This window comes from Phyllobates terribilis, unplaced genomic scaffold (assembly GCF_046119375.1).
Source record: "Phyllobates terribilis strain yellow unplaced genomic scaffold, ASM4611937v1 Scaffold_8__6_contigs__length_399053987, whole genome shotgun sequence".
In the NCBI taxonomy this organism is placed as follows: domain Eukaryota; kingdom Metazoa; phylum Chordata; class Amphibia; order Anura; family Dendrobatidae; genus Phyllobates; species Phyllobates terribilis.
In genome coordinates this window covers 275,803,680-276,092,037 of record NW_027362768.1, presented here as the reverse complement: position 1 = coordinate 276,092,037, position 288,358 = coordinate 275,803,680, and the positions used below count along the sequence as shown (strand labels likewise).

The 288,358-nt window shown below is 45.6% G+C and overlaps 1 protein-coding gene across 3 annotated transcripts; it reads right to left on the bottom strand.

The window, feature by feature from the left end:
* Positions 1-61,239: 61,239 nt before the first annotated feature.
* On the bottom strand, positions 61,240-271,112 carry MGAT3 (beta-1,4-mannosyl-glycoprotein 4-beta-N-acetylglucosaminyltransferase). 3 transcript variants are annotated; one of them, XM_073644259.1, is made up of 2 exons: positions 270,468-271,112; positions 61,240-70,128 (listed from the first exon to the last, which is right to left on the bottom strand). In XM_073644259.1, exon 2 carries the CDS (start codon positions 70,125-70,127, stop codon positions 68,613-68,615), a length of 1,515 nt encoding a protein of 504 aa, XP_073500360.1. In that variant the 5' UTR covers position 70,128; positions 270,468-271,112; the 3' UTR covers positions 61,240-68,612. The 3 variants fall into 3 exon arrangements, with proteins under 3 accessions (XP_073500360.1, XP_073500359.1, XP_073500358.1); XM_073644258.1 differs by lacking the exon at positions 270,468-271,112 and adding an exon at positions 136,003-136,517; XM_073644257.1 differs by lacking the exon at positions 270,468-271,112 and adding an exon at positions 91,445-91,847.
* Between the last annotated feature and the right edge of the window lie 17,246 nt (positions 271,113-288,358).

Below are 288,358 nucleotides of genomic sequence, written 5' to 3'. Positions count from 1 at the left end.
ACATGTTAAACAGAATTCTGAGTCAGGTGGTGGCACAAGAGGAGGTGGAGGACGTAGAGGAGGAGGAGTTGTATGCGGAAGGGCTAACATCTGCAAGGTCCAGACGTTCGGCAGCACCAAGGCGGCAGGCATGTGAGGGTGGGGGAGATGGTTTTACCAGGGCGCATGGTAGCAGCCAAACTAGTGAGGAAGGTGCAGGAGCCCAGGAAGAAGTGGAGGACGAACTGATGGAAGACTCATCTGATGAGGAAGACCTTGATCATATTTCTGTTGTGCAAGGTTGGGGGGAGAGGGCAGAGGAAGGAAGCATGATTGTTACCTCGCCACCAACACAACAGAGACTTGGTGCTCCTGGATGCGCAAGACACATGAGTGCCTTCTTGCTGCACTACCTGCAACATGACCCTCGAATTGTGAGAATTAGAAATAATCCTGACTACTGGGTTGCCACACTGTTAGATCCCCGGTACAAAAGTAAATTTGCAGAAATTATTCCTGCCATAGAAAGAGATGCACGCATGCAGGAGTATCAGCAGAGACTGTTGCAGAATCTTACATGTGCTTTTCCACAAAACACTAGTGGTGCACGTAGTGAATCTCACAGTTCCAACTTGCCAACCGTGGGACCGTCGAGTGTTCAGCACTCAAAACGTAACAGAAACACAGTATCTGCTGGTAACATCAATTTTGCGGAATAATTTCACCACTTTTTTAGCCCATCCTTTGCAAGGCCACAGGAGACAAGAAGTCTGACACATAGTCAACGCCTAGAGACGATGGTACAGGAGTATCTCCAAGTAAACATTGAAGCCATGACTGTGTCACTGGACCCTTGCTCTTTTTGGGCTTCCAATCTGGATAAATGGCCGGAGCTCGCCACTTACGCCTTGGAGATCTTGTCATGCCCCGCAGCCAGAGTTCTGTGTGAACGTGTGTTCAGCGCTGCTGGTGGTGTGCTGACAGATAAGCGCACGCGGCTCTCCACTGATAATGTAGACAGACTCACGTTCATAAAGATGAACAAATCATGGATCCGAAATGACTTTTCTACCCCTGTGTCATCCTGGGGAGAGTAAAAGCTTGATGATTTGTTAAAATCACCTCACCAACTGTTTTAAACTTTCAAATTACTAATCATGTTTATCTGTATCTTGGCTGGAAAATAATTTGGGCCTTGTAGCAGTGTGCAGTACTGATTCTATTAGGCCATCTATACTAAACTCCACCAGATTTAAAATTACTAATCATGTTTATCTGTATCTTGGCTGGAAAATAATTTGGGCCTTGTAGCAGTGTGCAGTACTGATTCTGTTAGGCCATCTATACTAAACTCTACCAGATTTAAAATTATTAATCATATTTATCTGTATCTTGGCTGGAAAATAATTTGGGCCTTGTAGCAGTGTGCAGTACTGATTCTATTAGGCCATCTATACTAAACTCCACCAGATTTAAAATTACGAATCATGTTTATCTGTATCTTGGCTGGAAAATAATTTGGGCCTTGTAGCAGTTTGCAGTACTGATTCTATTAGGCCATCTATACTAAGCTCCACCAGCTTTCAAATTAATAATAATTTTTAGCTGCATCTAGCCCGGAAAATAATTTTGGGGCTCCTAGATGCACAAGACACATGAGTGCCCTCTTGCTGCACTACCTGCAACATGACCCTCAGATTTGTCAGAATTCAAAATAATCCTGACTACTGGGTTGCCACACTCTTAGATCCCCCACACTCTTCGATCAACCTTTTCATTTTAATAAAGAACAAAAAAATGGTCATTTTTGAAATTATAAGCATTAGCAGGTTATTACAAACTGAAATCAAACAGTTTTCAACTCAAAACTTTATTCTAGGTGATGTTACATTTGCACATAGGACCGCTTGTTCGAAAGGAGCTTCTGAACTCTCTCGTCCATTGAATTTGTCAGGTTTTGGATGGTTTTTGCTTCAATTGTTTTGCATGAGGACAGAATACCCTCCCAGAGCTGTTGCTTAGATGTGAACTGCCTCCCGCCATCATAGACACTCCTTTTGATGATGCTCCAGAGGTTCTCAATGGTGTTGAGGTCAGGAGAGCATAGGGGTCACACCATAAGTTTGTCCCCTTTTATGCCCATATCAGCCAGAGATGCAGATGTGTTATGTGCAGCATGAGACGGTGCATTATCATGCATGAAAATGATCTTGCTGCGGAATACACGGTTCTTCTTCTTGAACCATGGCAGGAAGTGCTGTTTGAGAAACTCCACATACATTATGGAGTTCATCTTTACCCCTTCAGGGATCCTAAAGGGGCCGACAATCTCTCTCCCCATGATTCCAGCCCAAAACATTACTCCACCTCCTCCTTGTTGGCGCCGTAGCCATGTTTGCATGGGGTGTCCATCAACCAGCCATCCTCCACTCCATCCATCTGGACCATCGAGCGTTGCAAAGCACTCATCGGTGAACAAAACAGTTTTGAAGTCAGTCTTCATGTATTGTTTGGCCCACTGGAGCCGTTTCTGCTTGTGTACAGTGGATAGAGGAGGTCGACAGGATGGCTTACGCACAGCTGCAAACCTCTGAAGGACCCTGCATCTTGTTGTTCGGGGGACGTTGGAGGCACCAGCAGCTTCAAAAACTTGTCTACTGCTATGACAAGGTTTTTTTGCCGCTGCTCTTTTAACCTGACGTAATTGCCTGAAGGAAAGAGTCCTCAATTTTCCCTTCTCAGCACGCACACGTGTGTACTGTGAATCAGCTACATACTTCTTGATTGTGCGATGATCAGGATGAAGTGTCTTGGCAATGTTGATTGTAGTCATGCCTTGACCTAAACACTCCACAATTTGTTGCTTCTCAGCAGCCGACACATCCTTTTTCTTTCCCATTTTGGCAGAAAATGTAGGCTGCTTAATAATGTGGGACAGCCTTCTTAAGTAGTCTTGCCTTTCATTGGACACACCTGCCAAACTAATTAGCACAGGTGTCTGCAATTGCTTACAGTGATATAAAGTGCCCTGACACACATCACCATCAATGAGTTTAACTGACAAACAAAAAAATTCTTACCTTATCACTTCTAAACACTTTTTGCATAATAATTTGGAACACAGAGTACATGTGCTTTTCCACAAAACACCAGTGGTTCACGTAGTGAATCTTACAGTTCTAACTTGCCAACCGTGGTCTGTATGGAGTTGTTCAATAAAGGGCCAAAAATTAAGATAACATAGACGGGAGAGTTCTCTATGAATACGAATTCCTAAGTATTTGATACCCTGTGAGGGCCAGGCAAAGGGAAAGTTGGACTGGATGGAATCCTGTATGGATTTGGGGAGGGAGACATCGAGGGCCTCAGACTTCACGGCATTGATTTTAAAATTTGACCACAAAGTAACAAAGTGATCTATTTCAGCCATAACAGCAGGGATGGATATATGTGATTGAGTGATATATACTAGGACATCATAAGCAAATGCAGAGCACTTGTACTCGGTGCCTCCCACCTCAATCCACCTAATATTGGGGTTATGGCGAATTGATGAGAGCAGGTGCTCCGTCACTAGGATGTATAAGAGAGGGGACAGAGGACATCCCTGCCTTGTCCCATTGGTGATTATGAAAGGTGATGAAAATGTTCCATTTATCTTCAGCCTAGGTGATGTATTGCGATACAGGACCGTGATTTTGCCTATAAAAGGGTCCCCTAGACCCCTACCCCAAGCTTTTTAAGAGAATAATATATGGCGTGCCAGGAGACTCTATGGAATGCTTTCTCAGCATCCAACGAGAGTATCTAATTACAAATTTTTAACTGCATCTAGCCCAGGAAATACTTTGTGCCTAGTAGCAGTGTCTGCTAGTCAGCGGATTATCCCAGCTGTTAAGCAAGCTACACCACCTGTAGTTTGGACACTTAATTTTTTCAAAGGAAATGGTTCGGGCTCCCGGGACACTCAGTGAAGAGCATCGGGGAGGCACCCCAAGGCACAGGGGCTGGGACTGGCGGTAGGACGCCTTGCGGTGGACCGCCAAGCTCGATCCTTATAAAAGCTTTTTAACTACAGCAGCTTTAGTGGACGCTACTGGAGCTGGAACTCTATTTTATTATAAATGTAAAAACACAATCTAGTACAAGTAACGAAAACAATTTCCAGCAATATAACCGATACATAAACAATGTATATACAAGGGACCCCACCTGCCTGACAACCACCATACAACCACAGCCTATCCAAACATACCTCAAACTTCCTCCACACTTACACCTGATTCTGCCGTAACAAAAACCAGAGATGCAGAAGCAAAATACATATAACAAAATATAAACCACATAAACCATATGAAATAACACACAACACTTAAATCATGAGTAACACATAATAACACATACACTACCCCAACTCTCACTATACCCCCAACCCGAACCGGCCTCTAAGTTCCGAAAAAGTCCTTCCGGACTTAGGGCGAACCCCGACAGTTTTGGGCCCGGGCCAGTCCAAGTTCATGCTTAACCCCCCTCAAAACCCCCACCCCACCTAACTAACCCCCAAAGTAAAAGAACAATAAGACAACAATAATAATAACAACAAGAACAATAACAAAAATACCATCCGCACCGGTTTGGTGCTTGTAAACCCTTTTCATGATACCATTCTCAAAACAAAAAGCTACGGTGAGAACTTAGCCCACCACCAGGAGGCTTGGAGCAATCCAGAACTAAGGCACCTGGAAGGAGAAACCCCTCCAGAGACGGGAGGCCCCTGATGCACCCAGCCTTTCATACTCCAAGGAGCGCACCTTCACCAGGTCACCAAGGATGTTGCTACATACCTCACCCACTGGGAGGATTTTACTGCCCGTCGACACTAAACACCGTGCATTCCATGTGAAAAACCTAACCACTAGGCTAACTAGAAAAAGAGTGCACTGGTCCCGTCCACCAAGGTCTCTGAACGCTCCATAGGCCCACTCAGCGTAGGAGAGGCCCGCCAGCCTAGGCCAGTCAATGGAAGCCTCCACCCTGTTGCATACCTCTGCATTAAAGGGACACTGAAGCAGGAAGTGCTCCATGCTCTCAAGCGTGTCAGCACAACTCTCATGAGGACAATTCCTATCCTCGGAGTTCCTGTACTTCAAGTTGTCCCTCACATACAGCTTACCCTGAAAGCAGCGCCAAGTCAAGTCCCAATACTTCGCGGGGATCCGTTTTGAATTTAAAAGACGCAACCCCACCTCCAGATCCCGACTTGGGCAGTCCCTGAGTGCCAGTGGCTTTTGAAAATGGGTCGATAAGATCCTCCCCTCGAGGAGTTTCCTCGTGAGAGTCCTCACCTCCCACACTCCCAAACCCCACCGGCGTATTACTTTCAAAACCGGGGTAACATAAGCCGGGAGATGCCCGTGCGGTGTGCGAAGATCCTTCACACGCCCTCCTGTCTCCCAATCCTGGAAGAAGGACTGCAACCAACCCCTACAGGAGAATACCCACAGAGGAGCCCTCTCTTTCCAGAGGTTTGATATATTTAGCTTAAGAAAGGTGCAAACCAAGAACACCACGGGGTTGACCATATTCAACTCCCCTAGTCTCCTCGTACGGTAAGTAACCTCCCGCTTGACTAGGTTCAGCCTGTTTCCCCATAACAGTTGGAAAACAGGCCATAGACCCGCGTCCAGAGAGGCTCTGGCAAAATGCAAATGCTGCCTAGATACATTAACAATGGGAGCAGGAAACCTTTGCACAAGCTCACCCTTTCCCTCAGGGTCAAAGACCAACCCTTCCACTGGTCCACTCTCTGGGCGGCAGTTTTAAGTCTACCTTCCCAGTTTTTGGTTGGGTAATCACCCTGGCCAAATTCAACGCCTAGGATCTTGGCATACTCTTGGGGCTCTGGGAGGGTGTCCGGGAGATCAAACCTGGGATCTCCTCCCCCCAGCCAAAGACTCCCACACTTGCTCCGATTGACAATGGAACCAGAGGCCCTGGAGTAGCCCTCCACCTCAGACATCACTGCCCGCACCTCCTCTTCCGAGGAGACAAAAACAGAGACATCATCAGCATAGGCCACTACCTTCAGGGCGGCCTCCCGTTCGCCCGCCTGGTCCATCCTCACCCCCGTTATTGGTCCACGATCCACCCTCCTTATGAAGGGATCAATCGCGAACACATACAGCAGGGGACTGAGAGGACATCCCTGATGAACGCCGGAGCCCACCGCAAAGGCCTGTCCAATCCAACCATTCACAAGTGGGAAACTCTCCGCCCCTCTGTACAATGTCTTCAGCCAGTCCATGAACCTCCCTGGCAGACCATACCTCAGAAGAGCGGACCACAGGTACTCGTGATCAACCCGGTCAAAGGCTTTGGCCTGATCCAAGGACAGCAGATACCCCTTCCAGAGGCCAGCCCTACCCTGTTCCACAGCCTCCCGGACACCGAGAACAGCACTAAAAGTGCTACGGCCAGGAACACAGCAGTGATGGGACTCAGAAAGGAGCCGTGGCGCAAACTTCACCAACCTGTTAAAGAGTACTTTAGCCAAAACCTTCCTGTCCACATTGAGAAGCGCTATGGGCCTCCAGTTCTCAATGTGCGACGGATCCTTTCCCTTAGAAAGAAGGATCAAAGCTGACCTCCTCATTGATCTCGGAAGAGTGCCCGAGGAGAGACACTCATTAAAAACCTGAGTCAATAAGGGGACCAAAAGGTCCTTAAAGGTCTTGTAGAACTCCGACGTTAAGCCGTCCAGACCTGGTGATTTTTTGAGCTGGAGCCCGTCAATCGCCAGTCTAACTTCCTCTTCTTTGATCTCATCCACCAAGACATCTAGCGAGGGGTCTACCCCTCATTCAGGAATGGCCTCAGCCAGGAAAGCCGACGTCTCATCTCGATCCAGCTCCTTCCTCCCCAAGAGATGTGAGTAAAAGGATCTGACGACCTCCAAGATCCCTGATCTGGACCTGGTCAGGGATCCTGTACTGTCCCTCAGACCCGCCACTATCTTACTACTCACTGACATCTTGCAGTTTCTGTAGGGGTCGGATGAGCGATACTTCCCGAAGTCCCTCTCAAAAACCAAAGATGTGTGCCTATCATACTGACATCTCTTGAGTAAGGCTTTCACCCTGGTGATGTCCTCACGGCCACCCCCAGTCGAGACAAGTTCCTCGAGTTTCCTCCTCAGGCCCCGATACAGGAGATCCCTGTTCAGGCTTCTGAGGTTAGAAAGCTGGAGGAAGAATCTCGCCACCCGATGTTTGAAGATCTCCCACCACTCTGACTTAGTGTTACCAAGGCCCAGTAGCGGTACCTGACTTTGAAAGAAATCCTCAAAGGACTGTCTTACAGCTGCTTCCTTCAGGAGTGACGAATTCAGCTTCCAAAAACCTCTTCCCATTCGAGGAGTCTCTGTAACATTCAGAGAAAACATAATCAGGCAGTGGTCGGAGAATTCAACCTCTACCACCGATAAAGGTGAAGAGACTGCCTCCTCCTTCAAATAAAACCTGTCTATTCTAGACCTAGTCTGACTACCTCTGAAATAAGTGTAACCCGCGTGGCCCGTGGTGTTCCGGATGTGGACATCCACTAGGCGAGCCTCACTAACTATGCTATTCAAGGCGACGCTGTCGTAGGCCAACCGGTCTCTGGAACCTCCTCTGTCTTGGGGCCTCGAGACATTGTTGAAGTCCCCTCCAAAGACCACCTGTCGGCTACAAAACAAAAAGGGTTTAATACTCATAAAGAGACACTTGCGGTCCCACTTAGTCTCGGGACCATAGATGTTTATGAGCCGAAGCTCTTGTCCCCTTATGAACACATCCAAGATCAAGCACCTCCCCATTTCCAACTCAATAACCCGTCGGCATACTACATCTGCGGTCTTGAAAAGGACCACCATACCGCTATACGGCTCAGCCGCAAGAGACCAATAGGAAGGCCCGTGTACCCACTCCCTCTTAGCTTTTTTAAGGGACGTGAGATCGACCAACCTGGTCTCCTGCAAAAACAAAATGTCGGCATCAAGCTGGCCGAGAAAATGAAAGGCCGTGAACCTAGCCGCATCAGACTTTATGCTGGCAACATTAATGGTCGCCAGCGTCAACGGGGTGAGTGCCGCCATCATGAGTGATCAGGTTGGACAGCGAACTTCTTCCCACCCACCTTACCCTTTACATGTGCTCCATTTTCCTCCTCAGAGGACGATATAGCACGTTTCAGGCACACCGACACATCCATACCTGCTGTTCCACACACAACTTTAACGGGCACAACTGTTTCAGGCGCACCCTTGCCCTTGTCAGGAGGCCCTGGGTCGACCCCCCCCACCAGAGGCCCGGTTTCCCCGACCCCCGATGTTGAGGGCCTGGCGCCACCCTTTAGCCCCTACATCCTTGTCCGCAACCCCCAGCACCAGACCCCCCTCCTCCCCCCCATCTGAAGACAAGGGAGACTCGCTTAGGGCCTGGTACTGGTTGGAGAGCTCCACCGGAGGAAGGGAGGAAGAGCCTTCCTTTGGCACCTGGCCCCGGGTTGCCTTCTCCTTCGAGTTACCCTTCTTCCTCACCCTTTTCTTCTCCCTCTTCTTTTGCTGTTGCCAATCTTCATTCCCCCCCTCATCCACACCTTCGCTGGATGAGGATAAGGGAGAGGTGGCCCCATCCTCCCTGACCATCCTCCTGACCTCTTCGTCTATCTCACTGTCCGGGACCTCAGCTGCAAGCTCCCCCGAACTAGGGACCAGAGGCAGGGACATAATCCCCTGGTCCCTCTCCACCACTCTCCTCGGACGCTGTTCTTTCCCTCCCGCCTCAGGGGGAGTTCTGCTCCTCACCGGTCCCTTACTTCCTACGCCGCCGCTAGTCCCTTCACCGGCTGGTCTGGTCCTCGCCTCCTCCCTACCAGCACCTCCCGGATTCAGGCCAACATTGGCATAGGAGCGCGGACAGCGACTAAACGGGTGTCCCAAGACACCACACAGGTTACACCGAATGTCCCTACAGGTTGCGGCCAGATGACCCACCCCTCCACACATTGCGCACTTCTCCACCTTGCACCCCGCGCTGAAGTGAGAGGGGCTGCCGCACCTGTGGCACAACTTCGGCTGCCCCTGGTAAAAGATCAGGATTCGGTCCCTTCCCAAGAATGTTGAAGTGGGAATGTGGGTAACCGAGTAACCCGAGACCTTCAGTTTTACCATAAAGGTCCAGGCCCCTGACCAGATGCCATGCTTGTCCAGATTCTTTTTGGGAATCTGGACCACCTCCCCATACCTGCTCAGCCAGGTCATGATGTCCATCTCAGAAAGTGACTCGTTACTGGTGAGCACGGTCACTTTCTTCACTGAGTTTTGGCAAGAGATAGCCTGGACTATAAACCCTCGCTATTCAGGGCAAATCCGAGCCAGCTCATACTGAGACCAGAAGAGCTCTAGGCCCTCCGATCTCACAAAGCTGACGTCGAAAAAGGTGGCACCATAGGGATGAATCAGGGCATAGATGTCATCAGCCCTGAAGCCCATCCCCAGGAAAAGCTCCACCACCTTGTCCCTAGAGGGGCACGTTTCATTGCCTTCCCACCGGAGACGGACCACATTCCTACGGACGCCACCCTGCCCTGCTGTCGGCAGAGACCACGTAACGTTCTCTGCCCCTAACTCTCGGAAGGCGGACAGACCATGTCGGTCTATCCAGAATGATAAATCTACCTCCCTACCCTCCACTGTAATGGACTGCTCTCCCCTCTTCAGGGCGTCCAGGAGACGCCATTGCAAGTAACCCTGCCCAGCGTCCCCTGACAAGGACCCTCCACTACCCGCGGCAGCGGCCGCCGCAAAGGTGCGGACATGTGAACCGCCCTCTAACGAGGCCGCCAACGAACTGGGATTCATTGGCCTCACACTTGGCCCCTCATTCACACTCACACTCTGCCTCACAGCCTCACCTACCGCCCCTGCACCACTACCATCACCACCAGCCGTACCACTCACCACTTCCATACCTGCATCCTCACCTCCATCCTCACCTCCTTCATGTACCCCATTCATCCCCACGTCATGCACCCCATCCATGCCAGCCAGAACAGGTGGGGTACTAACCGCTTTACCCAAGGTCCTGGCATCACTGGGGGGGGGTTTCAGGACACTCACCACATCCGCAGCACTGTTCTTACTCCCCTTCACCCCCTCTGCCACCTTGGACCCTCCAATATTCATGCACTGGGTATCACAGGGGCCGGGATTTTGGGCGCCGGGTTTTACCAACCTCACAGGTGCAGACACCCCGGCCGGTTTACCCCCGGCAGCCTTGTCCCCAGCATGCGGCCCCTCAACCCTCTGGCCAGATATGGAAGCAGTGGCTCTCTCCTTCCCCACCATCCTCCGGACCTCAGCCAAGATCTCTGAAAAAGCTGCTCCGGCTCCACCGCCACAACCCCCACCTCCCTCTGCCCGAGACCCAGAGGCCATGGGAGACAGAGACAGGAACTCCACCACACTGAATATGTCTGGCGCCACCGCCAGAGATGACCCTTTGCCATCCCTACTGTCCTCCGTAGGGATCGCCACACCATCACCACTCGCCTTACATTTGCCTTTACTCTCCCCAGCGGACCTGCGCCGAGGACCAACTTCATGATTCGGGCGCCCTTGACCGGTGGGGGTTACACAGGAGACAGCAGCAGCATCAGTATCATCATTAAACACGTAACGCATACTCACCGTCTCCTGTGCCTTCTTCTTGCGCCCCTTCTTCTTTCCCGGTCCCGGATCTTCGTCCCCGAAACAAAAATGCTGGAGGTTCACCGGGGACTCCAGCAACCGGATGGCCGCCATGAGCCCCCCGGACCCCGAAGACGCCTCCATGTCCTCCTCCTCTGATGTGCTGGAGGCAGGCAGCGCCACCTGCTCAGGACGCAGACCGGAAGATTTAGGAGGCTCCCCAGTAACGCCAGCAGGCTGCTCGACCGTGGTTACTGCCACCTCCTGGGACACTGTTCCTGGATCCGCCTCTGTCTTCCCTGCTGTTTTTCCTGCTGCCTCCCTCCCAGCCGCAGGTTTCTTCTGGGCAACTCCAGGTGCTGTGGTGGGCAGGACGAGGGGCGGGGCACCGGCGCAAGGCTTGCTGAGCCTTGTGGTACTATAAGCATTGCTTGCTGCTTTTTCTTTCATGTCCCTCCAGCCTCCCTCCTTCCCTCCGCCCACAGACTGTACAGAGGCAGTGCAGAGAGCTGTGGTGGGCGGGACTAGAGGCGGACCAGCAGACCGGGAACTGCTGGGCTCTGCAGTTCCACTCGCGGCTCTCATGGTGGCCGCGCCGAGCGCCGAGGTGGGCGGGGCTTGGGGCGGGTTGGCAGACTGGGGGCCGCTGGGCTCGGTAGTTCCACGTGTGCCTCTCATGGTGGCTGCGCTGAGCGCCGAGGTGGGCGGGGCTAGGGGCAGACCGGCAGACCGGGTGCCGCTGGGCTCTGCAGTTCCACGTGTGTCTCTCATGGTGGCTACGCCGAGTGCCGAGGTGGGCGGGGCTTGGGGCGGGTTGGCAGACTGGGGGCCGCTGGGCTCGGTAGTTCCACGTGTGCCTCTCATGGTGGCCGCGCTGAGCGCCGAGGTAGGCGGGGCTTGGGGCGGGTTGGCAGACCGGGTGCCGCTGGGCTCTGCAGTTCCACGTGTGTCTCTCATGGTGGCCACGCCGAGTGCCGAGGTGGGCGGGGCTAGGGGCGGGCCGGCAGACCGGGTGCTGCTGGGCTCTGCAGTTCCACGTGTGTCTCTCATGGTGGCCACGCCGAGCGCTGAGGTGGGCGGGGCAAGGGGCGGAGCCCTGGATCACGATCCCCCGGCCTTTGTGCCCGCACCCACACTATCCTCTGCTCTCACTAACAGCGCGCCACTTCCTCCACCCCCCACCTTCTCCTCCTCCATGGCTGGGGTAACCCCTGGGGCAGCACCCAGCGCTGTGGTGGGTGGGACAGGGGGCGGGGCTCCAGACAAACGTTCCTTTCCAGGCTCATGGCTGCCATGCATAGTCCTGGGAGTGCCTTCACTGGCCGGCAGGCCCCCTTCATACGCCCCCCTTCCTTGCTGCGTGGTTAACCCCTCCTGGCCCAAGAACCGCCGATCATTAGAGAATTTCTCCAGAAAGGGACCCGCAGCCCTCTCTATTTCCGCCTGCCTCTGCTCCACCTTGGCAATCCTATCCTTGACCCTCTGGATTTGCGTGGCGATCGCCGGGCGCTTCCTCTGGGCTGCTGCATTATATAGCGCCTTGGCCTGCCGCAAGTCCAGCAGGAGTTTCGCCAGTGCCACCTTCCCCTTTTCGTGGCACCGCAACATCTCCACCACCCGCTGGGAGAAAGCCTCCGCTGACTCGTCCGGGCCCCTCTCGGCCCATGGGGCACTCTCCTTGCTTCCCTTGGGCTTGCCAGTCACCTTGTTAGCCGATGCCGGCATGCTCACCGTAGCCGCTTCACGCTGGGACAGCCTCCCAGACCTCCTCACAGAGTCCTCCGATGGATCCATATTCAGTCCTCCGACCCCACCCGGCCCCGACACCCCTGCCTCGGTCCTGGGAAAACGAAGAGGCAAGGGTCGGGCTTAGAAAAAAGTCCTAGTTGGAGCTTCCCAGGAGCTCCTCCACACAGCTCTCACTCAGCTAGGAACACAGGCCACACCTCCTCCACTTCCTGCTACCGCGGCTGCTGGCATGAGACTTGCCCTCCAATAGATCCTTGTAAATGGATTTAAAGTGTATTCATTCAAATTAGAGGGACAATTTAAATTAAAAAGATTAGACCTGCCTCCACCGCAGGGGGGCTCGTTCGACCCACCAACGGACAGGCACCAGTATTGGGAGAGGGGGGCTGGTCGTCAGGGTCCACCGCGGCTCTGGCACAAACCCGGCGACACGGAGGTGGCACGGGCAGGAACGGACTGGCCGTGTCGGCTTCGCACTTTTTTTGTTTTAGAAGGGCATGACATGCCTATATCTGTGTCTCCCCCTCCTTTTACTCCTCCACCTCTTTTCTTTTCGCATGACTATATGTACTTGTCACTTTTCCATGTGTTAGTTGTGTCTTCTGAGCAGTTTGTCAGCTTTTGGACACCTTTGAAGGTGTTTTCTATGTGTTTCTATGTGTTTTTGTTTGCCTGCCATTGGTTTTAACAGTGTTCGAAGGTGTTCGACGAACAGTTCGACGAACAGTTCGGCGAACATACGGGTGTTCGACGAACCGAACCGAACTCGAACACTACGGGGGTGGCTCAACACTACTCACAATCACCATTCCAGTTAAAAAAAATAAACAAACTGAGCTTTACTCATCCTCCCCTGGTCTGCTATTGAGTCTCCCACGCTGCTCCCGATGTCTTTTATTGTCTGTAGTGCTGATGTCAAGTCAACAGCGCTGCATCCGATCAGTGAGCTCAGTGACTCTCTGCGATTTGTGCCATGTACTCAGGCATAGCCACTAAGCTCACTGATTGGCTGAAGTGCTGTCAATTTGTCATCAGCATTGCAGACAATAAAGACACTTGGAGAACTGGCGAAGATTCACAATTTGTTTTTTGTTTTTTTTAAAAAATAAACTGCACCTGGTGACGTGTTTTCTAAAAAACGGAAAACCCCTTTAATTCTATAGGTGTTCAATGGGGTTGAGGTCAGGGCTTTGTGAAGTCAGTCAAGTTCTTCTACACCAAACTCACCCATCCATGCCTTTATGGACCTTGCCTTGTGCACTGGTGCACAGTCATGGGGAACAAAAAAGGCCATTCTCCAAACTGTTCACATAAAGTCGGATGAATGCCTTGGAATACTGATGTGTTACGATTTTTCTCGTAGAAATAAGGGGTCAACCACTCAAAAGCAACCCCATGGCATTATCACTCCTCCACCAAACCTTACAACTGGCACAATGCAGTCAGGCGGGCAATGTTCTCCTGACATTCACCAAACTCAACTATCAGATGTCTGATAGAGAAGAAGATTAATCACTACACAGAACATGTTTCCGCTGATCCAGAGTCCAATGGTAGTAGCATTACACCACTCCATCCGATGCTGGGCATTGTGCTTGGTGATGTAAGACTTATGTGCAACTGCTCAGCCATAAAGGTCCTGGTACACAGTTTTTGAGCTGATGTTAATGACTGAGAAGGTTTGGACTCTGCCTTTATGGAATCAGCAAAGCATAGGCAACTTTTATGCACTATACTCCTCAGTACTCAGTGACCCTGTTCTGTATCTTATATGATCTACCATTTTATGGCTGAATTGTTGTGGTTCCTAAACCCTTAAACTTTTCATTAGTACCACTCACAGTTGATTCACGAAAAATTTCACACACTGGCTTGTTGGTACAGTCAGGGGCAGACACTGACCACTTGGGCCCCATCTGCTTTTATGACAACAAAGTGTGGGGGTTCTACTCACTCAGGTGCGTCGGGAGGCAAACAGGAAGCATGTTCCTTTAAATGTCCATGTCGGTTTATTCTCGAGAGGGCATCGGCATTACCATGTAGCTTCCCTGCTCTGTGTTCTACATGGAAGTCGAAATCCTGTAGGGCTAAAAACCAGCGAATGACCCTAGCGTTTTCTCCATGTTTCTCCCTCATCCATCTAAGTGGGGCATGATTGGATACCAATCTAAACTTTCGCCCCAACAGATACCGCAGCGTGTCCACCGCCCACTTTATGGCCAAGCACTCCTTCTCTATGACTGAATAATTTCTCTTGCATGAGAGCTTCCTACTCAGGTAGAGAACAGGGTGCTCCTCCCCGTGTAGCTCCTGGGAAAGGACTGCTCCTAACCTGACATCTGAGGTGTCTGTTTGGAGTATAAACTCTTTCTTGAAGTTGGGGGCAACCAGAACCGGTTTTCTACACAGAGCCACTTTCATTTCTTGAAAGGTCGTCTCTGCCTCTGCCGTCCACTAGTCCATGGCTGATTTCGTCCCCTTAAAGTGCACCTATCAGCAGGATTGTGCTCAATAAACTGCATATACTGTCAGGTGTGTGACATTACACTGATTAATACACTTATTAATATGATACCTTGGTTGATGAAATCTGTGCTGTGGTTCTTGTGTAATCTTTATTTTCAGCTTGTAGCATCGGCGTCTCTGCCGTCTGAAAGGCAGAGACGCCGTCCCCCTTACCGCTGCACTCCTGGCCCGTCGTCTTCCGGCTCTCCTGCTGCTGCTGCCGGCGCGCGCAGCTTCCCGGGCACTGAGCTTAGGGCGCGTGTGCGCTCCCTCCCTCTTAAAGGGGCCGCGTGCGCCGTCCTAAGGAGTCCCCGGCCAATGGCCGGAGGACTTCTCATATAAAAGGCACCTCCTTCAAAATGGAGGTGCCCGTGCAAGGTTGTAGCTCTGTGTACTTTCTCTGCTTCAGCCCTCAGGTCCCGCTGCCAGCCTGACTACCTGTCCAGCTCGCCAGCCTGACTACCTGTTCAGCCCGCCAGCCTGACTACCAGTCCAGCCCACCAGCCTGACTACCAGTCCAGCCCGCCAGTCTACCAGTCCAGTCCGCCAGCCTGACTACCAGTCCAGTCCAGTCCGCCAGTCTGTCTATGGGCCTGGCCAGTCCGCTTATCTGGAGCATTTACCTGCCGTGCCTACCAGCCAGCCTACCTAGAGGCTCCTGCTTGTTACTTGCCGTGCCAACCAGCCTGCCTATCTGGAGGCTCCTGCCAGTTACCCGTGGTGTCTGCCAGTCTGTCTACCTGCCTGCCGTGCTCATCTGCTGTACCAGTCAGTCCCTGCCTTCTGACCCGTGGGAGTCACCTGCTCTCATACAAGTACTGGCCCAGCGTAGCACCTGGTCCCTCTGCTCGGTCCTTCCCTGGTTCACGGAGTCGATTGAGCCGCCGTGCGACCTTGGTCAGTCTGAGTTGATACCTAGTTACGCCCCTCTGGTTCCTCCTTGCACCGCAGCACAGAGGTTCCACCACCCGGATCCGTAACACAGTTTGGAGATAATGATATGCCCATGCTCCAGGGCAGCCTGTGGGGTGGGCTTTATCTGGTGCTCTGCTTACTTATTCATCTGTATGCTCGTTTGACAGCTCACTGTGCCTTCACTGACCTTCCTCCTACACTGTGTTCCAAATTATTATGCAAATAATATTTTCTCAGATTTTCCCAAATTACCTATATGAATTGCAGTCTTTGTAATTTTCCAGTCAAATAACTATTAGAGTACAATTGAAAGGTTTTTGTACAAACTGTCTATGATAACAGTATATTTTTAAAAAAATAAAAAACTCAAACTGCACTCAAAATGCATGTTCCAAATTATTATGCACAGCAGAGTTTTCAACCTTTTCATTTTAATTAAGAACAAAAAAATGGTCATTTTTGAAATTATAAGCATTAGCAGGTTATTACAAACTGAAATCAAACAGTTTTCAACTCAAAACTTTATTCTAGGTGATGTTACATTTGCACATAGGACCGCTTGTTCGAAAGGAGCTTCTGAACTCTCTCGTCCATTGAATTTGTCAGGTTTTGGATGGTTTCTGCTTCAATTGTTTTGCATGAGGACAGAATACCCTCCCAGAGCTGTTGCTTAGATGTGAACTGCCTCCCGCCATCATAGACACTCCTTTTGATGATGCTCCAGAGGTTCTCAATGGGGTTGAGGTCAGGGGAGCATGGGTGCCACACCATAAGTTTGTCCCCTTTTATGCCCATAGCAGCCAGAGATGCAGATGTGTTATGTGCAGCATGAGACGGGGCATTATCATGCATGAAAATGATCTTGCTGCGGAATTGAACCATGGCAGGAAGTGCTGTTTGAGAAACTCAACATACATTATGGAGTTCATCTTTACCCTTTCAGGGATCCTAAAAGGGCCGACAATCTCTCTCCCATGATTCTAGCCCAAAACATTACTCCACCTCCTCCTTGTTAGCGCCGTAGCCGTGTTTGCATGGGGTGTTCATCAACCAGCCATCCTCCACTCTATCCATCTGGACCATCGAGATCATTTCATGGCACATTTTTTTGGATTTATTGAAAACCCCGCCTTCCTTAGAGCATGAAACACCGCCTGGACCTTTTCCAGATGACTTTGCCAGTCTGGGCTGACAATAACAATATCGTCCAGGTATGCTGCGGCTTATTTATGTCACGCCAGGTGTGAGTGCAACACAGAGGGGAAAGGGAAAGGGAGCCCAGACACTAGGGAAGGGGGAAGAAGTGACCTTCTAATCTGGACTAGCTTGCAAACAGAACTTCGGCACTCCATACATGAATATATAAGAAATATTGTATCTAGACTGATGTCACTTTGAAAAATGGAGGTTTTTTGCGCATAATTTGGCCAATTTATGTGAGCCCATCAACCACGACAAGGTCACCTTCGTATGATGGGTAACTATGCTACGCTACCACTGGATATGCCACTCTTGGGCTGTAAGCCTGTATGGACAATATGTCTCTGCTTGGGCTTTAAACCTACAATGTATGGGCTGGTAGAGCTAGTTAAAACCACCTGTGAATGAATAGAAGGAATTAGTGGGAGGGACGCATGGTCAGAAAAAAGGCTGTCAAACTTCTAATAGTGTGAACACGTACCTGCTGCAATGTCCCAGGAGCGGGATCCCAAAAATGATTAATAGAAAAAAGAGAGGGGTCGCTCACTGATCTATTCGGGTGCTCTGAAGAAAAAAGTAATCTCAATTGCAAAAAGAACTTCGTCACTCCATACATGAATATATAAGAAATATTGTATCTAGACTGATGTCACTTTGAAAAATGAAGGTTTTTTGCGCATAATTTGGCCAATTTATGTGTGCCCATCAACCATGACAAGGTCACCTTCGTATGATGGGTAACTATGCTACGCTACCACTGGATATGCCACTCTTGGACTGTAAGCCTGTATGGACAATATGTCTCTGCTTGGGCTTTAAACCTACAATGTATGGGCTGGTAGAGCTAGTTAAAACCACCTGTGAATGAATAGAAGGAATTAGTGGGAGGGACGCATGGTCAGAAAAAAGGCTGTCAAACTTCTAATAGTGTGAACACGTACCTGCTGCAATGTCCCAGGAGCGTCACCCTGTCTCCCCCTAATGTCCCTATACAGCCTCCGCAGCTGTCGCCGATCACGTGCCTCGCCCTACTATCCCTGGCGTAAGGCTATAGCTGGGGGGGAAGGAGATGAGCACTAGTCAACCTCCGCTAGCACTCTAAAGACAAAAGGAGAAGACAACACAGGTGAACAACAACTCAGCTTTAGAAGAACTCCAACAGTGCACATGGCCTAAGACTCCAGAGAGGACGTGATGCTGCTTCAGCCAAGTTCCAAGTAGAAATGAGTATAACCTGCGACGCCCACCTAGACACATCTGGTATATATACACCCAGACTAAAGGGAGGTTGTCGCTGGGTCCTAAACACAGCCTCCTATCTAGGCAGCTGTCTGCATTGCCAAATGTGGAGATCTCCTGCAAATCATTGCAGGGCAACTGTCTGTCACCTCTGACACACCCGTGACAATTTCTTATGGGGGCAAGGATTCAATCCATGGCTCTCTGGAAGGTAGCAGTCCAAACGGCATCTGGACATACTGGAAGCACCCATCTGGTGTAGAAAACGCAGTCTTTTCCTTGGATCTGCCAATATCCCTTCGTCAAATCCAAGGTGGTTATGTACCTTGCTGGCCCAAGTCTCTCGATCTGTTCATTGACACGAGGCATAGGATATGCATTGGATTTGGAGACTTCATTCAACTTTCGATAGTCATTGCAGAATCTCCATTCGCCATCGGGTTATGGGACCAGGACAATTGGGCTCGACCAACCGCTTATGGCAGGGGTCCTCAAACTTTTTAAACAGGGGGCCAGTTCACGGTCCCTCAGACCATTGGAGGGCTGGAATATAGTTTTTAAAAAAAACTATGAACAAATTCCTATGCACACTGCACATATCTTATTTTGAAGTAAAAAAAACAATACAGGAACAAATACAATATTTAAAATGAAGAACAAGTAAAGTTAAATCAACCGGTATTTCAATAGGTAGGTAACTGTACCCAATAGGCAGGTAAATGTACCCAATAGGCAGCATAGGTCCCCAATAGGCAGCATAGGTCCCCAATAGGCAGGTAAATGTTCCCAATAGGCAGGCTGTTTCCCCCTTATAATGCCATATGCAGGCTGTTCCCCCCCTTATAATGCCCCATGCAGGCTGTTCCCCCCTTATAATGTCCCATGCTGGATGCCACCCCCCCATATAATGCCCCATGCAGGATGTCACCCCCCCATATCATGCCCCATGCAGGATGTCACCCCCCCATATAATGCCCCATGCAGGATGTCACCCCCCATATAATGCCCCATGAAGGATGTCACCCCCCCATATAATGCCCCATGCAGCATGTTACCCCCCCATATAATGCCCCATGCAGCATGTCACTCCCCCATATCATGCCCCATGCAGCATGTCACCCCCCCATATAATGCCCCATGCAGCATGTCACTCCCCCATATCATGCCCCATGCAGGATGTCACCCCCCCATATCATGCCCCATGCAGGATGTCACCCCCCCATATTATACCCCTTGCAGGATGTCACCCCCCCATATAATGACCTATGCCTCCATACATAAAAAAAAATAAAAAATCCAATACTCACCTCACTTCTCACTTGCTGCCGCTGCTCTACTCTGGTCCGGACTCCAGTGTCGCGGCGGCGTTGTCCCGCTCTGCGCTGCCTGTGACGGCACTCGGGAGGGCGCGGTGTAAAGACGTCACCGCGCCCTCTGACCTGAGACGTCACAGGAAGCGCAGAGCAGGAAGACAGCAGATCTGCGGAGGCACGGGGAGAGGTAAGTATCCGCCTGCCGGGGCCCTGAGCAAGCGGGGGGAAGGGCGGGCAATGGCACCGCTCTCCTCTCCTCCGCCCATAGCCCGGCGGGCCGGATAAAAGTCCCCTGCGGGCCGCATGTGGCCCGCGACCCGATAGGGCTTCATGTGGCTCTGTCAGAACCTCGTGTTCTATGACCTTTGTGTACCCCAGAAATTCCGAGAACAGATCCCTGTTCTTCTGCAGCAACTCCCGTCACTGCTGCTCCTCCAACCTCGCCTTCTGGTTTAACCAGCAAGCATAGAGCTTCAACAGCCTCTCTGTCTTGCCACGGCTTGATGAGATTGACGTGGTATATCTGGTATGGCTTACGTCGGCCTAGTTGATGAATCTTATAATTAACTTCACCAACCTTTTCCACCACCTCATAGGGCCCTTGCCACTTGGCCACAAAATTACTTTCCACAGTAGGAATCAGTATGAGGACTCTGTCTCCAGGATTGAACTGCCGCACTCTGGCTGTCTGGTTGTAGACTCTGGCCTGCACCTCTTATACCTGGAGGAGATGTTCTTTTACGATGGGCATGACCTTCGCAATCCTCTCCTGAATCAGGGCGACGTGCTTGATGACACTCCTATGGGGCGTGACCTCAGCTTCCCAGGTTTCCTTTGCTACATCCAGGAGACCCCGTGGATAACGGCCATTCAGGAGTTCAAACGGCGAGAACCCAGTAGAGGCCTGTGGAACCTCTCGGATCGAGAGCAACATATATGTCAGGAGACAGTCCCAGTCTCTGCCGTCCTTTTCTATGACCTTCCTCAGCATACTCTTCAGAGTTTTGTTTAACTTTTCCACAAGGCCATCTGTCTGAGGATGGTATACTGATGTTCTCAGTTGGGAGATTTGCAGGACCTTACACAATTCCCTCATCACCTTACTCATAAAGGGTGTTCCCTGGTCGGTCAGGATCTCCCTTGGTAACCCTGTCCGGGAGAAAACATGGACTAACTTGCGAGCTATAGTCTTGGCGGTGGAGTCTCTCAGAGGGATTGCTTAAGGATAGCGGGTGGCATAGTCCAAGATGACCAATATATCTTGATGCCCACGAGCAGATTTAACCAGGGGACCGACCAAGTCCATAGCAATTCTCTCAAACGGTACTTCAATTATGGGCAATGGACTTCGAAAGTGAGAGGTGGGGGCGGTTAACTTGTATCTAGGGCAGGACATGCAATACTTTAATATTTCTTCAGGGTTAACTGGTTTCTTAACCAAGCCAGCGAACCCTGAACTCTTCTCCCACAGAATCCAAAACAAGTAAATGTCCCAGCCTATAATAATGGGGTGCAACAAGTCCTGGACGCCGCCGAACTCGTGGGACTCAGTGCCATGGGCCGTTTCACTCTGGCCATGGGGTAGTCCTTAGCATCCCCATGAATGCACCATACGCCAACCTTTTTTCCTGGGATCAGTTGGAGAAGAAGTGTGGCCCTCATAAGAGTCACCAGACTCCCGGAGTCTAGCAGTCCCATTACCTGCCAACCGTTCACCTTCATGGGACATGCTTGTGGCCCCTCGCTGGGTGGACAGTTCACACTGCAGGCCGAATAGGCATAGTATGAACAGCGGTGTCCTATGCTGCAGTCCATCTGCTCGTGGGTCAGGGGACAATGGGCGGCTATATGGCCTGAGCCGTGGCACCTCCAGCAAATGACATTACCCGTAGGGACCTTGGGCATTACCTCCCCTGCCCCTTTGGACCTTGGATGCCCCACCCCCTTTTGGTTCTCCGCCCCCTGTTGGGACCCCCAGTATTGAGTGGGCCGCCTTCCCAAGGAATCCTCAACCCCCTGGTATCTCTCGACCAGTCCAATAAGAATATCGGCATTCCGGGTATCACCCTTGGCGATCCAAGTCTGTTTTGGCCTCGGCAGGGAATGCACAAACCGGTCCATCACCTCTCGCTCTATCATCTACACAGGCGTAGAGGACTCCGGCTGCAGCCATTTCTGGACCAGGTGCAAAAGGTAAAACATTTGGGAGCGAGGGTGTTTGTCGCGGCAATACGCCCAGCGGTGGACCCGCTGCGCCCTGATAGTCATTGTCACCCCCAAGTGACAATGTGGTTTTCAGCTTGCCATACTCCTTGGCGTCCTGCAAAGCTAAGTCATAGTAAGCCTTCTGGGGCTCTTTTGTCAAGTATGGTGCAAGTACCACTGCTCTGGTGGAAGTTTCTCCCTCTCGGCGACCCTTTCAAACACAGTCAAAAAGGCTTCCACATCATCCCCAGGGGTCATTTTCTGCAAAGCCTGTCTTACCGCCTTCCGGATGTGGGAGTCATCACCCGGACTTGGGGTTAGGGCGCTTGACCTGCCCTGGATGGCGGTTACCAGAAGCTGCATCTGCTGCCGCTGCTCCTGCTGGTGCTGTTGGATCTGCTGTAACAAAAGCCTGTTGGTTTCCTGCTGGTGCTGCTGCGACTGGACCAGGTGTTTCAGCAGGTCCTCCATTTTGTCCAGCGTCGCTTGCTGACTTGTAGCGGACTTCACCCAGGACTTGTAGTCCATCTTATAGCAGTCATACGTATCTGCTGGGAACGCTGACTGCACTGCTAACACCAATTGTGGAGATTCTACTCACTCAGGTGCATCGGGAGGCAAACAGGAAACATGTTCCTTTAAATGTCCATGTCGGTTTATTACGTCATGAACCTGGCAAAGACAAAAAGAAATACAAACAGCCTATACTTCAGGCAAAAACAAAGTAAAGAGTCCTTAAGGCAAAGTCTCTGGTTAGCCAGTCCTGTGGGCACACAGGCTGAATAGTATCCAGTCCACTGGCTCAGTCGGGAGACCACAACACACAGGAGGACTTCTCCCTCCAAACACACAGACCATGTGCCAAACAATGGCCTCCATTTTATATCTTAACCACACCCAGAGGTGAGGTATGTGGTTAGCAAGACCCGCCCATCTCTCAAACTACCCATAACCCGATCCCAGGTGCACCAAACAGTCCTCTTAGTGCTTACGTGCATTAGAGCAACACACCGGGTTACATCACAGAGGACAGCCATCTCTGTGATACATATTCATAGATTGTAAGCTTGCGAGCAGGGCCCTCTCTCCTCCTGGTATCTGTTGATTTATGTGATTATAGTTATTCTGTAATGTCTTTTATTGTCTTTAGAAGTCCTCTCTAAAATGTAAAGTGCTGCGGAATATGTTGGTGCTATAGAAATAAAAAAAATATTATTACCTCCCATCAACTATGTGTACCTTAGCAACCTTACAAAAGCTACAGACATAATAACAGACTTTATGTACTATGATATATATACGAGTTATATACAGTCATGGCCAAAAGTGTTGGCACCCTTGAGATTGTTCCAGAAAATGAAGTATTTCTCCAAGAAAATTATTGCAATTACGCATGTTTTGTTATACACATGTTTATTTCCTTTGGGTATATTTTAACAGCACAAAAAAACAGAGCAAAAGAGGCAAATTGGACGTAATTTCACACAAAACCCCAAACATGGGCTGGACAAAAGTGTTGGCACATTTAAAAGATTGTGAGTAAACAACTTTGTTTCAAGCATGTAATGCTCGTTCAAACTCACCTGTGGAAAGTAACAGGTGTGGGCAATATGAAAATCACACCTGAAACCAGATTAAAAAGGGAGAAGTTGACTCAATCTTTGCATTGTGTTTGCATTCTGTTTGTGCCACACTAAGCATGGAGAACAGAAAGAAGAGAACTGTCTGAGGACTTGAGAACCAAAATTGTTGAAAATATAAACAATCTCAAGGTTACAAGTCCATTTCCAGAGATCTTGATGTTCCTTTGTCCACAGTGCGCAACATAATCAAGAAGTTTACAACCCATGGCACTGTGGTAATCTCCCTGGACGTGGATGGCAGAGAAAAATTGATGAAAGCAGCCCCAATCAAGTTCCAAAGAAATTCAAGATGTCCTGTAGGCACAGGGTGTATCAGTGTCAGCGCAAACTATCCGTTAACATTTGAGTAAAATGAAAACGCTATGACAGGAGACCCAAGAGGATCCCACTGTTGCCACAGAGACATAAAAAAGCTAGACTGTAGTTTGCCAAATTGTATGTGAGTAAGCAAAATCCTTCTGAGAAAGTGTCTTATGGACAGATGAAACCAAGATGGAGCTTTTTGGTAAAGCACATCATTCTACTGTTTACCGAAAACAGAATGAAGCACAAAAAGAAAAGAACACAGTATCTAGAGTCAAATATGGTGGAGGTTCAAAGATGTTTTGGGGTTGTTTTGCTGCCTCTGGCCCTGGGACCTGGAGCAATTTGCAAAAGAAGAGTGGTCCAAAATTCCAGTTGAGAGGTGTAAGAAGCTTGTGGATGGTTATAGAAAGCAATTAATTTCAGTTATTTATTCCAAAGAGTGTGCAGCCAAATATAAAGTTGAGTGTGCCAACCATTTTGTCTGGCCCATTTTTGGGGTTTTGTGTGAAATTATGTCCAATTTCCTTTTTTTTTCTCTGTTTCTTTTTGTGTTTTTCCAATACAGACAAAATAAATAAACATGTGCATAACAAAACATGTGTAATTGCAATTATTTTCTGGGAAAAATTCTTCATTTTCTGGAACAATTACAAGGATGCCAACATTTTCGGCTGTGACTGATTATATATATATATATATATATAACATACCAAAAGTTTGGACACACCTTCTCATTTAAAGATTTTTCTGTATTTTCATGACTATGAAAATTGTACATTCACACTGAAGGCATCAAAACTATGAATTAACACATGTGGAATTATATACTTAACAAAAAGTGTGAAACAACTGAAAATATGTCTTATATTCTAGGTTCTTCAAAGTAGCCACCTTTTGCTTTGATGACTGCTTTGCACCCTCTTGGCATTCTCTTGATGAGCTTCAAGAGGTAGTCACCGGAAATGGTTTTCACTTCACAGGTGTGCCCTGTCAGGTTTAATAAGTGGGATTTCTTGCCTTATAAATGGGGTTGGGACCATCAGTTGTGTTGTGCAGAAGTCTGGTGGATACACAGCTGACAGTCCAACTGAATAGACTGTTAGAATTTGTATTATGGCAAGAAAAAAGCAGCTAAGTAAAGAAAAACGAGTGGCCATCATTACTTTAAGAAATGAAGGTCAGTCAGTCCGAAAAATTGGGAAAACTTTGAAAGTGTCCCCAAGTGCAGTTGCAAAAACCATCAAGCGCTACAAATAAACTGGCTCACGTGAGGACCGCCCCAGGAAAGGAAGACCAAGAGTCACCTCTGCTTCTGAGGATAAGTTTATCCGAGTCACCAGCCTCAGAAATCGCAGGTTAACAGCAGCTCAGATTAGAGACCAGGTCAATGTCACACAGAGTTCTAGCAGCAGACACATCTCTTCAACAACTGTTAAGAGGAGACTTTGTGCAGCAGGCCTTCATGGTAAAATAGCTGCTAGGAAACCACTGCTAAGGACAGGCAACAAGCAGAAGAGACTTGTTTGGGCTAAAGAACACAAGGAATGGACATTAGACCAGTGGAAATCTGTGCTTTGGTCTGATGAGTCCAAATTTGAGATCTTTGGTTCCAACCACCATGTCTTTGTGAGACGCAGAAAAGGTGAACGGATGGACTCTAGATGCCTGTTTTCCACCGTGAAGCATGGAGGAGGAGGTGTGATGGTGCGGGGGTGCTTTGCTGGTGACACTGTTGGGGATTTATTCGAAATTGAAGTCATACTGAACCAGCATGGCTACCACAGCATCTTGCAGCGGCATGCTATTCCATCCGGTTTTAGTTGGACCATCATTTATTTTTCAACAGGACAATGACCCCAAACACACCTCCAGGCTGTGTAAGGGCTATTTGACCAAGAAGGAGAGTGATGGGGTGCTACACCAGATGACCTGGCCTCCACAGTCACCAGACCTGAACCCAATCGAGATGGTTTGGGGTGAGCTGGACCGCAGAGTGAAGGCAAAAGGGCCAACAAGTGCTAAGCATCTCTGGGAACTCCTGCAAGATTGTTGGAAGACCATTTCCGGTGACTACCTCTTGAAACTCATCAAGAGAATGCCAAGAGTGTGCAAAGCAGTCATCAAAGCAAAAGGTGGCTACTTAGAAGAACCTAGAATATAAGACATATTTTCAGTTGTTTCACACTTTTTTGTTAAGTATATAATTCCACATGTGTTAATTCATAGTTTTGATGCCTTCAGTGTGAATGTACAATTTTCATAGTCATGAAAATACAGAAAAATCTTTAAATGAGAAGGTGTGTCCAAACTTTTGGTCTGTACTGTATATATATATATATATATATATATATATATATATATATATATATATAATTGACAGCATTACGGAAGAGGAATAGTGAAAAACCTGTGGTCTTTATTCCCCCATGCACTGTATGTGCAACATTTTGACTCTTCAAACTGTGAGCCCTTCTCAAGCCACGAGACTTCGGAGGATGGAAGTTACAGTAAGTAACAAGGGACAACGCTGCACATAACAAGAAAGTACATCATACACTAAGGGATGGTGCTACACAATGACTGAGGTTGCTTTCTAAACAAGAGTATTACTCCCATTGTCTCTTTGCAAGCCATACAGTGTAGATGGCAAAAAAATATTTCCATCCAGTGACTTACTGCTGATGTTTCATTTGATTAGAGTTGTTTTCTGTAGTTTCTTCTCCAGCTGGTCAGACCTTCATGTCAATGTAGCGCCCCGAGGGCTCGGCCGCTACAGGGGTATTGCACCTCCGCCAGACGTGTGATATTCCACTCCCGGGTGAGGATGGAGTGTGGACGAGAGCTCAGTTAGCTGCATACAGCACACTCACCCCATTTCCGAGGGACAGCTCAACGGTGCTCCCATTAGACAGAAATGCAGGTGCGACAGACCATGTCCCTGGCTGGAGTGGGGAGGAATACCCAGTGATGTAGGAGCAGATAGGGGACGGTTCCTGAGCATAGGTAGGAGCCCATTGGTTGCTGGTCACCTGGGCTCATGGCTAGAGGGAGGTATAAAAGGTGGGCACCATCTTAGGACAGTCAGTCAGTTCAGGACAGTCTGTGCAGAGAGAGGAGAAGACAGGGAGTAGAGGCTCTGTAGGAGCTCTACTCCAGAGTGGGCCTAGGGAGAGGCGGGGGAAGAGAGTGGAGTGGAGAGAGAGAGAGAGAGAGGAGGTGAAGGGGAGCTGTGGTTTTCTCTCAGCCCAGCTCCACGAGAAAGGAGAAGAAGGAGGAACAGAGAAGGGAAAAGAAGAGAAAGAAACAGACGGGCTCAGGAACAAGAAGGAAGAAGGGACTCTAAGAACCCACGAGAATACAGGGTGAAGGGTCAGGCAGATTAAGGGTGCCGGATCCCAAGTTGGTGGAGGAGAAACTACCCTCAGCCAAAGACCGGACGTCGTGATCATTTATTGGTGCGACACCTCATTAAACCTGCTAGGAAGGCACCATATAGAACAGCGGGGAACGGGATCCACGTTTACCCGTACAAGTTCGCGGCAGCTGGACAAAAGTGGGTCACTGGTGAGGCAGGCCAGAGGAAGGATTGAAGGGGGTCCTGAGCCATACTTCCGAGCCGCCTGGGAGTTGACCGATCCCCTCACCTGGTGGACGCAGCACGGCTCGGGCAGTCATTGCCAGCTGAAGTGACTTGGATATTAACCGTGAGTAAAGACCCTGGACTGCAGTACGTTGTCTGTGTGATTTTTCGCTCCTCCGGCACTACCGGTACTGGGTCTCTCACCACCATCCACTACACTGCCCTGGGGCCGCACTCTTCCCGTGGGGAGTCACACCATCCCAGCTGCATACATCATCAGCCCCAGCGGTCTGCCTTGCAGCGGCGGTTCCTAGTAGCCGCAATCCACGGGTGGCGTAGTCGGACATCACTTAAAACATCTAAAAGACTGCCACTGGTCTGACCACCCTGAGCCACGGGACCGGGTCGCCACTACTACCCCCATCGTCTCCCTACTGCCCGGTTCCGAGTGCCCTACGGCCCAGGGGGCGAGTCATCAACAGCATCCAACTTTGACTCATCTAGTCACACTGAACACCGCGGCCATGAAAATAACAAGGTCACATTGTCACGAGTGTGTCAGATGTAACAGACAGTTGCTCTGGATCTTGCTGCAGAAGGTTACTGCGTTTGACTTTTGAACCCAGCAGCAACCTCCCTCCTGCTCTGATTGACACACCCTGGTCTGGGTGTTTATAAAATCTCAGTCTGCTTCAGGGAGTCGCCGGTGATATTCTATTTTTCCCTTGTGAAGGCTTGGAGCTATAGCAGTCAGCTAGCTTCCTCTCTGGTGGCCTTCTAGGACGTTCAGTGTTATCTCTCTGGTGTCTGCTCAAGTTTAGTTTTCCCCCTTTGTTTGTCTCCCTTATTGTCTTTAGTTTATAGTGGGGACTGACCAGTGCTCTAGGGATATACAGGGATTAGGTTTCCCGTTCGGCGATAGGTGCAGAACCTAGATAGGGACGATAGGACAGGTAAGGTGATATTAAATCTGCCTAGAGGTCTCCACTCCCCCTTACCCTAGCTTTGGGCTATCCTCCCCTCTTCCCTTCGTGTTGCACTTAGTCTTTCCCACAATGTGCGTGACACACATATATTGTATAATATCAACTATAATTAGCCACTTTTCCACTGCCCAATATATATACATTAATTAGCCACTGTGATGCTGCCCCGAAATGTATTACAAATCCCAGTCTTGTGTCCTCTTTCCTAACCCCCCATTTCATTGTAAGTCTCTGTCCTGTATCTTAGGGGGTAAAATATAAATCATGAGGTCTCAAATCAAAGTTCTAATTGGGACCCACCCTCTCACCCAAAAATAGTCAGCGGAGTTGCCAGGGTTATATCTTCCAACATTTGTAAACAGGGAAAGGTACGTGTATTTTGGAACATGCACAGTAATGTTGCCCCTACTGAAGCCACTTTGTGTAATCACTCACGATAACCCTTTTATGGCCATTATACAGTGTGATGCCCTCAAAAATCCCTCCACCTAAAAAGTATGATATCATCACAGTCGTCCCCCCAACAATTTCGCCCCATGGACCCCCTACACATACAGTATTAAGATTCCACAAAGCCTCCAGCAAAGTGTAACACCCCCAAGCCTAAAATGCTTCAAAAGTACCCCCCAACAGTATCATGTCCCCACAGTTCACCTACACACGGGATGATGGCCCCTACACAGTATGAAGGCCCCCTGCTTAACATTAGCTGCCCACTTACTATGATGCCCCCACAGTTCTCCACATAGTAGAATGGCCACATCACAGTATGATGGACCCTCAGTATGTTGCTCTCACAGCCCCTACTCAGTATGATGGCCCCCACTATCCCTTGCTCAGTATGATGCCCACACAGCCCCTCACTCAGTATGATAGCCCCCACTATCCCTTGCTCAGTATGATGCCCACACAGCCCCTCACACAGATGATGGCTCCACTATCCCTTGCTCAGTATGATGCCCACACAGCCCCTCACTCAGTATGATGGCCCCCACTATCCGTTGCTCAGTATGATGCCCACACAGCCCCTCACTCAGTATGATGGCCCCCACTATCCCTTGCTCAGTATGATGGTACCCACAGTACCCTGCACAGTATAATTCCCACACAGCCCCTCACTCAGTATGATAGTACCCACAGCCCCTTACTCAGTATGATGGCCCCACACTTCATAATAAGGCCCTGTATGGTCTTCTTCCCCCTCCCCTATTCATTATAAGGCCCTGTATTGACACATAGAAGGTGCCAAGCAGAAATCTGAGGGCAGCACCCTGCAGCTCTTCTGCTACTTTACTTTCCCTCATTCTAAAATGCACCTGCACAGATGGCAAGGGCTTTAATCCACCTCTGGATCCCAATGCAGCTGCATCGGCGGTATGTTCACTCCTGGGTAAGGTGGCATTCTATCACAGGACCACACTCGAATCCAGTGAGATCTTTATAATGAGACATTTTTTTCGCAAATGTCAGTAAAGGCAGACGGCATATCGAGGGGCTAGAATGAATGAAAAACCTAAATTCAGTGATTAAGAGGAGTGTCCCAATACTTTTGTCCTCAGAGTGTATGCTGTCTTAGTATATTCTTAGGGAAAATGGGAACAAAGGAATATTCACACAGTTTTCAATGATCTGTTAACTTGTTTTAGCTCTACAATTACTATTATCTTCTATGTTGGAATATTTCTATAGAAACGTTCCACTAACTGCTGTTAACATGGTGAATCGCATTTAATTGCTCCTTCTTTCTTAAATCCAGTAGGAAAACCTGCTTAATGAGGCATTTTCATTTAACGACATACACGATACAGCCAGAAATAAAACACGCACAGACTAATTACTTTAAAACTTTTTTTTTCTATTATTCTTCAATTTTATTAATAATATCTCTTTCTTAAAAATCCCTTTAAGGGTGAAATTAAATAGAACCATTTACAAAAGATAATGATTTACAAGTATTCATAGTAGTATATGATTATTTTACATCAAAGGAGAAGAACAAAAAGCATTTGATTTATTATAATTAAATAATAATCAGAAGTTTAAAAATAAAAATATTGCTGGATTAATTACAGAAATTCCTGATCCCTTATTTAACAGAATCCCTTCAATCCCTGTAGGTACTGGAGAGTCCCATAATGTATGGTAATGTAAAAGGCTTAAGGGGTTGGATGAGATTAGAAAAACATGACTGCTTCCTTCATGAAACAGTGCCACTCTTTGTCAGTGAACTGGATCTGGTATTGCAACTCAGCCCCTTATAAATATTTTTCTAGCCTCATAGATACGTTCAAAGGAAAACGCCACTCAATCTATATTATAAAAAGAAACAAGAAAAAACACAAAGATCCTACTATCTTTGCTTCACCACTCCCCTTGAGGGCAGGCACAGATCGGTCCGAGTGTGATGCGACAAAACATTGGATTGCACTCGAACCAATGTTATTCTATGGGGCCGTGCACATTTTAGATTTTTTCTGTGGACCAAGCTGATCTGAGCAAAATATCGCAGCATGTCTGAGTTTCATCTGATATTCGGATCGCACTCAGCCATACAAGTCAGTGAGCCCGTGGAAACCATCAGACTGCACTCGGATGACATCTGAGTGCAGTCTAATTTTCACAGACTGATAGAATGGAAAAAAAAATTTCCATCTTCGTCTCATCCTAGAGAATCAGAGCATACTGTGATCAGAGTTTGATCACAGTCTGATTTGCATAATTGATCCGATTCTCTTGGATGAGAGAATATACACTCATGTGACCATATTGTGTGCATTATACATAGACCAGATTCTCTAAAGTTGTAGGATCTATTCAGCTGCAGAGGCTGACCGTGAAGAAGTAGGATACATAACCTGGACTTCTTTACAGCTGAACGACAGCAAAAATATATCTGATGGAAACCACACCTTATACAGATTGAATATGTACCAACACGCCAATATTATCATCAGCATTTCTTATTTATTTTTCCTTTAACTAGTCATAGTCACCTGATAAACCTTTTTCTTTATTTGAGAAAGATACCAAATGACTCATTTACGTGGAAGAGGCAGTGTCCATTATAACATCCTAACTAGTGCAAAACTTTCTGAAAGGTCTCTAACATATTAGGTTCCAAAAGCCCATCTCCAAATCTAATCATTGGTGCCAAGCAGGGGGGATGAGAAGGGTTTGTCCTAGTAGTGGAGAACCCCTTTAATGACAAGAAGTTTGTTTATTTTAGAATACTTTGGGTTACAACTATTGTTCACTGGAGAAGTAAATGACTTTGGGGTAAAAAGTGAAAACCAAAAACACTTTGTCCAAAATACTTGAAAAATGTTTCTTATTACAGTTGTACGTTTCAATAGTTTTTAAAGAAGCACTCCTCCCATCAAAATGTTATCCTCTTAATATATTGCAATCATCATATTATATAGCACTATGTACTTACAATTGCTCATTTTGCCTTTCTACCCAGCTAATTCTTCTCTTTTCCATTAGGTCTATGAGATCACATGAATAAAATCTGACTAGCTGAATCCTTCTAGCTCTGTGTAGAAACAGGAGGTCAATTTTGCCTGCATGAGTCATCACTAGAACTACAATCTTACATCACTACAAAGTCCCTGGCAGGGGGAGAAGCAAAGCAGCTGCATCAGGAGTTGAATTAACTGGGTAGAAAGGCAAAATGAGCAATTGTAAATACAAAGTGCAATATAATATGATGACTGCAATATATTAAGAGGATAAAAACTTTGATGTGAGGGCTTCTCTAAATATCATGGAACATACCTCTCCTATGATAGACAATCATCCACCAGAACTTTTCTGTGATTACAGGAAAAAAAAGCAGTTTTACAGAAAGAGCACTTTTCATGTCCATTGGTTGTGTCTGGTATGACAGATGATTACCTTTCATATATCCCAAAATCAACAAAGATGAGCTCCATTACAGAATAAAAGCTCATGAACAAGAGTGGTGAAGGTTTTGAGAAAAGTTCCATTTTTTTTTTAATTCAGATATCCATTTTATTATAGACTTAAAGGGAATTTGTCAGGAGGTTTATGTTATGTAATCTGAAAGCAGCATGATGTAAGGGCATACACCTTGATTCCAGGAATGTGTCACTTACTAGGTTTTGTACTGTGGACTCAATACACTGATTATTTTATCAGCAGGAAATTATCACTACAGGACTAGGTGCCTCCTAGTCAACTGCTCTGTATAACCCTGTCCGACCACTGATTGGCAGCTTTCTGCCTATGCACAGTGTACACAGAAAGTAACCAATCAGTGGTGTGGGCGGGGTTATACAGGGCTCTGAATTGGGAACTCTGCTAGATCTGCATTGGGAACTCTGCTAGATCTGCAGCAGAGAAAACTGTGATCACAACTGCTGTATCCAGTAAACTAAGTGACACATTGCTGAAATCAGCGTCTCTTCCCCTATATCATGCCGCTATCAGATTACATAACAAAAAAACTGGGGACAGATTTCCATTAAAAGAGAGGCATAGCTTCAGGAAATAGAAGTCAATGTTCGAGGTCTTGTAAAAGGCAGATATTTTGGGGAAATGAATCTTAGATCTACAGGATCGCTCTGTGCTTACTCACTACCATACTGCAGTGTTATTACACTCACTGTGGATTCCCTTGCCCACACACAGAGAGCGGTAGAGGAATATCACAGTTCTATCTGGGACCGATCACAGACACGAATACAGGGAGTAGTAAATTGGCAAGGTTTGATCAGTCCTAACCATTCACTCCCAGCGCAGAATTGGACGTTTTTGGCAGCTCTCCCTTGCCCCATGTGAATGATCTCTATGTACTTATCATATTCTCAGTGTGGTCTATACACACAGGCTTGTAAGCAAACACTCAGCTATTAAGGACAGAACATTAGCAGGAAATACATCACAAAGTATCCGCATATGTAGCGCTTGTTGTTTCTCTAAACACATTATTTGCCTGTGTCAGTGCCAGGGTAGCAACATGGCAGATAAAGCTTTGTGCCACACTGACACCGCTGGTTTTTAGTTTCCTGATACATTTTAAAGAAATATTCAGGAGCCTTCACCTTCTGTAGTCAAAAGAGTGCTCATCCCGAAACTGATACTGTGCTAAAAGTGAGCTGAGCCCTGGGGAACGCTGCATTTCATTACCTCCTAAGCCTCCAGCGGTTATCTGTAGCAGAACATGTACAAGTAAACAACTTGTAGTGACTTGTTAGGAAGTGAATTCTTGTTTAGCTACATTGCAATATATTTAAGAAACATCTATTACTTAAAGGGAACCTGTCGAGTTTAATATGGTAAATAATCTGCAGGCAGGATATTATAGAGCAGGAGGAACTGATCAGATTGGGATATATTTGTGGGGATACGTTTCAGTAAAATTAGCATTTTATTATTTTTAATCCCTTGTGTCTGTATGTCTGTGAGCCCTACTAGTGATTGACAGTTCTCCATGTATAACTGTGCATACATATATAGAGGTCAGTCACTAGTAGGTCCGTCCCCTGGACTTATATACACACAGAAACCAATGATTTCAATGAAATTGATATTATCCAACAAAACTATATACAGTATCATTCTGCTCCGCTTCTCCATCTCTGTACCGGGCTGTCCACAGATCAGACTGCATGTACAATGTGACAGGTTCCCTTTAAACCATTATTGTCCTCCAATATAAATGCTGGAGAGGTCATAAACTGCCATATACAAACAATGAGGACTTAACCATAAGTGTGTCTTTGATGCAGATGCTAGAATTTATAATATGGCTGCAGTGTGTACTTTGTAATAATGTAATAGAGCCACATAACACATGTGTCGGAGGCTGGAGTTGGGTCGCACGACTGGTGGACACTGACAGAAAAGGGCCTCTGTGCAAGAACAATATATGAGCCCATTGCAGTCCAACAGCTCATGGTAGTGGCCCCATTACATCTTGGACCCCTGTGGTGCACAAGTTGCACCAATTATATTTCCACCCCTGGGTTGCACAATCAGATACATAATAATAATGTTTTTATTTATATAGCGCCAACATATTTCGTAGAGCTTTACAATTCAGACATTATCAGCACTGTCCCTATTGGGGCTCACAATCTACATTCCCTATAATATGACAATACCTTTACGTGCAACACCATTCAACAGCTCGCACTGGTGGTATCACTTGTACAATGTTGAGGTGAATACAGCCTAAAACTGTCTTACGGTCTACACGTGATGAAAGGAAATATGTCATTATCATCATCATTCAATATGCACTGTACTCTGTACTGCTGGTATTGCTACAGTGATCTGTGCCCACAACAGTCTTCTACTGGATGTGATACAAAGTTGAATTGGAAGGGTCTGACCTGTGAGACCTCCTGTGATCCCAAAAAATAAAGGTTTCCAGCAGGAATACTATAATAGGAATGCATGCATGTTCTGCCCTGCCCTGCTATGGAGAAGAAGCAGATATTCTCTGTCAGCAGGTTTTTGCTACCTCATTTGAGAGCAGCGTAATGTAGGCAAAGAGACCCTGAATCCAACGATGTATCACTTAGATTACTGGGTGCAGACGTTCTGACACAATCAGAGTTTTTAGATTGAGCAATGCAGCAGAGCTGGGAAAGCTAACCCCGCCCACACCACAGCTAAGCCCGCCCACACCAGTCTCTGTACATAGGCTACAGACAGTGAGCTGCTTATTACAGGAGGGGGCGAAGTCAGACAAGTGCCTGCACACCAACTAGTCAGAGAAATGATAATCACCAGGTGATAAAACCTTCAGTCTAATTAAAGAACAGCACACAGCCGGACATGTGACACATGGTTGAAATCTGTGTTTTAACCCCTACCTCCTGCTGTCCTCAGATTACATAGCAAAAACTTGCTCACAGTTTCCATTTAAGATTGTTGGATGTCCTAGCAGTTGGATTTGCACTAATCAGAGTGGACTCTACTAAGAGGTGCTGTTATCATTAACAGTGTTTTCAGGATTTCCTTTGCATTGCACAAGGTGAAGGTGTTGGAATCATTACCTGTGCAAGTGATTAAATTATCACCTGTGTGATAACCTTGAACAAGTGGGTTTCCTGAGGAGTAGGGAGGCTAAAGACAATGTCATTAGAACCTTAAACATCATTCATTTAACAAAACTAAAGAATACACAAACTGCCTTTTTGTCAACTAATGCTGAAAAGGTATTTCATCGTATGGATTGGAAATTTATGGAAAAAACGTTGACGAAATGTGGCTTCCTAACTCTTTTCACTGAAAAAATACTGGCCCTCTACTCCACACACTCAGCTAGGCTGAAGATGAATAATGAATTTTTTTCTAGCTTTATGATAAGAAATGGGACAAAGCAGGGTTGCCCTCTCTCTCCCCTCTTATTTGTTCTCGTACTGGAAACCTTCCTACAAAAAATAAGACAAAATTCCGTAATTCAAAGTATTTAATGCGGAAAAACAGAGCACAAAATAGCAGCATTCGCAGATGACGTTCTCTTCTACCTTACAGATCCATGGAAATCTATTGAAACACTACTTAAAGAAACACGTATATTTGGCCTCGTGTCAAACTTTAAAATAAACTTCTCCAAATCTGAACTACTAAATATTAACGTAAACCCAGAAAATTGGCTTCGTTTATCAAAAATATCTCCATTCAGAAATAACTGCTCGCATATTACATATCTAGGAATCAAGATCAGTAACTCTATTTCCTCTTTGTATGAGCTAAATTTCGTACCATTACTCCAGAAATTAGAGCAAGATATTTCCTCATGGAAAGAGCCCCCATCTCCTGGTTCGGAAGAATCAATTTAGCAAAAATATTGCAAAATAGTAAATCCACTTACCAAACTAACTATAAGTCTCTGGAACAAGACCAATAAAAACACAACTTATTTCCCAATATACAGTATGTACTCACACACCATTATTGTATTTGATTCCAAATAAATATAAATCTGTAAAGAACAAAATTAAAACCTCAAAAAAAGTTTTGAACATGCGAATCGGACAGTTAATACAGAAAAACAATGTTCTTTCCACAAGTAAGATAAAAACTTTTTTTGACAACAGCAACGAAAAAATAATCTCCAAAATATATAAAACTCTATGTGACTCAGGGAAATTCCCCAATTTATCAACAAATGGGAGAAAGAACTAAAAATAACCATTAGCCCAGAGGAAGCGACGAAAATACTAAAGGACATACACACCATTTCTCCCTCAATTAAACACCAGGAGCTTAACTACAAGATCTATCAAGATGGTATAAAACACCAGATATTCTTAATAAAATAGACAACTCTCACTCATCCAACTGTTGGAGATGTAACTTGGAACTTGGAATACCTTCTCATATTTGGTACAATTGTACTAAGATCACACCCTTCTGGGAAAAAAAATCATAAACACATAGGGAGTGTACTCAACACCTCATTCCCCCTAACTCCCTCACAAATTATACTCAACCTTCATTCTCAGCACCAACCTATCAATAATCACATTATAATGAATCACTTTCTAAACACAGCCAAAAGTCTTATCGTAAGACACTGGTTAGACCCTGACCAAGCTTCCATCTAAGATGGGTTAACGAAACAAACCCCATATATTCATTTGAAAAAAACTTGCCTGACATCTTAAAAAAAAAAGAATAAGCTCCTGGAACTATGGCATCAATGGCACGAATATCAAAATAAGATCATACTATAAAACATAGAATTAAGCAACAAATTATGTTTATACTATATATATTTTTACTCATTTTGTGATCATATTTCTTAAATGTGAATTATCTGCCAATCCTCAGCAGGACTCTCCCTCCTTTACCCTCCTTCTCCCCCTGTTCAATATCCTCCCTACTCCCACCTCATTCCCTTAATTCTCCAAGTTAATGTTTCTTACTTATAAAACAAATTTTGTTTTTCCTTTTATTACATGCATACAACTGTTTCTTTTTATACTGTATGTACAGTATGCAATTGTTATTATATACGTTTGTTTCTCCTCACAACATTCTTAAATAAAGACTATATATAAGAAACAATTATCAGCTGTGCAATACAAAGGCAATCCTGAAAACATGCACTGTTGGTGGCCCTTGGGGAGTGAGGTGCACCCCTGTCCTTGACTATTAGGTGTAAAGAGTATCTTCAACTAAAACATGACCATTAAATTATCATTTACCCATTAGTTCATATTTTGAGGTTTAATAAAGCCCTACAGCTTTTAGACGGCACTGGAAAATCTATTTACTAGGAAGATAAAACCAGGGATAAAAATAAAATAAGCAAATACCCTGCAGTAAGTAAATACATAGTAATAGTACATGTAAATAACACTGGGTACCCAATGCTATTTACATGTATTGTTATTATGTATTTACTTACTGTAGGATATCTGTGTAGCGCCGGCGTCTCTGCCTCCTACTGGGCAGAGACGCCCTTCCCCTCACCGCTGCGGTCCTGGTCCGGCGTCCTCCGGCTCCCCTGCTGCTCTTGCGCGTACCGCTCGCTGCTTCCCAGGCACTGTGCTTAGGGTGCACGTGTGCGCGCTCCCTCCCTCTTAAAGGGGCTATGCGCACCGTCCTAAAGAGTCCCCGGCCAATGGCCGAAGGACCACTCCTATTTAAAGCACCTCCTCCAAAATGGAGGTGCCTGTGCAAGGTTGTTGTTTGTGTGCTAACACTCTCCTCAGCCCTCAGGTTCCAGTGCCCGCCAGTCTGTCTTTCAGCCGTGCCCGCCAGCCTGTTTATCAGCCGTGCCCGCCCGCCTGTCTATCAGCCGTGCCCGCCTGCCTGTCGATCAGCCGTGCCCACCAGCCTGTCGATCAGCCGTGCCCACCAGCCTGTCAATCAGCCGTGCCCACCAGCCTGTCAATCAGCCGTGCCCACCAGCCTGTCAATCAGCCGTGCCCACCAGCCTGTCAATCAGCCGTGCCCACCAGCCTGTCTATCTGCCGTGCCCGCCAGCCTGTCTATCTGCCGTGCCCGCCAGCTTGTCTACTTGCCGTGTCCGCTTGCTTGTCTACCCGGATCACCCGTCAAGCTACCTGCCGCTGTACCTGTCAACCTCAGCCACCTGACCCGTGGGAGTCGCCTGCTCTCACATAAGGTCGGTCCCAGAGTGGCACCTGGTTCCCCTGTCCGGTCCCTCCTTGGTTCACGGAGTCAACTAAGCCGCTCTGTGGCCAGGGTCGGGCCAAGTAGGTACTTAGTTACGCCCCTTGGTCCCTCCTTGCATCCCAGCACAGAGGTTCCACCACCCGGACCCGTAACAATTTGCTCGTTTTGCACATAGAGTACCCAGTGTTATTTATATGTACTAGCTCTTTCAAACACCAGTCCAGCATTACATTGACATGGCCAGTCTGTTCCTCCATCACTGAGAAATCAGTGTTTGGATTGATATGCAAATGAGCCTGAAGAGCTATGGTAGATCTGAAGCCTCTGTCACCCCAGCTCTATTCCCCACCCAGCGCCTCTTCCTACCTGATTGACAGCCTCTATGTTGTGTGACTTTAGGCAAAGGAGCTATATGAATAGTTTGGGTGTGAAATCCTGCTGACAGATTCCCTTTAAGTTTAAACTTTGTACTTGCTGTCATTTTCACCGGAAGAAAAAGCGCAGCATAATATGCAAATGGAAACCCAATGACCCCGTTATCTATAATTGCGGTGTTTGTGTTCATCATCAGATGGATCAGTTTTCTGCATTAATTCCTTTTTTTCTGTTTTGGAGGAGGGAGTTAAGTCACACATTCAGTCCACACAGGTTGTATCTGTTGTGCAACGCTGAAATGAACAGAGCCTAAAGCTGTCGTACCTTATATACATCAAGAAAGTATATTTAAATGTCACATGTGAAAACTATCACAATATAATGGAATTACCGATGCTAGTGTCAACCTGGCCTTAGGGTTCCCTATGCATTGTATAGGCAGTAGTAGACATCTCATATTTCTTTGGATAATGTTCCTCTAGAATACTCTAAGAAAAAGCACATTGAGACAATACAGTTTATAATCTTAATAAGCCAGACGATTAGATTTGTTAATGCAAGAGAAATACACTATTATCTTGTGTTGACTTTTATCAGTCTGTGAAACAATGAATGTTTGCCAATTATGTTAATTAAGCTTTGTGGACCCTGTGACTTATTGACTCACAAGACAGGAGGACAAACTAAGCAAATTAATTAAATGCTCAAACAATGAGACATGAGGCTGCCTTCCCTAACCCCTTACCTGTGAATGTGTATTTGAAGGACGATTGTAAATATTTTAAGGGACACGTGCTTCTGTAGCAGTCAGACTTGGGACAGAGAATCAAGAAGCAAGAGGACACTCAGACTCTCTTCACACCATCACCTTGGTAGTATGGCTGTACCCAAAGAGACACAGATTTGGATTCTACATGATTCCAGCCTAAGGGTATATGGCTCTGACTCTAAAGATATGTATCTGCTCCATTGACTATCAGAGAGACCATGGATACATTTGGGGAGACTAGGTTGGGACGATGAAGTCACCTGGCCCCATGGATATGTTGTATGGGGTTGCCAGGAGAGACCCACTGGTCGCCTGGAACCCATGGAGACATTCGAAGAAGCCAGATTGGGACCAGCCGGTCATCTGGCCCCATGGAAACTCTCGGAGAGGCCAGGGTGGGACCCTCGGGTCTCCTGGGCTTGTACCTCAATCAACTTCTAGCTTCCTAAGCTTGCCGCTACCTTCTCTCTGTGGGTGTCCGCCAGAAGCGGGGGCCACTGGTAGAGGTAGTTGGCCCTGGAAGTCCCAAAATCACAGTTGTTCTATCCCAGGCGGGTGGAGAGGAAGGGTGAGGCTGTGTAATGTTATACCATCTTGGGTATGTGCTGGGACTGTTCTGTATGTTTATTGTCCGCTTTGTGGTTCAATAAAGTATTGCCACACTGTTTTACCCTCACCCTGTGTTGTCTGAGTAGCGCTACGCCCACGGAAGACCCGGGGTCTTCACACACATAATAAAGGATAAGGAAGTATTCTGGTCTTTCAGACAAATCGCATATACTGTATCCCACCTCCCACAAATCCATATCATGACCTCCACTTTTATATAACAACGTTTGACTAGGTGGTAAAATAATTACATAACATCAATTGTTCTTCGCCAAGGAATTCAGCTCATTCTGTAGTTTCTCCAAAGAAAATAAGGCTTTTGTTTAAGACCCCCCCCTTTCTTCCTGCTTCACGCTGGTATCTCTGTGTTAGCCTGTGCTTCTTGGCAGACTGTTCCAATCCACTGAGTATCTCTTCATCTCTGTCTCATAGCCCACAACCGGAATAGGTGTAGACAAAATCCTGGAGCCTGTATTTCTGTGAAATATTAATAAATACAACTATTGGGTTCACTAGCTGAGGAGTAAGTGGGTCATTATGGATATTTCTGAAGTTTAGATGCAAAAGAGAAGGCAGTAGGCTTCTTGCTAAGTTCTATTATGTAGCTGTAACCACTCAGAGGCGCAATTACTTTTTTTTTATTATACAGAACATATTTCTTACATTACACCAGACTGGGAGGGGGGAAAAAATTTCCAATTTCTTGGAAATTCAATGTAAGTAAATAGAGATAGCCACACATGTGTGGCCACCTTCCACTGACAGAGGCATGCAACGTTTGAGACTGATGTTGGTCGCATCAATCAGACGTTTAAAGCACCCCTGCAGCGTTTTATTTTTTATTTCAGTGCTGGAGTGGTGCCATTAATATAAGCTCCCTGTCCCTAGTATTATACTTACCAGCCACCTTCTTCAGCTTTCCCCGCCACCGCTCCGGTCTCGCGCCGCCGTCTTGTGACTGTAACTACTGACTGACCGGAAGTCAGAGGTAACAGTCACAAGCTCTCAATGCAAATCTAAGAGAGTCTCGTTCTAATCAAAAATAAAAACAAAGCAGCTTTGCTTAAAACATGACATAGCAACAAGGGACAAAAACCGCAGCGTCAAAAACGTATGAAAAAAAAGCATTCAAAAATGTAATAAAAAAAATGCAAGTAACCTAATTTCCATAATGGGTGCAGAAAATCTGCAACATCAGAAACGCACTAAAAGCTCATCATACGAATGTGGTGTTATACAGTTATATGAAAAAGTTTGGGCACCCCTATTAATCTTAAGCTTAATGTTTTATAAAAATTGGTGTTTTTGCAACAGCTATTTCAGTTTGATATATGTAATAACTGTTGGACACAGTAATGTTTCTGCCTTGAAATGAGGTTTATTGTACTAACAGAAAATGTGCAATCTGCATTCAAACAAAATTTGACAGGTGCACAAATGAAAATGCTTTTGGCCAAGCACAGCAGTCCCCAGGGGCTGGAGAAAAGGTCATCAGGGGCCCTAAATGGTAAATGTTCCCCACCCCTGCCCTACAGTGACTCCAGTCCCTAATCAAAGGATCAGGATCAAAAAAATAAAGGGAACACTTAAAAAACACAATATAACTCCAAGTAAATCAAACTTCTGTGAAATCAAACTGTCCACTTAGGAAGCAACACTGATTGACAATCAATTTCACATGCTGTTGTGCAAATGGAATAGACAATATATGGGAATTATTGGCAATTATCAAGACACCCTCAATAAAGGAGTGGTTCTGCAGGTGGGGACCACAGACCACATCTTAGTACCAATGCTTTCTGGCTGATGTTTTAGTCACTTTTGAATGTTGGTTGTGCTTTCACACTCGTGGTAGCATGAGACGGACTCTACAACCCACAGAAGTTGCTCAGATAGTGAAGCTCATCCAGGATGGCACATCAATGTGAGCTGTGGCAAGAAGTTTTGCTGTGTCTGTCAGCGTAGTGTCCAGAGGCCGGAGACACTACCAGGAGACAGGCCAGTACACCAGGAGACGTGGAGGGGGCCGTAGGAGGGCAACAACCCAGCAGCAGGACCGCTACCTCTGCCTTTGTGCAAGGAGTAACAAGAAGAGCACTGCAAGAGCCCTACAAAATGACCTCCAGTAGGCCACAAATGTGCATGTGTCTGCACAAACGGTTAAAAACCGACTCCATGAGGGTGGTATGAGGGCCCGACATCCACAGATGGGGGTTGTGCTCACAGCCCAACACCGAGCAGGACGCTTGGCATTTGCCACAGAACACCAGGATTGGCAATGTCGTCACTGGCGCCCTGTGCCCTTCCGAGATGAAAGCAGGTTCACACTGAGCACATGTGACAGACGTGACAGAATCTGGAAATGCCGTGGAGAGTGATCTGCTGCCTGCAATATCCTTCAGCATGACCGGTTTGGCAGTGAGTCAGTAATGGTGTAGGGTGGCATTTCTTTGGAGGGCCGCACAGCCCTCCATGTGCTCGGCAGAGGTAGCCTGACTGCCATTAGGTACCGAGATGAGATCCTAAGACCCCTTGTGAGACCATATGCTGGTGCGGTTGGCCCTGGGTTCCTCCTAATGCAGGACAATGCCAAACCTCATGTGGCTGGAGTGTGTCAGCAGTTCCTGCAAGATGAAGGCATTGAAGCTATGGACTGGCCCGCCAGTTCCCCAGACCTGAATCCGATTGAGCACATCTGGGACATCATGTCTCGCTCCATCCACCACTGTCACGTTGCACCACAGACTGTCAAGGAGTTGGCGGATGCTTTAGTCCAGGTCTGGGAGGAGATCCCACAGGAGACCATCCGCAACCTCATCAGGAGCATGCCCAGGCGTTGTAGGGAGGTCATACAGGCACGTGGAGGCCACACACAATACTGAGCCTCATTTTGACTTGTTTTAAGGACATTACATCAAAGTTGGATCAACCTGTAGTGTGTTTTTCCACTTTCATTTTGGGGGTGACTCCAAATCCAGGCCTCCATTGGTTAATAAATTAGATTTCCATTGATGATTTTTGTGTGATTTTGTTGTCAGCACATTCAACTTTGTACAGAACAAAGTATTCAATGAGAATATTTCATTCATTCAGATCTAGGATGTGTTATTTGAGTGTTCCCTTTATTTTTTTGAGCAGTGGATGTATAGATAATTAAGAAGTTTACAACCCATGGCACTGTAGCTAATCTGTCATGGGTATGTCAGAAGTGACAGACAGTCGCCCTGCAGTTGGCTGCAGGAGATCTCTACGTTTGGCATTACAGACATCTTCTTAGAGGCTGTCTCTAGGACCCAGCGGCTACCTTCCTCTGGCTAATTAACTCCCTAGACTGGGTGTATAAATATCTGGTGGGTTCTAGAGGAAGGTGCCGGCGAAATTCATTACTACTGGTGAAGGCTTTAGCAAGAGCAGTACTTCGTCCTCTCAGGAGCTTGAGGACGTGTGTGCATTTGTCTGGAGTCATCTAAAGCTAAGCAATTTCCCCGTTTGTCCTTCCTTGTTGTCTATGGTGTTTAGTGGAGATCGACTAGTGCTCATCTACTCCCTACTCTAGCCTTAGCCAAATGCCAGGGAAAGACAGGGCAAGGTACACGTGCGGCAATTAGTGAAGAGCCAATACAGGGACGTTAGGGGAGATAGGGTGACACTAGATCAACCTAGGAGGTCTCCACTTCCCCCCCTTTCCCTAGAGTCTAGGCTCCCTTTCCCTCATCCCTTTGTGTTGCACTAAGTCTTTCCCATGCCTTGCGTGACATAATCTCCCTGGGATGTGGATAGCAGACAAAAATTTATGAAAGTTTACAACGCAGGATAGTCAGGATGGTGGATCAGCAGCCTCAGTCAAGTTCCAAAGAAATTCAAGCTGTCCTGCAGTCATAGGTGGATTATAATGAGGGCAATCTGCGCTACCGCCCGGGGCCCGAGGCTCATGGGGGGGGGGGCCCATCGCCAGACTGCCCTCATCATCATAATGTTTTGAGTGCCGCCATCTGCGGCGCGCATATCCCGGCAGGGCTGCTCATGATGAATAATGGCAGCGCAGCACCAGGAGAGCTCCCGTCCCCTCTGCAGTGATGTGGTCGGCGCGATGACGTTATCGTGCCAGCATGTATGGGCTGGCCAGTAGCAGTGAAGCTTCAGGTACCGAGTGCCGCGGAAACAGGAGCGAGGAGAGTATGTCTATATGTGTTTTTTGTGAATAGGAGGCAATATGGGGGCATGCACTGCATACAGGAGGCAATATGGGGGCACACACTGTATACAAGATGGCTATATAGGGGCTCATTATATATAGGAGGCTATATAGGGGCTCATACTGTAAATAGGAGGCTATATGGGGGCTTATACTGCAAATAGGAGGCTATATGCAGGCTCATACTGTATATAGGAGGCTATATAGGGGCTCATTGTATATAGGAGGCTATATGGGGGTTCATACTGTAAATAGGAGGCTATATGCAGGCTCATACTGTATATAGGAGGATGTCTGCAGACTCGTAACATATATAGGAGGCTAGATGGAGGTTATGTGCGGGCGCATTCTGTATATAGGGAGCTATGTTGGGCATATACTGTACATAGGGGATTATATGAGGGCTCATACTGTATCTAGCTATGTGGGGGCTCATACTGTATATAGGGGGACTGTGTGGGGGCTCATATTGTATGCAGGGGGCTATGTAGGGGCATATTACCTGGGCCTCTGAGTTGTTATCCTCACTGCAGTATGGCTTATGGTCTTCTTTTCTTGTCCTGATTAAAGGAATTCCCTGATGAAACCTTGAATGACTAAAAGAGGGGAAATGCGTTGGAAGAAGATGCTATTAAGCTAAGTACACAACTGTTCAGGCCATATAGGTGCTCTCTCTCTATATATATAGTCCATAAAATTGTGACTATGAGGTATATGGGTGTTTTGTAACTTTAAAGGGGTTGCTCACTACTAGGAGAACCCCTTCTCATCCCCCACATTTGGCTTCGATAAAATAAAAAAGCCTCTAATCACCTCTGGTGTTGCCGCTGTTCCTGCAGTGTCGGCACTCGCTCTCCTCGAGTTCCCGTGCTGTTGTTATGACACAAGAGGCCGGTGCCCAATCAGCGCTGTCATCACTGTCCCCGCCTTCTGTCGAATTGAACATGAAGAGGAAGTCAGATATCAGCTGCAGCCCGGACTCCTCTTCATGTTCGATTTGTCTGAAGGCGAACAATGTGACGCCAGCGCTGATTGGGTGCCGGGGTCACGTGTCACAACAACCGCATGGGAGCCCCGGGAAGAGTGAGTGCAGACACTGCAGGAACGGCGCCAGCACGGAAGTATAGGCTTTTTTTATTTTATTGGGGTGAAACATGGGGTATGAGAAGGGGTTGTCCAAGTAGTGGACAAGCTCTTTATGTGCACTGCCACTTGATTGGCCATTTATGATCTGAAGGGTTATTCTTTGTTTGACAAAGACATCATATATGTTTCTTCTTGGACTTTGTTAGGAGTTTTTGTTCTGGTCAAATTGTTGAAAAATATTGATTATATATACAGTACAGACCAAAAGTTTGGACACACCTTCTCATTTAAAGATTTTTCTGTATTTTCAGGACTATGAAAATTGTACATTCACACTGAAGGCATCAAAACTATGAATTAACACATGTGGAATTATATACTTAACAAAAAAGTGTGAAACAACTGAAAATATGTCTTATATTCTAGGTTCTTCAAAGTAGCCATCTTTTGCTTTGATGACTGCTTTGCACACTCTTGGCATTCTCTTGATGAGCTTCAAGAGGTAGTCACCTGAAATGGTTTTCACTTCACAGGTGTGCCCTGTCAGGTTTAATAAGTGGGATTTCTTGCCTTATAAATGGGGTTGGGACCATCAGTTGTGTTGTGCAGAAGTCTGGTGGATACACAGCTGATAGTCCTACTGAATAGACTGTTAGAATTTGTATTATGGCAAGAAAAAAGCAGCTAAGTAAAGAAAAACGAGGAGGAGGTGTGATGGTGTGGGGGTGCTTTGCTGGTGACACTGTTGGGGATTTATTCAAAATTGAAGGCATACTGAACCAGCATGGCTACCACAACATCTTGCAGCGGCATGCTATTCCATCCGGTTTGCATTTAGTTGGACCATCATTTATTTTTCAACAGAACAATGACCCCAAACACACCTCCAGATGACCTGGCCTCCACAGTCATCAGACCTGAACCCAATTGAGATGGTTCGGGGTGAGCTGGACCGCAGAGTGAAAGGAAAAGGGCCAACAAGTGCTAAGCATCTCTGGGAACTCCTTCAAGATTGTTGGAAGACCATTTCCGGTGACTACCTCTTGAAGCTCATCAAGAGAATGCCAAGAGTGTGCAAAGCAGTCATCAAAGCAAAAGGTGGCTACTTTGAAAAACCTAGAATATAAGACATATTTTCAGTTGTTTCACACTTTTTTGTTAAGTATATAATTCCACATGTGTTAATTCATAGAAGGTGTGTCCAAACTTTGGGTCTGTACTATATATATATACATATATACATACACACACACACACACACACACACACACACACACAGTATTTTCATGACTATGTAAATTGTACATTCACACTGAAGGCATCAAAACTATGAATTAACACATGTGGAATTATATACTTAACAAAAAAGTGTGAAAGAACTGAAAATATGTCTTATATTCTAGGTTCTTCAAAGTAGCCACATTTTGCTTTGATGACTGCTTTGCACACTCTTTGCATTCTCTTGATGAGCTTCAAGAGGTAGTCACCGGAAAGGGTTTTCACTTCACAGGTGTGCCCTGTCAGGTTTAATAAGTGGGATTTCTTGCCTTATAAATGGGGTTGGGACCACCAGTTGTGTTGTGCAGAAGTCAGGTGGATACATAGCTGATAGTCCTACTGAATAGACTGTTAGAATTTGTATTATGGCAAGAAAAAAGCAGCTAAGTAAAGAAAAATGAGTAGCCATCATTACTTTAAGAAATGAAGGTCAGTCAGTCCGAAAAATTGGGCAAACTTTGAAAGAGTCCCCAAGTGCAGTTGCAAAAACCATCAAGCACTACAAAGAAACTGGCTCACATGAGGACCGCCCTAGGAAAGGAAGACCAAGAGTCACCTCTGCTTCTGAGGATAAGCTTATCAGAGTCACCAGCTTCAGAAATCGCAGGTTAACAGCAGCTCAGATTAGAGACCAGGTCAATGCTACACAGAGTTCTAGCAGCAGACACATCTCTTCAACAATTGTTAAGAGGAGACTTTGTGCAGCAGGCCTTCATGGTAAAATAGCTGCTAGGAAACCACTGCTAAGGACAGGCAACAAGCAGAAGAGACTTGTTTGGGCTAAAGAACACAAGGAATGGACATTAGACCAGTGGAAATCTGTGCTTTGGTCTGATGAGTCCAAATTTGAGATCTTTGGTTCCAACCACCGTGTCTTTGTGCGACGCAGAAAAGGTGAACGGATGAACTCAACATGCCTGGTTCCCACCGTGAAGCATGGAGGAGGAGGTGTGATGGTGTGGGGGTGCTTTGCTGATGACACTGTTGGGGATTTATTCAAAATTGAAGGCATACTGAACCAGCATGGCTACCACAGCATCTTGCAGCGGCATGCTATTCCATCCGATTTGCATTTAGTTGGACCATCATTTTTCAACAGGACAATAACCCCAAACACACCTCCAGGCTGTGTAAGGGCTATTTGACCAAGAAGGAGAGTGATGGAGTGCTACGCCAGATGACCTGGCCTCCACAGTCACCAGACCTGAACCCAATCGAGATGGTTTGGGCTGAGCTGGACCGCAGAGTGAAGGCAAAAGGGCCAACAAGTGCTAAGCATCTCTGGGAACTCCTTCAAGATTGTTGGAAGACCATTTCCGGTGACTACCTCTTGAAGCTCATCAAGATAACGCCAAGAGTGTGCAAAGCAGTCATCAAAGCAAAAGGTGGCTACTTTGAAGAACCTAGAATATAAGACATATTTTCAGTTGTTTCACACTTTTTTGTTAAGTATATAATTCCACATGTGTTAATTCATAGTTTTGATGCCTTCAGTGTGAATGTACAATTTTCATAGTCATGAAAATACAGAAAAATCTTTAAATGAGAAGGTGTGTCCAAACTTTTGGTCTGTACTGTGTGTGTGTGTATATATATATTACACCCCCCCCCCTGTCCATTAGTGTCTATATTGTATATATTTATATATATTAATTGCATATTATCTGATTGAGGATGCCTTGTTAGAGTAGTGGTCGGGCTACATAATAATAATAATAATATGCAGTCGGCGAGGAGCGGGGGCGCCATACCGGTTGAACTTAGGGTGTCAACCTCATCTGTCAGGAAGGGCATTGTGAAGGGCAAAACTAGTCCCCATGTCCCCTCATTTCTGCTTTTTTTTTAAATCACTGTTTTTCTGTGCAGATGTGTGTGTATTTATGTCTTTATGTATGGGGTTTTTAAATGAACTAATTAAAGAAATTAAGTTTTTTTTTATGGTTTACATGTATAAAAGGGCTCCATAGGTTGATTGGTTTGGTTGTTGATTGAGGGGGCTATAAGGGGGCTCATATTGTATGTATGGGCTCATACAGTTCATAGGGGGATGTGAGCATACTTAATTCAGCTCAATATTAAGTCATACAATTATTATTATTTTTTTTATATTATGTTAACATTAATATTGAGCTGAATTAATTTCAGCCTCTAGTTTCAGACTCCACAACAGTCACGGTCTCTCATGTGGCACCTTGTGAAAATTATTTTCCTACACCTATTTTATTTTGTATAGCGTTATGTATGGTCCTGTACATAAGGGAAAAACTTGCGTGGCGCGCTATGCGCGTCACTATCTGTCACTTTCCATCTATGGATGTGCACAAAAGCACCTGTGTGTTACTCACAGAACCTATCATATGATATATCAAAGGGGATCATGTGACATGTCACATAATATATCCAGTAGCTGGTTGAGGGGAAGGGGCCCACGCCTTCTAAACTGCCTGGGGCCCTGGCTACTCTTAATCCACCCTTGCCTGCAGGCTCAGGGTGCATCAGTGTCAGAGCGAATGATCTGTCGACATTTGAATGAAATGAAATGCTATGGCAGGGGACCCAGGAGGACCCCGCTGCTGACAGAGACATAAAAAAGCTAGATTGCAGTTTGCCAAAATGTACGCTAGTAACCCAAAATCCTTCTGGAAAAGTGTCTTGGGGACAGATGAGACCAAGATAGAGCTTTTTGGTAAAGCACATCATTCCACTGTTTACCGAAAACAGAATGAGACCTACAAAGAAAAGAACACATTACTTACAGTCAAATATGGTGGAGGTTCAAAGATATTTTGGGGTTTTGCTGCCTCTGGCACTGGGTGCCTTGACTGTGTGCAAGATATCATGAAATCTGACGATTGCCAAAGGATTGTGGGTCGCAATGTAGTGTCAGAAAGCTGGGTTTGCGTCCTAGTTCGTAGGTCTTCCAGCAGGACAATGACCCCAAACATACTTCAAGAAGCACCCAGAAATGGATGGAAACAAAGCGCTGGAGAGTTCTGAAGTGGCAGCAATGAGTCCCGATCTAGATCCCATTGAACATCTGTGGAGAGATCTTAAAATTGCTGATGGGAGAAGGCGCCTTCAAATATGAGAGACCCGGAGCAGTTTACCAAAGAAGAGTGATCCAAAATTCCAGTTGAGAGGTGCAAGAAGCTTGTGGATGGTTATAGGAAGAGATTCATTTTTGATTTTTAGGATTTTGTGTGAATGGGTGTCCAATTTGCCTTTTTTTCCCTCTGTTTTTTTTTTGTGCTGTTCCAATACATGCAAAGGAAATAAACATGTGTAATTGCAATAATTTTCTGGGAGAAATACTTCACTTTCTGGAACAATTTCAAGGGTGCCAACACTTTCAGCCATTACTATATAATATTATGTAAATATCCATCCAATGATTTTGGTTGAATTCTAGCAAAAATTATATACAGTATATATAAATTATATAGATCAGTTTTTGATGGAATTCAAGCAAAATCATTGAATTGTATAATGATCTTCCAAACATTGTCATGTGCAGAGCAGACTATATTTTTGGAAATCTGCTCAGGCCCATACATCTGGAAACAGATATAGGTCCAGTAGTGCTGACTTTTGACTATTGATTCCACCAGCGCTTCTGCGGCATAGACACCATGTGAAGAATCAGTGGTGTCACCCGAGTGCTGCAGTAGCTGATGCCAAGCAATGGCCAGAATGTGTGTACTTCACAAACAATGAAAATAAACAAAAAAGTAATCATTGAGGAACCTAAATGAATAGAACTTCACCTTTTTCTTTCTTTTAAGTATAGTATCTCTTTAACCTCACATGAAAAGCATAGATAACCTCTATGGTTTTGGACACAAACTAGGAGCTGATGTCTGTAAAGAGCTGTGGAATTAATGGCGCTATATAAGGGAGTAAAATAAAAGAGAAGTAAAATAGGAACGGCTGCTTTAGTTATGTTAAAGGTTAACAGGAAATGAAGTGAAACCATCTCGTACTCTCAAAAGATTCAGAAGAAGAAAAAATGTAAAAGCTTGTAATGCTGCTGTCTGGCAGGCAGCGGTGGTGGTGCACCGGAGCGAGGAGGCTCAGGATGCACGCTTGTTTCTACACAGACTGTAGCTGTTAGGGTATGTGCACACGATGCAGAAATGAAGCAGAAAATTTCTGCATCATTTCTGCATCTCCCTGGCAGAAAAAACGCATGCAGATTGTGCATGCGTTTTTCCTGCAGAATACATGCGGATCCACATGCAGATTCACATGCGTTTCCGCATGCAGATTGACAAGCGCTTTCCAGGCGATGTTAGCATCACCTGGAAAGTGCTTGATAACTAGGTCACACTATATAAATCCATGCAAACAGCATGGATTTATACAGTGTGAACCGAGAGAGTGTATATACTTACCTCCGATGGCCCGCGCTGTCCTGCTCAATCTGTTCTCCCTCGCCGGCAACTTTGAATTGAAAGACCTGCCAACGTCAGCGTCACGTGACCCGTCACATGACTCTGACGTCACCGCAGGTCCTACAACTCACTGCAAGTGCCGGGAACCAAGCGGGAGCGCTGCGCGGGCCGACAGAAGGTAAGAATACATTTATTTTTTATTTTATTCTTCTTTTACAGCTTTTTTAATGGTACCTGGGTGTGGATGAGACTCTCCTCTCCTCCACACCCGGGTACCATCCGCACATTAGAACGCACCAATTACGCAAGTACAAATGCTGTCTTGCGGAATTGGCGCGTTCTAATGCAAGTCAATGGCGGCGAAATCGCCGCGTTTCCGCAAAATTAATTGACATGCTGCGGATTTTTGACCGCAGCGTTAACTCTGCGGAAAAATCCGCATCATGGGCACAGCACATGCGGATTTCCATTGGGGAACATTGCTGCCCTTCTACCATGCGTTTTTCATGCGTTTCCGCAACTGCAAAAACGCCGCGGAAACGCATGAAATACGCATCGTGTGAACACAGCCTTATCCAACACTGCAATAAAAAACCCAAACCCCTATAAAACCATTTCACAAGCTTCTCCTTATTACAAATATTCTCAATTACAGGGCTGGCTATTATCAGTGTAACCTAATGTGTATATTCTAATGACAGTCCAAACCCATCAGAAAAGCTGATTCACAGCAGCGATGCAGGAAGCCGCTTGTTATTTTAAGAGCAGAGGAAGTTTTATCACCAATCTCCATATTTAAAATTCTTCGCTTCTTTTACTATAGTAAGTAGGTTCTAAATGCTGCCGAAATTGATTTCTGAATATGCCTGTATAGTAATTGGAGCTCACTGCTTAGACATAGATTTAAAGGGAATCTGTCACCAGGTTTTTGCCACCTAATCTGCGAGCAGCAAAATGTAGAGACAGGGACCCTGATTCAAGTGATGCGTCACTCACTGGGCTGCTGGTTGTAGCTTTGATTAATCACAGTTTTATCAGCAGGAGATTATCACTGGAGGACTATGAATCCTGCTGCCAGGTAGTCCTCCATATTCATGAGCTCTGTGTATAACCCCTCCTCCACCACTTATTGGCAGCTTTCTGTGTACACTGTGTATGGACAGAAAACTACCAATCAGTGGTGTGGGTGGGTTATACACAGAGCTCAGCATTCAGAGATTTTATCAAACTAGCAGCAATCAGCCCAGTAAGTGATATCACTGGAATCAGGGTCTCCTGCTCTCAGATGGGATAGCATAAACCTGGTGCCAGATTCCCTTTAAAATATAGCATGTAGGCTACTCTTCATATAAAATCCTACTAGCTACTGCTAGTTTTAGGCCAGAGCTTGTGATGTAGCACACTGTGGGATTTTTGTTGCATGTCAAAGATCTTTGCCCCCAAAGACTTTAAAGAGGTGGTCCATCCTTAGGATAGATCACCAGAATCAAATTGGTTTTGGTCAGACACCCAGCCCCCTACTCTCGCCGGTTTGCAATTCCAGATATGAAAACTGTACAGAACTAGAGCAAATCAGCCATTGTGGCCTTTTCGGGTGCAGCAGAATAATCCCTTTTCAGCATACGCAGCCATGCTGTTCCAGCTCTGTACAATGTTAGAAGCGTTGTCCAGATACAGACAATTGATCGGTGGGGGTACTGGATGGTGAACCCCAACTAATCTGATATTGATGCTCTTTCCTGCGTATAGGCCATCAATATCTAAGTTGTGAACAAGCCTTTTAATGTGTCACGTTACCTGTTGCTTTAAAAACTAGTAGCTAGAACAGTCGCATGACAGCAAGTTACCGGGAGGTCACACAAATGTTTTTCTTGCTATGGGCGGTCCTCAAAACTCTTGAGCAATTTTTTATGATTACTGTTGACACATTGTTACAAGATGATTTTGCAAGCTTGTGAAACAAGTTTTGGCTAGCAACGGCACCTTCTTTTATTGGTCCGACAGCAATAATTTATATGTTAGAGTTGAAGGCGAAGGCTATGTTCCCACGATGCAGAAATGCTGCATATTTTTTCCACTTCTCCCTTGCAGGAAAAACGCATGCGGATTTTACATGCGTTTTTCCTGCCGCCGTCAGCGGTCACGTGACCTGTCACATGACTCAATGACGTCATGTCAAGTCCTCACACCATCGCGAGCCGTCCAACACACCGCACGCATCGCTGAGGAGGCCGGGGGCCATCGTAAGGTAAGTATAATCTTTATTTTTTATTTTACATTTTTTTTTTTTTACAGTTTCTATGGTACCCAGGTCTGCATGAGAATCTCCTCTTCTCCATCCCCGGGTACCATCCGCACATTGAATCTCTTAATATCCGCATGTGCACATGTAGTCATGCAGATATTAAGCGATTCAATGCAAGTCAATGGTGGCGATTATGCTGCGTGTCCGCAAAATTAATGGACATGCTGCGGATTTTTCCGCAAAGATAATCCACAGCGGAAATTTCCGCAGCATGTGCATAGCACATGCGGATTATCATTGGGGACCATGGGGCACGTATTACCAAGCATTTAAGAGTTTTCGCTGCGGAAATTCCGCGGCAAAAATACTTGAAAAACGCATAGTGGGCACACAGCCAAAGGCAACAGAGTAGAACATGTAGTATTATGCCATTATCCAGGTGAAAGGGTTGGTTGATCTTGGTAAAACAACATAAATCCCTAGTTTGGATCCAGTCCAAGCATTATAATATGGGCACACTAGCAATCTGCTGAGATGTTACTTATATGCAGGTAGGCCTGGCCAGTAGATGCCCTGATGCCAGTCCTACAAGCCTGTATTATGAATGGCTCTGTGATCAGCAATAGTCCTGGGTGAAAGCTGTCAATGGACAGTCTAGCAGTCCCTTATAAATAGCAAATGGCTCTTATTAATTTTATGATAATTGTGGCCAGTCTCACTCACCCCTGGGAGAACAGGTGTATAGCCTGGTGCCCCCCACCCTCCTACATGAGCAGTACTTCACACGATACACTTGATTCACTGTATACAGACAAAGGCGGCATTCCATCATTTAACAAATGTCCCAGTTTATTATATAAATTTGTAAATGTAATATTTGCATGTAACTGAACAATAGACACCCTGAATTGATGTTGCTGGTGGGCCCTTGGCACCCTAGTCAGACACTGAATGCAGCATTTAAAGTGTCATGTAAGGCAATAACCACATAGACCAACCCCGCCCCTGCAAGTGATTTACCAAACTCTCCCCTCTCCAATCCATCCTGAATGCAGCAGCCAGGATCATATTCCTTTCCAACGGCTACACCGATGCCTCTACCCTGTGCCAGTCGTTGCACTGGTTGCCCATCCAATACAGAGTTCAATATAAACTTATCACTCTTACCTACAAAGCTCTCCAGGGTTCAGCACCACTTTACATTTCCTCCCTTGTCTCAGTCTACCACCCTACCTGTGCCCTCCATTCTGCTAATGGTATACCTTTTGGTATCCGAGCTGTGTGTTATTCTGTAATGTCTTTATCATCTGTACAAGTCCCCTCTAAAATTGTAAAATACTGCAGAATATGTTGGTGCTAAAAAAATAAAAATTATTATTAGAGCTGATGAGGGAGCGCACTGTCACTGTGCACTGTGAATATTGCACATTGACAAGATCCTACTGAGCATACGCCTGAATGGACAACTGACATGCTCAGTAGAGCAGGGACTAGCCCAGCCCCTGAAAAACATCACTAATGACGCTTTGTAATAGAGGAGGGAGGGATGGGCAGGGGCTGCAGCAGTGACCGCAGGCTCTGCCCCCTAATGACAACTCATAGGGACTTTTTAATTAAAGTATATTAGAAAAGAGATTAGATTATGACATTAAATAAACAGACAGGGATTAAAATAAATGTTAGTTTTGGACCATCCCTTTAAACAAAGTGACTTACTGATATATATATAATTAGGTGCAGGAAATTCCAAATTTCCCATTGTCGCCCTGCAAATTTTAATTCAGCTATATAGACAAATCTAATATTCATACAGGGCATGAATGGACCCCCATGGGAGTAGCTCAATATAATGTTTATACATTAAGGGTTTAAGTATATAGTCGGAGATCTGCTTCATCATACCATGGCTTGTATAAAAAGCCCTCCGTCTGCTCTCTTATATGTTATACTATTTGCAGGGTGGAGAATATCAAAATAAACTTGGGCCCACATTGCTTGGCTTGTACAGCTCTAGGATAGACAGGCTTGTGCCCAGTATGTGCTCACTGAGATGTGGGGGAGGGGGTCAGCACTGCTATTTTCACACAGGGCTGGGTCTGCTGAGGAGGGGGAGAGCACGACCTTTCCCTTCCTACAGGAAACAGGCGCAGAAATTGTATCCCTGAGGCCTTGTGTGTAGCAACATTTGGAACGGGTGAGAGACTGCAATGCAGAGCCTGGCTGCTGCAGTCAATGCTGTATACAGTAACTGAAGCCTCTGCACAGATGCTGGAGACTTAACATTTCAGCACTGAAATCAGCCAAACATTCCTGAATGTCAATCACCAGAGGCAGAACTCTGCTAGCAAGATTATCAGAGGAAAAGAAAAAAAAGGAGTTTTTTAATTTTTTTTATAATCGTTGTCTTGCATCCTTCTGAAATTATCAGCTGACGTCCATATTTTGGGAAACATTGTCACATTATATTTATCATTGATATTGGAAAATAAATATTTTTTTTAGCCTTATAAGCTGAAGTCTGAAAGGGGATGGCAGCATTTTTTTTAATCCATAAACTTCTTGTGAAAATAAAATCAGCCGTACTTACCCCCCTTTTGTGCCAGACTACACCCCTACCTCCAGTTCTTGGCTGAAAAGTTCATGCCACTTCTGCAGCCATATGGAGAAACGCTAGGCTCAGCAGTGATGCTGATGGAAAAGGCAGCAGACCTCAGACCAGTGACTGGTTGCAGCGGTCACATGTTGACATTATGTCACTGCTGCAGCAAAGACCAAGGGTAGCAGTAGGCAAGTAACTGGCTTCTCTTTTTAGTCCATTGCTTTTTTTTCTCCCCCTTACACATATAAACCTAATTAAAGGGAATCTGTCACCACTTTGGAGTTATCAGACCTCTACTATGGGCATACAGGGTATAGAAAAGTAAATCTATACCTACCTGTATGGCCCATAGTAGAGGTTTTATTGCAGAGAAATCAGTTTTTATAAACTCTGTTTTTCACAGGCAAATTGCCTCTTCGGAGAGGAAGAGGACTAGAACTCTTGTGCCACCAATATGTGGAACTAGGGTTCTAGTCCTCTTCCTTTCAGGAAAGGCTATTTGCATATTTAAATTTACCAGAGGAGCATACACGGTGTACAAGTCTCCTCACACTGACATGCCAGGCCTGGCTTGTCACTCTCCATAAGGAGAAACGTTACCCCTTAGTTCCCTTTACCTAGACTTCTTTAAGGTTTCATTTGTTCTTTAAGTTATGCACATTGCTCGTATACAATGTAACCTAAAGATCAATGAGATGGAGAAATGACCCCTAGAAGCTGGAGTACACAATGTTGTACACAAAGAGCGGTGTGGTTTGAGCAGAGACTGAATGGATAAGCAGTCATTGTGACTCCATACTTTGGATCTGTAGGCAGTGTGTGTGCACCTTTGTTAGCAGCCAATGTAACACTGGGGAAGATGGGGGTAACGTCCTATACCTTATATTTAAAAATGGTGGCATCAGTTGTGTCGGGAATGTACGCTACGTAGATCACTTGATTGAGGCAGACTGTTGCCGTTTTTAATCTACAATTTTGACCTTAATACTGTATTTGATCAGATGTACAGGGAAAGTAACAGTGACGTAACTACTGAAGACCTCTCCTACAGACTAAAACAATTACAAAGCTCCAGGCATTTCATCTTCTTTACATCCAACAGTGCAAGTCAGGACACATTAAGAATCAGTCGGATCTTGGTTTATTTCAGGAATGTGACTTGGAGCATTAATGTTTTGTTGTGCAGTGCAAAGGTGCAGGACATTGGTGATGACACAGCAGGATGTGCACAGCTATTCTTTTAGTTGTTGATGACTGCAAACGTGAAGAGTTAGCAAGCAAAACGCATTCAAGGTTGAGAAAGTCAAAGCCACCAACCGAATTTAACAGTATTGTAAGCCCTTTCTCAGAGATTCACTTAAATGTTAGGCTATGTAATCTCTGTGTAGGAATTAAAGAAATACATAGTTGGACTTCAGTTATCTACATTATATCAGTTTAGCTTCTTTTTATATGGTGATATGTGATGCTCCTTAAAGGGGTTGTCCACTACTAGGACAACCCCTTCTTGAAGTAAATGTTTAGTCCTGATAAAATAAAAAAAAAAATAAAAAACTATACTCCCCTCCGGTGCTGGCACCGTTCCAGCAGTGTCGGCATTCGCGGTCCCGGGGCTGTGATGTGGAATGACACGTGGTGCTCGGCGTCCAATCAGATCTGGCGTCACTGTCTCCACCTCTTGTCGAATTGAACATGAAGAGGATGTCCAGGATCAGCTGCAACCTGGACTTCCTCTTCATGTTTGATTTGTCCGAAGGCGAAGACCGTGACGCCAGAGCTGATTGGGAGCCGGGAACCACGTGTCATTCCACCGCATCACAGCCATGGGACGAGTGCCGACACTGCTGGAACATCGCGCTCCTGTGCAGGTGTACTTCTCTGCCCTGATGAGGGCAGAGCAAAGTACTGCAGTGCGCATACACCGGGGCTCTTTGACCTTTCCCGGCACATGCGCACTGCAGTACTTTGCTCTACCCTGGTCAGGCCAGAGAAGTACACCTGCACAGGAGCGCGATTCCGGGGAGACTGTGTGGATGACGTAGGGACGAGTGATCCACACGAAGCAAGGAGCAGGACTCAATCGAAAGAAGAGAGGCGCTGGACCATGACCAGCGACGACCCTCGAACCTGACCTACCCGCAAGCGAGTATAATAAAAGCTATATATTTTATTGTCTTGCAAGGTTGGGTTGGGGGGGTGTATAGACAGCATTATAGAATGCTGTATATACCAGGGCTGAAAGGTGGTGGTGGCCTTACCTCATTTCAGCCAAATCTGGTGACAGGTTCCCTTTAATAACGCCCTTTGCTTCCAGCAGTCTAGGCACCGATTCAAGTAGTATTTATACGCCTTACGGAAAAGACAAACTAGCCAATTTTGGCAGGAATTGCTGACAATTTTATGTGTGTAGGGGCACATACACGATGTCCGGGGAAGGGATGGAGCATGTTGAATTTCAATGCCTGATCATTTTGTTCTCAAGCAAGGTAGGCACTATCCTCTCTTCAGGAAAAAACCAAACCATGGCCGAACTAAAGGCATGGAAAGGGAGGCAAGAAGGAATAGCTATCAGATGAACAAGCACTAGGCTGGGGTCAAACCAATGTATTTTCTCTCATCTGAGAGAATCGGGCCAATTGTGCTCATCACACTGACCCAAGTGTGATCTGATTTTTTTCTGATCTTTTCCATTCTGTCAGTCCATGAAAATCGGACTGCACTTGGGTGTCATCTGAATGCAGTCCAATTTATTCCATACACTCATTGACTTGCACGGCCGAGTGCGATCCGATAATTGGATCAAACTTGAGAAAGCCACGATTATTTCATCGGTCCTAGGAAAAAAAAAATTCGACATGTGCACAATCCCATAGAACATTCGTCCGAGTGCAATTCTATGTTTTGCCGGATCTCACTTGGACCGAAAATATGGTCATGTGCACGAGCTCTTAGGCTGAGTTATTGGAGGTCACCGATCACAAGGGAGAGGAAACTTGTAGGAATTATATGAGCCGGCATACAGCGATTGGTGACTTGGCTGAGGCGCCACTGTATCAGTAATATTGCAATGATAACTCTCTTACATGAGGATCTAAAGTTGTCATTTCCCACTAGAAGTTCACCAACGGGGACTCGTCACCATTCACATTATAGCAGCTTACAGGGACCCAAATATCAGCTAAGTAACTTCTCAGAGGCCTTTCCTTCAAAAATATACTGTTTTAGTTGGTTATTAATCAATAGGTTTTATCTTGCTCAAAACAGGTGGCGATTTAGCGGTGAATGCCCAATTGTATAAAACCCAATGGATGCAAAAACTATTCCAAAACCCCCTGTACACACATCAAAAATACAAAAACATAAGAAATACAGAATAGTCCTCCAAGATCTTTATTTACATATAGCAATGTATTCATTTTTTGTCTGTATATCATTGAGAAATTAAAAAATATATATATTCACTCATATATACACATTGTATATACACATACATAAATATACATATATTATTTACACACCTCTTGCCTATTACATCACATGCAATCATAATTATTCATTTGATTTCAGAAAGACTCGCTTGTTTTACAGGAGCTCAAACTACAAATTGGTAACGTCTTGGAGACAGGAATGTAAAAGGGTTCTATGGTTGTATACACCAAATGCAAGTTTGCAATATACTGTACAGTCCGATCACCAGAATACAATGCTTTATACAATACTTATACCTCATTGGCACTACCTGTAGTAACAAATCTCTGTGAATTGCCAAAGGGGGGCTTTGACTGTTTTACAGAGCCCTTATACTCAGGAAATCAGTAGTTGTTCACACTGGTGGATACATGATCCTCTGCCTCTGTAGCATGACACCATTTTGGCTAGACTTCTCCTTTATAGACTGAATTTTGAGCATAATTCACATTTCAAGAATGTATTGTGCCGTTTTAAATGAGATGTACAAAGTAAATCTGTCACCAGGTTTTTGCCCCTTCATCTGAAAGCAGCATGATGTAGAGGAAGAGACCCTGATTCCAGCGATGTGTCACTTACTGAGCTGCATGTTTGATAAAAATCAAGTTCTCTCTGCTGAAGATCCAGCAGTTCTCTGAATGCTGAGCTTTGTATAACCCACCCACATCACTGATTGGCAGCTTTCTGCCTATGCAATGTGTACACAGAAAGCTGCCAATCAGTGGTTGAGGGTGGGGTTATATAGAGATCATGAATATGGAGGACTACATGGCAGCAGGTTTTCTTGTCCTGTAGGGATAATCTCCTGCTGATAAAATAGTGGTTTCATCAAAAGTACAGCAAGCAGCCCAGTAAGTGACATCGCTGGAATCAGGGTATTTGTCTCTACATTTTCTGCCTAATCTGAGAGCAGCATAAAACCTGGTGACAGATTCCCTCAAATCTATAAGGCTTCATAGGCCTTTTTGCTGTAAACTAGATATGGACCATGAGTAGCGTAGCTAGGGTGGGCCTAGAGGAGGGAGAGGGATGGGCACCGGGCCTACTCACCGAGATGGCCACTCAACTATTTCAGTGTGAATACAGTTTAACCCTTTGATAGACCAGGAAGCCATAGGCTCCTTGCCCTTCCAATCTCCAGCTTTGTGACGTAGGTCACTTCACTTTAGGCCGGTGGCTTACAAAATGGCAGTGACACGTACAGAACATCAGCTTCATGGCATCGCTTTACCTGCACTCAGATGCTGAAGAGTCCTCCAGCACAGTCAGCGTCCAAGCTTTCTGCCGCACTTTTACTTTTTAGGGTCACTCGGGACCATTTTTTGTGGGGGTACTCGGGGGCATTATTAGTATTTGTTGGGAACTCCGGTGAGATTACTAACTTTTATGCAGCACTGAAGAGGCATTATTACTCTTTGGGAGCACTTGGCGAAATTAATGATCAAGGGGGGCATCATCACTTTTTAGAGACACTCAAGGGTCAATACTGTTATTTGGGCATTCTTTACAGGGTGCACTCAGGGTATTGTAACCATCAAAAGCTACACTATCACCCTCTAGGGCACATATGCGTGTGATAACTTTAAGGATCACAGGCAATGAAAATTATTATTTTCTGGGGGCAATTTTACTGTCTGGAAGGTGCAAAGGGGGCAGTATTACTACGTGGTTCAGTAAAAGGAGCACAGTTCCCATGTATCACAGCAGGTGCAGTAAAGGGACTAGGAGGGCAGCAGGAGGCTCATTGGGGTATCAGCAGGATGGGGAGTTTGGGTATTTTGGAAATAGATGGGGACGGTGCTAAAAATATGAGAAATTACATGTTTAACTGCAGTGGAGACGTAAATGAAATAATTCCTCTTATCTGGTATCTACCACTATGCAGCCACTGAATGTTGGGGCCATTGTCTTGTGCCCACGATAATTAGGGTGCCTCTGTAGGTTACTTGGGTTAGAGGCCCAGACAGATTTATTCTGCCCCCTCACGGTGAACCCCTAGCTACGCCTCTGTCCACACCAGCATCAGCATTACAGGCTGGTTTCTCTAGGCGGATTGACAGCTTTACAAAGGGGATCAGATGAGAACAAAGCACAGAAGTGGCTATGCACGCGTATAGACACGCAGTATAGTCCTGAACTCTGGATACCCTCATTATTTGGAGAAAGGCTTTTGGACCAGATTTTACTGCTGCCAAAAAAGAAAAAAATAATAGTTTACATGTTCTTTAGTTCAGACATACATTTTTTTTTTGAGAGGAGTCTCTAATGCCCTACAAAAATCTCTTTTTACAGAAGAAAGGATTTGCCATCATCGTTCCCCTGAACCGTTGGCATCTTCACACTGCATTTCTCTAATTGATAGGTGAAATGAAAAATGATATGTGAGGGATAAGCCATGTGGAAACTGCAGCCATTCTTTCAGTAGTAACTGGATTCTCTTCCTGTAAAGTGAGACGAGTCGCTTTCATAATGATGGAGAATATTTGCCAGAGAGCTTTAGATGATCGAAGCTGCCGGCTTGTAATTAGGATATGGAGTTATAGTTTCCATGGACATACACTGTATATGATAAATGTAATGACTGCAAGACCGACCAGACAGTCACCACCAAGAGCCATTTTCACCAGTCTTGTGCAGAGATATCAAAAATTGGGGACCGACCTGCAGCAGCTCTCCTGCACGTAACACAATCTCAGCGCTGCGGCAGTAAAGACTGATCATTATATGGATCCAAACCACCGATGACATTAGAGTCTACATATTATTGGAGCTGACTAATGCCGGCAGTGATTTGGATCATCACAACGTTCCTATGACAAAGCTGAACAGTGAAAAGAGGAGAGACGCTGCAGGCTTCAGCCATGCAATCAACAATCTAACCAGACATGACAGTAGTAAAGAACAACTGCACATCTTAAAGAAGCACTCCTCCTCCCATCAAAGTTGTAATCCTCTTAATATATTACAATCACCACATTATATAGCACTGTGTACTTACAATTGCTCATTTTGCCTTTCTACCCAGATAATTCTTCTCTTTACTCTATGTAGAAACAGGAAGTCTCTTTTCCCTGCATTTATCATTCCCCTCTTCAACTCCTGACCCATCCGCTCCCTTCTCCCCCTCCCAGGGGCTTTTGCAATGACTTGTGCAGTCAAAATTGACCTCCTGTTTCTACATAGAGCCTAGAAGGATTCAGCTAGTTTGTTTTTAATCACATGAGGTCATAGACTTAATGGAAAACAGAAGAATCAACTTCGTAGAAAGGCAAAATGAGCAATTGTAAGTACACAGTGCTATGTAATATGATGATTGCAATATACTAAGAGGATAAAAAATTTAATGGCAGTGCTTCTTTAAGTGTACAGGAAAAGAGATTTTGATTTAACGTATCTGGTGGTTTTCTTTTCAAGGGTGCAATTAATGCCAAGTGGTTATACCGTACACCCCACCTTTCTGTACACAGTTCTATAACCCTGATCAGCCAAAATATTTTGGCGTACATCTACTACCTATACACAGTGGTAAAAACTGATGCAAGCAAACAGTCTTGTCCATAACAATCACCTCTTCTTTCTACGCCACCGTGGAATATGGTTCTTTTGTCTGCACACAAATGGCCCCCATTTACTGTAGGAAAGTAAACTTTGGTGCCCACAAAACCACCCAGCATTCCAGTTTAGGCCTCATTCAGATATCCGTGTTCTATTTTTATTTTTCATGGATAGGACATGTACCCATTATAACTAAATAGACCCTAAAGGGGTAAAGTTGGCATATCCGGGAGGAAGTATATCCCTGATCTGCCAAGCTCAGCCAACTCATGAAATACATAAGTACATAGGAGAAAAACGAGTTAATTGGCATAAAACATATAAATTTTTATTACATCAAATTTTAAAAGCGTACATAATAGAAGAAAGAATGACATAATTCGGATAGTATAGAGACACTGATTAAATTGTCAATGTGACAAGATATATTGCAAAAATGTACATATATAGTCACGCATAAGGTCAAAGTGGGAAATGAGCAACATAGATAATACGACATCAGGTTAGTATATCAAAATAATCCAATGAGTATAATAATATATATCAGAAGATAGTCCATAAGTATTCCATAGTCGTTGGATTTACACTTGCCCTATGTATCAGATGTCCATCTAAATGATGCTCCCGCCCACAAAAAATCAGATACGTGTCACAGGAAACATTCAAGGATTATATCCTACCACATAGCAGTCCCTGGTGTAGAAACACTAATAAGGTTGCCACTGTGGCAAGATATGTAACAGAATATACGTATATAATCACGCGAATGGTTACAGTGGGACATGAGCAAACAAAGATAGTATAACACAAGGCTAGTACATCAAAACAATCCGATAAATATAATAATATATCAGAAAATATAGAAGTATTCCATAGTCATTGGATTAACACTTGCCATATGCATCAGGTATCCATCTAAGTGATGCTCCCGCCCACCAATAATCAGATATATGTCGCATGAAACATTAAAAAGTAATCCCTTACCACAGGGAGTGTCGAGAGGAAAGTGAGGTGCATAAAAGAACGCACAATGGCAGCCCCATTATTATTGGTGGGCGGGAGCATCACTTAGATGGATACCTGATGCATATGGCAAGTGTAAATCCAACGACTATGGAATACTTATGGACTATCTTCTGATATATATTATTATACTCATTGGATTATTTTGATATACTAACCTGATGTCGTATTATCTATGTTGCTCATGTCCCACTTTGACCTTATGCGTGACTATATATGTACATTTTTGCAATATATCTTGCCACATTGACAATTTAATCAGTGTCTCTATACTATCCGAATTATGTCATTCTTTCTTCTATTATGTACGCTTTTAAAATTTGATGTAATAAAAATTTATATGTTTTATGCCAATTAACTCGTTTTTCTCCTATGTACCCATTATAGTCTATGGGGCTATTCACATTTCCATGTTTTTTTTATTTCCAGATTGAGTGGTCCACAGAAAATAAAGGAGACACGTCAGTTATTGATCCGAGTCGCGGGTCAAAGTTACTCGCCCTACAAGTTTATGGATCCGTGAAAATCACAAACAGCACATGGATGGCAGTCGTGTGTAATCAATGGACGGGAAAAGCTTTGTGCTTTATTTATTCATATATGAAAATCACTAATGGTAAAAATGGACACAGACCAAACACTGATGGCCCTGATCCATAAGACTGAGGAACGGTCCATGTTTTTACACCCAAGAAAAATTATGGACGTCTGAATGAGGCCTTAGTGTAGAATATAAAAACCAGACTGTTTCACAGGGGCAACAAGAACATTCTGCAAAAACAAAAAAAATCTAAAAATGGCTGGTTCATAATATTTTAGTACACAAACAGCACCATGTGAATGGAGCTGATCTGCAATACAAGACAACCCATGGATCGACATATTGCAGTTTCTGGGAACAAAACAGACTTATTTCTGGACATCCCTTTGATTTTCCACCTTATTGAGTTTTATACAAGATTCATGGTGGCATTGCAGCAAGACAGTTTATATCTTTGCACAAATGTTTTGAGTGCAGCGTTGGGACACGGCCTCGAATGATGCAATTTGCAGACAATGGCGGCTGTACGTATACCGACGGTGATCACAGGAGGTCTAGTCATCTGCAATTATACATGTCTTAATGGTGAAAACAGCATAAAATAGATGACCAAAGACATGTGTCTAGCTTTATAAGTTATACCTGCTTTGTATAAAACCACTGCTGAGAAAAAAAAATAATTTGTAAAAATCAATTATTGTTTCTTTTTTTGCAAAACAGGGTGTCGGAACGAGTATACTGAAAAACAAATGCCCCAGTTTATGATCAGGCAGGCTGGAGTATAGAAACAGCTGTAAAGTAACTGTTCTATAAGGATGTGAGCGCCCTGTATGCTCAGGTCCAATGGCACCAGCAAATTACTGCTGCACAACTTGTACAGGTGAAACCCCCCCCCCTTCTAAAGGGTGAGGGTTATTCAGCCAAAAAGCAAAGATATTGGCAGGAAAACATGTTCGGATTTGCCAAAAACCATACTGCACACCATCAGTGCCATTTGGGTTGGAAGAATATACCTTCACACACTCTGACCATGAATAAAACTTGACAAGGAACCCCCACAATAAAAATGAATGTGCTAAAAACAATAAATCTGATATGATCTATCCACAAACCCAAAGTGCCATTAAAGCAGATATGTCTCCATATTTCACACTACAAAATGCATATATTAAATAGATCTCCTAGAGCTGATGAGACTGGTGTATTTACTTTGAGAAGTTAAATCAGAATATGTATAATCCGGATATTAACATGAGCTGGACTCAAAAATGCTTAATTTGTAATATCAGACCGGAAAGCTTTCAAAAAGAATTACACAGCCATTCTGAAGTAGATTTTTAAAGTAAGTACACCAGTCTCATCAGTTCCAACAGATCTATTTAATGATGTATGCAGATTCTTAGATGATATTAGTACAGTGGTGGAGGGCCTCTTGGACACAGTTTGTCTCCTAAGCCGAGCGGCAGCTTCACAGAGTCAAGTCCTATGTACACTTTACTGGAAAATGAACGCAACATTCCTACTGAACAAACGTAACCCTTAGTCTATATTCACACAAAGCAAATCTTTTTCAGGCCACGACCCCACTATCAGTATTTGGTCAGTATTTTTTCTCAGGAGTGGGAGCCAAAACCAGGAGTGGGTGATAAATGCAGAATTGGTGACTTGTTTCTATTATACCTTTTCTCTGATTGTTCCTCACCTGGTTTTGGCTCCCGCTCCTGAGAAAAAATACTGACCGAATACCGATAGTGGGGCCGTGACTTTATTAATCTAAAGGGGGCTTTAAGAAATTGGCTGCAAACACCAACATCTTTCACATCCATAGAATGGGTTTCAGTTACACGATTTCTGCAAAAATAATTTGCCCCATGTGAATATACCAATGAAAAGTTACCAAGATACCTTTAAAAATCGGAGCAGACCTATATGAAGCTGGAGCAAAGTATGAATAGAAACGACACGTAAACTGTAGGAATACAAGTGTGGTTCTGGTTCACTGCTGAACAGAGGAATGTAGATTACACAATTCTAATGATTAAAAAAAAAAAAAATAGATCAGTAAAACAGATTTTCCAATACATAAACACAAAACAGAACCAGGGAGGTAGATAAGAAAAGGCGAGACGAAACCCTTAATGCCAAGCTAGATGGTTAAAATCCATTACTATAGGAGATCTCCACTTTGTAGCTTACGTAGTAGTCAATTATGCCATCACTAATGCCCACACCATGACAACATAGACAATGGGGAGCCTCGATCAAAGCACTTCTGGCTGATAATGAATCAGGTAGTCTCAGCATTGTGGCTTCTACAGTGCAGCAAATAATTCACAACAGCTGAACCAATAGTCTATCGGCCCAACGCTCCGATACGAGTAAACGTTTATGGTAATTCCCTTGTATTAACCCTCAACCGTGCAAAAAGAAATTCCCTTTATAGGGTTTAATATATATAATTTATTCTCTTTATTTCATCCACATTGATACGGTACCTAGAAGGCTTCCATTAGTTCATATTAATGACTGAAAAAGTGCCAAGCCTTCAGCGACATTACTTCAAGTAGTGCCGGGGTGTGCTTATTGTGACCGCCATCGTATCCTTTACATTGAGGTCATCCATTACGGCTCTTCAGGAGGACCATTTCTCAGGTTTCTTTCATGAAATACTCTTGGAAGTGTGACGTGGTGTTAAACTTGTGATGATATTTGAGCACGAGCCACAGTAAAGTCCTCTAGAAGCCATGATTTGGGAAGGAAGGATTTTTGGGGGGTTTTCTGCGCTGAAGATTGACTACAATCCAGTGCCAAGATTATAATAAATATGCTTTTATTTGATGTGTTTTGAAGTATATCACACAGAGAAGTGTGATCTACTTCTAAACGCGTCAAAGAAAACCACATTCCTTCCCAAATCTTCAACTGGTCTGGTGAACGGTGGATGTGCAGCAGCTGATTATCTGCCTCAAAAGCGTATTTTCTACTTCATCAGGTTAGCATATGTCAAGTGTGTTGGATAAGACCCTAGTTGCGCTTCTTGCTCTCCAGAAACCATGAACTGTAAAACCCGTAGAACACAGATCTCTACCGGTCAACGACCCCAGCTTAACGCAGCTCCCAAAGAGTTTGATCAGCATTTTCCCCCCCTTCTAAACCCCCAGGAACGCTGCCTCTGTGCATAACATACACTAATTTTAACATTTGGCAGAAAAATTGTTTGCAACTCAAAAAAAGATGCTAAACAGTGCACCCCTCCCCCCCAAAAAAGTGCATTATACCTTCATTCTCACCATTACTACCCCATTCTTTCAGGCCCTACGATGCATTGGCACTAATGCTAATGAAGTGACAGCAATATAGCACATTTCACCCTCTGAAAGATGCGATCATGTGGCAGAAGAGTATCACAATGGATTTCCACGTTCATGCTACTGAGGGTTAATCATTTATAACCCACTTGATGCCAAGGAGTGTTGCTTGGAAGTTACAGACCTTCGTTAAGCCTTTTTTTCCCTAAAAGTATGTTGGCATGCATATGGAACTGGAAGTGCAAAGTCATACTCAAGTAATATATGCAGCATGGTCAGTCACCCTTTCCTTGCCACAGGGGCAAAAAAACTAAAAACAGCAAAACTTATTCCCTGCAACATAAAAAGAGAACATTGGAAAGACATGTAAACATGCAATGTTGCATAAACAGCTGCACTGACATAGAAGGGGTCGGAGTATCACTGTTGGAATACCACTTGGTGGGAGTACCCTCGCCACCATCAATCTCCTGAGAAATCAACGACCTTAGCAACTACCTAAAAAGGGCATTACTCATCCAACCAGCTCCATTGGGGTTTTTCTTCCCTTTGGTTAGTGGTAAAAATCGCATTTCCAGTGGATCCACAAAGAAGAAAACGAACAAGCAAAGAAAACAAATATGAATTCTAAATGAATAGTTCAAGCGGCCGAAGTTAGTTGTACCATTTTCAACATGACTTCCCTTACCATTCACCTCAGCTATAGGGGTTTTTAATTAAGTAGCCAAAACGTTGGGGGTTTTCCATGATAAATTTAGGGGCATACATGTGCTCGTGGGGGTCTGCTGCTGGATATTCTTGCTTGGTTCCATCAAACCAACCCCCGGTCTTTATAAGCCATCTAATATAGTTTAAGTCTCTTTTGTCTTCATAGTCACCCCATCTTGGAAAATCCCCATTTTGTGCAGAGATCAGCTTAAAGTGGATTCCTTCTGGAGGGAAGCACCAGGAGCAGTGCCAGCCAGCGAAATGTAAAGGGCTCCCTATGGACCACTGAACTAGAATGTGCCCAGTTTTGTTTTCGTACTGGCGGAAGTTGGGCATAGTGTAATACTCCCGTCGTCGCAGGCGGATACCGTCTGTGCCATATACTGTACGAAGCATTCCAACGGTGCAGCCAGAAATCACTTCCAGCGTGCCTGGTTGCTTCCAAAAGAAGCCATAGAGTGATTTGCGCATATGGAAAGCAATGGGTTCTGTCCACCCGTCGTAAAGCTTAAGAAATAGCACTCCTTCCCTGCTGGGGATCTCATCTGCGTCATCTATAACAAATAGGTCATCATCCCGCAAGTTGCGTAGACGACCAATCCCATTGTGAGTCAAAAATGTCCGCAGGTAGTCGTCCGCTATCCACCCATCTTGTTTCCCACCTTCAGGGAAATGGTTCAGGAACACATACACCACTTTGGATTTAATGTAGTCAAATGTGCCATTGAGAAGCATTTGGCGAAATACGAGGGGACGCGGCTCCCCATACGCTGTAAAGTTTGATTCACATATTAAGAAAACATCCACAGCCCCCTCCAGCTCTCGGAAGCGTGTCTCCAGCAGATCAAACTCATGATTTATATTGATGGCATTGATAACACGGCGTGGCTTCAGCCGTGGCGTTAATCGATCCTTTGTGGGGAGATTGGAGTGTTGAACAACTGTTGGCACCCCACAACTAGGTCCATGCCAGCCTGGTAAACAAACACATTCCACCCATTTCCTCCGTTTCTGTGTTTGCTGCTGTGACTGTCGAGAAATGCTAGGCAAAACCTTGCGTGGAGAAGACCGTTCTGGCTTTTCAGAGGGCAAGCGGTCTAGTGACTTTGTTCCTGGTTTGAAGCATACACCACCAGACTTAGTTCTCACAAAATACTCTGTTGTATCCTCAGGCAAAACAAATTCCTTATGGTGCAATTCATCTGTGCTAAAGCCTTGACCATGTCCTGAAGGAGGAGGCCTGGGTTGCAGCACTGCAGCCTCTGGAGGTCGATAGTAGCCAGGGGTGCGTAGAACCTGGATGCCATCATCTGACCTTTCTATGTGTTGAGGTATTAATGGCCGGGACTCCCAAAAGAAGCCAGAAATGAAATTTGGACTAAGAGAGACCAAGTCCTTTGACAGTGAAACATAGGATAGGGCTTTCAGAAAGTGGAGAACTGAGATTACACACAGTCCAGCCATGCAAAGGAGCAGGAACATCTTGTGCCACCTCATCTTCATCCTGTCAAAGAAGCAGAAACAACATTCATTAACTGGATCAGCAGCATTTGTACAATCCAGTTATAACAAAACTAATGTTAACTATGAGGACACTACTAGGCTAGAGGGGAGAAAACATCAGAGCAAACACCGTAGGCTGACATTTTACAGGCCAAATGCTCACCTCCACCCATACAGTGGGGGAAATAAGTATTTGATCCCTTGCTGTTTACATAAGTTTGCCCACTGAAAAATACATTAACAGTCTATAATTTTAAGGGTAGGTTAATTTTAACATTGAAAGATAGAATACCCCCCCCATCCCCCCCCCCCAAAAAAAAAGAAAATCACATTGTATAAATTAGATACATTTTTTTGCATTTTACAGCGACAAATAAGAATTTGATCCCCTACAAACCATTATGAGTTCTGGCTCCTACAGACCAGTTACACGCTCCTAATCAACTCGTTACTTGCATTAAAGACTGGTGTCTTACATAGGTCACCTCTATGAAAAGACTCCTGTCCACAGACTCAATCCTCTACAACATGGGCAAGACCAAACAGCTTTCTAAGGATGTCAGGGACAAGATCATAGACCTGCACAAAGCTGGAATGGGCTACAAAACCATAAGTAGGAGGCTGGGTGAGAAGGAGACAACTGTGCAATAGTATGAAAATGGAAAAAATACAAAATGACTGTCAATCGACATTGATCTGGGGCACCATGCAAAATCTCACCTCGTGGGGTATCCTTGATCATGAGGAAGATGAGAGATCAGCCTAAAACTACACGGGGGGAACTTGTCAATGATCTCAAGGCAGCTTGGACCACAGAAAACCATTGGTAACACATTAGGCCTTAAAGGTTTAAAATCCTGCAGTGCCCAGCAAGGTCCCCCTGCTCAAGAAGGGACATGTGCAGGCCTGTCTGAAGTTTTCCAATGAACACCTGGATGATTGTGTGTTATTGAGAGAAGGTGCTGTGGTCAGATGAGACAAAAATTGAGATCTTTGGCATTAACTCAACTCGTCATGTTTGGAGGAAGAAGGATGAGTACAACCCTAAGAACATCGTCCCAATCATGAAGCATGGTGGGGGAAACATTATACTTTGGTGGTGCTTTTCTGCAAAGGGGACATGACGACTGCACTGTACTAAAGGGAAGATGGATGGGGTCATGTATCGCGAGATTTTGGCCAACAACCTCCTTCCCTCAGGAAGAGCATTGAAGATGGGTCTTCCAGCAAGACAATGACCCAAAACATACAGCCAAGGCAACAAAGCAGTGGCTCAAAAAGAAGCACATTAAGGTCATGGAGTGGCCTAGCCAGTCTCCAGACCTTCATCCCAAAGAAAACTTATGGAGGGAGTTGAAGCTCCGAGTTGCCAAGTGACAGCCTCAAAATCTGAATGATTTAGAGATGATCTGCAAAGAGGAGTGGACCAAAATTCCTCCCGACATGTGCGCAACCCTCATCATCAACTACAAAAAACGTCTGACTGCTGTGCTTGCCAACAAGCGTTTTGCCACCAAGTATTAAGTGTTGTTTGCCAGAAGGATCAAATACTTGGAGAATCAGCTGCTTTTAGACCCCTTCGGTGGTGAGAACAAGTATACACCATATTTAAAATTCACCACACATGACCCTTATTGCCCCCTGGCATTTGCTCTTGGGGAAAAATTGGTGTCCCTCCTTCCCCATACACATGAGATGGTTGGCCTTTCTCCACAGAGCTTGACATTCATCTGGCAAACTTTGTCTTCTGCAGCTTTGTCGCGTAAACAGGAACAGAATGAGCAGAGTCATTTCCTTATCATTTGTGGGTGAGCAAATTAATGACAGCTCTGCTGTACTGCAGGGGACCTAGACAAGGCAGGATATAAATGCTACACCCAGATAAAGCTCCGAATATATTCTTCCACAACGGCCAATGTTTATGCTTGGGGAAAACTCCTTGAGGCTATTACATGTTAACATTTTCATAGCCCCCCCTCCCTCCAATTAACTAGAGGACTAAAAATGAGTGGCGTTTTGGCCTCCATTTGTCCAGTTTCTGTCTGCATACTGTTGATGATTGAACTGTGCACAGCAGCCTTCATTGCTGCAGGACCGGAAAAGTTCTGGAACAGTGAGGGCTGTAATTCTTCTTTTTAGTATTACAGAACATTTCCTGCCATCCCTCTAGAATATACAATATATTATATACATAAAGTCCCTGTTTCATACAAAGACATTAACTTTGTCCGAAATGTGACTTATCAGGCGTATGCAACCAATACCATATCTGTCTGCATATCTAGACAGTTATACTCAATTAGTAAGCGAGCAACTGCAAAGTGACATAACACACTGGTTAGGAAATAACATGTGTTTGGTAACATGAACGCAAAAGAAACTTCTCAGCCATTAATCCACGACACAAAATCCTCCATATAAAAGCGGCAAAAAGCAATAATCTGAATTGATCCATTCTACTTCCTCCTCTTACAGACGACATTCACTTAGTATAGATTGGGGGAGAAACACAAGTTTCCTATTAATGCGTTTCCCTGGCGCGAAGATTTTTTTGACACTCACACAAGAAGTCAGCCAAAGTTCTCAAGCAAACATCGTGTAGTAAATTCTTCAGGTCCAATAACCATTTATTCCAACCGTATGACGGAAACGTTCCACAGAAGCGCTAGAAAATGTAACAGACAGAACATAAAGCCTTCACAGGCCCACGTAGTAGCGGCAATGCCTCCGTCCACGAGCATGAGAGGCATGGACCACTTTAAGAGGAGACAGACAAGGGAACAAATGGTTAATCTAGAGCTCCTAATCATCAAAAGCTATACTGCCCAGTACCAAGTGTGATTTCAAGGAGGCTGAAACAGCAAGTGTATGGCGCGATGGGCTGAACGTGCTTGAACTGATCATTGGCCACTTTGCACAAATTTGTTGCCTTACGTTTTATTGTTTGTTTTAATTATAATCTTCTTTATTTGCCATGTCGAGGGTCAGATTGTTAGTACCAACAACTGATCGGAAGAGTAGGGGGTGTGTGATGAGCTTGGCGTAGTACCGGTCGGTTAACAACTTTACTACTAAAGCTCAACTCTAAAAAGGCATGGATTGATAGAATATATAGGCATTTCTCAATTTTTCAGTGTAATCTACCAAATTAACAAGGAACAGAATGAGTTGGTTGCATTGGATTTGGTTAAAAAGTATGACAGCTCTTATAACTCCCTTTGGGCTGGACTCACACTCAGCTTTGCAGCATTATTATTTGCATTTTAAACAGCTCAGACCCCCCCCCCCCCAAGCCAAACATGCTGCAGATAAAGTAACATCTAAAGTCACAATTGTTGAAAAGTCTACATTACATATTTTCTCACCCCCACCCTCCCTCCAAAAAAAAAAAAAAAAAAAAAAGGAACAGCATGTCCCGTCCACGGCGTTTCCTCCCCCCTCTGATGGTTATTCTATAGACTTCTGTGCATAGTGTGTAAATCTGAAGTACAAAGCTTAACAACTCTAGAAGAGGTTCGGGTATGCTCCATAAATGTAGAGCGATATTTAGGCCACGGCCCCACTATCAGTATTCCGTCAGTATTTTTTCCTCAGGAGTGGAAGCCAAAACCAGGAGTGGGTGATAAATGCAGAATTGGTGACTTGTTTCTATTATACCTTTTCTCTGATTGTTCCTCACCTGGTTTTGGCTCCCACTCCTGAGAAAAATACTGACCGAATACTGATAGTGGGGCCGTGGACTTAACCTAAATACCGCTTTCTGCACGCAACCTGGCAAAAAGGTGTAGCCTAGATGCCACACTGGGTGCCAAAAAATTACTGGCATGAAGTAACCAACTAACATATAGGGTAAACTTAGACCAGACAGTCTAAAGGTGCAACAAACTTATCAAGACAGCATTAACCACTGAAATTTTAGTGCTTTTTAAGACAGTCTAGAATAAATTTACACTATGTAAAAATTAGACAATATTGAAAATAAAAATGTATTAATATAGAAGAGGATAAACGATTTAAAAGAATTAAATGTATTCAGTCTTGAGGAGAGAGTCTAAGGAGGGAACATTATTAAACTTGTACAAGTAAATAAGTGTCCCATATGAAAAAATAATTGTCAAAACTGTCATTATAAAACCCCATTAAAAGACAATAGGGCACTACCTTCATCTAGAGAAAGGTTCAATCTCCAGATGAGACAGGTCTTTACCATGAGAACTACTAATCTGTGAAATAGATTACCTCGAGAACCATCAATGGTTAAAATAAAGAAATATATTATATATATATATATATATATATAGTACAGTACATGATCTAATCTGCCCTAAAGCGCAATTTATTTTTGTCTGTGTCGATTGACTGATTAAAAATTTAGAACAAATCATTTTTAAACATTTTAAAAAAATTTGTGTGTGTGTATATAATATACATTTCTAAAATGTTTAAAAATTTAGAACAAATCATTTTTAATCAGTCAATCGACACAGACAAAAATAAATTGCGCTTTAGGGCAGATTAGATCATGCATTATGGATGTACCTCAGCTGAACTTTATGGACATGTGTCTTTTTTCAACCGTACTATGTAAATATGCCCCAAATGATGTAAATGTTTCCAGAGGTTCACATAAATATACAAAATAATATAGTGATCAAGGATCTTCACTTCCTGTCAGTAACCGGGTAGAAGAACAGTAACGTCAGCATCACCCCACACAGAAAGCTTCCTCACACCTTTTGGATCAGGACATTTTCTTTTGTTTCTTTCAGGACAATTTGTCATTTTGAATTGCACTTTAATTGAATTACTGGAAAAATATTCCCAGTGTAATGTCAGGTAAACCCCCCGCAATTCTGCATTCGTTTTTTATTTATACGGCGCTCATTGTTCAGTAACAATGACCTGGCGACATGATTCTTCAGGTCAGCACTAGTGTTGAGTGAGTATGTTCTGTCCTTATCACCGAGCAGCTATAAATACTCGAAGCTCGCCTGAGCATACTTGGCGAAAGGGTTAATAGAACATACTCGCTCAACACTAGTCAGCACCATTATAGCAATTCTAAACACATGGATCGTTTATTTTTCATTTTAGTTGAAAACAAAACCCCACAAAAAAAAAAAAAAAAAAAAAAAAAAAAAAAAAAAAAAAAAAGATTGTACCATTTCTTAAACTCTATTCCATAACCATTTTTCTATTGAAGGATCCTTGTTCTTTGCGGTTATATTGATACAATTTTGTGGCATATATGAGGCTTAAATTGCTTCTTATTGCATTTTTTTTCTGGAGGTGCACTAACCTAAAAGTGGCAAATCTGGTGTTTTGATTTTTTTTTGTGTCGACATGGTTGCAATGTTAACTAATTTTATATGTTCTTGGTAAGGCCTTTTATAGAGGCTGTGGTACAAAAAAATATATACATTTTTAGATTTTTCTTTTTGAATTGGCAAGAGGGGCAGAGTTAAACATTTAAATATATGCTTTTGTTTAAAAAAAACAAAACAAAAAAAAAAGTATGTTTTAACCCTACAATGCGTATCGAGGGCCTTTTAGGCCCTGTTGCTTACTTTTTTGCTATTACAGTTAGGTCCATATATATTTGGACAGAGACAACATTTTTCTAATTTTGGTTCTAGACATTACCACAATGTGGCACATGTTAAGGAGCTGAACCTCCTAAACCCTTCATCCAATTTTAATGTGGATACCCTCAAATGAAAGCTGAAAGTCTGAACTTCAACTGCATCTGAATTGTTTTGTTTAAAATTCACTGTGGTAATGTCTAGAACCAAAATTAGAAAAATGTTGTCTCAGGTCCATTTATTTATATTTGGACAAACTGTATCTGCAAAATTACTTTAGTTAGAATTTTGAAACTCTAGGTATTCCTCAAGTATGTTGTTGTTGGTAATATCCAGTTGCTCATGTAATTTTTTTTGATAGGCATTTTGGTGTAAATGCTTTTTTGGGGGGAAAACCACCATCTGTACAGAACGGGGGCCTTTTAGGCCCCTGCTATTTTTTATCATGTACTCAGCAGTGTTTGTGTCTCAAGTTACTTTATTTGTAGTCAAGGTTGCTGGTGGAGGGGCCAGGGGTTGGATCATGCCATGTGAGGATGTCATGTGATTTTGGGAGGGAGTGATAAGGCCTAGAAGGAAGACGTATCGCTTCTGCAAAAAATACTGTAAGTCCTGGAAAAATCTCAAAAGAGGAACTTTATGCATGTATTGGACTTTTACTGCTGGCAGGGAGTCAAAAATCGTATGATGTTCCAGTCAGAGAATTATTTCTGGACCCACACTATAAAGCGACAATGGCAGTGGACAGATATGACGAAATTAGAAGAAACATTCGATTTGATGTTAAGTGAATTTGTGCAGCGAGGTTCCAAACAGACAAATTAGCCCCTATCAGTTATATCTGGAACATATTTATCAAAAATGGCACCAAGCTTTACAATCCTAGCACTAATGTTACAGTAGATTAGCAACTTGTACCCTTCAGAGGACGTTGCAAGTTCATACAATACATGCCCAGTAAACCAGCCAAGTATGGAATAAAAATCTTCTGGATGTGTGATTCTGCAAATTATTATGGCATAAATGGGCCCATCTACTGTGGCAAAGAAGTTGATGCTCCAATACAGAAAGATCTAGGGTCTGAGATTGTGAAAACATTTGCTGTACCAATATACAATTCAGGTAGAAACATTACCATGGACAATTATTTTACCAATGTTGCACTGGGCAATTTTCTGCTGGAAAAAGCTAGCTGGTACTATGAAGCCAAATCGACGAGAAATTCATCAAGCAATGAAACAATCCACAGCGAGCACTTTATGAGAGTGTCTTTGGTTTCAACAACAAAGCGACACTGGTATCTTACAAAGCGAAGAAGGAGAAATCCGTTATATATTACTCAGGACCATGCATTATGAGTGCAGTATTGACAGCAATGACAGGAAATTGAAACCAGAAATCATCCTGTATTACAATAAAACTAAAGGAGATCTAGACAAAATGGAGGGAGAATATTCATACAAGAGGCAAACAAGACTTTTGCCTGTAGCAGTTTTTTCAAATATGCTTGATGTAGCAGCCCTGAATTCATTCATTATTTATACAGAAACTCATCCAGAATTCCATGCAAGGAGGAAGGACAGGAGACGCCTATTCTTGAAGGACCTTTGCCATGAACTTGTAATGCCTCACATGGAGCGAAGCAACATGAAATGCTTGCCAAAGCAAACTAAAAAAGCAATGAAACGGTGTGGCGTACAGTTTCAGGATATTCTAGGGCCAGGAGAAAGAAAACGAAAGCGTTGTTTCATTTGTTCAAGAAAATTAGAGAGGAAAACGTCTCTAAAAGAACATTCTTCAGAAAAGATAACTTGTGAAAATTGTTTGGAAGACCAATAAAATTGAAAAGAAAAAGTTAGAAAAGAAATGTAGCTGCAGTTAGTTTACTCTAGATTTATATACCTTTGTGTGTTTCTCATATCTTTGCTTGAAAAAAAAAAAAGTTTTGGTGTTTTCTACAAAAAATTATAATTAAAATGTTGTGCATTATTCATATCTTATTTTGCAATTTTGAAATAAACTTGTAAAAGTTATTTACGTGAGTTTCTCCATATGATTTGCACAGGGGCCTAAAAGGCCCCCGGTACGTAAAAGTGTAAATTTGTGACCTCACGCATGCTAGGGTTAATTAACTTTTTTTTTTTTTGTCTCCTTATAAAAAGGTATTTGAACCTGCAGTATATAGTAAAATTGAAGTTCTCCTATGACGAGAACATCAATATAGACCAAGATGGCAGTGATTGGTGCCTTCTGTAGTTCCTAGGCTGCCATTACAACCCATTGGCACTAATCATGTGGACGGAGTGCCAATGGATAGCAGTCCACATGTGCATCGGCTACCAGGCCATTTAAATGCCACCAAGTGATTGCCCGCAGCATCTAGATGCGATCTGAATTACACAGGTCACTGCTGTTAACAACACCTGACAAGCATGGTGCTCCCAAATATGCGTTAAGGATTAAATAGGTGCTCCAGTAATACAAAAAAAATAAAGTAATTAAAATAAAATCCACAATAATTTTTTCTACCAAGGTAATATGGTGGTTACCTTGTTAGGCAGAAACCTCTCCTAGAATGTTACATGTACAAGTCCCTGTAAGCATGTGCAGCAGGAAGCTCTGCTGCTGTGAGCTGGATATATCGTGACAGTATGGGGGATAGGTCATCTACCACTCAAAAGTAGCCACTCAGCATTTAGAAAACAAGGTGGACAGCCTCTTCTGATCTCAGCACTAGTGAAGAGCACGAGTGCTTGTTACTCAAGTTTGCCTAGAATGCTCAGGTATGCACCGAGTATCATAGGTGCCCGAGTGACATGTTAGAGTCCCTGTGGCTGCATATTTTGCATCTGTTAGCCACAAAACATGCGAGGATTATTATTATTATTGTAGTGCCATTTATTCCATGCCGCTTTACATGTGAAAAAGGGAGTATACATAGCAAAACAATTACAATAATCTTGAACAAAACGAGTCAGCGACTGGTACAGGAGGAGAGAGGACCCTGCCTACGAGGGCTCACAATCTACGAGGATTGCTAGTGTTTGTGAAGCAATCCCCATATGTTTTGAGACAGACGCAAGACATGCAGCCACAGGAACTAGAACATTTCATAGAATGTTAGTGTTGAAAGGGACCTCCAGGGTCAGTGTCCAACCCCCTGCTCAATGCAGGAGTCACTAAACCATCTCAGACAGATGTCTGTTCAGCCTCTGTATGAAGACTTCCATTGAAGGAGAATTCACCACCTCTCGTGGCCGCCTGTTCCACTCATTGATCACCCTCACTGTCAAAAAGTTTTGTTCTAACATCTAATCTGTATCTTCTCCCTTTCAGTTTTATCCCATTGCTTCTAGTGTTTCCATGTACAAATGAGAATAAGGATGACCCCCTGCACTGTGACATCTCAGATATTTGTAGACAGCTATTCAGTCTCCTCTTAAGCAAGCTAAACATTCCCAAATACTCTAACCATTCCTCATAGGACATGGTTTACAGACCAGTCACCATCCTAGTATCTCTTCTCTGAACTTACTCAAGTTTTTCAATGTCTTTTTTTTAAAATGTGGCGTCCAGAACTGGACACAGTATTCCAGAGGAGGTCTGACCAAGGAGGAGTAGAGGGGGATAATTACTTGACGTGATCCAGTCTGTATGCTTCTATTAATGTAACTCAGAATTGTGTTTGCCTTTTTTGCTGCTGCATCACACTGCTGACTCATATTCAGTCTGTGATCTATTAGTATACCCAAGTCTTTTTCACATGTGCTGTTGCTTAGCCCTATTCTGTATATGCCTTTTTCATTTTTCTTGCCCAGATGTAGGACTTTGCATTTCTCCCTGTTAAAAAACCATTCTGTTAGTTGCTGCCCACTGCTCCAGTTCGTTTAAACCCTCTCTCTCTTCTCTAGGATTAGTTATGCCTCCTAGCTTTGGGTTAACAGCAAATTAAATCAGCCTACCCTCAATTCCTTCATCTAAATCATTGATAAAGATGTTGAACAACACAGGGCCCAGGACAGAGCCTTGTGGTACCCTACTTGAGACATCCTTCCAACTGGATGTGCAACCATTTATAACAACTCTTTGGGTCAGATCACTAAGCGAGTCATGAATCCACCTAACAGTTGCCTTGTCCATTCCATAGTTGGTCATTTTTTCAATAAGGAAGGTATGAGATACTTTGTCAAATGCTTTGCTGAAGTCAAGATATACTATATCTACATCATTTCCCTGATACACCCAGTCAGTGATTCTGTCATAGAAGGAAATTAAGTTAGTCAGACATGACAAGTTACAAACCCATGTTGGCGCTGGTTAATCACTTCATTCTCATAAAGGTACTTGCATACATGTTTTTAATAATTTTTTCAAAGATCTTTCCTGGTATAGGAGTAAGGCTCACAGGCCTATAGTTCCCTGGGTTCACCTTCTTCACCTTTTTGAAGATGGGGACAACATTTGCACTTCTCCAGTCTTCTGGGACTTCTCCAAGAATTTTCAAAGATTTTGGAGAGTGGTTCAATTATTTCCTCTACTATCTCCTTCAGTACCCTAGGATGTAATTCATCTGGACCTGGAGACTTGAATTCATTCATGTTAGCTAAGTGTTCCCTCACTATCTCTCTGTTTATAGATAGAAGAATCCACACTATTCCTTTAATAGTACAGTGAAGATCAGTTGATGTTACATTTACCCTGAGAGAAAACAGATGAAAAATAGGAATTTAAAAGTTTGGACTTCTCAGCATCATTCCTTACCGCTTTACCATTTTTATCCTGTAAAAATCCTATAGCATCTTTGACTTTTCTTTTACTTTTGACATCTCTTGCAAGCCTTAATTCATTATCAGCTTTAGCTAATCTGATGCGTGCCCTACAGGTTCTGCAGACAGAATTATATTCTTCTTTAGACATGCCTTCCTCTTTCCATTTGCTAATAATTTTTCTTCCTTCTTCCTGTCACTCAGGCACCCGTGATACTCGGTACGTACTTAAGCACCCTAAGCAAACTCTAGTAACGAGCACCACTACTCAGCACCCTGGGTATCTCCAGCATTAGATCAGAAAGACAGGGTGGACAGCAGTGTGGGCAGATGCTTACTTCAGTACCTCCAGATCAGAATATCACCTGGGATGGAGCTTCTACTCGACATACAGTATTAATAAGACAGGTGCATGTGAGTAGGACAGATTTCTGTCAATGTAAAAGGTGGTGACCATTTTCATTCTATAGCCATTACGCTCTTTAGACAAATCAAATGTGATTTGCTAATTAAAAAGAGGGTTATTTTAGGACTGTATTCATAACTACATTATTTTTTCTGTTCCCGGAGAACATCTTTAAAGATAAAGATAACAGGAGCAAACCCCCATCCAGACCAGACTGGATCTTTGTCAGAGATATGGAGCTATTTTTCTCTGATAACTTAGCCCTCTAAGCTTGGCATTCACATTTCGCATCATTATCCATTGTTTACAAACTGCATAATTTGCTCCATATGAGACACTAAGCAAGAAAGTACTAAACAGATATGAGAGGGAAGTAAACAAGATGTTGTCCCCAATACATTTCAGATACTTATGCAACAAACATCAAAAAATAATTGTAAGCTCTGTAAAAATTCAACCAAGAATGGACACCATGATAAGTAATACTTATCCATATTACACATTCTAGCTAGGACAGGTCATATGTAGTCATATCCAGGAGCAGGTCACAAGGAGACCAGAGTGATAAAGATACAGTATTCTCTTTCTGGAACAAGTTTAGGCTACAGAAAGACATGAACTAGCCAAACGATTGGTTAGAAAAGTTGAAAGTCTTAATATTCAAAAATAAACACTGTAAAAACCCAGCACTGTACAAACATTTTTAGGCAAGAGTGTAAAAAATGCTGCAAAAGTAAGAATGCTTTCAAAAATAGAAACAAAATGCAAAGTGAACGAACAAAAAAGAAATCAAAATCAAATTTTTTTTTTTTTTTAAAGGCAAAACGCATGCAGAAAAGCATCCATTCTTGTAGGCATTGTTATTTTACTCACTTATACAATCACCATTAATTCCACAGTGGTTTACAGACATCATCACTGTTCCCATTGAAGCTCATGTAATTCCCCTATCAATATGTCTTTGGAGTGTGGGGGTGGGGTGGGGACTGGAGAACCCCGAGGAAACACCTGCAAACACGGGGAGAACATACAAACTCCTTTCAGATGTTGTCTTTGGTGGGATTTGAACCCAGGACCCCATTACTGCAAAGCAACAGAGCAAACCACTTTTGAATAAGGCTGTTCCAAACAATTTGAATGACTATCCATAGGTCTAAGAACCATATTCTGCGTAGAGAACAAGGAGCCCGCAAAGTGATGATATGGCCCCCACAGAGTCATGATCACAACAACATCAATATTGTCTGGGATTGCAAGGAGGAGACAGAAGGATTTGGAAAACAAAGATCTGTGGTTAGTTCGCAAAGATGTTTGGAGAAACCTCCCTGGTAAGTTCCTCCAAAAACTGTGCAAAAGTACAAGTGTACCTAGAAGAATTGATGCAGTGATCGAATTTTGAAGGCAAAAGTGGTATATATAAGATTAACTGTGCAGCAGTAGGCAATACAGAAACTTGGTTCATACACGGCTTCTCCTGTTCTTTATTGTTGGTGTTCAAAATAGCTAAAAGGTCTTTACATAATGGCACAAAACATAAACTAATCCCTGCTCTGCTAAGCATTAGCTAGACATGGGTGTTGTTCCCTGACTATACAGGTGATTTATTATCAACCATCCGAAATAATTACAACAATGGCGGGTGTTACCTCACATGAACAGTAAATGGTGGGCGTTTTGTAACAGGATAGCAAAGCCCACTTGGCTTTTCCAGAGTTGCCAGTGCACAGAGACAGATAGTCCCATTACAGCAATGAATGGCTGAAAAGTGAAATACCATTGGTAACAAGGAGAGTCACAGCTGCCTCCAAAAGCACACTAAACATTTATCACTTAAGCAATAAACTTTCTATATGCTCCATTGGGAAATATGGGATATTCTCAGCCTATTCTAAGGGGGGAAAAAGTGATTCATATATGTGAAAGTTCAGCTTTGCTAAACTAAAATTCCAATGCTATGACCCTGTGGCCAAATCTGAGGGTGTCTGGAATTTTAACAGAGGAGGCTAGAAAGTCCTTTGGCATGGACGAGTCATAATTACTTAAAAATTTTTTATATAATTCGACATAACTACATAATTAGCACCCAAATTACAGAATAGGGCTGTTTTACCACTGGAGACTCTTGCAGAGACTGGGGTACCTGTAAGGCTAAAGCCATCTCAGATGTCCAGGTTTATAGGGTTAATTCACATGATTATAATGAGTAGTTTACCTCAAATAGCACATGAATGCTCAACAGGAAAACAGAGTCCTTCCACAGGACAGACTATCATACATATACCCAGGCGTACGGCATTATGCAAGATGTTGGCCATTATGGGCTATGGGTCAGCTACACAGCAGGCTTTGTTACAGTGTCATTCATGCAGTATTAACCCTTATCTATGAAATAAGAAAAAACAATTAAATATTGGCAGATGGAGAAAGTATGAGAAATAAAGAGACTATTAAAAAGGACTAACAGGTTTTTAAAAACAACGACAATATTACATTCAGCTTTCCGCCTGAGTTTTCTTTACAAGAAGCAACCGATGGTCACATATTGTACTTCTATCAATATGGCTCCCATGATGGCACAAAACCACTGCGGCCACTGATTAACTATAGGCAGCTGGCATGTGACTGCCGCAGCCAAAGACCCGGACGATTGCTGAGCGTCATCTCCGGATTTGAGGGAAAGGGTGAAGGGAGAAATAGTGAGTAGGGTTTCTTTCTTTGTATTGTATTTGCAGCGTTGGTTTGTGATTAAAAGTTGGGTAACCCTTTAAGAGGTGTTGGGTTTTTGTTTTTTTTTAAACAGTGGCAATTATTCAAAAATATCAAAACTATTCCCGACCTAGATTTACTCACTGAACCCAACCACAGACATTAGAGACATTTGTTACACTTGATTCCCATGTAATAGTTGGGCCAGGTCAGATTTTTATGCCCTAGTCACTATTTTTTTTGCTTATTCCATGCAGAAATCCTTCAAATTTATGTGATTTATCAAATTTGTGGATTTTAACCATTAGCAATACAGACATACATTGTAGATGACTGACCAAACAGAACAGGTTACAGGTACGGGTATATTCACATGCGGCAGCTCTGTTCAAGAACTTTCTGTGACTCGATATGAATGGAACAGTCAAAAACTTCTGCAACAAATCTGCCACTTATAATTTAGCCATTGCCTCTTTAGAGGATAATCACAACAGTTTTAGCTGGTAAGATTAATTGTAAGATTGGACAAGTATGTAGGTGCCCAGTGGATCTGTCTGGACTCAGTGAGTGGAAGAAATATTACTACATAGGCACGCATTTTTTTTGTAAATGAGAAAGAAATCTAATGAAATTACAGATTGCTAGAACACCATTGGGACCTTCCTTAAAAAAAAAAAAAAAAAATAAAAAAAAAAGTGTATGGGAGAAATCACGTATTGACGAGGCTGAAAGCTAAATGATGCATGTTGTAATGCAGCCCCAAGATAAAAGCGAGCTGGGAACAACATCACGCTCAATCACAGAAGAGCCTGAGAAAGTGGCCTCTCTTGTTCCTCCGGGGAATGTGTCCCACATGTAGATACTTTTATATACAGAACAAAGTTCATGTAAGCGTTCCTGCGAAAATCTAGAATTTCCACATGCACAGGACTACCAGATACAGCTCTAAATCTGCCTGCCTTCTGTAAATGTCTTTTTTGCTGATGCAGCCTAGGCCCAGGATAGAAAAAATACTTTGTAGGAGCATACAGTAGTCATACAGAAATGTAAGTACACAGGTCCGATCTCTTGGAGTGGGACAGTGCCTTGAGAACTATTTTCTTATCCTGGAAGAAGTATTTTAATTCCATTTAAAAAAAAAAAAAAAAAAAAAAAAAAAGGTAAATATGGATGGATCAGTCAGCTTGAATTTAAACACTCTACTCTGGTTCTTCAGGAAAATTATCCCAGACACCTTACTCCCTTGTCGCCAATGGAAATACATGAACTCTAAATTCTCAGTTATGAAGTTAGAGAATGCAGCATAAGGGCTCATTCACACATCCGATTTTTCCTGATCAGACTTTTTTTTCGTACTTGAATAAAAATAAATAAATACCGTACCGTTTCGGACTATAAAATTTTGGAGAAAAGTGTGTGGGGGGTGCGTCTTATAGTCCGAACAGATGTTCGGCTGTGGCTGTGGGTGGTGGGGTAGCGGGGTGGGGGGAGTGGCAGCGGAGGATGAGCACGGCTCAAGAGGCAGGAGCCGCCTGCTACAGCCTATGCTGTGCCCGCTACTAAAGAAAATGAATATTCACTGCTCCCCATGCCCATGGGTGTGGGGAGCAGTGGATATTAATTTTCCTTAATAGCCGGCACACTGTGCCTGCAGCGCGGCTCCTGGTAAGTATGACACCCTTCATCCCTGTATGTATGGCCCCCCTCATGCCTCATCCCTGTATGTATGGCCCCCTCAGCCTGGTATGCTTGGCACCCCCTGATCCCCGTCGCGCTGCACAGAAAAAAAAACAAAAAAAAAACAAATTATACTCACCTCCTCTCTCCTCCAGCGCTGTGTCACGGTGCCCGTTATTAAAGGCCATGAATATTCACCACACCCATGGGAGTGGTGAATATTCATGGGCTTTAATAGCAGGCACACTGACAGCCGAGCGCAGCAGGAGCCGCACTGCAGGTACAGTGTGCGCGCTATTAGGGAGAATGAATGGTCACTGTTCCCCACGTACGCAGTCCCAGTGTGGGGAGCAGTGACTAATCTAGCACAGCATCTCGCTGTGTGAGGGCGCATGACAGTTACGCCATGCGCGGCTCACACAGTGAGAACCCTGAGGTTATAATTTTATTTTCTGTGCAGCGTGACGGGGAACAGGAGGTGCCAAGCATACCAGGATGAGGTGGGCCATACGTACAGGGATGAAGGGTGCCATACATACCAGGATGAGGTGGGCCATACGTACAGGGATGAAGGGTGCCATACATACCAGGATGAGGGGGGGGGGGGCTATACGAACAGGGATGAAGGGTGCCATACATACTAGGATGAGGGGGGCCATATATACCAGAAAGAGAAATGAAGGTGCCATACATACCAAGATGGGTGTGAGGGGGGGCAGGCATACATACCAGGAAGAGGGATGAGGGGAGCCATGCATATCAGGATGGGGATGAAGGCCACGTATAACAGGAAGGAGGGGGCCATTACCCCTATAAACAGTGTCAGCAGCAGACCCCCTCTCCCATAACAGGGCATCATGACTACATTTTTTGCTTGAATTGTTTTTTTCCATTTTCCTCCTCTAAAACCTAGGTGCGTCTTATGGTCCGAAAAATACATTAAATAAAACGGATTCACCACCTTCTTCATTCTGGCAGTCCGTGATGTCATCCAAATGCAGTCCGATTTCTTCAAGGACACTGCCTTGCATTGCCAAATTTTGATCTGACACTCGACCCAAAAACAAGACGTCTCCATGATTTTCTGAAGTGAAAATTGGACGTCTGAATGAGCCCTGATCAGAAAAATTGGTCCGTTTTTCTTATATGTGGAAAAACTGGACATATGAATCAGCCCTAAAGTTGTGACATTCACAGCTTTCCTCGAAACACTACCATGTCTGTACTGATTAGCAGAGGATTTCAATGTTTCACTTTCATCATGAAGCCACGGTTTCCGGTGATCTATTTCGGAGAGATGAGGGTTGTAATTGTTGGTGAGACGCTTCCACAAAGGCAACACACAGTTACAGTGTTTAACTGGGGATGACGACAAGGGCCCACCAGTAACTGTCTGGGGGCCTACTGCTCGGTTACATGCAAATATTACATATATACATTTGCTAATGAGGGTAATAAACTGGGCAGTTTGGTAAAACGATTAGATGTCACCTTTGTCTGTACATAGTGAATCACCTGGGTTCAGCCTAGACACTTTATCAGGTCATACTTGTCTCTCTAGATATTGGATTACTGGTCCAATACTCTTCAGATATTATAATAATGTGATTTAAGTAATATTAAACAAGAAAAGGGGTGCACGGGAACCACAACAATACATACAAGGATTAAAACCTGAATAAGGAAATACTATACCACAGACACCATGAATGCATAAAGTATAAATGTCACTTTACAGCTTCGTTGTATCCGTAACATGATACAATAGACCCAATATAAAACACAATAGGAATCAAAAAGTAGATGATAATACACACACAGTTATCTAATTGACAAATTATTCTTACATCAGCACTTTATTATTAAAATATCCGATTGTGTTCATTATTATTTTATTCATCTATATTTTAACCTACTTGGTATGTCAATAAACCTTTTTTTTTTAACAGTTGTGCACACTATTATGTGTATTGTCTTTTATTCCCACTCCTTCCTTGTTTAATATTACTCCCAATACTTATGTAGGACCCTTACTCATACACATTATAGATAGAAAATTCACACTGCCGCTATGATATATACATACAGTAAATTAAGTCTATTGTGCCAAGTATTGTTCATACAGGTGGTTGGGGGGGCCCACCAGGGGAATCATCTTTTCTCCTGTGGGCCAGTCACACCAAAAGAAAAGCAGTCAAGGATGAAAAAAAAAAACCTTCAGAAACTTTTTGGGCACATGATGCAGTAATATAACAAATATATCACTGACCAAGTGTGTGCTCAGAAGTTGTCACGTATTTCCCATACCTCTTGGTATGTCATAAAGTAAAGTACATTACTCAGTAGAAAAGCACCACCTAGCATGAAAAGAAGAGAAAAACAACACCCAAATAAAAAAATTATTATAATTACCACTGAGTACAGGAGCAAGTTCTGTACGTTGGTGGCATTACACCAATAAACCAACATCTCAAGAGCCATATACAGGAAAGAATAGCCTTGGACTTTGGCATACGGCGGAGCATAGCAAATTTTATTTTATGCTAGACTTGCATAAAATCTGAGAAATACTGAGGCAGCGTAAAGCCACGTGAACCTATAAAGAATAATACGCCAACATACATGATGCCTAAAGAAAAGGCTAATAAGCATCACAAGACTCCATAGATAAGAAGCAGTAATGAGAATAGGAGTCACTTTGTTGCGTTTCAACTTGCACAGAAGAGTTCAAGGATCAAACCTGATATCTATAGTCCAGGAGAAAGATATCCGAATAGAATAAGATCCCGGCAGCCTTCACATTCTACGTTTCCTGTTTTGCAGAACTGGATGAGATTAGCAACTAGATTCTAGAATAATTAACCATCTTCCTCCATTAGTCAGAAGCATAGACATACAGAATTGCCCTAAGGCCCTGATAGACATTAGTGTAAAAACATGGCTGAAGCCACTGATGGCCAACAATGTATTCACGTGTATTGAGGAAGCAGGAGATGTATAGCTGTAATCATATACACTGTATAAGAGAAGAAACCACAAATCATCAACTTCACTGAATTCATAAAAGAAACTTTAAAGTCGCAGAAAATTCCTTTCCCGTGATCTACGTTACATTCTTTTTTTTGAATAAAATAAACAAAACGGCTAAAAATCACAAGGTTACCACATAGTTTCCTTAATTTTTCTGCTGGGTGTGTTGGTTTATCTTGTTTCAGTTAGACCCTGTGTTTATGTAGTGAACCGAATCAGGAGCTGAAACTGGTTGTTCTGTATTTGGTGGTTAAAAATATGTGTTCTTTAAAAGGAAAAAAAAAAACATTTTTGAGGTGGATCTTTGTCTCAATGGAAATTTTTACATTGCCCAACATGTTTTATTTTGGAGAAGTGGCACTCCTTTCATTCTCCTTACCATAGGCGGATCTGTAGGGCTTAATAAAAACATATGCATCATTAAAAAAATAAAGAAAGAACAAACTACTGTAATAAACACATGGCAATCAAATGATAAAGCCACAAAAAAATGTGATTGTATGAAGAAAGCCTTAAGACAAGTTCACACTGAATTTATGCTTCTTTTCGGACAGTGTCAGAATAGACAGACACAGATGATGGGGGGACGGGGAAAGTCTATGACCAGCCCTGCAGAGGCAGTGGGAAGATCAGTGCAATTGAAAGCCCAACCACACAAAGGGTATACTTAGAGCACATAATTTAAAGACGATTTTCAGTTCAACCGGGGTAGGGGCACAACGCAATTATACCCAAGGTATGATTTATTATAGGTGATCTAGATGGCTGTGCACCAAGTTTTAGGGCTGACAGATTCCTGTAAAGTCATTTTCCCCATACCATAAAGTGATGGCCGTAGCACCGAGTGCCATGGTCCCTTCACAGTGAAATTCTTTGCCACCTCAGGGCAACAAAGCATTGACTCATTCCCAGGACTGAAAAAAAGGGGGACGCATGGATAGACTTCCCGATTAATAAGTGACCACCACATTCAAAGTATGGTAAATACTCCTTATGAGGTGAGAATACCCCTTTAATTACAGTTATACATAGAAAATAAAAAAAGTCTGTACTTAGCGTAATGGGTAGGTTCACACGTTGCGTATTTGCTGCAGATTTTATTCTGAGAAGTTCTGAATATAACTTACTCTTCTGAAACAAGCTCATCAATTAAATGGAAACGATTGTGCGCGTTTTTAAGAGGTTTTAAAGTGTTTTCTTTTTTTGGTGCAGATTTTTAATTTAAGGCTTTGTGACACTTGCTTTTTTTCAAATCTAATAGAGAAGTGTGTAGAATAGATAAATTGACCCCTAAAAAGTGCTGTATGCAGAGCATGCTGTGTTTAAGACACAAAAATGTTTCGTATGTAGACCTCATACAATACAACTGTGCCATAGACTTTAACGGGGGTCTGGCTCGATTTTTGTAAACAAACAAAAAAAAACCCCACAATAAGATAAGCAGATGAAAATGTCATTAAAGAAACTGCAAACCACGGTCAGTAAATTCAGCCCAGGGTCGGTTTCACGGTCTGATTTCCGTCTGTGTTTCTACCAACCTGAATGCAAGGCCTCATACGTGCCCACAAGGCTGTAGAATTTAACTCAGCAATTGTGCGGCTGGCGCGGAAATCACGGCTTGTTCAGACAAAAGTATATTCTGTCATTGTGCCATCCTTGTGCTCAGCGATTAGCGTACTGACCCAATAATGACCAGTGTGCCAAGACACCACCACCAATGGTCCATGTGAAAAAAAATAATTGCAGGATGTGCTAGCGTGGTCCGCTCTGCAGGTGTCAGCATGTGAACAAGACCAAGGAGCCAGTGTGGCCGTGTCTACCTGCCCCAAGGCAAAGTCTTACCCAGATCAGGGGGCTTTTCAGGGTTCAGCCTCAGACTATAACCTTACGGGCAGCGTCACCTGCCATCAGCTCTTCTCTTTGGTCAGGAGACTACACACTGGAATAGATTTATCAACGCCAACAGTAACCATAGCAACCAACAGCACTGCTTTCATTTCTAAAGCTGCAATGGAAAAAAAAAAATGAAAGCTTTGCATTAATTGGTTGCTATGGGCAACAAAATCTGTTTTGATAGATCTGCCTCATTTCTCATAAATGGACCTAGGCTTTAAATGCCATAATAAGGAGGAGGTCTTTCTAGAAACATACCCTCTAAATCTCAGTAGTCATGTCAGAGCCTCTGCTCCACTACTGACCCTTTAAAGCCATTGGAGTCTAGGCCTGGTACAGCGCATGCTCTACCTTATTAAAGGTGCAGTTTCTGTACAGTTCAGGACCAATGCTTCCTAACCCTCATTATTTGTCCTGATTTTCCATCATTGTTTAAAAGGAGAGAAGACAACCATGCAAAAAAAGATTAGCGTTAAGTAGATGAATAACATGGAAACAATGGAGAGGTTTTCCGAAAGACATCGCAATAGCCCCGAACTGGTCAAAGACATCCTGTTTCCAGCCATCCACAATTCACCTATTAACATCTATATTCAGCAGACGTTAATGAAGCCGGGGACTAGGGGGTAATAAGCGCCTGTCAGACACAACCACATCAAATAAGCAAAGATACATACATTATAATATCTCTGATCTGTCTATATTTCCACGTTTCTGTCCGTCCAAATGGTAGCCCAGGTTAAAGTCGACCAAGAGAAAAACAGACGGTCACCAGTCTGCAAATGACTGCCTCACCCCTCTACAGAAGCAGCGTGCATGGCAGAACAAAGCGTTTATGGGGGCATCGGGAGAGATAAGTTGCCCAAATGCCAGGTACGTTTATAAATCAACTGTAGTGCGAAATGGTAAAGTACATAAAAAGGTTGATAATGTTTTACTCAAGAAGTCACGTAAGTGTCCTTTAAAGATTTGAGAGATATATTTTTAATGATACCTATATATATATATATATATATATATATATATATATATTTTAAAAATGTTGTACTTTTTAATGTATACTACTAAATAGGTTTTCACTATTCTGTAGGGTTACAATTTGTTCGTGTCCACGCTAGCAATACTGTTATGATATATACCTATCACAAGGTAAAATGGTTTAAGTACATACATTGATCCCATTTGTTTGCCCATTTCCCAGCTTGTATCCACAGACGTGATGTAAAAAGCAGCCCGATGATTTGCGTTGGTACATACCTGAAGCACAGCGTATTAAGAGCACATTCACAGTACCTGCCCTTCTTAACTTTTTGGGCCATAAAGGAATTCCTTCTCGTCTGGTATAAGTAGTAATTTCCTTTTATCATGGTGGATCCTATTGCATTCCTCTTGGCATTAAGAAGGGTCTTGTACTATCCCGGTGTAGTGAGCTGTGTGCTTGTGCACTGATGGTGAACAGCATAGTGCAGGAGATTCAGGTGGAGGCTTTACTTAGTGCTGCTTTTATAGACACAAAAGAGTTCAAAAGGCAATCAGATAGCCGTCAGTGTAAAGTCCCATCCGTCTTCTGCATGGAACTCATAAGTAGTGTTAAGCAGGAGGCAGGTCCGCGGCACAACGACAGCTACATGTTTGTCTATGGGCTGTGTTCATACCATCTGTAGCCAGGTAACCTCTTAACAGGTTAGTGGTTTTGCAGCACAGGTGAATAAGGCGGACAGCCAGAAACTGAAACTCCCCTATGGCTTTAATCACAGGTGCATTTTTGATCCAAAGCCAGAAGTTGATTCCTGGCACTTACTATGGGTATTTAATCTTAGAATGTCCTTAAATTTTACCAAATACCTGTAGACACTGGATTGGCACTTCTCAAATGCATAAATATAACCAAAGACCCCACCAGGTGTTCTGTTTGCCCCTGGTGACAACTAGAAGTGACACATATTAATTCAATAAAAAATATTTTTCATTAGATATTTCAAAAAATTAAAAATTATTAAAAACAGAAAAGGTGCAGGAAAAAGGTACAGGAGCTATTATCCCCAGGAGCTATAATCAGATTTGTATTTATATAAGATAGCTTTCATTATTGGGGATAGTAGCTCCTTTACCTTTTTTCCTGCACCTTTTTCTGTTTTTAATAATTTTTTGAAATATCTAATAAAAAATATGTTGTATTGAATTAATATGCGTCACTTCTAGTTGTCACCAGGGGCAAACAGAACACCTGGTGGGGTCTTTGGTTATACTTACTATGGGTGTATGAAGCAGGAGCAGATCAGAGGCAGGACACCGCTTCTTCTGCTTCAGTACACTTTGACCTCTCTTTAATTAGGCACACATCTATGAGTGATGGTTATTCAGGGTAGTTCTTAACTAATTCCATAAATTAGCATTTGTAATATATTAAATCCTTCATCGCTACTAGATTTAGGCTAGGGATACACGTCGCAACATCGGATGTAATGATTTCCTACACTAAGGGTGAGGAATCTTTTTATCCAGCCAAGGGCCATTTGGATATTTATACCATCCTTCGAAGGCCATACAAATACGCTCTAATGCCACAGACAAGGTACGTCATGACGCTAGCACCGGTGAACCCTCACAGAGCAAGACGGAATTAATGGGCCGGCAGCCGGCAAAATACAGCCGCTGGCCCAAGCACTGCGGTCCCCGGGAATCTGCCCGGGGGGCAGATAAAAGGTCATTAAGGGCCAGTAACAGTCCGTGGGCCTGAGGTTCTCCACCCCTGACCTACGGTGTCACTTTGCAACCTGCAAATTTCTAAATGTGTTGGATTTTCTGTTGCAAGTGCCATACCTACTATAGACTTCAATGCAAGTCATATGCGACATATCTGCAACATGGCTGCTTTATTTACAACAGATCCTAGCAAAAGGACATAAATCCCCTAAAAATATCACAAAAAACAGCCATATTTACCAATACGTGGTCACATTACTAATGCACCGCAGGATGCAGCAACCTCCATGATAACGGCGGAGGCAGCAAAGGGGCAAAATACTGATGAACGATCACTCACACACCAACTGTTTATGGAGGGGGTGTTTATTATTACAATTGACACCGTGTGCTCTGTCGCGCATCATTTTTGGGCATATGGTGTCGTGCACCATTATAGTCAATGGCCCTGTTGAAGCGTGAGCCTGAATATCACTTTGTGGGAGGTTCAGACGCAGGACCAGCCAGGACCAACGAGCAGTGTGTGAGAGCACCCTTATGCATGTGCATTTGTAACACAAAGGGCAATTTCACACGTCCTGAAATTTCCAGTACTGGAAAAAACAGTACCGGAAATGTCCGTGTGCCACATCAGGAGCACATGTACCGGCGCCTAGGAATCAGTGGTACAGTTTGCGCTGTTCCCAAGCGCTGGGTGCTGAATGCTGCCCTCATCATTGTCCCTTGCCGATCAGCACCAGCAGGGACAATGCGGGAGCAGACACTACTACTCTCATCAGTGTTCAACTGTAAAAATAAGAATAAAATAAAAAATCCTTATACTCACCTGTCCTAAGTGTCCCCTGCTGTAATCCATGCGACCGCTCACGCCGGAGGAACCAGGGAGAATGACTCCGGCAGCGAGCGGGCCCCAGACCTCCACTGAGCTCAATGAGCTCAGCTCCGGGGCCTGCTCGCTGCAGCGCATCATTCTCCCCGGCTCCTTCGGCGTGAGCATGGATTACAGCAGGGTACACTTATGGCAGGGAAGTATAAGTTTTTTTAAAATTTTATTCTTATTTTTACAGTTGGACACTGCGGGATCCGACATTACTACTCTCATCATTGTCCCCTGCTGGTGCTGATCGCAGCGCCAGCAGGGAACAATGATGAGGGCAGCGTTCAGCACCCGGCGCTTGGGACCAGCGCGAACTGTAGCGCTGACTCTTAAGTGCCGGTACGTGTCACACGGATGTCATCCGTGTGTCATCAGTGTGGGACATTTTGCGGCCCGTGCAGGGCTAGAAAAACAGACATGTCAACTTGTTTTTCCCATGGACACTGTCCGTAGAAACACACTGATCTGTAAACAGACTCATCCATTTGAATGGGTCTGCTTGTGTCAGTGTCTCCGATACGTGTGAAAACTATCAGCACAAGTACTGGAGACACTGATGTGTGAAAGAGGCCTAAGCAACACTGTCTCTCCAAGAATGGTAGGTGGGTAATTGGTTGTTTAATTCGTTTTTTTGCACCTGTGCTGTCACCGCTTTTATTGAGGGAGCCTGCTGTATTCTGCAGTACATTAGTAATGTGACCTGGTGTTGGTAGATATCAGAAAATAAAAATCAGAACCCTTAAATAGTTGCATGACATGTTCCCGTGCCTTATGTAAGTGGAGAGGCTTTCCTTGTCTTATGGTGGCAAACAACCATTAACAAAAAATCATCCCGTGACTGTTCTTTCATGGAAGGATCTTTCGAAGCAAAATGTACACTCGGCTGACCTTTTTCCAATGATTTTTTAGCAGTTCGTTAGTTTGATTTGACAAATATTTGTTAGGCCACGTGCACAGGTTGAGTGGTGTTTTTTTTACCTCAGTATTTGTAAGCAAAAATCAGGAGTGGGACAATCAGAGGAAAAGTGTAATAGAAACACGTCACCACTCACCACTTTTCCATTTTTATTTTACCCACTCATGATTTTGCCTTACAAATACTGGAGGTAAAAAACTCACCAAATACTCAACTTGTGCATGTGGAGTTATGGTTGAAATTGTGCACTTTCATTAACTTAATTGAAATGAGTATGGTCACCTTTAGACCGATGTCACACATCTGTGTTACGTGGACTGTTCATGGGTCCCCTGAACCGTACTAGACAGCCTTATGTATGCCTAGTCTATGCATCACAGTGCAAAACACAGATGTGGGAAACCGGCCTTACTAAACCCACATGACTTCCCAATAATAAGGGTATGTTCACATGGTGCCTTTTTGATGCTGATTTAGAAACAGATTCGCTATAAGAGCCACATAAAAAAAATGGCTTCCGGTATTCTTTGAAGTGAATCTGCTTCAACATCCATGACAAAAATGGAGTGTAAACATACCAGAAGCCCTCACCTTATAAAACGTCATCTGTACTGTACCTCAATTTGCCTCTGATTTCATATGGAAGATTTTTTTTCAGGTACAAAGTCAAGTGATAAAAAATTATACCAAGTTGCATCAAAAGCTGCATGTACAGGGGTGCTGTCTAAAAGCAGGGGTGTAACTATAACTCTGAATTCAAGTTTTTCATTCATCCAGATGTATAAAATCAAATCCAATGGGCATGGGATGTCCTTAAAGCTCCTGTAGGTTTCCTAATACTTTTAGCCACATAGGGAATGTTTTTGGCGAGCGGATGGCCCAAGGTACACTGTGAAAGTTGCTATTGTTATATCTGAAGAATAATGGTTTCACAGTAAAAGGTACATGGGACAATTGTAGCAGTTTCCTGCTTATTAAGGTGTTTGTCACAAGACAATTCTACAAAGACCAAGAGGATATTGTTTTCAGGTCAACAGTTAGAAAATAACAAAGCTAAAAAATGATTCACTGAGCAAGTCTGAAGACCATTTGAACTGCAATATTTGCCCCCTTTATACTATACGAGTGCCTTCACATGCAGCGGATTAAAAAAAATAAAAAAAATTTACAGCATTTTCAAGAGCTTTTTATGTGGGTGAAAACAGTGCAGCCACAAATGACTTTTAAATGGAACCTATCATGCCCTAAAAACACAATTTACATGTAAATACAGGGATAATAGGCAGGTAAATAGTGTTGGAATCTTGATTGGCCGCCTTAATGGAGCAATGGTTACAGGGAGAAAATTAACTTATATTTTCCCTGTAGCTGCTTGCTGTTAGTCATAGGATGGTGCAGGAAGCTGTTGCAGTCACCGCTTACTATACTGTGAGCAGGGACTGTAATCACTCCCTTCCACATTGACAGCCACCTCTCTCAGTGCATCAGTGCTGAGCCGGTTGTCAGTCGGTGCCGGGGTCTATGTACTGAGTGGTGACTGGAGCTGCACCTACAAGACTGAAAGCCGGAGGCTGCCAGGAGAAATAGTTAATTTCCTCCTGGCAGATAGGCTTTCAGTGTGGAGGCAGCACTGCTTTAAAACACTACTAACCTGTAGATTGACCCCATATCTGCAGGTTAATAAGTGTTTTTTGATATGACAGGTTCCATTTAAACTAAACAGCATATTTAGTGAAGCGGATCTATCATGATGATCAAACAACCAACACCAACCAACTAATCTACTCATATTGACATGTAGTTCGCTGAAAGCTAAGAAGATTTGTAACTTTTTTATTTATAAAAAAATCCGGCACTACATAACCAAAAAATCCATGGTTTATTCCATATGCAAATGAGGTTGAAGTGCTCTGGGTGTGTTTGGAGCACTTATCAAGCCTTTGCCTCCATGACTCTATTCCCTGCCTAGTGCCACAGCCTTCTGCTGAATGAGAGCTCAGTGTCAAGTCAGTGAGCTGTGAATCAAATAATGTGTGGTGCCAGGCCAGGAATAGGGTCAAGGAGGCAGCGTGGGAAGTGCTTCCATCATGCCCAGGCCATTTCAGTCTCATTTACATATGGATAAAAACTGCATTTTACTTTTCTCAGTTATGGAATGGCGGATTTTCCTATATGAATAAGGTTTAGCCGAAACGCGTTGGAATGTGCTGTACCTAAGAGCCGCTATATTGCTCATTCTGTAACTCATCCTTGGCTTTTATAATTTGAAATTAAAAGTGAAATTTTAACAAGATATATACAACCCTGGTCCTGCTGGAGACATCTTTGCTTGCTTTCTCATTTTTTCCTATAGAAAGGTACGCATCCAGCGCCAGCCTAGAGCACCTTGGGCCCACCAGAGAATAATCATTCTTGGGGCCCACCATGCAGTTATATAGAAATAGTACAAGAAAAACAATTTTATTGCAAAATGTGGTAATATTGTTTTATAATATCAAACACAGTGTATACATTAACCAATAACCAATTAAACTTAATGAATAATAAAGTAAAGAGAAACTCCAGGTAAAAGAATAAAACACGTCTCATACAGGGCTGTGGAGTCGGAGACTGTCAGAATTGGAGTCAGTATAAAATGGACTGACTCCAACTCCTAAAATATATAATAAATTGGGTACAGTAGTTCAATTCAGTTTGTGGGGAATATTTTTTCATAAGAATTTGGGAAAGTTATGAAATGTCCTATAAATGTCTGACCTATTCCTGATCTAAGGGTCTAGACTTTTAGCTGAGATGAATCTGTGCTGCTGTAAATCGATCACTTAAACATGAGCCATGTATGAGGGAGTCGGAGTCGTGGAGTCGGTGTCATGGAAATTGAGGAGCCGGAGGTTTGTCTTACCAACTCCACAGCCCTGGTAAAACAATAAATATTTTTAAGGTCCCACAAATGGAAGCTGCATCTATTGTGAGGACAATACGGCAGTCTGGCTCTGCCCTATTGTGCAATATGGGAATACCTCTTTAAAGAAGACCTACCAATAACAAAACATGAGTATTATCTAATAGAGAAAAAGAAACATTATGATAAAACAGACATTACTAAAGAAAATGGATAATTCACAGTGGAATGGGAATATCACCTTTCCTGAATTGGAAAATTGGGACAAAAAAACTTGTCATTGCAGCACATTCTTAGAAGCCATTGAACAATGTAAATGCACATAATTAGCTCAAAGTATGTTGAGACTATGCTGGGATGAAGTGGCACATCCTTGCAGCAGCACTATATTTTCCTAGAGGCAACTATGTAATTTATATATTAGATTAAAGTTAGTGCATACACTGTACTAAAACACTTGACTACAACTTTTACACATAGGGATATGTAATTGTAGTTGGCATAACATATTAACCTTGACATGCGCCGTACATGTACGGGGCATGGCGTGTGTCTACCTTTGCCTCTACCTCATCGCCAGAGCACGCACCTTTCCATAGACATGACAGCTGATCTGATCAGCTTTCATGTTCCCCTAACAGCCGCTGGTGGAATCGTGATCCACCTGCGGCTGTTAACATGTTAAATGCTGTTGTCAGTCTCTGACAGCAGTATTTAACATGGCCGCGGTGGAAGAACGTCACTAGTCCCGCTCATCAGCGGCCGCGTCACATGACCGTGGGTCACTGGTGGGTTGGGATGACAACCTGGGGTTTGCAGAAGACCCCTGTGGTTGTCATTGCCAGGATGTTATGAGCACCGCCCAGCAGTCGGCACTCACAGCCAGTGAGCATTTCTGCATTTCACACAGGCGATCCGGTGATCGCAGCTTCTAGTCTCCCTTGGAGACTATTGAAGCAAGTAAAAAGTTAAAAAAAATATGTTTTTAAAAATATTTAAAAAATATAAAAGTTTAAATCACCTCCCTTTTGCCCCAATCAAAATAAAACAGTAAAAATATACACATATTTGGTATCGCCGTTTTTAGAATTGTCTGATCTATCAATATATAAAAAGAATTAATCTTATCGGTAAAAGGCATAATGAGAAAAAAATCAAAATACCAGCATATTTTCAAAATACTTTGAGCTAATTCTGTGCATTTACATTGCTCAATGTTCTGAGATGGCTTGGTGACAATTTTTTTTGTCCCAATTTTTCAATTCAGGAAATGCGATATTCCCATTTTTGTTTTATAATAACGTTTATTTTTCATTATTAAACAATTCTAATTTTTTTTTATTATTGGTAGGTCTAATGTAAAAAAAAAAAAAAAAAAAAAATGTGATATTTCATCTTATGCTGTTTATTAGATATTCTCTACTAGGGTAGAATTTGGTCCTTGCCGAGAAGATCAAAAAGAGGGAAAATATTCCATAAGGAAATATTAGGTGATGTTTTACTTCACCTTTACTGATTTGGTATTCCCCTTTAATTTTAGAGATGTACAAGAGAACATACATCCTAGAGTTGACGTGTTAAGAAATTCTGTTCTCGAAAATCTCCTTCTTTTCTGATATAAGGTAGTGTTCATATACATATAACACCGATACCTCTGACGGATTGAAGGCTTCTTTATCTAGGAAGTCTGAATAAGAGGAATGCGTGTGCCTTGTGCGCCTAGGATTTGATAGTCATTGTCTGGAATGCTCATAAAGACGAGTCTTAAAAGGTTCTAAAGACTGGCATAAATCAGGGGCACATCCCATTGTGCAGGTAGATCTGCTAATGCTCTATAACATAGGATGAGTGACACTAATCTTATAAGTGTTCTGTTTACACCAAATCACTATAAAACGCATTTTTTTTATTATTTGCTTCTACTGAATGCCAGTCTTTCATTACTGCATTTTCACCTGTGTTCTTGTCGAGTTTTTTTTTTTTTTTGCATTTTGCAAGTCAATTTTTTGTTTGCACCAAATTCACTTTTCCATTTGCGCCTTTTTTAAAGTCTAGTTTGTGTTTTTTGTTTTTTTTTTCATTCGCCACTGTGAGTGGAGTTTAAGGCTTCCACATGTCTTCACCAAATTCATCTGATACGATTTTTCAAAAAGTGGCAAAATTTGTTGCAAATTACTTTAAGAAATGAAGGTCAGTCAGTCCGGAAAATTGGGAAAAGTTGGAAAGTGTCCCCAAGTGCAGTTGCAAAAACCATCAAGCGCTACAAAGAAACTGACTCACATGACGACCGCCCCAGGAAAGGAAGACCAAGAGTCACCTCTGCTTCTGAGGATAAGTTTATCTGATTCACCAGCTTCAGAAATCGCAGGTTAACAGCAGCTCAGATTAGAGACCAGGTCAATGTCACACAGAGTTCTAGCAGCAGACACATCTCTACAACAACTGTTAAGAGGAGACTTTGTGCAGCTGGCCTTCATAGTAAAATAGCTTCTAGAAAACCACTGCTAAGGACAGGCAAGAAGCAGAAGAGACTTGTTTGGGCTAAAGAACACAAGGAATGGACATTAGACCAGTGGAAATCTGTGCTTTGGTCTGATGAGTCCAAATTTGAGATCTTTGGTTCCAACCACTGTGTTTTTGTGCGACGCAGAAAAGGTGAATGGATGGACTCTACATGCCTGGTTCCCACCGTGAAGCATGGGAGGAGGATGTGTGATGGTGTGGGGGTGCTTTGCTGGTGACACTGTTGGGGATTTATTCAAAATTGAAGGCATACTGAACCAGCATGACTACCACACCATCCGGTTTGCGTTTAGTTGGACCATCATTTATTTTTCAACAGGACAAGGACCCCAAACACACCTCCAGGCTGTGTAAGGGCTATTTGACCAAGAAGGAGAGTGATGGGGTGCTACGCCAGATGACCTGGCCTCCACAGTCACCAGACCTGAACCCAATCGAGATGGTTTGGGTGAGCTGGACCGCAGAGTGAAGGCAAAAGGGCCAACAAGTGCTAAGCATCTCTGGGAACTCCTTCAAGATTGTTGGAAGACCATTTCCAGTGACTACAACTTGAAGCTCATCAAGAGAATGCCAAGAGTGTGCAAAGCAGTCATCAAAGCAAAAGGTGGATACTCTGAAGAACCTAGAATATAAGACATATTTTCAGTTGTTTCACACTTTTTTGTTAAGTATATAATTCCACATGTGTTAATTCATAGTTTTGATGCCTTCAGTGTGAATGTACAATTTTCATAGTCAAGAGAATACAGAAAAATCTTTAAATGAGGTGTGTCCAAACTTTTGGTCTGTACTGTATATATATATATATGGTATTTCAATCTCGGCAATGGGAAATCCTGTCTACGTGGTGGCCAGGATTATGGCAACAGCCTAACTATAACTCTTATTCACTTCTATGGAAGTGAATGGTTGAGATGGGAATACCCCTTTTGGAGCTGGATTGGTATGTGGCATAAAAATATGACACCAAATCCACAACTAAGCACTTTTTTTTTTGGCTCTGGGATTTACTAGTCTCCACACAACATCATAATGTCATGGGTCTAGTAAATGCCTGAGGCCCACAGGATGCCACCTGAAGAAGTGAAGATTGCCACCAAGGACTGGACGCTGAACAAAGGCAAGGAAAATATATTTATTTTACTGTAGTATCATGCTGGAGTGGACACAGATAGAAGGCCCCTGTGCAAGGACAGCATATGGGTCCCTTTTTGTGTCTGTGACGAAAGCTGCTTTGGAGATGGATGTGGCCCTCTTATCACTTGCACAGGTCAAACCAATAGTGTCCTCTTCTGGTACCATGTACTACTTTTTTCATCTATGGTGCAGGGACATTAGAGAGCAAGACATCTCTTTGGAAATCTATCACCATCCTGTATTACAATATGTGGCGGTTTAGGGACACTATATGTCAGGGATGTCAAACTTAAACACCTAGAGGGCCAAAATGAAAAACTTGGAAAAAGTAGGGGGCCAAACAGTATACAGTATAATGGGCCCCACATAGTCCTCCATACAGAATAATGGGCCCCTCATAGTCCTCCATAGAGTATATAGGGTCCCACATAGTCCTTCATGCAGAATAATGGGCCCCACATAGTGCTCCATACAGAATATTGGGCCCCTCATAGTCCTCCATAGAGTATAATGGGCCCCACATAGTCATCCATACAGAATAATGGGCCCCACATAGTCCTTCATACAGAATAATGGGCCCACATAGTGCTCCATACAAAATAATGTCCCCCCCATAGTCCTCCATACAATATAATGGGCCTCACATAGTGCTGCTTACAAAATAATGCCCCCCATAGTCCTCCATACAATATAATGGGCCTCACATAGTCCTCTATACAGAATAATGGGCCCCACATAGTCCTCCATACAGAATAATGGGCCCCACATAGCGCTCCATGCAGAATAATGGGCCCCTCATAGTCCTCCATAGAGTATAATGGGTCCCACATAGTCCTTCATACAGAATAATGGGCCCCACATAGTGCTCCATACAAAATAAGGCCCCCCCCCATAGTCCTCCATACAATATAATGGGCCTCACATAGTGCTCCATACAAAATAATGCCCCCCCCCCATAGTCATCCATACAATATAATGGGCCTCACATAGTCCTCTATACAGAATAATAGGCCCCACATAGTCCTCCATACAGAATAATGGGCCCCACATAGCGCTCCATGCAGAATAATGGGCCCCTCATAGTCCTCCATAGAGTATAATGGGTCCCACATAGTCCTTCATACAGAATAATGGGCCCCACATAGTGCTCCATACAAAATAAGGGCCCCCCCATAGTCCTCCATACAATATAATGGGCCTCACATAGTGCTCCATACAAAATAATGGCCCCCCCCATAGTCCTCCATACAATATAATGGGCCTCACATAGTCCTCTATACAGAATAATGGGTCCCACATAGTCCTCCATACAGAATAATGGGCCCCACATAGTGCTCCATACACAATAATGCCCCCCCCCATAGTCCTCCATACAATATAATGTGCCTCACATAGTCCTCTATACAGAATAATGGGCTCCACATAGTCCTCCATACATAACAATGGCCCCACATAGTGCTCCATACAGTATAATGGGCCCCACATAGTGCTTCATACAGTATAATGGGCCCCACATAGTGCTCCATACAGTATAATGGGCCCCACATAGTGCTCCATACAGTATAATGGGCCCCATATAGTGCTCCATACAGTATAATGGGCCCCACATAGTGCTCCATACAGTATAATGGGCCCCACATAGTGCTCCATACAGTATAATGGGCCCCACATAGTGCTCCATACAGTATAATATGGCCCACATAGTCCTCCATACAGTATAATGGACCCCACACAGTCCTCCATGCAGTATAATGGACCCCACATAGTCCTCCATGCAGAATAATGGGCCCCACAATGGTCCTCCATGCAGAATAATGGGCCCCACAATGGTCCTCCATGCAGAATAATGGGCCCCACAATGGTCCTCCATGCAGAATAATGGGCACCACAATGGTCCTCCATGCAGAATAATAGGCCCCACATAGTCCTCCATGCAGAATAATGGGCCCCACATAGTCCTCCATGCAGAATAATGGGCCTCACATAGTTCTCCATACAGAATAATGGGCCCCACATAGTCCTTCATGGAGAATAATGGTCCCACATAGGGGTGGCAGTTCTGGTATTGTGGGCCAAATATAACCACCCTGCAGGCCAGATTTGGCCCAAGGGCCAGAGTTTGACATGTATGCTATCTGTGGTGTCAGGTTCCCTTTAACCAATATGTACAATATGGCATATTTTTGATGCTCTTGTGTGCAGAGGGCTCTACTTTGCATCTGCTAATAGTGATCCATATAAAATATTGCATTGTTTTTGACATCCAGACATTTGCTATGGAATACTTTCTTCTCTTTCGACTATGAACGTAGCGTCGCGAGTCTTAAGTGACACATAAAGGGCTTTATCTTGGCTCTGCCTTATAAATGTCACAGAGAAAACCTTGTTTTGTAGACACAGGATTTGTAGAGGCAGCAATCACGCAGCTGGTGATTTTTTTTTTCCTCTTGCTTTTCTTTACTCCAACGAGCAGATGTGTTTGCAACCACATCCCAGGCTGTCTGTAAATAAGTAGCCACACGTTTCGCAGCCTGTGGACCATTAGTGCACATTCCAGCCCGGTCAGCTGGTACTGCCGTGTACATGGCATTGATTTACGCTCACATTTGGCCCCAATAGCACACATAATATCAAACATAATATCAGACATAATATCACACATAAAACAGCCCGCTGTCCAACACACACCACTAATTTGTGTTATGATTAAAGTTACAGGCTTTGATTTATAAATGTCATAAATTAGCATTACTGGAGAACAAGCCTCCTCAGTGTGTGCGGAGGGCAGCGCTGCCGGGCGGACCCACTGGACAGGCTATTGTTAGAAGTCTACACAGATGGCATTTCAACCACAAAGGACGCCAGTCTAAGTGCAAGTGAACACAATGCCATCATTTGCTACCAGTTGTTAACTTATACTCTCCGCTGTCAACTCAGTTTATTTTTATAAACCAAAATGAATGAATAAAACGGCTGTGAATTTTAAAAGGGACCCTCCCGGCAGATTCCCGATGACCTAGCCACATACAGAAGGAAATGCCAACCAGCTCGCCAATACAATGAACGACATTTTACTTCTGAAACATCGTCGTTTTAGAGAATGCATGCTTCTAAAAAGAGCCGGGCACGGGGACAAGTCTCCGCCAGGCGGCTCCCCTGAGGCTTCTGCCCACCTGGCTTGGTTTCATTTACAGATCATTCCCTATTTGTGTATACGAAACAGCAGAGTTCCAGAGTAAGTCGTAAAGGGAGTCTATCAGCACAGAATGACTATTCAAACCAAGTTCGGGCTCTCGGTGCACCCTTGGTGTGGCTAAACATTTACACCTTCCCACCTGTTTGTTTCCTCTGACCTCCTCTTCGTTGATTGCCAGCTCTGACTTCATAGAGCAGAGATGTGTGGAGATAGATGGAAACAAAGGAGGTTGGAAGATGTATTTAAATGTTTGGCCACACCAAGGGTGCACCGAGTACCTATACCTGGTTATTCTGTGATGACAGACTTCCTCTTTAAAGGGAACTGGTAACATCCAAAGATCTGCAGGTAAATAGTGGTAAAATCTTGTCTTGCTACCTTATTGGAGCCACAATGACAAGGAGAAAATTAACTTCTACCTTCCCTGTAGCCGCTCGCTTCCAGTCACGTGAGCAATGCAGGGAACGATTACCATTGCCACTCACTATACTACGATTGTAGCTGGAATCACTCCCCAGCATTCTGATTGACAGCTTGCACGCTGCATGTGTATGTTGCAGCAGTCAATAAAAGTATTGGGGAGTGATTACACCTGCACTCACAGTATAGTGAGCGATGACTGTATACACTCCTTGCACCGCCCCGATGACTGGAAGTGAGACGCTGCAGGGAGGATATAACTTCAATTCCTCCCTAAAGATGCCTATGGTAAAGTGGTCAATGCTATTTACCTGCAGAATAACACTATATCTGCAGGTAAATGGCAATTTTGGGCATCACAGATTCCCTTTAATACTTCATAATGAGGGAGCCTGTCAGTATTTCATGTTCCTGTGATTAGGCCAGCATGAATCTGTTGATAGGGTCCCTTTATATCTCCATGGGACCTGGGCAATGCCCATGGATTCTTAGGCGGCAGAGCAGGCCTGCAGAATTATATGACCATATTTACATGGCAGAATTTTTTTGGACAATATTTTGCATCAGTATTTGTAAGCCAAAACTACTATTGTTTCCAGTACATTGAAGAGGTCATGAACCTTTCCAGGATACTTTCTCTGTGCTCTACTCCTGGTTTCAAAAACTTATGCAAAATACAGAACAGAATACACAAGTGGCCTTCAAATCACTTAGTCTGCCTTATACACTCAATTATTCCACCCCAAAAAAACATAAAGCCTATAAATATCATCATGTTAGTTTATACAGGAGTATGTTTATTTGTAAGAAAAATAAGTGAACCTTTTGGAATTATCTACCGTATATTTCCGAATTAATTACTAATAAAATGAGGTGTGATTGTTATCAAAGTCACACAAATATAATAATAGGGGACAACTTCCCAATAGCTGTGGGTCCAACAGCTAGGACCCTAACTGATCCAGAGAACCGGGGCTCATGTGCATGGAGCGGAGGTTGTTCATGAGCAATGGCGCGGCATTCATTCTTATGGAAGTGATGGAAGACTAGTCCAATGCAGTGCCAGGCTATCTCTGCTGGTCCCATTAATAATGAATGGGGCACAAGTCCATGAACAACCTCTGTTCCATTCACTGGATTGGTTTAGTTCCAAGCAGTCGGAAGTTAGCCCTTATCCCCCAAATTTGAGAAAACCCCTTTCTCAAAAAGTTGTACTTTTCTTGAGCACATGGAGTATACATCCACTGTGGAGGAAGAAAATGTAAGTAGACCTTGGTGTTAATGACGTCTCCAAGAGAACTGACAATTGGTATTTCACAAGGGATGAGACTAGAAATGCAAGTTTCACAGGTGCTTTGACCATTATATGATGGTACACAAAGCTTGTCACTGGCAAACCTGTTCTTCTGAAGAGAGGTTGGTTAGTGTCAACTATGCCTGGAGGCAAATAACCTTCAGTAGATCTCAGAAGATGCACATAGCTGGAAGACACTACAACAAAAGTACCTGGGGGTTCATCACTCCACAGTTAGACTATTTGTGTTTTGTGTACAAATTGAGAAAATTCCTGAGTGCTGCTCCTCTCCTGAGGAATGTACATCCTTTTAAAATCACTCCAAGCAGGCGATCTTGAAAGAGAAGGAACCCAAGGGTAACAGCAAAAGACCTCCTGAAGACTCTACAAACTGCACAAACCTCTGTTCAAGAGTCCACTATCAAAAAACCACTAAACAAGAATAGTGATCATGAAAAGACACTATGATAGAAGCCGCAGCAGTAGAAAAACAAATATGAACAAATATTATAGCTTGTCTCAAGTTTGCCAGAGACCACTGGATGTTCCACAAAGCTTCTAGGAAAATGTTCTATGGACAGGTGAAACAAAATCAGAACTTTTGAACCCAAATGTCCAACTTTTTGAAGAAAAAAAAAAACACTGCAGACCAACAGCGAACGTTCATCCCGACTGTGAAGCATGATCAGAGGGAGCTTGGCTGCCTTCGTCCTACATTGTAATCATTGCGAAAACAATGGATTCATATGGGCATTAAAACATTTTACTAGAGATTGTAAAGGCAGCAGTCCTTGGCCCCAAGCTCAGAAGAGGTTAAGAGATGTAACAATGACACAAGTCACACAATTATAATAACTAAACAATGGGTACAAAGGAGATTTGTGCTTTTGAATTGCCAAGTTAGCGTGTGTTTTATGAGTTAAAAAAACACGAGTTTTTCAAGCAGAAACCATTTGAAATACTTCATGGGAAAGTTTCCTGGAGGTGTTTTGGGAGAGTTATTTTTTTGAAGCAATCTTAGCAGTTTTTTGATTGGACAGTGTCTACTTTGGAAAGCTTTCCTTCAGGATCTGCTTCAAAGAAGTGACATTGTTCAAAAACTCTACAAGAAAAATAAAGCTAGCTTAAAAACTCATATGAACACCAAATGGATTTTGCCATAGAAATAAATTGGAATAGTTTTTTAAGAGTTTTCAAGAAGGATTTTGAAAAGTCTTCAGAAAAATTTTCTACATATAGTTTTTTTTTTCAGGATTTTTTGGGCAGAAACCAGCCAAGGCTATGTGTACATGTGTTTTTGGCATAGAAACTGAGCATAAACTGTCAATCTTCCTTCAAATCTCCTAAAAAATGTTGAGTTTCTGCTCTGAAATACTTAACCAAAATTTTATTGGAAAGTTTTATGCTTTTTGATCTCCTGGTTTTTGGAAAGTTTTTGCTCCAAAAAAAAGTTTAAAAAAAACCACGTCAGTGTGAACAAACCCTTACAGTCCTAATCTTAACCCTAAGTGTGTATGAGCAGATAGTTTTTTTTTTTTTTTTGAGGCAGTCAAAAATAAAAAAATTATCTAAAGAAAAACGTTTTTTTATCCCCTCAGGAAAAAAGGAGTTTTTCATTTCCTGAAGTGTTTTTGAAGCTTTTTAGATATGAACAGCAAAGTGGTTTTACAATAAAAATGAATAAGAAGCTTTTTAAACATATTTGAAGCAATTTTTTTTATAAAAGTGCTCCAAAATACTGCTCAAAAACACTGTGTGCACCTACACTAACGACGCAATGGTGTATTCTGAAAAGGTGTGGGCATGTAAGGTGTTCCAGAAATATTGATGAATGGAAACACATTTGCAGAGAGGAAAGCTCCAAAATTACTTCTCAGGGTAGGTTCACACGAGCGTATAAAAAATGTTTCCGAGTTTTATCCAAAAAAGTGGGATGAATTTTTCCTCTCACTTGTGATACATGTGCAGTCTGTATACAATCCGTTTTTTCCCACGCAGATTCGACCAGTGAGAAAAATTGCTCATCTGCTCTGCCCCATTGACCTATTAGCCTAGACCACGCTAAGGCTACATGGTTTTTGACGCTGTGCAAAAGACGCAGCGTTTTACAGTTCCAGGAAAGAGGTTGGGATTCATAAAAATCTCATGCCCTCTGTGCTTCTTTTCTAATCAGCATACCATTACCTACGGTGCGCGCTTTAAATCAGCAACATGTCAATTTCTCTTGCTGAGATTTATGTGCAGGTTTTCACCATAAACTTGCATTTGATGTGGAAAATCCACAGGTAAAAACCTTTCATGCGTTTTAGTGCGTTTCCATGGCGGAATTCATCAAAAAAAGCTTGTAATCCGCACATGAATGTATCAAGAAAGTTTTGAAAACATGACACAGCAACAAGAGACAAAAAAACGAGATAAAAACACACATAAAAACACTAAAGAAAGCTAATTTACTTAATGGGTGCAAAAAATCTGCAATGTCAAAAACCCAGAAAATACTCATTGTGGGAACGTAGCCTAAGGGAGCGTAGCCTAAGGCCACGTGCACACGGTGATTATTTGGTGAGTTTTTTACCTCAGTATTTGTAAGCTAAACTCCAGGAGTGGGTGATAAATACAGAAGTGGTGACGTGTTTCTATTATACTTTTCCTCTGATTGTTCCACTCCGTGTTTTGGCTTACAAATACTGAGGTAAAAAACTGATCAAGTATACAGAGTGTGCACGTGGCCTTAGACTGGCCACCCGTAGAGGGGGAGACTCCTTTGTTGCCCCTCCCTTTTATACTTGTGAATTGACGCATAGGAATCACATGACTCCACCTTAAGTTCTCATTAATGTATTCTGTCATTTAAGGTTCTATCTTCCATCATAAAGGATGTACAGTACAAATATCTGTGTGAACAAGAGATCTGGCAGATTGGATCAAAGAGTATTCACAGAAAAGATAATGCTCTGCATAATTTAGTTCCTTCTCAATATTTAATGCATTTTCTACACACCTTTGTGTGTGGCGTAATTTCCCTGTATAAATATATGAGAGGACTACACCGTTTTCTTCCCAAGAGTCAGGGTTACACTAATGCAAAACATTACTAGGAACTACAAGCATAGACATATGAATAACACTACTGACTGTTAGGGAATGTTCACACAGTGCTTTTCTGCAGCCATTTTTTTCTGCACTACAAAAGCAGAATTTCGAGAGAAAAAAAATGCACATTTTTCATGTTTTTTAATGCAGTAATTTCGTTAAAAATGCTGAAAAAAATCGACATGCTGCGATTTAAAAAAGGCACAGCAGCTAAAAAAAACAAGGAAAGAAACGCAGTGTGAATGAGATCTTAAAAAGCTTTATTTTGTTGCTACTGTAAAACTACATTTTTATCCCCACACAAAATATGCAGCAAAAACGCTACGTCTGAACAAGCCCTAATATAGCTAGCTTCAGCATTAACAAGTAGATTACTAGAATAAACAACCGTCACATAGGGCAGACTTATTAAACTTATCAAAAACATAAAACTAGGTCAAATTGGCAGATGCTGCGCCAAATTTATTTAACTAGCGCAATGGTATAAAAAAAACCTCTAATTAAAAATTAGACACTTTTCTTGTTTCCTTATGCCACCGCTCACTTACTTGATGCATTTTACAACCAATCTTAACCTCTGACTTTTCTAATCTGTCAATTGAGGCACAAAATGTGTCTAAGGCCTCATTCAGACAGCAGTTTTTCTCGTAAATGTTTTTCACAGGTAACACTCGTAACTATGAACGTCTATGGGGTAGTTAACATATCTTTTTTTTTTCCTTGGGCCAAGTGGTCACTACAAAAGCACGGAGACTTGTCCAAAATGTTTCCAAGTGTCAGATCAGACTTGCCAATGCAAGGCTATGGCTGCGTCAAAAAATTGGACAGGAGTCTGATGCCATCTGTGTGCTGCCTGTTTTTCATGGATTGTTTGATAGAAGGTTGAGAATTTTTTTTCACATCCTAGTAAAACTGATGGATGTCTGATGGTAAAAACTGACCAAACTGTGATGACACTGATCACTGATCAATCTAGTACATGAAAAATCAATGATGTCTGAATGAGCCCTAATGCACACATCATGTATGACAATGCGAGCCAGAGTGCTGCTACCGTTTGCTTAGTGAATCTCCCCCATTTATACACACGTAAAGTTATCCAGACAATACAGATCCTTTGTTTCTTTGACTCTTGGCACTTGTGTTAAATACAAATGAGCAAATGATAAACAATAATTTTAAACCAAAAACAATTGAGGGAAAAATTGAAAAACCTAAAGCCTGCTGTGACACTGGTATTGGCACCCTTTACATTAATTTAATATGGAAACACATTTTGACTCGCCTGTGGTAAATCACATAAGAGGTTCACCTGTGATTAATTGTCGGTACCCATGTGACATAAATTAGCCAATGAATGATGACTTCAGTGTTTTATAAAGCCACATGGTAGTCCCTGTTCCTTTGTCACAATGGTGTAGACAAAGGAGCTGTCTGAGGACATCAGAACTGTTATTATTGGCAAACACAAGACTTCCAAAGGGTACAAGGCTATCTTCAAAGACCTTGGTATCCCAGTTTCAACTGTTCGCATTGTTATTAAGAAGTTTACCAATCACGGAAACGTCAAGAACCTCCCTGGACGTGGGGGAAAGAAGAAAATTGACAAGAGATGTCTTCGAAGGTTGGTGCGAATGGTGGAAAAAACAGTTCGTTTACAGATGGCGCAATGAAGCTTATAAGGAAAAGAACACATTAGGACCACCCCTTGACTGCTAAGCCAAGAATAAGCAGGATTTCAATTAATCTTTTCCAGCAAACATATTTATCATTCAGTCCAGCATCTCTTACGCTATACCATGCTGATCCTGAAAGAAAGATGTGTGTGAGCAAGCAGGATAGTGAGAAACAGCAGAAAAAGGGAGAATAGTGAAAGGAGAAGCAGCATTATGTGTGTGACAGGAGGAGCAGCATTGTGTGTGTGACAGCAGGAGATCTAATGACAGGAGGAGCAGCATTATGTGTGTGACAGCAGGAGATCTAGTGCCTGGAGGAGCAGCATTAGAAGATGTGTGACAGCAGGAGATCTAGTGCCCGGAGGAGCAGCATTAGAAGATGTGTGACAGCAGAAGAGTGACAATAGGAACAGCATAAGATGTGTGTGACAGAAGACCTTGTGACAGGAAAAGCAGCCTAAGTTGCGTGTGCCAGCAACAGATTTGGTGACAGAAGGAGCAGCATTTGAAGATGTTTGACAGCAGAAGACCTAGTGATAGGAAGAGCAGCCCAAGATGCATGTGACAGCAGGAGACCTAGTGATAGGAAGAGCAGCCCAAGATGCATGTGACAGCAGGAGACCTAGTGATAGGAAGAGCAGCCCAAGATGCATGTGACAGCAGAAGACCTAGTGATAGGAAGAGCAGCCCAAGATGCATGTGACAGCAGGAGACCTAGTGATAGGAAGGGCAGCCCAAGATGCATGTGACAGCAGAAGACCTAGTGATAGGAAGAGCAGCCCAAGATGCATGTGACAGCAGGAGACCTAGTGATAGGAAGGGCAGCCCAAGATGCATGTGACAGCAGAAGACCTAGTGATAGGAAGAGCAGCCCAAGATGCATATGACAGCAGAAGACCTAGTGATAGGAAGAGCAGCCCAAGATGCATGTGACAGCAGGAGACCTAGTGATAGGAAGGGCAGCCCAAGATGCATGTTGTTAGAACCTTGCTCTTAGGTTTTTTTTCCTTTGCTGGTCACATGACCTTGTTGGCCTATTTAAGCCTGCTCCGCCCTTCTGGCTTTGCTGGACTTCATTGTATTTCTACTTTCTAGCTAGCCTGTGCTCTGTGTCTTGCTCTGTTAGTTTGCTTGGTCTACTGACCTCTTTGTTCTATATATTTTGTTTGTTTGTCTGTCTGCTACTATTTCTGTTAGGAGGTGTCCCATATTCCTCCCAGTCCTTAGTACTTGTAGGGATTCCTTCCCCACATCTATAGGTCTCCGTACAGACTAGCTTAGGACTTTAGCAGGTCTGATCGCAGGATCAGGTCCCCTGTTACATCGTAGGGATTAAGCTGAGTTCTATCGTAGGGACAGATCTCCTCTCTTTCCTTAGCTCTGGTAGCAGAACATAACAGTAAGTCCAGCCAGCAAATTCTCTAAGGAAAGATTTTTCTGTTCCATCATGGTGTCGGTTCAGGATTTGGTTCATCGCCTGCAGGGACTCTCTCTGGAGGTGGCCGAGCTCCGTCAGCACGTGAGTAACTGTCCTGGAGCACATTTCTTGGAGCCTAAGGTATGTTTGCCGGATTTATTTTTTGGTGAACACCGAGAATTTTTTTCATTTAAAAATGCTTGCTTATTGTATTTTCGTTTGAGACCTAAGTCCTCTGGGGATGAATCCCAGCGCGTAGGGTTCATAATGTCACTTTTGCGCAAAGAGCCTCAGGAGTGGGCCTTTTCTTTGCAACCTAGTGATACATGCTTCAGATCAGTGGATAGTTTTTTTTCTGCTTTGGGACTATTATATGATGATCCTGACCGTGTCGCATCAGCTGAGACTGAGTTGAGACGTTTAAAACAGGGATCAGGTAATGTGGAAAAATATTGTACTCATTTCCGTCGTTGGTCTACTCAAACAGGGTGGAACGATTCTGCTCTGAAAAGTCTATTTCTTGCTGGGCTCAGTGAAAGGGTTAAAGACCTGCTAATTGCTTATCCTACACCTGAAGATTTGCAACAGGCTATGCAATTAGCTATACGGGTGGATAGAAGACTGCGTGCAAGGGTTAATGAGAGCAAATCCTCTGCTATGTCAGTTTCTGGTTATGAGAATGTGTGTACTAACAGTGGTGAACCGATGGAGATTGGATCGGTGGCACCTCGCTCTCAAGAAAAAGACCGTCGATTTTCTGAAGGCTTGTGTTTCTATTGCGGAAAATCTGGTCATTTGATTAAAGGCTGTGAGCTTCGTATGAAGAAAGAAAAAAAAATGGTCAGTCACGCCCGTATTGCCTGTTTAAATTCCAAGGGTATATTTTTAGCTGCTTCCACGATTGCTCAGAAAAAATTAATGGAATTTCGGGTGTTTGTTGATTGCGGGTCTACTCTGAATGTAATTGATGGGGGATTCGTGGAAAGACTCTATTTAAAACCTGAACCTTTATCATCCCCCATTGCTGTGGTTTCTGTGGATGGTTCCCCTTTGAAGAATATTACTCTCAAGGTCTGTGAATTTCCTCTCACTATTAATGGTGTTCACCATGAGAAATTGGATTTGGTAGTGTTGAATAACTTGCCTTCTCCAGTAATATTGGGATTGCCCTGGTTAAAATTTCACAATCCTGTACTGGATTGGTCTACCAGTGAAATTAAATCCTGGAGCCATAAATGTTATGACAAGTGTTGTAACGGGCGTATTGCAGCTTTGGATAGGGGAGAATTGCCTGTTCCTATTCAGGATTTTTGGAGAGTTTTTTCTGAGAAGGAATCGCAGGTTTTGCCTCCCCATAGAGACTATGATTGTTCTATTGAATTTGTCCCTGGAGCGACTCTTCCTAAAAGTCGTTTATTTAACCTTACTATTCCTGAGAGGAAGGCTTTGGAGGAATACATACAGACAAGTTTGGCCGCCGGTCACATTAGGCCCTCTAACTCTCCTGTGGCGGTTGGATTTTTTTTTGTAAAAAAAAAGGACGGCGGTTTACGTCCTTGTCTGGATTTTCGTGAGATTAACAAAATTACTGTACGCAATCCTTACCCACTGCCATTGATTCCTGATCTGTTTAACCAGTTAATGGGGGCCAAGTGTTTCTCTAAAATTGACCTTAAGGGGGCATACAATCTGTTGCGCATGAAGGAGGGTGACGAATGGAAGACTGCTTTTAACACTCCTGTGGGTCATTTTGAGAATCTGGTTATGCCTTTTGGTCTTACTAATGCTCCTGCATTTTTTCAGAATCTGATTAATGACATCCTTAGACCTTTGATCGGCAAAAATGTGGTTGTGTATTTGGATGACATTTTGATTTATTCGCCGGATCTGGAGTCTCATTGGCGGAGCTTGCGTGAGGTATTACAGTTATTAATGGACAATTCGCTTTTTGCTAAGCTGGAGAAATGTGAGTTCGCTGTACAGAGAATTAGTTTTTTGGGCTACATTATCTCCAGCAAAGGTTTTGAGATGGATCCGGTTAAGGTTCAGGCTGTGCAGGAATGGCCTAGGCCTATTGGTTTGAAATCGATACAGAGGTTTTTGGGTTTCGCCAATTACTACAGAAAATTCATAAAAAATTTTTCTAGTATTGTCAAACCTCTGACTGATCTCACCAGGAAAGGTGCTGATGCGGTTCAGTGGTCTTCTGAGGCCATTGAAGCTTTTGTGTATCTCAAGGAGAGGTTCACCTCTGCTCCCATCCTTATGCAGCCTGATGTTACTAGGCCGTTTTTGGTTGAGGTTGATGCTTCCTCTGTGGGGGTTGGCGCAGTATTGTCTCAGGATAACGGGGATGGATTACATCCCTGTGTCTTTTTTTCAAAAATTTTTTCGGAGACTGAACTGAATTACGATATTGGTAATCGGGAATTACTGGCTATTAAACTCGCATTTGAACACTGGCGCCACTTCTTGGAAGGTGCGGAATTTCCCGTTCAGGTTCTTACGGATCATAAAAATCTGATATATCTTGATGCTGCCAAGCGCCTGAATGCCCGTCAGGCTAGGTGGGCACTGTTTTTCTCGCGGTTTAATTTCTCCGTTACTTACATCCCTGGTACTAAGAATGTTAAGGCGGATGCCTTGTCTCGCAGTTTTTCTCCCATAGTCGGTGCTGAGAAAGAGGAGAACATTTTACAAGAAGGTGTTGTGATAGCTGCTTTGGACTCCGTTTTGGAAAATGAGATTCTTAAAGCACAGGAGAATGCCCCTTCTAACACTCCTCATGGGAGGTTGTTTGTGCCTGGGACCTTTAGGAGAGATTTGTTTGTTGAGTGTCACGAATCCCGGTTGGCAGGTCATCCCGGAATCTCTGAGACCAAGAGACTGGTGGGTCGCAGTTTTTGGTGGCCTGGATGGCAGAAGGAAGTCATTAAGTGGGTGCGTCAATGTACTATATGTGCTAGATCTAAGTCCTCACATACTCCTGCTGCGGGGTTGCTTTGTCCTTTGGAGGTTCCCAGTGCTCCTTGGACACATTTGGCTATGGACTTTATAACTGACCTTCCCCCCTCTGAGGGTTTTACTGTCATCTGGGTGGTCGTGGACCGTTTTAGCAAGATGTGTCACTTGGTTCCCTTTGTCAAACTGCCCTGCGCTAAAACTCTCGCTAAGGCCTTTGTCAAGGAAATTGTCAGACTTCATGGCGTTCCTACTGACATTGTTTCTGATAGGGGTCCTCAGTTCATGGCTCGTTTTTGGCGTGCCTTTTGTGACAGGTTGGGAGTTCATTTATCGTTCTCGTCCGGATATCATCCTGAATCTAATGGCCAGACAGAAAGGAAAAACCAGGATGTTGAGCAGTTCTTGCGTTGTTTTGTGGCAGACAATCAAGAGGGGTGGTCTGAGTTTCTGCCACTTGCTGAATTTGCTCTGAACAATCATACATCTTCTTCTGCTGGTTGTTCGCCTTTTTTTTGTTGTTCTGGGAGACATCCGTCGTTTGGGTCGTTCTCCAAGTTGGGATCTGCCGTGCCTGAGGAGGAGAATTTTTCCGGTGATTTGGAGAGAGTTTGGACGGATGTGCGTGGTAATCTTCAGGAGGCCAACAGAAAATCTAAGGACTACTTTGATAGGAAACGACAGGAGGTTTTGTTCGCTGTTGGTGACATGGTTTGGTTGTCCTCTAGGAATCTGCGGTTGAGGATTCCTTCTAAGAAATTGGGTCCCAAGTTTGTAGGGCCCTTTAAGGTGCTTCAGGTTGTCAACCAATCTGCTGTTAGGTTGGAGGTTCCTACCTCCTGGAGAATTAATCCGGTATTTCATGTCTCTCTGTTGAAAAAAGCTGTTGTATCGGATTGTGACGCCTCTGCCTCTGTTCCTCCGGTGGTGGAGGACGGGGAATATGAAATTTCTCGCATCCTTAACTCTAGACGGTATAGAGGTAGTTTGCAGTATCTTGTGGCCTGGAAAGGTTTCGGACCTGAGGATAACTCTCGGGTGAGGTCGGATGATGTTTCCGCGTCCAGACTTATCAGAGCGTTTCACAGGAGATTTCCTGATAAGCCTGGTCCTAGGGGATCCGGAGGATCCTCTTAGAAGGAGGGGTACTGTTAGAACCTTGCTCTTAGGTTTTTTTTCCTTTGCTGGTCACATGACCTTGTTGGCCTATTTAAGCCTGCTCCGCCCTTCTGGCTTTGCTGGACTTCATTGTATTTCTACTTTCTAGCTAGCCTGTGCTCTGTGTCTTGCTCTGTTAGTTTGCTTGGTCTACTGACCTCTTTGTTCTATATATTTTGTTTGTTTGTCTGTCTGCTACTATTTCTGTTAGGAGGTGTCCCATATTCCTCCCAGTCCTTAGTACTTGTAGGGATTCCTTCCCCACATCTATAGGTCTCCGTACAGACTAGCTTAGGACTTTAGCAGGTCTGATCGCAGGATCAGGTCCCCTGTTACATCGTAGGGATTAAGCTGAGTTCTATCGTAGGGACAGATCTCCTCTCTTTCCTTAGCTCTGGTAGCAGAACATAACACATGTGACAGCAGAAGACCTAGTGATAGGAAGAGCAGCCCTGATGCATGTGACAGCAGGAGACCTAGTGACAAGAGAGGCAGCATATGAAAAATTGTGCGACAGCTAGAGACCTAGTGACAAGAGGAGCAAAATAAGGTGTATGACAGCAGCCGGACTGTCAACTCGCTTGATTTGCTGACAGTCACACATTTTTTAGGATTCAGTATTTTTTTATCCTTTTCTTAGTAGTGTCACCTTTTTAAAAGTTCTCTCTATTTTTACTTCAACAATCAGCTGGAATGTCCCCCTGTGAGGTTCTCTCCCAGGCTGGCATCTCTGGGACTTGATATATATCTTGGGGGCGAGGTGGGGCAGAAACCTCCTGCCTAATTCCCTTTCCTACATGCGGCCTTCTGTTAGGAGCCATGAAATCGAGAGCGAAGTACTATGGCGCTGTGAGCTCGTCTTGCTTCCGGAGGTCACGTGAGGCCTCTGTGCCTTTTTAGCTTCCAAGCCTTTGTGACTTGGTGGAATTTGTTCCTGAAGAATGGATCTTTTCACAAGTCTCCACACAGTCTTTCCATTGCCGCATGAGAGTCCTGGAACAGTCCAGACAATCTGACGCGTGGCAGAGGTGGACATGGGTTCATGCAGTGCGATTCTCTTAGCCTTGATGCACCTGCTTTCACAATTATTGCAAAGTTAGGCCGCCAACACAATGAGCTATGTCTGGCCACATGCCATGATGGATTCATTTATTATCCGTGCCCAGGGGCCATGGCACATGATTGCTCTCCTCGCTAACACTTTGTCAGCTCACCAGATTGCCAATAGCCATTTAACAGCTATTGATTACACTGAACATTTGGAGCAATCGTATTATTTGTGTCCTGCATCATAATTACATCGTCCACCAGCGACTGAGGATTAGGGCTATACAGGACTGCAGATAAGATAGCGCTGCTCCCTGTGCCGAGGCTTCCACTCCCCAGATGCTGCAGGACTTATATCAAAGCTGCTCTGGCACTGTCACCTTTGCTGCCCATGTTCCACAGTAGGTCAACATTGATTATTATGAACAGCTGCTGCTCAGATGATTTATGGAGTCAAAACCTCTGCTACAAAGTTTCTGCACACAAAATGCCAATTTGCAATATCCATTGAATGCTGTCCAGATCCAGTGTACAGACATAGACATTTTCCAACATCCATGTCTGTTAAAGTGGTTGTCCAGATGTTAAATAATTCAGACTGCTTCGAGGGGGAATTTACAAGATTTTTTTTTTTTTAAGGCAATGGATGTAATAAAAAGGTATACTGACCAACTCTAACACTTGGTAAGGCGCCTGCTACTCTGGTGGCCTCCTCCATGATGCCCCCCCGTTCTTCTGTCTACCTGTAATTGGCTGATGGGATAGAGATGTCATCCAATGCACATCTGAGAATATCCAGTTCCTGATGATTGACTCGTATTCGGTGATAATCATCAATTACCATACAAATATAAAAAATCGGGATCTCCTCTACATGCAGTATTAGGACTTCAGAGCTGTACTCCGGAGCTGGTACCGAGGCGCACCGAGCAGTCGTAAGAACTGTACGTGCTCCCTAAGCACAAATATTTTCCTCTTTCTACATCTACCATATAGTGTGTCCTTCCAGTAACCGAGCGCCTCCAGTTTTATCTTATTTAGCTTGTTCTGAGTCATCCTTTTTATGACTATACTTGTATAGAATGTGCAGTTATGGGCCTTTTCTGATGTACAAGGAATGAGCGATGGGATATTATGCAACTTTTTATTGGTTTGTTTTGGCTCTAGACCAAACCCCTCGCCGGATATCAACTAAATAAACTAAGGTCAAAACTGTTAAAACACAAGTTTTCAAATCAAAATGACTTCCAACAAAATGATTTCAACATAAGCCGTGTTGCCGATGTCAGCATGCCCCTCCTGATAGGACATCTGTCTAGTCACTTGCCTACACTGGAGCTGTACACACAGACTTGTATGAGCACATCAGTACTGGTGTATACCGGTGTCCATGATTGTATATATAGTCATGAAAAAACATATTGAATTCTATGGTTTTATATATCAGGACGTGATTTAAAAAAAACATTTGGTCCTTAGAAGGTCTTACTATTTATATATACAATCTCAGATAACCAAAACCACATGACAAATTACCTTGTGTCGTTATTTCTTTATCAAAATCTAGGCCAAAAAGCAGGAGTAGGATGTGAAAAATTAAGTACACCCTTAATGTTTCCATTAAAAATTAAGAAGGAAAGTAGCAGCTGGGCAACTTGCAGTCACTGATTCGATCATGAACTCCTCTTGAAATGCTGTGGCAGTATCTTTAAGTTGTTTTCAGGGCTGAAATGAAAAGGCGGCAATCACTCTATGTATGTGACTGCAGACTGATGAATCGTGACGGTGTGCAATGTGCCCACTGTCATGATTCCACTGTATTCCCTGTGTGGGCGAGCAGTCACATGATGGCATGTATGTAATTAGCATAGTTGTGCTCATGTGCCGCTTAGTCTCATCCCTCTTCTCTTAATTCTCTTCTATTGAGTCTGGTCGGCACATGACCACAAGTATGGAAATCACATACAAGGGAATCATGATAGTGAGTGTATCGCACACTGTTACGATTCAGCAGTCTACTGTCATGTAGAGTGACTCTTTTTAGCTTGGACAACCTTTTTAATAGGGCTCTGTCGGCACAGGCACTTGGTGCATCATGGCGTGATTTTTCCCATCTGCTTGATTTCCCTCTATCTCCACACCCCTCTTCTTTGATTGACAGATCTGGCCTTATAAAGCCAAAGATGAACGGAGATGGATGGAAAACAGGTTGGTAGGAAGGTGCAGTTAAAAGTTTGGCCACGCCAAGGGTGCACCGAGCGCCTGTACTTAAACAGTCTGTGCTGACAGTCCCTTTAAGAGAGCTGCGCACGAACATCAGTGAGGTTACAACCAACGTTGTAAAAAAGAATGGGCCAAAATCCCTCCTGAACGATGTGAGAGACTGATAAACTCACACAGAGAACAATTACTCCAAATTATTGCTGCTGAAGATCGTTCTACAAGTTAATCATTCATGGGGTGTACTTAATTTTTCACATAATGCTTTTGCATTTTGGCCTAATTTTGGCACGGTGTAATTTGTCATGTGATGTTGGTCATCTGCGGTTGTGTTTATCTAATTTTAAGACCTAAGGATCAGATGTTTTTTTTTTTCATGTCCTGATGCATAAAGTCATACAGTTAAAAGGGGGTGTACTGAGTTTCTCATGACTGTACATGCTCCTTTTATAATAGGACAAAAGAAAAGTTCTATAAGTTGCTACTTGAGTCTTCTCTATATCAAACAAAAAACATGTAAAAAAAATATGTAAACCAAAAATGCATGACATTCGTAGCATGTTTTTACAAGAAACAACAAAAAAAAAGTGTGTGAATATAGCCTTAGGAACGTTAGCTTCCTGTAAATATCTCCCCACCCCAGATTTCTCATCCTTTCTGGGCCACAGAAAATACCATGTATAAACATGCGACCTGTTTATGGAAATCTTGAGAAGCCCACGGTCATGCAGAACATGGCTAGAGCACACGTGTTATGGGCTTGTGGATACAATTTCCCGCTGTTGAATAATAGTCTCATTGTTTGCTTTCTAATTGATATGTGACTTGGCAGAGTGATATACCACATCAAGAAGGGAGGCCTGTATACCTAGAGCATGCCATGTCTTCTGATGGCCCACACTTAGCATGCCAAACATTTATAATAGGCTATGGGCACAATTTGTAGTCATTTCTTATTGTTCAAATGCATCTATAATAGAGAATAAAAAAAGTAACTTTCAACGGGTCTTGATTGAAAATTTCCCATTTTTTTGTATCTCCTATCAGTTCTAGAAAGAAACTAAATCAAATGTATAAGGGAACAAAAAGTGCTCATAGGGGAGCATGTAACCCGCCCCACCCCCCTTTTGTGATGGCTGGTCACCTTCTCGACACAACACTCAGTATCGGACTGGGGGTGTCATTTGCTCATCAGTGACACTAATTCCAGGAGACCACTTTTCAGCTACATGCAATATTTCCTGCCAGTTGTTCACAAATTTTCCTGTCCTTCTATAAAATAATAAACTGGATAGTTTGTCAAAGCAGGTTTTTGCTATGTAGTCTGAGAGCAGCTTGATGTAGGGGCAGAGACCCTGATTTAAGTGATGCCACTTACTAGGCTGTGGTTTTTCTTTTCAATAAAATTAGCGTTTTATCAACAGATTATCACTACAGGACTATGGGTCTTGTTCCTCCTAGTCAACTACCCCGTCCACTGGTTGGCAGCTTTCTGCCTATGCACAGTGTAAATAGAAAGCTGCCAATCAGTGGTGTGGACGGGGTTATTCAGAGCTCAGTACTTAGAAAACTAGTAGATCTGCAGAAGAGAAAACAGAGATTGTATCGCAACTGCTGTCACAGTAAAACTAAGTTATACATTGCTGGAATCAGGGTCTCAGCCCCTACATCATGCTGCTCTCAGATGACGTAGCAAAAACCTGGTGACAGATTCCCTTTAAATGAATGATTGGATGCCTCCCAGGTGTGTACATATTGTATTAATTGTACTATGCCAAACACTGTTCATGTAGCGGTTAGAGGGTTCACTCCTGCACAGGGGCCCGGGGCCACTCTAAGTCTGATAACACCAATAAGCTGCAACTGCCTGCCCCTTATAGGCCAATGTAAAGTCTAATATTGATGCAGAGATAAGCGCTCAGAAGACTGGACTCAGAGTGCCTACGCTGCTGGCAGAGTAATATCAAGTCTGATGAGCAGGAAAAATGGAAAATGTACTTAGGACGTTCGATCCTGAAATGCGCAGATGTGAACGTCCTAAGTACAGTTTCCATTTTTCCTGCTCATCAGAGACTTGATCTTATACTACGCAGGGCGGCCGCTCTGCAAGTCCCAGCTTCTCAGCTCAATCAAATGCTTCAACTCTCTCTGCTTCTATAAGTTCCATACTTTGCAACCTACTGGATGCATGTAAGGAGAAGGTGGGGATGAGATGGAAGAAAGACTTATAGTAGGTTTCTTTATTACAAAGATGCATAGAGCTGTAAACCTAAAGGAACAAAATGACTGTACAAACCAAGCACAGGCGTTAGGTGCACCCATGGCATGGCCAAACAGTTCAGTGCACCTTCCGACATACTTGGTTTTTCATCTATCTCTACCATTTTCTAGTTACTGTAAAGCCAAAGTTGTAAAACAAGGAATGGAAGAGTGGCAAAAGATGGGAGAACAAGTATGTGGGAAGGTGTACTGACCTGTATGGCCACGTATTGCGTGCACCTAACGTCTGTGCTTGGTTTGAACAGTCATTTTGTGCTGAAAGACTCCCTGTAAAGCTAAGAGCTTTTACAAAGAGCCGGCTTAGGTTTACATCTCTTGCCGAGTGTTCATTAGGAGCCTCAGTCGCTATATTTTTTTTTTTTTACAGTCGTGTTGGATCTGTTCCTTACACTAATTTTAATTATTTTTTAGCTCCCAAAACGACTGCTACCCTAACACCTTAACTATGTAGGTACTATGTACTCCTATCTACTAATGAGATTTAAAAAAAAAACATTCTTGTGCCAAAGTAACGATGTTGATGGGTGATATACATTACTGGCCAGGGCCCGGCAGCAGCAGGACCAACATGAAGATGGAGCAGATGTAAATATAACAAAAAGTAACTAAAAAAACTCCTGCGCCAAAAACTGGTCTGAGCAGATAGCTGGGAGTGCTTCTGAGTGCAGCCAGGCCTGTTATTACCAGTGTGTGGCCACATAGTAATTGTGTACTGTGCTGCATGTAAGCTGTACCAACCAGCATTGTATACACGCTTGTTATTACCGTGTGTTCTGTCTCTCTAATGACAGTGTATGTATAATGAACGGCATGAATGGTGTAAGTAGATGGCAATTGCAAACAGAGCTAAACAGAAATCTCTGGTCAGAAACCCTGTTTAGTAAGGGCACCAATTAACAGGATACATAAAACTAAACAAAGAGCCAGTAATCAGAAATAACTTAAAATTGAGGATGCTGAGCATTGAAAGAAATCACCACGACTGTTGATTACCTCCTGAAATCAAACATTACATAGTAAAAGGAGAATGACAGCAAATATCCACCGCACTCCCTGCATGGTGTCTGTGTGAATCCGCCTCTTACCCTCCTTGGCAACGTTGGCCAAAATGTGGAGCAAAAATATATATTCTTTGCGAGATAAATGCATTATTTTGGGGCTAAAAATCACTTTCCAAACACTTTTTGGATCGTTTGGCTTCTACAGCCTTTACGTATCATAGTACATTGCAGAATGAGTTCTAGAAGTCGTAGGTGACAGGGTGGTATACACACCTTCCTCTGGAGGGAAACCAATAGTTCAAAAGATTACAATTTCAACCCTTTTTTTCATTGGTGTCCTTCATGTTTATAGGGCACAAAAGCATTCTTGGCTGATTCAGGGCACTTTGCTAGTGTGCATGTAGTATAACTTGTATAGAATATTATGGCTCATTCACTTCAATGGAGCTCTAGCACCAGACAATGCCAGTGACAGGTGCGGGCGCTGTTCCGGAAACAGCTTTCTTTTCTTTCTAATCCTGATAAGAAACCACTCACAATGTAGAAGCCAAACTACATCGCTTGGTCACCATTTTAGGCTCTGATCACTCTCTTCTGAGCTTCCATTGCTAATTTAACAAAAAATAAATTGGTACAATTCTTCCTGTCTAAATGACGGATCCCCACAGACCCTATTCTTTTATAAGTAAGAGTCACAATTCAAGTGTGAAAACAGTCTTGGTGGCTGGCTAGAGTCTTATCAAGTGCAATAAAATGGTATAAATGACTCTTGTAGAAGAACAGTTCATTTGAAGGAAGAAGGAAGTTGACAGAAAACCAGAAGTAATAACTATGGGTAGAGCATTGTTCACAGAATCAACACTTAACAAATTTTGGACAACACAGGAGGAAGTCAAGAACGCCCAAAAGTTCTGTGAATATAAATAAGTCCATAAAAATGGCATAAGTAACCTGAAGAGTCTTCAATGTAGTTAATTTTAATGCACGATCTGCACAGACAATGCACCATCTTCATGAGCAAGAGATTGCTTAATCCTACTCCCTTTGTGTTTCTTGTATGATAAGGCTAAACGCATTCAAGCCATCAGCGTCATCTCCACACCAATCCAGGCCCCTTATTTGATCCCAATAGGTAGACTCCCTACACAAGCCCTAAAGGCCTTCATACAGACTAGAGTTATGTTGGTCATATCTGTCAATTTCAGCAGGACCATATATTAAGTATGGTGGCCTCCTGGCGCCCAGGACATATGATGTTGATAGCATATTGAATTTCAGCCGCAGATCCCTTTGTTCCTAGGCAAGATAAGAAGCCATCAGAAGCGTTAGGGGTGCAGCTTGCCCCTCTATCCCTATTCAGGAACAATACCCAATGAAGAGGGTATGGCGTTGCTGCGTTGGGGGATTAGATATACTGACATTTAAAGAAACAAGATGTGTTCTGCTTTCTAATCCACTTGGTATCCCTAGAATAAATATAGGGCATCTGGCTGAGGAGGAGTACACTTGGATCATTAAAGGGGTGGTCCAAAACTAAAAAGTATTTAATCCTAAATGCCTATCTATTTAATTTCATAATCTAATCTTTTATAATAAACGGTATTTTAATTTAAAATCCCCTATCATTCCCTCACTACTCTAACTGCTTTGTTTGTTTTTTTACTACTTCTTTGACGCTTAATTTGAGAATCTCAGTGCATGCTGGGATATGCAAACAAAGAATCATGGGGGGGCAGAGACTGCAGTCACTGCTGCAGTCTCTGCCCCCTTCCTGAAATGAAGCATCAGTGTCAGTGATGTCCGTTTCAGGGGCTACAGAGCATGTGGTGGTTGTCAATTCCGTTGTATGCACAGAAGATTCTTGTCACTGTGCAATATGCACAGTGACAGTTCGCTTGCTTGCCGATTCTGATGAGCAGTGACGAGCTGGCAAGAGAGTGCACAGTCAGTGCTCGTTATAAGGAGAATACCTGACGTGCAGGAAAAGCAGAGACAGGTTCCATCCTCACAAGTGACGTCATGTGCAGTAGAAACTCTGCCCCCTGCCATCATGTTTAGCAAAATGTGCTCTCAGTGAACATTCTGATCTAATACTGGAGATACCAGGGGTGCTAAGATAAGAGGTTGCTCAGATAGACAGGGTGGGCAACTAGTATCTCCAGTATTAGATCAGATAGACAAGGTGGACAGCAGTATGAGCAGCCTCTTCCTACCTTAGCACCCCGGGGGATCAGATAGACAGAGTGGAAAGCAATGTTATCTAATACCGGAGATACCAAGGGTGCTGAGGTAAGAAGAGGCAGCTCACACTGCTATCCACCCTGTTAACCTGACATAATACTAGAGATACCAGGGGTGCCTGGGTAAGAAGAGGCTGCTCACACTGCTGTCAATCCTGTCTACCTGACCTAATACTGGAGATACCAGGGGTGCTGGGGTAAGAAGAGGCTGCTCACACTGCTGTCCACTATGACTTTCTGAATGCATGCTGTGACCTGGAGATAGCCTATACCATACTGTCAAGCTATCTGTAGTTCACAGCAGCGGAGCTTCCTACTGCACATGCTCACATGCTCCTGTCTTATTAATATTCCATGACTGGTCTCTATCGGTGTAGCAACAAGATGGTGGCCATTTTAATTCCATAGCGATTACATTCCTAGATAAAACAAACGTGATTTGATAATTGAAGCTACTTAGGAATTTATTTGTAATTATATTTCCTCCTTAACAATGAGATTCTAGATCGACTGTCTACTTATTATAAATTATATGCTCCTTTAAGAACACATGGTTATGTATTTTGACATGTTATGGAAAATACAAGTACAGTATATAGACTTGTATGTCACATAATATTAATACATAAAATCCTTAGATTTATTGACCAGGTCCACACAGGATTAATATAAAAGACCGAACTGGACAAATCGTGGTGCTGGAGGCTTTCTTTACAAGAGTTGTTGGGTTAAGGAAATGTATTTTGGAATTAATTGCAGCATTTATCAATTAATGGAGTGGAGGAATGCTACAAAGAGAATTTCTCTGTGGAGAGCCCTGCATTTAAGCAGGTGCCCATGTAATGCTTTATAAACTGTTGCTGCCAGGTGCACCACATATTGCAGATGATGGCTTTGATCCTAAATGTGTGACAAGTTCAACCTGTTGTTTTTGGGCAGGGGACTTTCAAACAAAAAATGTTCTAAGAAGAGAATAATCTCTTTAAATGCAGATAAAACTCACGTGGCCTTTAAAAATTAAGAAAACATGACAGGATCATAGTGGAGCAAGAGATAATGGAAAGGTGACATAGCTGGAGATGAAATAATACACAGAAGAGGAGCAGTGTTCACGGAATAACTCAAGGAAAACTAGGAGAAGACAACAGGAAGCTGATGAGCAGGAAGGAGAGATCTTCCAACAAAAACAAGAAGGGAACAAACAAATTTAGGCGCCCATAAAATTTGGTATAATTACCATTAAGAGTCAGCAAACAACTCATGATAGAGCTTGTACTACATATTAGGCCACAGCCCCACTTTCAGAATTTGGTCAGTATCTTTTCTCAGGAGTGGGAGTCAAAACCAGGTGAGGAACAATCAGAGAAAAGGTATAATAGAAACAAGTCACCAATTCTGCATTTATCACCCACTCCTGGTTTTGGCTCCCACTCCTGAGAAAAAATACTGACCGAATACTGATCAAATACTGATAGTGGGGCCGTGGCCTTAGCTGGAGATTGGCCAAGGAACCATCATTTGTCGATGGTCAATAATGAATTTCTTTCGCAGCTAGTGCTGATCATCGTCTGGAAAAATTCAACGTGCTCGGTCGTGTTTGAACAATTATAAATGTTCATCAGTTCGTTCTTGTTGAAATCGGCAATTTAATTCAAGTATGCCCTAGTGTGCATGGTAGTTTATAAAAGTAGACTGGTTAGATGTCAAAAGCTGGACAAACCTTTTTATCATTGACAAAAACGTAACATTTTACAGTCCGAGCAAAATGATTTCTGAAATTTAATGCACATGCTGCTTATTTATTTCCTTGCAGATTTGAAGTAGTTTCAGATCTGAAGCATATCAATTCTTTTAGTGTTTTTACCAAGGCTGTGGAGTCAGAGTTGTAGTCGGTGTCCATTTTGGTGGAGTCAGAATCGAAGTCTGTATAAAATGGACCGATTACAACTCCTAAAATATATAATAAATTGGGTGCAGTAGTTCAATGCAGTTTGTGGGGAATATTTTTCATAAGGATTTGGTAAAGTTATGAAATGTCCTATTCCTGATCTAAGGGTCTAGACTTTTAGCTGAGATGAATCTGTGCTACAGTAAATTCATCACTTAAACATGAGCCATGTATGAGGGAGTCGGAGTTGTGGAAATTGAGGAGTCGGAGTTGGAGGTTTGGCTTACCGACTCCACAGCCCTGGTTTTTACCCATTCTAATGAATAGGAAAAAATAAATAAAAACCACATCAAAACACACTTTTTATGCACTGTTTTTCCTGTTGAGAGACAGGTTTTTAATGCAGAAATTTCTGCAACAAATACTTAACGTATGCACATAACCTAAAATAAATAATGTAGACATCGCAGTGGAGGCCAGTGATTGGCTGCAGCAGCCATGAGAATATGGCCACTAGTTATGAGCGGGTCGTTTCATGCCCCGTCAGTCCGCGGTTCAGGTCAGTGCTCTTTGGCTGTGGACAGAAGCTGTGCAAATTTCATGACCTTCCAGGATACCGGGCTCGTCTTATGATTTTCTGTGCTGGTACGTCGTCACATGTGCCGGCGACTCAAATCAAACGCTGCATCAAGGAACCCATAAGGTTAGGAAATTCGCCAGAGAGCACTGGCAGCAATCTGATCATCTCTAATGGCCACTCAATCATCAAGTAAGTACAGACTAAAGTTTCTAAACCAGGTGAGTGTGTGTATGTATGTACATATATGTATGTGTGTGTATGTATGTCTATATACATACAGGTACAGTACAAACCAAAAGTTTGGACACACCTTCTCATTTAAAGATTTTTCTGTATTTTCATGACTTTGAAAATTGTACATTCACACTGAAGGCATCAAAACTATGAAATAACACGTGGAATTATATACTTAACAAAAAAGTGTGAAACAACAGAAAATATGTCTTATATTCTAGGTTCTTCAAAGCAGCCACCTTTTGCTTTGATTACTGCTTTGCACACTCTTGGCATTCTCTTGATGAGCTTCAAGAGGTAGTCACCGGAAATGGTTTTCACTTCACAAGTGTGCCCTGTCAGGTTTAATAAGTGGGATTTCTTGCCTTAGAAATGGGGTTGGGACCATCAGTTGTGTTGTGCAGAAGTCTGGTGGATACACAGCTGATAGTCCTACTGAATAGACAGTTAGAATTTGTATTATGGCAAGAAAAAAGCAGCTAAGTAAAGAAAAACGAGTGGCCATCATTACTTTAAGAAATGCAGGTCAGTCAGTCCGAAAAATTGGGCAAACTTTTAAAGTGTCCCCAAGTGCAGTTGCAAAAATCATCAAGCACTACAAAGAAACTGGCTCACATAAGGACCGCCCCAGGAAAGGAAGACCAAGAGTCACCTCTGCTTCTGAGGATAAGTTTATCCGAGTCACCAGCCTCAGAAATCGCAGGTTAACAGCAGCTCAGATTAGAAACCAGGTCAATGCCACACAGAGTTCTAGCAACAGACACATCTCTTCAACAACTGTTAAGAGGAGACTTTGTGCAGCAGGCCTTCATGGTAAAATAGCTGCTAGGAAACCCCTGCTAAGGACAAGCAACAAGCAGAAGAGACTTGTTTGGGCTAAAGAACACAAGGAATGGACATTAGACCAGTGGAAATCTGTGCTTTGGTCTGATGAGTCCAAATTTGAGATCTTTGGTTCCAACCACTGTGTCTTTGTGTGACGCAGAAAAGGTGAACGGATGGACTCTACATGCCTGGTTCCCACCGTGAAGCATGGAGGAGGAGGTGTGATGGTGTGGGGGTGCTTTGCTGGTGACACTGTTGGGGATTTATTCAAAATTGAAGGCATACTGAACCAGCATGGCTACCACAGCATCTTGCAGCGGCATGCTATTCCATCTGGTTTGCGTTGAGTTGGACCATCATTTATTTTTCAACAGGACAATGACCCCAAACACACCTCCAGGCTGTGTAAGGGCTATTTGACCAAGAAAGAGAGTGATGGGGTGCTACGCCAAATGACCTGGCCTCCACAGTCACCAGACCTGAACCCAGTCGAGATGGTTTGGGGTGAGCTGGACCGCAGAGTAAAGGTAAAAGGGCCAACAAGTGCTAAGCATCTCTGGGAACTCCTTCAAGATTGTTGGAACACCATTTCCGGTGACTACCTCTTGAAGCTCATCAAGAGAATGCCAAGAGTGTGCAAAGCAGACATTAAAGCAAAAGGTGGCTACTTTGAAGAATCTAGAATATAAGACATATTTTCAGTTGTTTCACACTTTTTTGTTAAGTATATAATTCCACATGTGTTAATTCATAGTTTTGATGCCTTCAGTGTGAATGTACAATTTTCAAAGTAATGAAAATACAGAAAAATCTTTAAATGAGGTGTGTCCAAACTTTTGGTCTGTACTGTATGTTGAAATTGTACCCAAGGATGAGCCAGACTTGTGCAAGTCCACAATTCTCTTCCTGATATCTTGGCTGATTTCTTCAGACTTTCCCATGATGCTACACAAGGAAGCAGTGTGTTTCAAGTGTGCATTAAAATACAACCACAGGTGTGTCTCTAATAAGAGAGCGAGAGAGACGCATCGGAATAACAGTATTACTACTCAAAGTCTAAAGTATGTACAGGGGTTGACCTTTTCCATGTGTGTTTTAGCCAGGGACGTCAGACCCCGGCTGATCAAACACTAAATGCCTATACTATGAATAGGCTAACTATATTTAAATAGAATCTGTCACAACAGATACAAAATACAAATACATGTCAAAATACAAAGTGTAAGCATTATGACACAGATGTCCTGGACCTGATGAGATTGGTGTACTTACCTTGAATGGCTGTTTAGCTGGATTCATAAAATGCTCACGCTAATATAAGGTGGGAACTTCTAAAACAAAGAATTCAAAAGCCATTCTGACAAGGATTTTGCAAGTCAGTCCATCAGCCTCATTAGGTCTAAGTTTGTATTAGGAATACTAGTAACAGATCAGTCTCAAAGAGTGTTTCCAAGATATATTTTACTCCTTCGATTCATGAAAAACCAAGATGGCCTTTTAGTCGGATGAGGTGTGGATCATGTACACTTGATCATCCCCCTGCAGTTTTAGGATTTTTTTTCTAAAAAAAAATAATGTAAAAAATATATATACTGGAGAACCTAGTAAAGATATCTATTCTCTAGTCAATGTGAGACAAAATCTAAGTACTTAGTCCGTGTCTCAAGTTGTTTTCTTTTTTTACTACCTTAATGGGGTTGTCTCATGAGGACAAATCTGTCTGAACATGCACTCAGGACCCATCAATGAACCAGAACATTGAGCTACTCTAGGTCTTATAATGAGTAACAGTTGATCGCTGTGGGTTAGAGAAGAAGCTTTATGGTGAGACAGCCTCAATGTAATCATCTATAGTAGGCTACTTCCAAAAGTGCTCCAGCAGGATGGTGTCCTCCATGGGCCAGCTGATGCACCACTCTAGGTTGGGGGCACAATTCAGCAGATCAGCAAATGCCGGGCACAATCCTGAAGCTGTGGAATCAGCGTATGGGTCATCTTTCGTGCACACATCACAATTCTGAAGGACAAGTCTGAAAAGCTGTAAATGCAACTCTGCTGGCTGAGGTAGACAAGAACTGGCTCACTGCAGTAGCTCGGCACTACAGGATAGGCTATGCAAACCTGGTGCCAATCGTATAATAATAAATTATAAGACCCTCAAATTCACAACCAGTTCCACACAAAATACTACAAAACATTTGTTAAAGGACCTGCAAATTGTCTCTTTCCCAGAGGAGAATATTTCTCAGAGGAGCATTGCGGCTCGAAAAGTCTCCTCACCTTGACATGCTTAGCATGTCACAGCCCGCAAGGAGAAACGTTACTTCTTAGTTAAAGGACCTAAAAGAGAATTTAAGAAAAAGACACTCCACACTGTAGAGGTCCCAAAGATTTACATGGAGGTAAATCGCTCAACTTCAAGAGAAGTGCTACGATCAGAACACAATTGTATAGATCTCAGACGCAAATAATGATCTCCAGGACCTGTCAGGTGTTGCCCCTGCCATCTTTAAAATGTACTGCATAAGAAAATTTTGGGGGCATTATTAGAGTGCAGTACAATCTCAGCAGCACTCCAACAATCCCCAGATATTTCTCCTGTGCTATAAGATCTCTTTAATCATACACATTAGATGTATGTCCGCTACAGATGATCAAAAGGATTTGCCTGACCCTGGTCCAGCAGCCACGACGGTAGTCTGTGGACGCCAGACCACCTCTTTCTACTTGCTGGCATCTTTGTCGCCTCTTCTGCTTACTAGGTCCAGTCATCATCACTGTGATGCAATGCACAGATGTCTACACGTAGGTCTACTAATCAGAAGAGACGCCAGAGATGTTGGCATGTGTAAGGAAGGGCTCTAACCCAGCGGCCATGGTCTACTCACGTAGCCGCTGAGCCAGTGTCCTATGAATCTTTTTGATCTTCTCTAATATCAGCCGCCAATTTTGGACTTGACCAGCTAAACTATTGTACATGGGGATTTCCCAGCTATTGCCGTATGGTGCTTGGATTTCCACTATCTGATCCTTTTGTTCTCAGGGGAGTAAGCAGCTGCCAGACACCTTTGGGTATTGCTTATTTTCCTACTGAGAACACATGCATGCTTGGCTGAGTTGCGCATGCATGTTTATAGGGATCTGGAGAGATACTTATTGGCCAAACTAATTATAAGATGACTACTTTCCAATGTATACGGCCACACGGATTGTGAAGAATCTAATGAGTGCCTGAGCTTTAGTCATTGGAATACGTCTGTTTGTAAATGGGTAGGGTTTTGGAAATTTCATTGATTTTAACGGAGAAAAAAGGAAAATGTGAGACCAACGCTCCATTGGAAAAAAGACACTTGTTAATGAAACTAGGTTGGGTTAGGAACTCCTGTAAGAAACAGTTCTGTTCTATGATGAACACAATGGAGCCAGAATGACCCCGGGGGTTCATTTAGTTTCCATTCGACCAGCTGTCATTTTACTGAAAAAAATAGAACAGAATGCTGTAGTTTTTCCTGGTAAAACTTATTGGCTTTCAATTGAGACTCACAGCGATGGCTCCAATGCTTAAGTGAGAACCTAGTCTTACTAGTTGGCTACAGCTACCCGACCCCACAACTCTATTTTATCACACATGATGATTTCTGCCTGATCTGACAAGTTTTACCAGGTTCCAGTAACAGACACCATAGGTCAAGAAACACTGTACCCGTCAGAGAGTTCTTGAGTAAAAAGACACATATTTCAGTGATGACAGAAAGGCAAGACCATCCTGATGGAACCCGACAATATTTAGTTAGCAAATGGGCAGCTTTAGTCATGGGACCAGACCTGGCTCTTTACACCGTCCCTTCTTTCCGCTGGGTTGTAGACCACATGGATTCACTAATTTGCAACATATATAAAGTGTGAGTTCTTTGTATGGCGGCACTATTTAAGACAAGCCATTAAAAGTGCAGAGTCCCACTCAACCTGCGATAGATGTACCCTAATAGGCAGCTGGACGTTTTCCTGTGGTAGAGTCCACTATACCTGTGCTATGTTGGAGCAAGGTCAAATCCTGCTTTGTTCTCTGCCTGACTGTTTTCAGGAATACGACCATCTTTACTTAGACCTAAAACCCCAGTAGTGTTAGTCTCCTCGCAGTAGACAAGGCCGGAGTTGGTCAGAAATCTTTGGAAGGCCATGCACTGGTTAATGTACGCATATCTATACAATCAGCCCGAAAGGCAACTAAGCATAAATGGGTAAAATTCTATAGCACTTGTAAAAACAAGCAACTCTGCAAATTACCCCTTACTAAAAATCCTCATTACCTAGGTTACCGGCCACTCTGCAGTTCCAGTTTGGCTGGTTACCTAGGCAAGGAGAATGCAGTGCGAACAGGCTCTGTGAATTACAGCTTGCACGAGCCGCTCTGAAGCTGGTCAGATTGCTGGATCCGAGCAGCTTCAGTCCGCATGTGCTTCTCCTATGTTGCAGATTCAAAGCTACCTCTGCTAGTGGTCTGGGAGAGCACAATTCAGACCAGCAGCACAACCATGCCACTGGTCTGAACTGTCAATCTTCAAGAGTGCAACGCCCCCAGCAAAGTGGGAATAGCTCCTAAAGCTTGATCCTGAGACAACTACTTTAAAGAAAGGCTGGAATGCACCTTTTAAAGGGAATCTGTCAGCAGGATTTCACCCCCAAACTATTTATATGTGCGAGTATTTCTTTCAAAGACAAGTCCAGCACTACCATTACATGGCCAGTCCGTTCCTCCATTACTGAGAAAGCAGTATTTGAATTAAAATGAAAATGAGGCTGAAGAGCTATTTGTAGATCTGAAGCCTCTGTCACTCCAGCTCTATTCCCCAACAAGTGCCGCCTCTTCCTGTTTGACTGATGGCTCATTTGCCTTAAAGAGGTAGTCCACTACTTTTACATTGATGGCCTATCCTTAGGATAGGTCACCAATGTCTGATCAGCTGGGATCCAACACTCGGCACCCCCGCCGATCAGCTGTTATCGGTGGTGGAGGCCACCAGTACTTACTTGTGGAGCTGGCCGCCTACTTGTAGTGGCCAAGGCAGGGTACTGCACATCCAGCTCCTATTAATTTGAATAGGAGGCGGATGTGCAGTACCCTGTGGCAGCCACTACAAGTAGACGGCCAACTCCACAAGTAAGCACTTCTGGCCGGTGGCCGCTGCCACCGATAACAGCTGATCAATGGGAGTGCCGGGTGTCGGACCCTGGCCGATTAGACATTGATGACCTAACCTAAGGATAGGCCATCAGTGTAAAAGTAGAGGACAACATCTTTAAGTCACACAGCATAGCAGCAGTCAGTCAAGCAGGAAGAGGCGATGATGGGCGGGGAATAGAGCTGGAGTGACAGAGGCTTCAGATCTTCATCTTCATATAATTTCAAAGGCTGATTTCTCAGTAATGGAAGAACATACTGGCCACGTAAAGGTATTGCTGGACTTGTCTTTGAAATAGATATACGCACATATAAATAGTGGGCCGATAGACGGTTTGGCTGACTGCCATCTCTTCCCCACCCCTACACTCAGCTCGGCTGAGCACTGCTGTGGTCTCCATGAGCTAATAGCTGCCAGACTCCTCTGCCCCATCCATACTTTTCTAGAAGCTCTTGATTTCAGTGCCAAACAAAAGGATCGCCGCTGAAATTCAACCGGACGGATCCTTTTCTCTCTCATCATCTGTGGGAGGAGAGTTGGGAGCCCCCTAAACATATTAGATGGCGAGCCAACCCTGCCAACACAGGAGGGTTCAGCCAACATTTCTCTAAAGTATAAGGGAACCTTATGGGTCTTTTTACATAGGCACATAAGTTGCCCACATCAAGCACCTCAGCAATATAGCAAGCAAACCGCAATGGACGATGTCACCGAGAAATGAATTGTTAATACGATCATTATAAACGAGATCAGAGAGCTACCAATCGCCAATTATCACTGATAAACTAAGAATCATCACTGGCCGGCATCTGCACGGCTGCCGGTTCTTACCAAACTATCCCATGGCTGGCACGTGCAGTCAGTCACATCGAGCTTTCTGCAATGTTGCTGGGGAAGTAAGATGCGTGATGAAATGCTAATAGCAGTACGGCCCTGGTATATGAATGTGACAACATCTGCCATGGTTTTTCTTTTTTGAGGGCGCGGGGGGGAATCATTTACAATAATAAGTACGGCCATCTCTGGCAAGAAAAGCAACATGATCCTGATTCTCCTTCATTTGGACAGATTCAGCCAAAAATGGCAGACAAAAAAACGACATAAAGAAGGAGACTGATGGACCCTATTACAGTGAGCAGTCGCTGAGTTTCCGACACTGCTGATATTTTTGTTTTTCTATCCCTGTGACAGAAGAACGGTAGTGAAAGCGCAGGTGTGACCGGGAGCCTGCTATTAACCCTTCATCTACAACAAGGCTGTACACTCAACTTCATATTGCAACAAGTGAAGGCTTTAATGATTGTGATGCCCCCCATGGAAGTACAGTGGGTACAGCATGGCACTTGTAAAATATTAATTCTACACATGTATCCACCTGCAGATATCTGTACAGCCGCTCAGATGACATCACCTCTGCTGGAGCCTCCGGTGTGGACACATATAGACACAGAGAACATCTCCATCGCACACTGTACTTACGATGGAAAAGTCAAGGGCCCATTAACTCATTGCTGACCATCATGTACGATGCTAATCAGCCCATTTAAATGATGTACGATGCAGCCCGTTGTCATCCTTGATCTCTATATCGGAGGTGTATGTGGTTTATACTGAGATTGCAGACGTATCAGCCATTACCCCTGGCTGGGGATGGTGTACCTGTGTCACAAGGTCACACAATATCAGGGCTGCTGTGGCCCAGTGCGGGGAGAGGCGGCTGCTGCCTGCAGTAAGTTATTGCGCATCATAGACAAGATCCTACGCAAGATCATAATCATGTGAATGGGGGGCATAGACCTGGAGGAGGCCACAGGCAAAATGCACGGCCAATGCCAGGGCCGGACTGCTGCAATCAGATGGCCACTGGCCATCAGTCCACCTGCACTGGCAGCAGGGACTGCCCTGAAATCTCCCACAGATGCCTGAGCTGCAGTGTGCACTGTGTGGATGCCCACCATGGGCACAGCTGAGATGTGTGGGGGTGGGTGTATGTGCAGCATCCCCCGCCCCCTATCCCCACAGCCTGCAGCCCCCTACTCACCCATTGCAGAGAGTGGGTCCCAGGCGGCGGATCCTCAGTCTGATCAGGCACCAATACCCGGCAGAGCCTCCGGTGCCCCCTTCAGCAGCCCGGGGAGACCCTCAGCCTGTGCGCCCATGTCCAGATGCGCAGTGCTCCAATGCCGAGACCAACAAAGAGCCGCGCTGGATGTGGTGCGCCCCCCGCAGACGCGGCTGGATGTGGTGCGCCCCCCGCAGCCGCGGCAGTGTGTGTGCGCTGCGCTCCGGTGTGCGCCTCCCTCCTTCCTGTGCTGCTATGTAGCCGTGGAGGTATCGCTAGGGCAGACAGTGTCCTGTGCGCACAGCTCTCAGCATCCTCCCCGCACTCGCCGCCCTGACGTCTCCATAGCCCCGGCTCTCCTCACTCCCTGTCCCCCATCTCCGGGCGCCCCCTCCTGCCTCCCTCTCTCCTTGTGTTTGCTCGGAGCCTATCTGGAGAGTGTCTGTTCTCCCTGTTACCGTCCAGTCAGTGACTCCTCCTTCTCTCATCATAAGTCAAATCAAGGGAAATAAAAGCCCCTCAGCTCCTGCCGTACATTGGGGGAAAACGTCGCACATATGTCAGCTATATATGTAATCAATCATAGACAGCTACACCTACAGTACTACACACAGTATAGTGTATATACGGTACATATAGTGTACATAGATACAGTATATATATGAACATATGTATACAGACAAACACACATACAGTACATGTATACAGATATAGTACATATAAAGAGTATATATACACAGACATACATATACAGTACATAGATACAGCACATAAATATACATACAGACAGGCAATACATAGATATACACAAACTATATATAATAAATAGAAAGATGCAGCACATCAATATACACACATAAACATTTCCATACAGTTATAGCACACACATGTATATGTAGACAAATACACATACAGTACATGTATACAGTGAACTTACATACATGCACATATCTAAACACAGACATAACCTTTCAGTGTATATATATATATATATATATACGAGGGAAATAAGTATTGATCAAGTCACTAATTTTCTATGTAAATGTCTTTCTACAGGTGCTATTGACATGAAATTCTCACCAGATGTCGGTAACAACCCTTTCAGTACACACAGACAAAGAAATCAAACCATAGATGTCCATAAATTAGGTTATGTGTAATAATGAGAAAAGACACCGGGAAAAAATATTGAGCACATGAAGAAAGAGAGGTGCAAAAACCCATGGAAAGTCATGACACCAGCTGAAATCTATCAGTAATTAGAAAACAATTCTGCCATTTAGTGAAAAACAATATCAGCTGGTTAATGAATAAATAAAAATTATTATCGGAAGAGTTGTCCAAGAGCCAAGGACCACCCATGGAGAGCTACAGAAAGACCTGGAATCAGCAGGTACAATTGTTTCAAATAAAACTATAAGTAATGCACTGTCATGCAAGGTGTGGGAAAGACTGAGTGCAACACAAAGGGAAGAGGGGGAGGAAGCCCAAATACTAGGGAAAGGGAGAGTGGAGACCCATAGGCAGATCTAATAACACCCTGCCTACCCTACCGTCCCTATATAGGTTCCACACCTATCGTCGAGCAGGACCCTAAACCCTGGATGACCCTAGAGCTTGACCCTAGATAGGGAGGGGGAGGGGTGAGCACTGGTCAGGCCCCACTACAAACTAAAGACAAGGAAGACAAACAAAGGGCATTAATTTAGCTTGAGCAGACACCAGAGGAGTAACGTCAACAGGCTGTTTTTCAGCATATGGCACTGGCAACTTCATATAATTGAAGGAAGGATGAATGGACAAATGTACTTCAACGTTCTTGATAAAAAATCTGTTGTCATCTACCAGGATGATGAAAATAAAACGAGATTGGACATTTCAGCAGGACAATGATCCCAAACATACAGCCAAGGAAACTCTCAATTGGTTTCAGAGCTGCTACAATGGCCCAGCCAATCAACTGACCTGAATCCAATAGAAAATTTATGCAAGTTTCACCACTAGCTTCTTCCGGGGGCGTGTTACCCTACACTGTTACCTGTAGTAACTCATTATTGTACGACTGCAGTCCTTCAGCGATCAAACTGCCTCCTCTTATAGCCAAATACAGAGCACCTACTGACATTTTTCTACACCCTAGTTCCAATTTTTCTGTGCATAGTTGAGTCAGTTGACCCTGTTTACACATCGAAGGTATAGCATTTGGACACAATACTTCTATGAACAGCACTTCTGGCCAGACTTTTCCAAACAGTAATAGGCATAGCTGGGTTCCAATTATGAGCTGATGGCACTGCTGGGCATTTTCCGATTTCAAGGTGAAGCAAACAATCTGTCATTCATCTGCTGTACTAGGTTTCCTTGGCTGACCATGGCACCTAGGGTCCTTAATGTTACCTATTTCTTGGTGCTTTTACTCTATAGAGCTTGAACAGCTCGTCTTGAAACTCTAGTCTGCTTTAAAATCTTTGTCAGGGAGAGACCTTACTGATGTAGTATAACTACCTTGTGTCTTGTTACTGTGCTCAGTCTTCACATGATGTATGAACTGTGACATGAAACTGTCTTCCACAACCTCACCTATGCAGCAGAGTTTGGCTGTTCCTCACCCAGTGTTAAGCTGTTACACAACATTTTTTTTATTTCAGTTAATGACTGTGTTTCAACCTTTGTATTTAAATAATGATCATTATCAATTGTTTTGTATAACTGGTTAGAAGAAAACATGTATAGATAAACTAAGGTCCCAATAATTACATACCAACTTAAAAAAGACCTTCCTGCTGTTTACAAAAGTTTTATTAAATATATTCTTAAAAAGGGGGGTATTCTAGTCAGATGTATGAGTAACCAGTTATACCAACCAACTTTAAAAAATACCCAGCTACTATTTACAAAACTTTTATTAAATATATTCTTAAAAAGGGGGGACTTATCCTCTTAGAGTTACAGTGAGGTTGATGGGGGGAGCTGGCCCTGTCAAGGCCTAATACACTCCCCCCTACCTTGCCATGGAGGCTGGCACCCTAATATTGTGATATGGCGCCCCTGCTCCTTGTCAGATCGCCCTCTCTGACCCTATTACACCCTAGATTTTAACACCAAAAAATAAGTAATAACATAATAGTGTTTGTGAAAACAAAACTAATACTAAATCCTAAATAGGAGCAAGAAACCTGCACTTCAGGAGTAGCCAGTTATTCCAGACATATATCGTATTTTTCGGACCATAAGACACACTTTTTTCCCCCAAAATTTGGGAGGAAAATGGGGGGTGCGTCTAATTGTCCGAACGTAGCTTATTGGGGTGTTGCGGTGGTGGTGGAGCAGGATTGCAGGAAGCAGGGTCCCTCTGTTCCCTCCTTCAGGAACCCGGCGGCATCAGAAGTGTCCAATTTTAACAAATACAGTACACGTACTGTAAGTATAATGCACTCATCTGAATGAGCCCGAAAATTAACTAAAAAAGAGTGAATAAGGCATAAATAAAAAAGTCACTATAAGGACTCGATCAGATGAGTGCATTATATATACATGTGCTGTCCGGCATCGTATAGCACACGGAAGCACACTGACCAATGATGAATCAGTCCCATAGTCTTGTAGCTTGGATATCTAAAATGCACCATCTAGCTAATGATAACTTCTGTATTTAATGACTGGATGCAATACAGGAACCATATATATCATAAATATACAGTTGTATAAATTAACTGTAGCACATCATAATCCCGCTCACATATGAGGCTGTACTGACAATGGGCCTCCAAGCTGCGACCCGTTTGCCACCGCTGCTCTCCAACTCCCATAGGTAATATACAATAATACTGCATTATACAATATATTATATCATTTGCGTACCACTCTAAAGAATAGCCTAATGCCCATGGTTGCAATGTGGGCGCAATTCTGTGTCCATATTACTGCTGCAAATCTGGGTTAATAACCCATATCTATAGAGTTATAGACCCCTATGATGTTATTACTTCTGGTTATTAGACTTTCGGTCATCCCCGGACTTGCGGCAGTAATACTAAATTACTTTGTCAAAAATGCACCCACATGCCGTCCATCTAAATGAAGTCTTAAATGTACAATTAAAGTTCTTTTTTTTTCCAGACTTCCAGGATTTGCTACCTATTCGCTAATAGTGTTGAGCCACCCCCGTAGTGTTCGAGTTCGGTTCGGTTCGTCGAACACCCGTGTGTTCGCCGAACTGTTCGTCGAACTGTTCGTCGAACACCTTCGAACACCGTTAAAACCAATGGCAGGCAAACAAAAACACATAGAAACACATAGAAAACACCTTCAAAGGTGTCCAAAAGCTGACAAACTGCTCAGAAGACACAACTAACACATGGAAAAGTGACAAGTACATATAGTCATGCGAAAAGAAAAGAGGTGGAGGAGTAAAAGGAGGGGGAGACACAGATATAGGCATGTCATGCCCTTCTAAAATCCAAAAAGTGAGAAGCCGAGACGGCCAGTCCGCTCCTGCCCGTGCCACCTCCGTGTCGCCGGGTTTGTGCCAGAGCCGCGGTGAACCCTGACGGCCAGCCCCCCTCTCCCAATACTGGTGCCTGTCCGCTGGTGGGTTGAGAGAGCCCCCCTGTGGTGGAGGCAGCTCTAAGCTTTTTAATTTAAATTGTCCCTCTAATTTGAATGAATACACTTTAAATCCATTTACAAGGATCTATTGGAGGGCAAGTCTCATGCCAGCAGCCGCGGTAATTCCAGCTCCAGTAGCGTCCACTAAAGCTGCTGCAGTTAAAAAGCTTTTATAAGGATCGAGCTCGGCTGTCCACCGCAAGGCATCCTAGTGCCAGTCCCAGCCCCTATGCCTTGGGGTGCCTCCTGATGCTCTTCACTGAGTATCCCGTGGTCCCGAAGCATTTCCTTTGAAAAAATTAAGTGTCCAAACTACAGGTGGTGTAGCTTGCTTAACAGCCGGGATAATCCGCTGACTAGCAGACACTGCTACTAGGCACAAAGTATTTCCTGGGCTAGATGCAGTTAAAAATTTGTAAGTAGATACTCTCGTTGGATGCTGAGAAAGCATTCCATAGAGTCTCCTGGCACGCCATATATGATTCTCTTAAAAAGCTTGGGGTAGGGGTCTAGGGGACCCTTTTATAGCCAAAATCACGGCCCTGTATCACAATACGTCACCTAGGCTGAAGATAAATGGAACTGTAGCACCGAGGGCTCGGTTGCTACAGACGTATTGCACCTCACCCAGAGGTGTGATATCTCACTCTCAGATAAGGATGGAGTGTGGATCAGGACCCGACACCTGCATGCATTACACCACATTGCCGTGGGGCAGGGCGACCAATATGCCCCTGAGATGGGCACGACAGTCCCTGTCCCTGGCTGGAGTGGGGGGAGGGAACACTGAGGAAGGGGAACCCTGCAGTGCAGGAGCAGGGAGGAAGCAGTTCCTGGGTGCATTGAGAAGGGAGTATAAAAGGTGGGCACCATCTTAGTTCAGTGCAGAGAAGTCTGAGCAGAAGTGGCAGGGAGCAGGGGCTCTGCATGAGCTCTGCTCCGGAGGCGGGCCTAGTAACAGAGGCCCAGGCCTGCAAGAGGGAGAAGGAAGGAAGAGGAGCGGAGAAGGCTCCAGGAACGAGGAATGAAGGGATCCCAGGGGTGCGGACGGGCGAGTCGCCACCGCACGCCCGAATCCACCTGCGTGGAGGGGTCAGGCCAAAGGGGGAGACCGGTCCCCGAACTAGTGGAGGCAGGAAACGACCCTCAGCTAGAAACCAGAGGCTCTGACATTTTATGTGGCGCAGCCCCTTGCTCCACCCGCTAGGAAGGCACCACATAGGGTCAGGGAAACTGGCGCCAAGTTTACCAAGAGGAGGCCCGAGGCAGCCGGACAGAAGTGTTGGTAAGAAAGGCCAGACAAAGGACACACAAAGGGGGTCCTGTGAAGCGCTCCAAAGTTATCTGGGAGTTGTCTGAGCCCCTCACCTGGTGAGCACAGTACGACGTGGGCAGCCGTTACCTGCAGACGTGGTCTGGATAATAAGAACTGTGAGTAAAGGCCCTGAACTGCATCACTGACTCCGTGTCGTTACTGCTGCTGCCCTGCACCATCACCCCCATCCTCCGCATACACTGCCCTGAGGCTATACTCCTCCCGTGGGGAGTTATGCTACGCTCTGCTGCACCCACAACACCAGCCTTAGCGGTCTGCCCTGTAGCGGCGGTTCACTCTGACCGCAATCCACGGGTGGCGTAGTCGGACATTTAAACATCAAAACCACATAAATAGTTCCGCCACTGGTTTGACCGCCCTGAGCCACGGAACCGGATCGCCGCCACGAAGACTACAACCACCAGCATCCACCAAAAAGGGTCCGGCTCCGAGTGTCCCAAGGCCCAGGGGGTGCGTCAGAACATTTTCATCACCTTTCACAATCACCAATGGGACAAGGCAGGGATGTCCTCTGTCCCCTCTCTTATACATCCTAGTGACGGAGCACCTGCTCTCATCAATTCGCCATAACCCCAATATTAGGTGGATTGAGGTGGGAGGCACCGAGTACAAGTGCTCTCTATTTGCTGATGATGTCCTAGTATATATCACTCAATCACATATATCCATCCCTGCTGTTATGGCTGAAATAGATCACTTTGTTACATGGTAAAATTTTAAAATCAATGCAGCGAAGTCTGAGGCCCTCGATGTCTCCCTCCCTAAATCCATATAGGATTCCATCCAGTCCAACTTTCCCTTTGCCTGGCCCTCACAGGGTATCAAATACTTAGGAATTCCTATTCATAGAGACCTCTCCCATCTATGTTATCTTAATTTTGGGCCCTTTATTGAACAATTCCATACAGACCACGGTTGGCAAGTTAGAACTGTAAGATTCACTACGTGAACCACTGGTGTTTTGTGGAAAAGCACATGTACACCGCGTTCCAAATTATTATGCAAAAAGTGTTTAGGAGTGATAAGGGAAGAATTTGTTTGTTTGTCAGTTAAACTCATTGATGGTGATGTGTGTCAGGGCTCTTTATATCACTGTAAGCAATTGCAGACACCTGTGCTAATTAGTTTGGCAGGTGTGTCCAATGAAAGGCAAGACTACTTAAGAAGGCTCTCTCACATTATTAAGCAGCCTACATTTTCTGCCAAAATGGGAAAGAAAAAGGATGTGTCGGCTGCTGAGAAGCAACAAATTGTGGAGTGTTTAGGTCAAGGCATGACTACAATCAACATTGTGCGATGATCAGGATGAAGTGTCTTGGCAATCAAGAAGTATGTAGCTGATTCACAGTACACACGTGTGCGTGCTGATAAGGGCAAATTGAGGACTCTTTCCTACAGCCAATTACGTCAGGTTGAAAGAGCAGCGGCAAAAAAGCCTTGTCATAGCAGCAGACAAGTTTTTGAAGCTGCTTGTGCCTCCAACGTCCCCCGAACAACAAGATGCAGGGTCCTTCAGAGGTTTGCAGCTGTGCATACGCCATCCTGTCGACCTCCTCTATCCACTTCACACAAGCAGAAACGGCTCCAGTGGGCCAAACATTACATGAAGACTGATTTCAAAACTGTTTTGTTCACGGATGAGTGCCGTGCAGCGCTCGATGGTCCAGATGAATGGAGTGGAGGATGGCTGGTTGATGGACACCCCACGCAAACACGGCTACAGCGCCAACAAGGAGGAGGTGGAGTAATGTTTTGGGCTGGAATCATGGGGAGAGAGATTGTCGGCCCCTTTAGGATCCCTGAAGGCGCTAAAGATGAACTCCATAATGTATGTGGATTTTCTCAAACAGCACTTCCTGCCATGGTTCAAGAAGAAGAACCGTGTATTTCACAGCAAGATCATTTTTCTGCATGATAATGCACCATCTCATGCTGCACATAAAACATCTGCATCTCTGGCTGATATGGGCATAAAAGGGGACAAACTTATGGTGTGACCCCCATGCTCCCCTGACCTCTACCCCATTCAGAACCTTTGGAGCATCATTAAAAGGAGTGTCTATGATGGCGGGAGGCAGTTCACATCTAAGCAACAGCTCTGGGAGGGTATTCTGTCCTCATGCAAAACAATTGAAGCAGAAACCATCCAAAACCTGACAAATTCAATGGACGAGAGAGTTCAGAAGCTCCTTTCGAACAAGGGGTCCTATGTGAAAATGTAACATCACCTAGAATAAAGTTTTGAGTTGAAAACTGTTTGATTTCAGTTTCTAACAACCTGCTAATGCTTATAATTTCAAAAATGACCATTTTTTTGGTCTTTATTAAAATGAAAAGGTTGATCGAAAAGTTTGGGGGATCTAAGAGTGTGGCAACCCAGTAGTCATGATTACTTCGAATTCTGACAATATGAGGGTCATGCTGCAGGTAGTGCAGCAAGAAGGCACTTATGTGTCTTGCGCATCTCGGAGCCCCAAAATTATTTTCCGGGCTAGATGCAGCTAAAAATTATTTTTAATTTTAAATCTGGTGAAGCTTATTATAGATGGCCTAATAGGATCAGTGCTGCACACTGCTACAAAGCCCAAATTATTTTCCAGTCAAGATACAGATAAACATGATTAGTAATTTGAAAGCTTAAAACGGTTGGTAGGGTGATTTTAACCAATCATCAAGCTTTTACTCTCCCCAGGATGACACAGGGGTAGAAAAGTCGTTTCGGATCCATGATTTGTTCATCTTTATGAACGTGAGTCTGTCTACATTATCAGTGGAGAGCCGCGTGCGCTTATCTGTCAGCACACCACCAGCAGCGCTGAACACACGTTCAGACAGAACGCTGGCTGCGGGGCATGACAAGATCTCCAAGGCGTAAGTGGCTAGCTCCGGCCATTTATCCAGATTGGAAGCCCAAAAAGAGCAAGGGTCCAGTGACACAGTCGTGGCTTCAATGTTTACTTGGAGATACTCCTGTACCATCGTCTCTAGGCGTTGACTATGTGTCAGACTTCTTGTCTCCTGTGGCCTTGCAAAGGATGGGCTAAAAAAGTGGTGAAATGATTCCGCAAAATTGATGTTACCAGCAGATACTGTGGTTCTGTTACGGTTTGAGTGCTGAACACTTGACGGTCCCACGGTTGGCAAGTTGGAACTGTGAGATTCACTACGTGCACCACTGGTATTTTGTGGAAAAGCACATGTAAGATTCTGCAACAGTCTCTGCTGATACTCCTGCATGCGTGCATCCCTTTCTATGGCAGGAATAATTTCTGCAAATTTACTTTTGTACCGGGGATCTAACAGTGTGGCAACCCAGTAGTCAGGATTATTTCTAATTCTCACAATTCGAGGGTCATGTTGCAGGTAGTGCAGCAAGAAGGCACTCATGTGTGTTGCACATCCAGGAGCACCAAGTCCCTGTTGTGTTGGTGGCGAGGTAACAATCATGCTTCCTTCCTCTGTCCTCTCCCCCCAACCTCGCACAACAGAAATGTGATCAAGGTCTCCCTCATCTGATGAGTCTTCCATCAGTTCGTCCTCCACTTCTTCCTGGGCTCCTGCACCTTCCTCACTAGTTTGGCTGCTACCATGCGCCCTGGTAAAATCATCTCCCCCACCCTCACATGCCTGCCGCCTTGGTGCTGCCGACCGTCTGGACCTTGCAGATGTTAGCCCTTCCGCATACAACTCCTCCTCCTCTACTTCCTCCACCTCCTCTTGTGCCACCACCTGACTCCGAATTCTGTTTAACATGTGCTCCAGCATGTAAATCACCGGAATAGTCATGCTGATAATGGCATCGTCAGCACTAAACATCTTCGTCGCCATTTCAAAACTGTGCAGAAGGGTGCATAGGTCCCTGATCTGAGACCACTCCTCCAGCGTGATTTGCCCCACCTCTGAATCTCGTTGGCCCAGGCTATACGTCAGAACGTATTGCACCAGGGCTTGTCGGTGCTGCCACAGTCGCTGCAACATGTGCAGAGTTGAATTCCACCGGGTAGGCACATCGCATTTTAGCCGGTGAAGTGGCAGACCCAACGACTTCTGTAGAGATGTAAGTCGCTGAGCTGCGGGATGCGAACGGCGGAAGTGAGCACACAGCGACCGTGCCCTCTGCAGAAGGCCATCTAGTCTGGGATAGTGGGCTAAAAATTGCTGGACAACCAGGTTCAACACGTGAGCCATACAAGGCACGTGTGTGACATTGCCCCGGCGAAGGGCCGCACCCAGGTTTGCAGCATTGTCGCACACGGCCTTCCCTGGTTTCAGGTCCAGTGGAGACAACCATTCATGAAATTGGTTCTCCAGAGCTGACCACAACTCCTCAGCTGTGTGACTCACATTTCCCAGACATTTCAATGTAAAAACCGCCTGATGACGTTGAGCCCTACTGCCAGCATAGTAAGGAGGTGTGCAGGATCCCTTCTGCGCAGTTAGAAAGCTTGTGGCATGACCAGACAGGCTTTGGGTGCAGGTGGAAGACCGAGAGGAGGTTGAGGAGGCAGAAGCAGTGGAGGAACTTTGACATAAAGAGGATTGACGCACAACTCGTGGGGACGGCAAGACTTGGACAGCAGCCCCTTGTCCTGCTGTCACCATAGTTACCCAGTGCCCAGTCAGCGACATGTAACGCCCCTGTCCATGCCTACTCGTCCAAGTGTCTGTGGTGAAATGCACCCTGTCACACACAGAGTTTCTCAAAGAAGCGGTGATGTTGTGTGCGACATGCTGGTGGAGCGCAGGCACACCTTTCTTTGAGAAGTAGTGCCGACTGGGCATCTGGTACTGGGGCACTGCGACGGACATAAGGTCTCGAAAATCCTCTGTGTCCACCAGGCGGAAAGGCAGCATTTCTGTAGCCAAGAGCTTGCAGATGGTGAAATTCAACCTCTTCGCTTTCTCATGGCTAGGAGGAAATGGTCTTTTACTTGTCCACATCTGAGGGACCGAGGGCTGGCTATTGTGCTTAGACGGGGTTGATAAGGGTGTCCCCGGCAAACTGCCGGTCTGTGAGGAAGATGCAGGCGGACATGTTAGGTTGCCTTGATCCAAAGGTGGTGCTATCGATGTCGGACAGCGCTCAAGACCAGCTGGTGTTACCACCTCCAAAGAAAATGATGACCTGCCAATCACGCTGGCTGTTGCGGGTAAAGAGGTGGCAGGTCTGCGCCCCAAAACAGGTGTGACTGCTGTCCCCCCAGTCACAGAGGATGAAGAGGCCGCGGATGCACAAGATATGGCAGACGGTGGTTGGCCCGGCCGGCTAGGCCGCATTGTAGCACACTGAGCTTCCCACTGCAACTTATGCTTCATGTCCATGTGCCGGTTCATGCATGAAGTACTCAAACTATGTATTTTTTGGCCTCTACTTAGCTTTTGCTGACAAATGTTACAGATAACACGAGTTGGGTCATCTTTATCGATCTGAAAAAATGCCCAGGCTATGCAAGGCTTAGCACCCATGCGACCTGAAGAGCCACCACGACTTGTGGTGAGAGGCAGAGTTGTGTTTGAGGATGCAGTTGTTGACGTGCTTCCAGTACTACGTCTCTGTCCAGGAAGGCGCAACCTGACCTCGTCGTCACTAGCATCTTCCTCCACCTCCTCTGCTGACCTCATCTCTTGGCTGACTGTGGGTTGACAGTAAGTGGGATCTCCGACCTCATCATCATCACCCTGTGCGTTATCACACCCGTCGTCCTCAGAGCCAACCTGTTCCTGCCCTGACAAAAAACTAAAGTTGTCGCTCCAATCAGGTATTTGAGTCTTATCATCGTCTTCCTCATTGTCTCCACCAACAGGAGTTACAGTTTGGGAATGAGGGTCTACATTATGGTCAGAACCTTCTGCGTCTGGTCCTGGATCCGACTCATAAAGATTCTGGGCATCAGTGCAGATCATTTCCTCGTCTGGATTCACAGAAGCGCTGGAGTCGACCTCTGATTCCCAGGCTATAGTATGAGTAAACAGCTCTGCAGACTCAACCATCTGTTCTACCTCATACTCAGACGGGCAGCTGGAGATTTGGGAGCTGTGAGGAAGCAAGTGCGATTTGGGTGACACCTTTGAGGACTGGAGTATTTGTGATGTTGAAGTTGATGTGGAGGAGAGCCCACTTAAAGGAGCACTTGATATCCGTTGAAGCACCTGCTGTTTTTGTGCCTCATCTGGAATTTGTAGCGATTGGCGTGGCCGTAAGAAAGGGATCTTATCACATTGTCCGCTAAAAGAAGTAGACATTTTAGTTTGGCTGGAAGATGGTCTTTCTTCTGCACCTACCCCACGGACACAACCTTTTTTCCCCTTCCCAACACGCCTATTCCCCTTTCCACCAGCAGCAGGCCTTTTTCCACTCATTTTGGTGGTTAACTAATTCACAACTCTGGAGTTGTTTGCACAAAAAAACAATGGATGGTAACCGAGCAGAGCTGAGTGGCCAAACTGTGGTATTAGGCCAAAACTATTGGCTGGGTTAGATGCAGAAAAAAATTATTTTTAATTTGCAACCTGATGGAGGTCAGTATAGATGGACTAATAGACCAAGTCCCACACACCGCTAGAAGCCCAAATATTTTTTCAGAGCTAGATGCAGAAAATTTTTTTATTCAATTTGCAACCTGATGGAGGTCAGTATAGAAGGACTAATAGAACAAGTCCCACACACTGCTAGAAGCCCAAATATTTTTTCAGAGCTAAATGAAGAAAAAAATTATTTTTAATTTGCAACCTGATGGAGGTCAGTATAGATGGACTAATAGACCAAGTCCCACACACTGCTAGAAGCCCAAATATTTTTTCAGAGCTAGATGCAAAAAAAAATTATTTTTAATTTGCAACCTGATGGAGGTCAGTATAGATGGACTAATAGACCAAGTCCCACACACCGCTAGAAGCCCAAATATTTTTTCAGAGCTAGATGCAGAAAAAAATTATATTCAATTTGCAACCTGCTGGAGGTCAGTATAGAAGGACTAATAGAACAAGTCCCACACACTGCTAGAAGCCCAAATATTTTTTCAGAGCTAAATGAAGAAAAAAATTATTTTTAATTTGCAACCTGATGGAGGTCAGTATAGATGGACTAATAGACCAAGTCCCACACACCGCTAGAAGCCCAAATATTTTTTCAGAGCTAGATGCAGAAAAAAATTATTTTTAATTTGCAACCTGATGGAGGTCAGTATAGATGGACTAATAGAATGATGCTATGCCCAAAAGATTTTACTTCACTAGGTGCAGTAAAAAAATTGGTATTCTATACACAGGTGGTATATCTTGCAACACAGATAGGCTACTCCACTGACTAACACACTCTGCAATAGGCCAAAAAGGATTAGCTTTGCTAGATTCAGCCAAATGCTGTGAAAAAAACTTGCACAGCACTGGCACAGACCTGCCTGGCAAAAACTGATAGGAACTGATGTAACCTAGTCCTGAAAAGGACTCCAATTACAATTAGTCTTTACTCCCACAATCTATCTATTTAAGAGCACAGACCTGCTTGATAAAAGTCGTAGGAAATGCTGTAACCTAGTCCTTAAAAGGACTGCAATCACAACTATTCCCTACTCCCAAGCTATCTGTATATTTGTGCGAAAATTGGCTTGAAATTAACAAGGTATAGCGCACACAGCAACAGCGGTGCCGTCTAACACGCAGCTGCAGCAGTGAGAAAATGGTGGCGACGGGGAAAATGGCTTGGTCTTATAGGGCAAGGACATGTGACATACACTGCCAATCACACATGCCCTTGCTTGTGTGAAAAAAAGCACTTCGCTCCGTGTGTGCGCGTTGCTGATAGGCTGACAGATTGCACCTCCCCACTGCAAATGCGGGAAAGAGAAAAAAAAATGGAGATCTTCATTGTTCCTGCAGAGATCCATCCCCTGCCCCTCCCCCCGCCCCGCTATACACTCAAACTGCGTATTAACATTAATTTTCATCATTACTGAGAAAAAATCCAGTTATGATTTTGGTGCACGAACAGTTATCGAACATAACCTCGAACAGCCGAATTTTTCTCAAATTGTTCGTGTTCGCCGACCGGCTCGAACACCGCCCAAAACAGCTCGAATTTGAGATTGGCGAACAGTTCGAGTAGAACAACGCTCATCTCTATTCGCTAACACTCCCACACATTTACTGTCGCATTTGACAGTTTTAGACCAGTGTATGAATTACATGACATTTTTGGAGCTATTTCGGTCACGTTGTACAAGCAGCCTTTCTAGAACAATGCTGCTGAGTTCCAGTCCTCAAGAATACCCCACAGGTTATGTTTTCAGGAGTTTCCTGTATTGAACAAGTAGTATAGGTATTGTTAGTGCCTCAGGGATTTCACCAAGTGTTCTTTCTATTGATATACACAAATCATTAACTTTTGGAAGGACTTCATGAAATTAATGGGACAGATTTACTAAAACTGTTCTATAGTAAGCAAACAACAGGAGGCATTAACATTAACAGGAGCCATTAAATAATTTGATAAGTGTTACGGGTCCAGATGATGGAACCACTCTGCCGGGTACAAGGAGGGACCAGAGGAGCGTAACTAAGAGCCTACCCGGACCAACCATGTCTACACAGCGGCTTAGTCGACTCAGTGAACCAAGGAGGGACCGGGAAGGGGGTGCAGGTGCCACTCTGGGACCGACCTCGTGTAAGAGCAGGCGACTCCCACAGGACTGACAGCCGAAGCAGACAGGCACGGCAGATGAGTACGGCTGGTAGGCAGGCAGGTGGCGCTGGTAGACAGGCAGGCTCGACTGAATGGCGGGCACGGCTGATAGACAGGCTGGCGGGCAGCACTGGGACCTGGGGGCTGGAGAGAGTGTTAGCACACAAACAACAACTTTTGCCCTAAGCACAGTGCCCAGGGATCTGCGCGCAGTGCGCGCACTCCGGGCAAGCACAGCCTGAGAGCCAGGAAGAAGAGTGGAAGATGCCAGACCGGGGCCGTGGAGTTAAGGGGATCGGCGTCTCTGCCGGATAGGAGGCAGAGATGCCGAAGCTACATTACCCGCCCTTCCTTTACGCCCCCTCTTCTTCAAGCCCGCAAGAAATTTTTCCAGAAGAAGTGGAGCTTGAATGTTCTCCCTGGGCTTCCATGACCTTTCCTCAGGACCAGATCTCTTCCAATCCACAAGAAAAAAGGTCTTTCCCCTTACCCTCTTGGTAGCCAGAATATTCTCCACCTCAAAAACGTCCTCAGCGGAGACTGGAGCTGGAGTGGTACCTGGATCGTCAGAGAAGGAATTGAGGACGACAGGCTTGAGGAGAGACACATGAAAGGAATTGGGGATCCGCAACAAGGCAGGGAGTTTCAACTTGTACGCCACTGTATTGATTTGACTCAGAATCTAGAAAGGACCGCTGAACCGCGGACCCAACTTGTATGAAGGTATCTTGAGATGAACATACTTGGAGGATAGCCGGACCTTGTCCCTCAGACGGAATAGAGGCGGGTCCAGACGTCTCTTGTCGGCGTGTCTCTTCATCCGCTCAGAGGACTGCAGCAGAGCAGATTTAGTGTCCTCCCAAATCACAGAAGAGTCTCTGACGAGAGACTCCGCAGGAGGATTGTCGACAGAAGTAGAAACAGGAAACGGAATATTGGGATGCTGTCCGTACACCACAAAGAACGGAGATTTGGCTGAGGATTCACTCATATGGTTATGGAAGGAAAATTCGGCCCAAGGCCGAAGCTCCACCCAGTAGCTATGGTGAGCGTTGACGAAGTGCCGAAGGAAGCTAGTGAGGATCTGATTGTTACGCTCAACCTGGCTGAGGGTGATAAGCCGAAGAGAAATCCAATGCGACATTCAGCAGCTTGCATGTGGCTCTCCAGAAGTAAACTGAACTCCTCTATCCGAGATAATATGGAGAGGTAGGCCATGGAGACGGAAGATGTGAAGGATGAAGTCTTTAGATGAGACAGGTCAAACGGCGCTACAGTCATTATTCTGGAGGGCTCAATGATGTGTTGAGGCTCCTCCTCTTGATCGGTCGACAGGAATGATCAGGAGAGCGCGTATGCCTTTATATTCTTGTTTGCTGGACGGAAGTGGAGAGTGAAATTGAAGCGGGCAAAGAACAGAGACCATCTGGCTTGACGAGGAGTAAGTAGTTGAGCGGACTGCAAGTAGGCGAGATTCTTGTGATCCGTGTAAATGCAAGCCCCCTCTAGCAAGAACCGCCACTCCTACAGCACCAGTGTGATGGCAAGCAGTTCTCGATCTCCAATGGAATAATTGCGCTCCGAGAGAGAGAAGAGCTTGGAAAAGAAACCACAGGTCACCATTCGCCCAGACAAGGATTTTTGGGTGACAACAGCTCTGGCCCCAGAGCAAAAGGCGTCAACCTCCTGGAAGAACTGCTTGTTACAGTCATTACGATGAAGCACCGGGGCAGAAGAGAAGGCTTGTTTCAAGGACACGAAGCACTCTCCGCCTCAGGAGTCCATTCCTTGGGATTAACCCTCTTGCGGGTCAGGGCAGAGATGGGAGCAGACCGCGAGGAAAAATGAGGAATGAACATGCGGTAATAATTAGCAAACCCCAGAAACCGCTGAATAGCCTTCGACCCCTCAGGTCGGGGCCACTTTAGAACGGCAGACACTTTTTAGGGGTCCATCTTAAGCCTGGTCTTCAAGATTATGTATCCCAGGAAGGGAAGAGAAGTCGGTTCAAAAACGCATTTCTCGAATATGGCATATAGACGATTAGTGTTGAGCATTCCGATACTGAAATATCGGGTATCGACCGATATTTGCGGTATCGGAGTTCCGATACTGAGTTCCGATACTTTTAGAATATCGAATACTGGAATCGGAAGTTCCCATAATGCCTGCGCTCTGCAGTGTCTCTGAAGGATGATAAGCTGGATGGCAGCGCTCAGCTGCGATCCAGCCTGTCATTAGAATGCCATCCCAGCATGAGAGAATTCTCCTGCGCTCACTGCAAGCGCAGGAGAATTTTCCGACGCTTTCAGTGACGTGCATGAGGTGAGCCGAGTTCATTGGACATGACTAGTGTTGAGCCACCCCAGTAGTGTTCGGGTTCAGTTCGGTTTGTCGAACACCGGGATGTTCGTGGAACTGTTCGTCGAACACCTTAGAACACTGTCGAACACCGTTAAAACCAATGGCAGGCAAATAAAAACACACAGAAAACACCTTCAAAGGTGTCCAAAAGCTGACAAACTGCTCAGAAGACACTCTCTTTTAAAAAGCCGGCCGGCAATTCAGCATCGGTACCCGACAATTTAGAAGAGAAAGAATAGAGGATCACACGTAGATTAGATGGATAGAAACATGTCAGTCACATATATAAGAAGTACAGTGACAGTGTTGCTTACTGTACTTGTCATTTAGTGTTAAAGGATTTATTTAAAGAAATAATAGTGTTTTCATGCACCGTCTCTTTAAAAAAGCCGGCCGGCAATTCAGCAGCCGTACCCGACAATTTAGAACAGAAAGAATAGAGCATCACACATAGATTAGATAGATAGAAACATGTCAGTCACATATATAATAAGTACAGTGATAGTGTTGATTACTGCACTTGTCATTTAGTGTTAAAATAAAGGATTTATTAAAAAAAAATTGGCGTGGGGTTCCCCGAAATTTTAGTCTCTAACGGAGGTTAAGCAGACAGCTGGGGCAGATGTGTGAATCCTGGGAAGGGGGTAATACCCACGGAGCTCCCCAGGCTACTAATATCAGCCCCCAGCTGAATACCTAGCCTTTACTAGCTATTAAAATGGGGGATCCCCCAAAAAAATGACGTGGGGTCCCCCCTATTTTAATAGCTAGCAAAGGCTAGGCAGACAGCTGGGGGCTGATATTAATAGCCCAGGAAGGGTGCCATGAATATTGGCCCCCTCCCAGGCTAGAAACACCAGCCGTCAGCCGCCCCAGAAATGGCGCATCCATACGATGCGCCAATTCTGGCACTTAGCCTCGCTCTTCCCACTGCCCTGTAGTGGTGGCAGTGGGGTAATAGGGCTGGGGTTGATGTCAGCTTATAATGCCAGCTGACATCAAGCCCAGGTTAGTAATGGAGAGGCGTCTATAAGACACCCCCATTACTAACCCCATAGTCAAAGTAAAAAAAAAAAACACAACACCCAGAATAAAGTCCTTTAATTGAAATAAACACACAATTCTTTATTCTAAATTAAACCATACTTACCATAACGCCCATTCCAGCTGAAGCCAACGATCTCCTGCAATAAATATAAAATAATAAACCAACATCATCCTTACCTTTCCATGGTTCCCAGAACGGCTCTAGCTCTTCTACATTGACATGACAGGCTGGATCTCAGCCGAAAGCTGCCATCCATCTTGCCATGCCGCAGACACTGAGAAGCGCAGGCATGCTTGCGCTCCTCAGTGTCTGGCTGTGACGGCATCCAGATGAGCCGAGATCATGTCCAATGAACTCGGCTCACCTCATGCACGTCACTGACAGCGTGGGAGAATTCTCCTGCGCATGCGGTGTGCGTAAGAGAATTCTCCTGCGCTCACGGCAAGCGCAGGAGAATTTTCCCACGCTGTCAGTGACGTGCATGAGGTGAGCTGAGTTCATTGGACATGATCTCGGCTCATCTGGATGCCGTGAGAGCCAGACACTGAGGAGCGCAAGCATGCCTGCGCTTCTCAGTGTCTGCGGCATGGCAAGCTGGATGGCAGCTTTCGGCTGCGATCCAGCCTGTCAAGTGAATGTAGTAGAGCTGGAGCCGTCCTGGGAACCATGGAAAGGTAAGGATGAGGTTGCTTTATTATTTTACTTTTATTGCAGAAGATATTGGCTTCAGCTGGAATGGGCGTGATGGTAAGTATGGTTTAATTTAGAACATTAAAAAATTGTGTGTTTATTTCAATTAAAGGACTTTATTCTGGGTGTTGTGTTTTTTTTAAATACTTTACTAGAAATTCATGGCGGTCATGTCTAATATTGGCGTGACCCCATGAATTTTGGGCTTAGGGCCAGCTGATAATACCAAGCTGGCCCTAACCCCTTTATTACCCAGTGAGCCACCGCACCAGGTCCCTGGATGAGTTGGGTACAGCACCAGAAGATGGCGCTTCCTTGAACGCGCCATTTTCTGGGGTGGCTGCGGACTGCAATTTGCAGCGGGGGGGCCCAGAAAGCTTGGGACTCCCTGCGCTGCGGATTACAGCCCCCAGCTGCCTAGTTGTACCTGGCTGGACACAAAAATAGGGCGAAGCCCCACGTATTTTTTTTTTAAATTATTTCTGGATAAATCCCCTAGCAAGATTCTCTTCAATGTATTCGAACATGGCACGGGTCTCGGCCAACGACAGGGGGTAAATTCGACCTCTGGGTGGTGAGGCACCAAGGATGAGGTCGATAGGACAGTCATACGGCCTATGAGGAGGTAGTGTCTCAGCCTCCTTCTTGTCAAAGACGCCAGCGTATGACCAGTAGGGTGCCGGCAAGCCGGGCATATTAGCGGGAGTGGACGGATGTCGAGCAGGATGGACAAGAACCAAGCAGGTCTTGTGACACTCCTGGACCCAGCGGAGCACCTCTCCCGAACTCCAATTCAAAACCAGCTCGTGTGTAGTCCAAGCAACAAGGAATGAGAGAGACCGGACAGCACATAGAAGGAGATTTTCTCCGAGTGTAGCATTCCTATGTGGAGAATTACAGGCTCGGTGATGAACAAGATGGACTTTGAAAGGGGCCTCCCATTCACCGAAGAAACCACTAAAGGATCTGAAAGAAGTTGAATAAGGATCTGATACTGCTACACAATGGCCTGTTGGATAAGATTCCCAGTGGCACCAGAATCCAGATAGGCAGTCTCGAAAAAATATATCTTACCACAGGTTATCGATACAGACAGAGTCAGGGATGAAGAGGAAGAACTTTTGCCCAGGACATCCTCTCTAAGCTATCCTAGGCACTGGAGTTTCCCGGTGTCTCTGGACAGGAGCGGATTAGATGCTCCGAACTGCCACAGTAAAAACATCTTCCCTCGGCACGGCGGGCCTCCTGGCGAGACTTGACTATCTTTACCGGATCTACCTGCATAGCTTCTGGGGTGGATGCTGAGGCAGAGGCTTGTTGAGAGACTGGCATTTGGAAGGTTGGTGCAAGGGGCAGAGATTTTCTCTCACAGATCAGCTCCAGGAACCTGATATTGATCCGTGTGGTCAAAGACACTAGGTCATCACGACTGGCTAGTTCGTCCTTGATCAGCCCAGAAAGGCCCTCCCAAAAGGTAGACACCAGCGCCTCGTTATTCCAGGCAAGGTTTCCTTGGCATAGATGAAGAAGAGAGAAAACAGTCGAGGATGAGCGACCGGGCTCATCGAAAAACCCTCTGGAAGGCCGCAAGGAAAGCCTGAAGGTTGGACAACAGAGGATCCCCTCTCTCCCATAGGGGATTGAGCCACGTCAATGCCTCTCCGGTGAGATGAGACATGACGAATGCCACTTTAGCCCGGTCAGAAGCGAACTGATGAGCCAGGAGCTCAAAGTGCAGCGTGCACTGGTTGATGAAGCCCCGACATAGAGCGGGATCACCGCCAAAGCGTGGTGGAGCAGATAGTCGGGGTCCTAAGATGGGTGCCACACGGCCACAGGGTTGAGGTGCCGCCAAAGCGGAAGCTGCATGTTTAGAGGCGGACACCGCCGGGGTGGACAGTGCATCCAAGCGGGAGTTAACAGTCCGCAGATAGGACAGGATTGTATCCTGGCTGGAGACCTCTTGGTACAGGTCTGAGAGCGAGGGAGCCTGGGAGCCACCGGATTCCATGGCCTGTGAAAACTGTTATGAGTCTGGATGGTGGCACCACTGTGCCGTGTTACAAGGAGGGACCAGAGGGGTGTAATTAAGAGCCTACCCGGACTGACCCTGGCTACACGGTGGCTTAGTCGACTCCGTGAACCAAGGAGGGACCGGGAAGGGGGTCCAGGTGCCACTCTGTGACCGACCTTGTGTCAGAGCAGGCGACTCCCACGGGACTGACAGCCGAAGCAGACAGGCATGGCAGATGAGTAGGCAGGCAGGTGGCGCTGGTAGACAGGGAGGCTCGGCTGGTAGGCTGACTGGTGGGCACGGCTGATAGGCTGGCGGGCACGGCTGATAGACAAGTTGGCAGGCACGGCTGATAGACAGGTTGGTGGGCACGGGTGAAAGACAGGCTGGTGGGCAGCACTGGACCTGGGGGCTGGAGAGAGTGTTAGCACACAAACAACAACTTTGCACAAGCACCTCCATTTTGGGGGAGGTGTCTTAAATAGCAGATGTCCTCCGGCCATTGGCCGGGGACATCTTAGGACGGCGCGCGCGGCCCCTTTAAGAAGCAGGGAGCGCGCGCACCCTAAGCACAGTGCCCGGGGATCTACGCATGGTGCGCACACCCTGGGCAAGTGCATCGTGGGAACCAGGAGGAGGGGCGGAAGACGCTGTCAAACATAACGTCAGTTCTTGTGCACAGTCACCGGCTTCCATCGGCTCCCTGCAATGGGATCGCGGGGAACCTATGGATTATTATGGCAGCCAGAAGCCTGCTGAAGGTCCTCCAATGAAGTTCTGCTACAGGCTGAGCTCCATAGGAGAACCGTGATTTCCCTATATACTGCAATACCCTTGTATTGCAGTATACACTGTGTTCCAAATTATTATGCAAATAATATTTTCTCAGATTTTCCCAAATTACCTATATGAATTGCAGTCATTGTAATTTTCCAGTCAAATAACTATTAGAGTACAATTGAAAGGTTTTTGGACAAACTGCCTATGATAACAGTATATTTTTTAAAAAATAAAACACTCAAACTGCACTCAAAATGCATGTTTCAAATTATTATGCACAGCAGAGTTTTCAACCTTTTCATTTTAATAAAGAACAAAAAAATGGTCATTTTTGAAATTATAAGCATTAGCAGGTTATTACAAACTGAAATCAAACAGTTTTCAACTCAAAACTTTATTCTAGGTGATGTTACATTTGCACATAGGACCCCTTGTTCGAAAGGAGCTTCTGAACTCTCTCGTCCATTGAATTTGTCAGGTTTTGGATGGTTTCTGCTTCAATTGTTTTGCATGAGGACAGAATACCCTCCCAGAGCTGTTGCTTAGATGTGAACTTTCTCCCGCCATCATAGACACTCCTTTTGATGATGCTCCAGAGGTTCTCAATGGGGTTGAGGTCAGAGGAGCATGGGGGCCACACTATAAGTTTGTCCCCTTTTATGCCCATAGCACCCAGAGATGCAGATGTGTTATGTGCAGCATGAGACGGTGCATTATCATGCATGAAAATGATCTTGCTGCGGAATGCACGGTTCTTCTTCTTGAACCATGGTAGGAAGTGCTGTTTGAGAAACTCAACATACATTATGGAGTTCATCTTTACCCCTTCAGGGATCCTAAATGGGCCGACAATCTCTCTCCCCATGATTCCAGCCCAAAACATTACTCCACCTCCTCCTTGTTGGCGCCGTAGCCGTGTTTGCATGGGGTGTCCATCAACCAGCCATCCTCCACTCCATCCATCTGGACCATCGAGTGTTGCACGGCACTCATCGGTGAACAAAACAGTTTTGAAGTAAGTCTTCATGTATTGTTTGGCCCACTGGAGCCGTTTCTGCTTGTGTGCAGTGGATAGAGGAGGTCGACAGGATGGCTTACGCACAGCTGCAAACCTCTGAAGGACCCTGCATCTTGTTGTTCGGGGGACGTTGGAGGCACCAGCAGCTTCAAAAACTTGTCTGCTGCTATGACAAGGCTTTTTTGCCGCTGCTCTTTTAACCTGACGTAATTGCCTGTAGGAAAGAGTCCTCAATTTTCCCTTATCAGCACGCACACGTGTGTACTGTGAATCAGCAACATACTTCTTGATTGTGCGATGATCACGATGAAGTGTCTTGGCAATGTTGATTGTAGTCATGCCTTGACCTAAACACTCCACAATTTGTTTCTTCTCAGCAGCCGACACATCCTTTTTCTTTCCCATTTTGCCAGAAAATGTAGGCTGCTTAATAATGTGGGACAGCCTTCTTAAGTAGTCTTGCCTTTCATTGGACACACCTGCCAAACTATCTAGCACAGGTGTCTGCAATTGCTTACAGTGATATAAAGAGCCCTGACACACATCACCATCAATGAGTTTAACTGACAAACAAACAAATTCTTACCTTATCACTCCTAAACACTTTTTGCATAATAATTTGGAACACAGTGTATAGTATAAGTGATTGAATGATCACAGGTGAAAATAAAAAAAGTTTCAAAAACTGAAAAAAAAAGTAAAAAAAATATATAAATTTGAATAACCTACCTTTTCCACCATAAAACATAAAGATTTAAAAAAAAAAAAAAAAAAAAAAAAAAACTCATTTAGTATGGCTGTGCCTCAAAAAGTCTGGTCTACCAAAGTATAAGATTATTGAAACCACACGTTAAACCCTGAAAAGGAAAAAATCAAAACACGAGAATTTCGTTTTTTTTTCGGTCGCCACACTTCCGAAAAAAAAAAAAGCAATCTAAATTTTGTATGAAACGCAAAATTGTATCAATAAAAAGGTCAACTCAGATTGCAAAAAACAAGCCCTGTATACCCAGAATTATGGGCGTAAAAAAAAAATTATGACCTCAGAGAATAGCGACAGAAACAACATTTTTCTTAAATTAAATTTCTGAATTTTTTTTAACTACTAGAATAGCAACAACAAAAAAACTGGACACGTTTGGCATCACCAAACCTGCAGGGTCATATCGCTCAGTCATTTTTACTACACAATGAACGGCGTAAATACAAAACCCAGAAAACTATGGCTCAATTGCAAAGATTTTTTGCAATTTCACCACACTGGGAATTATTTTGCCATTTTTTTCACTACACTATATGGTAAAATCAATGGTGTCATTCAAAAATAAAACTAGACCGACAAAAAAACAAGACCTCACAAGTTATAGTGAAGGAAAAATAAAAAAAGTTATGGCTCTTTGAAAAACGTGAGAAAAAAATGAAAGTGCATAAACAAAAAATTCCTGGGTCATAAAGAAGTTATGGAGGGGTTGTCTGGGCAAAAGATAGTAATGACTTATCAAGGCAAGTCATCAATTTCAGATAACTGGGTGTCCAACATACGCACCCTATAAGATAAGCTTTTAGCCGCTATGGAAACAGCCATATGAAGTAGACTGGAGTGGCGCTGGAAAACGGGTAAGTTGGTGAAATATAATTAGGAGGGTTTTGGGGGAAAAAAAAGTTTTGAGACTTTCTCCTTTAAAATCTTAATTTATTATTATGATTTTCCATTGTGTAAGTAAAAAACGTTGGCTGTCTGAGATTAAAGACTTCTATTTTAAATAGGACATTTCACCAAATTTTTCATGTTAAACCAGACAAATGATGTAATACTGGCTGCAGGGCGATTTTTTTATTTATTTTTTATTACTTCTCTCAGTTGCAAAGATATTAGCAATGAAAGTATTTGGCACCGAATGAGTTATTTTTTGTTAAAGGGATGGTCCAGCCCCTAATATGTATTTTCTAAATATCTATCCTCGCACCCTAACCACTTTTGTAATTTGCTTTATTATGCAGCCCCCTACACTTCTCACTATCTTGCTAATCTCTAAATATGTTTAGTTTTACTTTACTTCCTGTGATGTTTCATTTTATAGGAGTCTCAAATGTGACCTCACAGGAGGCTGGGGCTGCATTCACTCCCCACAGCGTCCATCGTCCCTCCTGGAACAGGTCGTCACAGGAGGCTAGGGCTGCACTCACTCCCCGCAGTGTCCATCGCCCCTCCTGGAACAGGTCGTCACAGAAGGCTAGGGCTGCACTCACTCCCCACAGTCTCCATCCTGGAACAGTATGTCACAGGAGGCTAGGGCTGCTCTCACTTCACACCACCCTTATTTTACGTCACTTTTATGTTACCTACACTTTGGTGCAGTTTGTCACAGTTTTGCACCTATTCCAGATGCAGATCCACAGCATAATAGAAGAAAAGAAAATTTAGAGCGGCTCAACATTATTGCAGTCTGAATGGTGTCACAGACCAGCAGCTCTCTTATCGATCCATGCCAAACTACAAATCCATGGCAGAAATCCGAGGGTCAGACTTGGATTTCTGCCATGCATTGTCTTGTAAATCACTACGGGATTTTTCCAAATGAAAAATCTGTCGTCATAACTTGCCCCAAGGCCAAAATCAGATGTTCATGTATCACTGCCCGAAAACGGCTTATGTTGCACTAACTGGCCGCAGGTCTCTTGATCCAAACTTGACAGCTTCATAGGCATATATGAGGCTGCCGAGATCAGGTTCGGAGAACCGTGGCCAGTCCGTGCATTGAAGTCAGTGCTCAGATAAACAAAGATCTGAATGAGGCCTAAAGGATTTTTTTGTAAATTAAGTTTTATTCATATATTTAAAAAATGTGGACGTCTATTATGGTTCCTCCTGTTTTAGGTCCTCGGCACTCAGGAGGTCTTTGTTTGCTCGGTATGTCCATGAATGGAAACATTCTAGCTTATACCCAGAGGCTGAATGCTTTCCACATCAGTCCGGCTCACAGCTGACGCTGTTACAATTGTTTCTGGACTGGGCAATCCTCTGAAGGGTATAGTGACAAGTAGATTGGTTGCACAAATTTCTGCGGCTGTCCCTTTACTCTCTATTGGTGCAAGTTTCTGAAACAAATTCTTTTGATGTGTGAATATACGCAAGTTTTCTATAAATCTCATCCACGTTGCTGGAACTGTAAGACGCTACGTTTTTGACGCAGCAAAATATTCAGTATCAAAAACTCATTGTGGGAACGTAAAGTGGTTATCCGGTCTTAAGCTACAAGTCTGCAGTCACTCCATGTGACTGCAGATTGTGAATCCTCACATCGCGCACGCTGTCAGGATTCGCCAGTACTGGGCAGTCATGTAACCATGAGTATGCAATTTGCATACTTCCAGCTACATTCCGACTAGACTGTATCCGGCCTCGCTCATTACACTTGCATTAAGCGAGGCTGCGCTCATGTAGTCAGAACATGGCCGCATGTATGCAAATCACATACTTGCGATCACGCGTCCGCTACGCTGGCAATGGAGAATCCTCACACCACTCAACGCGTGTGCACTGTTCGGATTCACAAATCTACAGTCACACAGAGTGACTGCAGACTTGTAGTTTTACACTGGACAACCCCTTTAATTGTGTATGTTTTAAAATATGCCATATGCATGCTTTACAAAGAACGCTTTCCCCCAGAAGTTGGAGGAGACTAAGGCCAGACAACTCATTTAACCTAATGTAGCAGAAAAGTATCAATCTGTTTCGCTGACAAACTTGCCTAGAATAGGTAGAGTTGTATTCAATTTTCACTGGTGACCTGGACTAGGTCTGTGCAGTTTTTTTGTGCCACTGGTTTTGTAAATGATAATGTTTCCACTCACTGTTCAGCAAACAAAGATATTAAAATTAGTGAGGAAGGTAAAAACAAACTTTGGGAAAGTCTTGTAATCTTTCACAGCAGTTAAGTTTTCTTTGCATACAATGAATACGGCCATCAGTGTGTTTTAGCTCATTGGAGGCCACGGTTGTATAAAACCTGCCTGATTTCCAGATGACGTCACCAGTTTGGTATCTGTTCTTGAGAATGCTTGGTGTCAGATTCCGCAGAAACGATTGCAATGTCTGACATTTACCTGAGGGGCCAGAAGCAAAGTGCTGAAGAAATAAGAGATCAAAAATTTACCCAGAAAAAAATAAATCTCTGTGTGCGATATTGTGATACTGAAGTGACAAACCTGCCTGAGTGCTTCTGTTCACAGCCGAGTGACGGCTGAGTTATTAGTGATTTATGAGCAGGAGTATAAACTTCCACAACTCACAATTTTGATGTATTAATGATTAATTGTTCAAAAGGGAAGCCACCATTTTGGTTATTATTTTTCAGTTTTTTTCCCTGTTTGCACACTCATTCTGACAATCAGTGTTGGGCTACATTTACACATCCATGTGATACATCCTATGGTCCCATGGCCAGATTGCCCTCATCATTAGTGTTGTCAGGCAGGGGGCATTCCCGGAGCTCCGCTGCCTAGAGTAGCATATGGCAGCAAAGCTGCAAGAAAACGTCCTAGTCTTCCTGCTTGGTTCTTTTTCTATGACGTAGGAGTGCGCAACATGATGACTTCAGCATGCCGCCTCATTTAGTAACCGGCAAAAGAGAAAAGAAGCAATGCCAAGGGGGAAAGGTTCGGAGAGGTAAGTGATTCCCTTTTTTTTTTAAAACACAATGGGGAGAGCATGATTGAGCGTAAAAGTGGATGGGACAGTTTGCATTTAATTAAGGGGTGGTGGAAGACGCTATCAAGGACGTATAATGAATTGGGGGGTAGTAGAGGGCATTAGGTTCCTGTAAGTGTCCTCCTCACCCCCCAATTCATTATAAGTCCCGGTATAGCATTATATTCCCTTCTCCCCTCCCAGCACTATACAGGGACATGTAATGAATCGGTGGGTGGAAAGGATTTACTGGGTGGCGGAAATTATGGTTAATAGGGGGCACAGTGCTGACTTATCAATTATCAATTTATATTTTGAATGGTGTATGGCTAATTGTATATTATTGGTGTGGTACATATTTATTTTAAGGCACAGTGTGGGGAAATTTTTATTCAGGAGGCAAATGTACACTGCTCAAAAAAATAAAGGGAACACTTATGAAGCAACACTGATTGACAATCAATTTCACATGCTGTTGTGCAAATGGAATAGACAATAGATGGAAATTATTGCCAATTATCAAGACACCCTCAATAAAGGAGTGGTTCTGCAGGCGGGGACCACAGACCACATCTCAGTACCAATGCTTTCTGGCTGATGTTTTGGTCACTTTTGAATGTTGGTTGTGCTTTCACACTCGTGGTAGCATGAGATGGACTCTACAACCCACAGAAGTTGCTCAGGTAGTGCAGCTCATTCAGAATGGCACATCAATGCGAGCTGTGGCGAGAAGGTTTGCTGTGTCTGTCCAGAGGCTGGAGGCCCTACCAGGAGACAGGCCAGTACACCAGGAGATGTGGAGGGGGCCGAAGGAAGGCAACAACCCAGCAACAGGACCGCTACCTCCGCCTTTGTGCAAGGAGGAACAGGAGGAGCACTGCCAGAGCCCTGCAAAATGACCTCCAGCTGGCCACAAACGTGCATGTTTCTGCACAAACGGTTAGAAACAGACTCCATGAGGGTGGTATGAGGGCCTGACGTTCACAGATGGGGGTTGTGCTCACAGCCCAACCCCCTGCAGGATGCTTGGCATTTGCCACAGAACACCAGGATTGGCAAAGTCGCCACTGGCGCCCTGTGCTCTTCACAGATGAAAGCAGGTTCACACTGAGCACATGTGACTGACGTGACAGAGTCTGGAGACGCCGTGGAGAGCGATCTGCTGCCTGCAACATCCTTCAGCATGACCGGTTTGGCAGTGGGTCAGTAATGGTGTGGGATGGCATTTCTTTGCAGGGCCGCACAGCCCTCCATGTGCTCGCCAGAGGTAGCCTGACTGCTATTAGGTACCGAGATGAGATCCTCAGACCCGATCTGAGACAATATGCTGGTGCGGTTGGCCCTGTGTTCCTCCTAATGCAGGACAATGCCAAACCTCATGTGGCTGGAGTGTGTCAGCAGTTCCTGCAAGATGAAGGAATTGAAGCTATGGACTGGCCCGCCCGTTCCCCAGACCTGAATCCGATTGAGCACATCTGGGACATCATGTCTCGCTCCATCCACAAACAGACTGCACCACAGACTGTCCAGGAGTTGGCGGATGCTTTAGTCCAGGTCTGGGAGGAGATCCCACAGGAGACCATCCGCAACATCATCAGGAGCATGCCCAGGCATTGTAGGGAGGTCATACAGGCACGTGGAGGCCACACACAATACTGAGCCTCATTTTGATTTGTTTTAAGGACATTGCTTCAAAGTTGGATCAGCCTGTAGTGTGTTTTTCCACTTTAATTTTGGGGGTGACTCCAACTCCAGCCCTCCATTGGTTAATACATTTGATTTCCATTGATGATTTTTGTGTGATTTTGTTGTCAGCACATTCATCTTTGTACAGAACAAAGTATTCAATGAGAATATTTCATTCATTCAGATCTAGGATGTGTTATTTGAGTGTTCCCTTTACTTTTTGAGCAGTGTATATATGCAATGTATGTGAACTTTATTTTCAAGACCGCAGTGATCACTCTGATAAGACGAGTCGTGATTGGAAGATGTAGACACTAAGATCTGACCAGATGGAGAAGAAACAACTGAGAACTCTAATCAGATGAGATCTCAGCGGTCACTGGACATAAATATTTATACTGTATGACTTTCAGATAAATGATGAGAGTAATACTGTTGTTCGTAAAACAACTTTCCTTAGAACACATTCATGCTATAAATAACAAGAAAGTACATTATATACTAAGGGACGGCGCTATAGATAATAAGGCTACATTCACATACCTGTGTGAACAGGACTTTATGTAATAAAGAGAGGGCACTATAAACAACAAAAATAACAAGAAAATATGCTATATAAGGAACGGTAATATAGACTTTATACTATATAATAGTGGGACAGTGCTTTACATAATGAGAGGATACTATATAATAAGGAATGGCACTCTACATAACAAGAGAGGATGCTATGTAATAAGAGACGGTGTTATATTTAATAAAGGAAGAAACTATGTGATATATATACGAATATAGATATGTTGGAAATGATGACTGCATTCCACAGTGGAACGCAAACCATGTAAAAATGTCATGTTTGGAACGCACATCACCCGGAAATTACGTCCGTGCCCAGAATATGGGTGACGCGGCACATGTCTGTCTGGGAGATGTGTTACAGGAAGTAAAGCAAGCAGACTCCAGTGGAGCGCACAATACCGGAAGGCAAGTTACATGCTCCTTCATGGAATACACACAAACAGGAAATGACATAAGTACTTGGAATGTGGAGTGCACAGTAGGCAACAAGGGAAGGAGAACAGATAAGGAAGAATATGAGTTCCAAGATGGAAAGCATATAATCAATCCAAGACACCGTGAGCTGTGGAGTCTTGCCCCCGCTGCGTCCCTGTCCTGACTTAACTCCATCCATTTTGGCAGAGCTAGGAAAAACTGGCGTGAAAACACCAAAGGGCGCAAATTTTTTATGCAACTCCAAGTTGTGCCAAATTTTGCAATTTTTCTAAGCTTTTACAACACTTTTTTACATAAATGCTTTAATGAATCAGAGCCACAGTTTGAAGTGGCTGCTGGGGACTATAGGGAGAGACAAGACTAGTCCGACACCGCACCCTCCCAGCTCCAGGTTTCATCTGTAGCAAGGCCCATTAATATTTAAATATGTTAGTAAGTTCTTAAGGTGTAACAAATTTATACTGAAGTCATCTGAATTGTGATATCTTAAAGGGGTTGTCCAGGTGTGAGATTAATATCTGCAGTGACTCAATGTGACTGCAGACTATTGAATACCCAAAGCGTGTACACCACATGCTGTCAGAATTCTTCGGTGCCAGCGGCAAGAGCATGTGGTCACGCATGTTTGCGATTTGCATACTTCCAGACACATTCCAACTAGACATGCTCAGGTTTACTCAATACAAGTGAATTGAGTGAGGCTGAGCACGTCTAGTCAGAACACGACCACATGTATACAAATCGCATACTTGCGAACATTACACCACTGGCTCTTGCTGCCGGCATTGGAGAATCCTTACACTGTGTGGTGGGCACGCTGTGAGCGTTCAACAGTCTACAGCCACATAGCGTGACTCACTGGTGGACACAGACAGAAGAGGACCCCTGTGCAAGAACAGTACATGGGCACTTTGCAATCCAATAGCTCATCATAATGCATAATTCCTCATACTTTGGAGGTGGAAATGGTCCCCCTTATATCTTGAGTCCCTATGCGGCTGCACAGGTTGAACCAATGCAGTGTCCGCCCCTGGAGTGACTGCAGACTTTGCAGACTTTCATCTCTATGCTGGACAACCTCTTTAACTGGTGATGACTATTAAGTATCTCCTTCGTACAGATAGTCAGGAGATATTACTCGTAACTCAAGAAATCCTTTAGGTTTAGACAGTTTCATCTTATCCATGTATAAAATATTATTTCTAGAGAAAAAACTTTTATCCTCATAAAATGGACAGGAGTTTCAAATCCACTTCTGACCACAAGGTGTCCACAGTGAAATGCTTCTGTTACTGGACTTCTGTCTTCAGAACTTCCGCAAAATTCAATTTTATTTCTCTTTTTTTATCATCGTCCAGGGATATCTTCGCAGTTGTAAACTGGCACATTGTGCAATAATGTAACTTGTCAGATATCTAGGAATATCTTAGAGGTTTTAATACTAGCTACAATATTACTATAGTCATTTTCGTTATATGTAAAAGGCAGATTTTCTTATGAACACCATTTTATAGTTTCCATCTAGATAGCAGTTGTACTGCATTGTAGGTATTTTGTTTTCTTTTGTACTGTTATAACCTAGCTGGAGTTGAATAAAATAATTTGTGGGACTCTTGCCCAAAAGCCACATCAGTAGTCCATGGCAGTAGAACCACAGCAATGCGAACTGTTCCTACCTGCCGGCATCCTCAGTGCCTCTTCTGTTTAGGAGGCCTCACAACGACATGATGGTGTGCTGCACAAGTGCTGCAACAAGTTTCTAGATTCTATTAGAAGAAATCTGTACAAAATGCAGTTGAAAAGTCAGTGCCCCGGATCAAAATTATCTTATAAAGTAAAGCCACTTCCAGAATGCCATGTAGCAGATAGCAATGGTTTATATGTGCTCTGGTAAGCTTTTAGTCTGTTAACAAACTGTAAAATGAACTAGTAAACCTTCTGTTATGTAGTCATCTATGTTAATGGGGTTGTCCAGTCTAAAACTACAAGTCTGCAGTCACTCTGTGGGACTGCAGATTTCTGAATCCTCACATCGTGCACACTGTGCACTGTGAGGATTCTCTGATGCCGGCGTGGGCAGGAAGCAGTCATGTAACAGCAAATATGAGATTTGCGTACTTCCGGTCACATTCCGACTAGACTGTATCCGGCCTCGCTCAATTCACTTGCATTGATCGAGGCCAGATACAGTCTTGTCGGCACATGACCGCCTGTATGCAGATAACATACTTGCGATCACTCTCCCTCCTCTTCCAGTAGCGGCAGAGGAGAATCCTCACAGCATGCAGTGCGCGCAATGCGAGGATTCACAATTCTGAAGTCACACAGAGTGACTGCAGACTTGTAGTTTTAGACTGAACAACCTCTTTGGTGAGCTTTGCAGTGGCATAACAACCATGGTCGCAGCAGTCGCCACTGCAATCGGGTGTGGCAGGTCAGGAGCTCACCGACGCTAGAAAAAACTTCAACTGGATGTGCATCCTCGGATGCTCATCCAGCTGAAGTGTGTTGCACCGCACAGACCCATCGGGTCCGTGCACAGCAATACACGCTGCCAGCCAATCAGAGGCCAACAGCTGACATCAGCGTACACGTGACCAGGGGCGCGTGGCAGTGACGTCATGTGCTCCCGTTGCATGCTGAACTCAGCTGCCGGCTTCAGGAGAGGAGTGGAGAGAAGGTGAGTATTTATTTATTTTAAATCAGTGGCTTTATACTACATGAATGACTATGGGCTGTGCATTATACTACATGAATGACTATGGGCTGTGCATTATACTACATGTATGGACTATGGGCTGTGCATTATACTACATGAATGACTATGGGCTGTGCATTATACTACATGTATGGACTATGGGGTGTGCATTATACTACATGAATAACTATGGGCTGTGCATTATACTACATGTATGGACTATGGGCTGTGCATTACACTACATGTATGACTATGGGCTGTGCATTATACTACATGAATGACTATGGGCTGTGCATTATACTACATGAATAACTATGGGCTGTGCATTATACTACATGTATGGACTATGGGCTGTGCATTATACTACATGTATGGACTATGGGCTGTGCATTATACTACATGTATGACTATGGGCTGTGCATTATACTACATGAATGACTATGAGCTGTGCATTATACTACATGAATGACTATGGGCTGTGCATTACACTACATGTATGGACTATGGGCTGTGCATTACACTACATGTATGACTATGGGCTGTGCATTATACTACATGAATGACTATGGGCTGTGCATTATACTACATGAATGACTATGGGCTGTGCATTATACTACATGAATGACTATGGGCTGTGCATTATACTACATGAATGACTATGGGCTGTGCATTATACTACATGTATGGACTATGGGCTGTGCATTATACTACATGTATGACTATGGGCTGTGCATTATACTACATGAATGACTATGGGCTGTGCATTATACTACATGTATGGACTATGGGCTGTGCATTATACTACATGTATGACTATGGGCTGTGCATTATACTACATGTATGACTATGGGCTGTGCATTATACTACATGAATGACTATGGGCTGTGCATTATACTACATGTATGACTATGGGCTGTGCATTATACTACATGAATAACTATGGGCTGTGCATTATACTACATGTATGGACTATGGGCTGTGCATTATACTACATGTATGGACTATGGGCTGTGCATTATACTACATGAATGACTATGGGCTGTGCATTATACTACATGAATGACTATGGGCTGTGCATTATACTACATGAATGACTATGGGCTGTGCATTATACTACATGAATGACTATGGGCTGTGAATTATATTACATGAATGACTATGGGCTGTGCATTATACTACATGAATGACTATGGGCTGTGCATTATACTACATGAATGACTATGGGCTGTGCATTATACTACATGAATGACTATGGGCTGTGCATTATACTACATGAATGACTATGGGCTGTGCATTATACTACATGAATGACTATGGGCTGTGCATTATACTACATGAATGACTATGGGCTGTGCATTATACTACATGAATGACTATGGGCTGTGCATTATACTACATGAATGGACTATGGGCTGTGCATTATACTACATGTATGACTATGGGCTGTGCATTATACTACATGAATGACTATAGGCTGTGCATTATACTACATGTATGACTATGGGCTGTGCATTATACTACATGAATGACTATGGGCTGTGCATTATACTACATGAATGACTATGGGCTGTGCATTATACTACATGAATGACTATGGGCTGTGCATTATACTACATGAATGACTATGGGCTGTGCATTATACTACATGAATGACTATGGGCTGTGCATTATACTACATGAATGACTATGGGCTGTGCATTATACTACATGAATGACTATGGGCTGTGCATTATACTACATGAATGACTATAGGCTGTGCATTATACTACATGTATGACTATGGGCTGTGCATTATACTACATGTATGACTATGGGCTGTGCATTATACTACATGAATGACTATGGGCTGTGCATTATACTTGATGGATGACTATGGGCTGTGCATTATACTACATGAATGACTATGGGCTGTGCATTATACTACATGAATGACTATGGGCTGTGCATTATACTACATGTATGGACTATGGGCTGTGCATTATACTACATGTATGGACTATGGGCTGTGCATTATACTACATGAATGACTATGGGCTGTGCATTACACTACATGTATGACTATGGGCTGTGCATTATACTACATGAATGACTATGGGCTGTGCATTATACTACATGAATAACTATGGGCTGTGCATTATACTACATGTATGGACTATGGGCTGTGCATTATACTACATGTATGGACTATGGGCTGTGAATTATATTACATGAATGACTATGGGCTGTGCATTATACTACATGAATGACTATGGGCTGTGCATTATACTACATGAATGACTATGGGCTGTGCATTATACTACATGAATGACTATGGGCTGTGCATTATACTACATGAATAACTATGGGCTGTGCATTATACTACATGTATGGACTATGGGCTGTGCATTATACTACATGTATGGACTATGGGCTGTGCATTATACTACATGTATGGACTATGGGCTGTGCATTATACTACATGTATGGACTATGGGCTGTGCATTATACTACATGTATGGACTATGGGCTGTGCATTATACTACATGAATAACTATGGGCTGTGCATTATACTACATGTATGGACTATGGGCTGTGCATTATACTACATGTATGACTATGGGCTGTGCATTATACTACATGAATGACTATGGGCTGTGCATTATACTACATGAATGACTATGGGCTGTGCATTATACTACATGAATGACTATGGGCTGTGCATTATACTACATGAATGACTATGGGCTGTGCATTATACTACATGAATGACTATGGGCTGTGCATTATACTACATGAATGGACTATGGGCTGTGCATTATACTACATGTATGACTATGGGCTGTGCATTATACTACATGAATGACTATAGGCTGTGCATTATACTACATGTATGACTATGGGCTGTGCATTATACTACATGAATGACTATGGGCTGTGCATTATACTACATGAATGACTATGGGCTGTGCATTATACTACATGAATGACTATGGGCTGTGCATTATACTACATGAATGACTATGGGCTGTGCATTATACTACATGAATGACTATGGGCTGTGCATTATACTACATGAATGACTATGGGCTGTGCATTATACTACATGAATGGACTATGGGCTGTGCATTATACTACATGTATGACTATGGGCTGTGCATTATACTACATGAATGACTATAGGCTGTGCATTATACTACATGTATGACTATGGGCTGTGCATTATACTACATGTATGACTATGGGCTGTGCATTATACTACATGAATGACTATGGGCTGTGCATTATACTTGATGGATGACTATGGGCTGTGCATTATACTACATGAATGACTATGGGCTGTGCATTATACTACATGAATGACTATGGGCTGTGCATTATACTACATGTATGGACTATGGGCTGTGCATTATACTACATGTATGGACTATGGGCTGTGCATTATACTACATGAATGACTATGGGCTGTGCATTACACTACATGTATGACTATGGGCTGTGCATTATACTACATGAATGACTATGGGCTGTGCATTATACTACATGAATAACTATGGGCTGTGCATTATACTACATGTATGGACTATGGGCTGTGCATTATACTACATGTATGGACTATGGGCTGTGCATTATACTACATGTATGGACTATGGGCTGTGCATTATACTACATGAATGACTATGGGCTGTGCATTATACTACATGAATGACTATGGGCTGTGCATTATACTACATGAATGACTATGGGCTGTGCATTATACTACATGAATGACTATGGGCTGTGCATTATACTACATGTATGGACTATGGGCTGTGCATTATACTACATGAATGACTATGGGCTGTGAATTATATTACATGAATGACTATGGGCTGTGCATTATACTACATGAATGACTATGGGCTGTGCATTATACTACATGAATGACTATGGGCTGTGCATTATACTACATGAATGACTATGGGCTGTGCATTATACTACATGAATGACTATGGGCTGTGCATTATACTACATGAATGACTATGGGCTGTGCATTATACTACATGAATGACTATGGGCTGTGCATTATACTACATGAATGACTATGGGCTGTGCATTATACTACATGAATGACTATGGGCTGTGCATTATACTACATGAATGGACTATGGGCTGTGCATTATACTACATGTATGACTATGGGCTGTGCATTATACTACATGAATGACTATAGGCTGTGCATTATACTACATGTATGACTATGGGCTGTGCATTATACTACATGAATGACTATGGGCTGTGCATTATACTACATGAATGACTATGGGCTGTGCATTATACTACATGAATGACTATGGGCTGTGCATTATACTACATGAATGACTATGGGCTGTGCATTATACTACATGAATGACTATGGGCTGTGCATTATACTACATGAATGACTATGGGCTGTGCATTATACTACATGTATGACTATGGGCTGTGCATTATACTACATGAATGACTATAGGCTGTGCATTATACTACATGTATGACTATGGGCTGTGCATTATACTACATGTATGACTATGGGCTGTGCATTATACTACATGAATGACTATGGGCTGTGCATTATACTTGATGGATGACTATGGGCTGTGCATTATACTACATGAATGACTATGGGCTGTGCATTATACTTGATGGATGACTATGGGCTGTGCATTATACTTGATGGATGACTATGGGCTGTGCATTATACTACATGAATGACTATGGGCTGTGCATTATACTACATGAATGACTATGGGCTGTGCATTATACTACATGTATGGACTATGGGCTGTGCATTATACTACATGTATGGACTATGGGCTGTGCATTATACTACATGAATGACTATGGGCTGTGCATTACACTACATGTATGACTATGGGCTGTGCATTATACTACATGAATGACTATAGGCTGTGCATTATACTACATGTATGACTATGGGCTGTGCATTATACTACATGTATGACTATGGGCTGTGCATTATACTACATGAATGACTATGGGCTGTGCATTATACTTGATGGATGACTATGGGCTGTGCATTATACTACATGAATGACTATGGGCTGTGCATTATACTACATGTATGGACTATGGGCTGTGCATTATACTACATGGATGACTATGGGCTGTGCATTATACTTGATGGATGACTATGGGCTGTGCATTATACTACATGAATGACTATGGGCTGTGCATTATACTACATGAATGACTATGGGCTGTGCATTATACTACATGTATGGACTATGGGCTGTGCATTATACTACATGAATGACTATGGGCTGTGCATTACACTACATGTATGACTATGGGCTGTGCATTATACTACATGTATGGACTATGGGCTGTGCATTATACTACATGTATGGACTATGGGCTGTGTATTAAACTACATGAATGACTATGGGCTGTGCATTATACTTTATAAAGGACTATGGGCTGTGCAGTATATTATATGGAAGACTATGGGATGCAGTATATTATATGGAAGACTATGGGATGCATTATACTACTGTATATGGAAGAGTATAGGGAGTGCATTGTAGTATAGTGAGGATTATGGGCTGTGCTTTATACTATATGGAGGACTATGTAGAGTACATTATACTTCTGCCATGGGGTCCCATGACTTCTGTGTACGCCCCTGGGGGCCAGGATGAGGGACATATATACAAGGATGATGGACATATATACCAGAATGGAGGGCGTATATATATATATATATATATATATATATATATATATATATATATATATATATATATATATATAATATATATATTTTATTCAGGATGGAGGGGGCCCGGTACACATCTTGCACCGGGGCCCATCAGACTCTCGTTATGCCACTGGAGCTCTGTATAACCCTGCCACCACCACTGATTGACAACTTTCTGCCTATGCACACTGGTAGTGTAGCAGCACGGTGGCTCAGTGGTTAGCGCTATTGCTTTGCAGTGCTGGGGTCCTGGGTTCAAATCCCACTAAGGAAAACATCTCTAAGGAGTTTGTATGTTCTCCCTGTCTTTGTGTGGGTTAACTCCCACACTCCAAATTCAAATAACTTTAGATTGTAAGCCTCAATGTATGTAAAGTGCTTTGGAATTAATAATGCTATATAATTGAGTAGTATAAATAATAAAAAAAAAACTGCAGCAGATAAACAGTGATTTTATCAAAATGACAGCAAACAGCACAATATATGACAAATCACTGGAATCAAGGTCTCTGCCCCTACATCATGCTGCTCTCAGATTAGGTAGAAAAAACTTGGTGGCAGATTCCCGTTAATGGGTTCTAATAACAGCTTGCACAATTGTAGCTACCTATGGCTCTGGGGTATAATACATGCTGTATCTCAGGATCAGTAGAAGATAATTGTGACTAAGCCGAATTGTGACAACACAAGATATAATAAGTATGTGTGGCACCCCAGGGGTCTGGTTTCCACAGTAATAGCAGTATTACGTCTGTGAGCAGGTGGGAGGTCTCCTGGGCAGGAATCCTAAGCGTGCCACACCTCCTGCTCAGTCCTGGGAGGGGAAGAACTTCCCCTACATAAACTTGGGGCTGAGGCAGGGTTAGAAGAGGAGTTCCAGACAGAGACGGAGTCTGGTCTGGACACGCAGAAACAGGGACAGATAGACATCAGGAGCTCTGTAGGAGCCAAGGAGAAGCGCCAGGGGCTGGAGCTGTGCAGAGCTCGCCCTGGGAGAAGGTACTAAAACCGGACACAGGAGTCCGAGGCTGTGGGGACTAAGATATACCCAGCAGCAGAATCCATCCGGCAGGGGATTCCAGGTCCTCTGGCCATAAAAACCCGGAGGCTCAGTCACAACGAAGGGACCAGCACCGCCATCCCGGAGCGGAGGCTAACAGGAGGCCCCAGGTCACCAGCCATACGGGTGAGCACCACACGGTATACCCAGGGACGTGGGCTACTTGTAACCGCCGAAAGCAGGGTAGCCAGGAAGGGTACAGACTAACGGGAAGGCCTACAACTCCACCTGGCCAGGGGAACTCCGGCTTACTCGCAGACTAACCAGGCCCCAACTACTAGCCAGTACTCCCGGGGGAATTTGCCTTGTACCATCAGTAAAGGCCCTGAACTGTACCCTCGCGTCTCCGTGCTTCCTTGTCGCACCGTTAGTGCTGGGACATCCACACCATCACTCCCAACATCACCCACATCCGCTGCCCTGAGGCCATACCTCTCCCGTTGGGGGTTATATCAACATTGCTGCACACCTATACCACCGGCCTCAGCGGTCTGCCCTGCAGCGGCGGTTTCATAACCGCATTCAACGGGTGGCGTAGTCGGACACTAATACCATCATACCAATAACTGCCACTTAGTTTGACCACCCTGGGCGCGGACCGGGTCACCGCCACACGAAGACTACTACCCCCATCGGATCCGGCTCCGGGTATCCCCCGCGCGCACGCGCGCCGCACTACGGCACTGGCCCAGGGGGTGAGTCAACTTTGGCGTAGTCGGCAGGATTACGTGCCCGCAACCACCGGGTACTGCGTACCTGAAAAAAGAGACTTTTATACTTACCTGTGGTGAAGTTTCCCGCTGTCCGGAGTCGTTTCCCGCCATCTGGAGCTGATTCCCGCCATCCGACGCCATCTTCTGCCTTCTTCCCGCCATCCGTGGAGTTTTCCCGCCATTGGACGCCATCCTGAGGGCGCCGCGCGGGAAGAAGAGGGGCATGGACTCCGAAAGCCCGCGAGAACTGAAGCCCCGCCTCACGTCCGGACGTTGCGTAAGGTCCTGGAAGGAGCCCAGCAGACGCCGACGTCACAGGAGCGCGACGGAAGGTCCTCAACCCTGACGATCCACTGCGGAGCCGCGGCCTACGGAAGAGGATCATCGCAAGGTAGGCCACGGTCCACTAGGGGGGAGGAGGATGTCGGATACGGAGGAGAGCTTCACCGCCACAGCCGCCGCCAGCGCCACCGCTGCTGCGGTCATGCCTTTCACCATGCCCTATATCCCGGGGGCAGCCTGGCTACCCCAGTACTCAGGGGAGTCACATACCCTAAATGACTTCAGAGAAAGGCTGGATAGCCTCTTCCAGGTGTATCCCCTCACGGAGGCGCAAAAAGTGAGCATCCTGGTGGCCCAATTAATCGGGGCAGCCCAAAGGGAGGTAAAGTCCTGGCCACCTGGGAGGAAGAGGACTGTCAGAGACATACTAACCCGGCTGAAAGACACATTTGACACCCGCACCTCAGCCGAAATAAAACTAAGATTTTATGGGTGCAAACAACGGGCACATGAGAGTATAAGAGACTATGCTCTAAACCTACAAGAGGCCCTGAGAGCCATTAAGCAGGCAGACCCTGACAGCGTGGGAAATGAAGATAAGCTGTTGACTGAACAATTCATTGAGGGTCTACTGTGCAATGCCCACCGAACCCAGTTGCGGGCAATGGCCTTACAGGACCCTGACCTGGACTTTGCACAGTTCAAGGACAGAGCCATCCGGGTGCTCCGAGAACCGGCACCAGGTGGCGCTGTGACCCACAGGCGCCCTGCTATCACTTATCACCAGGAGACGGCGCCCTTGTCTGCAGGGCCTGTGGGAGCTGATGCGCAGGCTTTAAACAGTGACCCGGCTACAGACCTGCACCATCAGGTCCAAGAGCTAACTAAAAGCGTTGCCGCGCTAACCCGAACTGTGCAGTCTTTACAGGTTTCTACTGCAGGGAAGATCGAGCTGGCATCCGGACCGGAGGACATCCCGTGGCGCCGACCAAGGAGGACCCCACCGGCCAGAGGAAGACCCAGCGATCGATACAACGAGGACGGACGACCTATTTGCCGCCGCTGCGATCAACCCGGACATGTGGCAAGGTACTGTCATTTAAACGGGCACAACCTGGGGTAGAGGGCCAACCCCCAGGCATAAGACCATCAGGCCCATCAAACTGGCGTGATAAATACGTAGGGGGACGTCCAATCTTGCCTGTGGTACTGGATGGCATTCCTATGAGTGCCCTACTAGACACTGGGTCACAGGTCACCACCATCCCATACGTGCTCTTCAAGCAGTACTGGAATGATTCGGACATAACCCGCTACCCAAACGACGACCTGAGTATCATCGCCAGCAATGGTCAGCCCGTGCCGCAGGTGGGATTCAAGAAGGTGACCATTAAAATCGGTAAAGTCGAACTGGCGGCACAAGGACTGATTATAGTGGACATAGACCGTCATGAGAGTCACCCTAGAATCACCCTGGGAACCAATGTAATTGAAAATTGTCTTGCAGAGGTGATTCTCATTTTACAGCAGGTTGCCAAGAACGCCAGTTCCGGCCAGCAGCGTGTGCTCCAAAAAGAGATCCGGGCACTGATGCGGCGGCAACAGGTGGAACTATCTGGTGGTGAGATAGGTAGCGTGAGAATGTGTGACCCGTTCCCTATTGCCATGCCCCCAAAAAGTGAGATGATGATTGGGTGCCGGGCAGCTATTGGTCTAAGAGGTAGAGACTACCAAGCAATGGTAGAACCCGTCTACTCAGACAGTAGGCCCACCATTTTGACAGCACGGGGGGTGGTCGATGTACGCCATGGGAGGGTGCCCGTTCGCATAATAAATATCGGTGAGAGAGAAGTACACTTGCCCCGGTATGCCACGCTAGCTAAATTGTTCACCATAAACCAGAATTCTGTACAGGCCGTGGAACCCTTGCCTCCATCTCAACCAGAGGAAGGTAACGGCTCTAAGAAACCAGTGGAGGACTGGTGTCAGCAACTACATCTGGGTACTGACTCCACTCCCTCACACCAGAAACAAGGAGTCTATCGGGTGGTTCAAGAGTACGAGAGAGTGTTTAGTAAACACCCGTTAGACTTCGGGCGAGTAAAGGGGGTAGAACACCACATCCCCACGGGAGACCATCCTCCCATAAAGGAGAGATACCGACCCGTACCCCCTGCACACTACCAACACGCCAAGGGGATGCTTAGAGACATGAAGGAGGCTGGGGTAATCAGGGACAGCTGTAGCCCCTGGGCAGCTCCACTAGTCTTAGTGAAAAAGAAGGACAACACTATGAGAATGTGTGTAGACTACAGGAAGGTCAACCGTATCACACACAAAGATGCGTACCCGTTACCAAGGATAGAAGAGTCCTTAGCTGCATTAAAATCTGCTAATTTCTTCTCTACTTTGGATCTCACTAGCGGGTACTGGCAGGTTCCTGTAGCAGAGGCAGACCGAGAGAAGACCGCATTCACCACCCCGATGGGTCTCAGCAAATTTAACTGTATGCCGTTAGGGCTCTGCAACACACCAGGAACCTTCCAACGGTTGATGGAATGCTGTCTGGGACACCGGAACTTTGAGACGGTCCTGTTATACCTGAACGATGTCATCGTCTATTCCAAGACCTACGAGGACCACCTGAAACACCTGGCAGAAGTGTTCGAAGCTCTGGCAAACTACGGCCTAAAGGTGAAACCCTCCAAGTGTCACCTCCTGAAACCAAAGGTGCAATACCTGGGACACGTGGTGAGTGCTGACGGAGTGGCTCCTGACCCTGATAAGATCACCGTGATTAAGGACTGGCCAAGACCCTCCAGCATAAAGGAAGTGCGGCAGTTCCTCGGGTTGGTAGGCTACTACCGAAGATTCATTCCCGGTTTCACCAAAATGGCAGCCCCTATGCAGGACCTCCTGATAGGTCAATCTCGAAAAGCCAAAAACCAGAAGCCGCCCTTCAGGTGGGAAAAGCTGGAAGAGGAGTCCTTTTGCCAGCTGAAGATGGCCCTCATGGGGGATGAAATCCTGGCATATCCAGACTACAGCCAGCCCTTTATCCTCCACACGGACGCAAGTAACATCGGGCTAGGAGCCGTGCTGTCCCAGATCCAGCAAGGAAAAGAACGAGTAATCGCTTACGCTAGCCGAAAGCTACGACCCACCGAGAGGAACCCTGAGAATTATAGCTCATTCAAGCTGGAGTTCCTGGCAGTAGTGTGGGCAGTGACCGAACGTTTCAAGCATTACCTTGCCTCCTCCAAATTCATCGTGTACACGGATAACAACCCGTTGACACACCTGGACACTGCAAGGCTCGGTGCTCTGGAACAGAGATGGATGGCTCGCCTGTCCAACTTTGAATTCACCATCAAATACCGGGCAGGACGCTCAAATGCCAACGCGGATGCCCTGTCTAGAATGCCGAACTTACCGGACGTAGGGGAAGATCCAGAAGATCTGGAAGAAGTTGAGCTCCCTGCGTTCCACCGTCATGGGATTACCCTGTATTCCCACCGTGTGAAGGACAGGCGCTCCGCGACGTTCAATCCCTTGCCCCACTACAACTGGGCGGAGACGCAAGACAGTGATCCTGCAGTCCGTCTGGTGAAGGAAATGCTGACCCAAGCCGATGCCAGTCTGGACCCAGACGCCCCAGAAGAGACTAAGCAACTGTGGAAGGAGAAAAGTAGGCTGTTCCTCTACAGGGAGAAGTTGTGCCGGAGAATGGTTAACTCTCGAACACATGAGTTGACCTGGCAGGTAGTGGTCCCCAGACGAGACGCGGCTATGATTCTGGAGGCGTACCACAACGGAGCAGGACATTTCGGGTGGAAGAAGCTGGAGTTCTTGTTGCGTGAACGGTTCTACTGGGTAGGCATGAGAGGAGCCATCGAGAGGTGGTGCAGAGACTGTGGACCGTGACACCTAAGAAGGAAGGACCGTGCCAGCCAGAAGACTCCCTTGCAGCCCATCATCACCCGACAGCCACTGGAACTGGTAGCCCTGGACCATGTGAAACTGGCTCCAAGCAGATCTGGGTATGTCTACGCCCTCACAATCGTAGATCATTACTCCCGGTTCCTGGTGGTGGTCCCGGTCAAGGACTTAACGGCTCAAACAGCAGCTAGAGCCTTCCAGCAGCACTTCTGCCGTCCACACGGGTACCCGGACCAAGTGCTGACAGACCAAGGGCCAGCCTTCGAAGCGGAAGTCTTCCAAGAGTTCTGCAACCTGTATGGCTGCACGAAGATAAGAACAACGCCCTATCACCCACAAACTAATGGACTCTGCGAGAAGATGAACCAGGTGGTGATAGACCTCCTGAAAACATTGCCCCTGGAAGAACGCAGTATGTGGCCTGAGAAGCTGCCTGATCTGGTGGACCTATACAACCACATCCCTGTAGGTTCTACCAACTGTACCCCGGCTTACCTAATGAGAGCGAGACCTGGTAAGCTGCCTATCGACCTGGATATGGGAGTCCTGACGCCCGAGGACACCTCGCCAGAGGCAGACTGGGATACAGGACGGCAGCAGCAGTATCGGAAAGTGCAGGAGAGCGTGGAGCGAAGTCTGTCTCAAGTTTGAGAAAGGCAAGAGAAGGCTTATAATCAGTATGCTCCCGCTGTTCCCCTGGTACCTGGAGAGCAGGTCTTGAAGAGGAAAAGACGGCTCCACAAGTTGGACGACCAGTGGGAGAAGGACCCGTACACCGTACTGCCATCAAGCCATGAGAACCCAAAGATTTGCGTGATCAGTAAGGATGGGGGAGAAACCACAGCCGTTGTCTCCAGAGACCACCTGAAGAAGTGTCCCGAGCAGCTGCAAAACCCTGAAGAAGATCAAGAAAACCCTCGACCCGCAGAGGAAAGGGAAGAAATGATCAGGACTGTACTCAGAGACTTCCCCCGGTCTTGGACACAAGTAAACGGTGCTGTCGTGGTACCCGTCCTCACCTTTCTCCAGCCAGCCCCGCAAGTGCCTACAGAGGAACCAGTAGAGCTGGAAAAGCAGCCGGCCCAAGAGGCAGAAGAGTCCACGCCAGCAGTACAGGAGGATCAACCCTCTGCTAGTAGTGAGCCTGCCGTGCCCCTAGTGAGCCAAAGAGTGCGCAGAAAGCTGCCCAGCCTGCCCATAACACCTCCTACACCCTGTAGTGCAGGACCAGTTAGTGAGCTCCGTAGGTCCACTAGGGTTACCAGAGGCCAGATGCCCGTACGTTGGAGAATCTAAGTTGGCTAGTTGCTTTAACTATTTTATGTTTACCTGTTTTTGTTGTAGCCGTTGCTAATTATGTTTTTCAGTTACAGATTTCTTTATATGGACTGACAGGTTATGGACAGTGAGTAACCGGAACTCTGTTGTAAATATGTTTGGAGCGTGACCCAGGAATGGACTAAAGACTGTTAAAGACTCGGGGCAGGACAGACCCCTACCTGGTTACGGCTCCCTGTTCTTTGGTGAAATGGACACCCTTATTGCTTCCCGGTTACGGACACGCCGTGACCATCTCATGTATTTAATTGTTATTGTTTATACCCTGTTATGTTTAGTCCGGGAGTACTAAATTTCACTAGGGGGGAATGTGGCACCCCAGGGGTCTGGTTTCCACAGTAATAGCAGTATTACGTCTGTGAGCAGGTGGGAGGTCTCCTGGGCAGGAATCCTAAGCGTGCCACACCTCCTGCTCAGTCCTGGGAGGGGAAGAACTTCCCCTACATAAACTGGGGCTGAGGCAGGGTTAGAAGAGGAGTTCCAGACAGAGACGGAGTCTGGTCTGGACACGCAGAAACAGGGACAGATAGACATCAGGAGCTCTGTAGGAGCCAAGGAGAAGCGCCAGGGGCTGGAGCTGTGCAGAGCTCGCCCTGGGAGAAGGTACTAAAACCGGACACAGGAGTCCGAGGCTGTGGGGACTAAGATATACCCAGCAGCAGAATCCATCCGGCAGGGGATTCCAGGTCCTCTGGCCATAAAAGCCCGGAGGCTCAGTCACAACGAAGGGACCAGCACCGCCATCCCGGAGCGGAGGCTAACAGGAGGCCCCAGGTCACCAGCCATACGGGTGAGCACCACACGGTATACCCAGGGACGTGGGCTACTTGTAACCGCCGAAAGCAGGGTAGCCAGGAAGGGTACAGACTAACGGGAAGGCCTACAACTCCACCTGGCCAGGGGAACTCCGGCTTACTCGCAGACTAACCAGGCCCCAACTACTAGCCAGTACTCCCGGGGGAATTTGCCTTGTACCATCAGTAAAGGCCCTGAACTGTACCCTCGCGTCTCTGTGCTTCCTTGTCGCACCGTTAGTGCTGGGACATCCACACCATCACTCCCAACATCACCCACATCCGCTGCCCTGAGGCCATACCTCTCCCGTTGGGGGTTATATCAACATTGCTGAACACCTATACCACCGGCCTCAGCGGTTTGCCCTGCAGCGGCGGTTTCATAACCGCATTCAACGGGTGGCGTAGTCGGACACTAATACCATCATACCAATAACTGCCACTTAGTTTGACCACCCTGGGCGCGGACCGGGTCACCGCCACACGAAGACTACTACCCCCATCGGATCCGGCTCCGGGTATCCCCCGCGCGCACGCGCGCCGCACTACAGCACTGGCCCAGGGGGTGAGTCATATGCATATATGACGCGCCCCCTGGGCCATGTTCAAGGGATACCCGGAGCCGGATCTGGATGGGGGTAGTAGTCCTTGTGGCAGTGACCCGGTCCGTGCCCAGGGTGTCAAACTAAGTGTGTGGCAGTCTTGGTAGATGTTGTTTCTGTGTCGACTACGCCACCCGTTGATTTGCAGTCACAAGGCCGCCGCTGCAGAACAGTCCGCTGAGGCCGGTAGTATGTGTGCAGCAATGGTGGTATAACCCCCAACGGGAGGGGTATGGCCTCAGGGCAGCTGGTGCGGATGATGGAGGTAGTGGTAGTGCAGAAAGGAGAGTCAGAGACGTGAGATGCAGTTTCAGGGTTTTTACTCACTGATGTTGCTTTAGTCACTTCGGCCGGGAGTGACCACCCGAGCCGTACTGCATTCACCAGGTGCGGGACTCGGCTAACCCCCAGGCAGTTCCGGAGCGTGGTCCTGAGCTTCCCTCTCTCTCTCTTTCTCCTGGCCGTCCCCACGAGGGATCCACCTTTGTCCGGTTCCCTTGGGCCTTCTACGGTAAAACCTTCTCTGGCTTTCCTGACCCTACTCTTGGTGTACCTTCCTGGTGGATGTGGTGAGGGTCGTGGCAAAGCTTGCCCACGACCTCCGGTTCCTGGTTAAGGGTTACTTTTGCCTCCGCCAGCTTGGGATCCGGTGCCCTCTTCTGCCAACCCTTCACCCTTTTGGCTTAATTCTGGGATCTTAGGGTTCCCTCTTTTCTGCGTCTCTGGGCCTTCCTTCTTCCTCTCCACTACAAGCCTGGCCCTGAAGCTGGGCCCAGCCGGAGCCACAGCTCCTAGTCAGCCCTCCTGGCTGAACTCTCCTTCAGCTTCTCCTCAGATTGACTGACCTTATCCTAAGATGGTGCCCACCATATATACTCCCTCTATGTGTGAGCCCAGGTGACCAGCACCCAATGGGCTCCTATCTCTATGCCCAGAGCCCCTCCCCTATCTGCCCCTACACTACTGGGATGTTCCACCCCCCTTCCCACTCCAGCCAGGGACAGACGCTGTCGTACCTGCACATTTACTTGGTGGGAGTACCATTGATCTGTCCCCCGGAAATGGGATGTATGTAGTGCATGCAGCCTACTGAGCTCAGTCCCACACTCCATCCTTACCCGGGAGTGGAATACCACACCTCTGGAGTGAGGTGCAATACCCCTGTAGCAGCCGAGTCCTCAGGGTGCTACATATACATTCATGTCAGTGATCTGCATGCTGTGGCTCTTCAGCTGTTGTGTAGTGGCACACCCCAGCACGATATAGAGCTGCAGGCTATCATTGCATACCTGGGTAACAGTCTGTGGAGCATACATATAAGCGTACAATATTATATATAACTCATATTAAACATAATATATGTGAACACTGACAGCTCACTGAGTAATATGCAGACGGCTTTATTAACTCCCCTGAGATCTACCTGGTAGCTAGACACGCAGGGCAATGTTACTACATGCAGAGGATTAAACTCCACCTTGCACAGAAGAAGTCACTATAGTGTACAGCGTGTACGCCTTATGGGCCACCTAGTGCATCAGACTATATGCAAAGCAATGGAGATATGGGGAAAAAAACACAAATAATAAAGTAATTGTAGACTCCAGACAAAATGTTTTAGTATTGCTGAAAATGCACCTTAACATTACCGCAGCAAGTGTTCTTGTATGAACGTGTTAGAGCTGCATATTAATAAATGTCAGAGTCCATTTCAGCATTTGTTTTGCACAAAGTGTGTACTTACTTGCATAGGCCATTTACAATTCATGGCTCAGGTCATTCTCTTCTCCTGCCCACTCTGAGATCACAAAGGACAGCATTGTGAATATTCTGACTAGGGAGGGAGACAAGGGGGTGATAGATGAGGAACCTTCTGGTCTGAGGGATCAGATGCAAATGTCTTACTGTTTAAGAAAGAGGAGGCCTGTCTAATGAGCAGCCGCACCAAGGAACACTATTGTGTTCTCTAGGGAAGTTACTTTAGAGCATTACTAGAGAACTTTTGTTTTAGCCCTATTTTTTTTTATTCTACTTTTATGTATAATTAAACTGAGCACTTACAAAATGAATAAAATGCTGTTATCTAGGCAGCGCCAGGGTATTACAGGGCACTGCATATTGTACTAGTAGACTGCTGAGCACAGAAAGTTTCATAATGGTGCTTTGTAGCCAGTTCCTAATTTGTGCATTTATATAGTTTCATCTTTATCTTCCGTAAACTGGTAAAAGACATCACCCACATTCTTCCGCCCAAACATCAGTTGCATATGGCTGGTCAAATTTGAGTAATCTCGTCTTTCAGCAGCCATACCAAGTGGTAGATGTCAGTGCATCTGGTTCATGACGGCACACAGAGAATGACAGCCGGCATGCACAAGTGGATTTTCCAGCATGTCTTATTTTATTTTTTTTTATGATGTCATTTTGAAAAATGGGCAATGAAGCCAAAAAAATTGCTTCATTTGTGGAAAACACTTTCCATACTGGCATCATTATAAAATATTTTATTTAGGATGTCCTCCCTGAGAAAGTGAAAATTGAACCAATTGACACTTTATAGAGTAGTTATTCTCTATAGAATGGACCTCCATCGGCACCAGCGAGGATATATTTTCATGATGACACCGCCATAGAAAATATATTCTCAGCCATGGTTGTTTGGTCATTGGTGGAACAACACAATGGTTGATACTGAACTTGAGGTCCAAAAACAGGTGTTATTCCTTTTAACTTCACCAAGGTATGTAATGATCATACAACCCAGCAACTTCCTTTCTACATTACATAATGTTGCTGAGCCTTCTTGTCTCTTCTATGTCTTCAGTTACAATGGCAGAGGCCGGACAACTCGATCCAATTTTCTGTGAATGCTTGGCAGCAATTTCCCTAATAGGCAAGCTTTCAGTAATAAGAATCAACAATTGGAAATGTGGACCCATATTAAGTTTAATATCAAATCTTGGAGGTACCCAAAATATATCATATCAAAACTAGTCCAACCAGTAGAGCAATAAATCATATACACCAGGTCAAATCAATAATTAATCTAAATATTTATCTATTGTTTTAATCAAACACAACACCACAAAATTCTAAAAGAACCACATAACCCCCCCCCCAAAAAAACAGAGAAAGCTGACGAAGCTGCACGTGAAACGCGCGTTGGTGTCCTGGGCAGTGTGGTCCTTATCTTACAATGGCATATGATGTGTATGGATCTATCCTTTATTTTGATTAATGTGCCTGTATTTATTGTTACCACACTGACCTATTTTCTCTGGTTTTATGGGTTTTTATGGGGTTCTTTTAGATTTTTTTAGTGTTGTGATTGGTTAAAACAATATAATAAAGATTGAGATTAATAATCGATTTGACCTAGTGTATATGATTTATTGCTCTACTTGTTGGTAATAGTTTTGATAAGCTTTCAGTAATGGTTGTTCTGCTAAAGGTTGAATTGGAAAAATGTAAAATCAACTTGGCAGAAGTCAAAGCTTAACGTTACCCTATCTAAAGATGCTGTGTTGGTTAGATTTATGCAGAGTTCAGGCATCCATACTAAAACTTGGACCAATGACGTCCACAAAATGTGAAATTGACTGGCTCCTTGTGCTCATCCTCATATCAGACAAGTGCAGGAGATGTCTGCAAATCTGAGAATAGTACATGCTGCAATTTTTTCCAAGCAGTGTGGAAATTCAGCCATGTGCACTGTCACACTTGCTTTAATGTGTATGTGTGCTCTCCGTTTGCTCACACCCATATAATACACTAGTTTGAACATCTTTAGCAAGACTGGATTTTCTGTGGCAGATTGTAGACTGTGCATCCTGGCTACTTTTTTTAATACAAATTTTGTGTGGCTATCTCAAAAAATTATCACTGTGATATTTTTTACAATAATTTCAGGTATGTGGGACATTTTCTTCAACTTTGCCAGTAAATTAAATAGAATAGAAATGAAAAACCTGTAAAACTGGTCCAATGCATCATGCGACTACTAATAGAAAGACGTTAAGAAAGCTGGAATATAGTAAAGATTTAAAAAAAAAATAGCGCTGACCTTTGGAAATTTTATAAAGAACACTCCCCGCCTAGGGCAGTATGCACAGCTCATGCTGCCTTAGGCACTAAGACTGACGCACCCCTATGAAAACTCAACACAGGATTCGCTCAGTTTTGCATGTTCTTAACAATAACTGTGAGTGTTAATGAAATGGAACGATGCATTAGCAATAAAATTATTGTTTACCATTGATCGTCATCAATTGTGCTGCTGTAAAAATAATTGCTGTGGACAATGTCACTGTGATGGAATGGCAACAGGGAGACCATGCAGAATCTCACTGTTGCCACCACTTGAGGTGGATCCACACCCCGCCACCCACCTGACGTCACAATTACGTCAGACGCAGAACGTGGTATGGACCTACCCTCGGCACCTACATGATGTTCCGCACCCCCCTTGAGGACGCGTAAGGTCAGATTGGTACCGTTCCGCACAGACACCCCCTGTCCACAGGGGTACAGGAAGGCACCAGGGAGTGAGAAGAGGAGGCCCACTCAGTCACTGATGTGGCACCACACTCGCTCACGCCCCTGACAGGTTGAGAGTGTCTTTCACTAACTCCAGTGAAGCAGAGCCTCGTCGGCCTGGGACAGCTGCCACCAGTTTCTATTTGATATAACGGACTTATATCGGGCTAGAAACCAGCCCGGTAGTGTGTTCATTGGACCAAACAATGGATGTAAGGTTTGTGGATCGAGATAAAAGAACAGCCCAAGGTTAAATTATATATTTAATCGCCTTAAGGGCACACTAAACAATATGCTATATACATAAGGATTATACATACACAGTGGTCAGAGTTACAAACGTGAAAGTATGGGTACAAAAGACATAAAGCAGTTATTACAAGTCAGTTACCGGTTAGATGGACGATCTGGCTTTCGGGGAAAGGGCTGCCACATGGGAGATTTGTGGGCCTTCTTTTTGTTGCTGCAGGACTTTTCCCACATGACTTGACGTCACGACCTCCCCAGGAAAAAGACAATGGACACAGGGTTGCTGGAGTTCTTAACCCCTCTGGATCACTCCCACTCCTGCCTCCTGGCAACACTCAAATCTCCTCTCCTGGTCTCTAGCTAAGAAACTCCCAAAACTAAAAGAGACTATACCTCCTTACTGGACGCTCCTAGGGAGCCGGTTCCAGCGTCATCGGGCCCAGCTGGGCCCCTACTATGCGTGGATACCAAGTACCAGGGTCCTAGGGGCCCCCCGCAAAGCTGTGCCGGGTATCTCCCTTTCCATACGCACTAGACTGCATTGAAAGCTTGGATGACATTCTCCCGTTTCGTGCATTTCCAAAAATCTAGTTTGTTTATCCCTGGGACGTATCGTAATCCCATAACTCGGTGTTGAATTATAGCTTCTTACACAAAGGACTACATGGCCGGGCTGTAGGAGCTTCACAGCTGCTGGTGGGGGTTTTGTCATTCACGGCCTGTTGGCCCCCTCCTTTGCAAGCTGTAGTGTCGAATTACACTGTGCATGGAGATCTCTATAAAACCTGCCGAACAGGGCACAGTGATGGACATCAGATTGTCTTGAATATTCTTCACAGTCACCATAGACTAACTCAATGAGGCTCTGTTCACATGTCCATTTGGGAGTTCCGTTTGGCTGTTCTGTTTGCTAACTGAAACTAATGAAAAAAGAGAAGCCCCATTGATTATTATGGGGTGCGTCTGGGTCCCTTCCAAATGTAAACCAGACACCATAACAATCCATGGAGCCCCTATGCTTTTGTTTCCATCAGTTAGAAAAAGGATGCATTTTGGGCATGAATTCCGTTTGTCTATTCCTACAAATCAAACAGACAAACTCCCAAACAGACAGGTGAGCACAGCAGAATACTACAAAACAGTGACAAAATATCATCAAAATAAAGTATTTGAATAACACCAACATACACCAATTATATCATCATACATATCAAAAATGCAAGGACCCTGAATTATTAAGACTGGCATTTTGCACGACAGTCTTTGTGAAAGCAGCGCAAAAGGTACCTAATTTATTAAAAGGTGTGCGTCTCCAACAGAAGTGTTACTCTAGTCAGGCACTGCAGTACATTTCTCGAGTAATTTGTGCAACTTTAGTGCTATAAATTATTATGAATTTGCCAGGCTGACTTTATGGAACAGGCCGGGAAAGACGTAAAACGGCCAAATTATTATTATTATTAAATATTTATATAGCGCCATTAGGTTCCATGGCGCTTTACAAGTGTAGGGGCAGACAGGGACACGAACATGAAACATCGAACGAGGCGCACTGGTACAGTAGGGCAGGGGGTCCTGTCCACGAGGGCTCACAGTCTATAGGGGGTGGGTGGGGAGACAGGAGGAAGGGGAGAGGAGAGGGTGAGATGGTGTAGCGGATGGGTCTCAGTGTGGGCTGTAGGCCTGAAGGAAGAGGTGGGTCTTTTGGTTTTTCTTGAAGGTTCCCAGGGTAGGGGAGTGTCGGATGTGATGGGGGAGAGAGTTCCAGAGTATGGCGGATGCACGAGAGAAGTCTTGTAGGCGGTTGTGGGAGGAGGAAATGAGAGGGGAGAAGAGGAGAAGTTCTTGAGAGGAGAGAAGATCGCGCAGGGGGACATGTCTGGAAACCAGGTCGGAGATGTAGGGAGGGGACAGGTTATGTATGGCCTTGCATGTTAGGGTTAGGGTTTTGAACCGTGATCTCAGGGCAATGGGGAGCAAGTGAAGGGCTTGGCAGAAGGGGGAGGCGGGGGTGAAACGGAGAGATAGGTGGATGAGTCGGGCAGCGGAATTGAGGATGGTGCGGAGAGGTGCGAGGGAGGAAGCGGGGAGGCCAGTGAGCAGGGGGTTGCAGTAGTCGAGACGGGAGATGATGAGGGAGTGGATAAGCGTTTTTGCCAAGTCCTGGTCAAGGAACGAGCGGAGTCGGGCAATGTTCCCCAGTTGGAGTCGGCAGGCGGTGGCGAGGGCTTCGATGTGGGGCTTGGAGAGGGAGGAGTCAAGGATTACCCCGAGGCACTTGGCGTGGGAGACGGGTGAGAGGGTGCAGTCATTGATTGCGATGGATAAGTTGTGGAGCTGGGGAGAGCGGTTGGGGGGGGGACGATTATCTCGGTCTTGTCCATGTTGAGTTTGAGGAATCGGGCGGAGAAGAAGGATGAGATGGCGGATAGGCATTGGGGAATTTTGGATAGTAGGGCGGAAATGTCGGGGTCAGACAGGTAGAGCTGGGTGTCGTCATCGTAGAGGTGGTATTGGAGGCCGTGGGATTCGATGAGTTTCCCCAGGCCGAGGGTGTATGCGGAGAAGAGTAGTGGTCCCAGGACTGAGCCTTGGGGAACTCCAACAGAAAGGGGGTGGGGCGAGGATGAGGTGTGGAAGTGGGTGACGATGAAAGTCCGGTCCGTTAGGTAGGAGGAGATCCATGAGAGGGCTAGGTCAGTGATGCCAAGGGATTCTAGGATGTGGAGTAGGAGGGGGTGGTCGACTGTGTCGAAGGCGGCAGAGAGGTCGAGAAGAAGGAGGACGGAGTAGTGTCGCTTGCTCTTGGCGGTCAGTAGGTCGTTGGTGACTTTAGTTAGGGCTGTTTTGGTGGAGTGGTGGGGTCAGAAACCGGATTGAAGGCGGTCGAAGAGGGAGGAGGAGGAGAGGTGGGAGGACAGCTCGGCATGAACGTGCTGTTCAAGTAATTTTGAGGAAAAAGAGAGGAGAGATATCGGGCAGTAGTTGGAGACTATTGCAGGGTCAAGGGAGGGTTTTTTGAGGATGGGTGTGATTGTGGCATGCTTGAAGGATGATGGGAAAGTGCCGGATTTAAGTGATAGGTTGAAAAGATGGGTTAGGGCGGGGATGAGGACAGTGGTGAGGTTAGGGATGAGGTGGGAGGGGAGGGGGTCGAGGGCACAGGTGGTGAGGTGTGATTGAGCTAGCAGAGAGGAGAGGAGCTCTTCTGTCATGGGGAGAAACTACATTTGGGTGGGGGGCCGAGCGGCTTGTAGATCGAAGCTTTGTCTGACTTTGTCAATCTTGTCCTTGAAGAAGGTGGCAAAGTCGTCAGCTGAGATGAGGGGCGAGGGTGGGGGTGCAGGGGGACGGAGTAGAGAGTTGAAGGTACTGAAAAGATGCTTGGGGTTGCGGGATAGGGCAGTTATTAGGGAAGAGAAGTAGTCTTGTTTTGCATTCGTGAGAGCAGTCTTGAAGGCAGTGAGGGACTGTTTGAACAGGGTGAGGTGTTCAGCGGAGTGGGATTTCTTCCATTTCCGCTCAGCCACTCTAGACGTCTGCCGAAGTTTTTTCGTGAGGGGCGTTAGCCAGGGTTGTCTGTGTGCACGGGTTGTGACGTGTGAGAGCGGGGCAGCTTGGTCGAGGGCTGTGGTGAGGGTGGTGTTGTAGAGGGTGGCGGCGGCGGCGTCCTGAGAAGAAGCTAGGCCGGAGAGAGGGAGGAGGGACTCAGAGCGTGAGTGGAAGTCGATGAGTTTGAGGTTTCTACGGGGGTGGGGGAGTGTGCGGGGAGGGGCGATCAGAGAGGGGGGGAGAGGGAGGAGAAGGTCAGTAGGTTGTGGTCAGATAGGGGGAGAGGTGAGTTTTCGAGGTCAGCGAGGGAACAGAGGCGGGTGAAGACAAGGTCCAGTGTGTGACCGTCGGTGTGTGTGGCGGATGAGGTCCATTGGGAGAGACCGAGGGAGGAGGTTAGGGATAGGAGTCTAGAGGCGGCCGTGCAGGGGGTGTCAACGGGGATATTGAAGTCACCCATGATGATGGTGGGGATGTCAGAGGAGAGGAGGTGGAGGAGCCAGGTTGTGAAGTGGTCAAAGAAAGAGGGGGACCCTGGGGGACGGTAGATAACTGCCAGTTGGAGGTTGCAAGGGGAGAAGATGCGCACGGAATGTGCCTCGAAGGAGGGGAGGGGGTAGGAGGGGGGCGGCGTAATGGAGATGAAGGAGCACGTGTTGGCCAGGAGTAGGCCGACGCCTCCACCGCGGGTGTTGTTGGGGCGGGGGGTGTGGGAAAATGTAAGTCCACCGTAGGAGAGGGCGGCCGGGGAGGTTGTGTCAGAGGGGGTGAGCCAGGTTTCTGTGATGCCGAGGAAGGAGAGTTTTTTGGAGATGAAGAGGTCGTGGATGTATGGAAGTTTATTGCAGATCGAGCGGGCGTTCCAGAGGGCGCCCGGAAGGGAGACTGGGGAAGCAGGGGCGGGAGGGATGGGTCTAAGGTTGTTGAGGTTACGGGGGTTGGTTATATGTCGTGGGAGTGGGGGGGTGGTGTGATGGGGTGGGCCAGGATTAGGGAAGATGTCACCCGCAATTAGGAGGAGCAGGGAGAGGGTGAGAAGGTGCGGGCAGGAGAGCTTGCATGGCGGGCGTGTTTGTTTGGAGATGGAGGGTTGAAAGTGGAGGAACAGTTCAGAGGAGAGGGTGAGGTGGGTAGGTAGGATGGAGGGAGAGATGAGCATTTCATTACTGGGAGGAGTGATGAGTGGGGGTAGTAGGAAGTGGAGAAGGATGGGAGTGAGGGTGAGAAGAAGCGGGAACATTGCGGGGGTGAGTAGTGGGCGAGAGGTGACAGGGGTAGGAGGCAGCCCGGGAGCGATGTAGGTGGGGTGAGTCCTAGTGGGGGACAGGTGGCCGCATGCGAGGTGCTGCTGGGGGATAGGATGCGATCAGGGATGGGGAGTAGTTCAGGGATGAGTTGCAGTCCAGGGGAGAGGTGAAGTAGCCGGGGGGAGATGCAGCAGCCGTGGACGAGGTGATGGAGCCTGGATGAGAGGGTGCGGCTGGGGATAGGATGATACGGCAGAGATGGGGTGATGCGGCAGGGATGAGATGAAGCAGCCGGAGATGAGGTGATGCAGCAGGGATGAGATGAGGCAGCCGGAGATGAGGTGATGCAGTAGGGGTGAGATGATGCAGTCAGAGATGAGGTGATGTAGCCGGGGTGAGGCGATGCAGCAGAGATGGGAAGATGCGGCCGAGGATGGGAAGATGCAACCAAGGATGGGATGATGCAGCCGAGGATGGGATGATGCAGCCGAGGATGGGATGATGCTTCAGATCTTCAACCTCATTTGCATATTAATTCAAACGCTGATTTCTCTGTAACGGAGGAATGAACTGGCCATGTAAAGGTATTGCTGGACCTGTGTATGAAAGAGCTACAGTTGAAACCAGAAGTTTACATACACTATATAAAAAGACACATATGCATGTTTTTCTCAATATCTGACATGAAATCAGAATAAACCTTTCCCGTTTTAGGTCAATTAGGATTACCATAATTTTTAATATTTCCAAATGCCAGAATATTGAGAGAGAGAGAGAGAGAGAGAGAGAGAGAGAGAGAGAGAGAGAGAGAGAATGTTTTAAGGCATTTTTATTACTTACTGCAAAGTAAAAAGTTTACATACATTTCATTAGTATTTGGTACCATTGGTCTTAAACTGAATGCCTTGGGTCAAACGTTTGGGATATCCTTCCACAAGCTTCTCACAATAGTTGGTCGGAATTTGGACCCATTCCTCCTGACAAAACTGGTGTAACTGATCCAGGTTTGTAGGTCCCCTTGCTCGCACCTGCCTTTTCAGCTTTGCCCATACATTTTCAATATGATTGAGATCAGGGCTTTGTAATGGCCACTCCAAAACATTGACTTTGTTATCCTTAAGCCACTTTGTTACCATATTGGCAGTATGCTTCGGGTCATTGTCCATGTGGAAGACCCATTTCCGCCCAAGCTTTAACTTCCTGGCTGATGTCTTGAGATGTTGCTTCAGTATTGCCACATAATATTCTTTTCTCATGATGCCATCTATTTTGTAAAGTGCGCCAGTCCCTCCTGCAGCAAAACAACCCCACAACATGATGCTGCTACCCCCGTGTTTCACAGTTGGGATGGTGTTCTTAAGCTTCCAAACTTCTTCCTTTTTCCTCCAAACGTAACGATGGTCATTATGCCCAAAAAGTAAAATTTTAGTTTCATCAGACCACAGGACATGTTTCCAAAAATTAAGGTCTTTGTTCTTGTGTGAATTTGTAAACATTAATCTGCCGTTTTTATGTTTCTTTTGGAGTAATGTCTTCTTCCTGGCACCGTGGCCTTTCAGTCCATGTTGATACAGTGCTCGTTTCACTGTGGTTATTGACCCAATCTTACCAGCTTCCCCCATCATCTTCACAAGGTCTTTTGCTTTTGTCCTTGGGTTGATAAGCACATGTCGGACCAAAGCACGTTCATCTCCGAGAAACAGAACCAATCTCCTTCCTGAGCGGTATGATGGCTGGACATTCCCATCTTGTTTGCACTTGCATGCAATTGTTTGTACAGATGAACAAGGCACCTTCAAGTATCTTAAAATTGTACCCAAGGATGAGCCAGACTTGTGCAAGTCCACAATTCTCTTCCTGATATCTTGGCTGATTTCTTCAGACTTTCCCATGATGCTACACAAAGACGCAGTGTGTTTCAGGTGTGCATTAAATATATCCACAGGTGTGTCTCTAATTAACTCAGATGTTGCCAAAAAAACTATCAGAAGATTCCAAACACATGACATCATGATATGGGAAGTCCAGAATTGTTTAAAGGCATAGTAATCTTAGTGTATGTAAACTTTTGACTTTGCAGTAAGTAATAAAAAATGCCTTAAAACATTCTCTCGCTCTCATTATTCTGGCACTTGGCAAATATTAAAAATTATGGTAATCCTAATTGACCTAAAACAGATGTTATGTCAGATATAGAGAAAAACATGCATATGTGTCTTTTTATATAGTGTATGTAAACTTCTGGTTTCAACTATACATTTGCATATAAATAGTTTCGGGTGTGAAATACCGTTAACAGATTTCCTTTGAATGGACTTTCCAAATTGGCATATCACCTGTCCATAGGATAGGAGATAAATGTCAGATTGCTTAGGAGTCTGTCTTCTCAACCCCCACCAATTCCTAGATTGATTAGAAGAAAGTGATTTCTGTACATATGCCCTTACGGCTCCATTCACTGGTTACATGACTGCTGGAGGTAGACAAGTACAGCGCTTGTTTATCTATGGCAGCGCCATAGACAATAAATGGAGCTCCATTTTGACAGTGCATTACAGACTCCAGAGCCCTATTCTTGAGTTTGGACAACCAATTTATATGATCTCACAGTAATTTATCGAATAATTCATTGTGCACCATATAACAATGTATGTGCCTCCCTAAGAGCATGGTATAAATTTGTGTATGAACCAGTGTCCTATATAGTTAGTAGTCCACAAATTTCTCCATATCAAAATATGCCATATGTAAAGCCCCATATAAATCTGTCAACGCCAAGGATTCTGCATGGCAGGCTGTGCCCTCCACTGCCCATTATAATGGCAGGGGCACATATCTCACCAGTGCCTAGTGGGAAATATTCCCCTGCCTCATATACTGCTATGAGCTAATTCCTCACCTTGGCCTTACATAGTGCTCATTATTTAAAAAAATTGGTGTTTATACATTTTCACAATAGAATCCCAGCGGTGGAGCTCTGCTTTAAGAAGAGGTCTCCAAGCAACGGCTCTCGAGCAACATGAGGCTCGCAGCTGTTTGCAGAGGCAAGTGCCACTCTCGACGTAGTATGAGGGCACTGAGGAGCATTAATACTTTATAGGGGGCAGTCAGGACAATATTACTGCATAAATGGCACTCCAGGCATTATTATTTCTTAAGGGAGCATTTAAGGAGCATTATTACTTTATAAGAAGGGGAAGCCAGTAGTCTGTCGAAGCGCGCGTCGGGAGTTTGTCCTGAACTACACTGCTGAATAGACAGTATAAGGGAAAGATAGGGTCTTATACAATGTCACTATCACGCTGACACAATGCCGCTGTCATATGCTAAATGTGGCACTTGTTTGAGAGCGCTGAAGCATTGAACCGGAACTTCACTTAAACTATAGTGGTTTTGGAACCATGTCAGAAGTATACTCAGTCCGTGATTGACAGCACACTGGCATGACAACCTGACATACCTACTGCTTCCAAGTTACTTTGGGCACTTTGCATACAGTTATTAATGTTATTAGTGTTTTGAGACTGAGCGCTCTACTCATCACGCTCATACTATGAGCTAATTACATCATGTATTTTGAGACTGAGTACTATATGTCAAAAATGGAAGCTGCCATGGTTAGGCGGGCTGCGCTGTGGTAATGAAGAGCCTTGGGATTCCAAATTGGTTGTATTTAACCCCAACGCATTTCTGCGCCGGGTTGATGCCTTTCTCAAAGAATAAAAACCAAGTGCAGAAACGCGTTGGTATTAATAAAAACTGATTTGGAATCCCAAGGCTCCTCATTCCTGCAGCACAGCCTGACTAACAATGACAGCTTCCATTTCTGCCATTATACATATGGAAGAGCCATTTCCTCTAGCCACAGGGCAGCAGCGGCGGCTTTTCATGCTTTTATAGGCGCGGTGCCTGTAGACAACAGCTTCAGGTGAGTGCTACCATCGCTTATACCTATCCTTTACCAGATAGTACTGCCCTATTTTGTGCGCGCTTCTGTCCCTCTCTGTAACGGGTCTGGGAGGCGGAACCTCTGAGCTACTATACAAGGGGGCGGTCCTTGTAAGGGAGCGGGTGGCGACCAGGCAGATGGTCACGGCAAGTGACCGGGACAGTCTCTGGAAGAACGGGCAGGAGATCACGGCAAGTGACTGGGGCAGTCTCTGGGTGAACGGGCAGATGATCACGGCAAGTGACCGGGACAGTCTCTGGAAGAACGGGCAGATGGTCACGGCAAGTGACCGGGGCAGTCTCTGGGTAAAGGGTTGGTACGACCTGTGGCGGCTGATGGTAGACTTGAGCTCCCAGGTGAGCAGGCGAGAGTCTCTGGATAAACGGGTGGTCACAGCATGTGACGGCGGAGCCTCCAGGAAGACCAACAGACAGGCGGCAGATGAGCGCTCCCAGATGAGCGGGCGAGGGTCTCTGGATAAGCGGGTGGTCACAGCACGTGACGGCAGAGCCTCCAGGTAGGCTAACGCAGTGGTCCCCAACCTTTTTTGCACCAGGGACCGGCTTGAAGCAAGATCATTTTTCCATGGCCCAGCAAGGAGGGGGTGGGGTGGGCGGGGCTTTGGTCATATGGGGGCAGGGTAATGGAGGGATTTGGAGTTTAGTGCATACTTATCATATAGTGTAAACCAGGTCCCCGCCAGGAGCTATGCCAGGAGCCCCACATAATGTGCTGTGCCAGGAGCCGCATCACTGAGGCCCCATCACGCCCTGCAGCAGGACAGGGCAGCTGTCCTGACAGCTACTGTTCAGCTGCATTTACTTCATCCCAGGGGCGGACACAGACTGTAGTGGGCCCCTGTGAAAGAAATTTTTGGGGGCCCCCCCCCGCCCTTCATAAGGCAACAAAGTTATGTAAACATAACCCCCCCATGTGCATCTCTCACCCCCCCATGTGCAGCTCACCCCCGTGCATCTCTCATCCCCCTCCGTGCATCTCTCATCCCCCTCCGTGCATCTCTCATCCACCCCCCGTGCATCTCTCATCCCCTCCGTGCATCTCTCATCCACCCCCCGTGCATCTCTCATCCCCTCCGTGCATCTCTCATCCCCCCGTGCATCTCTCACCCCCCCGTGCATCTCTCATCCACCCCCCGTGCATCTCTCATCCCCCTCCGTGCATCTCTCATCCCCCTCCGTGCATCTCTCATCCCCCTCCGTGCATCTCTCATCCCCCTCCGTGCATCTCTCATCCACCCCCCGTGCATCTCTCATCCCCTCCGTGCATCTCTCATCCCCCGTGCATCTCTCACCTCCCCGTGCATCTCTCATCCCCCTCCGTGCATCTCTCATCCCCCTCCGTGCATCTCTCATCCACCCCCCGTACATCTCTCATCCCCTCCGTGCATCTCTCATCCCCCCGTGCATCTCTCACCCCCCCGTGCATCTCTCATCCACCCCCCGTGCATCTCTCATCCCCCCCGTGCATCTCTCATCCACCCCCCGTGCATCTCTCATCCCCCCCGTGCATCTCTCACCCCCCCGTGCATCTCTCATCTCTCCCCTCCCTCCCATGTGCATCTCTCATCTCTCCCCTCCCCCCATGTGCATCTCTCATCTCTCCCCTCCCCCCATGTGCATCTCTCATCTCTCCCCTCCCCCCATGTGCATCTCTCATCTCTCCCCTCCCCCATGTGCATCTCTCATCTCTCCCCTCCCCCATGTGCATCTCTCATCTCTCCTCTCCCCCCATGTGCATCTCTCATCTCTCCCCTCCCCCCCATGTGGATCTCTCATCTCTCCCCTCCCCCATGTGCATCTCTCATCTCTCCCCCCCCCCATGTGCATCTCCCATTCCCCCCACTCCTAGTTAATTGTATTTAAAAAAAAATAAAACTTGTTATACTTACCCACATGCGATCCCTGCAGAATCCTGGCGCTCGTCCAAATCGCTGACACCAGGTTCTCCTGACTTCCGGTCATGTGACGGCGCCGTCACATGACCGGAAGTCAGAGGAATTATGAGATGTCCTGGACCCGGCGCTTTGCATGGGGCCGGGGGCCCCATGAGGAGAGAGACGCACAAGAGGGGGGCTCCGAGGGGGCTCCTACCGGCCGGGCCCCATACTGGAGTCAGGGCAGTCATGCCCTGATGGCGGCCCTGCTGGAGGCTGGAGGGGCCCCCTCTCCCCGCGGACCGGCTGAAAAACCCCAACGGCCCGGTCCTGGTCCGCGGACCGGCGGTTGGGGACCTCTGGGCTAACGGACAGGCAGCAGATGAGCGCTCCCAGGTGAGCGGACAGGAGTCACTGTACAGGCAGGTGGTCACAGCACGTGACGGCGGAGCCTCCAGGTAGGCTAGCAGGCAGGTAGCAGATGAGCGCTCCCAGGTGAGCGGGCAAGCTGGTCCATAGACAGACTGACAGGAGTTGGAAGGCAGACCGTCGGACCTCAGGCAAGCAGGCAGGTAGCTGAAGTGCGCTCCCAGGTGAGCGGGCAAGCTGGTCCTTAGACAGACTGACAGGAGTTGTAAGGCAGACCGTCGGACCTCAGGCTAGCAGGCAGGTAGCGGAATATCAGGCAGGAATAAGACAGCAGGCTGGCAGGAATCTGGCAGGTATCTGGCAGGTAACTGGCAACAGGACCTGAGGGCTGAAGCAGAGTAGTGAACAGTGCAACAACATTGCTCGGGCACCTCCATTTTGGAGGAGGTGCCTTATATATGGTGAAGTCCTCCGGCCATTGGCCGGGGACTCCTTAGGACGGCGCGCGCGGCCCTTTTAAGAGGGAGGGAGAGCGCGCGCGCGCCCTAAGCACAGTGGCCGGGAAGGAGCGCGCGCTGCCAGCAGAGCGGGAGGAGGATGCCGGGCACGGAGCAGGGAGGTGAGGGGAACAGCGTCCCTGCCTAGCAGAGGGCAGGGACGCCGGCGCTACAGTACCCCCCCCTTTAGGCCCCCCCTTTTTTAGGCCAGACAGAAATTTAGCAAGGATAAGAGGGGCATGGATGTTCTCCCGGGGCTCCCACGTTCTCTCCTCAGGACCAAACCCCTTCCAATCTACTAGAAAAAAGGTCTTTCCTCTTACCCTTTTGGTGGCAAGAATGTTCTCTACCTCAAACTCGTCCTCAGCAGAAACCGGAGCAGGAGGCGTACCTGTAGACTTGGAAAAAGAGTTAAGTACCACAGGTTTGAGGAGAGATACATGGAAGGAGTTAGGGATCCGTAAGTTGGCCGGGAGTTTCAATTTATAGGCCACCGGGTTGATCTGACTGATGACCTCCAGGGGACCGATGAACCGAGGCCCTAACTTGTAAGAAGGTATCTTGAGTCGGACATATTTAGATGAGAGCCAGACTTTATCTCCGGGACGAAATTGTGGAGGATCCAGGCGTTTTTTGTCAGCGTGTCTTTTCATCCGTTCGGACGACTGAAGGAGTGCGGATCGGGTACTCTCCCAAATGGAGGAAAATTTGCTAACGAGAGATTCCGCAGCCGGGTTGTCCACAGAGGTGGAGACAGGAAAAGGAATCCGAGGATGCTGACCGAAGACTACAAAAAACGGGGATTTGGAGGAGGATTCGCTCTCGTGATTATTATAAGAGAACTCGGCCCATGGTAGGAGATCCACCCAGTCAGAATGATGGGCATTAACGAAGTGTCGGAGGTAACTGGTCAGGTTCTGATTGATCCGCTCCACTTGACCATTGGACTGTGGGTGGTAAGCGGAAGAGAAGTCCAGGGTGACATCTAGCAGTTTACAAGTGGCTCTCCAGAAGCGTGAGGTGAACTGTACCCCACGATCCGACACGATGCGGAGGGGCAGGCCATGAAGACGAAAGATGTGATGAATAAAGTCTTTAGCTAGCTCGGGTGCAGACGGGAGGCCTGGCAGGGGAACGAAATGAGCCATCTTGGAGAAGCGGTCAGCGACCACCCAAATGACCGTACAACCGGCAGAGACTGGGAGGTCTGTTATAAAGTCCATTGCTATATGCTGCCAGGGGGCAGCAGGTACTGGGAGCGGAAGGAGGCGACCGGCTGGCAGATGTCTCGGAACCTTGTTGCGGGCGCAGGACACACAGGCAGAAACAAAGTCTATTACGTCCTTGTGCAGGGTAGGCCACCAGTAGTGCCGGGTAATAAGCTGGAGGGTCTTTTTCTGACCGGCATGGCCAGCTAGTTTAGACGAGTGACCCCAGTGAAGGATCTTCTCCCGATCAGGTACTGATACGAACGTCTTTCCGGGAGGGAGACGATTTAGACTCACGGGAGCCACCTGCATTACTCTGGCGGGATCGATGATGTGTTTCGGATCTTCTTCGAGATCAGACACCAGAAAGGATCGAGACAAGGCGTCCGCCTTGACGTTTTTGTCAGCCAGGCGAAAATGAAGAACAAAATCAAAGCGAGCAAAAAACAAGGACCACCGGGCTTGGCGCGGGTTAAGTCTCTGGGCATGCTGGAGGTAAGCCAAGTTCTTGTGGTCAGTGTAAATTATTACCGGGTGAAGAGCCCCCTCGAGCAGGTAACGCCACTCCTCCAATGCCAGTTTGATGGCCAATAACTCTCGGTCTCCTATGGAATAATTGCGTTCTGAGGAGGAGAAGAGTTTAGAGAAGAAGCCGCAAGTTACCATCCTCCCGGAAGATGATTTTTGAGTAAGTACTGCTCCGGCTCCAGAGGAGGAGGCGTCAACTTCCAGGAAGAACTGCTTGTTGCCGTCCGGGCGATGCAGCACCGGGGCGGAAGAGAAGGCCTGTTTTAAGGAAAGAAAGGCCTCCTCTGCTTCGGGCGGCCACTCTTTGGGATTAGTACCCTTACGGGTGAGCGCGGAAATTGGGGCAGTCCGGGAAGAGAAGTGTGGTATGAAGAGGCGGTAGTAGTTGGCGCAGCCCAGGAACCGCTGAATGGCCTTCAACCCCTCCGGTCGAGGCCATTTCTCGATGGCAGACAGTTTCTCTGGATCCATTCGTAGGCCGGTCTGAGAAATAATGTAGCCCAAAAACGGAAGCGAGGTCTGCTCAAAGAGGCACTTCTCGTATTTAGCGAAGAGGTGATTCTGCCTGAGCCTGAGCAGGACCTGACGAACGTCCCTCCGGTGAGTCTGGAGATCCGGAGAGAAGACCAAGATGTCGTCCAGGTACACCACTACGCAGGAGTAGAGAAGGTTCCGGAAGATGTCATTGACCAACTCTTGAAAGACGGCAGGAGCGTTACAGAGACCAAAGGGCATTACCAGATATTCATAGTGGCCGTCCCGGGTGTTGAATGCCGTCTTCCATTCATCCCCCTGACGGATACGAGCCAGGTTGTATGCCCCACGGAGGTCCAGTTTGGTGAAGATTCTAGCCCCTCTCAGACGATCAAATAACTCCGGAATGAGCGGAAGGGGGTACTTATTCTTCACCGTGATCTGGTTAAGGCCTCTATAGTCTATACAGGGACGGAGAGAGCCGTCCTTCTTTTTTACGAAGAAGAAGCCTGCTCCCGCCGGGGAGGTAGATTTCCGGATGAATCCCCTGGCCAGATTCTCCTCAATATATTCGGACATTGACCGGGTCTCAGCAGCGGATAATGGATAAATACGCCCACGGGGAGGAGTAGTACCGGGTAACAAGTCGATAGGGCAGTCGTATGGTCTATGAGGGGGTAGTGTCTCTGCTTCCTTTTTATTAAAGACATCAGCATAAGACCAATAAGGAATCGGAAGTCCAGGTAGATTAGCTGGGGTAGGAGAAGGACGGACGGGATGGACGGGAACCAGACAGGTCTTATGGCAGTCCTGTCCCCAGCGAAGGACTTCTCCGGTCTGCCAGTCAAGCACGGGTGCATGTCTCTGGAGCCAAGGTAGACCTAGCAGGAGGGCGTGAGAGAGTCCAGGCAGAACATGAAAGGAGATACTCTCAGAATGCAGCATTCCCACCTGCAGAGTAATGGATTCGGTGATGAGTTGGATGGGGCGTGGTAAGAGACCCCCATCCACGGCAGCAACAGACAAGGGTACAGCCAGAGGTTTGGTGGGGATGCGGTATTTCTCTACCAGGGACTGTGAAATAAGATTCCCGGCTGCTCCAGAGTCCAGTTGGGCTAGTTCGAAATAACGGTTCTCCCCGCAGACGATTGAAACTGACAGCAGCAGAGATGGAGAGGATTTATTCTTGTCTAGGTCGACCTCTCTGAGCGAACCTAGACACAGGCGTTTCCCGACCTCTCTGGGCAGGCACGGATACGGTGCTCCTTACTGCCACAGTAGAAGCAGCTCCCCTCGGCACGGCGTAAGTCCTGACGGGTTTTGACCATCTTGGTCTGGTCGACCTGCATAGGCTCAGGAGAGTGTACCTGGGGAGAGACGGAAGGAGTGACGGGTTTCTGAAAAGTAGGAGCTAGACGTGGAAACCTCCTCTCACGGGTGACCTCTTTGGCACGCTCCTGGAACCGTAGGTCAATCCGGGTGGCAAGAGTTATTAGGTCATCGAGAGTGGTAGGAACGTCACGACCGGCAAGTTCATCTTTAATACGGCCGGACAGACCCTCCCAGAAGACGGATACCAGAGCGTCGTTATCCCAGGCCAGCTCCGAGGCAAGGGTACGGAACCGTATGGCATATTGGCCCACGGTGAGACTTCCCTGACGGAGGCGTAGCAGAGATGATGCGGATGAGGTCTTCCGTCCGGGTTCGTCGAAGACTTTCCGGAAAGCCGTGAGGAAGGCAGGCAAGTCGGACACCAGGGGGTCTCCTCTCTCCCATAGAGGATTTAGCCAGGCCAGGGCCTCCCCGGTGAGATGGGACATGATGAAGGCAATTTTGGCCCGGTCGGAGTTAAACTGGTGGGACAAAAGTTCAAAGTGCAGGGTGCACTGATTAATGAAGCCCCGAGCCTGGGCGGAGTCGCCTCCGAAGTGAGGAGGTGCAGAAAGCCGGGGTCCGGGGTAGGATACCATGGTATTGGTGGGCAGCGGAGCTGCCGGGTTGCGAGTCATGGCACTGGCGGTGGTTGCTGGTGGAGCAGTCAGAGTGTCCAGGCGAGAATTGACATTCCGCAGGTGACCCAGGATGGACTCCTGTTGGGACCTCTGACGGGACAGTTCATGACAGAGGTCCGAGAGTGAGGGAGCTTGGGTGCCACCGGGTTCCATGGCCCGAGCAAACTGTAACGGGTCTGGGAGGCGGAACCTCTGAGCTACTATACAAGGGGGCGGTCCTTGTAAGGGAGCGGGTGGCGACCAGGCAGATGGTCACGGCAAGTGACCGGGACAGTCTCTGGAAGAACGGGCAGGAGATCACGGCAAGTGACTGGGGCAGTCTCTGGGTGAACGGGCAGATGATCACGGCAAGTGACCGGGACAGTCTCTGGAAGAACGGGCAGATGGTCACGGCAAGTGACCGGGGCAGTCTCTGGGTAAAGGGTTGGTACGACCTGTGGCGGCTGATGGTAGTCTTGAGCTCCCAGGTGAGCAGGCGAGAGTCTCTGGATAAACGGGTGGTCACAGCATGTGACGGCGGAGCCTCCAGGAAGACCAACAGACAGGCGGCAGATGAGCGCTCCCAGATGAGCGGGCGAGGGTCTCTGGATAAGCGGGTGGTCACAGCACGTGACGGCAGAGCCTCCAGGTAGGCTAACGGACAGGCAGCAGATGAGCGCTCCCAGGTGAGCGGACAGGAGTCACTGGACAGGCAGGTGGTCACAGCACGTGACGGCGGAGCCTCCAGGTAGGCTAGCAGGCAGGTAGCAGATGAGCGCTCCCAGGTGAGCGGGCAAGCTGGTCCATAGACAGACTGACAGGAGTTGGAAGGCAGACCGTCGGACCTCAGGCAAGCAGGCAGGTAGCTGAAGTGCGCTCCCAGGTGAGCGGGCAAGCTGGTCCTTAGACAGACTGACAGGAGTTGTAAGGCAGACCGTCGGACCTCAGGCTAGCAGGCAGGTAGCGGAATATCAGGCAGGAATAATGTGACACCCCAGGGGTCTGGTTGCCACAGTAATAGAGATATTACGTCTGAGAGCAGGTGGGAGGTCTCTTGGTCAGGGATCCTATGCATGCCACACCTCCTGCCCAGTCCTGGGAGGGGAAGAACTTCCCCTATATAAACCTGGGGCTGAGGCAGGGTTAGTGAGTAGAGAAGAAGTAGAGACAGAGAAAAGAAGCAAATATAGGAACAGAACATCAGGAGCTCTGTGGGAGCAGTGTTACAAGGAGTCAGGGGCTGGCAGCTGCAGAGCTCGCCCTGACTGAGAAGATTTCTTACCGGACCCGGAGTCCGAGGCTGTGGGGACTAACTCCTACCCAGCAGCAGAATCCATCAGGCAGGGGATTCCAGGTCCTCTGGCCAAGAAACCCGAAGGCACGGTCACACGCATGGGACCAGCACCGCCGTCGTGGAGCGGAAGCTACTAGAAGGCCCCGAGTCACCGGCCATACGGGTGAGCACCACACGGTACACTCAGGGACGTGGGCTACTTATACCCGCCTCTAGCAAGGTAGCCAGAAGAGTACAGTCAGTTTGGGAGGCCTACAACTCCGCCTGGCCAGGGGAGATCCCATCTGCTCAAGGACTGACCAGGCCCCAATCGCTAGCCAGTACTCCGGGAGGGTCTATCGTTGTCACCAGTAAAGACCCTGAACTACACCGTACCGTCTCTGAGTGGTTCCTGCTACCCCCATCATCCACGTCGGCTGCCCTGAGGCCATACCCCTCCCGTTGGGGGTTATACTATCACGCTGCACAATCCTACCACCGGCCTCAGCGGTCTGCCCTGCAGCAGCAGCTCCTTAGCTGCATTCAACGGGTGGCGTAGTCGTACAACATCTACCGCTAATCCAGCGCCACTTAGTCTGACTCCCTGGGCACGGACCGGATCACCGCCACGAGACTACAACCCTCAAGAGATCCGGCTCCGGGTAAGCTCCCGCGTGCGCAACGCAGCGCGACACAGGCCCAGGGGCGCGTCAACTTTTGGCGTAGTCGGCAGGATTTCGTGCCTGCAACCACCGGGTACTGCGTGCCTGAAAAAGACTGTTCAAACTTACCAGTGGTGAAGATTCCCGCCATCCGGCGCCATCTTCAGCCTTCTTCCCGCCATCGGTGAAGATTCCCGCCATCCGGCACCATTTTCAGCCTTCTTCCCGCCTTCCGTGGAGTTTTCCCGCCGTTGGACGCCATCTTGAAGACGCCGCGCGGGAAGAAGAGGGGCGTGGACTCCAAAAGCGCGCGAGAACTGAAGCCCCGCCTCACGTCCAGACGTCGCATAAGGTCCTGGAAGGAGCCCAGCAGACGCTGACGTCACAGGAGCGCGACGGAAGGTCCTCAACCCTGACGATCCACTGCGGAGCCGCAGCCTACGGAAGAGGATCATCGCAAGGTAGGCCACGGTCCACTAGGGGGGAGAAGGATGTCGGATACGGAGGAGAGCTTCACCGCTTCAACCCCCGCCAGCGCCACCGCTGTTGCGGTCATGCCTTTCACCATGCCCTATATCCCGGGGGCAGCCTGGCTACCCCAGTACTCAGGGGAATCGCATACCCTGCATGACTTTAGAGAAAAGCTGGATAGCCTCTTCCAGGTGTACCCCCTTACAGAAGAGCAAAAAGTGAGCATCCTGGTGGCCCAAATAACCGGGGCAGCCCAAAGGGAGGTAAAGTCCTGGCCACCTGGGGGGAGGACTGTCGCAGGGATACTGGCCCGGCTGAGGGACACCTTTGATACCCGCACCTCAGCCGAGATCAAGCTCAGATTCTACGGGTGCAAACAGCGGGCACATGAGAGTATAAGGGACTATGCATTAAACCTACAAGAAGCCCTGAGAGCCATTAAGCAGACCGACCCTGATGGCGTGGGAGACGAGGACAGGCTGTTGACTGAACAATTTATAGAGGGTTTATATTGCAATGCCCACCGAACCCAGTTGCGGGCAATGGCCTTACAGGACCCTCATCTGGGATTTGCACAGTTCAAGGACAGAGCCATCCGGGTGCTCCGAGAACCGGCACCAGGTGGCGTTGTGACCCACAGACGCCCCACTACCACTTACCACCAGGAGGCGGCGCCCTTGTCGGCAGGGCCTGTGGGAGCTGATGCGCAGGCTTTGAGCAATGACCCGGCTCCAGACCTGCACCATCAGGTCCAAGAGCTAGCTAAAAGCGTTGCTGCGCTAACCCGAACTGTGCAGTCTTTACAGGTTTCTACTCCAGGGAAGATCCAGCTGGCATCCGGACCGGAGGACATCCCGTGGCGTCGACCAAGGAGGACCCCACCGGCCAGAGGAAGACCCAGCGACCGATACAACGAGGACGGACGACCCATCTGCCGCCGCTGTAATCAACCCGGACATATGGCAAGGTACTGTCCTTTAAACTGGCACAACCTAGGGTAGAGGGCCAACCCCTAGGAAGAAGATCATCAGGCCCATCGAACTGGCGCGACAAATATGTGGGAGGACGTCCAGTCTTGCCTGTGGTACTGGATGGCATTCCTATGAGTGCCCTACTGGACACCGGGTCACAGGTCACCACCATCCCGTACGTGCTCTTCAAGCAGTACTGGAATGACTCGGATATTACCCGCTACCCTGACGACGACTTGAGTATCATCGCCAGCAATGGTCAGCCCGTGCCACAGATCGGATTTAAAGAGGTGACCATTAAAATTGGTAGAGTTGAACTGGCAGCACAGGGACTGATCATTGTGGACATTGACAAACACGAGAGTCACCCAAAGATAACTCTAGGAACTAATGTAATTGAAAATTGTCTTGCAGAGGTGATTTTCCTTTTACAGCAGGTTGCCAAGAACGCCAGCTCCGGCGAGCAGCGAGTGCTCCAAAAAGAGATCCGGGCACTGATGCGACGGCAACAGGTGGAACTCTCCGGCGGTGAGATTGGTAGCGTGAGAATGTGTGACCCTTTCCCTATTGCCATGCCCCCAAAAAGTGAAATGATGATTTGGTGCCGGGCAGCTATTGGTCTGAGAGGTAGAGATTACCAGGCAATGGTAGAACCAGTTTACTCAGACAGTAGGCCCACCATCTTGACAGCACGGGGGGTGGTTAATGTACGCCATGGGAGGGTGCCCGTTCGCATAATCAATATCGGGAAGAGGGAAGTGTACCTGCCCCGGTATGCCACGCTAGCCAAATTATATACCATTAACCAAAATGCTATACAATCTGTGGAACCCTTGCCTCCATCTCACCCGGAGGAAGGTAACGGCTCTAAGAAAACAATGGAGGACTGGTGTCAGCAACTACATTTGGGTACTGACTCCACTCCCTCACACCAGAAACAGGGAGTCTATCGGGTGGTTCAAGAGTACGAGAGAGTGTTTAGTAAACACCCGTTAGACTTCGGGCAAGTCAAGGGGGTAGAACACCACATCCCCACGGGAGACCATCCTCCCATAAAAGAGAGGTATCGACCCGTACCCCCTGCACACTACCAACACGCCAAGGGGATGCTTAGAGACATGAAGGAGGCTGGGGTGATCAGGGATAGCTGTAGCCCCTGGGCAGCTCCACTAGTCTTAGTCAAAAAGAAAGACAACACCATGAGGATGTGTGTAGATTACCGGAAAATCAACCGTATCACACACAAGGATGCGTACCCCTTACCAAGGATAGAGGAGTCTTTGGCTGCTTTAAGATCTGCTAACTTCTTCTCTACCTTGGATCTCACTAGTGGGTACTGGCAGGTTCCTGTAGCAGAGGCGGACCGGGAGAAGACCGCATTCACCACCCCGATGGGACTTAGCGAGTTTACCTGCATGCCGTTCGGACTCTGCAACGCACCAGGAACCTTCCAACGATTAATGGAGTGCTGTCTGGGCCACAGAAACTTCGAGACGGTCCTGTTGTACCTGGACGATGTCATCGTATATTCTAAGACTTATGAGGACCACCTGAAACACCTGGCGGAAGTGTTCGAAGCTCTGGCAAGCTACGGCCTAATGGTGAAACCCTCCAAGTGTCACCTCCTGAAACCAAAGGTGCAGTACCTGGGACACGTGGTGAGCGCTGACGGAGTGGCTCCCCACCCTGATAAGATCACCGCAATTAAGGAATGGCCAAGTCCCTCCAGTGTAAAGGAAGTGCGGCATTTCCTCGGGTTGGTAGGCTACTACCGCAGGTTCATCCCCGGTTTCACCAAAAAGGCAGCTCCTATGCAGGACCTCCTGATAGGCCAGTCCCGGAAGGCCAAGAACCAGAAGCCGCCCTTCAGATGGGAGAAGTTGGAAGAAGAGTCCTTCCGCCAGCTGAAGATGGCCCTCACGGGGGATGAAATCCTGGCGTACCCGGATTACAGCCAGCCCTTTATCCTCTACACCGACGCAAGTAACATCGGGCTAGGAGCTGTGCTGTCCCAGATCCAGCAGGGGAAAGAGCGAGTAATCGCTTACGCCAGCCGAAAACTGCGACCCACCGAAAGAAACCCTGAGAATTACAGCTCATTTAAGCTAGAGTTCCTGGCAGTGGTGTGGGCAGTCACCGAACGCTTTAAGCACTACCTCGCTTCTTCCCGGTTCGTCGTGTACACGGATAACAACCCGTTGACACATCTGGACACGGCAAGACTCGGTGCCCTAGAGCAGAGATGGATGGCCCGCCTGTCCAACTACGAGTTCACCATCAAATACCGGGCAGGACGCTCCAATACCAACGCGGACGCCCTGTCCAGGATGCCAAACCTACCGGACGTAGGAGAGGATCCAGAGGGACTGGAAGAAGTCGAACTCCCCGCGTTTCACCGTCATGGGACTATCCAGTATTCCCATCGGGTAAGGAGTAAGCAAGGCGCTACGCTTAACCCCTTACCTCACTACAACTGGGCGGAAACGCAAGACAGTGACCCTGCTGTCCGGCTGGTGAAGGAGATGCTGACTCAGCCAGAGGCTCGCCTTGACCCAGACGCTCCGGAGGAAGCCAAGCAACTGTGGGCAGAAAAGAGTAGACTGTTCCTTTACAAGGGGAAGTTGTGCCGCAGGATGGTTAACTCCCGGACGCATGAACTAATCTGGCAAGTAGTGGTGCCACGACGAGACGCAGCCATGGTGATGGAGGCATACCACGATGGAGCTGGGCATTTCGGATGGAAGAAGCTGGAGTTCCTGCTGCGCGGGCGGTTCCATTGGGTAGGCATGAGGGGAACCATCGAGAGGTGGTGCAGAGACTGTGGCCCGTGCAACCTGAGGAGGAAGGACCGTGCCAGCCAGAAGACTCCCCTGCAGTCCATCGTCACCCGGCAGCCGTTGGAACTGGTAGCCTTGGATCATGTAAAACTGACCCCAAGCAGAAGTGGCTACGTCTACGCGTTAACCATCGTGGATCATTACTCCCGGTTCTTGGTTGTCGTCCCCGTCAAGGACTTAACGGCTCAAACAGCAGCTAGAGCCTTCCAGCAGCACTTCTGCCGTCCACACGGGTACCCGGACCAAGTGCTGACGGACCAGGGACCTGCCTTTGAAGCGGAGGTCTTCCAGGAATTCTGCAATCTGTATGGCTGCCGGAAGATAAGGACGACACCCTATCATCCGCAAACTAATGGACTTTGTGAGAAAATGAACCAGGTGGTAATGGATCTTCTGAAAACGTTGCCCCTGGAAGAACGCAGTCTGTGGCCTGAGAAGCTGCCCGATCTGGTGGACCTATACAACCACATCCCGGTAGGTTCCACCAACTGTACCCCGGCTTACCTAATGAGGGCGAGACCTGGTAAGTTACCTGTTGACCTGGAAATGGGAGTCCTGACACCCGAGGACACTTCACCAGAAGCAGACTGGGACACAGAGAGGCAGCAGCAGTACCGGAAAGTACAGGAGAGCGTGGAGCGAAGTCTCTGTCAGGCTAGGGAGAGACAAGAGAAAACTTACAACCAGTATGCTCCCGCTGTTCCCCTGGTGCCCGGAGAGCAGGTCTTGAAGAGGAAAAGACGGCTCCACAAGTTGGACGACCAGTGGGAGAAGGACCCGTACACCGTACTGCCCTCAAGCCACGAGAACCCGAAGGTCTGTACCATCAGTAAAGACGGAGGGGAGACCACAGCCATTGTATCCCGGGATCACCTGAAGAAGTGTCCTGAACAGCTACGGAACCCTGAAGAGGAACAAGAAGACCATCGACCCGTAGAGGAAAGGGAAGATATGGTTAGTACTGTGCTCGGAGACTTCCCTCGGTCTTGGACTCAAGTCAATGGTGCAGTTGTGGTACCCGTACTCACCTTCCTCCAACCAGCATCCCAAGCACCTACGGAGCAACAGGTAGAGCTGGAAGAACAGCCGGTCCAGGAGGCAGAAGACCCCACACCAGCAGACCAGGAGGATCAACCCTCTGCTTGCAGTGAGCCTGCCATATCCCTAGTGAGCCAAAGGGCCCGTAGACCGCTGCCCAGTTTACCCTTAACAGCTCCTACACCCTGTAGTTCAGGGCCAGACAGTCAGCTCCGTAGGTCCACTAGGGCCACTAGAGGCCAGTTACCCGCACGTTGGAGGATTTGAAGTGTATAAATTCTTTTATTTGTGGTTACCTGTTTTTCTTGTTGCTTGTGTTTAATTATGTGTTTCTAGTTGTTTATAGGAGTCTTTGGTGGATTTACCGGGAATCCTGTGTACATAGTTGGAGCGTAACCCAGGACGGACTAAAGACTGTTAAGGACTCGGGGCAGGACAGACCCCTACCTGGTTACGTCTCCCTGTTTTGGTGAAATGGACACCTTGCTTTCCTTCAAAGACTGCACCCGGTTACGGACATGCCGTGACCACCTTTATGTGTTTCTTTATTGTATTGTTATTGTTATATCTTGTTATGTTTTTCTAAAATATGTTTAGTCCCGGAGTACTAAATTTCACTAGGGGGGAATGTGACACCCCAGGGGTCTGGTTGCCACAGTAATAGAGATATTACGTCTGAGAGCAGGTGGGAGGTCTCTTGGTCAGGGATCCTATGCATGCCACACCTCCTGCCCAGTCCTGGGAGGGGAAGAACTTCCTCTATATAAACCTGGGGCTGAGGCAGGGTTAGTGAGTAGAGAAGAAGTAGAGACAGAGAAAAGAAGCAAATATAGGAACAGAACATCAGGAGCTCTGTGGGAGCAGTGTTACAAGGAGTCAGGGGCTGGCAGCTGCAGAGCTCGCCCTGACTGAGAAGATTTCTTACCGGACCCGGAGTCCGAGGCTGTGGGGACTAACTCCTACCCAGCAGCAGAATCCGTCAGGCAGGGGATTCCAGGTCCTCTGGCCAAGAAACCCGAAGGCACGGTCACACGAATGGGACCAGCACCGCCGTCGTGGAGCGGAAGCTACTAGAAGGCCCCGAGTCACCGGCCATACGGGTGAGCACCACACGGTACACTCAGGGACGTGGGCTACTTATACCCGCCTCTAGCAAGGTAGCCAGAAGAGTACAGTCAGTTTGGGAGGCCTACAACTCCGCCTGGCCAGGGGAGATCCCATCTGCTCAAGGACTGACCAGGCCCCAATCGCTAGCCAGTACTCCGGGAGGGTCTATCGTTGTCACCAGTAAAGACCCTGAACTACACCGTACCGTCTCTGAGTGGTTCCTGCTACCCCCATCATCCACGTCGGCTGCCCTGAGGCCATACCCCTCCCGTTGGGGGTTATACTATCACGCTGCACAATCCTACCACCGGCCTCAGCGGTCTGCCCTGCAGCAGCAGCTCCTTAGCTGCATTCAACGGGTGGCGTAGTCGTACAACATCTACCGCTAATCCAGCGCCACTTAGTCTGACTCCCTGGGCACGGACCGGATCACCGCCACGAGACTACAACCCTCAAGAGATCCGGCTCCGGGTAAGCTCCCGCGTGCGCAACGCAGCGCGACACAGGCCCAGGGGCGCGTCAATAAGACAGCAGGCTGGCAGGAATCTGGCAGGTATCTGGCAGGTAACTGGCAACGGGACCTGAGGGCTGAAGCAGAGTAGTGAACAGTGCAACAACATTGCTCGGGCACCTCCATTTTGGAGGAGGTGCCTTATATATGGTGAAGTCCTCCGGCCATTGGCCGGGGACTCCTTAGGACGGCGCGCGCGGCCCCTTTAAGAGGGAGGGAGAGCGCGCGCGCGCGCCCTAAGCACAGTGGCCGGGAAGGAGCGCGCGCTGCCAGCAGAGCGGGAGGAGGACGCCGGGCACGGAGCAGGGAGGTGAGGGGAACAGCGTCCCTGCCTAGCAGAGGGCAGGGACGCCGGCGCTACACTCTCCAGAGCTTCTGAGTACTATATGTGGCATACAAAATTTGTAGATCCCGAATGCGGCTATTGACAAGATGTATTTGATAAATCCTGCAATTCTTAACAAACTTATCTGTGTTTAAAATAATAACTTGATTGGTATTGTAAAAAATAAATTTAGATCACATTTATTATTTAAAACTAGTAAGGATAGGTAATATACAGTGAATATTGGGGATAAATTCTCAATCAATGTACATATTTGCCCCCAAAAATCGGAGCTTACCTTCAATAATAATACAATAATACATTTATGAACATACAGTGGGTACGGAAAGTATTCAGACCCCTTTAAATTTTTCACTCTTTGTTTCATTGCAGCCATTTGGTAAATTCTAAAAAGTTCATTTTTTTCTCATTAAAGTACACTCTGCACCCCATCTTGACTGAAAAAAAACAGAAATGTAGAAATTTTTGCAAATTTATTAAAAAAGAAAAACTGAAATATCACATGGTCATAAGTATTCAGACCCTTTGCTCAGACACTCATATTTAAGTCACATGCTGTCCATTTCCTTGTGATCCTCCTTGAGATGGTTCTACTCCTTCATTGGAGTCCAGCTGTGTTTAATTAAACTGATAGGACTTGATTTGGAAAAGCACACACCTGTCTATATAAGATCTCACAGCTCACAGTGCATGTCAGACCAAATGAGAATACTTTATATGGGTGCACTTGGGATTATTACTTTATAAGGTGGTACTAGGGGAATTGTTACCCTTTATGGGGCACTTGCAGCTTTAGTACTTTATTAGGGGAACTCAAGCCATTATTACTTTATAAGGAGGCACTTGCAGCACTATTCCTTTATAAGGGAGTACTTTCGGCATTACGACTTCATAAGGGGCACTTGGAGTATTATTACTTTACAGGAAAGCACTCCGGCCATTATGACGCTGCAATGGTACATTATAACTTTATAAGGCAGTACTAATATTTTATAATGGGGCACTCAGGGCATTACTATTTAATAAAGGGGCACTTGGGCCATTACTACTTTATATGGTGGCACTAGGGGTATTATTACCTTTTATTCTTTCATTTTAAGGGAGCACTCGAGAAATTATATCATTCAGAAGAACACAAGAGGGCAACTAAGTTTTCTTCAAACAGAATGTGGCTCGTGACCACCTCTCAGAGCTGAATGTGGCTTTCCAAGTAGGAAAAGCTGGAGACTTCTGCATTTGGGCATACAGTAGGAGGTGTGCATTATTTTTTTATTTAAAGAGGACCTTTCACCAGTTTGAGTATGTTAAATTGGCTACATTATGGAATAGTAGTAAACATAGTTTTTATTTTTTCTATCTCCGTTGAGGAGATATTAGCATGTAAAGTTTAGGTTATAATTTGTTATTGTTCAACTGTGTGTTATAATGCTATAGAAATGAATAGGGTCGCAATGCAACACCTACACTGTCACTACCGCAATAAGCAAGTTGTAAAAGGTCAGACTCGGTTTGATCCTTTGTGACTTGCTTGTCGCGGTAGGTAGATGTCACAATGTGACCCCATTCACTTCAATAGCACCACAATGTAGCAGGGGCACCATACAAACGCCAGCTGCCTGATCGCTGTCGCGGTCAAAGCCGTTGTATAGCTCTAGCCTAAAGGATGATACATATTTGTCCACTTGTATTCAGCTATGCAATATTATTCAATTTATTACAATATGCCAAAGAAGTAAATGATCATACATCATTTCTTTCATGATTGAAAAGGAAGAAGGCCAGTTCACGTAGCAGTTTCCACTAAGTCAACCCTGATGGCACATTCTGACGCCCATATCTATAGTATGTATTGGACAGAAAGACAATTATTGGGGGAAGCCTTTACTGTCAGGTGAGGATCTTGTAGGCCAATACTAGTAATTTTCTTTTTTTTTATTCCAATGGCAAGAATGGTTGCAGATCCATTTCCCATTTTGTTAGAAATTTTCAAGAAGTATTTGCTATACGTTACTAAGGTCTGATTCATTAAGACTTGTGTTTCATACGCCAGTCTTAATGATGGGCGTGCAGGAGTAAGATGCACCTAAATCATTGTGAGGCGCACACAACAGAATGAATTAGTCACATCTTAGAGGCGTGCTCCTTGCCAGACATGGTACTCTAGTCAGGGAATTGAGTACATTTCTGTCGTAAGCTACATCACTAAAGTGGTATAACTTTTTCAGAATTTGTTGAGCAGGCTTCACCAAGGCCTGTCCCGCTCATGCTCTGCCTAATTTGCCAGATTGAGCTGAGAGTGGCGTGAAAACGCCAAAAGCCGCAATATGTTTACCCAACTTCAAAGGTTTTTATGCCAGAAATCGGATGAAAACGCTTTGATGATTTGGCGCCATAGTGTCTTTCCAGAATAGGAAGTAAAAAACATAGTGATGTACCTGTCACATAAATCTAGACAAGTGTGACATGCAGAAGTAGTGCTGTAGCTTCAAACGCATCCAGCAACTGTTAGAAATAACACAAGCACAGGAGACAGGAAATGTTGTGCTTCAGAAGCATCCAGCAACTAGAGGGGTTAACACAGTCACAGGAGACAGGGAGTGTTTTAGCAGAGCCCCAGGGGGATCGTGGGGAACTTGTTATTGTAGTCTGGCTGAAGCCGAAAAGAAAGGTGGTGTGTTATCTGGATCTGACAGACGGCAACTGAACAGGATTCAGATCAGGAGACAAACTAAACACAGGTCAGATAAACTCCCTGAACTAACAGTGCAGAGTGTTATCGGGCAGGAAGATAAGGACTGAAAGTAATTGTGTCACAGAGATCATCTCCCTCATCAAACCCCTCCCCCTCCATCTCCATGCAGAATAGAGAATTCTGTGTACTATTGTGTCCTTGTGAAGGAAAAGCCTGTGGTTGTGTATGCATATACAGTGCTGGCCAAAAGTATTGGCACCCCTGCAATTCTGTCAGATAATTCTTCCTGAAAATGATTGCAATCACAAATTCTTTGGTATTATTCTCTTCATTAAATTTGCTTGCAAGGAAAAAACACAAAAGAGAATGAAGCAAAAATCTAATCATTGATCATTTCACACAAAACTCCAAAAAAGGGCCGGACAAAAATATTGGCACCCTCAGCCTAATACTTGGTTGCACAACCTTTAGCCAAAATAACTGCGAACAACCGCTTCCGGTAACCATCAATGAGTTTCTTACAATGCTCTGCTGGAGTTGTAGACCATTCTTCTTTGGCAAACTGCTCCAGGTCCCTGATATTTGAAGGGTGTCTTCTCCAAACTGCCATTTTGAGATCTCTCCACAGGTGTTCTATGGGATTTAGGTCTGGACTCATTGCTGGCCACCTTAGAAGTCTCCATTGCTTTCTCTAAAACCATTTTATAGTGCTTTTGGATGTGTGTTTTGGGTCATTGTCCTGCTGGAAGACCCATGACCTCTGAGGGAGACCCAGCTTTCTCACACTGGGCCCTACATTATGCTGCAAAATTTGTTGGTAGTCTTCAGACTTCATAATGCCATGCACACGGTCAAGCAGTCCAGTGCCAGAGGCAGCAAAGCAACCCCAAAACATCAGGGAACCTCCGCCATGTTTGACTGTAGGGACCGTGTTCTTTTCTTTGAATGCCTCTTTTTTTTTTCCTGTACACTCTATGTTGATGCTTTTTCCCAAAAAGCTCTACTTTTGTCTCATCTGACCAGAGAACATTCTTCCAAAACGTTTTAGGCTTTCTCAAGTAAGTTTTGGCAAACTCCAGCCTGGCTTTTTTATGTCTCGGGGTAAGAAGTGGGGTCTTCCTGGGTATCCTACCATACAGTCCCTTTTCATTCAGACGACCCTCGGACTGAAGGGCAGCTTGAACTTGTTTGGATGTTAGTCGAGGTTCTTTATCCACCATCCGCACAATCTTGCGTTGAAATCTCTCGTCAATTTTTCTTTTCCGTCCACATCTAGGGAGGTTAGCCACAGTGCCATGGGCTTTAAACTTCTTGATGACACTGCGCACGGAAAACACAGGAACATTCAGGTCTTTGGAGATGGACTTGTAGCCTTGACATTGCTCATGCTTCCTCACAATTTGGTTTCTCAAGTCCTCAGACAGTTCTTTGGTCTTCTTTCTTTTCTCCATGCTCAATGTGGTACACACAAGGACACAGGACAGAGGTTGAGTCAACTTTAATCCATGTTAACTGGCTGCAAGTGTGATTTAGTTATTCCCAACACCTGTTAGGTGCCACAGGTAAGTTACAGGTGCTGTTAATTACACAAATTAGAGAGGCATCACAGGATTTTTCAAAGGGTGCCAATACTTTTGTCCACCCCCTTTTTTAGGTTTGGTGTGGAATTATATCCAATTTGGCTTTAGGACAATTCTTTTTTGTTTTTTTTTATTGAAGACAAATTAAATGAAGAGAATAATACCAAAGAATTTGTGATTGCAATCATTTTCAGGAAGAAACTGAGTATTATCTGACTGAATTGCAGGGGTGCCAATACTTTTGGCCAGCACTGTAAGTGTGCTGCTAAGAGATCTAATCTATGCTGAATTATGCTACTCAAGAGACTGTAATACTGTGCCTTGTGATGAAACTACTGTATTGTTACTGGAGCCGGTTGCTCAAGAAACTCAGACTGTACTGTAATGAGGATTGTTGCTTTAATATCCCTGAATTGCGCTGGCCATGCTTCAGATTAAATTCCACTATTAAACTGTGGAAAAAGACTCTTGTCAGATGTGTCTGGTCAGCAATTGAATCTATTGTGTGCCTGAGAGAAGCTGCAGCCTATGGTCGCCCTGAGTAACGGTTCCCCCCAGGATTCCAAAGAATTCATGAAACCCGTCTCGCCCTATCTGAACCTAGCGGCGTGCGTGTAACACATGTATAGTTTAGACAGATCTGAGAGAAAAGCTTACTTTTTAGAAAGTAAGGACACAGAACCACCCTTCTGTCAGACACAGCCTTAGCCTTCTGGCCTCCATTTGCCTGGTGGGAATGCAGGGTGCTATACGATTTGGGAAGAGGAGTTAGGGAAAAATAAAAACTATGTGCCAGGTGTTAGGAATTGTGGTTCTGTGCACCCGCTTGGGAATGGAGCAGATCCAGTGCTATGCTACTCCGGTCGCAGGCACCGCCATTGTCCTGACCCTAGAGGCGGAGCTACTATGCGTACGGCGAAATCATCCCAATATTATGGAGCATCGCGTTCTGGTGTTGTAGGATGTGTGAGGACGCGGGACACCATGTCTCTCACTGATTTACCGTTGCCAGGCAATGCAGGACGCTGCTGTGTCTGGCACTATGCAATGGTGGTGATTATGTCCATTCTGCTGTGCTAGCTAGCAGAGAGTGGCTGTCTGGGGATGATTGGGAGGTGATCATTAGGCAGGCTATTTAACCCTGTTCCCTGCTCAGTCCTTTGCTGTTTATTGCTGTTCCTATGTGCTGTGGTGGTCAGTGGTGCTAGCAGTAGTGTTGCTATCTTTTCAGGGATTTTCTCTTTTTCTCTTCTGGTTACACTTCCTGGGCTTCTTGCAGAGGTACTCACCTGGCCCTTGACTAGGCACCTACCGCGTCACCAGATGCTAGTTGTCCGGCGATAGTGGGCCTGGGAAGGGCTCTGCCAAAGTCCCCCTTCCATTTAATGGGAGCTGGGCAGTATTCCCGTCCTTCAAGGGCTTGCTTAGCTGGGCAGCTTGCGCCAAGTGCATCTGTGGCTGCTCCTTTGCTGGTTTGGTGCCAGTCTTGTTGAGTCTCTCTGCGTAGCTCATAACAGCAGGAGACAATATGTTACCCAAAGCATACGATATCTTTTCAGGTTGCTAACCACATGAACAACTTGAGCACATACCCATCCATTGGGGGATTTGTGTGTGTATTCTGGAAGGAACAATGTTTGAGAGACCAATTTTCACAGCAGTCCATCAACTTTGTGAGATCAGAGGTGCACAGGCAAAAAAATCGTTTTTTTCACAAAATAGTTCCATTGTCTTCCTTAGAGGTTATTCGTATACCGCAGTCAATTCTGTTGGGGTTGGATTTAGAAATGATCTCTTGGCACCAAAGAAGCAGCGAGGAATGACAATAGGCAGAGACTGAAACAAGTAGATCAGCTAGGTAAGGGACTTTATTCTTCTTTCTTACCTCTCAAACTGTAAAATATACTCCCAGGTCACTTTTAGAGATCTAGTCTAGGGAAAGGACTAAATGATTTGGTCTTCTGGAGTAATTGGATAGGGGAGTTCCTGCATAGTTACTGTTTAACATGGACCATTAAAAATGCAAAGTTCTCCAATTGTGTAGGTGGTATGGAGTGAACCTACTGGCAAGGCTTCTGATTTAAAGTGATTAGTTTTAAGGTTGGACATGGAGCTATATCCATTTAGCTCATTCATTAGCTTCATTAGTAGGCTGCCACTTTGTGTTGGAAGTCGTGTTGCTGAATGCTCGTTATGTCCAGGTTGTTGCCAAGCAACATCTTTTTAAGATTAGCAAAAAGACACGTAATTAACTTTCTGAGGCTAGCATAGCAATGGGGAACAGACTTCTCATTTTAAAGACACTTTTTTTTATAATTAATTCCAAAGGTATTCATCTATCAAAACCCTTTTTCTCCATTTTTTTCCAAATTCACATTTCTTTTATTAAAATACATCCATATGCTTTATTCTAAATATAGCCTAAGGCTATGAAAATGATTCTGTATGAGGGTGTTATAGCCTGGGACGCTGCGGGGAAAACTCACTTCATATTTCTCAATCAGCCGAAAATTCACAAATAAAGGGAACCAATGGGGAACAACATCCTGTATGCTTACCAGCTAGGATGCCTTTCTGAGGAGGACACTGATCCCTACATGACAGATGATGTTTAGGATCATTTGTTATTTTTCGCAGCCGATGGGATTACAGTGTGGCCCGTCCTCCATTGTTCCCCTGGTGGTTTACAGAGTGTTTTACCACAGCCCTCTTCCTTATTTGAGGACTGATTTTTTGTCTATATTTTAAAGAGTGTTACCCCTCTCAACTAAGTTTACTATCCAATCCTTCTCCTATTGTCCTCTTGACAATGCCTTACGTTCAGTACATGGTAAGACCGAATATTAAAAAAATTAACTTCCGTTCCACAAAAGATGACTAAGGTTCTGACATCTCCCCTATGTAAGCTACAACTACAAAATCTGAGTAATTTCAGTGTCGTCTTCAACCCCCCCCCAAGAATAGGACTGGGATGCCAATGGCCCAAAAGTTAAAATGATTCTAGGGACCCACTCGACAGCTACTGGGAAATATTACCTGATCCTCATTTGCAAGTTGTCATTTCTCATAACGGTAGAGGAGCTCCACGTTACTGATCTATCACTGGCTGCCATCAGATCAGAGCAAAAGCATTGTGATGACTCTGGTATCATGGGAAATGTATTCTGCATTAAAGACGTTGTCCAGGACTATTTTATTTATTTTTTTAGTATGGGCCTAAAAACTAACAGGCAGGTAGTTCATAATAGAAGCCACTACCAACGTGTTGTACATGGCCCTGGCTCAGAGTGGTCACCAACCACTCCTGCCCGCAATTCAGCCGCTCCACGTCAACAAAGCAGCACTTCTTCTTCTGGGCTGCTCTGCTGACAGGGTGTGACTTCGGATGTCATGCTGATTAACAGCTGGCAATGGGGAGCCATCTATAATCAGCATGATGCTGGCAATCACATCCCATCAACAGAGCAGAGTGGAAGAGGAACCACTGCTCTCTCGACGTGATGTCAGCGGAAGCCCCTGAATCGCTGGCAGGAGCAGTCTTTGACCACTCTGTTCCCCTGAGTTTGCCTCCATTACATTGCTCACATTCAGCCTCAATCACTGAATCTTCATAAAACAAGCTATGGGCACCTTGGACACAAAATTTAGGAGGCATAAAGTAAAATTCTGAGGCTTACCTGAATTGACTACTCCACATGTCCTGTGATTTTTGCTTAAATCTTAAACCTCGCTTCTGCTTTGACAATTATTATTGAATATGCTTTTTCATTTACTAAATCTTGAAATGTGTACATGCCTATGCTGTGAGGCATGATTTGTTATTATCAAAACCAACTTTTCTGCGGTAACCCTGAGGTTGTTGTCCATGGAATGCCAGTGACTATGTTCTTGCACCCGCCCTTCAGCTTAGCTCTCACCTCTTTCTGCTAAAACTGGGTGAGTTATTTTGTATTCAAGGTGACTTATTAGATCAAATCCAATGTGCTACCTACCTCTAAGGATTTACTATGGTTTAGTATGGCTCTGAACCTCTGATAGACTTCTGATAATGGAGCCAATAGTAACGGCTCCTGCAAAATCTGGCAGCCTTGGTAAGTATAGAATCTAGTGACAGAACCACTGCTTTTTTCATTCCCTTGCTGGCACCAACTGCAATGGCAGCTACATGTGCCGCACACACTGCCAGTATACAAAACCTAGGATCTGACTACACCACAGAGAGCACAGGGGAGTCTGATCCAAATCAGCCTGAGATTAACCCATTATTACCTGCTATCTCACCACATCCTCTGAGAAGCAGATCTCCAAGTCTCATGGTTGGATCCCTTCCTGGAGTGCAACATTAGGGATTTCCCTTGCCTGAGCTAATAAAACTTTCTGCAGTCACAGCAGGAGGCATCTAACTGTAGATGTCAATCCAAAATCTACTACTGAAATTTTGATTGATCTCACATCCAGGTCATACCAATGAAAAAGGATATGGAGAACTGTTTCCCGATTCATGTAGAAGTGAGCTCTCATCTCCTAGATCTTAAATGCAAATCTGGGAGAATGGGTCACAGCAACTGAATCATCCAGGGCTATATTGTTGGCAAGAGTAGACTCTCATGATACTCTCTTATCTTCCTACACTTAGCAACTTCAATATCTACCCGACTACACAAAGAACATAGGTAGACAGAATAATATACAAATATTGGACGCCCTAAAGCTATTGAACAGCAGAACTTGGACAAACCACTTCAACATTTTTTTAGCTCCCTACTAAATGTTCCTGCTGATACATCTCTGGAACTGAATTGTGCCTGTAGGTCCTTGGGACCTTGATCAGTTGATCTAGAGATCTAGAACACCTTAGCCATGATATGCTGAATACACAGGTACCAACAAAAGGCAGCTATTTATGGCTAAGCTTTTCACAGCCGGAAAAAAAAACAGTATCTACAGTACATTATAACTCTTCCAGTCATCAGAACACCAGATTAACCTTCTATTCCAGATGCACCAAAAAGGGATCCAGTACCACCTTTCTCCCAAAGGGAACCAAGATGGAGGGACGGAGGAAGATCTAGAGCACGAGATGACAGCTGGGTGATAAACCTTCTATCCGCATGAGGTAGTTTAGCCCCCTTTTTCCTTTACAGCTATACACAGGCAAAATAACATTCATATTAATTTTGCAATCCCCTATTGATTAAGGAAGCAGTCAGCACAAACCTACGGACCCAATTGCCTGTGGTTGACCCATGGCTTCAAATCAAATTAACCACCCAAGACTGTTTGTGGACACAATGTAGGATTATTGTGCACCTTACATTTTTTCTTAGAATCCACTCTTTGTACCTCTACTTGAGATACCTGTTAGCAGTTCATAAATTAGATTGAGTCTAATATGTCTTTGCTCTTTAATGGATTAATGGAGATCAGATTAATATCTGATATATGTTTGCTACTAAAACAAGAACAAATATTCCTACTTTCTTCTTTATACACGTAAACTTATTTGGAACATCCCCCTGTCCTCCTTTACTTACATTTTCTAGCCTACTGTTTCATTCCTTCTTTTCTCCTTTCCTTCTCTTCAGCCCTCTTTACTCACTTCCATTTTTTACTCCCACCAACCTGCTCCCCCTTTCCCTTTTTACTTTTTTCTTGCCCCTCTCCCCCAAACCCTCCCTTTATCATTCTCAACATGCCACCCATTATACTCAGGTCATTTTACGTCAGTCCTCCTGGAAGATTTGTCATTCTCACTCTAAAAAAACAGTCCATTGTGTAGATTTTCGCAGGATGGTAGTCACCTGACCAAGGTCAAATAAACCCTTTATCGTTCTTTTTTAATGTTTCTTTCTGAGCTTGCAGGGGGGACCTGGTCATTGATTTAAACTTCCCTTTAAAGCCCACATAAATAAAATACTTCTTGTATAATCTTTGCCCTTACAATTTTGACTGACCTAGCGAGTTGCAGAGATTAATTTAATTAAAAATTTCTGGTAAATCAGAAATTTGTATGGTACTGAGATAATATTAAAGAGTTTTTATATGATTACTCTGATAATTGCAGTCTTTCTTTGTCATGCTTATTGCACACGCAACGCAACATATCTCGCATTAGGCGCTTTAGTTGGAATGATCCATACAATCCAAATTCGATTTTAGAAACATTCTGTGCCTTTTTTGTAAATTTTATATTGAAGAACAATTTACAAACATGGCCCCCAAATGCTTACAGATTGCATATATGAATACATCACAGACACAGCCCTACCTACACTAGATAAAAGTGTGACTGAGACATTCAAGGATGGTCTCTCTGAAACAAAGGTAGGAGTGACCATTGAAATAACACCAACAGTGAAAAGTGCTGGACCTGATAAGTCTACCCAATATTACACAACTTATTTCCTTTAGCAAAGGTATTCAACTCCGTGTCAGACACTTTCCTTTTCATTATAATTCTTAGACACGTGTAGTAGTGGTGGAAGAGGTAGTTTCTCTCTGACACTGAAAAATTTTAAGAGTATGTTTCAAAAGTTAGAACCCTTTGGGGCTACAGTTTAGTCCAGATAGGGGTTAACTGTGACATTCAGCCGCCCAGTAGAGGGAGGGGGAACCCAGTGTTAATGTTGAGTACAGGAAGTGAGCTCAGTCAGTAGTTGGCAGTACTTCAGAGAAAACTGACAGGTTCTATTCTGGCTGCTAGGGTAGCCGTGGGCATAGTATCCCGGGTAGTGGATCATCAGACACGAGAATCTCTTGACAAGATTCCCCTTAGCTGGCCTGGGAACCTCGAGAGAGTCGTTGAGGACCTGGGGGCACATTCTGTCTGCAAGCCTGCAGAAGAATTTAGGACTCAAGTCTAGGATGTGGGGAGAACTAGGATCCGGATATACTGTCACTGGTGAGCAAGATTCTCTAGGGCAAAAGAACAAAGCAACAGAGATTCTTCACCTAAATTGGCAACCAGGGCTGAAGATGTTTCAAGTACCAGTGGGAAACATGACAACCCGTTGGGCCTTATCCTTTATACCTGCCTGTAAATATTGTAAATACTACCAGTCACCAAGTAAAGTTCCAGTTAATGTTATGAACTTTGTGTTCTCTGAATTCATTGCTGCCCTCGTTCGAGAATAGAAGTGCCTGGAGTCAGAAGAGACCGGCTGGTCATAAGTAAGTGGAAAACACCACATACACTGCAGCACACCAGAGGGAGGACACACTTTGTCTGTAGGGTGCCAAAGCGAGCATGGACTACAGCTCGCCCGTGACTACCTTGCTGGGGCACCTTACACATGCACATCACGGACCTTCCACACTAAACTATATACTGTGATGCTGTGGTTGACCATACACTTTTGGAACAAACTATTGTAGACCTGTCTCCATCAGGTTTGAGAGGATGAGGACTCTTAAAATGGATGATCTTTTATTTCGTTATTTGTTTCAGGTGGCGTGGATCATCCATCTTTATTTGTATCAAAAAAGTAGAGCTCAACACCTAGCGTGATACCAACACTATGGATCAGCACCCTGTGATTAATGAATACATGAACTCCAGTATTGCTGTAAATGTTAAAAACGTCAGGTACTTAGCGTATTTTGATCAAAGAGCATGAGATCCCATTCTTAGCCTCTCACCCAGCCAAATCAGAGCTCATGCTGTGTAGTGACGAGGGGCAAAACCCCGAAACACCGTGTCTACAAATAGAAATTCTGATTTGGCTTTTATCCTAAGACATATTTCAAGGCTCGTTAAAGGGTTGATAATGACTTGTAGGATTGCTACTTCCAAGAAGTGGAACTAGAGTTCAAGTCCTCTTCCTCTATGAAGAGACAATTGTGACATGTAGAAGTAGTGCTGTTACAGAGTGTGACATGCAGAAGTAGTGCTGTTGCTTTAAAAGCATTCAGCAACTATTAGAAGTAACACAAGCACAGGAGACAGGAAGTGTTGTGCTCCAGAAGCATCCAGCGACTAGAGGGGTTAACACAGGGGAAAGTGAGTGTTTTAGCAGAGCCCCAGGGGGATTGTGGGGAAGTTGTTTACTGTCTGGCCGGAGCCGAAGAGAAAGGTAGCTTATGATCTGTATCTCACAGAAGGCAAGGGAACAGAATTCAGGTCAGGAGGGAAGCTAAACAAAGGTTAGTTAGACTCCCTGAGCTAACAGTGTAAAGTATTATCGGCCAGGAAGATAAGGACTGAAAGGAAGCCTGTCATAGAGATCATCTCCCTCATCACACCCCCCCCTCCATCTCCATGCAGGATAAAGAATGCTGTATACTATTGAGTCCTTGTGAAGGAAAAGCTTGTGGTTGTGTATGGATTAAAACTGTGCTGTACTGTGCTACCGGATAATAGACTGTGTACTGCTGTGCTGCAAAGGAGACTGTACTGTTATTACTGGAGCCTGTTGCTCAAAGAGACATTTGCATTGCACTGGCCGTGCCTCATTAAATCTTACTGTTCTACCGTTTATGAAGACTCTTGTCAGATGTGTCTAGTCAGCAACTGAATCTATCATGTGCCTGAGAGAAGCTGCAGCCTACTGTTGCCCTGAGTAACGGTTCCCCCAGGATTCCAACAAATTCATGTAACCGGTCTCGCTCCTATGTGAACTTAGGCGGCGTGCGTGTAACACAATTTGCATATTTAATTTCCCAGAGGAGCATGCAAGGCGTTTAAGTATCCTCATACTGGCATGCTAGACCTGGCATTTCACTCTCCACAAGGAGAAACCTTACCCCTTAGATCAAAGAGCATAAATGTCATCCAACCACATCAAGGTGAACCTAAATATAGATGGTGTCTAACTGCTATATGTTCTACCTCTCCATGTGCCAAACCAGGCCTCATCTGAATGGGGAAGTGAAATAAAACCAGGCATTGCTCGCAATTGAAAACTTGTATTTTTAATTTTTACCTAGTGTGATACTGTTTAGGTGGAGGCAAATGTAATGGTTGCAGTGAGTGTCATTAGGATACCGCGACAGAGTGGGGTCAGACGATCGTGGCGTCTGGTTACATGAACTCCTGCACTGATTAGAACTGTTTCAACATCCTATTAAACAGTACTGGTTTTCCTTGCTGTCATGGCAAGGGTTAATCAGTTCAGTTGATCTACTGGGGCTCCCCATACTGAATTGTCTCAGTTTTTCTGTGTTTGCCTCTCCCCTCTGGTATATATGCTCACCACTGGCACTTGGGAGTTGCCAGTGATAGTTCTACTTGCTGGTTTGGTGGTGAAGGAGAAAGTTCAGTGTTTGGAGTTGGCCATTGGAGAGTTTTTTTGGAGATTGCTGCATGGAGCTGGCTTGCGTGTTTTTCCTTATCCTCTCACATTTGGTTTCCCTTTCCTATGCATCCTCTGTTTCTCACTCTGATGTTTTGTGAGTGCATTTGTACGATTGTAATTTTATTTTATCCCTGTCTGTTAACACTGTCTGTCTGGTTATTGTTTTCCTATACACTTCAGCCTCTGACCTCCCTGGGTGGGGACGGGATCAGATAAGAGTTAAGTTAGGAGCATAGATAGGCACAAGAACCCGGCGTCTCCACCTTCAGGAGTAATCTGGGGGACAGGGATAGACGAGGGTGCCCCTAGTTTGAGGGATCGGGTAGGTGCCCACAGTCCATTGACACTAAATGACAGAGTGTAGATTTCTGATGATCTTTCTTCCTAGGAGCTGCAGATCACTGTAGGCCCTTCCAAAGATTGCCAAGCATCCTATGTAATATAGTTTGTTTTTTTTATAAAAATGCAGGCATTAGTGCTTATTTGAAATATAAATATATTAGTAGTCTAAAAATGACGTGTTTCAAGGTACCCGAGAGACTGATAAAGAATGTGAGTAGAATATAAATTCTGCGGCTCAAAATAAGGCATTCAGCAGAGGAAATATAAAGGCAATACAAAAGGCCAAAGAAAATTGAATAAAAGCTGAACAGATGGAAGGAAAAACATGAACTAGGCTAGCGTTTCTATTGAAAATTAAATATATATTCATGTGTACTGTATATACAGTATATACAGTACAGACCAAAAGTTTGGACACACCTTCTCATTTAAAGATTTTTCTGTATTTTCATGACTGAACATTCACACTGAAGGCACCAAAACTATGAATTAACACATGTGAAATTATATACTTAACAAAAAAGTGTGAAACAACTGAAAATATGTCTTATATTCTAGGTTCTTCAAAGTAGCCACCTTTTGCTTTGATAACTGCTTTGCACACGCTTGGCATTCTCTTGATGAGCTTCAAGAGGTAGTCACCGGAAATGGTTTTCACTTCACAGGTGTGCCCTGTCAGGTTTAATAAGTGGGATTTCTTGCCTTATAAATGGGGTTGGGACCATCAGTTGTGTTGGCAGAAGTCTGATGGATACACAGCTGATAGTCCTACTGAATAGACTGTTAGAATTTGTATTATGGCAAGAAAAAAGCAGCTAAGTAAAGAAAAACGAGTGGCCATCATTACTTTAAGAAATGAAGGTCAGTCCGTGCAAAAAATTGGGAAAACTTTTAAAGTGTCCCCAAGTGCAGTTGCAAAAACCGTCAAGCGCTACAAAGAAACTGGCTCAGATGAGGACCGCCCAAGGAAAGGAAGACCAAGAGTCACCTCTGCTTCTGAGGATAAGTTTATCCAAGTCACCAGGCTCAGAAATCGCAGGTTAACAGCAGCTCAGATTAGAGACCAGGTCAATGCCACACAGAGTTCTAGCAGCAGACACATCTCTTCAACAACTGTTAAGAGGAGACTTTGTGCAGCAGGCCTTCATGGTAAAATAGCTGCTAGGAAACCACTGCTAAGGACAGGCAACAAACAGTAGAGACTTGTTTGGGCTAAAGAACACAAGGAATGGACATTAGACCAGTGGAAATCTGTGCTTTGGTCTGATGAGTCCAAATTTCAGATCTTTGGTTCCAACCACCGTGTCTTTGTGCGACGCAGAAAAGGTCAACGGATGGACTCTACATGCCTGGTTCCCACCGTGAAGCATGGAGGAGGAGGTGTGATGGTGTGGGGGTGCTTTGCTGGTGACACTGTTGGGGATTTATCCAAAATTGAAGGCATACTGAACCAGTATGGCTACCACAGCATCTTGCAGCGGCATGCTATTCCATCCGGTTTGCGTTTAGTTGGACCAACAAGTGCTAAGCATCTCTGGGAACTCCTTCAAAATTGTTGGAAGACCATTTCCGGTGACTACCTCTTGAAGCTCATCAAGAGAATGCCAAGAGTGTGCAAAGCAGTCATCAAAGCAAAAGGTGGCAACTTTGAAGAACCTAGAATACAAGACATATTTTCAGTTGTTTCACACCTTTGTGTTAAGTATATAATTCCACATGTGTTAATTCATAGTTTTGATGCCTTCAGTGTGAATGTTCAATTTTCATAGTCATGAAAATATAGAAAAATCTTTAAATGAGAAGGTGTGTCCAAACTTTTGGTCTGTACTGTGTATTTTCCTTGAATGTATGAAATAATATATTATTTAAAATTATTTAATTTACAGAGTATATAAAATATATATACTTGCACAATGCATGGACCTATATTATATTAGCAATAAATAGTGAAGTGAAGAATACAACATAATAGAACAATAGAGGTAACATATATACAGTAGTGTGAAAAAGTGTTTGCCCCCTTCCTGATTTCTTATTCTTTTGCAGATTTGTCACACTTAAAGGGGTTTCCCATGAACAAAAGTTGATTTTAATCAATAGATCTTGGAATAATAATTACTTCCACAATTGGACGCATTTAAATGAAATGTTCCTGTGCTGAGATAATCTTGTACATGTTCCCCTGCTGTGTACTGTGTAATGGCTGTGTCTTACCGTTCAGGGGCATGGTCAGATCATACCACATCTCCTGGGCATGGGGGGGGGGTAAGTATACAGACATTACAGCACGGGATCGCAAATGATTCTTTCTTTGAAGTAAAACATTGTTTAAAAACAGGCAGGGAAATGATTTACCTCAGAAAAAGAATCAGCTATGATCTTATGCTGTAATGTCAGTATAGTCTTTTTCGTCCTCCCCTGCCCAGGAGCTGTGGTATGATCAGACCATGTTCCAACACAGTCAGACACACCCATTACACAGTACACAGCAGGGGCACATTTATAAGATTATCTCAGCACAGGAACATTTTATTTAAACACATCCAATTGTGGAACTTATTATTATTCCAAGATCTATTGATTAAATTAACTTTTGTTCGTGGGAAAACCCCATTAAACGTTTCAGATCACAAAACAAATTTAAATATTAGACTAAGATAACACAAGTAAACACAGAATGTAGTTTTTAAATACATGTCTTTATTATTAAGGGAAAAAGAAATCCAAACCTACAGGGCCCTGTGTGAAAACGTGATTTCCTCCCTCCTTAAAACATAAATTAACTGTGGTTTATCACATCTTTGGAAAGCTGAGTTTAATTTCCCTAGCCACACACAGGCCTGATTACTGCCACACCTGTTCTCAATCAAGAAATCACTTAAATAGGACCTGCCTGACAATGACCAAAAGATCCTCAAAAGCTAGACATCATGCTGCAATCCAAAGAAATTCAGGAACAAATGAGAAACAAAGTCATTGAGATCTGTCAGTCTGGAAAAGGTTATAAAGCCATTTCTAAAGTTTTGGGACTCCAGTGAACTACATTGAGAGCCATTATCCACAAATGGTGAAAACATGGAACAGTGGTGAACCTTCCCAGGAGTGGCCAGATAACCAAATTTACCCCAACAGCACAGCTACGACTCATCCAATAGGTGACAAAAGACCCGCAACAACATCTAAAGAACTGAAGGTCTCATTTGCCTCAGTTAAGGTCAGTGTTCATGATTCCACCATAAGAAAGAGGCTGGGCAAAAATGGCATGCATGGCGGAGTTCCAAGACGAAAACCACTGCAGAGCAAAAAGAACATAAAGGCTCATTTCAGTTTTGCCAGAAAATATCTTGATGATCGCTAAAACTTTTGGGACTATACTCTGTGGACTGACGAGACAAAAGATGAACTTTTTGGAAGGTGTATGTCCCATTACATCTGGCGTAGAAGAAATACAGCATTTCAGAAAAGAAACATCATGCCAACAGTAAAATATAGTGGTGGTATTGTGATGGTCTGAGGCTGTTTTGCTGCTTCAGGACCTGGAAGACTTGCTGTGGTAAATGGAACAATGAATTTTGCTGTCTACCAAAAATCCTGCAGGAGAATGTCCGGCCATCTGTTCGTGACCTCAAGCTGAAGCACATTTAGGTTATGCAGCAGGACAATGATCCAAAACACATCAGCAAGTCCACCTCTGAATGGCTCAAGAAAAACAAAATTAAGACTTTGGAGTGGACTAGTCAAAGTCCTGCCTATAATCAGATTGAGATGCTATGGCATGACCTTAAAAAGACGGTTAATGCTCAGAAACCCTCCAATGTGGCTGAATTACAACAATTTTGCAAAGATGAGTGGGCCAAAATTCCTCCAGAGCGTTGTAAAAGACTCATTGGCAGTTATCGCAAACGCTTGATTGCAGTTGTTGCTGCTAAGGATGGCCCAACCAGTTATTAGGTTTAGGGAGCAATCACTTTTTCACACAGGGCCCTGTAGGTTTGGATTTCTTTCTCTCTTAATAATAAAGATCTTCATTTAAAAACTCCATTTTGTGTTTACTTGTTATCTTTGCCTAATATTTACATTTGTTTTGTGATCTGAAACATTTAAGTATGACAAACATGCAAAAGAATAAGAAATCATGAAGGGGGCAAACACTTTTCACACTACTGTGTGTATATATATATATATATATATATATATATATATATATATATATATATACAGTATATACAGTACAGACCAAAAGTTTGGACACACCTTCTCATTTAAAGATTTTTCTGTATTTTCATGACTATGAAAATTGTACATTCACACTGAAGGCATCAAAACTATGAATTAACACATGTGGAATTATATACTTAACAGAAAAGTGAGAAACAACTGAATATATGTCTTATATTCTAGGTTCTTCAAAGTAGCCACCTTTTGCTTTGATGACTGCTTTTCACACTCTTGGCATTCTCTTGATGAGCTTCAAGTGGTAGTCACCGGAAATGGTCTTCCAACAATCTTGAAGGAGTTCCCAGAGATGCTTCACACTTGTTGGCCCTTTTGCCTTCACTCTGCGGTCCAGCTCACCCCAAACCATCTCGATTGGGTTCAGGTCTGGTGACTGTGGAGGCCAGGTCATCTGGCGTAGCACCCCATCACTCTCCTGCTTAGTCAAATAGCCCTTACACAGCCTGGAGGTGTGTTTGGGGTCATTGTCCTGCTGAAAAATAAATGATGGTCCAACTAAACGCAAACCAGATGGAATAGCATGCCGCTGCAAGATGCTGTGGTAGCCATGCTGGTTCAGTATGCCTTCAATTTTGAATAAATCCCCAACAGTGTCACCAGCAAAGCACCCTCACACCATCACACCTCTATCCTCCATGCTTCACGGTGGGAACCAGGCATGTAGAGTCCATCCGTTCACCTTTTCTGCGTCGCACAAATACACGGTGGTTGGAACCAAAGATCCCAAATTTGGACTCATCAGACCAAAGCACAGATTTCCACTGGTCTAATGTCCATTCCTTGTGTTCTTTAGCCCAAACAAGTCTCTTCTGCTTGTTGCCTGCCCTTAGCAGTGGTTTCCTAGCAGCTATTTTACCATGAAGGCCTGCTGCACAAAGTCTCCTCTTAACAGTTGTTGAAGAGATGTGTCTGATGCTAGAACTCTGTGTGGCATTGACCTGGACTCTAATCTGAGCTGCTGTTAACCTGCGATTTCTGAGGCTGGTGACTCGGATAAACTTATCCTCAGAAGCAGAGGTGACTCTTGGTCTTCCTTTCCTGGGGCGTCCTTATGTGAGCCAGTTTCTTTGTAGCGCTTGATGGTTTTTGCAACTGCACTTGGGGACACTTTCAAAGTTTTCCCAATTTTTCACACTGACTGACCTTCATTTCTTAAAGTAATGATGGGCACTTGTTTTTCTTTACTTAGCTGCTTTTTTCTTGCCATAATACAAATTCTAACAGTCTATTCAGTAGGACTATCAGCTGTGTATCCACCAGACTTCTGCACAACACAACTGATGGTCCCAACCCCATTTATAAGGCAAGAAATCCCACTTATTAAACCTGAAAGGGCACACCTGTGAAGTGAAAACCATTTCCGGTGACTACCTCTTGAAGCTCATCAAGAGAATGCCAAGAGTGTGCAAAGCAGTTGACGCGCCCCTGGGCCTACTTGGTGTAGCGTTGCGCACGCGGGGACTACCCGGAGCCGGGCCTGTTGGGGGTAGTAGTCTCTTGGCGGTGACCCGGTCCGTGCCCAGGGAGTCAAACTGTGTGGCTGAGTATTAGCAGTAGATGTTGGACGACTACGCCACCCGTTGAATGCAGCTATGGAGCTGCCGCTGCAGGGCAGACCGCTGAGGCCGGTGGTACGATTGTGCAGCGTAGATGGTATAACCCCCAACGGGAGGGGTATGGCCTCAGGGCAGCCGACGTGGATGATGGGGGTAGCAGGAACCACTCAGAGACGATGCGGTGTAGTTCAGGGTCTTTACTGGTGATAAAGATAGACCCTCCCGGAGTACTGGCTAGCGATCGGGGCCTGGTCAGTCTTTGAGCAGATGGGATTTCCCCTGGCCAGGCGGAGTTGTAGGCCTCCCCAACTAATTGTACTCTTCTGGCTACCTTGCTAGAGGCGGGTAAAAGTAGCCCACGTCCCTGAGTGTACCGTGTGGTGCTCACCCGTATGGCCGGTGACTCGGGGCCTTCTAGTGGCTTCCGCTCCACGACGGCGGTGCTGGTCCCACGCGTGTGACCGTGCCTTCGGGTTTCTTGGCCAGAGGACCTGAAATCCCCTGCCGGTCGGTTTCTGCTGCTGGGTAAGGATTAGCCCCCACAGCCTCGGACTCCGGGTCCGGTGGTAACTCTTCAATCAGGGCGAGCTCTACAGCTGCCAGCCCCTGATTCCTTTTAGCACGACTTCCCCAGAGCTCCTGATCTCTCTTTCCTATAGCTGCTTCTCCTCTTCTCAACTCCCTAACCCTGCCTCAGCCCCAGGAGACCTCCCACCTGCTCTCAGACGTAATATCTCTATTACTGTGGCAACCAGACCCCTGGGGTGTCACATTCCCCCCTAGTGAAATTTAGTACTCCGGGACTAAACATAACAAATTACAAACAGAAACAACGCAATAAAGAAAAACATTAGGATGGTCACGGCGTGTCCGCAACCGGGTGCAGTTTTTCAAGAAACAAGGGTGTCCATTTCACCAAAAACAGGGACACGTAACCAGGTAGGGGTCTGTCCTGCCCCGAGTCCTTAACAGTCTTTAGTCCGTTCCTGGGTTACGCTCCAACCATATGCACAAAGGATTCCCGGTAAATCCACCAAAGACTCCTATGAAATAACTAGAAACACATAATTATTTACAAGTAACAGAAAACAAGTGAATACAAATAATGCAGTCTAAACACTTAGATCCTCCAACGTATGGGCAGCTGGCCTCTAGTAACCCTAGTGGACCTACGAAGCTGACTGGCTGGTCCTGAGCTACAGGGTGTAGGAGCTGTCAAGGGTAAACTGGGCAGTCGTCTACGGACTCTTTGGCTCACTAGGGGTATGGCAGGCTCACTATAAGCAGAGGGTTGATTCTCCTGGTCTGCTTGTGTGGGGTCTTCTGCCTCCTGGACCGGCTGTTCTTCCAGCTCTACCTGTGTCTCCGTAGGCACTTGGGATGCTGGTTGGAGGAACGTGAGGACGGGTACCACAACAGCACCATTGACTTGAGTCCAAGACCGAGGGAAGTCTCCGAGCACAGTACTAACCATATCTTCCCTTTCCTCTACGGGTCGAGGGTCTTCTTGTTCCTCTTCAGGGTTCCGTAGCTGTTCAGGACACTTCTTCAGGTGATCCCGGGATACAATGGCTGTGGTTTCCCCTCCGTCTTTACTGATTGTACAGATCTTTGGGTTGTCGTGGCTTGAGGACAGTACGGTGTACGGGTCCTTCTCCCACTGGTCGTCCAACTTGTGGAGCCGTCTTTTCCTCTTCAAGACCTGCTCTCCGGGCACCAGGGGAACAGCGGGAGCATACTGGTTGTAAGTTTTCTCCTGTCTTTCCCTAGCTTGACAGAGACTTCGCTCCACGCTCTCCTGTACTTTCCGGTACTGCTGCTGCCTCTCTGTGTCCCAGTCTGCTTCTGGTGAAGTGTCCTCGGGTGTCAGGACTCCCATCTCCAGATCAACAGGAAGCTTACCAGGTCTTGCCCTCATTAGGTAAGCCGGGGTACAGTTGGTGGAACCTACAGGGATGTGGTTGTATAGGTCCACCAGGTCGGGCAGCTTTTCAGGCCACAGACTACGTTCTTCCAGGGGCAATGTTTTCAGAAGATCTATCACCACCTGGTTCATTTTCTCACAAAGTCCATTAGTTTGCGGGTGATAGGGTGTTGTTCTAATCTTCCGGCAGCCATACAGGGTGCAGAACTCCTGGAAGACTTCCGCTTCAAAGGCAGGCCCCTGGTCCGTCAGCACCTGCTCCGGGTATCCGTGCGGACGGCAGAAGTGCTGCTGGAAGGCTCTAGCTGCTGTTTGAGCCGTTAAGTCCTTGACGGGGACGACAACCAAGAACCGGGAGTAGTGATCCACGATGGTTAACGCGTAGACGTAGCCACTTCTGCTTGGGGTCAGTTTTACATGATCCAAGGCTACCAGTTCCAACGGCTGTCTGGTGATGATGGACTGCAGGGGAGTCTTCTGGCTGGCACGGTCCCTCCTTCTTAGGTTGCATGGGCCACAGTCTCTGCACCACCTCTCGATGGTTCCTCTCATGCCTACCCAATGGAACCGCCCGCGCAGCAGGAACTCCAGCTTCTTCCATCCGAAGTGCCCAGCTCCGTCGTGGTATACCTCCATCACCATGGCTGCGTCTCTTCTTGGCACCACTACTTGCCAGATTAGTTCATGCGTCCGGGAGTTAACCATTCTGCGGCACAACTTCCCCTTGTAAAGGAACAGTCGACTCTTCTCAGCCCACAGTTGCTTGGCTTCCTCCGGAGCGTCTGGGTCAAGGCGTGCATCTGGCCGAGTCAGCATCTCCTTTACCAGTCGGACGGCAGGGTCACTGTCTTGCGTCTCCGCCCAGTTGTAATGAGGTAATGGGTTGAACGTAGCGGATTGCTTACTCCTTACACGGTGGGAATACTGGATAGTCCCATGACGGTGGAACGCGGGGAGTTCAACTTCTTCCAGTTCCTCTGAATCTTCCCCTACGTCCGGTAGGTTCGGCATCCTGGACAGGGCGTCCGCGTTGGTATTGGAGCGTCCTGCCCGGTATTTGATTGTAAACTCATAGTTGGACAAGCGGGCCATCCATCTCTGCTCTAGGGCACCGAGTCTTGCAGTGTCCAGGTGTGTCAACGGGTTGTTATCCGTGTACACGGTGAACCGGGAAGCAGCGAGGTAGTGCTTAAAGCGTTCGGTGACTGCCCACACCACTGCCAGGAACTCTAGCTTAAATGAGCTGTAATTCTCAGGGTTTCTTTCGGTGGGTCGCAGTTTCCGGCTGGCGTAAGCAATTACCCGTTCCCTCCCCTGCTGGATCTGGGACAGTACGGCTCCTAGCCCGATGTTACTGGCGTCGGTGTAGAGGATAAAGGGCTGGCTATAATCAGGGTACGCCAGGATTTCATCCCCCGTGAGGGCCATCTTCAACTGGCGGAAGGACTCTTCTTCCAGCTTCTCCCATCTGAAGGGTGGCTTCTGGTTCTTGGCCTTCCTGGACTGGCCTATCAGGAGGTCCTGCATAGGAGCTGCCTTTTTGGTGAAACCGGGAATGAACCTTCGGTAGTAGCCTACCAACCCGAGGAACTGCCTCACTTCCTTTACGCTGGAGGGGCTTGGCCATTCCTTAATTGCGGTGATCTTATCAGGGTCGGGAGCCACTCCGTCAGCACTCACCACGTGTCCCAGGTACTGCACCTTTGGCTTCAGGAGGTGACACTTGGAGGGTTTCACCTTTAGGCCGTAACTTGCCAGAGCTTCGAACACTTCCGCCAGGTGTTTCAGGTGGTCCTCGTAGGTCTTGGAATAGACGATGACATCGTCCAGGTATAACAGGACCGTCTCAAAGTTTCGGTGTCCCAGACAGCATTCCATCAATCGCTGGAAGGTTCCTGGTGCGTTGCAGAGTCCGAACGGCATGCAGGTAAACTCGCTAAGTCCCATCGGGGTGGTGAATGCGGTCTTCTCCCGGTCCGCCTCTGCTACAGGAACCTGCCAGTACCCGCTAGTGAGATCCAAGGTGGAGAAGAAGTTAGCAGATTTTAAAGCAGCCAAAGACTCCTCTATTCTTGGTAAGGGGTACGCATCTTTGTGTGTGATACGGTTAATTTTCCGGTAATCTACACACATTCTCATGGTGTTGTCTTTCTTTTTGACCAAGACTAGTGGAGCTGCCCAGGGGCTACAGCTATCCCTGATTACCCCAGCCTCCTTCATGTCTCTAAGCATCCCCTTGGCGTGTTGGTAGTGTGCAGGGGGTACGGGTCGATACCTCTCTTTTATGGGAGGATGGTCTCCCGTGGGGATGTGGTGTTCTACCCCCTTGACTCGCCCGAAGTCTAACGGGTGTTTACTAAACACTCTCTCGTACTCTCGAACCACCCGGTAGACTCCCTGTTTCTGGTGGGAGGGAGTGGAGTCAGTACCCAAATGTAGTTGCTGACACCAATCCTCCATTATTTTCATAGAGCCGTTACCTTCCTCCGGGTGAGATGGAGGCAAGGGTTCCACAGACTGTATAGAATTTTGGTTGATAGTATATAATTTGGCTAGCGTAGCATACCGGGGCAGGTATACTTCCCTTTTCCCGATATTTATTATACGAACGGGCACCCTCCCATGGCGTACATCAACTACCCCCCGTGCTGTCAAAATGGTGGGCCTACTGTCTGAGTAGACTGGTTCTACCATGGCCTGGTAATCTCTCCCTCTCAGACCAATAGCTGCCCGGCACCAAATCATCATTTCACTTTTCGGGGGCATGGCAATAGGGAAAGGGTCACACATTCTTACGCTACCAATCTCACCACCGGAGAGTTCCACCTGTTGCCGTCGCATCAGTGCCCGGATCTCTTTCTGGAGCACTCGCTGCTGGCCGGAGCTGGCGTTCTTGGCAACCTGCTGTAAAATGAAAATCACCTCTGCAAGACAATTTTCAATCACATTAGTTCCTAGAGTTATCTTTGGGTGACTCTCGCGCTTGTCAATGTCTACAATGATCAGTCCCTGTGCTGCCAGTTCGACTCTACCGATTTTAATGGTCATTTCTTTAAATCCGATCTGTGGCACGGGCTGACCATTACTGGCGATGATACTCAAGTCGTCATCTGGATAGCGGGTTATATCCGAGTCATTCCAGTACTGCTTGAAGAGCACGTACGGGATGGTGGTGACCTGTGACCCGGTGTCCAGTAGGGCACTCATAGGGATGCCATCCAGTACCACAGGCAAGACTGGACGTCCTCCCACATATTTGTCGCGCCAGTTCGATGGGACTGGTGATCTTTTTCCTGGGGGTTGGCCCTCTACCCCAGGTTGTGCCAGTTTAAAGGACAGTACCTTGCCATATGTCCGGGTTGATTGCAGCGGCGGCAGATGGGTTGTCCGTCCTCGTTGTATCGGTCGCTGGGTCTTCCTCTGGCCGGTGGGGTCCTCCTTGGTCGACGCCACGGGATGTCCTCCGGTCCGGATGCCAGCTGGATCTTCCCTGGAGTGGAAACCTGTAAAGACTGCACAGTTCGGGTTAGCGCAGCAACGCTTTTAGCTAGCTCTTGGACCTGATGGTGCAGGTCCGGAGCCGGGTCATTGTTCAAAGCCTGCGCATCAGCCCCCACAGGCCCTGCCGACAAGGGCGCCGTCTCCTGGTGGTAAGTGATAGCTGGGCGCCTGTGGGTCACAACGCCACCCGGTGTCGGTTCTCGGAGCACCCGGATGGCTCTGTCCTTGAACTGTGCAAAGTCCAGATGAGGATCCTGTAAGGCTATGGCCCGCAACTGGGTTCGGTGGACATTGCAATATAGTCCCTCTATAAATTGCTCGGTCAACAGCCTGTCCTCGTTTCCCACGCTGTCAGGGTCGGTCTGCTTAATGGCTCTCAGGGCCTCTTGTAGGTTTAGTGCATAGTCCCTTATACTCTCATGTGCTCGCTGCTTGCACCCATAGAATCTAAGCTTAATCTCGGCTGAGGTGCGGGTATCAAAGGTGTCCCTCAGCCGGGTTAGTATCCCTGCGACAGTCCTCCTCCCAGGTGGCCAGGACTTTACCTCCCTTTGGGCTGCCCCGGTTAGTTGGGCCACCAGGATGCTCACTTTTTGCTCTTCTGTGAGGGGGTACACCTGGAAGAGGCTATCCAGCTTTTCTTTAAAGTCATTCAGGGTATGTGACTCCCCTGAGTACTGGGGTAGCCAGGCTGCTCCCGGGATATAGGGCATGGTGAAAGGCATGACTGCAGCAGCGGTGGCGCTGGCGGGGGTTGAGGCAGTGAAGCTCTCCTCCGTATCAGACATCTTTCTCCCCCCCTAGTGGACCGTGGCCTACCTTGCGATGATCCTCTTCCGTAGGCCGCGGCTCCGCAGTGGATCGTCAGGGTTGAGGACCTTCCGTCGCGCTCCTGTGACGTCGGCGTCTGCTGGGCTCCTTCCAGGACCTTACGCAACGTCCTGACGTGAGGCGGGGCTTCAGTTCTCGCGCGCTTTCAGAGTCCACGCCCCTCTTCTTCCCGTGCGGCGTCTTCAAGATGGCGTCCAACGGCGGGAAAACTCCACGGATGGCGGGAAGAAGGCAGAAGATGGCGCCGGATGGCGGGAAAACTTTGCGGATGGCGGGAAGAAGGTAGAAGATGGCGCCGGATGGCGGGAATCTTCACCACTGGTAAGTTTGAACAGTCTTTTTCAGGCACGCAGTACCCGGTGGTTGCGGGCACGAAATCCTGCCGACTACGCCAAAAGATGACGCGCCCCTGGGCCTACTTGGTGTAGCGTTGCGCACGCGGGGACTACCCGGAGCCGGGCCTGTTGGGGGTAGTAGTCTCGTGGCGGTGACCCGGTCCGTGCCCAGGGAGTCAAACTGTGTGGCTGAGTATTAGCAGTAGATGTTGGACGACTACGCCACCCGTTGAATGCAGCTATGGAGCTGCCGCTGCAGGGCAGACCGCTGAGGCCGGTGGTACGATTGTGCAGCGTAGATGGTATAACCCCCAACGGGAGGGGTATGGCCTCAGGGCAGCCGACGTGGATGATGGGGGTAGCAGGAACCACTCAGAGACGATGCGGTGTAGTTCAGGGTCTTTACTGGTGATAAAGATAGACCCTCCCGGAGTACTGGCTAGCGATCGGGGCCTGGTCAGTCTTTGAGCAGATGGGATTTCCCCTGGCCAGGCGGAGTTGTAGGCCTCCCCAACTAATTGTACTCTTCTGGCTACCTTGCTAGAGGCGGGTAAAAGTAGCCCACGTCCCTGAGTGTACCGTGTGGTGCTCACCCGTATGGCCGGTGACTCGGGGCCTTCTAGTGGCTTCCGCTCCACGACGGCGGTGCTGGTCCCACGCGTGTGACCGTGCCTTCGGGTTTCTTGGCCAGAGGACCTGAAATCCCCTGCCGGTCGGTTTCTGCTGCTGGGTAAGGATTAGCCCCCACAGCCTCGGACTCCGGGTCCGGTGGTAACTCTTCAATCAGGGCGAGCTCTACAGCTGCCAGCCCCTGATTCCTTTTAGCACGACTTCCCCAGAGCTCCTGATCTCTCTTTCCTATAGCTGCTTCTCCTCTTCTCAACTCCCTAACCCTGCCTCAGCCCCAGTTTTATTTAGGGGAAGTTCTTCCCCTCCCAGGACTGGGCAGGAGGTGTGGCATGCATAGGATTCCTGACCAGGAGACCTCCCACCTGCTCTCAGACGTAATATCTCTATTACTGTGGCAACCAGACCCCTGGGGTGTCACACAGTCATCAAAGCAAAAGGTGGCTACTTTGAAGAACCTAGAATATAAGACATATTTTCAGTTGTTTCACACTTTTTGTTAAGTATATAATTCCACATGTGTTAATTCATAGTTTTGATGCTTTCAGTGTGAATGTACAATTTTCATAGTCATGAAAATACAGAAAAATCTTTAATTGAGAAGGTGTGTCCAAACTTTTGGTCTGTACTGTATATATATATATATATATATATATATATATATATATATATACACATACAAACATATACTTTATATCTCTAGATATCTTCTGTTTTGGACCTATATTATGTTAACAATAAATAGTGACAGAAAGAATATAAAGTAATAGAATAACAGAGGAAGCAATATATATATACATGTGTGGGTGTGAATGTACAGTGTGATGTACAGTATATGTACATATATATATACATACATACACGGTATATATACACATATACGGTATATGTATCCTCTATTGTTCTATTACTTTAAGAATTGAAGAATTAATAGCTCATACCCCCAAGGGCTTATTTATTTCAAGCAAACTTTAACTTTATAAATCTAATACATCTATTTTAGTTTCAATGATTCAAACCTATTAGTGCATAATGAAGCTATTTGGTCAATAGTTGTGACAGTGAATTCTTTGAAGTCACAATTGTGAATAAGTGCGGCATGTCTCAATACGCTATGTTTCAGAAAGCCTTTTAGCATGTTGGACATATGTTTGTTCTGGTTCTCAGACTCAAAGTGTTGCGGACTACATGGACCACATTACACACTCGAGTAAATAGATAAAGTTTGATACACAGTTTACAAACTTAGATATGTTGAATACTTCGCTAATCACTCTACTGGTGAATGTAGAGGCTCAATGTTTAATATTCATACAGCATTTACATCAGGTGCCATTACATCTGTAACTGCGTCTAAGGCACACGTGTCAAACTCTGGCCCGCAGGATGATTATATTTGGCCCGTGACACCAGAACCACCACCCCTATGTAGGGCCATTATTCTGCATGGAATACTATGTGGGGCCCATTATACCGTGTAGAAAGCTATGAGGGGACCATTATTCTGCGTGGAAGACTGTGTGGGGTCCAAAATACTAGATACTGATTGGCCGGCGACTTTGTCCAAGTTTTTCATTTTGGCCCTCTGGGTGTGTGACTTTGACATATGTGGTCTAAGGGTGTGGCAAGATGAGCAACACCTGACAACATCTTTTGTATCTGTGTAATTTGCTTGGGGGCTAAAATAGATTTTATAATTTTAGCCCTTCTGAATGTATTTCTCTGATGTTTTGGAAATGTTTCCTTAAAAAAGGGTTATTAAGAAGGATCTATCTGAGATGGTGAATCCTGCTTTGAGCAGGGGGTTGGACACGATGACCCTGGAGGCCTCTTCCAACTCACATATATCAGTGGGTATAGTTAAATCTAGTGATAAAGTTAAAATTAACAATGGGGGAGACGACTTAGGTGGACATACTCGTTTGGCTTTGGGTTGTATACAGTAATTTTGGCTTAATGGGGTTGTCCAGTGCTTTATACAGTGGTGGCCAAACGTATTGGCACCCCTGCAATTCTGTCAGATAATACTCAGTTTCTTCCTGAAAATGATTGCAATCACAAATTCTTTGGTATTATTCTCTTCATTTAATTTGTCTTCAATGAAAAAAACACAAAAAGAATTGTCCTAAAGCCAAATTGGATATAATTCCACACCAAACCTAAAAAAGGGGGTGGACAAAAGTATTGGCACTGTTTGAAAAATCATGTGATGCTTCTCTAATTGGTGTAATTAACAGCACCTGTAACTTACCTGTGGCACCTAACAGGTGTTGGCAATAACTAAATCACGCTTGCAGCCAGTTAACATGGATTAAAGTTGACTCCACCTCTGTCCTGTGTCCTTGTGTGTACCACATTGAGCATGGAGAAAAGAAAGAAGACCAAAGAACTGTCTGAGGACTTGAGAAACCAAATTGTGAGGAAGCATGAGCAATCTCAAGGCTACAAGTCCATCTCCAAAGACCTGAATGTTCCTGTGTCTTCCGTGCGCAGTGTCATCAAGAAGTTTAAAGCCCATGGCACTGTGGCTAACCTCCCTAGATGTGGACGGAAAAGAAAAATTGACGAGAGATTTCAACGCAAGATTGTGCGGATGGTGGATAAAGAACCTCGACTAACATCCAAACAAGTTCAAGCTGCCCTGCAGTCTGAGGGTACAACAGTGTCAACCCATACTATCCGTCGGCGTCTGAATGAAAAGGGACTCTATGGTAGGATACCCAGGAAGACCCCACTTCTTACCCCGAGACATAAAAAGGCCAGGCTGGAGTTTGCCAAAACTTAACTGAGAAAGCCTAAAACGTTTTGGAAGAATGTTCTCTGGTCAGATGAGACAAAAGTAGAGCTTTTTGGGAAAAAGCATCAACATAGAGTGTACAGGAAAAAAAAGAGGCATTCAAAGAAAAGAACACGGTCCCTACAGTCAAACATGGTGGAGGTTCCCTGATGTTTTGGGGTTGCTTTGCTGCCTCTGGCACTGGACTGCTTGACCGTGTGCATGGCATTATGAAGTCTGAAGACTACCAACAAATTTTGCAGCATAATGTAGGGCCCAGTGTGAGAAAGCTGGGTCTCCCTCAGAGGTCATGGGTCTTCCAGCAGGACAATGACCCAAAACACACTTCCAAAAGCACTATAAAATGGTTTGGGAGAAAGCACTGGAGACTTCTAAGGTGGCCAGCAATGAGTCCTGACCTGAATCCCATAGAACACCTGTGGAGAGATCTCAAAATGGCAGTTTGGAGAAGGCACCCTTCAAATATCAGGGACCTGGAGCAGTTTGCCAAAGAAGAATGGTCTACAATTCCAGCAGAGAATTTTAAGAAACTCATTGATGGTTACCGGAAGCGGTTGTTCGCAGTTATGTTGGCTAAAGGTTGTGCAACCAAGTATTAGGCTGAGGGTGCCAATACTTTTGTCTGGCCCATTTTTGGAGTTTTGTGTGAAATGATCAATGATTTGATTTTTGCTTCATTCTCTTTTGTGTTTTTTCCTTGCAAGCGAAATAAATGAAGATAATAAGACCAAAGAATTTGTGATTGCAATCATTTTCAGGAAGAAACTGGGTATTATCTGACAGAATTGCAGGGGTGCCAATACTTTTGGCCACCACTGTATTACCCCCCCCAATGTATCTCCCCGGGGCCCCTAAAGATTTTTGTAATTAGCTTACGTTGCGGATACTGCCTGTGAGCGGCGCTATCACTGGCCACTCACAGGCATCACGTGACACGTAACCCCCGGCTGCAGCCGGCTTTGACATCCGCTGACGTCACGACAAGTACTGGCAGCAGCCTGGGGTCTCTGTCTTCTGCGTTCCACGGTGGTTGCCAGGCTGTGGGCGGGGTTACCCCCCCGTGTCACTCCCGGCATCCACCGCACGCTCTCCCTCTCCCCATTCATTAGGAAAGCGCTGGGTGTGACGCGGGGGTTAACCCCACCCACAACCCAGCAACCACCATGGGGACCACAGCGCTGAATCACGCCTCACTTGTCGTGGCGTTAGCACGGGGTCACGTGATGCCTGTGAGCAGCCAAGGATAGCGCCGCTCACAGGCGGTATCTGCAACGTAAGGTAATTACAAAAATCCTTAGGGGCTCCAGGGGGATTCATTGGGGGGCTAATATAAAGTACTGGACAACTTCTTTAAGGCTCCCGCTTTATTGCATTCAGATTTAATAATATTTTGTGTCTGCTTATTACTCTGCTCAAAGATATAAAATCTTTTCCTGTTTTCTCCATGATCTTCTTAACTACCCAAATGGTACATTGACTTTCCATTTTTTAGTGACAACTGTTAAAAATCGAGTAAGCTATTGGGATCCATTTTGTTATAAAAATGTTTTGGTGATTAACCCTGACCTTCAAACTTGAAGACATTATGCTTTAAAGTGAAGTTTATACTACCTAGAATTAAGTTCTTCTGTCTAGCAGGAAGACGTTCATCCCTATGGAGATATCTCGCTAGGGATGCCATGCCCTGATGGTGTGGTATATTGCTATATAGTCAGGTGACATCTAGAGTCGCCCATCTATAGCAGTGTTTCCCAAACTCCAGTCCTCATGGCCCCCACAGGTCACGTTTTCAGGATCTCCTTAGTATTACACAGGTGATGGAAGTATCATCAAGGCATCAGGAATTCTCTCATCTGTGCAACACTATGGAAATCCTGAAAACGTGACCTGTGGGGGGCTGTGAGGACTGGAGTTTGGGAAACACTGATCTATAGGAAAAATGTCACCTGTGTGTACGTAAGACATTTATCACATTTGTGGCGTCTTTCAGGTACGAGTCGAGATTGATAACAAGTCTTCGTAACCGCATAGCGACATATTGGGATACACTGCCACCACCTATCAAGCATTAGCCCTTAGCGTTGCCTAACAACGAGCGACAGGCTTTCTAATTACACATCGGCGCCTAGTGTTACCTAGTAACCGGCTATGGGTCCGATATTATTGACATATCTATGTATTTTTCTAACAAAATATATTGTTTTAATCCCTTTATCATGTTATCTTATAACTATTGTAAAAAAACATTTGTATATTTGTCTTAGAAATACTATGCTAAATTTGTCTTTCATGCTTTGTATGTGTGTTGTATTGATCTGTTATTAACCAGGTCTATATTATGCTATTTTTACACTCTTGGCACCATTTTATTCTGTTTAAACTCTGTAAGCCTATATTCACACATTGCATTTTTTTTCTGCAGCAAAACCTGATCTCTTGCAAAGAGGTTTGTTCAGGATTGTTCTTGCTTTTTTGCTTGTTTTTTGGTGCATTTTTTTCCCTCTGTCCTTTTGTCTCTTTATTAATGTGCATAAAGTTCAGTGACACCTGTATTTTTGGTGCGTGACACCTGTATTTTTGGTGCGTTTTTTCAGCGTTTTTTTCACCACCCATTACTTCCAATGGGTGAAAAAAATGCTTAAAAAACGCTGAAAGAAGTGACATGCTCTATTCTGCAAAAAAACATGCAAAGCACGAAATACTGATCAAATAAAAACCAAGCTGTGTGCATGAGATTTCTGAAATCTTATAGACTTTGCAGGTACTGAAAAACGCAGCTGAAAATTTGCATAGAAAAACGCATCAAAAAAACGTTGAAAAAAAAATCAATGTGTGAACATAGCCTAAGGCTGTGTGCCCACGTAGCGTTTTTCAAGCGTTTTTGATGCGGAATTTCCGCAGCGGAAACGCTTGTAAAACGCTTGGTAACCCGCACCCCATGGTCCCCAATGGGATTCCGCAAGTTCTATGCACATGCTGCGGTTTTTTCCGCAGCGTTTATGCTGCGTTCAAAAATCCGCAGCATGTCAATTAATTTTGCGTTTCCGCAAGCAGAATTGCCATAGTCCAATGCATAAAAAACGCAAGGCAATTCCGCATGTGGAAAACGCGTGATAAACGCGCGAAAAACGCGCGATAAACGCGTGCGGAATTCCGCATGCGTTTTTCCGGGAGAGGACTTGCATTTATGCAGCAGAAATTTTCTGCTTCATAAATGCAACGTGGGCACATAGCCTTAGTCTCTGCTAATGTCACACTTGGGCTTTTTATCTTTTGTCCAAAAGAGTGAGGTCACCATAACTAAGGCTTCATAACCAAGCCTCAATGCTCATATGGGTAATCGAGTGGGATTATTAAAGGCGGCTTTAAGGGTCTTGGACCAGTTAGTGCAGAATAACACCTTATCCAGGACACATAACACTCTTGCTACATTTTTAGTCCAATGTTCCCAGGGTTGCCAACATCCAGAAATTTCTGAACAGTCCATAAAAATAAGGCATTTTTCCCCGTCCATAAAACAATTGGATGTGTCCATGATTTTTTTGAAGCTGTAGAGACTTGTACAGATTTTTATGACTGTATTTATCCCTCTTATACAGTTCACAATGAATGCAGTGAAATCTCTATAGGATTTATGATAGGTAGACATGTATCACTTATAATCTTAATGATTTATTATGGTCATTAAATGTGTCTGCAAAAAAAAGTTGTCTGTTGGGGATATTTTGAGAAGCTGTCCAGAAAAAAATAAAAAATAAATTTGACAACGTTTCGCGCCCCAAGGTGTAGTACGAAACATTTCCTCCAATGGAGGATGAGCCTAGCTTTTAACATATCTTTCAGCGGCATTTAGATGGCTAACCCCATCATTACCCTGCAGTCGTAGCAGGGTCTAGCAGGCCAAGGGTAAGGGTAAAACTGACAGCTCTCATGCACTGCAGTACATGAATGTGGAAGTGTATGAGACCAGCAATAAACATGTTACATATTCAAGTCCCGTAGTAGGACTAGGTATAAAAAAAAGAATATAACTTGTAAAAATGTAAAAAAAAATCCACAAAAAAGCACAGCAAAAATCACCAAAAATGTTACACCACTAATAATGCAGGTTTTATTTTAAAACAAAAATAAACAAAAAAGTACACAAGATTGGTATCGCCACGTCTACGTTGAGCACTTACATCAAGGTTTCCATTTAGGCCCCCCAAAAACTTGATGCAGACCTTGCTTCTGATGGAACCATCTATAATATAACCCGGATGCGTGTCTCTGTCTGAAGCCTGTATAGACTGCGCATGTGCGACGCACAGTCTGGCTACAGACAGAAGACCGCATCCAGCCGTTACAGGTAAGAGGAGTGAATGGCGCCGGAGATCACAGTATGCGTAGACACTGAACACATACCGCGATCTCCGGCGCCATACTTAGATACTTACCTGACCGGGAGGAGCGTTGCCGCGGCGCCTCACTTCGCCAGAGACCGGGGCAGGAGTGAGGCGTCGGATCGGCGCATGCGCATCGCGCTATCCGGCGCCATTTTACTGAAGACACATTTGCAGTGTGTCTTCAGCAAAATGGCGCCGGACAGCGCGGTGCTCCTGCGCCGCACTCCTCCCCAGCCTCCGGCAGAACAGGACACAGCAGCGCTGGAGCACAGGGAAGAAAGGTGAGTATAAGTGTTTATTTTTTTGTATGTGTGTACAGCGTGAAAGGGATAAGGGGGCCACACATACCAGGATTGGGGGGTGAGGGAACCACGCATACCAGGATTTGGGGTGAGGGGACCACGCATACCAGGATTCAGGGTGAGGGGACCACGCATACCAGGATTGGGGGTGAGGGGACCATGCATACCAGGATTGGGGGGTGAGGGGTACCACACATACCAGGATTGGGGGGTGAGGGGTACCACACATACCAGGATTGGGGGGTGAGAGGACCATGCATACCAGGATTGGGGGGTGAGGGGACCATGCATACCAGGATTGGGGGGTGAGGGGACCATGCATACCAGGATTGGGGGGTGAGGGGACCATACATACCAGAATTGCGGGGTGAGGGGACCATGCATACCAGGATTGGGGGTGAGGGGACCATGCATACCAGGATTGGGGGGTGAGGGGACCATGCATACCAGGATTGGGGGGTGAGGGGACCATGCGTACCAGGATTGGGGGGTGAGGGGACCATGCATACCAGGATTGGGGGGTGAGGGGTGCCATACATACCAGAATAGGGATGAGGGGTACCATACATACCAGGATAGGAATGCGGGGCACCATGCATACTAGGATGAGGGGTGCCATGCATACCGGGATTGGGGATGAGGGGTGCCATGCATACCGGGATTGGGGGTGGGGAGTGTCATGGATACCGGGATTGGGGGTGGGGAGTAGAGATGAGCGGTGTTCGACTCGAACTGTTCGCCAATCTCAAATTCGAGCTGTTTTGGGCGGTGTTCGAGCCGTTCGGCGAACACGAACAGTTTGAAAAAAATTCAGCTGTTCGAGGTTATGTTCGATAACTGTTCGTGCACCAAAATCATAACTGGATTTTTTCTCAGTAATGCTGAAAACTAATGTTAATATGCAGTTTGAGTGTACAGCTGGGGGAGGGGCAGGGGATGGATCTCTGCAGAAATAATGAAGATCTCCATTTTTTTTTCTCTTTCCCGCATTTACAGTGGGGAGGTGCAATCTGTCAGCCTATCAGCAGCGCACACACGGAGCGAACTGCTTTTTTTCACACAAGCAAGGGCATGTGTCATTGGCAGTGTATGTCACATGTCCTTGCCCTATAAGACCCAGCCATTTTCCACGTAGCCACCATTTTCTCACTGCTGCAGCTGCGTGTTAGGCGGCACCGCTGTTGCTGTGTGCGCTATACTTTGAGTGTTAATTTCAAGCCAATTTTCGCACAAATCTACAGATAGCTTGGGAGTAGGGAATAGTTGTGATTGCAGTCCTTTTGAGGACTAGGTTACATCATTTCCTATGACTTTTATCAGGCAGGTCTGTGCTCTTAAATAGATAGGTTGGGAGTAAAGACTAATTGTAATTGCAGTCCTTTTGAGGGCTAGGTTACATCAGTTCCTATTACTTTTTGCCAGGCAGGTCTGTGCCAGTGCTGTGCAAGTTTTTTTCACAGCATTTGGCTAAATCTAGCAAAGCAAATCCTTTTTGGCCTCTTGCAGTGTGTGTTAGTCAGTGGAGTAGCCTATCTGTGTTGCAAGCTACACCACCTGTGTATAGAATACAAATTTTTTTACTGCACCTAGTGAAGTAAAACCTTGTTCTATTAGTCCATCTATACTAACCTCCACCAGGTTGCAAATTCAAAATAATTTTTATCTGCATCTAGCTCTGAAAAAATATTTGGGCTTGTAGCAGTGTGTGGGACTTGTTCTATTAGTCCATCTATACTAACCTCCACCAGGTTGCAAATTCAAAATAATTTTTATCTGCATCTAGCTCTGAAAAAATATTTGGGCTTGTAGCAGTGTGTGGTACTCATTGTATTAGGCCATCTATATCAAGCTCCACCAGCTTTGAAATTAATAATAATTTTTAGCTGCATCTTGCCTGTAAACTAATTTTGGGCATATTAGCAGTGTGTGGTACTCATTCTATTAGGCCATCTATACTAAGCTCCACCAGCTTTCAAATTAATAATAATTTTTAGCTGCATCTTGCCTGGAAAATAATTTTGGGCATAGTAGCAGTGTGTTGTACTCATTGTATTAGGCCATCTATACCAAGCTCCACCAGCTTTGAAATTAATAATAATTTTTAGCTTCATCTAGCCCGGAAAATAATTTTTCTTCCCAATAGTGGTAGCAATAGAAATATGGGGCGCGCTCCTGGCAAACAAAAATATACGCTTCATAACAAAAAACACCAGCCTAGCGCACTGCATTAATAAGATGGCAGATTTTCACAGAGCTCCTCCCCAACGCCCACCCATCGGGCAACAGTTGCCCATCCTCCCTATGGGATCTAGTGGCGAATAGTTGATGCCATTAATCAGAGCGTCAGTTGCCCCGTCAACGTGTCAAGCATACGGTAAGGCATGGGAAGAGTGGACACGACTAGTAGCAGGCAGACGTGTTGACCAATGTGAACAAGCCAGATTACAAGTCACCACAGAATTTCTCCACCAGCTAATGATGAGGGGCATATCAGGGGCGTCAGCGCAGCGGTGTCTGACCGGAGTAGCATTTCACTTCCAACTACTGAATTGGGGAGATGTGACAAAGAGATTCATCATCAGACAATCCATAAAAGAGTGGAAAAGGGGTCAGCCAAGTCAGGAGTGTAGACGTCCCGTCCCGTGTCACTAAAACTGATTTCTCACATCATATCCCTAACACCATTAACATGACACTCACAATTTGAAGCAACACTACTGTCTACTGCATTTGCGATCGCCTTCTTCGGGGCGCTATGCGTAAGCGAATTAGTCCCTCAATCCAAAATTACCACCAGTGGAGGCTTATTACACCAGGACGTAGTCATAGCCAATAATGCAATACGTCTACGCATACGCCAATCGAAAACGGTTCCAGCGGGCAGGGGCACTTGGGTACTTCTACAACCCACAAACGGTACATTGAGTTGGGTAACAATAGTAAAAACATATATAACCATCAGATCACAAATTTCTTCCTATCACACATTGATGGATCGCCATTATCAAGATACCAGTTCCAAGCTATATTTAATAAATGCATAACATCGGCAGGGAACCACCCCAAAGATTACGGGACACACTCATTCCGCATAGGCGCGGCCACGGAAGCAGCAAGAGCAGGACTGTCAGAAACGGAAGTTCAGAGGATAGGGAGATGGCGATCCACGTGTTTGGCGAGATACATAAGACCGGACTTGTTATCCTAACGTGGTTTGTTTCTTTTACAGGTGACACTAAGCCAACAGTGTGGGTGATAGGCCACTCGTATAGATATTGGGCAGAAAAAAGGGCGAAAGTCCGCCCAGGTGGGAAGAAATTAGAGTTTCATAACACATATTTCAACTGGAGAGGTATTAGAGGCCTGCTATGGCCACAGGTACTAATGGAGTTAATCAAGGTAGGGAGAGAGGCAAGAGGTCCGGTCATCTTAGTTATACAGGCCGGGGGAAACGACCTAGGTCATCACAAGAGCGCATAACTAATGGCAATAATGAAACTAGACACTGAGCGCTTCAGAGAATTTTTCACAAAACTAACTATAGTATGGTCAGAGATTGTGCCGATAGCGGTATGGCAAGGTGCGCGAGACATCACGGCCATCGAATGGACAAGGCGAGTAATAAATATTCGGGTGGCAAAATTTAGAAGAGACAGAGGCGGTGTAGTGATACAACACCGACAACTGGAAGGAGATAAAGCAGGCCTCATACGGCCCGACGGTGTTCACTTAATGGATATTGGACTGGACATATTCCTGTCAGGACTCCAGGACGGAGTGGAACAAGCGTTAAGAGTGATGGATGGGGGTCAGAGTCCTGCATACGAGTACGCAGGATCCTCCGTGGCCTGGAAATAGAAAGGACATGTTGGAGAGTTACACTTGTTGGCCAACTTGCCGGTGTGGAGACCCAGGGCATGCTGCAACAAGCTGAATTATTTTAGAAATAAAATGCCTTTCTAATGGAATGAGTATAAAGAGTTAATAAAGCTGTGACCGATCCTCACCCATCCAGTTGTAAGAGTTACATTATTGTATTGTCAAGAAAAGGGGGGCGGTAGGGGGGCTGAGCGTCTGGGTTTGGTTGGGGGTCCCCACAGTCTGCCTAGGCTAGATGCATTTAAAAATTCTTATTAGATACACAGGCGGTGCAGCTTGCTTCGCAGCTGGGCTGCTACGCCCAAAGTATTGCCTAGGCTAGATGCAGTTAAAAATTCTACGCTGACTAGCAGACACTGAAGCTTTGGAGCAGACCTCTGAGTAAACAGCTCTTCAGACTCAACCATCTGTGTTACCCCAAGCCATAGTGTATGTAGTTTCTTACAGTTAAAAGGGGGGAGGGGGAGCGACCCAACCCACCTGGAATTGACGATGCCAACGTCACGTAAAACACAGCAAGGGGACTCCAAAAAGAGTTTCCATTTTTTCCAAAAATTGTGGCACAGACACCTCTTAAGTGGCATCAATTGCCCCAGAGTTGCTTAAAACGGTTGGTGAGGTGATTTTACCAAATCCTCAAGCTTTTAGTCTCCCCAGGATGACACAGGGGTAGAAAAGTCCTTGCGGATCCATGATTTCTTCATCTTTATGAACGTGAGTCTGTCTACATTCTCAGTGGACAGCCGCGTGCGTTTATCTGTCAGCAAACCACCAGCAGCGCTGAACACACGTTCAGAGAGAACGCTGGCTGCAGGGCATGACAAGATCTCCAAGGCGTGAGTGGCAAGCGCCGGCCATTTTTCCAGATTGGAAGCCCAAAATGAGCAAGGGTCCAGTGACACAGTCATAGCTTCGATGTTCACTTGGAGATACTCCTGTACCATCCTCTCTAGGCGTTGACTATGTGTCAGACTTCTTGTCTCCTGTGGCCTTGCAAAGGATGGTCTAAAAAAGTGGTGAAACGATTCCACAAAATTGCTGTTACCAGCAGATACTGTGTTACTGTTACGGTTTGAGTGATGAAGACTCGACAGTCCCACGGTTTGCAAGTTAGAACTGTGAGATTCACTACGTGCACAACTGATGTTTTGTGGAAAAGCACAAGTAAGATTCTGCAACAGCCTCTGCTGATACTCCTGCATGCGTGAATCCCTTTCTATGGCAGGAATTATTTCTGCAAATTTCCTTTTGTACCGGGGATCTAAGAGTGTGGCAACCCAGTAGTCGGGATTACTTTGAATTCTGACAATCCGAGGGTCATGTTGCAGGTAGTGCAGCAAGAAGGCACTCATGTGTCTTGCGCATTCAGGAGGACCAAGTCCTTGTTGTGTTGGTAGCGAGGTAAGAATCATGCTTCCTTCCTTTGCCCTCTCCCCCCAAACTCGCACAACAGAAATGTGATCAAGGTCTCCCTCATCTGATGAGTCTTACATGCCCATTACCAGTTCGTCCTCCACTTCTTCCTCGGCTCCTGCACCTTCCTCAACAGTTTGGCTGCCACCATGCGCCCTGGTTAATCCCTCTCCCCCACCCTCCCATGCCTGCCGCCTTGGTGCTGTCGACCGTCTGGACCTTGGAGATGTTATCCCTTCCGCATACGACTCCTCCTCTACTTCCTCCACCTCCTCTTGTCCCACCACCTGACTCTGAATTCTGTTTAACGTGTGCTCCAGCATGTAAATCACCAGAATAGTCATGCTGATAATGGCATCGTCGTCAGCACTAAACATCTTCGTCGCCATTTCAAAACTGTGCAGAAGGGTGTGTGGCGCCCCTGAGGGTTCAGTCGCCACAGAGGTACTGCATCTCACCCAGAGGTGTGGTATCTCACCCTCAGGTAAGGAAGGAGTATGGTTCGGGACCCTAACACCTGCATCCAACACATACCCGCAGTGGGGGTAGGGCGAGATTGCTCCTAAGGGAGAGCACAGTCCCAGGTCCCTAGCTGGTGGGAGGGTCCTATGTAGTGGGTGTGGGTGGAGAAAGCAGCTTAGGGGAGCACATGACAGGGAGAGTATAAATAGGAAGCCATCTTAGAAAGAGCAAGCCAGTCAGAGGAGAAGTGACAGGAGCAGAGGCTCTGCATGAGCTCTGCTCCGGAGGCGGACCTAGCCTGAGAGGCCCAGGACTGAAGGAGAGAAGAGAGGAGTGGGAGCAGGAAGGCTCCAGGAACCGAATGGACCCTAGGGGTACGGGCCGTGCAGAAGGCCACCCGTACGCCTGCTGCTACCAGGAGGTAGAGGGGTCAGGCCAGATAAGGGGAACCGGTCCCTCAACTAGCGGAGAAACAGCAAGGCTCAACTAGAAACCAGAGGCTGCAGCATTTCATGTACTGCAGGCCAAAGTCCACACCAGTCTCACTAAGAAGGTAGCCACATAGGACCCAGGGGACGGAACACACGTTGCCCGCCAAGGCCCGAGGATACCGGATAGAAGTGTCACTGGGTGTAAGGTGCAGGGAGAAGGCCAGAGAAAGGACACACAGAAGGGGGTCCTGCTAAGTACTCTGGAGCTATCTGGGGATGGACTGAGCCCCTCACTGAGTACGCACAGCACGACGGGGGAGATTGCTCTGGTACCTGTAATCTGGACTGCAACAACTGTGAGTAAAGATCTTGGGACTGCATCACACGGACTCTGTGTTCATTACTGACTCCCTGCACTGCAACCACCATCATCCACCCACACTGCCCTGAAGCTACACTCTTCCTGTGGGGAGTAATAATACCATTGCTGCAAAACCACCAGCTTCAGAGGACTGTTCCGCAGCGGCGGCCCCTTTGGCCGCACTCCACAGGTGGCGTAGTCGGACATTATAAAACCCATATATACAAATTACCCTTGGATTGACCGCCCTGGGTCACGGACCGGGTCGCCGCCACAGTGACTACAACCCCCAGCGTCTACCGGCCCGGCTCCGGGTACCCCACGGCCCCAGGGGGCGCGTCAACTTCATAGGTCCCTGATCTGAGACCACTCCTGCAGCGTGATTTGCCCCACCTCTGGATCTCGTTGGCCCAGGCTATACGTCAGAACGTATTGCACCAGGGCTTGTCGGTGCTGCCACAGTCGCTGCAACATGTGCAGAGTTGAATTCCACCGTGACGGCACATCGCATTTCAGCCGGTGAACTGGCAGGCCCAGCGACTTCTGTAGAGATGTAAGTCGTTGAGCTGCGGGATGCGAACGGCGGAAGTGAGCACACAGCGACCGTGCCCTCTGCAGAAGGCCATCAAGTCCGGGATAGTGGGCTAAAAATTGCTGGACAACCAGTTTCAACATGTGAGCCATACAAGGCACGTGTGTGACATTGCCCCGGCTAAGGGAAGCACCCAGGTTTGCAGCATTGTCGCACACGGCCTTCCCTGGTTGCAGGTTCAGTGGAGACAACCATTCATGAAACTGGGTCTCCAGAGCTGACCACAACTTCTCAGCTGTGTGACTCACATTTCCCAGACATTTCAAAGTAAACACCGCCTGATGCCGTTGAGCCCTGCTGCCAGCATAGTAAGGAGGTTTGCAGGATTCCTTCTGCGCAGTTCGAATTCGGGTGGCATTACCAGACAGGCTTTGGGTGCAGGTGGAGGACCGAGAGGAGGTTGAGGAGGCAGAAGCAGTGGAGGAACTTCTAGATAAAGAGGATTGACGTACAACTCGAGGGGACGGCAAGACTTGGACAGCAGCCCCTTGTCCTGCTGTCACCATAGTTAGCCAGTGCCCAGTCAGCGACATGTAACGCCCCTGTCCATGCCTACTCGCCCAAGTGTCTGTGGTGAAATGCACCCTGTCACACACAGAGTTTCTCAAAGAAGCGGTGATGTTGTGTGCGACATGCTGGTGGAGCGCAGGCACACCTTTCTTTGAGAAGTAGTACCGACTGGGCATCTGGTACTGGGGCACTGCGACGGACATAAGGTCTCGAAAATCCTCTGTGTCCACCAGGCGGAAAGGCAGCATTTCTGTAGCCAACAGCTTGCAGATGGTGAAATTCAACCTCTTAGCTTTCTCATGGCTAGGAGGAAATGGTCTTTTACTTGTCCACATCTGAGGGACCGAGGGCTGGCTGTTGTGCTTAGACGGGGTTGAGTAGGGTGTCCCCGGCAAACTTGCCGGTCTGTAAGGAAGATGCAGGCGGAAAAGTTAGGTTGCCTTGATCCAAAGGTGGTGCTCTCGATGTCGGAGAGCGCTCAACACCAGCTGGTGTTTCCACTTCCAAATGAAATGATGACCTGCCAATCACACTGGCTGTTGCGGGTAAAGAGGTGGCAGGTCTGCGTCCAAAAACATGTGTGACTGCTGTCCCCCCAGTCACAAAGGGGCCGCGGATGCACAAGATGGGGCAGACGGTGGTTGGCCGGGCCCGCTAGGCCGCATTGTAGCACAGTGAGCTTCCCACTGAAACTTATGCTTCATATCCATGTGACGGTTCATGCATGAAGTACTCAAACTATGGATTTTTTGGCCTCTACTTAGCTTTCGGTGACAAATATTACAGATAACACGAGTTGGGTCATCCTTATCGATCTGAAAAAATGCCCAGGCTATGCAAGGCTTAGAGCCCATGCGACCAGAAGAGCCACTACGACTTGTGGTCAGAGGCAGAGTTGTGGTTGAGGATGCAGTTGTTGACGTGCTTCCAGTACTCCGTCTCTGTCCAGGAAGGCGCAACCTAACCTCGTCGTCAATAGCATCTGTGACACCCAGCTGCGCTTGGTATCACAGATCCTAGAAGAGTGCATTGATGGAATCCTCCACAAGAGGCCCCCATAAACATTCACACATCTCCACCTTCCACCTCAGACCAGTAGAGGGAGCCCGTTAGGGATATAAATAGGGAAGGTGGAGCTAGGCAGTTCAGTTCCTCTGAAGAGTTCCTGCAGTAGATAAGCCTAAGAGAGGTCAGTCTGCAGTGGAGCTCAGTCTAGTCTAGAGAACTCAGTTAATAGTTCAGCAGTGGAGCACGAGGCTCCTGTTAGCTAGATTCAGGGAGCCCAGTTAGAGCTTAAGGTGTGCCGGCGCCATAAGATCGGTGAAGCGCGGCAAGCTGCCGTTAGTGTGTATAGCCTAGTGAGGGCCCGAGTAGGCCGAAGGCGAGTGGAGAGTTAGTACATAGGGGGCAGAGGAGCTTAACCAGCTCACCCCGAAGCATTTACCGGACACCGGATCCGAGGTTACCGGGATCTCTCTGACCCAGTAAGGCATAACCGGAATCCCTGGAGAACTACAAGTCCTAGGATCGCTAAGGTGCTGATACTTAACAGAGCCAGGAGACGCTTAGGCCCCGTATACTGGGGGCGTGAACTCCAAGACAAGACCCTACCACAAGGTCAGCCAGCGCAGGACAGAGACAAAGTTAGGCCTAGCTCCAGGCAGGTCAGAAACTTACTACGCAGAGGCAAGTAACAGGAGGCCCTACACCCGCTCATTGGGGAGTATCCTGATATGCACCCTTCACCCTACAGTGCTCCGGGATGTGCCTGAATTTCCACCAGTAAAAGGTACTGAAGTGACTACCGTGTCCGTTCCCGTTCTTGCTCTGACCCAGCTGGGTCTCGCCTGTCCTGCATTCCCCCTGCATACGCTTTTCTGCGGCCTAGCTCCACCTGTGGGGAGCTATACCACCGAGCTGCCTTATCACCGGCCTCAGTGGATTGCTGCAGCGCTGGTGCTTATCACCAGATACCACAGGTGGCGTCACAAACTCTTATAAAATTAACAATTATCCACCCTTTTAAAGAGTGACCCCAGGGTACGGGCCCGGGAGCCGACCACCGCGACATCCCAAAGGCCAGGCAAAGGCCCGGGTACCGAGTCATCCCCATCCCCTGGGCTAGTCACATCCTCCTCCACCTCCTCTGCTGACCTCATCGACTGGCTGTCTGTAGGTTGACAGTAAGTGGGATCTCCAACCTCGTCATCATCACCCTGTGTGTTCTCACACCCGTCGTCCTCAGAGCCAATCTCTTCCTGCCCTGACCGAAAAGTCAAGTTGTCGCTCCAATCAGGTATTTGAGTCTCATCATCGTCTTCATCATTGTCTCCACCAACAGGAGTTACAGTTTGGGAATGTGGGTCTACATTGTGCTCAGAACCTTCTTCATCTGGTCCTGGATCCGACTCATAAAGATTCTGGGCATCAGTGCAGATCATTTCCTCGTCTGGATTAACAGAAGCTCTGGAGCAAACCTCCGTTTCCCAGGCTATAGTATGAGTAAACAGCTGTGCAGACTCAACCATCTGTGTTACCCCATACTCAGACGGGCAGCTGGAGACTTGGGAGATGTGAGGAAGCAAGTGCAATTGGGGTGACTGGAGTATTTGTGATGTTGAAGTTGAGGTGGAGGAGAGCCCACTTGAAGGAGCACTTGATATCCGTTATCATCTGGAATTTGTAGCGATGGGCGTGTCCGTAAGAAAGGGATCGTATCACATTGTCCACGAAAAGAAGTAGACATCTTAGTTTGGCTGGAAGATGGTCTTTCTTCTGCAGATGTTACTCCCCCCCACCGCGGGGGGGCTCAACCCACCAGCGGACAGGCACCAGTATTGGCAGAGGGGGGATGGCCGTCAGGGTCCACCGCGGCTCTGGCACAAACCCGGCGACACGAAGGTCGCACGAGCAGGAACGGACTGGCCATGTCGGCTTCGCACTCTAGCGTAGTCCCTCTGCCCGCTCGCGCCCGTAACCTCAAAGGGATGCGCAAGCGGCTTTTCTTCCCAGGGCTGTTCCCCGCCCAGCAGGAACGTGGGGGAGCTCAGGTCGGCCTTCCACTGTACTCCCTTACCTCCCTCGCCCTCTTTCCTTCTTCCGTTCTCCATCTAACCCCTCGGCTCTGTGGTGTCCGCTCTTCCTCCAGCTCTCTCCTTCTCACAGGTGGACTACCGCGTGTATTCACACTGTGGCGAATCTTTTGGGCCCAGGCATAAGAAGTTGTCGAGGTAATGGATAATATGTGCCCCCTTAGAAACGTCCATTACAACCCATTCGAGGAAGCAACTAAACGCCTCAAATAGTGAGCAGGATCTGGAGCACCCCATGGGCAAACAGCGATCTGTATAGTATGCTCCTTCCCAGAAGCAGCCCAATAGGTGGACACTATTCGTAGGCACAGGTAGTAAGTAACCGGAATGCCGCATCAATGTCTGTTTTGGCCATTAGGGTGACCCTTCCCAACTTCTTGATCTGCCTGATTGCCTTGTCAAAGGATGTACAGTATATACTACTGTACTTGGTTCCGCGTCGATGTTGTCGTTTACGGACCTGCCCCTTGGATATGACAAATGGTGGATTAGTCCGAATGTATTGGGTTCCGTTTTTGGCACAACTCACAACGGGGATACCACTACGTCTTGTAAGGAAAGTGTTCTGAATGGAACCGCCATTCTACCTAAAGATATTTCTTTTTTTAATTTTCTTGTCACGACGTCTGGGTGTTGGTAGGCTGATTTTAGATTTTTACTCCAGCCTTTCTTGATTTTAGAAGGGCATGACATGCCTATATCTGTGTCTCCCCCTCCTTTTACTCCTCCACCTCTTTTCTTTTCGCATGACTATATGTGCTTGTCACTTTTCCATGTGTTAGTTGTGTCTTCTGAGCAGTTTGTCAGCTTTTGTACACCTTTGAAGTGTTTTCTATGTGTTTTCTATGTGTTTTTGTTTGCCTGCCATTGGTTTTAACGGTGTTCGAAGGTGTTCGACGAACAGTTCGACGAACAGTTCGGCGAACATACGGGTGTTCGACGAACCGAACTCGAACACTACGGTGGTGGCTCAACACTAGTGGGGAGTGTCATGGATACCGGGATTGGGGGTGAGGGGTGCCATGCATACCGGGATTGGGGGTGAGGGGTGCCATGCATACCGGGATTGGGGGTGAGGGGTGCCACGCATACCGGGATAGGGGTGAGGAGTACCACGCATACCAGGATTGGGGATGAGGGGTGCCACGCATACCAGGATTTAGGATGAGGGGTGCCACGCATTCCAGGATTTGGGATGAGGGGTGCCATCCATACCGGGATTGGGGGTGAGGGGTGCCACGCATACCAGGATTGGGGGTGAGGGGTGCCATGCATACCAGGATAGGATGGTGGAGACAGGATGGGGGCAGCGCAAATACCAGGAGGGGGGCAGCACATACCAGCATGGCCTCTATTCTGACAGAGCAAAAACTTGTGGTCAACCACAGTTATGAGAATACCTAAAATGATGGAACCCACCAGAACAGAGACCTGACCGAGTCCAATGTGACTCCATGTGAGTGTTTCTATCAGGGGCTAAGTGTCTTATTTATGACAGTCTCTCTAAATAATGGCAATCTATGGCTTGCATGCCTGCACATGTGACTACTTACCGTAAGTCCTCTTTAGCACTGTATATATATTATTTTGTTTCAAAGGATGGTCATTATATCTTCATCTGATGTATTGTTAGGGCTCTATATGTACAGTATGTAGAGTGGCTAGAACTGGGAATTGAATACAGGCATGCTCTCTCTATGGTGACTAACTTTTATACATACCTTTTTAACTGCTAGCTCTTTTGAGCTGGTCCCATTATGTATATAGAGTATCTTATGTCCATCTAATTCTGGCTTTTTTCTATTTGGTGCTGTTATTATGAATTCATACATTAGGCATCCTTTGGTAGGATTAAGTATGAATGTGGCATGTGGGGCCATTATACACTGTACTCCTTGGAGGGCTATGTAGGGCCCATTATTCGGTATGGAAGACTATATGTGGCCCATTATACTGTATGGAGGGCTATGTCGGGCCCATTATTCTGTATAGAGGACTATGTGGGGCCCATTATTCTGTATGGAGGACTATGTAGGGCCCATTATTCTGTATGGAGGACTATGTGGGCCCATTATTCTGTATGGAGAACTATGTGGGGCCATTATCCTGTATGGAGAACTATGTGGGGCCCATTATTACTGTATGGAGGACTTTGTGGGGCCCATTATACTATATGGAGGACTATGTGGGGCCCATTATTTTGTATAGAGGCCTTCGTGGGGCCCATTATACTGTATGGAGGACTATATGGGGCCCATTATACTGTATGGAGGACTATGAGGGGCCCATTATTCTGTATGGAAGACTTTGTGGGGCCATTATACTGTATGGAGGACTGTGTGGGACCCATTATTCTGTATGGAAGACTTTGTGGGGCCATTATTCTGTATGGAGGACTATGTGGGGCTCATTATACTGTAAGGAGGACTATGTGGGCTCATTATACTGTATGGAGGGCTATGTGGGGCCCATAATACAGTATGGAGGTCTGTGTGGAGATCACAGTTGGGGCATCATATTGTGATGGGTCACCATACTTTGCTGGGGGGGTACAGTAGGGTCATCATACCGGGCATGTGGAGAGTACTGTGGAGGAATTCACTGTGAGGGTACCATATTGTGTTTGGGGGGCACCTTTGTTGGCATCATACTTTATTATCTGTATTATTTATTAATTCAAGTCTTTTTATCCTTTGTTATTATATATGTAAATTAGGCCATTGGGTCATATGCTTTTTACTGCTCTTACATAACATATTATATTATTGCACTATGCTCCATTTGTGTTTATGTGCTAATTTTATTCTAAGATCTATTAATTTAAATGTACTTTATTCATGGGACAACCCTTTTAAGTTTGTTTCCATATGAAAAGTTTCAAAATTATATTTGATGATAAGGAAACATTTTCTCAATTGTAGACATTTTTTTTTAATAAATATCAAGTTTGGCCTGTGACTTTGTCCAAGTTTTCAATTTTGCCACTTTGTGTATTTGAGTTTCACATCCCTGGTCTAGATCATGTATTTGGCTGCAAGACACAAATGGGTATTTTATCTATTATGGTTTATACATTTGCATTATCAAATATTTGTATGACTGTGAATTCTGGGGTACTTGTGCATTATGGTGCATTCAGATCCTTCTTCTTGAATATTATAGCGTATGTGCACTATTAACTATAGGCAGGGCCGGTGTCAGCACCCGGCGCACCCTGGCAAGTGCCGGGGCCCTGAGCAGGCGGGGGGCCCACTCGTGGTCAAGCACCCTGCCGGGCTATAGGAGGAGGAGAACGGTGCCAGAGCCCGCCCTTATCACCCGCTTGCTCAGGGCCCCGGCAGCCGGACACTTACCTCTCCCCCCTGCCTCCGCAGATCTGCTGTCTTCCTGCTGTGCGCTCCCTGTGACGTCTCAGGTCAGAGGGTGCAGTGACGTCTTTCCACCGCGCCCTCCCCTGAGCCATCACAGGCAGCGCTGACTGGGACAACGCCGGTGACGCTGGAGTCCAGACCTGAGCAGCGTTTTTTTTTTTTATGTATGGAGGCATGGGGCATTATATAGGGGGAGGGGGTGACATCCTGCATGGGGCATTATAAAGAGGGGGGGTGACCTCCTGCATGGGGCATTATAAAGAGGGGGGGTGACATCCTGCATGGGGCATTATAAAGAGGGGGGGTGACATCCTGCATGGGGCATTATAAAGAGGGGGGGTGACATCCTGCATGGGGCATTATATGGTGGGGAAAGGGACATCCTGCATGGGGCATTATATGGGGGGAAGGGACATCCTGCATAGGGCATTACATGGGGGGGAAGGGACATCCTGCATAGGGCATTATATGGGGGGGAAAGGACATCCTGCATGGGGCATTATATGGGGGGGAGAAGTGACATCCTGCATGGGGCATTATATGGGGGGTGACATCTTGCATGGGGCATTATAAGGGGGGGAACAGCCTGCATGGGGCATTATAAGGGGGGTGACATCCTGCATGGGGCATTATATGGGGGAGAAGGGACATCCTGCATGGGGCATTATATGGGGGGGAAGGGACATCCTGCATAGGGCATTATATGGGGGGGAGAAGTGACATCCTGCATGAGGCATTATATGGGGTGTGACATCCTGCATGGGGCATTATATGGGGGGGTGACATCCCGCATGGGGCATTATATGGGGGGGTGACATCTTGCATGGGGCATTATATGTGGGGTGACATCCTGCATGGGGCATTATAAGGGGGAGAACAGCCTGCATAGTGAATTATGTGGAGGGAACAGCCTGCATGGAGCATTATATGGGGGCCAATATCCTGTATGGAGTGTTATATGAGGGCCAGTATCCTGTACGGAGCATTTTATGGGGGTCAGTATTCTGTATGGAGTGTTATATGGGGGCCAGTATTCTATATGGAGCGTTATATGGGGGGCCAGTATTCCATATGGAGCACTTTATGGGGGCCAGTATTCTGTACGGAGCATTTTATGGGGGCCAGTATTCTGTACAGAGCATTTTATGGGGGCCAGTATTTTGTATGGAGCATTTTATGGGGGCCAGTATTCTGTATGGAGCATTTTATGGGGGCCAGTATACGGTGTGGAGCGATTCGCCAGTTTCTGAGCTATTGTGGAAATTACAATAGATATCACTCATGTAATGTAAGAAGTGAAATCTTTGGCCTTGTACTATATATATATTTCTCTGCGGTATCTGTGCATCATGAATCGTGGTATGTGTTAAAGGGGCCCACTGAGACTCTTTCGCCTGGGACCTAGAAAAACCTAGAGCCGGCCCTGGCTATAGGGACCACGCATTGGCCCTCATCTGTATAATGTGCTACCAAGCCGCTGCTTCCATCTGTGGGTGGATCTTCCCAGTAAGCAAGGTTTCTGTTGTGATGTCTTCGCGCAAGTGCAGTAATGATCTCTGGCAAACATTACTGTCCTCACTTAACGTAGTATGTCATCGTATGTCATTTCAGCTTCCGCCGGCTTCACAATGAGGCTCCGTACGCTACTGTTACATACATGAGTGATTATGTGTATATTTAAATCACAGGGGGTTTATGGATTTCACTTCCCCTGATGAAGCAGTGCTAGACACAGTGATACACGTGGGGTCTTCTCCCTGCCGCACCATGCTCTGCTTTCTTGTTATTCATCACCATTTATTATGGTTTGCATTCCTAGGTGCCAGTAGGTATCTTTATCCTTTCTCCAGCGTTCTGCAGACTATATTCAAAGACGTTGGTTTATTGGATGCATTTCGGCATGCCTCTGTTTACCAGGAAAAAAATATTTTTTTCTTCTGTGTTTGTCCTCTACATGTTCCACTTGGCGCATTGTGAATGTCATGTTCTCATGACAAAGTATATGATTATTGGGAACTTTAGTGATATAACCATTTAATATACGATATGTCTATTTATTTATTCTCTTACTAATTGAGTTATTTTTTGCAACCAATGCCATCCACAAGACCAACGTTAAGTATTATGTATAAAAGGAAAGCTTTCTATGGAGCGCTAAAGTGATCACTGGAGAAAACAAATTTGGGGCTAAAAACATTTAATAAGCCCTTTCCACAACGCGTTTCGATAGCAAACTATCTTCATCAGGTGGTGCAAGGGTATGGACACAGGGTAAAACATATGTAGGCAAAGCTTCACAATGACTGGTTGGTATACTAATTAGTTTTGCAATAATTAGTTGAAACACTAATTAGTTGAACCTGGGTTCACAAGGAACCCTTCATGTGCCGATGTGTATGTGCCTCCAACAGTCGCACATGGACAACCTTCACATGAATTCAAAAACCAAAAATACAATGGATAAGACGTAGAATATAGCAATACATGTTGATAGACAATATTAAGAAATACATTGTTAATTGTAAAATACACACAAGAATTATTGTATTATGAGTGACATATTACATATTACTAATAAGTTTTACAATAATTAGTTCAAACACTAATAAGATGAACCTGGGTTCACAAGGACCCCTACATGTGTCAGTGTGCATGGGCCCCCAACAGTCGCACATGGACAACCTTCACATGAATTTGAGGATCAAAAACATATTAGATAAAACGGAATATAGCAATACGTATTGATGGACAATATTAAAAAATACATTACCAGTATAAAATACACACAAGAATCAATTGTGACATATTGCAAATACAAAATTAATAATGAGAAGAAGAGGAGGAGAGTGAAAAGTGGCGAATATAGATCATTCTAAAAGGGGAAGAATAAAGTCCCTAGGAGCTGGTCACATTTTCAAGGGACAAATTCAGACCTTCAGGGGCTAGTGTGCTCAAATTGAAAATCCAAAAACTCTCCTTATTAATCAAACTCACCAATCGATCAGAGACGGTATCAGGTACATGGTCAATGATAGTAAGCCTCTTATATCCTGGATCTTTTTGATGGACAATACTGAAGTGTTTCGATACGCTATGTAATTGATAACCTATCCGGATGTGTGTCTATGTTTATTTAGACGTGCATGCATAGTTTGTATTGTTTGGCCCACGTACTGGAGGTCACATGTACACTCCAGTAAGTAGATCACATGTGTTGATTGACAATTCACATTGTGTTTAATAGAGAATTTATTTTCTGTGGTGTGTGATGAGGAAATCTTTTGGGCGCCATTTTGAATGGCTCTACAACATAAACACTTTGGCGTATTGCACGGAAAACACCCCGGACAGATGACATCCTGTGGTGGCTGTATTTTGGACTTCAAAAATTACTTGGTGCTATTAAACTTCGTAGATTTTTATTCTTCCTATAAATAATACTTGGTTTATTGGGTATGAAAGGCCCTAAAATTGGGTCACCCCTCAAAATAAACCAAAATTTATTCAGGATACTGTGAATGGTAACCCTAGATTGACTAAATGTAGTCACCATACTCCATCTAGTCAAATCTAAGGCTATTTTATTTTTATTTTTACCAGTGGATGACTCAATCCTATCGATGCACATGTCCTGGTAAGGGCCCTAGTTTTAGAAAAGGAATCCTTCAATAATTTTTTGGGGTAATCTTTCTGTATAAACTGTTTTCTCAATATTTTAGATTCCACCAAAAATTCAGAGTCTCTGGTGCAGTTTTTTTGGACCCGCCAATCAAACCTCAGATAACTATTTACATCCACTGGTTTGAAGAAGGTTGATGTGAACAATCTTCTCATTGGGTCAAACTGCACCATCAGGTCCAAGAATTGTAGGTAAGTTTCAGAAAAAGTTGCTGTGAAGGATAAACCCCATGAATTGGAATTGAGTTCATCAATGAACTTCAATGCACTCTCACTAGTGCCCCTCCACAAAAAGAATAAATCGTCTATATAACGGCGGTGAAACACCACATGGTTAACTGCCATGGGGGACTGTGCGATGAAGACGGACTCAAAGATCCCCCAAAAAATTAGCGTAACTGGGAGTGAATCTCGTCCCCATCGCACAGCCCCTTATCTGACGGTAGACCACCCCTTCAAACGTGAATACATTATTGTTCAATATGAACATAATAGATGTTTTGAGAAAATTCTTTTGCTCAGCTGGAATATTGGTATCAGTCGACAAAAATTTTCCGACTGCTCGCAACCCCAATTCATGGGATATATTACTGTAAAGAGCACTAACATCAAGAGTCAAGATGAGACAATTGTTCATGGGGGGGAGACCTCTTAGGAGTTTGATTAATTGAGAAGAATCTCTCAGGTAAGAATCAAGCTTGAGGACATATTTTTGAAGAAAGAGATCAACGTAATGGGAGAGGTTACTGGTAATAGAACCAATTCCCGAGATGATTGGGCGACCGGGGGGGGGGGGGGGGGTTGTAGGGCTTTTGTGTATCTTGGGGAGGAAATGGAAGAAGGGGACCCTGAATTGTGTTATATCTAAAAATTTCTTCTCTTTTTTGTTTAGGAGACCATTAACATGTGCGGTTTTTATATGTTCCTTATATTTTAGGAATATTGAAACCGAAGGGTCATGGGATAACATTTAATAATAATCATGATCATCCAAGATTCTTCTTCCCTCCCCAAGATACCAGCCTCAGTTCATCAGTACTACACCACCCCCTTTATCTGCACTCTTAATGATAAGATTTTGATTGTTCCTAAGTGAAATGACGGCTCGTCTCTCACTGGGACTTAAATTATCCCTAATTTTTAGATGCTCAAAAGACCGAATATCCTTTAGAATAAGTTGTTGAAATGTTTCAATATGAGAACCTTTATGATGCAACGGATAAAATTTACTTGAATATCCATGTACATCTACATGCACTGGTTCAACCTCTGAATTAATTGTGAGGGAAGGGTTTTGTGAGGGTGAAGTTATAACTTTTTTTCTCCTCTCTCCTAATAAAAAATGTCATTGTATAGTTAGTTTTTTTAAAAAATCATTAAGATTTTGTATAATTTTAAGATTTTGTATAATTGTATAATGAAAACACATTAGTTGGAGAATTAGGGCAAAAAGACAAACCCCGTTCAAGTAATCGGACCTCATCCTTAGTTAGGTTGTGGTCCGACAAATTGAAAATTCCTGAATTCTCACTCGTATTCTTGTGATCTAGTCGGCTTTTGTCCTTTTCTGAGATGCATCTAGTGAAAGTATCGGGTCTGCAGAGGGTTCGTCCACTTCCTCTACAGCCCCGTTTTCTCTTTTTCTCTTTGGGTGACGTCCGGGGGCAACCCGAAAAAACTGTGTAATTTTCGAGTCCCTTAGATTGGAGTTCTGATTAGTTATAACATTTTTCTCATTCAAGGGAATAGAGAATTGAACCTTATTTATTGATTCCTGTACTGATGGAGTTAAATTTATTGTCGATGAAACATTTTTAAGGGAAGGTGAAGGAACTAATGAGTGGATGATGTTGGTGGTGGTAAGTTCCTTATTTGGAGGACTACGACCCCCATCCAAAGTAAGCATTTCAATGGAGGAGTCCCCATTGAGTGGATGGTGGTCATTAAGTCGAACTTCATCCCTAAAAGAATTTGACATAACCGATTCATTTGTATTGGTTGTAGTGAGTATTGTTGAAGATTCAGTGCATTTAATCTGTGAAGGTGTATAATTGTGTACTGTCAATAAGGACAAATTCATGGGGTCAGTATAGTCCTCCATTTGTGTAGATATGGCCGTAGGTAGACAATTTGCTCCAAAGTCTAGTGGAAAATGAACTGGGTCTTTATTGATTGACTGGACTATTGGGACCATAGCCAAAGATGTGGGATTTGAATCCAAGTTGGACTGTGCTATTTGTGTCATATTTTAATTTATTCTGTCAGTTGAATCCTTATTAGTATTCTCTGACATGTTTTTATCTTTCACAGATCTTACAACATCCAGTTTTACAGGGGCAATTGACAAAGTTTTCCTATGTTGTTTATAAAAAAAAAATTTGTTTAGTGGATTTAAGAAATTTAAGGGACAAACTTTTTCCTTTGTCTTGTGAATCAGCTGTAGCGAATGAAGGATTTGGATCAGGAACCCGGAAGCGGGTTGAGCACAGCCAGCGGTCCGCGGCACGCAGCACATGGTCAGCCCACCGGCCTGCACCACGCAGTGAGACTCACCCTCTCTCCACCTTCTGGCAGTCACCGGGGTTGTGCAGGGGTGTGATGCGCCCCCTGGGCCTGTGCTGTGCAGGGGGATACCCGGAGCCGGATCGCTGGGGGTTGTAGTTCTCCGTGGCGGTGACCCGGTCCGTGCCCAGGGCGGTCAAACCAGTGGCAGTCTTAATGTTGTAACAAGTGTCCGACTACGCCACCCGTGGATTGCGGTCAGTGGGGACCGCCGCTGCGCTGCCGACCGCTGAGGCTGATGTTGTTTGCGCAGCCGAGTATGGGATAACTCCCCACGGGAGAAGTATTGCCTCAGGGCAGCTAATGTGGATGATGGGAGTGATGGTGTGAGCGTCCCAGTAGTAATGGTGCTGGTGCGGCGATGAAACACAGAGACGTGTGACGCAGTTCAGGGTCTTTACTGATGGTATAAAGCAGACCCTCCCGGGAGTACTGGTTAGCAGTAGGGGCTTGGTCAGTCTGTGAGCAAGCAGGATCTCCCCTGGCCAGGTGGAGTTGTAGGCCTCCCCGACTATCTGCACTCTTTCCTGGCTACCTTGCTCTATGCGGGTAGAAGTAGCCCACGTCCCTGAGTATACCGTGTGGTGCTCACCCGTATGGCCCGTGACTTGGGGCCTTCCGTTAGCCTTCGCTTCACGATGGCGGTGCTGGTCCCTTGTTTGTGACCGTGCCTTCGGGTTTCTAAGGCCAGAGGACATGGAATCCCCTGCCGGTTGGATTCTGCTGCTGGACCTGGATGTCCCCACAGCCTCGGACTCCGTCTCCGGGTTAGTGTCTTCAGCCAAGGCGAGCTTTCTAGCTTCCAGCCTCTGGCACTCGCTCCTGCTCCTACAGAGCTCCTGTTGTAACTTTCCCTGTGTCTGCTGTCCTCCAGACCTGACTGCGTCTCTGTCTGGGACTTCACTCCCTAATCGCGCCCCAGACCCAGTTTATAAGGGTAGATTCCTCCCCTCCCAGGTCTGGGTGGGCCGTGTTGCATGCTTAGGGCTCCTGACCAGAGAAACCTCCCACTTGCTCTCAGACATAATATCTCTATTACTGTGGTAACCAGACCCCTGGGGTGCCACAGGTGCACAACTCCAGTAGGTGAGTGGCCTCTTGGCCGTTTTCAATCCACATTGGTCCATCTGGTCCTTCACACAGCGCGCTTCTCTCCTCTTTTTTTCTTAAACCTTAAGTATTGTGACACTGATGTTGCCTTTAGTCCCTTAACTATCTATTGTAGAGTGTTACATTGCATATACGATTATACTGGACATATATTTTCATTTATATTTATATTTTCATCCTGATGGTGTGTCTTATTTCTTTGTTATGACGCCGGGATCATATTATGCAATTATGGCACTACTTTGGTGACTATTTACAGAGCATAATTATTGATTATTGTATACCTGCGGTGACGTAAGCATCAGCTGATCGGTCATGTGACCGATCAGCAGATCGCTACGTCACTACAGGTCCTGGCAGCTCAGTACACTGTAGGGAGCGAGCCCTCTCCCCACAGTGTACCGTCAGCCGCCGGGAGGAGAGGATCGCTGCCGGGGACCAGGAGGACACCGGGGGGGGCGCTGGACAGGTGAGTATAAAAGGTTGTTTTGTTTTTTTTTCTTTATTTTTCTTTTTTTTACACTGCGGGCACGCGGGCTGGGCAGAGCAGACTTCTGCTCCTTCCAGCCATGCTGCTCTCGCTGTTATCAGCGAGAGCGGCGATCGGATGAAAGGAGTAGTAGCCTCCCCTCCCCACACGCAGCTCGTTTCCGCCGCGAATTTGCGGCCATTGACTTTAATTGAAACGCAGCAAATCCACAGGTTACCTGTGGTTTTGCTGCGTTTCAATTCAAGTGAATGGGCGCGAATTTGCAGCGGAAATGCCCAAACAATGGTAGTGCTGCGTTTTTAACGCAATGCAAATCCGGAGCGGAAATTTACGCATCATGTGCACAGCACATCCGGATGTGCATTGCTATGCATGCCAGACCAATTAACAAGCGTTTTCGCAGTGTTTCTGCGGCGGGAGAAACGCTGCAAAAACACTTCAAAACGCTGAGTGTGCACATAGCCTAAAACTGGCATATCCACATGTTCTTTAGAGAACAACAATCAAGCACTACACGCAAGGCATCTTTGTCACAAGCGGATCCTAATCTACCTATCTATCTATCTATTTATCTATGTAAAAAATGGAGGTGGCACACCAATGCAGCAATTTAGAAAAAGATAATAAATTTAATGGTCCATATCATCAGGACATCAATCCATATGCAGACGTTTCTCAGCTTTTTTTCTGGTGCTGCACCTATACTTTTAATTTTAATCTATCTATCTATCTATCTATCTATCTATCTATCTATCTATCTATCTATCTATCTTTCTTTTAAGTTTTAATCAATTTGAATCAGCAGTCATCTAAAGACCATTATCTGGTTGCAATTTCACATATGTTCACAGCTAGTTGTATCCCCCTGAGAAACCTTACTCCATTGACTGATTAGATAATCCAGATTTAACCCTAAGGGTCCTAAGGATTTTAGAAATGTAATCCAAAAGAGCTGATTCTTTTTCAAAAGTGCCAGATGGTCCCCCTATTCTCCTCGAACGTTTTAGTAATTGATATATTGGACATATATCCTGGTTACACAGGACCTTTAGCCTCACCCTCATGGAGTCATCACAAAAGTCCTGTAAGGATATAATTCACCAGAAATATACTTGGTATACACTCATTTAAAAACTGTATCCAAAACAGTAGTTCCTCATGCATCCATAACTGAGATAACAATTAGTATGAATTTGCTTATTAATTCTCAATAACTCTTTTTTCCCTACAATAGGGTAACTCCATGACCATGTTAACCACCCGCCAGTCCACCTATAACCATCTTGTAATAAACCTATTTTAATTTTCCTACCTTTAATGAATATCTCCAGGCAATGTTCAGGCTTGAGGGACCTCAATAATTTTCAGCAGGTGCTAACTTTGAATTTCCTGTATTTTTGTCCATATCTTCTAAAATTAGTTTTCTTTCACTGCCATGTGGGTTACACGTAATGACCATTGTAAGCTAATGTGAATCTCAGGTCTATGGTAGTTCGTTTTCGAGGTTCAACAGACTTCTGCTTTGGGTGATCCATACTTACAACATCACATGGACGAGGGAGCTATAGTTCTCCATTTGTAATCATCTGTGACGTTATCTGAATAATTGACGGAGGTTATAGCTTTTGATTGCACCTTTATGATATTAGCAGGAATCCTACAGCAGATAGTGCCTTGTAAGTTCAACTTTTGGAGATTTTCCATCTTGAGAGTAATAATGATGTCTGAGACAATGTTGTTAAAGCAGAAACCACATAGATATTTTAAAGTAATAATATGCGTCAGAACAGGAAGGATGTGAGGTTACAGGTGCAAGCCCTGGCTTTTTTCACAGTCTGCAAAGAGGAGCTTTAACTGCACGTGATCCAACAGCATACCCTTACTTTGCCTGTAAAAAACTTATTGCCTTTCTCTTATCTTCCTGTCCACAACCCGGCCAGCAGACCTAACAGCTAATGCCGCACACCAGTATTTGGAGGAACTGAAAATCTGTCACAGGAAATCTGGGCTGGATAAGGGGTGGTCTTCTCTAGGGGGTGGTCGTATAGAGATGTTTTAGGCTGTGTGCCCACGATGCAGATTTAATGCGTTTCCGCTGCGCCATTTCCGCCACGAAAACGCATTAAAAACGCTTGTTAAGTTGTCTGCCATGTTTCTCAATGATAATCCGCATGTGCTGTGCACATGCTGCGGAAATTTCCGCTGCGGATTATCATTGCGGAAAATTCCGCAGCACAACCATTAATTTTGCGAAATCACAGCCATTGACTTGCATTGAATCACATAACATCCGCATGACTACACGTACACATGCGGATATTATGCGATTCAATGTGCGGATGGTACCCGGGTCTAGATAAGAGGAGACCCTCCTCCAGAACCGGGTACCATAGAACCTGTAAAAAAAAGAATTAAAAAAAAAACATATACTTACCTTCTGATGGCCCCCTGTCTGCTTCCGGCGGTGCTGCTGGCTCTTCGGCTGCTCGTTGTGATGTAAAAGGACCTTCCATTACGTCATTTAGTCATGTGACCGCGAGCAGCCGAGGACACCGGACGCACCGTAGTGGAGACCGGGGCCCATCAGAAGTTGAGTATAATGTTTTTTTTTATTTTTCAACATTTTTATTATTTTTTTTTACTATTGATGCTGCATTTGCAGCATCGTAACTTGGTCACACAACATAAATCCATGCCGGTTGCATGGATTTGTATAGTGTGACCAAGTTGTCAAGCATTTTTCCAAGTGATGCTAAAAACTCTTGGAAAGCGCTTGACAACCCGCATGCGAAATCGCATGTTAAAAACGCTTACAAACGCTTCTACCTGGCAGAAAAAACGCATGTAAAATCCGCATGCTTTTTTTCTGCCAGGGAGATGCAGAAACGCCCTGTAGCATTTCTGCATCGTGGGCACTTAGCCTTACTGTATTTTATTTAGAACATATCTGAAAAAATGGGAAACTAATGTTTTCTATGAAGTGTGAACCCACACAAAATTGCCATCTTCAGAAGATGAAGAGCCACAGACATTGTCAAACACTACAAGCCAAAAAGACCAAAAGAGGATACTTACAGTACCTTCCTTTTGTAAAACTTAAAGGGGTTGTCCAGGCAAAGTAAAGCTTTGTCAAGAGGACTGGATGTGTAAAATATTACAAACTTAGTCATACTCACCTACGCATGCCAACCCAGAAAAGTGTACACTGTGGTCTATTCAGAGGCAGGAAGAGGTAATGTCAGCGTACCACTAGCTGCCGGGCCGTTACGACATGTGATTGGCTGCAGCGATCAGGTGACATGAGCAGCACTTTATTGGATGTTTTATGCTGATACACTGCTCAGTCACTTGACCATTGAAGCCAGTCACAAGTCGGTGCCCAATCATGCCATGGCATTTTCCAAATGTAACACCTGTAGTAAGACCTGTGTGTACAGAGAATGGAATTGCTGGGATTACACAACCATTCACAGCAGCAGACATTGTTGACTCTTATGCTGCTCTTTCTTGGACTACAACTCCCAGTGGACATTGCTGCTCTCTGCATCATGGGGGAGGAAGTGCAGCAGAGGAAGAGACTGATTGGCTGAACAGGTTGGAGAAGACGGGTGGAGCTAAGAGCAGTGAAAGAGAAACCTACAATCCACCATGTCAGAGATGCGAGAGTCTGATCCTGGAGAGCAAGGGACAGAGGTACAGAGTGAGTGCCAAACGTCCAGCCACACAGTGTGTGAGGGGAGAAAATGATCCTGAAGCTAAACCACATCTGCAGACCAGTCAGCTTATCAGGAGATGTCCGTCGCCACCTGGCTTAACCAAAGGACCGATTCTGCTATCCATCCCCAGTGACCAAGGCATCTGGACCCAGCAGCCCTAAGACTGGAAACGGTGTGACTACAGAACAGCTATATCGAGAAGTGAGTAGCTATTATAGGACTTGTGGCTCCACTGTTGATTTAATAAGAGAACTGTTGCTGAGCTATTATGAGACTTGTGGTTCCAAATACTTGAAGCTATAAAAAGACTATCGGTGAAGAATATTCTGCTTCTTTGTTATGTGCAGCAACCAAGAGCTCCAACAACACTCGGCAACCGGGCCCCAACCATGAACTGTGTTGCTGTCCTAGGCTGCAGCCATTTATGGTTTAGTAGTGTTAGCTAGGAGTGTGTTGTTGCTACTTAAAGGGAAATTGTCATCCCTATTTTTCAGGTTAACTGCAAAGCCTTAACTAATTTTTTGTATGTGTCAATTGTAAATACTGTTTGTTCATTATTACTTGCCATTCCCCCAACCACATTTACTGTTTACCTTCCTCCACAATAAACTTGTTTAAGTTTTCAACCTCATCTCTTTGTGAGTGTATATGGAGTGTGTACAGGGGTTTCCCGAGTCGACCCCTGGCAGAAGAGGAAGGCCCTCCTGCATCCCACTACTACTCCCAGCAAGATTCGGGTGGAGGCACTGCACTATATTGAGGTGAGAACTACCAAACACCCAGCCCACGGAGGCGGCATAAAGGGCTGTTGCACAAAATTGTAATATAAGTGCAATTTTGGGTTGGTTGGTATATAATTAGTTTAGAGTTTAACTTAATTTGATAACATATGGAAGTGTAATTAGTAGATAATGTGAGATATCAGATCGCAAATTATACAGCAAAGCTGAGAGTGAGACTACATTATACATGCCTCAAATGACTGGGACTGAATAATATGTCAATCAAGGTTTAAGCATAGGATTGGAGATCTACAATCAAAATGACAGCCAAGACTGATGGTGAGGGACGGTGATATTTGAAGCTAATCTGTCATTAATGTATGCTGCTATAGTTAAATAAGTTCAGGTCCCGAGTCACATGCAGAATGTCACAAAAACAATTGTGTCCTTGTAAAAAAAGTAATTACAAAGCATTTACAGCGGACTCCTGTCTTCTATAGTCATAAGGAGAGTGCAGCCACTGACAACTAAGAGCCCCAACCAGTGGTGTAACACTAATAGCGACAGACAACACATCCGCTGGGGGAGCACAGTGCTGCACCCTCCCCAATCATACTTTCATCTGTATCTGCATCAAGGATGCCGTCAGTTCCTTCCTCAATCATTCTCCCTGTGCAACTAATCTCTGACGTCTCAGCGCAGCAGGTGCGATGATGTCACTACATCGTGACCGCTGTGTGGAGCTTTAGAACACATGCTCCAAAGACCGATGCAGGGGAGAAACAGGAAAAGGTGAGTAATTTTGTTCTTTTTTTTAATCAATGAGTACATACGGTGTGGGGGGCTGTGGAGTACTCTGTGGGCCCCTTATATTGTGTAGAAGGCTGTGTGGGGCCCTTATACTGTTTGGAGGGCTATATGGGGGCCATTATATTGTTTGGAGGGCTATGCAGGGCTCTTATACTGTTTGGACGGCTATGTGGGGCAATTATACTGTTTGGGGCGCTATGTAGGGACCATTATATTGCTTGGAGGGCTTTGTGTGGAGGCCATTACACTGTTTGGAGGGCTATATGGGGCCATTATACTGTTTCGAGGGCTATATGGTAACTATTATACAGTATCATTATACTCTGTGAAGGGTGTGAGTGCCACTATACAGTGTGGGGGCCATTATACAGTGTGGAGGGCTGTATGGGAGCCATCATTCACTGTAGCGGTATCATACTATGTTTGGGTGGCAGTTTTGTTAGCATCATACTTTATGGGGGCTATGAAAGGAGTATCTTAGTGCATGAGAAAGAACACTAAGGGGCTTCAATAGGAGACAAATTACTTTGCAAGGGCTGCAAAGTTGTGAGATATGCTCTGTTGTGACCCCGCTGAATCTTTAATTTTTTTTTTGTGGGTGGGCTTATCTAGGACTTCCGCTATGAGGCCCCATGATTTCTATGTTAGGCCCCTGGTCGCCACTATATGAAAGCTTAATCACTTAATGACAGAAAGGCAGAAGAAGTTGGCGAAGGCAGGGTACAATTCTTTGGTGACATCTTGTGCCTCGCTTTATCAGCCTTTCAAAAGTATAACATCCTAACAATAAAAAAACTTTGAGGTGCAGACTAGTGTGAAAAAGATGTATGATAAAACTGAGGTTGTACTAGCAGTTTCAAAATAAAGGAAATCACAAAAAAAGGCACAACATAACACAAAACAAGTTTGCTAAGAATACAGGAAATTATAAATTCCCCTTTTGCACGAGTTTGAGGATAGTATCCCCTTTCATTTTGCAATAAGTAGTGACATGTAGTTGAATTTATGCTCTTTTATATATACTGCCAACAGGAACAAGGTGAAGAACGAAAGCAGTTCTTGAGGTCAAAATAATATGGAACTGAGAAATGCTGATAATGTGGAAACTGTGGGTTGAGAACTGCCTCTAGTAATGATGGGTAAACAATTTTGATATGAGGGTAGCAACAAGCTGCCTGATCCTGCTGTGATATACCACAGATACATTATTTATTTCTAAAGTGTCATTAATTCTATGGTGCTGTACATATGAAGAGGGCTTACGCACATATAATACAATAAACAAACTAACAGTGATAGACTGGTACAGAGGAGAAGAGGACCCTCACGGGCTTACAGTCTACTGGGTACTGGGGAAAGAGACAAAAGGTTGGGGGGTTGGAGCCGCTATGGTGGTAGTGAGGTGACAACAGGGTTATTGCAGGCTGAAGGCTTTTCTGAAGAGATGAGTCTGAAGGTTGCGTCTGAAGGTTACAATCGTGGGAGACAAGTGGACGTGCTCAGGCACTGAATTCCAGAGGTTGCGGGATGCTCAGGAAAAATCTTGGAGATGGTTGGATGAGGAACGTACAACAGCGGAGGAGAGAAGGGAATCTTGTGGAGACCGGAGATTACATGTGGGAGGTATTGGGAGATTTAGAGATTTATGGGGACACAGATTATGGATGGCTTTGTAAGTGATTGCTTGTAATTTAACCCCTTCCCGACCCGTGTCACAGCATCTGTGACATGGAAATCGGTGCGTTCCCGACCCATGTCCAAGCGCGTGCGAGCAGGGTCACTCAGGTGTCACAGTTGCTGATACAACTAGACAACCTGAAGTTGACCCCACGGGGGGTGGATTAACCCCCCCGTGCCTAGGACCCCTCCGATTGGCAGTTTCACTTTCACTTTAGTGAAACTGCCAATCGGAATGAATTGAATATTTCACCAATGAAAATTGGTGAAATATTTACAATCTGGGCATGGCCTGATGCATATAGCATCAGCCATTGGCTGGGGGGAGTGTCACCTCTGTCCCCCCCCCCAGATCTGATTGGGGCTAGTGTCCATGTGACGCTAGCCCTCCAATCAGATGTGGAGGGGGATGTTTACAATGGCTGACCAAACTCCCCAGCTTTCATCCCGTCCGTGGAAGCTGAGGAGCTTGGTTACCTGCCGATCTGCCGCCAACGCCGCCACCGATCCGCCGCCGCCACCGATCCACCACCAATCCACCGCTGCCCCCCATTGCCGCCGCTGTCACCGCCGGTAAATATTTCCCCCCTTGTCTGACTCCAGCCCCCACTTAGCCCCTGACCCCCTCTCCATCCCCTATCACCCCCCCTCCACCCCAGTCCAATTTCCTACCGCTCCCTCTCCCACGTCTTCATCCACCGGCTGGTGCTCTCCTTCTGCCAGCCGGTGTAAGGTGATCACAGGCAGCAGCAGGCTCACTGTAAATCCCCTGCACCTGTGATCACCCACCATCCCTCCCTGTGATCATCCCCCTGTCCCAGTGATCATCCCCCTGTCCCGGTGATCAACCCCCCCATCCCCAGTGATCACCCCCCCATCCCCAGTAATCACCCCCCCATCCCCAGTAATCACCCCCCTATCCCCAGTAATCACCCCCCCCCGTCCCCAGTAATCACCCCCCCGGTCCCCAGTGATCACCCCCCATCCCCAGTGATCACCCCCCCAACCCAGTGATCGACCCCCCTTGCTGCTGCCGGCCTCCTACCCCCCTTGCTGCTGCCGGCTCCTGCCCCCCTTTCTGCCCCCTTCTGCCCCAGTAATCACCCCCCCTACTGCTGCTACTGCCGGCTTCCTGCCCCCCCTTTCTGCCCCCTCCTACGCCTGAGCGCCTCCTCCTGCGCCCCGTGTACCTGAGCTCGCCCCCTCCTGCGCCCCGTGTGCCTGAGTGCGCCCCGTGTGCTTGAGTGCGCCCCCTCCTGCGCCCCGTGTGCCTGAGTGCGCCCATGTGCCTGAATGCGCTCTCTCCTGCGCCCCGTGTGCCTGAGTGCGCCCCGTGTGCCTGAGCGCGCCCCCTCCTGCGCCCCGTGTGCCTGAGTGCGCCCCGTGCGCCTGAGTGCGCCCCGTCTGCCTGAGTGCACCCCCTATGCCTGACAGTCCCCTACGCCTGACAGTCCCCTACGCCTGACAGTCCCCACACGTGATTGCAGAAGTTTACACCAAGCACTCACACATACACACACGTACACTCACACTATAATAAAGTTTTGATTTTTTTTTTTTTTTGCACACAGCACACAAAATGTCCCGCCCGTCCCGCTCATCCCAGTCTAGGGCATACACAGCTGAGGAGGGATATTCCATTATTGCCTCCGAAGCTGATAGTGAGGGAGAGGACCCCATGTTCCTCCATTCCTCCCATTCTTCCTCCTCCAGTGACACCGAGCCGGCACCAAGACGACGTCAGAGGTCAAGACATCGTCCGGAGGCCGTGGAAGAAGACCCACAGCCATCTGTGAGTAACCCTCCACCTGGTGCTAGTCACACCCAACCTAGCACCAGGGCCCCAGTGTGGACCCCCGTCCCTGAAAATTACACTCCACGGATTCCTGATTTCCTTCCCCAATCAGGAATCCAGTTTGAGACAGCAAACCTCAGGGAAATATACTTTTTCAAAGTCTATTTCTCTGAGGCCATTGTCAGTCTCATGGTGGAGCAGACCAATATCTACGCCCAACAATTTTTGGCTGCAAACCCAAATTCAATGTTTTCTACTTGGAGTCCCGTTGACTCAGTAGAAATGTTGAAATATTGGGGACTGGTACTTCACATGGGGATTGTGAAGAAACCAGAAATCCGCCAATACTGGAGTACTGATATTTTATATCAAACTCCAGTGTTCGGAATGGTGATGACCCGCAAAAGATTTGAGGTCATTCACAAATTTTTACATTTCCGGGATAACGCGGAAAGCCTTCCCAGCGATGACCCGAATTTTGACAGACTGTTCAAAATTTGACCGGTCATCGAACACTTCAGCAACAAGTTTGCTGAAGTGTACGTTCCCCAAAGGGAAATTTCTGTGGATGAATCCCTCATCCACTTCAAAGGGAGGCTTCAATTCCGACATTACCTGCCCAGTAAGAGGGCGAGGTACGGAATAAAACTCTACAAGCTGTGCGAGAGTGCCTCAGGGTACACTCACAGCTTTAGAGTGTACTAAGGAAAGGATTCGAGGATCCAGCCCCCAGAATGTCCACCTGCTCTGAAGGTGAGTGGGAAAATAGTGTGGGATTTGATCCGCCCACTGCTTGATAAAGGTTACCATCTATACGTTGATAACTTTTACACAAGCATCCCACTATTTCAGTCCCTCTCTGCCAGAGCTACCGCCGCTTGCGGTACTGTGCGCAGAACCCAGAGGGGTCTCCCTTTGACGCTAATTGAGCAGCCTCTCCCAAAGGGTGAGAGCCGAGCCCAATGTAGCGGCAACATGGTTGTGGTGAAGTTCAAATACAAAAGGGACGTCTTTTTCTTGACCACAATCCATGGTCCCGGCACCACGGCCACCACTGTTAGAAGTACCCCAGCACCGGTCCACAAACCGGACTGTGCCCTGGGGTACAACAAGCACATGGGGGGAGTTGATCTTTCTGATCAAGTCCTCCAGCCCTACAGTGCCATGCGGAAGGCGAAAGTTTGGTATAAAAAACTGGACGCGCACATCGTTCAAATGGCACTGTATAATGCATACGTGCTATCACGATGTGCAGGCCAGACCACCAACACCTTCCTCAACTTCCGGGAGGCGGTGATAAAGGCCCTGATTTTTAGAGGTAAAGAAGAAGCGGGCCCCAGCACCCCTGGAACTCGAGTCTCCCGTGTGGTACCAGGGCAACATTTTCCCGGTGAGGTCACAGTAAGGAAAAGGTGCTGAGTCTACCATAAAAGGGGGATAAGAAAGGTCGCCCGTTTCCAATGTGAAACGTGTCCTGACAAACTGGGACTGTGTTTGAATGAATGCTTCAAAATTCATCACATGTCCCTGGACTAAACACATCCTGACCTTCCCTACAGAACTCACCCATGTAATGCACACGCCCGGGCTGAGCGGCGTGTGCGTGTGATTGTAGTGATTCCACTGGACCGTGCCGGAGAGTGAATGCCTGGAGGGGCGTAACTAGGTATTCACCCGATCCGACCAGGGTCGCACGACGGCATACGACGCCAGTGCACCAAGGAGGAACCGAGCAGAGGGACCAGGTGCTACTCCAGGACAGACCCCGGACACGGCTGTTGACCCACAAAGGGGAATACAGGAACAGACTGGTAGGCTGGCACACAGACTGGTGGGTATAGGCAGGCACGACTGGTATGCAGGCAGGTGGGTATGCAGGCAGGGGGGTACAGGCAAGCACAGCTAGAGTGCAGACAGGGAGGCACTAGCAGGTAGGAACACAGGCGGGATAGGACCCAGTACACACTGGGACTCAGGAACAATACAGGCAGGGGGGTACAGGCAAGCACAGCTAGAGTGCAGACAGGGAGGCACTAGCAGGTAGGGACACTGGCGGGATAGGACCCAGTACACACTGGGACTCAGGAACAGAGCCACAGATGTGGCGGACAAACACAGCAGGGTGAGGCCGCCCAGAGAGGTGAGCGACAACAGGGCAGGACAAAGCCGCCTGGAGCGGTGAGCAAGAGTAGAGCAGGACAAGGCCGCCAGGAGCGGTGAGCAAAGGGTCAGAGCTTGAGCGAGACTGCCGGAGCAGTGAGCAAGAGTAAAGCAGGACGAGACCGCCTGGAGCGGTGAGCAAGAGTGGAGCAAGACTGCCGGAGCAGTGAGCAAAAGGATAAGAGCGGAGCGAGACTGCCGGAGCAGTGAGAAAAAGGGTCAGAGCGGAGCAAAGCTGCCGGAGCAGCGAGCAAAGGAGTCAGAGCAGGCTAGAACCGCCGGAGCGGTAAGCAAAGGAGTCAGAGCAGGCTAGAACCGCCGGAGCGGTGAGCAAAGGAGTCAGAGCAGGCTAGAACCGCCGGAGCGGTGAGCAAAGGAGTCAGAGCAGGCAAGGCTGAGCAGGGGGGACAGGGCTCTGTTCACACGGAACAGACAGGAAGGGAAAGGCAGAGCCAGATACCCACAGGGTACTTGCAGTGAAGTAGCGAGTGGACCACAAACTCACAAACGGGAGTACAGAGACAACAAGCAGGAGTTAGGTACGAGTTCAGACTCTGCAGAAAAAGGAAGGGAACGGACATAGAGGCAAAACAGGTAAAGGATAGGAGAGAGTTCAGACTGGAACTGAGTGTACGGAGGAGACCGACACTGCAGCGGAATACAGGAGCGGGTCTGGGAATACGGTCCCCAGAGAGGCAGGATGAACAGGCAAGGAGTGTGTTCAGACAGGACAGACAAGATACAGGAGCGGGTCTAGGTAATCAGCCCCTAGAAGGCGGGAGGAACAGGCTAGGAGTGTGTTCAGACAGGACAGACAAGATACAGGAACGGATCTAGGTAATCGGCCCCTAGAAGGCGGAAGGAACAGGCTAGGAGCGTGTTCAGACAGGCCTGGAAATACAGCCTCCAGGATAGGCAGACAAGAGAACACAGACAGGACTCAGTTCAGACATGGGAACTGATACCGCAAGGCAGGAGACATAGACAGGACTCAGTTCAGACACGGGAACTGAAACCGCAAGGCAGGAGACATAGACAGGACTCAGTTCAGACACGGGAACTGATACCGCAAGGCAGGAGACATAGACAGGACTCAGCTCAGACACAGTAACTGATACCGCAAGGCAGGAGACATAGACAGGACTCAGTTCAGACACGGGAACTGAAACCGCAAAGCAGGAGACAAAGAACGGGACCTGGCACCTTCAGAGTGCAAGCACACACTGAATGAAACACTATGCTCAGGCAGGGATAGATGGGAGCAGCTGAGCTATATACCAGGTGACAGACAGCAATAGGCTGAGGACGCACAAGGGGTGTGACCCACAGCAGGTACAAAAAGCAGGAAGTGATCGGGCGCCGCCCTTAAGCAGCAGAAACAGACACAAACAGACAGCATGGAGGGAAGCCAGAGAGACATTCTGGACTGGAGATCAAGTGCGCGCTCTTGCACAGTGGGAGATGGACCACCATGCAAGGACGCCGCCAGGTATGTTACAACCCACGCATGACATACACAACATCACACACACACAACAACCTCACGTACACTACAACACACACACCAACCTATGTCAGGTTGGTGTGTGTGTTGTAGTGTATGTGAGATTGTTTGTGTGTGTGTGGTGTATACACTACACTATACCACACCGCACACCAACCTGACATACACTACACAATTTGTGAAGCACCTGGGGGTGCTCACTATACATCTAGATAAGTTCCTGGGGGGTCTACTTTCCAAAATGGGGTCACTTGTGGGGGAGCTCCAATGTTTAGGCACACAGGGGCTCTCCAAACGCGACATGGTTCCAATTTGTTAGCAGACACCATGTCGTGTTTGGAGAGCCCCTGTGTGCCTAAACATTGGAGCTCCCCCCACAAGTGACCCAATTTTGGAAACTAGACCCCCCCAGGGAACTTATCTAGATGGGTGGTGAGCATTTTGAAGCCCCAGGTGCTTCACAAATTAATCCGTAAAAATGAAAAAAAATTTCCACAAAAAATTTCTTTTTTCATTTTACGGATTAATTTGTGAAGCACCTGGGAGTTCAAAATGCTCACCACCCATCTAGATAAGTTCCCTGTGGGGTCTAGTTTCCAAAATGGGGTCATTTGTGGGGGAGCTCCAATGTGGGGTCACAGTTGTTACAGAAGCTGTGACGATCACGCCCGCACACAGGCACGGTACTATTCCATACCTGGCTCTTAAGTCCCAGGGCGCAGGTACGTATTAGCACATCATGGGCTTTTAAGGGGTTAAGTTTGTTTCCATATGAAAAGTTTCATCATTATATTTGATGAAAAACTTCCTCAATTGTAGAATTTTTTTAAATAACTATCAGGGTTGAACCCTGACTTTTTCCAAGTTTTTAATTTTGGCTATCTGTGTATTTGAGTTTGACATCCCTGGCCTAAAGCGAACAACTCCATTAAAGGTACTGCTTGACAGAGCCATAGGCTATAGTGGTCAGATGTACTACAATGATACTTATGTTTGACCACGACTATGAAAAGTTTACCTTTATTTTTTTTTAAGTTTTGAAAAGCATTGTATGTTACCCTTTTTTTTGGATTAAAAAAATGATTTAAAAAATCTGGTCAAATGTAAGCATTTTTGTATTATTTCTGACCATTGGAGTCAGCATGCTATTTAAAAGACTCATGAACCAAGTAGAAATGCCTATCAAAAATCATGCAAGCTGTAACAAACTTTATTGGATACAAAAAATAGTTGTTGATTACTCAGAATAAAATCGGATTATCACAAACCGGAGCTTTGACCTGACCAAAATGAATAAAGTGGTTAACAAAGTTAACTACATGTTATAGGTTCATAACCATGTACATAACCATGTACAACAGGTACAGATATACTGTACACCACATATAAGATATGTCTGCACCTCTAAATACAGGCGCTTCTCACAAAATTAGAATATCATCAAAAAGTTAATTTATTTCAGTTCTTCAATACAAAAAGTGAAACTCATATATTATATAGAGTCATTACAAACAGAGTGATCTATTTCAAGTGTTTATTTCTGTTAATGTTGATGATTATGGCTTACAGCCAATGAAAACACAAAAGTCATTATCTCAGTAAACTGGAATAATTAACAAAAAACACCTGCAAAGGCTTCCTAAGCGTTTATAAAGGTCCCTTAGTCTGTTTCAGTAGGCTTCACAATCATGGGAATCATGGGAAAGACTGCTGAGTTGACAGATGTCCAGAAGGTAGTGATTGACACTAAGTAAATGCAAAGTAAATTTTGCATTTCATTTGGAAATCAAGGTCCCAGAGTCTGGAGGAAGAGTGGAGAGGCCACAATCCAAGCTGCTTGAGGTCTAGTGTGAAGTTTCCGCAATCAGTGATGGTTTGGGGAGCCATGTCATCGCCTTAGGAAGCCTTTGCAGGTGTTTTTTTGTTAATTATTCAAATTTACTGTGATAATGACTTTTGTGTTTTCATTGGCTGTAAGCCATAATCATCAACATTAACAGTAATAAACACTTGAAATAGATCACTCTGTTTGTAATGACTCTATATAATATATGAGGTTCACTTTTTGTATTGAAGAACTGAAATAAATTAACTTTTTGATGATATTCTAATTTAGTGAGATGCACCTATAGTATGTGTAATGTGAATATCCCTGTTGCCCATTATACTAATTTTGGCCAGGGCATGCTGATGCGCAGCTTAACATATTTTTAAAGGGAATGTGGTAGAACAAAATGACCTATTGTATAAATCAGGTTTCTATTTTAAATGTATTCTTAAGAATTTTTGTGTCTAGTGTCTGGGCTTAATATTAGACTCATACTTAGACAACAAAAGACTGACTCAGACCTTGTCTTTAGTATAGAAGCCAACTAAGCTTCTACCATTAATATGCTCTAATCTAGTCTGAGGTCATTGTGAAGGTAGGGGGAGGAGGTGAGCTGTTATCTACTGTTTATAGCAGGCCTGGCCAAAGTGCCTTCAGACAGGACCAGCCAAAGAAATTTAAATCAAATGTTGCGGCGATGCTGACGTTGTGGTGGGAGTGGGGGGCATTGCTGGTGGTCCTATGGCACGGTATACACCTGATCTGCGTAGACACATACAGATACAGGTCAGGTGCACACAGTACGTCGCATGCTGGGTGCTCCTGACTGCTGAGGTGCTCCTTACTATGTGCGTGTCTGATCTTTACTTCCCATTTTGCCACTGAAGCATCCCAAGAACATGAGCAGCCAAAGTGAAGTCCCAGCTGTGCTGCTGCCACCCTACTAAAAATTTATTTAAAGGAGTTATCCCAGAATCTATAATTTTTCCAAACTTCCTGGAGTCTAATAACCCCTCTAATGTACCCCAATCATCCCTTCAGTTACTCACTGGCTAATTTCTTACATTTTTTCGAGCTCCAGCTCCTCCATAACTCTGTGCCTCTGCACAGGAGGTCCTTCAGTATTGCCCACGTGACCACCGTAAACTACATTTCCCACAAGCACCTTCTTCTTCTCCATCCTCCCTGCTGTCCCTGATGAACAGTACACATATAAGATTATCTCAGCACAGGAACAATTTATTTAAACACATCCAATTGTGGAACTTATTATTATTCCACGATGTATTAATTAAAATTAACGTTAAAATTAACTTTTTCATGGGAAAACCTCTTTAATAAATAAGGTTTACCACATGTATATTTTATGTGGCAACATTTTTTTCATTGTTTTTTTTTGTTTGGATTTTAAATGGTTTAAGATCTTAAAAGCATTTTTATTTTATTTTTTCAATTAAATTTACAAAAGATATCCTCTTTATAGACCATGTCACTTTTGAAGTGACTTTAAGGGGCCTATACGTCAGAAAACTCCTAAACATAACCCCATTTTAAAAAATGCACCCCTCAAGGTATTTAAAAATCGTTTCAGGAATTAATGCAAATTGGAAGAATAAAATATAAAATTCAATTTTTTTTTTACTAAACAGTTTCTTTAGCCCCAAAATTTTCATTTTCACATGGGTAAGGCCTGGTTCACATGTCCAGTACTGGAAAACTCAGTATCGGAGATATTCGTGTCCGTGTGTCCCTGTGTGGCATGCGTGTGGCAACCGTCTGCTGCCCGTGTGCCACATAAGGATCACACGGACTGGCACCTGGGAATCAGCGGTGCAGTTAGCATTGTTTCCAAACACTGGGTGCTGAAGAAATCTCTCATCATTGTCCCCTGCTAACGCTGCGATCAGCCCAAGCAAAGGACAATGTTGAGAGTAGAATTCTGCTCCTGATGTCTCCAAAACCTGTAAAAATAAGAATAAAAGAAAATAATCATTATACTTTCCTGGCTTGAGGTGACCACACACGCTGAGGAGCAGAGGAGAATGAAGCGCTGCAGCGAGCGGGCCCCTGCGCTGAGCTCACTGGGTGATAGGATACCGCTTACTGAGCTCAGTGTAGTTCAGGGGCCTGCTTGCTGAAGCAAATCGTTCTTCTCTGCTCCTCAGTGTGTGCGGTTGCCCCAAGCCAGGTGAGTATAATGATTTATTTATTTTCTTATTATTTTTACAGCTTTTGGCACTGATCGCATGGGACAGCACCTGGCGCTTGGGAACAGCGCGAACTGTACCGCTAATTCCCAGGCGCTGGTACAGGTAACACTGATGACACATGGATGCACGTGTGCTGGACGTTTTGCAGCTCATGCGGTGTGCAAAACACGGACATGTCAGTGTGTTTTGCCCACTGACACGCGGTCCGTGGAAACACACTGACATGTACGCACACCCATTCATTTGAATGGGTCTACATGTGTAAGTGTCACCAGTACGTGTGAAAATTGTCACCACAAGTACTGGAGACATGGACATGTGAAAGAGCCCTAACAGGAGAAAATGGACTCCACAATTTGTAGTACAATTATTCCTAAGTACGCCGATATTCCATATGTGGTTGGAAACTACTGTTTGTTCAAACGGTCTAGCTAGAAATGGAAGGAACGCTATTTCACTTTTGGAGCCAGGGCCGGCGTTAGCACCCGGCGCTCCCGGGCAAGTGCCGGGGCCCTGAGCAGGCAGGGGGGCCCACTGGCGGTCGCGCACCCCGCTGGGCTATGGGCGGAGGAGAGCGGTGTCAGCGCCCGCTCCCTCCCGCTTGCTCAGGCCCCGGCAGCCGGATACTTACCTTTCCCCGTGCCTCCGCAGATCCGCTGTCTTCCTGCTCTGCGCTCCCTGTGACGTCTCAGGTCAGAGGGCGCGGTGACGTGTTTCCACCACGTGCTCCCCTGAGCCGTCACAGGGAGCGCAGAGCGGGAAGACGCCGACAACGCTGGAGTCCGGACCCGAGCAGCGGGCAGCAGGTGAGGAAGAGGGAGGTGAGTATTTGATTTTTTTTTTTTAATGTATGGAGGCATGTGGCATAATACGGGGGGGGGGACTTCCTGCATGGGGCATAATATGGGGGGGTGACATCCTGCATGGGGCATTATAAAGAAGGGGGGTGACATCCTGCATGGGGCATTATAAAGAGAGGGGGGGTGACATCCTGCATGGGGCATTATAGAGAGAGGGGGTGACATCCTGCATGGGGAATTATAGAGAGAGGGGGTGACAGCCTGCATGGGGCATTATAGAGAGAGGGGGTGACATCCTGCATGGGGCATTATAGAGAGAGGGGGTGACATCCTGCATGGGGTATTATAGAGAGAAGAGGTGACAGCCTGCATGGGGCATTATAAGGGGGGGAACAGCCTGCATGGGGCATTATAAGGGGGGGGGGACAGCCTGTATGGGGCATCATGTGGGGGGTAACAGCCTGCATGTTGCATTATATGGGGGGCAGTATCCTGTATGCAGCGTTATAAGGGGACCAGTATCCTGTATGGAGCTTTATATGGGGGCCAGTATCCTGTATGGAGCTTTATAAGGGGACCAGTATCCTGTATGGAGCGTTATATGGGGGCCAGTATCCTGTATGGAGCTTTATAAGGGGACCAGTATCCTGTATGGAGAGTTATATGGGGGCCAGTATTCTGTATGGAGCCTTATATGGGGGCCAGTATTCCGTATGGAGCCTTATATGGGGGACAGCATTCCGTATGGAGCCTTATATGGGGGCCAGTATTCCGTATGGAGCCTTATATGGGGGCCAGTATTCCGTATGGAGCCTTATATGGGGGCCAGTATTCCGTATGGAGCCTTATATGGGGGCCAGTATTCCGTATGGAGCCTTATATGGGGGCCAGTATTCCGTATGGGGCCTTATATGGGGGCCAGTATTCCGTATGGAGCCTTATATGGGGGCCAGTATTCCGTATGGAGCCTTATATGGGGGCTAGTATTCCGTATGGAGCCTTATATGGGGGCCAGTATTCCGTATGGAGCCTTATATGGGGGCCAGTATTCCGTATGGAGCCTTATATGGGGGCCAGTATTCCATATGGAGCCTTATATGGGGGCCAGTATTCCGTATGGAGCCTTATATGGGGGCCAGTATTCCGTATGGAGCCTTATATGGGGGCCAGTATTCCGTATGGAGCCTTATATGGGGGCCAGTATTCCGTATGGAGCCTTATATGGGGGCCAGTATTCCGTATGGGGCCTTATATGGGGGCCAGTATTCCGTATGGGGCCTTATATGGGGCCAGTATTCCATATGGGGCCTTATATGGGGGCCAGTATTCCATATGGGGCCTTATATGGGGGCCAGTCTCCTGTATGGAGCGTTATATGGGGGCCAGTATTTTGTGTGGAGCGATTCACCGGTTTCTGAGCTATTGTTTAATTTACAATAGATATCGCTCATGTAATGTAAGAAGTGAAATCTTTGGCCTTGTACTATATCTATATTTCTCTGCGGTATCTGTGCATCATGAATGGTGGTATGTATTAAAGGGGCCCACTGAGACTCTTTCGCCCGGGGCCCAGAAAAACCTGGAGCCGGCCCTGTTTGGAGCGCAAATTTGGTTGGAATAGATTGCAGACACCATGTCACATTTTCAGAGTCGCAGAGTTGCCAAAACAATAGAAACCCCCCCCCACACTTGATCCTATTTTAGAATCTACAATTCTTAAGGAATTCATCTAGGGGTGTAGAAAGCATTTTGAACCCACAAATAAGTCACAGAATTTTATAACAGTGGTCTATGAAAATGAAAAATTACATTTTTGTCCACTAAAATGCTGCGTAAGGACATCAGGAAAAAAGAACTTCATCATTTATTGTGCAATTTCTCCTGAGCTGATACCATAGGCGGATTATAATGAGGGCAATCCGGGCAACCGCCCGGGGCCCCGAGCCTGCAGGGGGCCCGCGGCTCCGGGCGGGGTGTCTAA

Bases quoted from the DNA above. Each gene is read 5' to 3' on its own strand.
- MGAT3 (XM_073644257.1), bottom strand. From the start codon at position 91,554: ATGATAAAAGGAAATTACTACTTATACCAGACGAGAAGGAATTCCTTT. The intron at 70,129-91,444 runs GTATGTACCAAC...CTTCTTTGACAG, and splicing joins CTTAATACGCTGTGCTTCAG to GATGAAGATGAGGTGGCACA.